The following is a 287802-nucleotide window of genomic DNA, read 5'->3' as shown; positions in this document are numbered from 1 at the left end:
GACGGGGTGAGCTCCCATTGCTTGGTCCCAGCTCCTGCCAACCTAGCAGTTCAAAAGCACGTCAAAGTGCAAGTAGATAAATAGGTACCACTACAGCGGGAAGGTAAACGGCATTTCTGTGTGCTGCTCTGGTTCGCCAGAAACAGCTTTGTCATGCTGGCAACATGACCTGGAAGCTGTACGCCGGCTCCCTCGGCCAATAACGTGAGATGAGCGCCGCAACCCCAGAGTCGGTCACGACTGGACCTAATGGTCAGGGGTCCTTTACCTTTAATAATACCCACCCACCCGCCAAAAGGCAATATTATTTTAAGAGTTGACCCATTGAAAATAATGGACATAGCTAATTTAGTTCCATTGATTTCAGTAGGTCTACAGCTGTTCCACCAGGCTGCAGAGCAGAGGGAGAGAAGGGAAGCAGGGTACTGGCTCTGCTCAAGAGGTCTGTTGCCTTTGGCCCTCCTACAGCCCAGCCACAGCTACCCAAGCAGCTGCCACCCCACCTGGTTGCTATCAGAGATGTAACATTAAGGTGGGGCTTCCACACATCCAGGATTTCAAAGGCGGAAGTGACGTCCGGAAGGCGGTGGTTCGGCCTGGATCTTCAGCAAGTAAACCAAAAAATCTCATCTTATTTTGGTACAACAACTTTTAGGTTCTTAAAAAAAGCTCAACAATTTCAGTACAGGTAGTTTCCTCAACAAGCGCAACTCTACTTTAAGTACAGGAGTCTTTTGGCTGAAAAGTGTGGGGAGCAAAAGTGCTTTCTTCGCATAAGTTTTACTGTAGGGCTTTAAATAAATAATTAAGGAAAGCAGGATTTCTTTTTTATAAAATTGATAAAGCATTTTTTTTAATCTTTAGAAGTATACTTAATTTATGTGGGGGATTATGTATTCAGCTATATCTCAAAGCAGAGATTGCCACCTAGTGGACAACTAAACCCCATATGCTCAGAAATCCATCCCCTTCAAATTGCTGGAGAGTCGAAGAGATTTTACAATAAAACTTAGGCCTAATTTTCATTAGCAGCAGATGAGGTGGTTAATTAACCATAGCTCAATAATATAGGTTTGCATGACAAAAATTCCCTGTGACATCCCTGGCATTCCTGTCCCAAGTAAGACAGGAAGAGATTGCTGACTGAAGCCCCTCAGAGACACTTCCTGTCAGTGCAGGCAGTACTAAGCTTGATAGACAAATGGTCGTATTTTGGTAAAAGGCAGCTTCCTATGGTCCTGTGTTGGACTGTATCTCTTCAGAGGCAGGTGGTAGTTTACAGGCTTGAATGTTCTTCAAGTAAATGAAAGGTCTCTCATACATAGAAATCTAGCCTGCCACAGAAAAAGATGACTAGGGTAGCCTAGAACCCCTTCACATGGTTTGCTCCTCAGTACAAACACCTAGAAGGCTGTCACATGAGACCACATTAACAATCCAGTTTTACCAACTAAACTGCCATTAGAATAAACAGGATATTTGTTTCTTTGGTGCTTGGACCTTTTACACTTTAATGTATAAAATATGGTAGCTGGAATCTGAATCTCAAGTATCTGGCTGAAACTATGGTGTTATCAATGTATCGGAATGAAAATTTTAATCCAGTTATTACTTTAAAATATAAGAAAAGACAAAAATGAATCTGAAAAATAAAAGGTGTTTTGATGAGTCCTGAAGGTCAAGAAGAAGTGAGGGGAACCACTTCTCTTTGGCATAGGCAAATAAAGTTAAATATCAATTTGAATTAAAGCATTGCAACTGAACTTTTAAATGGGGGGGGGTCAGTTTAAAACTGTCCAGCTGGTAGACTGCAGAAGGGGCTTTTGTTTGCAGGCTTTCCTCAGCTCAACAGAACCTCTGCCCCTCATAATAGGCTTACTCAAGGCCATTTCTCCTTCAGCCAAACCATCCAGAGTTGCCTCAGAGCAACACCATAATCTGTTCATAGACCCCCCTGCTCACCATTACAGGTGTGTGGGGTGTGTGTGTGTTTTAAATCACTTGGCTAAGGTTTTCACATTCTTCTTTGCTCTTGATGTCTGCCTGAGCCTTATCCTAAAGTAATTTGTGCTGCAGTGAGAGCCATAGGAATGCTTTACATACAAATTTGTCAGACACAGGCTGTGTACACACACACTTCTGTTTGCTCTGCATCCAGCGAACTCTCAGTGCTAGTTTGAGAAGCACTGTACACACATTAGTCACAATCCATACCTATTCAGCTGTTTCTTAAGAAATACTGCTTTTTGATGCACTTCCCCACCCCCAGCCAGCTTCATTCAAAACTGAGGGAAAAGAATGACGGCATTGTTTAAGCTAGCGATGTGTACACTGCATTAAAACTACAAGCCTTTAGGGCAGGGGAGGAATTAACAAAGGCAGTTTTAACTGGACACTCCCCAGCATGCCCCCATTTGGATGTCATACGGTGCTTCAGAGGAGCTGGTGTTATTGTGGAGGTTGGCTCCAGCCAACCTGGCTCTGACATTGGAGCTCTTTCTCCAATGCAAGAGGTCATTTAATATATCCTATGGCCAGTGCTATTTTTCTAGAAAAAGAGGTGTAGGAACTCATAAAAGTACAAGGGAGGCACTCATGATAACAGGAATGGCGCCCACCTGAGAAGTGCCATAACTGAGCTTCGGCTGGAAAAAAGCCATGCCAGTGGCCACTCACTAACCTCCAGCATTCCACATAAAAATGGAGACATTCTATTAACATGATTCCTGCCCTTTTTCACTAGGGCAGTCGCTCATGTGCAGTAGCCTCCATGAGCAAAACTTAAAACCACATCACAGGAAACGCTAGCTTTTAACCATTTGTTATGGCAAAAGTGCATCAGGAAGTCTTTACAAGCCACAAATAAAGGTATGAATTTGCCCACAGTGGTTAGCAACCTAAAATAAACCAGCATTATGGTTTCCATTTAAAGTACTGGCTTCTAATCGCTGCTGCTTTTACAAACAGCTGAATGTTATACTACCCTGAAGAGTTTTTTTAAAAAAAGTTTTTAGATTAATCAGACTTTCAAACATGTGCTACTTATGCTACATGGTCACTGTAAGTAAACTGTTATACCTAGCAAGCAAAATAACAATATAATAGGTATTTGTTCTATATATTCTTGTGCTCTCTTCTGTTCTATTCACTGGACATACTTAAATGATGTATTTTTTATAAAACTAGTTTCTCGTTATTTTAGTCAGGTTTGTTTTTAAGCTAATGAGTAATATTCAACTAAGTTCTAGCCAGAGTAGAATAACTGAAATTAGTATACCTACCTGAATCATGTTTGTTCATTTCAATTGATCTACTTTTAATGGATCTACTCATATCGCTGCCAGGCTTACTTCTGGGTAGACATGCGTAGGATAGCACTAAGTTTCACAAGTCAGTTTCCCCCCTGTAATCAGACAGTTCCACATCCAAATGGGAGCACCTGCCCATGGCTATTTGAGCCACGAGAAGATGATGACCAGTAAAGAAGAGAAGAAGAAGAAGAGTTTGGATTTGATATCTCGCTTTATCACTACCCGAAGAAGTCTCAAAGCGGCTAACATTCTCCTTTCCCTTCCTCCCCCACAACAAACACTCTGTGAGGTGAGTGGGGCTGAGAGACTTCAAAGAAGTGTGACTAGCCCAAGGTCACCCAGCAGCTGCATGTAGTGGAGTGGAGATGCAAACCCGGTTCACCAGATTACAAGTCCATCGCTCTTAACCACTACACCACACTGGCTCTAAAATACTCCACTATGCTGCATGTTGAGAAGTGGAAGTCGAAGAAGTAAATATCTTTTCAAGCTGTGGTGCAAAGCTTGTAGCTGTCCAGGGCATATGCAAAACATTCTGCACAGATACCCTTGTGGGTCTTAGGCCTTTCCTCCCACAGTACATGGCTATCAAAAGTCTGCATTTAGCAGCTGTTTCAGCACTCAGCAAGCTGGCTGACGTCATGTGAAAATAATGTTGGCTACAGTTCATGCCTTTGAAGCCAGTGGGGGCCAGATGACTCTCAGCATGGAAGCAAGGTCTAGGTAAAAGGCAATGGGGTTTAGGCAGCAGCCACAAGACAAACCCAATTACTAGGAGAATTGCTTGCCTGATACGTTGCTCACCCAATAGTGCAAAAACCTCAAGTACATTTAAGTGGCACATCGGAATCATCGGTCAACAATTTTGCTTCAACTTGCTCTTCCTCCCAAACAGCTGACGGGTGGGATTCTAGTCTCTTTAAAGGTCTGCAGCCCTAACTGTGCAGCAGTTTGTACGCATAGCAACTTTATCCAGTATTTGGGGCAAGCCTAAGACAATTTGCTGTGAGACAGAGCAGCACATTGTGCTTATTGTGCTTCTCACCCGCCACCTCCAAGATAAGGAACACATTACCCGAGGTCAGTTCAATAATTTGGGAGCCTGAGGCTGAAAATACCACAAATACCTTCCTTCCTTCCTTTCTCTCTCTCTCTCTCTCCCCTAACAGGGAAAAAAAATCCAAAAACTTTAAACCAAAATAGCAACTGACTGCCCATTTCATGAAAGCCATCATCAAATACCTGAAGCAGCCACTTAATTCCTGTCTACTATTAGAGTTAGCCCTGCAAGCAAGGGATATGGACCCCGTCTTCCGGTTGCTTGTGTGGATAAGGCAGCGCTGAGGTCTCTGCGGAGGAAGACATGGGGTAAATAGCAAAGGCCTGTTCAGGCATTATGTAATGTAAAACATGACGGAATACAGTACTTCAAGAGTGCATGAGAGCTCCACACCCACCATTGCCACGTGTATCAGCCCCTGCATACTGCACGCAATTGGGGACCTTGCCTTATCAGGGTTTCTGATCCTATAGAAGCTTCTAAGCATGTTCTGTGAAATGCACTTAGAAGCTGGCCTTGGTAAGTGGGGGCTAGTGCATGCAGGAATGTTGAGGGGAGGGTTGACCTGTAAGCCCCCCCCCACGTGCTTACATTTCCTGTTTGGACAGAACACCGAAATAGGGCTTAGCTGTCTCAACTCCATGTTGTTGTTTTAAATGAGAAGCTACTCCGGCATAGGGAAATTTGGAATGGAGAACTGGGAGTGGGGGAGGGAAGAGGCGCTTAACCCCTTCCTGCCTCCTTTTCTCCCTTGCTTTCAACAATTCTCTGCCCCCCAGCTCAACTTCAATTATGCGTTTGCAACACATGACTAAGATGCTGTTGAGGGGGAGAAGAAGGAAGGAACCCATAAGAGTAAATTTGGAGTGAGAAAAATGGGTTAAGTACCCGCTCTGTTCTATACATCTGCTTTATACGCAGCTTTTTTGTTTGTTATAAAGAAGGCAATGAGAAAGCTTTCAGCACACATTTTTGTGTGACACATAATTAGCCTATTTATTTCTATTTACAGCAGGAGGGGGGAACCACAGACCCAAAAGCAGCCCCCCAAGCTTCCCTATTCGTTCCTCAAGACTTTCACAAGACCACATGACCTCACACCAGCCCCGCTCTGTGCTTCTGCCTGGCTGGATTGTGTCCCTGAACTGCTACCGGTACAATGCCTCTGGCTTACCTGGATGGAGAGATGACAGTAGGTGGTTGCTTGTTGAAACTGCTGTGGCTGGAAGGCTGCCCTACTGTGCAGAAGGAAGAAACGCATGCATTGCTCCATCCCCTTTTGCGTCCAGCATATGGTCCTCTGAATACAATCCTATGAGGGAATGTGGCCCCGTCTGATAAAGAAGATTCCCCACCCCCGATTTACAGGAACAAATCAATCAGCTTTACCCTAAATGTTTTAACTTTGAAAAAGAAATTCAATCCTAAATGACCCCCCCATTCTATATGGTGTGCTATCTTTACACCAATAATGACAAGCGTAGTGTGGACTTGCACCCAAAAAAGCCATATAAGAATTTAATATACATTGCTTTATTGTTTGCCAAAGCAGCTTGTATTCTTAAATATCTCCAACTCCATATTGCTGAGCCTGAAATTCTTGGAAGTCCTCTGGGATAGTATCTAAAAACAAGAAACAGAAGACACACGATTAGTCTTTACTCTTGGTATGAAACTCATGAGCATTTTATTTTCGAAGTTCAGGTTAAGAGCTGGTGCCTGCTTATTACACACAGCTGTAACTTTTTTTTTAAGAGGTTCTGTTTTACAGATGGATTAATTAAATATGAGTGTGATCTCTACAGGGGACAAAGCACACCATAAGGCCAGTATTGTGAACTCCTAGGTTATTATTACCCATGTTGCACCTGCAGGGGTCAAAATGGTTCAGCTTCTTACATGACACAAGTCCAGTCCTAAGCAGAAAAATGTGCAAACTTCAGCAATCCTCCATGCTTCCTTTTTGGGGGGGGGGAAGTACCTACAGCCTTTTCTAAAATGCCCTGGGTGCCTTCAGGCAACAGTGTTCATCCTTACCTCACCCACCCACCTGCCCTGTCCCTGAACAGGACAAGCTTGTAGCTTTTTGCCAGTAAATTTCTGCATGGCCAAGATTTCTGGGCACCTTGGCTGTGCATCTGCCAAACAACTCCCAGGCACCTTTGCATGCAAACTGCCAGGACAAAATCTTACCCGACCTCTGCAATTTCGAAGTTAGAAAGAAGGCAAGTCATCTGGCACATCATGGGTGCCAGAGGGTGGCATGACACTTGCCAAGGCAAGCAGAACTGCTCAAGTCTACATATCTCTCTGCTTAAAGCTGGACTTGTCTCATACAAGACGACACAGAAGTAAGGAAGGATTTACATCCCACTGAATTCAATGGCCTTCCTGCCAAGTAAGACGGCATATTAAGATTGCAACTTTAACTGTCCATGGCTGTACACTTTTGTTAGTAATCAGCTGAACAGTTTCTATGACTTAGATCTGAACAGCAAAGCCTACACCTGAAGGCTTCTCCATTTATCAATTGTTCCCTATTTTGTGGCCCAAGTAACAGTGGGAATATGGCTACCTAAAGGAAATAATGTGAGTCAATGGATGCACCTGTCACTTCTTGATGATGTCCCCACCCCCCACCCAGGATTCTTAATTCAATATTTCCAAAATGCTCAGTATTGTGCAAAGATTACTGGTGTTTTTAACATGATGATTAATTGCACACTTTTTAGATCCCAAAGGGTCTTCTGCAAGCAACTGACATTTACACAGCAGTTGAGTTATCAGCTGTACTCACATCTGAGCAGCCCAGAGACCTGCTAAGTCACATTGCAGATTTGGAAAGGATATGCAATGCCTTATCTGCAAAATCCCTAAGACAGCTTTCCTCTTTACAACTGTTCATTTGATTAGGCAGGGGGGGGGGGATGTGGGGAAAATGTTACCATTGCAGCGATACTTCAGATTGGACCAAATAATGTTTTCCTGAGAGAAGCAGAAAACACCAAGCCTTCCTCCCCGCATGGTAGTGTCTATGGTTACTCCAGAATCCGCCACCAGTTCAGAACCTTCATAAAACCTTGCCCTTTGAAAGTGGAACAAATGAAGATAGATGTACAGTATCCTGATTCTCTACACACAGTGGGTTGTTTTCTCTTTAAAAGTGAGGTGCTGGTACTCTAGATGATAGATAGATAGATAGATAGATAGATAGATAGATAGATAGATAGATAAGATAGATAAGATAGATAAGATAGATAAGATAGATAAGATAGATAGATAAATAGATAGATAGAAGTGCCGTGAGTGGCAGCACAAAATGGCTGCCATGGGCAGAAAAAGGGAAAAGGTACTTTGTATTGGTGAGTATTCACACACACACATCTATGAATTCTCATTTTGTAGTTTTACTGGTTTTTATCTTTATTGTAGAGTTACTTGTACACCACTTAGAGGTGAAAATAACTAAGCATATGAATTGTCAAAATATGGAAATGACTTTCTTTTTAAAAAAGATAGGAACCTGGAGCTGATTCATGTTATGATATCATGAAACAGACATGGAAGACTTGCAGCTGGATGTGTTAGTAAGTTCCTAGTGAAAAGTACCATGATTGGGGTGAAAAGCCAAATGCTGTGGTTACCAATATGTGTGAACTAAGCCTTAGTTTGATGGGGAAATGAGCTTGCTGAGAGTCTTGCCTGGTAATAATTTCTGACAGCAGGAAGACAACTCATCTCCTTGTGTGTAAGCATAATTCACATTTACATATTTCAGGCAGCAGAAGGGCACTGTTGCTTAAAGCAAAGTAAGCAGAACTTTAATTTAGGTGTATATCTGGAATGAAGGCATGGGTTGGGTAGCATATTCTACATACAATATTTAATAGTTGCAACAGACTATTCAGGTACTGAGCAAAAACTAGAAACCAATAAAATAAAATAAAAATCAAACCCATTACCATCATTAGAGCTACATTTATACACAAACGCATGGTAGTGTGTATTATGAAACAGTAGTTAGTTGTTTGCTTTCACATACAGTCATACCTTAGAAGTCGAATGGAATTCATTCCAGAAGTCTGTTTGACTTCCAAAATGTTCGGAAACCAAAGCACGGCTTCTAATTGGCTGCAGGAAGCTCCTGCAGCTAATTGGAAGCCCCATTGGACGATTGGCTTCCAAAAATAGTACACGAACCAGAACAGCACTTCCGGGTTTGCGGCATTCGGGAGCTAAAACGTTCGAGAACTAAGCTGTTTGAAAACCAAGGTACAACAGTATTGCATTTTTAAGTACACACATAGACCACAATAGATGTTCACTTAGAATTGCATTGTATCCTGCTTTGCCCATCGCCTTACCTAATATACCCAACCTGAGGTCTGTGCTGCAAGAACCAGCGATAGGAAACTTTATCCTTCCAGCCTACATTTCGAGGGTCTTTCCAAAGCAGTCTGACTTGATCATTAGTGTCCCCCGTGTGCCAAAGTGAATTCCTGAGGTGTTCTCCAGGCCCAGTTTTTGATTTAACAGCCTACACAGAACACAAGTACAAAGACAAGTCAAAAATAAGAAATTTCCTTTAATAACAATAACATTTCTCCGAGTATTATGAGAAAAACCAGAAGTTTTAATTCTTTCCCCATTCCGTAATGGAACCAGGCGCACACGTCCAAATAAACGAATGTTAGAAACCACATCATACAAACGCCCTGCCAGTTCCATCTTAGCACAATGCTAGATGACAGCATTAATGAGATTTGGGTCATTTTGGCTTAAGCCTGTACCTTCAGCTGAATCCCAGGTTCTGCAACAGCTCTAAACGGAGTTGCCTGCCAATAGGTCTGCTCAGTCTGTTTCCACATCACCACATAAAAGCTGGAGCTGTCTTGGTAACCAAAAATGAAGCCGGCGTAGTCATCATCCGTTGCCGTGTTGACAAAGAAAGTGCCTTCAAAATCAACTCCGTTGAAAGCTGTGTAACCTGTTCGAATGTATAGGTACAGACATCAAGTCCAAACCAATTATGAGTGTAAAACTCAATACTTGTTCTTCCTTTAGATGCAAAAGGTCCAATCAACTGCTCCAGACCCCAGGCCTGAAGTGCCCAACCCCTGCTTTAACCAGAGATGCTGGAGATTTTATCTGGGATTTAATGCTTCTAGCACTAGGCTAGTTTTCAGGTGAGAACAGAATACCTAATCTAACTCTGCAGCATCCTTCTCCATCTCCCTGCCTAACAAGACACTGATGCTCTCAGAGCAGAGTATCCCTTAAGACTGTTTGTGTACAGTGGAAGAGCACTTTGCATGCATCCTGAAGCTGGATGGTGGCTGCACTTTTGGGATCACTATAGGCATCTTTTGAGCAAATAGTTTTAACCCATTTCTGCTTGTGAGCTGCCGTGTGAGTGTCCACAAAAATAAAAAATAATAAAAAATCACATACCTACAGCAAGTCCAGGATCACTATTCATGGTCTGCACAATCTCCATGCCCTATAAAACATAAGCAATATAATTCATGAAGCTAGTCTAAGGATGTTTTATTAAGTCATGCCCAAGATGATGGATAAAGACCACTTTCATTATGAGTCCAGCACATTTATATTCTTTGCCAAAAATATCCAGATTGTTTTCCTCCAATAAGTACCCCCCCACCAAAAAATAAACTACCACAATTCAACATTAACACCCTTATTCTTCCAAGTTTTGAGAGAATTCTTTGTTGCTTTTCCCCTGCCTATCATTCCTGGATGCTTTTAGATATTAAAAAAAATGTTTTACCTGGTTCAGAACCACCCAGTTAGGGTCAATCTGAGCATCCCCTTCTGGATCCAGGACGACAGTCTGATAAGCCCTGAAATCTGTCAGGGTGATCTCTGCATTCTCGGGACAAACGTCAATCCTATCTATCACTGTGTCTTGATCAAAATCTGATTCACAGATATCACCAACTCCATCACCTGGACACATGAACACAACACCCAAAGGATGTGATTTGATAGCTGTTTTCACAAAACAGCTGTTTCAGCAGCAGTTAAGGGGGAGGGATACTTTATGTTCATTTGCCAAGCTCATAGATATGCAAGAATTGCATCAGGCCCAATTTCTGATTGCCTCTAACAGTGAAAGGGAGGAGGGGTGGAGCAACCCTAGTAATGGCCAGGTACCAAGAGACAAAACCAAAGGGTAGCATTTGAGCGATGTGCAAGCAATCCTGAGGACTGGATTAAACAGAGATGTACATCACTTTAGGAGACTCTGCTTGAAGCCAGATTATGAACTGAATCCATTTCAGGTTTCATTAACTACTATAAAGCAGGTAGGGCAGCCATTGGGACACTACCTGGTGAAAATAGGTGAGGAGGAGAAGCTGCCTTGCTATGAAGTGAACAAAGCAAAGGTGTAGCAACTGGTGAATCACTGCCCTGGTACTTCAGACCAGAAGCATGGGAAGAGCTCGTGTTCCCTGTGGGTTACACTTTAAGTGCATACTGATGTATAAAATGTGGGTTCTAACCATGTTTGTGGATAAAATCAGGGAACTTTGGTTATTCTGAATGAATCACTCAAAAATAAACGGGTGCAATTCATACCCCTTTATACAATTACAAGTTTTGTTTGGTCTTTACATCTTAATTTTACTGGGCTTCACTAAGAGCATGTAGCCTTGACTTAATGTGCTTCATACCAAACCTTACCACCACTGCCCTCTCATGGCCTTTTGTAACCTGCATGAAATTGTTCACACTCGAGGTAGAGTCTGGTTTGACAAACAGACCTCTGTTCTGCAAAAGAAGCTGAGATACACAGGACTGTCTGTACAAGGGGAAAACTTTCTGCTCCTACTATGGATAAAATGGCCCTTATAACCATCAATTATATTCAATTCTCATTCAATGTAAGTTTATTCTTCCCGCCAATAAAGCTCAATAAAGGCATTTCTTAAGGAAGCTAGTAAGAGTCTGGTCACATAACTAGCTCTTAAATGCTCTGTTTTCAAGAGTGGATACCAAGGGGGAAATTTTGTGTTTCTAATTAGTTGTGGGTCCCTTCTGGATTCTTTCCAGAAGAGCCAATCCCTTGGTTGACACTTATTCAAGGTCAAATCAAAGCTCAGTTCTGGAAAATATAGGTTCCTTATAATCAAAGGAAATCTTCAGCTTCCTTTGATGATTAGAAGGCACCATATCATCACCATATGTTGTACATTTAAAAAAAAACTGAGGTAAAAAGAGAAAGAATGAGAAATGTCTGCCATACTGTTGTCATCTTCTTGTCCTGGATTAGGAACAAGCCGGCAATTATCTGGGCCTGGAGGAACAAGGTCTGGAATTCCATCATTGTCATCGTCATCATCACACTCATCCCCCAGCCCATCCTTATCGGTGTCTAGCTGGGAACTGTTAATGACCGTGGGACAGTTGTCGGTGCTGTCTTGGTGTCCATCCCCATCACTAGGAGTAAAGCATGAGGGGTAAAAGCAAAAACACCCTGTGTTATTGGCTACTACTTCTTGTACTACTGACAAGGAATGATTGATTGTTTTCCTGTATCCATTGTTACACCGGAAGGCCTCTAATGAAGGTATGCTGTGACAGTACTAGGAGTTAGTACTAGGAGACAAAACCACCTTATTTGAGGAAACAATTGGAGATATTCACGTGATCTCAGGGAACTTCTTGAATCTTCTCTAACCAGAATATATCTGAGGTTACTACAAGCTTGAAATAGACATGAAGGGAAACACTGGTGTTTATTCCTGTCCTAACAATGGTAAACACTCTACAGCCTGAATTGAGGACTTTAGCCATAAGGGAAGTTATTCCCACAGTTAGGTTTATAATAACTACCATCCTTGATGTATTACTGAGAATGGAGGGATCCAGCAAATGATTTCAACCCTTCTGACAATATTTGCTTATTTTACTTGTATGAAGTATTTGTTTCCATGCACTTTTGGCACACAAAAACCTGTTTTCTATACACCATCATGCAGTTGTTATTGAAATGAGCTTTATTGCTCTTCTGCTTTAAATAACAGCATTAACTAAAAAAGGAATAGCTAGAGGGTGAGCTTGCAGTGCTGGGGTGTGGCTAGCTCTTTCTCCTATGCTATTTTCTCAAAGGACATCCCCACACCTCTCTATTCCATAGCTGGGCAAATAGTAACTTGGGGAGGTAAATTGCTTATGAGAAAGTTTAATCGCTATCCGCCTCAGCCTGTGAGGGTGCTTTTAACATATATGAAAAGAGATGATTTGTGGAAATAGATTGTAAATCTGCATTGGTTCCAATAATGAGTACAGTGTATTGAAAATAATTTAAGCTAAACTTCTACCTTGTTAGAGACATAGGTGCAATTTCAGTGAAATTAGTGGATGGAATCCAACAAAGTGAATGTTTCATCATCTCAAGGATATCTGCTTGTGCAGAGGATTGTTTCCCCCCTGCCACATGCCCCCTACACCAGGAGCAGATGGGGAGAGGGTGCAGGCATGTCCCATTACACAAGCATAAATATTTGCAGTGATGGTGAGAAGTCTGTAGAATGCAAAGATAAATGTAATCTCAGAATGTAGAGGAAATTGAGTGGGGCCGGAGGGAAGCGGGGGGGGGGGAGGGACAAAAGAATATTATGTTTGAACTGGCTTGTATTAAGAGGCTCGTCAGGGCATCTAGGGAATTGTTTTCCAGGGGGGGGGGAGGGTAGATACAGGAGGGAATATATTATTTGAGAAATGATAGAGCAGTGTTTTTCAACCTCTGTTCCGCGGCACACTAGTGTGCCGCAAGACGCTGGCTGGTGTGCCGCGACGTGCGGCGACGAGAAAGGCGATTTGCATTGTCACGTGCCTGGCGGCCGCCAATAAGCAACAGTACCCCGCCGGAAAGCAATATTTCTCCTCCTCTTTCCCAAAGCTCAGTGCTAACGAGCCTGGCGGCCGCCAATACACATCACTATCCCGGCGGAAAGCAATATTTGGGAAGTGTTTCTTACAGTCATAATTATAATATAGGGCGGCACAGAGTTAAATTTTTTAACTTTTTTAATGGTGGTGTGCCTCGTGATTTTTTTCACGGAACAAGTGTGCTGTGGCCCAAAAAAGGTTGAGGAAACACTGTGATAGAGGATAGATTTGAAATATGGAACTTTTGGGGGGGGGAATGAAAGGCTTTGGGAATTATTAGAGTTAGATAAGATTAAGATTGCTTTTAATAAATAATAATAATAATAGATAAGAATAAGATCTGCAATGATGTTTTATTATGTAAGGATTTTGAGCTACAATTTTTTATTGATAATTATAGTATTGTGGAAGCTATGTAAGTGGGGAATAAATTAGGCTCGGGAAGGGAGGGATGGGGAAGTCGGAAACGTTATTACCAAGTAATGACTAAGATTTTTGGGGGTTTTTTGTTTTTGTTTTGTTTTTTGTCTTTTTTCTACTTTTCTTGAAATATTTTTGAAATATTGATGATGAATAATGAATGTTTTTTATAGATGTATTTGGGAAAACCTTAATTACCATATTATTAAAAAAAGAAAGAATATTATGTTTGATTGAGGATTTAAATGCTAAATGTATGTGGGGATGAGGATGTGGTGGTGAAGGCTTTGGTATATTTGCATTGTGATGTAATGTGGAAATTAATAATAATAATAATAATAATAATAATAATAATAATAATAATAATAATATTTGCAGTGGTGGGGCAGGTTAGTTAAATACCCCCTAGCAGCATCATAACAAGGATGAATTTGATTCTGATTTACCCTACCTGTCTTGATTGGTGTCACAGGAATCTCCTACCAGATCATTATCAATATCTGACTGTAAAAAGAAATAAAACAAGATTAAATTACTAAATTGCAGAGAGGGGGGAAATATAAAATTACATTGCTGAAAGTCATTAAAATTCAACACACATCTTTCAGTATTAGCAGGGGATTAATAGCTGAAAAGATGGAAAGATGTATTGGATCCCAGCTGCGCATACAATTCTGTATTCTATAGGCACATATTATTTATCCTTAGAGAGATCCCCCCTGCATAAAATCCTTTTCAGTTTGTTTGCTTGCTTTTGCAATTAAAGAAGATTGACATTTAATCCTTATGGCTATTTATGCAGTGAGAACATTTATTGGCATTGGGCTTTATCTCAGTGATTTGCACAAATGAGGGCTCAGGAGTGGATAATATGTTTTGAAAAGAGGATGTCCCATGTTCAATCTGACACCTTCAAATAATGGCTGTCAGGTACAGAACTGGGAAAAAGCCACTTCCTGAGATTCTTAGACACCTGTTACCAGTCAGGCTGAGGTTGCAAACCTTTTGGTTTTCTGAACACCTTTACGCATGGATTGATTAAATGTCAGACCAAGACTTGTGTCATACAGGAAAACAATAACTACAGCACTACCGTAGTTATCATCGTTTAACATAAAGTTTAACAGAGCTGTACTTTTCTTTCTTTCTAAATATTTATTGCCACAATGGAACTGGAACACCACACTTGAAATTTTCATAATCTTAAATTGACAGTCCCATTTTTTCTCCCACTAAGAACCAAAGACTTTGATTCCCCATCCTGGTGCCATGTAGATGTTGTTGGACCCCAACTCCCATTCGCCCCAGTCACCTTTGCAAATAGCAATGGATAATGGGAATTATAGTCTAAAATTATCTGGAGGGTCACAGGTTGCCTACTCTGGCCTATGGCTCCCCCCCCCTGCTGTTACTCACCTGATTTGGGTTGCTAATATCTGGGCAGCTGTCACAAGCATCACCCACTCCATCATTATCTCTATCTTTCTGTTCCCGATTGGGGACCCTCTGACAGTTGTCCAAAACGTTCTTAATACCTGAATGAAATGATGACACAAAATCAATGTTGGCTTTGCAAAGAGTCAGCGTGGCATAATGGATAGCAGATGAGATGTGGACCAAGGAAGACCTTGTTGCAAATTGCTACTTGGCCATTAGTTTCCCTGGGAAATCTTGGGCTTGTTGGGATCTCTGTGCCTAATCTGCCTGAGGATGAAAAGTGATAGTCCCACATATAATTCTGAGCTCTTTAGAAAAGAGGAAGGATACAAAACAACAGTAGTAATGAGGATTGTGGAGAAGCCGTTTAAAAAAAAAAGTTTACTATAACAAGGTTGGGTTTAGATACAATGTCTATGTATATGGGGTCATGTAAAGGGTTAAATTTGATGTCTTAGATATCTGTTGGTGACTGACAGGTGGCTGTTCTTTACTTACATAAGATGGGGGGACAACTAGATTCTTAAGGAGAGGATTGTAAAATTGCAGTTCTGAGTGGCCGGCTAGGTAGAAATTCTTGGTAAATCATTGAATAGCAAAAATAGCCTGATGAGGGGGAGATTTATATGCCACTCAAATCTGATGTGTTGAAGGACAGGATGGCTGGAAGATAAATAGGCCTATTCTACTACTGTTGAGAGAGAAACTATACTTTACATGTATAAAGTGGTACCTCGACAACCGAAGGTTTCGACTTCCGAAGTGGACAACCCTGGAAGCCTTTTCGCCACGCCCGTGTTCTGCGCCTGCGCAAAGCGACGTGTGCGGTCGGCGCATGCGCAAATCGCGAAATCGCGCTTCGCACATGCGCAGAAGCGGCGCTTCGACAACTGAAGACTTCGACTTACGAAGATGGCCGCGGAATGAATCATCTTTGTAAGTCGAGGTACCACTGTACAGTAGTTTTTTTAAAAAATACTGTAGACAAATGATATCTTGCTACTTTTATTTAATGATACAAGTGTGTCTGGCTGCTTTTGTACCACATCTAAAATACCACAGCTACTGGGTTACATAGTTACAGGCTATAGCCAAACCTAGTAAACAGTATACCGTAGTACAGATATTTGGTTGCAGTGGTTGGAGGTGAATCGGCTGTGGTAAATAAAAGCTCATTCTCCACATATAAAAAGAAAAGATGAACCCACCACAAAGATCACAATCGTCACAATGACAATAAATAGGCTAGGAGGCCGAAGAGGGCTTTGTTGTCATTTGTGACTAAGGGACCTCATGATGCCATTGCTGCCTCCTAGCCTTCAGAAGCAGCTCTCTGGGGCCCTGAGAGCTGTGTTGAGTAAGTGGGGCCTGAGAATGGGCTAGAGCTGCTTAAAAAGTCAACGTTGAAAATGCAGGCTTTGATACTAGGTGCCTTCTGTTCCAGTTTCAAGCGCAGAACAGAGATGGTATCTAATAGGCGAAGATGTACTCACCATCTCCATCCATGTCATCATCACAGGCATCTCCTTTGCCATCTCCGTCCGTGTCTCGCTGGTCATTGTTTAAGACCATACGGCAATTATCACAAGCATCACCAAAGATATCTTGGTCGCTGTTTCTCTGATTAACATTAGAAGCCAGTACACAGTTGTCCTGAAACAGAGAAAGGCAAAGTGCTCTGGGCTACAGTCTCTCTGGAGCAGGAGACTTTGCTTTTGCAAGTGATGAATTTGCAGATGAATTCAGCTCAGTGGGTTCACACAGGGAATCTCCTTTTGAAACTTTGTTGTTGATTATGATGCCTGGCAACTCTACAAGGTCCTGGGGGACTGAAATGCTCCCCCACCTATATCTGTTACCATTCTATATGACTAATCCGAGTCCTGAATACAGATAGACCTGTTTGATCTAAGTAAATGGCAAAAGGCCATTGATGGCACTAGAGGCTGTGCAGGTGCTTGATGCTCACAATCAGGCTACTTGAGTATGGGAGGGATGTAAATTACACAGATAAAGAATATCTATAACCAGTACCTGATCGTTAGGAATACCATCCCCATCGGCATCATCATCACAGGCATCTCCTATTCCATCTCCATCAGCATCTTCTTGTCCAGAGTTTGGAACCACCTTGCAATTGTCCTGTGGGGGAAAACAAGGTGGTGATCTAGAACCCATGCTTTTGATCATGGGTTGCAAGCTGTGGGCATATTTGCAAACTGCCAAAACTATTATGGGCATCATGCACATGATGAAGCCATACACATGCATGCACGTTCATTTAACCCCCTCCCCACCAGCATTTAAAGCTTGAAGAAGTGTTTTTGCTTTTTGAAAAACCTAGTTGACAAGTGATCATCCTGGAGAGAGCAGCTGGGGAGGGGAGAGTTAATTTCTCCAAGTCTAATTTCATAAGCAAAGGAGTGCAGGTGTCAGGGAAGACCATGTGTGTGTCCATAGGCAATGTTGCTGACTCATGTTTGCTCCGTTTCTCACCCTCCTGTGAACTTCCCTGTGCTGTGATTTAAAATGAAGCAGACATGAGAGATAAGGTACCTGCCCTCTTAGGTCTTACCTTTCTGCAACTCTCAGCTGAGCATGAAAGTTCTTCATCAGGATAGCCATCAATATCGATATCTTTTCCACACACAAAGCCATCGCCAGCCCAGCCAATACCACACTGTGAGCAAAAGTGTTACAAAATAAAGCCAGGCTGAGGAAGTCATTCTACAAACATACACAAGTGCTGTCAGATATGGAACTAGAAGACCCACAATATGCTCTAAGCAGGGCAGTGTAATTACGTACTACTAAAAATGTAAATAATTAGTATGTTAGAGCATATTGCTTAGAGCATATTGTCAAATTAATTGCAATTTTTTTGATACTAATAAATATGACTCACCCCCAAAAGATAGCACAATACATTAAAAAAAAAAGAATTAATTACAGTACATATTTTACTGAAGAATGTCAAAACAGGGATCAAATTGTCAGGGGACCACCAGGGGTCAGCGGAGAGTCCAGGAAGTGGGGACGGAGGCTCTCCAATGCAGTAGGGGCCCGGGTGGCAACGCTTCAGAGCAGTCCGCAGGTGGTGGTGCTGACCCCCAGGAAGCGGTGCAGAGCCTTGAGGATGCTGAGAGGGGAAGGTTCCCAGGGGGAAGCGTTGGAGGGTTGGAACAAAGCGCTCAGGAGGGGGAGGTGCCAGAGGAGACAGCACCGGCTCCCCAGCTGGGCAGTTCCAGTGGGGAGGGTTCTCCACCAGCCCCATCACCCCAACAGCAGAGGGGTGAAAAGAGGTGCGCAGAGAGGAGGAGATTCCGAACGCCCAGCGTGTTCTGTTGGCGAAAGTCACGAAGGGTAGTGCTTCCGGATTCTGATTCGGGATAGAACGGTCATGCTTTTTGTTGCTCTGTCTTGTACATATGTACTGTATATAATAAAACTCTGTAAAAACCAGCCACAGAGTTTGGAGTGGATTACACATGAGGAAGCAACCAGCACCTTTACACAAGTTAAAACAAATCTGTGAGATCATCAACTTACAATACATGAGATGTCTCCTTGCCGCACTTCAGCACACTGTGCATGGATACTGCAAGGGTTCAGAGCTTGGTTCCTGCAGCTCCTTTCAAGCCTGCATCCCTTGACCTGGTCTCCAGTAAAACCTGGTTTGCATGTCCCACAGCGGAACGAGCCCTTTGATGAAAGCAAACAAGCATACAAGCCAGTCAGGCACTGTTTGTGAATGATCCGTGCATGTACCGTATTGTAGGAGGAACAATTTAAAAAGAGGTATTCTTTCCTCTGGGAGACAGAATGTCTGTTTTAACACATCTACACGTCTTCATTTTCCTTTTTTTTAAATAATAATGTAGTTTTTAATTGACCCCCCTTATTTAAAAAGTATTAAAAGTAATGCATATTTCTAAAGATTTGCTGCCTGATTAATTGAAGGTAACTTTTTAATCCTTCCGCAAAATTAATGGATCTAAACAACTAATTAACAGTGTCTTTCTGTTTGTCGCTTCAAGATAAGAAAACTTTCTCACAACAGTAGTGTCACTGATTTGTTTAATTTTGGAAGACAAGCACAGGGAGTCTATTCCAATATGCTGTATACTGCCTTGATATATTTTTTTATAAATGTGTGGATTATAAATACTTAATGAATAAATGAATAAAACTGTGGTTAAGAAGAGAGGGAGAAATTTACACTGGGGCAGGGAGGAGGGACCATGCAATACCCATGGCCCAATTTGATTTTGTTGAGGTTCATTAAAGTCTACACAGATATTTTAAATCTCTTACTGAGAACTGTATGCAAAAAAGGTACACACAGACCTAGTATTACACCCACCAAGGCACATCCTTGGACACTTGAAAGACATGTGGCAGAGCACATTGTTTTCCCCCAGAAGGTGCTGGGGTCAATCCCTAGCATCTCCCAGGGAAAAAGACCCAGTAGCAGGTGCTGAAAATGCTGAGGAGCTGCTTACTGTCAGAATAACTAATATCAAGCTGAATGGACAAAGAATCTGGTTTGGTTTGCACAGGGAAACTTTTTCTGGTTAATGTATCTGGTTAGTATAATATATCTTTCTTGTTGCAACCACATGGATGGAATTCCCTTTTTCACAGATGGCAGAAGAGGAACACACTGGATAATGTCATTACGTGGAAGGGGACCAGAACAGGACTACATAACTATTTGCTGGCTTCACACAATCGTTATCTGGTTGGCCTTCAAGTGAATGTTGTGCCACCGAGTCTATAATCACTTGACGGTGGATTGTGTGAACTGTCCCCTTGTTTTGGGACAGCTCCTCAAACATACAGAATGACAATCTGACATAAGCATGTGCTTACCACAGTGTTCACACACTGGGAATTGGGAACACAGCCCCCATTTCCATTGTTCTGACATTCATCTACGTCCAAGCAGATCTAACACAATAAAAACAAAAACAAGTTAGGTTCAGTGAGTCAGTTTTTGAAGTATAAAATAACTAGCATAAATCTGTTAAAATTTATCAGTTTGTTTTTTAAATATGGTGTTCATGCCAATTGTGAAATGGTCTAAAAAGCACAGCAAAAGGTCCTTTGATCATTTCAGAGTAGTAGATAGATCAACTAATCTCTGCTGTAGCTGCTGAGCTGGTGTAATGGAAAACATTCCATTTTAGAATCATAGAATCATAGAGTTGGAAGAGGCCACAAGGGCCATCCAGTCCAACCCCCTGCCAAGCAGGAAACACCATCAAAGCATTCCTGACAGATGGCTGTCAAGCCTCTGCTTAAAGACCTCCAAAAGGAGACTCCACCACACTCCTTGGCAGCAAATTCCACTGTCGAACAGCTCTTACTGTCAGGAAGTTCTTCCTAATGTTTAAGTGGAATCTTCTTTCTTGTAGTTTGAATCCATTGCTCCGTGTCCACTTCTCTGGAGCAGCAGAAAACAACCTTTCTCCCTCCTCTGTATGGCATCTTTTAATATACAGTAAATGAACATGGCTATCATATCTCCCCTTAACCTTCTCTACTCCAGGCTAAACATACCCAGCTCCCTAAGCCATTCCTCATAAGGCATTGTTTCCAGGCCTTTGACCATTTTGGTTGCCCTCCTCTGAACACGTTCTACTTGTCAGTATCCTTCTTGAACTGTGGTGCCCAGAACTGGACACAGTACTCCAGGTGAGGTCTGACCAGAGCGGAAAACAGTGGTACTAATACGTCCCATGATCTAGATGCTATACTCCTAGAAGTTCGATAGTAACAATGAATGGATGCCAGTTGCGAAGACAATATGAGGCATGTTTGGCAGTTTCAAGTACAATAAGTGTGCTAAAGTAGGTCCTGCTCTATGGCAAGTTTTCTAATGCAAACTGGAAAATTTCCAGTGCAAATCATGGGAATCTTTTTCCAGAAAAGCCACATCTCTGTCCACAAACAAACCTATTAATACTGCCTTTAGTTAGGCCAGCATTATTTTGCCATACATTCGGAAGCAGCGCAGACATTTTTTTACAGACATCTCTGTTAAGATCTTTAAGAGAAATCCATTCAGCTGTGCAGTGCAGCCATAAACAGATACAGAGCTAGACTTTTACTAGCTTTTGATGGATTGCAGTGAGATCACACACCTGTTTGTTATTTTTGGCAAAGTTGATTCCCACTCCTTGAACGCTTTGCCCGCTGTATCCTGGTGGGCAGGCCTCACATCTGAAACCTGGAGCTGTGTTCACACATCTCACCCCTGGGAAGCATGGATTATACCGGCACTAAAAGGCAAACCATCAAAGTGATTCAAAGTACGGTACTAATTATATAGGTTTCAGCCAGCAAAGTTAAGAGTCCATTTGGACATTTGCTGGAAGCCTATGCTCTTCTAACAAATACTTCTTACACTGGAGTAGGCAATCTTTTTTTTTCTCTAGAGGGTTAACGCAACCTCACAAGAAATGGGCATGGGGCAGAACTAGCAGTGGGTAGGGGTTATAATAGTAATTTATAGTAAGAGCAGTCATGGCTTTAGTAAACATGGTGTTTACTATGGTAGGAAATCCTCTACCTTTCTCCCTACTTCTTTATCATATTTTTCTCCTGCCCCTGCACCCTTGTCTCTCTTTTACTCTTGCAATGGAGATAAATTGGAGAAGGAAAGGGACATGAGCCAGATAGCCCCCCAGGCCACATTAAACCAGGCTGAGGGCTGCATATGGTCCCTGCACTCATTTTCTAATGTACAGTAATACCAGGAGAAGGGGGACTCACTCTGAGCACCAGGAATTTATTTACCCTTGGTCATCAATTGACGAGACACCTTGGATTTCTCTAGCTCCAGAATTCATAGACGGAACCTCTCCTTTCTCACTGGGCTGTGTGCATGGGTGCTTTTAAACAACATTTTACCTCATCAACATCTGTGCATGTAACTCCATTTCCAGTGAAGCCTTCAGGACAAGGCCCACACTGAAATCCATCTGCCGTGTCCATGCATCGCACCCCTCGGAAACAAGTGTTGGCTTCACATTTGGGCTTACGAGGCGGTGGGGATGGTGTGGGGAAATTTCCAGCTCCCAAACCTGTGATTGGAGGTAGAGCAATTTGTTTATTTTTTTAGTAATCAGCTGCTGATCAGTAATTCCTGAGGTAAATGTTGAACATTTGCACCACGCATGGCAATGGATCAATCCTCTTGTTGGGTTGGGTATCTTCTGAGATAATTGTGTGAAGAACACAACATGTATCCATTTTGCTTCTTGCACACACTACAGTAACCACCACGACCAGCTACTATTCTAGGCTCCAGATTCAGTGAAGACCTTGGTGCAGGTAGTGCTCAATGAGTGTGTCACCAGTGACCATCTCCCTCCAAGTGCAATCTGACCAGAAGGAGACTGCAAACCAAGTGATGCCAATCCTCTTTGCTCTTGCCACTGCTCTTATGCTTAGAGAGGCCAGATAAGCAAGCAGCAATAGCAAGGGAATGAGGAAAGGGGCTATAGGCATCTGGGAGTCACACCATCTGTGGTGCTGGCCCCATCGGGGGCTCAAAAATACTGACTTTTGATGTCAGCCCTGCCCACCATTCAGCCTCCCACTGCCTGTCCAGGGGTGGGGGTCTACATGTGTGTTTGTCTCACAACAATGCACAAAAAAAAATCAAGGCACAATTTTCTACATGAAAGCAATAACTCTGAAAGGTGTGGCTCTGAATTCTGCATGGGACAAGGCATTTCAAACTTGTCTTCATGACTTCTCTTGTTTTCCGTTTAAGAGCAATGGGCTGATAGTTTTGCAGCATCCTCCCCCCCAACCGAAAACAAGTATGAAAGGCTAACAAGTTTACTATGGCATTATTCCATTCCTGTGGAATAAATTCCATGAAATCTTATGCCATAATAAATTTTATAATGTTCAAAGGTGCCGAAATACTATTTGTTGTTTGTGTTGACAGGTATGTTCTCTGTTGAGATGTGCAGAAAACAAAACTACCTAGAACTGAGTTATTTTCCGTTTGGTGTTCAGGCGATCAGTATATTCAGAAGAATGTGAAGCATCTCTTCACTTTCAGTCATTTAAGCTCCAGTTCTATGCACACTTACCTGGGGGTAAGCCTCACTGAATGGTTGGTTGACAAATCTGCCTGTCTCTGGAGATAATGGAGGAGTGCTACTGTGGCACTGTAAGTAAGCATGCATAGAACAGGATAGTATATTGTTTTAATCTGCCAATCAGTCAGTTAAAAACTCAACTACTGAGTCCCACCAGCAGAAGCTCTGCACAAGGACTTCCACTTGCTCAGCAAGGCTTTCCCCCTATGATACCATGATATTAGCTCAGGAGAACCCCTGGAAAAGTTGGGGGGGTAGGAGAGCCAAAATGCTCGCCCTGACGGAACAAACACATAAGCATGTTGAATTTCCCCCTATGTCTACTTGGAAGTCCTATGAAATTCAGTAGACCTTACTTCAAGGGAAGTGTTCAGAATTGGTTTGGCCAAGGACAACAAATATTACTTTTTCAGTTTGATAATTTGGTTTATACCATCATATCTTAAAAAAGGAAATACAAAAGTGCTTACCACATGCCTGACATTCAGCTATTGTGTTCCTCAAAAATGATGTTTCTTTAACCTTTGAAGTATATAAAATAAATACATTCATCAGGTTTGTTTTTCTTTAATTGCCACTATGACTATTACAGAAAAACCAGACAATGCACATTATACAACCTAACCAATAATACTGCCTAATTTTCCAAAACAGTTACTTGGTACTGTTTTTGGCATAATTGTCCATACTGGACCTTATGACAAGTCATCTCCATGTAAACAGTTATGATTTCATATTTTAACCTCCTCCTATCTTCAGCAGAACCACTTAGAGCAGATAGTGTTCACCGCAGCTCAAAAATCCCATCGGCCTTCAAACAAAAATAATAATGCAAGGCTTAAACTTTAATTTGGGCTTTAAATGTTTTTGGAGTGAACTGTAGACACATGCCTGAGCTCAGCCTTGCCTCATTTAATTGCCTTCACATATCACTAAATCAGCTCCAGGAGTCTTCATGATTTTCCCAAGTCTGGAAAAGTGTGCAGGCTCAGGCCATCACCATTCATAAATAACTTTCTTTCTTAGAATTTAATCCATGGAGCCCAGTGGTATGATTCAGGAATGAACTATGCCATGCACATCCAAAAACAACCAAGTCTCTCTCTTAAATTGCAGTGGACTATTTCATTACCTATTTCTTAATGTAAAGGAAAGAAGTTTGCCCAGAAGTCTCACTTGTAGTGTGTGTTTTTTAACGTTGTACACCGCCTTGGGATCTTTGGATAAAGGCTGGTATATACATTGAATAAATAATAATAATTGTGGGTGGAACTTTGGCAGAAATAATAAGATACCCATTTAGCTAGTGGTCAGCAAAATAAATGTTATATAAACATGTGTCTTATACCTGCTGTCGGAGAAGATCTTTCACATCACCCAGTATTTGGTTCATTTGCATCATGTGACCTAATAACTGCCTGTTAAAGTCACTTGTAGAGACACCTATAATAAAATGAAAGTGATGAAAAAGTGTAATGCAGAAGTTCAGAAATCCAACAGTATTGACACTTATCTAACCTCCAAAGTGCTTCATATAAGTTCACAATTGCCTAGAATTTGGACCTCTGCAAACTTACCATTTGTCTCTACACATGTTTACTCTGAGATTCCACTAGTTTCAATAAGACTTATTTCCAGCTAGATTATTATTAGTTTTGCAGCCATGCAGCCCTATCTTATACGTGCTTATTTGGAAATAAGTCCCTCTGTTCGACTGAGGCTTACTCCCAAGCAGCCTTGGTCTAGTAGTTCAAGGACTGCATTGCAGCTTAAGGGCCAGCTCAACCCCTACAGAATCAAGTGATCGCTTAAATGTGTTAGCAAGCCATTCATGGATCAAGCATTACCAACATCATCCTTGCACATGCAGATGGCAGCAAAACTGGAAATGATGTCACCATCCACCAATGACAATGCCACTCATCAATGACACTCTATATAATAAAACGTGGCCTGCCTTGAGAGGACTGTGTGGCCCTGAAAGGTAGCATAGAAATACCCAAATAAACAAATGAATACATGCATGGAGGGAACTATCAACACACAATTAAAGTTGTTGAAAGAAACACTGGTGTTGTACTGACATTCCTCACAGTAAGCATGTAAAGAGTGGGCATCGTATACATATGAGCACATGCACATGAGGCGCCTGTGTGGCATCGGTGTTTCATGCAGCAATCTTAAAGTGCAGAGCTCTCCTAAACAGAAGAAAGGCAGCTGCTACACAATTCTGTGCATTAAAATCCAAGACACATCAGCTCTCCCAAGATCAACCACCAATGACTTCATTTCAGCTAATACACAAAACACAAAAAACGCCCATGATATGATTCTTTTCTCCCCAACATATGCTAAAGCAATCTAGTTTAAATTGTTTTTGGCCACTACTTTGATATCTGCTGAACAGGTTTACTAGAAAAAGACTAGAAAACATGCCCATAGAACAATGCGAGCCAAGTCAATGCTTTTCTAAGAACATACGCATCTACCCCGAAAGAAGGATGAGCTTCTTCTTTGCATGACTTCATACCTTGTTGGCATAGAGACAAAAGAATCTGGTGCCCTCCCTTCAAGTCACTTCCCATCCTTATCCAGTGGCGATTATTACAAGCCCCTGCTGCCATGCTGTCAGTCCTCAGAAAGGGAGGACAGGGAAAGGAAATCCAGCCGACAGACAGACACTGAGAGATCGAGCTGCTATGAAGTGGCATTTGCCACGTTGTATGCAGACCTGTCCAAGATTAAACTCAGGGGGAAGCAGTGCTGTCAAAGGTCTATCTTTGCACAGTCTTGATTGGCTGGTGGATGCAATGTCACAAATCCAACTCCCCCAACATCCTTGGTGCAGTTTTCCAGCTCTTTTTGCATTGATTTCCCTCTTTAAAAAAATAAAATGAACAAAAACAGCAAAAAAAATGCTTAAATGCAGGTGCGGAGTTCATGGTGAGTTTCAAAACTTTTGAAAAAGGTGAACACCTAGCCAGGGTTATAGAACTGAGCAAAAATAGCCTCCTAAAATTATTCATAAAATGGAGGTAAGTGAAATTCCAATAACAGGTTTTCTTCCTCAGATAACCCTCTTCTGAGAAATTTCTGCCTCGTGAAACTCTGACTATCCATGTGGGTTTGTGTTTTCCTGATTGTTTAATGTTTCTGGTTTGGATTTAATATATTTCCTAAGGCAGTTGCCTAAGGAACAAGTCGAAGGCGCTGTTTATGTTTGGCCTGGTACAGAGGACACTGAGAGGATACAATAGCCATCTTCAAATATCTCAAGAGTTGTCACAAGGCAGATGGAGTGAGCTTGTCTTCGACTGGTCTGGAGGCTAGGACCTGAACCAATGGATTCAAGTTACAAGAAAGGAGATTCCGACAAAACATCAAAAAGAACTGCCTGATAGTAAGAACTGCTCAACACTGGAACAGACTTCCATGAAAGATGATGGACTCTCCTTCCTTTTTAAGCAGAGGTTGGATGGCAATCTGCCATGTGTGCTGTAGTTGCAATTCCTTGCCTTTTTCTCATACGTCAATTGGAGAATTAAAGTACAACATCTGGTGTCGAGGGCAAGACGTGGCAACTCTACTGCTTAGTTATAGACTTTATTGGAAGGATGGTATATCTTTGCTTCCTCTTGCAGTACAGCTAGGATAAAAATAGTCACTAGGAAACTCAGTTATGCTCTGAATACAATATTACATATGCCGAAGTACACTTATTTTGTAATATAAAAACTACCTGGATATTGAACTGCTGGCTCAATCTGTGGAAGAAAACAGTCCTGGAGGCCAGCTACTTGGGACAATGACCCTTTTACTACTAGCTTCAGTTCCTCCAAAGTGTCCTGCAATGACAAAAGAGATTTGGGGGCATGACATTAGGAAGAGGTATCCTAGCTTCTCCTTTAGAAAGCTCACAACAGTTCAAATGCCTTTCATGACCTTCACAAACACAACAGGCAGCGGCAAGAACTTTTTGTTAAGGGATGACATACAAATGCTACTAACGCAGAAGCCAGTAATAGGTGCGTCTGTATGTTGTATGAATGAAAATGTTCTTGCTGCAACAGTCACAGGAAAAGCTGCTTCCCAAGAACCTGAAGGATATGCATTTTGGTTATGACCAGCTAAGAAAACTTAAATGTGCCCTGTATCTTAAAATATTGGTATCTTTACCAAGCAGAGATTAAGTAGCTGCCCTTAGGGCAGAGTTCTTTGACCTTGTGTCTCCAGGTGTTGATGGACTAAAACTCCCATCAACCAGCTTAGCCCAATGGTCAGGGGACTTGTAATCCAATACCTGGAGGCCCAAGGTTAAAGAAGGCTGCCTTAAAAGGTACAGGCCAGCCAGATTATTGTCCAAGACAGAATTTCATCTGGCTGGCCTGTTGTCAGGATAGAATGGGGCTATAGAGCTTTGGCCTCTGCCATCAGGACCTTGAGACACTAGGAGGTCATTCTTGCACCTCAGGAATAACATCAATGCAAGGAGGTGACGAACCTTGCACCACCCGTCAGCCATAAAATAAGCAACTGCAAGGAATTTGTTTCTTCATTTCCAACCAGAAGGAACACTTGGCTCCTCTTGGGACTGCAGAGCTAAAGGAATGCAAACATGAACATTCTGATCCCATCCATCAGCCAGAGAATGGAGGGCTGCTGGGTTGTGCAGGTTTGGGGGCGTGTCTCTATGTGCCTTCTTCAATTACAATCATTTGATCAAAGGCAGAATATATTAAGTGTCAAACCAGGAAAAAAAATTCTATGTGCTACTGGTATCCGCCCCCCCACCCCCCCACCGCTTTCTATCCATTGCATCGTTTTTTAAAGCAGAATGGGGTACTTTGCACATAGAATCATAGAGTTGGAAGGGTCCCCAAGGGTCATCTAGTCCAACCCCCTGCAATGCAGGAATCTCAACTAGATCATACATGGCACGTAGCCATCCAACATCTGCTTAAAAGGGAAAGAAAGTTCACTTTCTTTCATGGGAGTCACTGATTATTATTATTTTTAAAATCAAAAATAAATTAAAGTTGCTTTGTGGCAGAGGCAAAAGGAATACTGCACATGCCTAGGTGTTAGCGTAACTTTGTCCATTAACTAGAAGAGAAGTTGGTTTTCCTCATAAAAGTACACAGAGAGACAGACTCAGTTTGAGATGCCAGGGTTGTTGAAAATAAAAGTTAGCAACCCTAATTGGTCTCCTTTTATATATGTAAGAAGTTCTCTGGTAAAAAAAAAGTTAGGTAAAGGACCCCTGCATGGTTTAGTCCAGTCAAAGGCGACTATGGGGTTGCGGCGCTTATCTTGCTTTCAGGCCAAGGGAGCCGGTGTTTGTCCACAGACAGCTTTCTGGGTCATGTGGCCAGCATGACTAAACTGTTTATGGAGCAACAGGACACCGTGACAGAAACCAGAGCGCACGGAAACGCGATTTACCTTCTGGCCACAGCGGTCCCTATCTATTTACCTGCACTGGTGTGCTTTCGAACTGCTAGGTTGGCAGGAGCTGGGACAGAGCAACGGGAGCTCACTCCATTGCGGGGATTCGAACCACCAACCTTCCAATCGGCAAGCCCAAGAGGCTCTGTGGTTTAGACCACAGCGCCACCCGCATTAGCAACCCTAATTGGCCTCCTTTCATATATATAAGTAGTTCTCTGGTAGTGCCACAGAGCTCCTCAGTTGCAAGGCAGGGTTATACTCGCGAATCTCTCTCCAAGAGGACCGAGGGGAAGAGCTTGACTGATGAACTCATGAATCTCCCCTGCTCCCTCCTCTCCATCCTGGGCTTGACAAATGAAGTGCATGTGTCTCCATCCAATCAGCAAGCACCCTGACATGAGAGGAGCTTCTGCATGAAGATTCCATCACTCCTCTACAGCTGCTCACCTGTGATTTTTTCTGCAGTGTTCGTAACTCCACTGCCTCTGAGCTTTGTGACAGTCCTGAAAAGGCTTTAGGCAGATCTTGAACGGAATCCATCTGCACACAGTCCACATACAATTCCGCTTTGCTGGAGCCACGTTGCAGGCCGCTTAGCCTGAGAAGGACTGAGCGGCGCTTCCCATCTGCCAGGGGCACATTGCTGAAGATCACAGCATTTAACTTCCCATCGCTCCTCAAATATCGAAGGGAAACTAGAACAAAATAACATTATTGTAAGGCAAGAATACAGTATAATTGGTATACAGAGGAAGTTTGTGGAAAGTTAAGGAAAGCCAGCTCAGCTTTTCTTGGTTTGATCGTGTCTGTTGTGACAGCTCTAGTTAACAAATCACTTGTAAATGCACATACCATGTGGAGTATTGTCCTAGATGCAGATAAAAATAAAATAGCTACCACTGGGAGGGGGCACCCATCACCTCCAGCTCTCTCCATGATCACAGATGCACAGGTTGGGAGGTGGCCAAACGCAAAAAGAAGGGCCTCCTACACCTTTAGAAGTTGTGTGGAAGAAGGAATTTAAACAGGGTTCCTTCTTCTACACAACTTTTATCTATCAGTCATCTGCTTGATACATCTTTTGAAGACATATTTTGCCCATGCCTTTCCCCGATCCATGAAGCTGGTCCTTTTATGCATGCTACAATGTTGGGCGAAAAATTTCTGCATTGCAGAGGGTTGGACTAGATTATCCTCATGGTCCCTTCCAGCTCTACAGTTCCAGGCATTTCTGTACTTTTAATCGCTGTTTAATTGCTTGTTTCATTGTATATTTTTATGTTTTTTAAATGGGTTTTCATTTTAATTGTACTCTTTCACCACTTTAGTGGTTGCAACCCTGGGGTCCTTTGAGAGGAAGGGCAAGATAAAAATTTTAATGATGATGATGATAAGCAATTTTGTGTTTCCTGGTATGTTAAGAACCATTTGGATCTATTCTTATATATTAAGTGTTATAGAAATGATCTTCAATAAATCATGAATGTAGGAGTTCAGTTCTCTTTTGTATCTGGCCCTTCTGGTTATCAGATTCCGTTTCATATTATTAAAGCAGAAATAGTAAGGACTGCAGCAGGGTTGGCTAAAGACATCTGGAAAGAAAACTCCAGAGAGTACCCCTTTCCCCATGCTAAATTATATGCAGTAACTGAACAATTTGCAATTTATTGCCCTTTAATGTAGCTCCATATTTGCTCCCTAAGGACCAAACTAGATGTCATGTGTGAGATATCAAGTCCCGTTTGCTTTTTAGGAACTGACCCCACTATCTCATTACAGGATAAGATCTGCCCTGATGGTTTGTTAAGCGAAGTTACAAAAGTTAAGACCATATAGCATTTTGTCTACTAAAAGGTGCTATGTAAGTGGCAACCACATTAGAAGAACACTGAACATGCCTTGGGGTTTCCCCCCCTTCGAAAATAAAAACAACTGAGGGAAGAAACAGTAAGAAACAGGACTATGTTCTCTGTGTGCTGTAATCCTTGTAAAAATAAACTCGCCCCCTTGCGTTATTTGCCCCAGGAACAAAGCTACCAGTGATCTCCTATGGAGCCATGTGTTGTTAGGACCTGGGATGCAACAGACAAGAGGAATCTCGGCTGCCTTATCTACTGCAGATTTAAAGATATGTGAGCATACTCCAGCTTTGAATCTGGCAAGGCCTATAAGAAAGATCCTGCATCTGGAGCAAGACTGGATAAATCCAGCAGAGAATAAGAGGAAAATAGATAAAGGAAAGGGTGGAAGAACTCACAATTGGCCAATGGCCATGAGACAGGATTGCCGGAGGGCAGCTGGATTGGATGGAAGATCAAGGTTCATCTGAGGGGGTGGAATACTTCTTTTGGAGAGAGCAGAAGGGGAAATGCTTGCTAGGAATGACCAAAGACATTATTATATTTAAACCATCTGTGTTGCTGCACCCTTCTATTGCAGGAAAAGTTTTAATTTAATGGTGCCAATGGACAATGACGACTTCAGTCGTTTTCACTGTGGAGAAAACCCAGAGTCCCTGCTGCTCTGCTTATGAAAGGCAGTAAAAAAAAAGTTTCAATTTAGGATACCAACAATCCTGTGGGGAGCTGTTGTTAAGTGAGCACACACAACCTTTAAAGAAAATGCTATTTTTAAAAGTTGGGCAGTCTTTTCTCTGAGTGTATATCCAGGTGAGAAGGTCAGGAGAGAGGGAAAAGTAGACATGGAGGTATCTGGGGAGTCTGCAGGATATATTTTGATGGATTAGCATATGGTTTTGTGATCACCGTCCACTTCTGGAACACTATTGACTTGGATAAAAAAAATACTTTCATTTCTCCATTTTTTTAAAGCAGTCCTTATGATTTGAGAAGAATATTTTAATGCATTAAATTCAATAGTAAATTACAAATTCAGTCGTCAATTGATAAATCACAGAATTTATAATGATAAACATGCAAGATTCATCCAAATCAGAATGTGTTCAATGTTTCTGCAGAGCAGCATTTTAGTGAAGGCCTTTAATGTGATAGCCAAGCATATATTTGTTCCTTATTAACAGAACTATAACATTACCCCTGAACCACCATCAATTGTTTATACTTGTATAAATGTACAAATGTAGTGGTGAAGGCTATCGGTAGGAGAAAATAACAGAGACCAGCCAGAGAATACAGTGATACCTCAGGTTAAGAACTTAATTCGTTCCGGATGTCCGTTCTTAACCTGAAGCCATTCTTAACCTGAGGTACCACTTTAGCTAATGGGGCCTCCCGCTGCCCCCGTGCGATTTCTGTTCTCATCCTGAGGTAAAGTTCTTAACCCGAGGTACTACTTCCAGGTTAGCGGAGTCTGTAACCCAAAGTGTTTGTAACCCGAGGTGTTTGTAACCCGAGGCACCACTGTACTTCCTTTATGATATGTGGTAATGGAGACAATGAAATTAACCTTATCACAAGCAGCTTCTAGCCTGCCTTCTATAGCAGTGGTTCCCAAGCTCCTCACCCACCCACCCTAGGAAGGACCACTTGAAAATTGCTGATGGTTTTGGTGAACCACTTAATGATTTTTCAGCCTGTTGTAGCAATTGCAATGCACTCTGCTATATGCTGTAACTTTATTTTTATAGTTTCTTTTTTTATAAGACAGTAAAATACAACAGAAGTAAAAGAAGCAATAAAATACAATTTAAAATCAATATTAAAGTGAAACTGATGGACCACTGGTGGTCCACGACCAATTTGGAAACCCCTGTTCTAAGAGAATTCTTCTTCTCTTTTAGGAGAGCGAGAGTGAAATAATCATGAAGGACAATGCAGTCATGAAACCGAGAAGGCCAGATTGCAAGCGGATTCTGCTTTAATTTGTTACACTCCTAAGGGAAACAAGCGAAAAGAGAGATGGCGGGGAGAGAAATGTTCTGGAATAGCAAAACATTACACAGAGGAAAAAAGCTACCAAACTCTTGTATTTTTTTAAAGCAGGCATCCCCAAACTTTAGCCCTCCAGATGTTTTGGACTACAATTCCCATCATCCCTGACCACTGTTCCTGTTAGCTAGGGATCATGGGAGTTCTAGGCCAAAACATTTGGAGGGCCACAGTTTGGGGATGCCTGATTTAATGGGTTCCTTGAATGCATATGTTGATATATTGGTATAAAACTGTTCTATCATATTAAAAACAAGCAAATAAACATGAATTTTTAAAATATTGCTCCTGGCAATGGCAACAGGCACAAGCCAGTAAGCACCCATGGCAGTCAGACCACACAACTCAGATGGTCATCATATCCCTGCTGAGCTGCCATAAATTACTGCTGGGCTGCACCTGGCTTGGTGGACCACAAATGGTGCAATATCACGGCCAGACTATCTCTGTCCAAGAATCACTATAGTTGACGTAACAGCTACAGCTGGTAAAAGGCACTCCTAGCAACTGAAGCTACCTGAACTTCCAGCAACAAAGATGGATCCAGGGACACCCACAAACTCTGAATGTGTTTTTTCAGAGCAAGTGCAACCCCGTTGAGAATAGGCAACTGTCCAATCTTCTGGACATGGGAATCACCAAACCACAGTCCCTCTGTACTCCCAGGGTTCAAGCTCAGATCATTAGCTCTCAAATATATTTGCATTAATTTTTATATCACTAACATTTTGTTCTAAAGCAAAACACATGTTCTTTATTTGCTGATTTATAACAAACTTGTTTATAACAATTTATTATTATACTATTATTAATATCATCATCATCATCACATTTCTAAACCACCCTTCAATCTGAAGGTTACCAGGATGCTATACAACTAGTCCAATAAAATAAAACGTATCAAAATTGAAAGGAGAAAAAGGAATTTCAGTAGAATATAATTACAACAGAAGTCAGACTACCTTACATACTCTTCCTATCCCCCATAGCTTGAAGAAGCAAATGGATCTTCACTTGACATAGCAAAGATGCCAGTGGAGTGGGGAAAATGTATCTTCAGTGGAATTGAGTTCCATAACTAGGGTGCCACAACAGCCATGAATTGTTTGACTGTAGAATGGACCATGTGGACCAATGGAAACACTAGCAGGGCCTCTCCTGCAGACCTTATTGCATGGGACAGCAGATAATGGGAAATACTCCTTCAAATATTTGGGCTTCAAATATAGGGATTTATACCGTGGAAGTAGTCCCTAGAGCAAATCAGGATCCTGTGCAGCTCTTTAAAGATCTGTGTAATATTATCCTATTTTGTTGTGGCATTTATTAATCTAGCAGTTACATTCTGCAGCTGCTGCAACTTCTGGAACGTCTTCAAGGGCAGTCCCATGTAGAGCTACATATGAGGTTACTAGAGCATGTAGTACTGTGGCTGGAGTATTGCAGTCCAGATGCAGTTGTGGGTGGTGAATGAATTAGAAATACACACTCTTGCCACTTAGGTCACCTGGGCTTCAAATGACAATATTGGCTCTAGAAACAACCCCCGACTACCCCTTTAGGCAGCAATCCTACACCCACTTGCCTGGGAGTAAGCCCCTTGGCTTCATATACATACATATACAGGGTTGTAGTGTTAGCCTGCAATCCTATGCATGCTTACTTGGGATTAAGTTCCATTTAACTCAGTGGGGTTTACTTGTATAGACCTGCACTTGATCCAACCAAATGCATTTTAAAAGGCTCACCTTTTAGTCAATCAAAAGTTTTTAAATCTATTAGTCTAACCAATCACTCACGAGTTGCAGCCCCAATGTAAAGGCAATTTAACCTAACGTTTCTGTAATTGGTTAGCATGCAATTTTAGTTAGTAGGTTTATTCTAATTTCACAACCATTTCTCCCTTTGTAGAGAACACCACACATTTTACATGCTGTACATTCATGAATTTACCATAGCATGGCAGAGTTCCACACAAGTCAGCGCTACGGCTCTAAACAAGCGCATTCCACTCAGCCAAGAGCATTTTCTGTCATGTGGCTGATTTTATAAGGCCTTTGCAACAGGAATGTTTATCTTGCACAGTCAAAGCTAAACTTCGGGATCAACTAAATTAAGTTCCCATCTTTCATATGCTGAATGCAGCATGTGCGTGTATCTATCAAATTCCTCAGTAATTTGAAACAGTGATTTCCCAAAGGGGGAAAAGGAAGAAAGAAAAACCTTTGACTTGGTTCTTTGAGAACCATTCATCACCGCCAGTGGGAAGTTTGCTGGCAGAAAGATGCCAGCCCCCATCTCCCAACACGGGGAATCAAGACTGTTCAAGAACGCAGAGACAGGATGTTGCCATAAGCTAATTCTCGTACTGAAGCATGGAATTCAATGAGTATGCAAGTAGGCAATAAAAAGCAGTAGCAAAGTGTTAGAATTGTATTTACATTAGCCTTCATTCCTAGTCTCAGTACTGATAAGACTCCAATACTGCAATAAGCTCTGAGCACCAGAATTTAGGAAGGATATCAAGAAGCACAGAAGTATTCAGGAAGTGTTTAAGAGGATGGTAAAAAAACAATTCCAGGAGTAAACATTAATTAAATGAATTAAAACTTCACCCAAAAATGTAAGCTAATTGTAGAAGATTTGTGTGAGAGACCTTCTTGAGAATATGCCCAATAGAATCACACCTATTCATTGCTTTCACACCCACCCACCCGACTTTTGAAGGACTTACCTTTATTCACCCGTCCCATAACTGTGAATTCAAAATATTTTCTGTTTTCAGTGGAGGAATATAGCCCAAATACAACAGCTGTGCTTTTGGGTTGCAGTCTGAATGTCGACAGCACGTAAATTTCATTCAGTGTAGAATCGGCCAGTGTCTGTTGCAAGAAGGTTTTTACTAGCCTCTGGTTGGGTGTAGAAAGAAGATCAAAAACTATAAAGAGATAAGAAGGATTTCAATAAGTTGATTATTATAAATACAGTAATATACAAGTGGGACTTCAATAAAATGGTGCAGTTCACCCTTGCAGCATGACAGAAGCCTGTAATTTTATCAGGATAAGTTGTTTGTTGTTTACTGCTGTAACAATTGTTTTCTCAAAATGTATTTTCTGTACCATGAAAAATAAATAAAAACAAAAAAACTAGGAATGCTCCTGTTTCAGTTTCTGGCCAATCAGCTATGTCCTCCTCCAGGAAATTCCATTTCACCACCAATATTACCCCCAACTTTGCACTTCCCCTTGCCCAAATGCCAACCTGAGCATTTAAGGGCTGATTTAGTTCATGGAGAGAAATGGAGCTCTGCAGCTGCAGATTCAAACTGCCTCAAGCCACCTTAGTTGGTGCGAGTCATAGCTCAGTGAGTGGTAAACCACATGGTTTGCTTGTGGAAGGTCACAGATTATATCCCAGGCATCTTCTGTTACAAGTACAGTATCTTTCAGGTGGCATGTTTGGGAACACCTTGAAGCGGTGGACAGTTTCACTTGTACCGGTAGTACCAAACAAGAAAGATTTATGGTCTGATTCACTACAAATCAGTCATCTGTTCTTTCAGAAGAACTTACAAGAAATTCCTTCTTGGGCTGGCTTTTAAAGAGGTGAGATTTTATTCTGTTTCGCTAAAAGGAAAGCTATTGCTTTTTCCTGCTCTGAGTTTTTGATATGGAGGTGGCTACAGATACAAATAAATCAATAAATTTCCAATGATTATTAGTGTTATTTAAAATCGCCCTTCACTAACCCAACTGTGTTGAAAGAATGAAGAGTGTTAAGGGACATGTCACCAATCTCCTGGTGAAAAGTACATCAGGAAGATGGGAAAGACTTATACATAATAAGCGGCTATGCTTATTTTATGCTTGTTGCTTATTTGATTGCAATAATTTCTTAGATTGCTTCAAGTCTGAGCTGAAAAAAAGTTTAATAATCTTACTAATTGTAGCAAAATTAAAATGCGTTCCTTCTGGATATACAGCTCTTTGAATTAAACTCATGTGACTTTATAGATGCCAAGAATCAAATTAACCTTTGTTTTTTCAGGAATTAACATGGTGCTAGCTCCCTGACCAAACTGTACTCATATATAAGCCACAGTGCAGATACTGTTGCCTGCAAGCTTACTCTGTAGGTAGTACATTTTTCACAGTAGACAGGACTTATTTCTGGCTCTGGGTGGAGACAATCTGGATTTAGCTAAAGAGCACAATTCTGCTGGATAGTATTTTGCTGAAGTGAGTGATCACTGAATATACAAGGTTATAAAACTATTTGCTTATTAAAAGTGCCATATAAAGAGACAGTGGTGAACAAAGGCCAGATATTTGTAAAGAACGATAAAACAGCAGAGCACACACATTTAGAAGCAAAAACTGGGTCTTGGCTTTTTGATTCAACAAGAGAGAAAGAAGAGGCAAAGGGCACTGTGATACAAGCAGGTGGTTAGATACCATTTGTAGATTTATGCAAGCAGGGACAGTCTTTGTGCTGCTGGCTTGCACATTCCCCTCTCTTACATCACACGTATTATAACACTATGAAATACAAGTGCTTCACATGGAAGTCTGCACATTGTTGAAAGGTTTCTGGGATTCCTTCTCCAAAAGCAGGAAACAAATTGATACAAATTGAGCTTTCGTTGGCTTCCATTTAGAACAGATGCTGTTAGATTCCAGCTCCCATCAGCCTCAGCCAGAACGGTCAGGGATGATGGGCGTTGTCATCCAAAGGTATCTGGACGGTCAATGTGCTCCTCATACCTGAATCAGAGCACCTGTTGCACACACTATGTTTATGTGTGTGGTACAATGTGCTTATTCCTTAACCATGCTGTATCTTCACCAGGATGTGTGAGACCAGGCCTCTGGTTTCAATCTTATGAAGATGGGGAATTGTTACCTACCGATTTATCCAATAGCGGAGTGGTAAATTACCACAATGTAATAATCCTGCCATGCGGCATAGATTATTTAACATATCTACACTTGACTGAAAATCTGAGAAGTGGTAAAATTATTTCCATCAGTTGGCAGCTTGTTACAGATAACCAAATTACTAGGTGGGATTTAAACGGACGCCATGTTAAATTGCCTTTGGGTAAATGGTCTTCTGAAGCCACACACTTAGCAGTGCTTATTTGAAGAACTAACTGCTGACATTCACAGAGGTTAATTATCACAGAAGGGCTGAACATCTACAAAAGCTTAGTAGCCTGCAAGTGTACACAGAATGCATGACTTCCCAGAGTGAATTAAACCAATTGTTTATGCACTCCAACAGCCACTTGGACACAGATTGGTAGCTTTAGAAACAGATTCTCAAACTTTTCCAGAATGGTGAGCCTCCAACTCAAAATAGGGGGGTGGGGTGACTAACTTTTCCAAGTGTAGTTTATGAGGGGACAATGATGCATTGGAAACTTAGAAGCACAACCCACACAACGTTTAATGCTCATTAATTTAAAAGGAAAATAACAAAGGACCTCAGACTGCAACCCTTTACTCACTTACATGGGAGTAAGCCCCAGCAAACTCAATGGGACTAACTTCTGGGTACGCATGTATAGGACTGCACTGCTTCACTATAGTGGGATTATCCCTTTATGAAATAATGACATTTCATTGGATCATTATTCTCTAACAGAAAGCATATTTTTCCGAAGGCTCTTTGTGATTTTAAGAAGCTTTTGTTAAATAAAAGGTACAGATTCCTTTGGAATAATGCTCCTGACAGTATATGTCATTCCAGTGCCTTCAAAATGGAATCCTGTAAACTTTGTATTTTGTCTTTAAATATTTTCCTGTCCTGTGCTTCCACCTTCTGTTTCTGCTCACATTTTGCTCACTTTCCTGCTCTATTAACAGTGCAGGTCTCTTGCTGTCTACTCAGATGTAAATCCTATTGAGTTTAATTACGGTAGGTTACTCCCAGATATGTAGGGACTGCAGCCTCATTATCTTGGGTTTCACTAGCAACCGCCTGTACTTAAATTTAGGAAACCATAATGAAGCAATTAAGACAAAACGAAAAACCCTTCACAGTGGACAATCTTACTGTTGCAAACTTCTTTGAGGACTGTGGGCACACTCACAATATGACCAGTGATAGACTCCCCCCCCCATAAGAATCTGAAAAAGCTAAGTCTCCTGAATCAAAACAAAACCCTCTTTCCCACATCTGTTCTGTTAGACCACCACAGGTTAGTTTTTTTCCAATTCAAGTGAGGTTAAAGCAATGCAGCCCCAGAATGGTGAGAAGGCAGCTACAGGTCAGGAAAATCAATGGGAAAACCCTGACTGCACACATTTTTAGATAGATATTAGGGTTTGTAATACTGTTGTTTCAAGTCTTGTGCATATTTGCTATGCATGCACCCTTAACTTCTTTAAAAATTAATATCATAAAGGGTTCAAAAATTAACTTTATAATAAAACAATGTAATTTTATAACCAAACTTTTGAACTGTTTCCCTCTATTCATTCATTATTCTCTTTGGTCATGGTTTTGCAGTTGGTCATAGACATTGTTTTTCTTTGATATTCCCCCCCTCCCAATCCTCTGCTCCACACTAACCCCTTCCAGCCAGTGGATTAGGGGTTTAAGATTGCTCTGCTGTTTACTTATTAAATTATAAATATTTATAAATCATCGGGTGGGTGACCACAAGCTTAATGTGAGTCAACAGTGTGATGCAGCAGCAAAAAAAGCTAATGCTATTCTAGGCTGCATCAAGGGAAGTAATAGTTCCACTCTATTCTGCCTTAGTCAGACCGCACTTGGAATACTGTGTCCAATTCTGGGTGCCACAATTTAAGAAGGATGTTGACAAGCTGGAACATGTGCAAAGGGCAACCAAGATTATACAGGGTCTGGAAACTAAGCCTTATGAGGAGCGCTTGAAGGAGCTGTGTATGTTTAGCCTGGAAAAGAGGAGACAGGAGATATGATAGCCATCTTTAAATATTTTAAGAACTGTCATATGGGGGAGGGGCATGCTTGTTTTCTCCTGCTGTGAAGGGTAGGACTCGTACCAATGGCTTCAAGTTACAAGAAAGGAGATTCCGACTAAACATCCAGAAAAACTTTCTGATGATAAGAACTGTTCAGCAGGGTCCCATGAGAGGTGGTGGACTCTCCTTCCTCGGAGGTTTTTAAACAGAGGTCGGATGGCCATCCATCATGAATGCTTTAGCTGAGGTTCCTGCATTGCAGGGGGTTGGACTAGATGACCCTCAGGGTCCCTTCCAACTCTAAGATTCTATGGTTCTAGGGAGGCATACAATAGGTTAATACATACAATAATACAGCTAAAAAAAATTAACCTACATGCATCATCACAACATATTCAACATTCTACTCATCAAAATAATTCCGCTTGAAAAGCATGAAAGAGATTCTTTTCCATTTCATTCCATTTATTTTAGATTTCATTCTTACTCATACCTACAGCCTTTGGGTAATGCATGAAAGGAGTCAAGGTGGTTCTGTTGATTAACTGATTAATCTCGAACGAATGATTCTTTAGTGTCTTCACAATCTATCATCACACAACTCACTAAACAGCTTGAATTTAAAAACATGCCCTTTCTGCCAAGGTAATTAAGCACCAGCGGCGCATTGTGCCTGTATGGGAAAATCAAACCATAAAAATGTGATCTGCAAACAGGTATCAGCTACAAAAACTTTTCATACCTATTTTGAACAAAGTACTACAGAGTCTAGGGCTTGCCAATCAGAAGGTCGGCGGTTCGAATCCCCGTGATGGGGTGAGCTCCCGTTGCTCGGTCCCAGCTCCTGCCAACCTAGCAGTTCGAAAACACGTCAAAGTGCAAGTAGATAAATAGGTACCGCTCCACCGGGAAGGTAAACAGCGTTTCCGTGCGCTGCTCTGGTTCGCCAGAAGCGGCTTAGTCATGCTGGCCACATGACCCGGAAGCTGTCTGCGGAGAAACGCCGGATCCCTTGGCCGGTAAAGCGAGATGAGCGCCGCAACACCAGAGTAGTCCGCGACTGGACTTAACGGTCAGAGGTCCCTTTACCTTTAGTATGCTATTGTCCTTGTAATATTAACAACACAGCAACATATGAGACACTACTGTTTAAATCAAATCATATACAGTAATGAATGCCAATTCAAAGCTGAGTAATTATCCCCATCTGGAATCAATAATAAAGTATCTCCAGGAACACCACCCTAACCAGAGGTAAATTACACTGGATGTATCTAAGGCTGTCCCTCTGCTTATTAAAGGCTCTTTGACCCGACAGTGGGGTTTTGTCACTGGAATGGGAAGGCAAACTATTTTCACTAATTCACCCTTCCCTGGTAGCTCCCTATACTGTTCCAGTGAGTCTCCCAACCCCTGGGAGCAAATTGGGAACAGATGAGGGCTGCAGCTGTTGAGGGTGAATATGAAAAAATCACATTCCTTACCTTTTCTGCTAACAGAAGCCTCTGCTGCATCAAGTGGTATTCTGTCACTAAATAAAACCCCAAGTTTAATGGAATTTAATCACTAGTACACCAAATTTTTGAAGCACCCCCCCCCAAAAGAATCCAGATAGCTATAGTTTAGAGGCTGCAGATACTCTTACTGAATGAGGTTCATACCGGTAATATGTCTAGCAAGGATTTTACAGGTGTGGTGCTGACTTTATGTGGAATTGCCACCCCAATGAAGCCCAACAGGATCAGGCTCTGGCTGAATTCAGGTGAGCATTTGACTTGCACACACGCACGCGCACACACACTTCACAAGGAGTTCGGAAGCTTTCACTTCCATTTTTTATTAACTGCAATTTGTCTTGCTATCTGAATATGACAAACTGACTTAATCGATTTGTCTGAAACAAATCAATTTCAAGCCTTAAATTATAAAACTACCTTGTTTCAACAAACAATAGTTGAGATTAACCACAGTTTAAGGTTACAGCACAAGACTAAACTCTGGTGAAACATAGTCAGAAGCATAGTCAGATCTTTTTGCAATTGCTTCAGGAGAGGAGAAGGAGAGGGGAAGAATGAGAGTTCACGGCTCAACTAGGCTTCTTCCTGTCACAAAGAATATAGTTTATTGTGATGTGTCAATGCAACAAATATATGGTTTCATATAATCGGGCTTTTTCAAGTAGCACTTAAGCTAAATTTAAGTTGATTCATTTGATCCTGGTCAGGCTTTTGTTTGTTTTTGTTGACCATGGTGGCTATTATTATTGCAACTTTTGTTGTTGTTTTGCTTGTGCTGCACTGTTTTTCATTGCTAGTTTGTTCAATTTTTGATTTGATTCGTTGTTTTGTCTTTACAAGGTAAAGTGGCATATACATATATATATTAATGAAAAAATTAATATCCAATACTGTATTCACATCATTGCTACTCAAACAGGCTAGAACCCTATATATAATAATATTGCCAGTAAAGCAATGGATGTTTCCATTCCTAGGCAAGAGAGTAGGAAAAGACCAGAGGTAAAGCAAAATAAAAGTACACCCTTGTGCTCCTACAAATCTTTTTGAAGGTTTGAGAGTCTCAAGAATTTGTGGAATGTGTTTCCACATATACAAGCATCGAATCTTTTTTTAAAAATAAAATAAAGGGCTTTACTATCCTTATTCTAAACAAATCCTTCAAAAGAAAAGCACCCAGTGATTCTGATTTTGCTTTATCAAAAATTCCGTTCTAAAGGAACTCCTTAAACTTACGGTTTCGTAACAGTACAGTTACCACCACCCATTACAAAGGTGGCTTTAAAAATTAACCTCTTTCGTCAAGTCTGATGCTTAAATTCCAGCTGCTCCCTTTTCTTTTGCCTCAAGAGATGGATGTGGGGCACCCCACCAGAGTTGCTGCCATATGTTTCTCATCAAATCTCCTGTTTCTGGACAAGAACGTCTCCCTTAATCCTGGTGGGAATTCCACTGTCGGTTACCTATTTCCCTATCCTTGCCTTCTGTAAAGTTCAGCTCCACCGAGGGAAACCAGAGGCTCCCCCCCCCCTCAATTTTTTTTTTTTGGGACGCCTCCAAGTTGGGACTGTTGCTTCTTACCTTGAGGAGAAGAAGGCTGAGCGTGAGTGGCCCCGCCAGGGCAAAGCTGCAGGGCAATCTGCAAGAGGAGGAAGACGGCTTTGCGCTTGTTCATCTTGCCCAGCAGTCCAGCGAAGGGAGATGCCCAAAACCTGTGGCTGAGGAGGAGCGGCTGCGGCTGCTGCTGCACACTCGAGGCTCGCCTCGGACAGTGAGAGGGATGCTTGCGGGGATCTGTTCTTTAGGAAAAAGGCATGGAGGCACGCGGCGCTCTGCAGGTTCCTACCTGTTGATCGGACACCGGTTCACTGAACTGCAGCAGCCCCGACCGGAGCTGTTTAAATGGGAGAAGAGACAGACCCAAAGCCGGGCTCTGAGGGGCGGAGCGAAAGGCACCGGGGCTGCGAGCCATTGGCTGCGCCGGGCGAGGCGCGCGCTGCCTCAGGACCGGGAGGAGGCGCTTATGAATCTTGCAAAGGGCAGAAAAAGCGCGAAGAAGCCTCCAAGCTCTCCCAACTTCCATCCAGTCTCAATATGTTTGTGCCAAATAAAAGGGGCAACACGCTCAGGCACGCTGGGAGCAGCTTGGACGCAAAGTCCTTCTCCAAATCTCATACCTATCTATCGATCTTGATGCTGTGATCATTGTAAATGGGGGAAAAATGGCACCAACAGGGTTGTGTGTAAAAGGTTGCGGTTATAAAAATGCATTTATTTGCTTTATTTATATTTGTTTTTATTACACGTCCATCAATCGTTCCCACCTTCCCTGTGAGGTGCTCCAGGTGGTGCACGTGGTTCTCCCTGTTTTAGCATCGCCACAGCCCTGTGAGGTAGGTAGTTAAGGCTGCAAGATGGCAATGGGGCCAAGGTGGTTGAGTGCGGATTTGAACCCTAGTGTCCTAGTCCAGCACTCTAACCACTGCACTGGATTGGCTCAAATCAAATTTCCCCAATTTTTGTTCTGATTTGGTTACCAAGTGGTCACTAAACAGGTTTACAGATGGAGTCTTAATCTGCAAAATTGTTGTTAACAGGCTTTTTCTTTACACATTGGACTTCCCTTCAGAAATGGTAAATCAGGATTAAATGGGGAAATTTTGTTGCTAGAATGATCTCATGCAGATACTGTAAAAAACTTGCAAGTATGAGGTCTACTAATCCCTCATAAACAAGTATTCTGGATGTGCCCTGGTTACTTGTCTCATGTTTTGTTCTAGGGCCTTGAATTTCATTGTTTTCAAAACATAGAAGTTTTCATGCTAGAAATGGTGCTATCTTGATTATTGCGTGGTACTGACATATGAGCCAACTCCTAAGGGGACCCTTCATCCCCCCCCACAAAATATTTGAGAGGGCTGCCCCCCAAAGTTGATGAGCATTGTCACTCAAATGGTATGTGTGTGCCACATCTTGTGGTCAATTATGAGAGGAGGGGCTTACCCCCAATATTTTATTCAGGTTGGCACCCCTGAAGTTCTCTTACTGTGAAGTTCTCTTAATTATTATTATTAACCATCCATTAACACAAAGTCTTAGTCTGCCTGTGTCTAAAGTACATATGGATAATTTCTGAGACTCTAGCTATTTTCTTTTGTAAAATGTTTTTAAGCCACATATAACTGTAAGGTTAAAAAAACACGTGTCTGAGTTTCAGCTCAACTCTTAAAATATTAGTTTTTCCTCCCTTTTTATTTAATCAACAGACTTCTGCATGCTTGGCCTATAGAAAAATTGTCCATTGCTGTTGATTTTTACTTAAGAAAATGTCAGTGGCTCGTTCATATTCCAAGCTACGAAAAATTGACTCACTGATTCAGTCAGGTTTTACCATTTGTTCATAAACAGCACAGAAGACCAACTGTATTTCAAAAACGGTTCTGAGTCAGTATTTTTAGGAAGGAAGCAAATCTGCCATTCTCAGATAACTTACTCTGGATCAAACCCCCTCTATGACTTCAAGTGAGATGAAGATCACAGCTATGCAGCAGCAATCCCTGAACATTTACACTCGCATCGTCCTGTTGGAAGTCACAGCATAAGAAACTACTTTGTATTGAGTCAAGCCATTGGTTCATTTAGCCCACTACTGATTACCATATACTGTATAGCATTCAGCTAGAGATACCAGGAATTGTATCTACGACTCTGAATGCAAGAGACCTGCACCATTTTAAATAAGCAACTAACAGGCAAATCACATTACAACTTGGTTATGTGGTAACTGTTGCATATTGGCCGATAGCCTCTAATGAGCTGATTGCTATATGCATCCACCATGCCAATGGCACACTTCCGGCTCTCAGATTTGAGCGGCGCCCTTTGCTACTCTAAAATTTGGCACACCCAGTGACCAAACCAGTCACATTACCCTAAAATCATTTCTGACCATGCTCAAAGAGGTTTGCAAAGCACTACAAATGTTGCTTATTTCTTAGTGTTTGCAAAACCTATGGCTTGTGAGCCATCATTCACATGCTTACCAGTCCTTTTCTACTGCTACCATGTTGTTGTTGTTGTTATACTTATATGCTGCCCATCTGACTGGGTTGCCCCAGCCACTTTAGGCAGCTCTCAACAAAATATTAAAAACAAAATAAAACCTCAAGCATGAAAAACTTCCCTGTACAGGGCTGCCTTCAGATGCCGTCTAAATGTCATATAGTTGTTTATCTGTTTGACATCTGATGAGAGGACATTCAGCAGGATGGGTGCAACTTCTCATAAGGCCCTCTGCCTGATTCCTTGTTACTTCATTTATTGTAGTGACGGAACTGCCAGAAAGCCCTGGGAGCTGGACCTCAGGGTTGAGACGCTCCTTCAGGTATACAAGGCCGTTTAGGGCTTTCAAGGTCAGTGTCAATACTTTGAATTGTGCTCAGAAACATACTGGGAGCCAATGTAGATATTTTAGGAGCAGACCCGGCTCTAGGTGCAGTCCCGGTGGCGCGGGGCACCAGGGCGCGGGGCTGGCAGGGGGGGGCGCTGTGCAACGAAGCCGCATGGAAGCCGTGCTGCGAGGGCGGGGGCGCCGGAGCGATCTCAGCGCCAGGGCGCCAGACCTGCTCAAGATGGCCCTGTTTAGGAGTGCTGTTGTATGCTTCTGGCAGTTGCTCCCAGTCACCAGTCCAGCTGGTGCATTCTGGATTAGTTGTCACCTTCAAAGGTAGCCCCACGTAGAACACATTGCAATAGTCCAAGTGGGAGAAAACCAGAGCATGTATTACTCTGGTGAGACAGGGCTTAGCAGGTAGAGTCTCAGCTGTTGTACAAGGTGGAGCTGCTAGACAGCTGCCCTGTACACAGAATTGACCTGTGCTTCCATGGACAGCTTAAGTCCTAAATGACTCCAAGGTTGAGCACCTAGTCCTTTAGTGGCAGAGTTACACCATTCGGGTCCAGGGAGTCCCCCCGACTGTCCCCCAGAAACAGTACTTCTGTCTTGGTGGGATTCAACCTCAATCCATTAACAACCATCCACCCTCCAACCACCTCCAGGCACTCACATAGGATGTCTTTACTGTTCTTGATAGCTACAGTCATATCTCGGTTTAAGTACGCCTCGGTTTGACTGTACTCCGCGGACCTGTCTGGAACGAATTAATCTACTTTCCATCACTTTCAATGGGAAAGTTTGCTTCAGGTTAAGTACGCTTCAGTTTAAGTACTCCACGGACCGTCTGGAACGGATTAACCCACTTTCCATTACTTTCAATGGGAAAGTTCGCTTCAGGTTAAGTACGCTTCAGCTTAAGTACAGACTTCCGGAACCAATTGTGTTTGTAAACCGAGGTACCACTGTATTTACAATTTATTGGTTCTGTAAGTGTATAGTATTATCGCTTCTACTGTGCAAACAATGTGCTAGATATTGTTGCACTGAATTTAGCAGCAACAGAGTTCCTCCTTAGGCAGGCCTAACTACAGCTTAATTCACATTGTATTTTTTCTGATGTAAGCATTAATACTTATAATATGTTCATAAATATATTTTAAAATTTCTGATTGAACCACACTAGGAAACATTAATACTTGTGTGTCAGAAAAGTGTTGGGCGACTAAATCTTCAAGGGCAAAGGCTTATTGTATTGTATTTTTTGAAAAAGTAGGGTGGCTTGGTTACCAAAATGAGGCATAGTTACAATGGAAGAACTGGAAGAAAGGCAGCAGACGAGCCTTACTGGAGAGACAGAATATAAAGGACAAGAGTGTGGCAGACATGAAAGCAGAAATTTACAGAGCATCCATATACATATCTACACAGAGTTCAGTGGGACTTACTCCTAGGTAACTGTGCATAGGAGTTCAGCCTTAGGCAGGCATAAAAAACTAAGAAGTCTGCATATGCAGAGTAGCAGTTTGGTGTGTAATATACCAAATGCAGAGAGGATTAGGAAGAGAAGTGACATGGCAGAGTTTTGGAAAAGATGATTTTAGCAGAGGCATTCTTTACTGCTTAGATAAGGTAGCAATACTCAAATCACTGATTCGGGACTTTCTACATTACTTTTTCCTATATGAGAATTAATGCTGCAAAAATTCAAAGAAAGTTACCCAGAATTTTCATCCTTTCTCTCTAGAAAGTACATACTTCAAGTTCAATGTTGTGGGAACATAATCTCTATAACCAGGCCTTTGGCTCATTGAACATTCTCTGGGCATTTAAACATGTTTGTGGGAGTTAGGTTATTGGTTTTTGTTCTTGTTTTATTATGTATTTTGTGTTGTCATTTTGTATTTATATGTCATTTTTTAGCCCGTACCGTGGCCAATGCCATCTAACAATTTGTCTTATTTTTTATTCCGTTATTGCTGTAGCATCACATCAATTGTTGTTGAGCTTTCCTGTGTTGACATACTAGATCAACAGGACTCCCCTGCTTTTTAATCCCCATAGTCTTTTAGGTTGCTTTTGTTACTTTTTCTGACATGTATATGAAGTTCTGTGTTTGGAAACAATCCACAAAGATACATGCAAAGCTTAGCTTGTAATTGTCAAGCATGTGTTTATTTAATTCAACAGAAATGTGAAAAACAGCTGGATATTTTTGGGTGTTCTTTGGTTGTCTCACTTCTGAAGCCCTGAAGTTTCTATATCCATGGTGGGCAAGGGTTTAGGTGAAAAATAAATCTTACTAAATCTCTGACTCCAGGAAAAGGGGTTTTACTGAAACCACAAAATATTTCAAGTCTCTCTGTAAAGTCTATAAACTCTCCATAAAAATCCTTAACTGTTGGTAACACTGACTCAATACAATATGGTACAAGGAATATTTGTGCTTCTGAAATACTTTTCCTTCTGCCTCCAGGTGCAATAAACATTAATTTGTCCAAATATTCTCTCTTAAAAATAGTTTTCATTCTGAGTGAACTACCTGTTGTGAAAACAAAGACAACTTGAAAATTAGTTGTGCAGCAAAGAACTTTGCATCTGCTTACAAAGTGCATCAAAAAGGTTTCCAAAACTTTTTTGAACATTAGATTCTTAAAGATTAAATAATGAGACTTGAATGAAATTAAAAGCCTCGCAGCTTTAATAACATGTAAATAAAGTTCACACCACCCGTTATCTCAGAATGCCTATCCAGTAAAGTGCTTTCAAGATGAGTGCATTGCTGTTTCTATAGTAGCCCAATTGAGCTAATTCTGGGATGTGTGAAAGTACTTTACAAATGAGGTTGTATCAGACATGAATACCACAAAATACAGGGACAAAATACATGCGCCTGGCAGCAGGTGGGAATGGTGCATGAACACTTAAAATGCTTCTTTTTTTAGCAAACTACAGGGAGCTGAAATTGGGGAAATTTTAGAATGGCACAGGTGTGTATTTTAACATAGAAACCATGTAGGGTTGCCACCTTTGTTTTGGAAAAATACAGGACAGGGTAGGATGGAGGATTTTTTTTATCTGGTGCTGAAGTGACTTCAAAACAATCCATTACAGTCTACTGCAGCCTATCAGGAGCCCCCTCTTAAATTTGTCACACGCACACACATGAATTTGTAAATCTCAGGGGCAACCGCCCTGAGACCTCCAGGTATAGGGCGGTATATAAATTCAATAAATAAAAAATAAAAATATCTGTCTGTTCTTGGCTACCTAGAACTTAAATACATTTACAGTACAGTACATGCATTTGGAGAGGGTCCCTAACTTGGCAGAGAGAGACCTGAAATACAGGACAAAACTACTGGTATCAATATACAGGACATAGCACTTTACATTAAAATACAGGGCAATCCTGTATTATACAGGGTAGGAGGCAACCCTAAACCATGGCACATCTCAGGTGCTCTCAGTAACTGTGTCACATAGCATAAATACTTAGTTGCGATGAAAGCCACAATCCTATGTACAGTACCCTATTCAGAAGCCCTACTGAACTCCGTGGGTCTTACTCCAAAGTAAAGGGGCATAGGCCCTGACTGCTATTCTCCACTTTAGTAGGGTAGACTGTAGACAAGACACAAGAGACCACGGTTCCTTAATAGTTGAAATGTGCATTTTTTAAAAATAACGTCAGGTGTAGGTTGCATAACAATTTTGCATAACTCTGCTGAGATCAAGATTTACTTTTGAATAAACAAGGTTAGGATTCCAAATTTGCCTTTGCTGGGATTATGCTGCATTTTTCTGCTTGCCACGGATTTGTAAGGCAACGTGAGAATCCATTAATGGAGCAAGCAAGAAGGAAGATTTTAAAAAAATTATTTAATCTGAAACTGACCCTTTGGCCAAACAACAGCTAGGAAGTTCATGGATGCAAGAGGTGGGCTTCTTCTGGTTTTTGTTTTGCACTACCAAACCTTCGTTTTTCAACGCCAATGCTTTGCCCTGATAAATTATAAATAAAGATGAGTACTGTAGCTCCACTCTCCAGCCTTTGCCCCACAACCACCACAAGGAAGTATATCGAGGCCGTTGTAGGGAGGGGTATGTGCGCCGCTGCTCTAGCCCTGAGGCCGCGCAGTCAGCGAGAGGCGCTCGGTGCAGCCGCTGGAACACGTAGAAAACGTTAAAAGGGCGGCGCATTCCTCTTCTTCGCCCCGCCCATGCCGAAGGGCTGACAACTCCGCGAGTAGAGGAAGGGCGGGGCCGTGGGCGGAGCTTCGCGAGGGCAAAGGGTTTGCCGCGTCCAATATGGCGCCCGCCATGGAGCTGAGCTGCTGGGGCGGTGATTGGGGGTTGCCGTCCGTGCACGCGGAGTGCCTCGTTGTCATGGTAACGGCGGGTTTGACGGGTTTGCGCGGGCGGCCGAAGGCCCAGATACGGGCGTGAGGGGGAGATGGAGAGATGCTTGTGAGGAGCCGGCGGCTTCGGGAGATTTGGCTTGGGAAGCCGCCACAATGGATTGCACCTGGGGAGGAAAGCCTCAAACATTTCCAGTGTTGAAGGGGGAACCTACATATATATATTTATGTATTTTTATTTTAATATATAAAGGAGTCTCCATCCCGCTTTTTAAAGAGCCCTTCAAAAGTGGTGTAAACATTCTGGAAATAAGCAATATCCGGCACTTAACTGTGGTACGAAATGTTGTGGATCAGAGAGCCCACTTCATGGGATGGATCCGATATGGAGTGGGTGCTAGTACGCGAGAGTTAATGCCACAGTAAATAAATTAATCCTAGAGGTGTATGTGCTTGCAGTAGCAAACTGTGGCTGCAGCAATGTTGCACATTTACCCGTGAGTCACCCCATTGGACAGAGTGAGGCTTAGCTTCTGAGTGAAAATGCATAGGATTGTGCTGTAATGCAGCTGTCTCTGGAATTTGAAAGTAGGACACACTACAATGTGCAATCGAGCTGCATGTACCTTACATACTCATGAGCTGTGGGGGTGGAAAGGATTTCCTTGGGTGGAACTAGGTCAGTGTATTTTAAAACTAGTAATACTTTCCCATAGTTCATGCTGAAAAAACTGTGACCTTCAAGATGTTGGATTCCAATTCCCATCAGCCCCAGCTAAAATAGCCTATTCATCATAGATAACGTAAGTTGAAATCTAACAACCCCAGAAGAGCCACAATTTTTTTCCAGCACTGTCTTAGCTCCTCTTGGCCCCATAGCCAACTGACATCCCATTGAAGTCCATAGTAAATTGTCCATTAATTGTGACAGTTGACTGTTGCATTTAATGTTGATTGTGGCAGTGGCATAATATGACTGTGCACCCTGAGCTTTTGAGATGAGTCAGGTTATAAATCAAATAAGTAGTTTTTTTTACCTAACATTTAGGTTGCCAAAATTCTGAAGAATAAAACATTGAGTTTAATTATTTTGTAACTTTCATTGCAGGCTTATGCCAGGTTTTGTGGTGCACCATTGAAAGTGAATGTTATAGATCATTTGTGGAGAGCACCAAGAGGTATTGCTTTAACTTTTTATGTGTATATACATTATTTGCATTTTAGGTCTCATCTTAAGCAGTAGTTACATCAGAAGCAGCCACTGGGAAAGGGTGGTGCCACAGATCTGGCTTCACAGACAAGGGGCAGTGACCAGGGTGGTGTTGGCACACTGACAGTTCCAGTCCAGTGCTCCTGCCCATGTGCCCAATCCAACCCTGCCCCGCTGTCACACTATCTGGATATGCAGCAGCCCTACCTCCCTGCATAGCAATTCTGGGTTACATACATACATAACTATGTACAAACAGGAAGATCCTCAGCCCTGGCTTAAAACCCAGTCATACTTTCCATTGTGCAAAGCCAAGAGTGGATCATATCATATGAAAGTCAGTTCAGTGTGAGCATTACATTCCAAGGTATGTGTTGCCACTAGTGCAGTGAAAGACCTAGGATGTTTGAACAGGGGAACAACTTATGCAGGGGAACTGCACTATGAAAGGCCTTTTATGAATCAAATGTTGGTGTAGCGGAATGATCCTGGATGATGAAGTAACAGTGCTTAGCATCATCTGATCTATGTCAGCAGGATGAAAGATCACCCTAGTCTTCTTATGTTGAAGCTACAAAATAAGGCAATTAAAAAAGATGGGTGGAAAAAGTGAAAGCTTCTACGCAAAATAGGATGCTATTGCCTTGCAGTGGTGCAGGCACCAATCCTTGGTATTGAGCTGATCAGAATTCTTACATGAGCAAATTTAAACACCTGCTATGTTAGCATTAATAGGGTTTAAATAAAATAATTGTCCAGTAGCACCTTAGAGACCAACTAAGTTTGTTCTGGGTATAAGCTTTCGTGTGTATGCACACTTCTTCAGATACCTGTGTGCATACACACAAAAAGCTTATACTCAGAACAAACTTAGTTGGTCTCTAAGGTGCTACTGGACAATTATTTTATTTATTTATTTATATCGACTGGGTCAGACCAACACGGCTACCTACCTGAACAATTAATAGTGTTGTTTTGATTGCATTATCTTGACTGATCATGTATTTTTAGGGAGTGTACCATTACTGATATCGGATGACACCGTTATTTCTCAGCCAGCAAAAATACTAAACTTCTTCAGAAAGCAGGTGAGTTTCCATAAATAGTATCTCATATCTGGTAAATTAAATCTTTAAAGATTAGCAAATCTCTTAACTTTCTTTTCAAGAGCTTTGTGAGATTTGAGGGTAAATTACTTGTGCTTTTGTTTGCTTCTTTGTTTACAAAAAGGGACTAAAATGTGTCTTTCACTTGATTAAGGAATTTCCCCCCCTTCCTTAATTTTAACATTAGAAATTCAGTTGCTGGCTAGCCTGGAAGTTTCACTGAAGACTGGAAAATCAAGGAAATGACAGCTGAAAAATCAGGATATTGAGGCAGAATTCTTAAAACTGTTTCCAAAGGCTAAGGAACATTCTGGAGAGATGACACCTTTGCTAGGGTTTGACTGCCACCTCTCCCTCTCTTGTTAAGGTATGAGAACAAACAAAATATGTCCCAAGAAATCTATAGTCTACCAGTCAATAGGACTCCGCCAGCCAGACTCAATACTACTTGAACTCTTTGAGGGTTTTTTATTTTTACAATCAAGCAGTTTATAAATAGTGTGAAATAAAATAATAAATAAAACACAATGCAATCATTCTCTTCTAGCATATATGAGTGCATCAAAATCAACCTGTAAACCTGTTCAGCCAAGCAGAACAGCTGTTTTGTTGTGCCACACAAGCCACAGCAGTGCCTGTGCTCTCTATCATAGCCAGGCAGAAGCTAATGCTGTTTACGAAACAATCCCACAGGAAACTTGTCCTTTAGCCCTGAATATGTCAAAAATTCAGCTTCTGCATAGGCAAGATCGGAGAGAAACTGCTGGATTGTCCTGTGGAGTGCCCTATGCAATGTACAGAAAGGCTTCTGTGTAACATGATAGAGCTTTCAGGCATTGCTGCAACTTGACTGATGCTCCAAAATCAGGGACAGGGAGGAAAAGGTTCTCCTTGGATCCTATAGAGAGCCATTCAACAAGATCTCTTGTCTATATATTCACTAGGAGATCAGGATTGTAGCTCATAAATTCCCAACTCTTTCAGATTCTGTTTCTACACTAAAGGGCCAAACAGGAGCACAAGTAAATTTTATCTTTTAGGAGAATAGAGATGCATTTTTAAACTCCATTTTTCAGGATTCACCATGACTAAAAGTAGTATAAATAGAAAGGGCATGCACACCTTAACCAAAGTGCAAGTTGATTTTGTTAAAATAGCCCCATTAAATTGATTTTAGAATTAAGTGCCTCTGTAACTTCAGCAGTCAACAGTATTGTTAAACACTGAAACCATCAACCTGGAGGAAAAGTTAATAATTTAATTTTATTACTGTATTTATTGCTTTTCTGTTTTTTGAAACTGAATATATAATTCACTTTTTGCAGGAACCTTCAATTGTTGGGTTTATTTTCTCTTTGGAAAGTTTCATAAGACTGCTTGCTGCATTAATGTATTGCCTTTTTCACTGGCAGAAATATAATGCTGATTATGAGCTGTCTACAAAAGAAGGAGCAGATACACTGGCTTACATTGCACTACTCGAAGAAAAATTACTTCCTGCTGTGGTAAGATACAGTTATTGTTTGTGACCCAAGTTTTGCACTGCCACCCACCAAAAGTCAATAACATGCTTATTCAGCTCATTGAAATTAATGTGTCTTGAACTTCTTGTGTGTCCCCATGAGATGTCTTAGGAGTCAGTAATCACCACTAAAATCAGATCTCTTTAAAATCAGCATTCATATTAAAGAGCTTAGTGACAATAGGGTTAGTTCAGTAAACTGAAGGCAAGAGTTTGGGCAGCTGTGTGGGCCTTCCAGACATTGTTGGACTCCCAGTCCCATCATCCCTGATTATTGGCTATGCTGGCTGGGACTGAGAGGAGTTGGAGTTCAACATCATCAGGAAGCCACAGATTCCCCACCCCTGCTCTGTGGCTTTGTTCTCACAAATAGTAGACATGGTGATGAAGACTTACATAACTAAATTTTCTCCTATGCAGAAATTTCTTTCCACAAAGCAAACTAGAAATAGATAAGATGAGTTCTAGCCTTGGTCCAGTATACCTGAAGGAGCGTCTCCACCCCCATCGTTCTGCCCAGACACTGAGGTCTAGCGCCGAGGGCCTTCTGGCGGTTCCCTCGCTACGAGAAGCCAAGTTACAGTGAACCAGGCAGAGGGCCTTCTCGGTAGTGGCACCCACCCTGTGGAATGCCCTCCCACCAGAGGTCAAAGAGAATAACAATTACCAGACCTTTAGAAGGCATCTCAAGGCAGCCCTGTTTAGGGAAGCTTTTAATGTTTTATGGATTGCTGTATTTTAATATTTTGTTGGAAGCCGCCCAGAGTGGCTGGGGGAACCCGGCCATATGGACGGAGTATAAATAATAAATTATTATTATTATTATTATTATTATTATTATTATTATTATTATTATTTTAATGAAAGTTGTATGTGATAAGCTTCTATTGCTCATATAAAAAGCATAATAACCTAAAAACAAAGTTAAACTAATCGAGCAGATGCAATTTACAATAGCTCACTACCAAATGTTTTCTGGGTAGATTTTGCACTAGATACACTAGATACTGTAAGAGTAGTGGGGGTGCTCTCCGCAAGAAATTGTGCTGATCACTCAAAGCTATACATACAGTCATACCTCGACATCCGAATGCTTCGACTTCCAAAGGTTTCGACTTCCGAAGTCGACAACCCCGGAAGTCTTTTCGCCGCGTGCACCTGGCTCGCGCGTTCTGCACCTGCGCAGAGCGGTGTGTGTGGTTGGCACATGCGCAGAAGTGCAAAATCGTGCTTTGCGCATGCGCAGACCGCGCACTTCGACATCCGAAAACCTCGACTTACGAAGACGGCCACAGAACAGATCGTCTTCGTAAGTCAAGGTACTAATGTATTTCAGTCTTTATTTACATATGTAAAAAGCAGCAGACATAATTCAGCCATCTGTACTGTCGGACTGTACTGTAGGACGCGGGCGGCGCTGTGGGTTAAACCACAGAGCCTAGGGCTTGCCGATCAGAAGGTTGGCAGTTCGAATCCCCGTGACGGGCTGAGCTCCCGTTGCTCGGTCCCAGCTCCTGCCAACCTAGCAGTTCGAAAGCACATCAAAAGTGCAAGTAGATAAATAGGTACCACTACAGTGGGAAGGTAAACAGCGTTTCCGTGTGCTGCTCTGGTTCGCCAGAAGTGGCTTTGTCATGCTGGCCACATGACCTGGAAGCTGTACGCCGGCTCTCTTGGCCAATAACGCCGCAACCCCAGAGTCGGTCACAACTGGACCTAATGTTCAAGGGTCCCTTTACCTTTACTGTCGGACTCAGATCCAGGAAGTAACTTTTGGCGGCTTTTCCTCCAACATAAAAGCTTAGGCAGCCCTAATCTCCACCTCTGTGTTTTACGTTTCCACTCCCGCCTCTCCCTTGCTAAGGGGACCTGCGTAATCTCCCCCTCTGTTCCTGAGCTGATGGAGCGATGCTGAGGCTCCTGCTCAGCATCCTCAAGCCCTTTCACTCCCTGGCTGCTTCCTGCCACCCCCTCCTCTTCTACTGCTATTTCCTGTCCTTCTTCTCCCAGCCTCCTCCTCCCTCTCTACCCTCAAGGTCTTGCTAGGCAATGCCCTGACACAGACTTTCTTAGACCTTTACTTACCCATAATGTGAAGTTTTCAATCTGCTATTTGTAAGGACTAGGCCAGTAATATAATATGTTTGGTACATTTTGACTTTTCTAATTACCTGTATAGTGCAGTCCTGTTCAGTGTTCATGTCTACTCAGAAGAAGGCCCCATTGAGTTCATTGGGATTTATTTCCATGTAAAAGTGTAGAGACGTGCACCCTTATCGAGATCTGTCCTATTTGTATTTATTATTAATAATAATAATTTATTGTTTGTACCCTGCCCATCCGGCTGGGTTTCCCCAGCCAATCTCGGCGGCTTCCAACAAAGATTAAAATACATTAAAATGTCACACATTAAAAACTTCCCTAAACAGGGGAAACGTGTTTGCATATCTGTAATAGTCTAATGTCTTAACTTTATGTCCACTCTGCTGAGAAAATAACTTGGTTCTTGAACACTGAGACAGGCTTATTAGATGCCCCAGAATCTATTGGTAAACAAAAACAGGTTTGGTTTTTTTAGTAACACGGAGGCGGATGTTCATTATCGAATGTTAACATTCTTTGTCATCATGATATAGCTGCACACTTTCTGGGTTGAAGCTGATAATTACTACAATGTGACAAAACCATGGTTTGCTTCAAGGATTCCATTTCCATTGAGTTGGTATCTGCCTAGAAAGATGTCTGGGGAAGCACTTAATAGGATCTTGCTGACAAAGGGAGGGCCTCCTCTCTACAGTCTTACTGAAGTGGAAGCACAGGTATATTTTGCTTTATGAGTAATTTAGGCCTATAATCAATGCAGATGTACTAGAATTGGATGCTAAATGTGATGGTGCTTGTTTTAATGCTTTATGAGACAATAGATTTCTTCAAGATAATGTCGGAAGGATAAGTGAAGTTTACTGGTCCAACAACTACCTTAATCAACCAGTGATTCAAAAGAAGTTTTGGGAGAGGGCTATCCTGATTCTACTTCATTTTAGCAGCCACTTGAAATTTCCCATGCCTGATGTTATTGTTCTGGTTAACAAATTTGTCAACCCATGCAGATGGAAAGAACTAGTGTTTTTTCTGCCTGACATCTCTTCACTCATGTCTTGGGGAGGGACTGGTGTGTTTTATGCCAGGTGGACTGATTCTGCTCTATTCTGCTGTAGTGCTCTGATAGATTGAATATTAGTTTAATGTTATAATGAAGTTTTTAAAAAATTGAATACATTGTTTTAACTGTACTCTGGGATCTTAACCAATGAAGGGTGGCATAATAAATAAATAAAGGCATTTTGTTACTAGGTGAAGCTTTTGAACAGTTTTCAAAGACAAGCTCACATATTGCAGATTGCAGTAACTAATCCACAAAATGATCAAGGCATGGATAGCAAACATAAGGCCCTCATATTCCAACAGGGTACAGGAATAATGTGGTCACAAAGGGAATATGCTGGTGGTTGGAGGGAGACACTCTTGCAAACAAGTAAAAGAATAAGCCAGCATACAAAGGAGTAGCCACAGGCAGGTTATGTACGGTATATGTGTGCCGAAGGACACATAACAATTTCTCAAATATTGGGTTGTAGCCACTACATTTTATTTAGAGTACTCCCATTGAAATTACAGTTGTACCTTGGAAATCGTACGGAATCCATTCTGGAAGTCTGTTCGACTTCCAAAACGTTTGAAAACCAAATCACGGCTTCTGATTGGCTGCAGGAAGCTACTGCAGCCAATCAGAAGCCATGGAAGCCCCGCTGGACATTCAGGTTCCAAAAGAATGTTCGCAAACTGGAACAATCACTTCTGGATTTGTGGCGTTTGGGAGCAAAAATGTCCAAGTTCCAGGGTGTTCGGGATCCAAGGTATGACTATAATGGACAATATTAATTTGGGTCCATTAATTTTCAGTGGATCTACTTTGAATAAAACTTTGTTGGCTAGAACTCATTATTTGGGGGTTATGTCTGTGCATATACCGTATTTCAGACACTAAATTGAAATAGTATGCTTTGGACCTTTTTTAATCTGGGTTGTGCCACAGAGATTTTTAGCTATCCATCATACATGTACTGAATTAATTTGAGATGAGCTCCAAAAAAGGTGATATGCAAATAAACTTTGATGTTTGTTTGTTTTAGATCTACAGAGATGCCAAGGAATGCCTGAATCTTCTATCGAACAGACTGGGGACGTCTCCATTTTTCTTTGGAAACATGTGAGTACAAAATGTTTACAGTGTTTGCAACATATGTGGTGTGGTACTACTATTAATGCCAAAATAAGCTTTCGGGTTTTCTTTTTCTTGTGAATGAAACAGATTTTTGATATGTATTCAAGTTTTAAAATCAGCTGTCATTCAACTAGTGCTTGTCAAACCACAGGGTGACCAATTAAATGTACTAGAGGCAAATAAAAATATGAACAAGAGCTCACCAGCAGTGAGCTTGGCTTGTTCCTGGCTTTGCAAGTGAAATGACACATTTGCATGCTAGGGAATTGATTGCTGGCTCAGCCATCAGCCATCAGTCTTCTCTTGTGCCTCAGGCAGGCAGCGTGATTTCTGTTCTCTTTTCTTTTTAATTAAAAGCACACCCCTGTTCGTTTATCTATTTATCATTTGTTGCTTTTTTATATTAAAAAAATCGATTTGAAGTACATTTCCCCCCCCCCCCCATGTTGGGGGTGGTACAGAGGCAGATTCGCAGGTGCCAGCCAATCAGTCCTGTGCAAAGCTTGCCTCTGTTGCAGGACCTACAGAGGAATTGATAGATTGCAGCTGAACAACAACCTAACTTAACTGCCCTATACATGGTATGTCTTTGTTCCATTTGATCTGTTCCCTGCACTGTTGGTGACTGTTTTTTTTATAAAAAAAACTTGGATAATGAAAGCCAGACAGTGCCTGCCCTAATTACAGATTTTTATTTCTAATTGGCACATTGTTTTGGGGTGAGTCTTATCTTCATTGGATATACTGTACTGCAGCCAACCTTCCTGTTCCACAGGATGCCCATTTTCGAATTGTGTCAGTCTGTGTACCACCTGCACTTCAGACAGAAGAAAGGAGTCAGTCATCTCAAATGTTGTTGTGATTCTGACCCTTCATGCCAAACACAGTTTTCCTTCTAAGAACTCGTCTTGTATTCTTTTTAAAAAATTACCACAGTGGTGGTCGTGGAAGCCACTTCAAGTGAGGCTCAGTAATGCTGGCACAGGAAATAATTATGTGATGTGTCCTGCCTGTGTAGTTTTTGCATGAAAATGTTGCTGGAACAGCATGGAACTATTTGGCTGAAGAATGGGGTACAAATGCTCCAAATAAGCAAAAAATAAATAAAAATCTATCCCAGTGCAGATGTTGGAGTAATCTGTGAACCAAATCTGAGTTGTGTTGATGGAATGTGATCACCAAATATTCCATTTATCAGCTCTTGTATACCTGTACCAAGGGAGCAGCTGAAACTATGACAGTGTTCAACATTAATGTCCCTAAACAGACTTGGGACATGACAGCAGCTGCTCTTTTGTAATTATATGTGCAGCCTGCAGGCAGTTGAATCTTGCTCATTGTCTAGTAAAATGGTATGCCATGAATATCTGTCTCTTTTATCCCATTAATGGAGCTATTTTATGACAAAACGCAATCTTACTAAACTGTTGTGAAAATAAGAGACTATACCATATGTTGAGTCAAACATATCTTCCATCATGGGTTTAATTCCATATTAGCACTCATGCTATTTTGCTAAATACAAGTGTCTTCAAACACAGCTACACTTTGCTTGATATTTTTCTGTTTAGAAAGTGTCTTACAGAGTTTGAGATATCCGTATCCCATATTTCTACCCCTAGGCCTACAACTCTTGATGCCTTTGTGTTTGGATTTCTTGCTCCTCTTTATAAAGTACCATTCCCCAAAGCCCAGCTACAAGATCATTTGAAGCAGCTTCCCAATTTATGTCACTTCTGTGATGACATTCTGAGTTGCTACTTCAGATCAAACTTATCAGGTAAGCCATATGCTTCTCTTTCAGCATGTGTTATATTTTCATAAGAGGAATACCTATATTTGCACTGAATCTGTATGGCTCTGGAAGTCTTACCATTTTAAATCTTCTCTCTTGTAGAATGGAGGTATCAGAGGATTTGGTTGGTGGTGGGGAGGTGAAATTGATTTTTCAGGCTTACCCTATAGGCATTTGGTTGGCCACTGTGAGAACAGGTTGCTGGACTAGATGGGCCATTGACCAGTTCCAGCAGACCCTTCGTATGTTCTTTTCCTTGATGAAAATAAGGAAATGCTTTCTAAATGTAGTTTCAGTCCCTCCTAACTTTCTATTTCTGTGTGCATTGCTTATTTAGGTGCCACTCCAGCAGGTCAAGACACAGTTGATGCAAATCTACAGAAACTCACACAGCTTGTAAACAAAGAATCCAACTTAATTGAAAAGGTCATTTTTGTTTCAGTCTCTTTGTATTTTTCTGATCTTCTTGTTGATAACTAGGGACCAAATTAGGCATGACCATGGCAGTTCATTGTGTTTGGACCATCCTATATAATAATGTCCAAGTTGTCCCTGCGTCCAAGCTGTCCCGTGTGTCCCTGGGTCACTGCGCATGTCCCCCAGGGACACAGGGATTGGACAGCAGAGACTGGACACACACGGGCGCTCTCTCCCCCCCACCCCCCTGCCTCCTCCAACCGCCGCTCTCCAGACAGCGCCTCACTGCACTTGCGTTAAAGCATGAGGAGGAGGAGGCTGCTTCCCCCCCCCTACACTCCCCCTCGGCGCCGGCTGAGGGAGGCAGGGCGCGTTGGGGAAGCGAGGGTGGAGGAGGTGAATGGGGGGAGGTTTGTGCCTGTGTGTGAGAGGGAGAGGGCACGTGGAGGGAGGCGCTCATGCCCCTTTATCTCTACCGCCTTTCCCCTGGGCTGAGGGCTCGGGCGGCCGTTGCTGCCGCCGCCGCGCCTCTTTGTGGGGGCGGAGCCCCGCCAGGCGCCTCTCTTTAGTTCCTTTGCTCCGTGACGGGGGAAGCGGCGCCGCGGCCCCGGCTTCTCCTATAGCCGAGCGCCGGGGTTGCGATCTGGCCTTGCCGCTGCTGCTGCCGAGACGCGCTCTGTACCGGGAGCTGAGCCAGTTTCCTCAGGTGACTTACCGTATGCCAGTGTAGGAGTCTGGTTTGCTGCCGGCGGTGGTGGCTGCCGCCGAGTGCCTGCCCCTCTACACCGAGTGCCTGCCCTGTCGTGAGGCCGCCGCACACCAGGACGAGGCTGCCACCTTCTCCTCGCCCTCTTCCTGGGGCCGCTTCTCCCCGTGCTCCGGCTCTGACACCAGGCCGGGCCTGCCCAGCAGCGCGCCCCATAGAGTGTAGCTGCTGCTGGGGCCACTTCCCTCAGCCTGCTGCGCTGGCTGCTCTTCGGGCGGCGGCGGCAAGAGTAGCACCTCCACCTGGGCCTGCCCCATCGCCGCCGCCACCAAGAGGCCGTCCACATATGTTCTAGCGCCCGTTTTTAACGGGCTGAAATGACACTAGTTTCTGTCTAATCAAGTAGAAAGGGGATGGAAATCAGAAAAGGGACACATGAGTGAAGAGAATAAAACCTGTCCAGTTTTCCGATAGCTTGTCTCCCCAAGTGCTTTCTCCCTCTGCCAAGCTGTGATGCTGAAGTTGCCCTTGGCTTAGCTTGAAGGAAAGCATTTGAGGAGCAGGGTTGCAGACAGGATAAGCACTGGATGAAGGATAATTCTGCATTTCTCCCCATTAGGTTCCATTTGCTTTAAAATCAGGGCCCTTCTTCCTAGTCACTGTCATGTAATTTTCAGATTAATTTTAGCAATTGCATACTCTGAAACACTTGCATACCTTCGAAAATTCATTTTCTTCAAAAGTGAGCTAGACAGCAGTACACAAGTCGCTTATATTTACTTCAGTAGGAGTATCAAGAATGAACCCTGGATTTCAACACTCATGTAGAGAGTTGGAACATGGAATCTATTACCAGGCACAAAAGCATATGAATGATACTTAAGGACATTGGCACTCATCACATCAGTTCATAATGTGCTTTTTGAATTTGACCACCTACAATAATCTGGCAAAATCTTGCAAATTAAAATAATATGGCTATATTTTGTTTTGATTGTTTCAGGTTCTATTGCTTCCACCAGAAATTAATTCATTTGCATTCCTACATCAATTGCTTCTGAAGCGCCTTGTTTTCTTGAATGCATTTTCTCAGCTGTAACAACTAGTGTGGTAGGGCATGGTTTCGCTGCAGCTTACCTTGGCGGGCTGGGGTGGGGCATGGTGGCAGTGAGGTCAGGACTGAGCAAGTGGATCAGAAAGAGTGCTGGATTGGTTCCACTTGTGCGTCCACACAGCCTCGACTTCGCCTCTGCTCTGCGCCACGCCAGCCCTGTTCAAGTAAATGCAGCGACACCAGTGTCAGGAGGGCTGCTCCACCAGCCACTACTGTCTTACCAGTCCTTGCCTAATGGACTCTTTTTAGATGGTTCCCATCTTCACATAATGTTGGAAAATACTGGCAACTCATTATTGCTGTAATTTTACTTTTAATCTGTGTTCAGATTAAACTCATTTTCTAAAGCTGGATAACCTTAACAAACATCCTTGCTAGATTTTTCCAGGAGTGTTGAAGAAGTTATTTTGAAATGTTATCCTAGAGTCATGTGAGATCTTCTTTTCAATGAGTGGCTTCTGTATAACTTGAGTAGCATTTAAATGTTCCAGTCATACAGGTGGGGGCCAGTTTTGTGCGTCTCTCACCCATGGAAGTGGCATTGTGCTGGAAGAGGGGAAGGCAGTTCCTGTGAGAAAGACCGTGCACTGGACCCTTCCCATATGATTAAGTCAGTTAAACATCATGCCAGTTGTGTCTCCGCCTTTACAAAACATCTCCTACCTATCCACAGTAACATATAAGGGGTCCTGACTCTTGTTTATCTACATATGATAGGTCAAGTAGTACACAATATGTTAAATACATTTATGGATAAGCAAGAACTAGGCTTGCTAAGTGCAGTATGAAAGCTAAAATATCAAGGAATGATGAATCACATCCATGAGGAGTTCTGTTGAACATTCACATTGGTCTGGTCTCCTTGATCTCAGTTAGACTGCACTAGCGCATATCTAGGAAACAGTTTGTAGAGTACATTTTTGAATCTTTCTAGGTGAAGATTTTGTTATAGATATCTTCTTTAGATATATGAATTGCTATATATGTTGTTTCTGCAGATGGATGATAACCTTCGTAAGAGTCCTCAGCACCCTCCACGTAAGCTGACAACTCTCAAACTTTCTACAGGTGGGGAAGGAAATAGTTCACCAAACCGCTTATCACCCTGAGAGTTTTAGTTGTCATATTTATGTGTGTGATTAGAAACTGACATCAAATCTGAACAATCTTTGCACTAATTCTGTAGATACATGAAGCGAGGTAAAAATGTGAATTGGCAAATAGGCACAGGCACATTCATTTAACCAATGCCATCTATAGTCACATAGGAACCAGTAAAAGTCTAAGTTAAGCACAGACAGAATTGTTGAGTAATTGTACAATGCCGTATGAGGTCACCATAAGTGCTGCATAATGCTTCCCTTTTAGGGTTAGTTGACCAAAAGCTAAGATTCCACTTTGGAATATGCAAATGCATCACCATTTTCTGCTAGATGCTTTTGATTTTGGCTGCAATCATGTTATAGCTCAACTTGGTTGTTGCATGTGGAGTAGCTACTTAAGCATTTGTATAGATTTCCAATGTGGTTCAAATACAGAGAGAAAATTAAAATGTCAGTCTTTTTTGTGACAGGTAAGCTGACAAGCAGTTAGAAGGTATTGCCATTTTGTTTTGTTTTTTTAAGTAATGATCAGTGTATGTTGGCCATTTTAAAGTGACTATAGAGTTGAAAAACTAAACTGATCACTTGGGAACATTAATTAGATTTTTTTTCAGATTTGGTCTTAATCAGGAAAAGGATAAGCTTGACCAACTTCTGTGAAAGTATGCCTACATTCAAAATGTCAGTACACAGATTTACAGCATCAATCAATGCATTTAAGAGGTCAAGTTAGAAACCCTGTTGCAGGCCAAGACTGAATATGTGTATGGACATTGTGTCACTTTGTCTTCCCCTGCAGATTCATTAGCTTCTTGTTTTTATACATTTATCCAATATCAAACCCCCAAATAATCTAGATTTTCCCCATGATTAGTAACTTTCAGTGTTGGGTATGAAGAGATATTGCCCTGGCATAAAGCTCAAACTGAACTGCCCAGTGCACTGAAACAACAGGGACACCCCACCATTTGTTACTGGTGCAAACTGACACTGTAGTAAGTAAGTAAGCAAGCACATACATTGTACATACACTGGAACTTCTACCTGCGTGGGGAAGCCCTAGATCAGGCCAGTAGCAGCGGAGGTGGCACTTGTGGGGCACTGTTGCTCTTCTAGCTGCCCAACACAGTGGGCCAATGGCTTGCTGATAAGGGAGGGGGAGGCACAGGGAGCCTGGCCCAGTACGTGGGAGTGGGAATGTCATATTGACTCCACTATCACATGCTGCACTGGACCAAGCTACCTGCAACACACCCCTCCCCTCTCCCTCTTGGAAAGCACCAGAGACCTGCTATGCTGGGAAGCCAGGTGAGCAATGGTGCCCCACTACACCACTTCACCAATCGTTACTAGATCAGGCTGGGATTTTTTTTATGGTGATGGTAATTGTAATTTCAAATTTTTAGCAGCTGCTATCAAATGGTCCAAAGGTTCCGTTGATAAATCAAGGTTTGCAACTATTGGGCTGGGGGTGAGTGCCTCAAAAGAACAGGTGCTTTGGGAGTATTTTACAGCAAGGTGTGCATTCTGAAAACAGCTTTGACCTCTGTGCTATCGCAGAGGCCTCCGTGGTGTGGGGTACCTGCCAAGTTCGAAGCAGCTCTTTATGCACTGCTTCCAGGTGCCACAAAGTGGCAACACACCGCAGAAGCCTGTTTGAGGTCTCAACACGCTGGATGAAATCTAGGCTGTGCAAAACTGGGTTAAGGACCATGGGCCATCAGTTGCCCTCCCTACTCTTAAATAATAATTTGAAATTCCCAATATATCAACAATATTTTTGAAAAGCTACTTGGCCAAAATGGCAACTGCCATTAACTAATGTATCTTATGGTATCTGATTCCCAAGAAACAGTTTTCATATGTATATAAGATAGTTTTCTTTTCATCTGACTTCATTTTGCCAAGTCAAACAAATCTGATATTTTTCTCTAAATTACCTCCACTATTCTGTATATGTAGAAAAATAGCTGTACAAACAAACCTGTAAATAATGTATAAACATGTATTTGCAGAGTATTTATAAACCTAAGGAATGTAAAGATCCTTAATGTATCTTGTTGTTTATAACAATAATTTTGGATGTCTAACAAGAATAAATTTAAGTTTCATGTTACTTCCTAAATCTTTGCTTTGGATATTTAAAGCTGGAGATGTTATACACCAAATAATGTTAAAGCAAAAACTATTTGTGTCTAATCTTGCAAGGGACATCAAATGAGATAATATTACTTGGTTTATACAAAACTTTCATAACATAAACAAGTAATTACAAAGAATGTAAAACTGGTTTTGTCTGCTTTATAAGCATTTGTGACTGATCAAGAAAACTGTATATTTGTATTGCTGCAGTCCTAGGAATATTTACCTGCGGGGCAAGTGACTTGAAAGTGTGATTTGCTTCCAAGTTAAACACACATAGAATCAGACTGCACAAATGGTGCACTCTTTCATACTAATGAAAAAGTCACCACACCATTTTATATGTTTCATATTTGGAGCAGTGTTTCCTATAGGAAAGCTGGCCCTTAAAGACTGTGATGGAGCGAAAAGTAAAATGATTGCTCAGATTCCCTAGTACATAACATTTTACTGTAAAGTATTGTTCTAGTCGAATACAATATAAAATATGTGTTGCATTTCTTTTTAGAAAAAGTAATCTCATTTGTGAGAGAAGGCAGGAAGTTAAGTTATGAGGGAAATGCATTGTGAAGTCTTGTTTCTATTTTTGGGTGTCCTGGTTGAAAGAGCAAAATCTGTGGATGATCACCAAGGAAGAGACATGTAGATTTTAGCAGAAAATCAGGGCCAGTTCAGAGGTAGGTCATAGATTATTAAATGTGTTTCTGTTCCAAAGAAATGTCATGTTTTATTTAATAGGAAATGCTGTAGCACAAGGGTTCCCAGACTGTGGTCCACAGACCACCAGTGACCTGCTAGCTTTATTCTGGTGGTCCACAGCGTGTCTGTAAAAGTACAATTAAAAACCTTATAGCATCTAGAGCACAGCATATTTTCCACAGGGGCTCCTTGTTTGTGCAGTGCGCTCCCAAGGGAGGTTTGCCTGGTGCCTTCATTATACACCTTTAGCTGCCAGGCAGAAACGTTCCTCTTCATAGAATCATAGAATTGTAAAGTTGGAAGAGGTCACAAGGGTCATCTAGTACAACCCCCTGTAGTGCAGGAATCTTTTGCCTAATGTGGGGCTCGAACCTACGACTCTTGAGATTAAGAGGCTCATGCTCTGCCAACTGAGCTACCCCTCCCAGCAACCAGGCCTTTGGCTGATTAACATCTTTAAAAAAAACCATTTTATTTATAGGTTTTCAGTTATACACTCATATCATTTTCCATTCATATACAGTAATTCTTTTGGACTTCCCACCCAACATTCCATGACAGTTCTTTGTACGTCTTAATTAGCTGCATATACAATAATACCTTCACCTTATTTGGCTGGTTAACATCCTATACACTTTTAGATGTGTTCATGGGAAGGGAAGGGGGTTATTGGTTGGTTGGTTGGTTGGTTCTTGTTTTTATTATGTATTTTGTGTTTTTATATTGTATTTTTGTGTTATAAACCACCCTGAGATTTATGCATGAAGGGCGGTATACAGATTTAACAAATAAAATAAAATAAATTACAATTGCTACAACAGGCAGAAAAAATATTAAGACTTTTGTCTCTGGCTTTGCCCATCATTGGCTGCCCATCTGTTGCTTAATTGATACAGAATCTGGGCATGCACTTAGTTGAGAGGAAAGACGTATGAGCAAAAAACCATGGCTGCTTAAGGCATTTTTATGATAACCTACTTGACTGAAGCCAGCATACATTCCTACTTCTGTTCCTTAATCTTTCACTAGTTTGCTTAGTAAAATAGCCTAGCTATTAAGCCTGATGGTTTCATTGGGTGGAGCGGGGTGGTGAAATGTGGTTTAGACATAGGAAGGAAAATAATTTTACCTTGATATGTTGCGTTTTTCAAGAAAGAAAATTGGGAAGGAGCATGTGAGCTTGCATTTTTACAAAGTTGCAGCATACTCACTAGAATTTAATTGCTTTAAAAATATTGTTGAAGTTGCTTATAGTTAAAGTAGTTTTCCAGATATATTAAGGTATCTTCAGTTACTCCATTTTTATTGCTTTTGGCAGTGCAGAGAGAACTACTTACATGCTATTTCTCTAACCCTTTTCTGGATATGTGAGCTTTCACAGTTACGCTTTTAAAGACCTTTTTGGTGCAAAACAAATGCAACATGTGATGTGACATACTGCAAACAATGTGACATACTGAATTCCTGCTATCCAAGTTGTTGATCCTCTCTTGTTCCTGGTCTCAGTTCAGCTGAATACTTTCAAATCTTAAAGGACCATAATGCTTTTTGGACTCTGGGTCCAGAAATCCATAGGGAAAGGTACCTAACTACTTGATTAGGATGTTTTTTTTAAAAAAATAATTGTTCTGATTTTCGCAGTCAATTTTTTCTGATAGTGTCATATGGAGCCACTTTTTGGGCTCAAGATAGAATTCATGGGTACTTGCTTCTAAGTAAATATACTGTACAGTGGTACCTCTGGTTAAGAACTTAATTCGTTCTGGATGCCCATTCTTAACCTGAAACTGTTCTTAACCTGAGGTACCACTTTAGCTAATGGGGCCTCACGCTGCCGCCCCACTGCCGCCATGCGATTTCTGTTCTCATCCTGAAACAAAGTTCTTAACCCGAGGTACTATTTCCTGGGTTAGCGGAGTCTGTAACCTGAAGTGTCTGTAACCCGAGGTACCACTGTACATATGGAGGAGGCTACAAGTATACCTCCAATAAATCACATTGTTTAGCTGCACATATATTTTTATTTCTTTGCATCAGAATTCTTTAATCTGCTATCGATTTGTTTGAGGGCTTTAAAACCTGAAAGGAACTGGAGGAAAAAAAATAGCTCTAAAAATAGCTTTTGGGGGTCAGGGTGCAGATTTTGCAAAGTTTACTTATGTCACTATGATAATTTCCTTACACTTCTGAACCATAGTCAGGCTTCTGGCTCTAAAGTGCTGAACATTTCTGAGGGCAAGATGTTGCTTTATGACCGCATCGCTGCCAGGGTTGAGAGAAAACAGATGTGGCATCCGAAAAGCTTATTTTTGCAGAGATGCTCGGCATTTTCGGATACAAACTCCCATAGTTTCTACTTTTAAAAGAGCCTTCTTCTGCCATGCCTTTAGGCAACCATTTTAGGAGACAGGGCTTTGAAAAATACTGTAAATGACACACACTCTAAGAAGCAACAAAAGCTGTTGTGCAGTTTAACTTCATATTTCCATAACCCGCTCCATTTAAATGCTCTATGCCAGACAGGTTTTATTCATCCTGCTGTGGTTATGTACCTATTAATTTCATGTTTCCCCTCCTTCCGATCTTCTAAACTGCATTCTTTTCTACATTGTGGTAACTGAGGACAGGTAGTTGTGTAGTATTACTGCTTTTTTGAGCTGGGAAGAATATATGGGTGGTAAGGGAGGTGCATGTTGAATTTCTGCCTTTTGGCAACTGTATTTTCAGTTTGTTGCAGAGGGGGAGCCATGGCACACCAGCTTTTCAACATTTCCCAGCTATCATATGCCAAATGTTTGCCTAACAGGCCTTCAGTATTCCAAAGAGTGACAATCCTTTCTCAGCTTGTGTCTCCAATGTAAAAAGAAAAAAAAATCAATTAAACTCCCTGTAATGTTCAGTGAATAAAGTCAGGATATGTTCAGGAGTAATGGCATGACATCCTGATGACAATGGTACCTCTTCTCCAATGCTAAAGGACAGCTTCAGGAGGGGGATTTTTGTCAGGACTGCAATGCAGAAAGAGTTAAACTGCCCTCCCTACTACACCCACCTCAGCTGCTGCTTTGAAATAAAGAAAAGACCCATAAGGGGAAACTAAAAACCATCACATACTTTGGGCCTTTGTGACTTCAATATCCTAATACAGTCGTAGCTTGATTTTCGAACAGCTTAGTTCTTGAATGTTTTTGCTCCTGAACATCGCAAACCCGGAAGTGAGTGTTCCGGTTTGCGAACTATTTTTGGAAGCCGAAGGTCCATCGGGGCTTCTGCGGCTTCCGATTGGCTGCAGGAGCTTCCTGCGGCCAACCAGAAGCCGCACTTTGGGTTTTTTTTTAAATAAATATTTTTATTAGAGAAAAATGATTTTTTAAACAATATAAATTTCAAATACATAGCCAATTACAGTTTCCCCCCTTTCCTCCCTCTCTCTCCGCCACCCTCTAAGGACTTCCCACAGCTCCCCTCTCTGATTTGTTTATACATAATATTTTCTGCATGTTATAAAATTGTACATATCATTGCCTTATCTATCTGTCATGTGTTCTACTACTATTGTGGGTGTTTATTCAAAACCTGCCAAGGAGTCCAGGTCCTTTTGTTGTCTTTTTAAATAATTTGTAAAAAAGTTCCCATTCTTCTTTGAAGTCACGGTTGTCCTTCTCACATAGTTTATATGTCAACTTTGCCAACTCCGCATAGCTCATCAGTTTTTCTTGCCATTGTTCTTTCATTGGGATTTCCTCATTCTTCCATCTTTATGCTAACAAGACTCTTGCCGCTGTTGTAGCATACATAAATAAGTTCTTTGTTTTCCTTGGCAGGTCTTGTCCTAGAATCCCTAACAAAAATGCTTCTGGTTTTTTTTACAAATGTCATTTTAAACACCCAGTTTTTTTTTAAACTTCTCTACATTCCCACCACATAGGATATAAAGTACTTTCTTTTTCTTTACATTTCCAACATATGTTTGTCCCGGTTTTGTACATTTTTGCCATTTTCACTGGTGTAATATACCATCTATAAATCATTTTCATTTAGTTCTCTTTCAAAAGAGAACAATCTGTAAATTTCAAATCTACCTTCTACAGTTTTTCCCAGTCCTCAAATTGTATATTATGTACTATATCTTGTGCTTTGGTTTTTGAACGTTTTGGAAGTCAGACTTCCAGAACGGATTCTGTTTGACTTCCAAGGTACGACTGTATGCCGGGGAATCTTAGAAGACAAGAATATCCTATTTAGGTGAACAGCACCTTGAAGCATCATCTTTTTTTTGGTAGGGGAGCTTAGTTTCTGCTTCCAAAATCTCCCACATAGCAATGTGTTTGGGAAGCAGAACAGTTTGCCCAGTGCCCAGAGTCGGATGGTTTTGAAGGATGTGGGACAACTAGGAACATAGTTGTACCTTGTCAGACCATTAGTCTATTTAGCTCAGTATTATCTGCCTTGACTGACAGCTGCGTTGTAAGCTTTCAGACAGGGGGCACTGCCAGCTCCACCTGGAGATGCTGTGGATTGGGAACCTGGTAATTGGGTAGGAGAGCTGAAAATAATGACAATACATTTCACATCCGGCAACCAATGCACCTCTTTGGTTTCAAATAGTACATGCATGGGTAGAAGAGCCTAAAAAGCCTAGGGCACAATTTTTCACTGCCCTTTAGTGGCTATGGTGGCTCATTTACCAGAAGTAATATATTTAGCGTTAACTCCTACAGCAAAAGCATCCAAGGAGGCCGAGTTTGGTCAGAATCGAGTATACACTTTCAGAGTTGATGCTAAATACATTACTTCTGGTAAATGAGCCACCATAATCAGTAGAGGGCCATGAAAATTGGTGTCCCAGGCTTTTTAGACTCATCTACCCATGTACCATGTACCTGAGGGACCCAGGTGGCGCTGTGGGTTAAACCACAGAGTCTAGGGCTTGCTGATCAGAAGGTCGGCGGTTTGAATCCCTGCAACAGGGTGAGCTCCCGTTGCTCGGTCCCAGCTCCTGCCCACCTAGCAGTTCGAAAGCACATCAAAGTGCAAGTAGATAAATAGGGACCGCTCCGGCGGGAAGGTAAACGGCGTTTCCGTGTGCTGCTCTGGTTCGCCAGAAGCAGCTTCGTCATGCTGGCCACATGACCCGGAAGCTGTCTGCGGACAAACGCTGGCTCCCTCAGCTTATAGAGCGAGATGAGCGCCGCAACCCCAGAGTCGGACACGACTGGACCTGATGGTCAGGGGCCCCTTTACCTTTACCCATGTACTATCTGAAACCCAAGGGGTACGTTGGTTGCTAGATGTGATTCTTTTTTAAGCTCTCCTACCCCGCTATGAGACCTAGATGCTCTACTACAGCTATGACCCTTTGACCATATTTCTAAAATGGGAGAAGGGAGATGGTTGCACCACACTCAGTTATGCCTTTCTGAAAAGTGCTGTTGGCATCCCACATTGATCTGAGCGCATGTTTGTGTGTGGAGCATCAAGGAGAGTTTTCAATAAGAACAGATTAAATGTGTATAGCACTACCCAGAATTGTGTATCAAATTTGCTGTATTCTGTGTTGTTGTTTTTTAAAATTTCTTAATTTCAGCTAGGCAAATAACATGCTAGTTAGAAGTTAACTTTGACCTTCATTTCAGCTGCAAAGGCCAAAATAGCAGTTTCCACAATAGCTACGCTTCATGATTAGAAAAACATGTGCTTTCATCATGTGTGTTCTCCTAACCACTGCCACCCCCACAACCCACTCACCTCAATGTAATTGTTTTTTAAATGGCTTAGATTACTTAATGGAAAAGGGGGGTTTGGATGTTTCTTATAAAAAGAAACAGGGATAATAAGAGCAGTGTAAAGTAGCAACTTCACAAGGATCGCCATGGGTATGCTTGACCAGGACAAGTGTGGGCAGAGATCCATTTAGGAGGCCAGAGTATGTGGCTTCAAGCCCCACTGAGACTGAAAGCCTTTGATCTAACCGATTTATAGTGTGTAATTCTATATCTATTAGACATGTGTTTTTATTTAATGTTTTAATACTTTGGCACTGGGAGGTTTACATCTAATACTTTATTTGATATTTGCGAACAGCATTTTGGTAAAACAGCTTGTAAATTAATCTGATTTGGGCTATGAAGAAAAAAGGTAGGTTAATCATGCCTCTTTTATTTGTTATTACTCTCGGTTACATAAATATCCTGCCCATCCTCCAAGGAAGAGTTGGCCTACATGTCTTAGGGAATTCTTCAGCTTCTGACAGCCTCTTTCCTATCTCCATATGCTTTCTCCAGGAACACAACTTTGTTCTGAAAAATGGTGAGTTTTTCTCGGAGCCAGATGCAAAGGTGGGGCAGCAGGTTTCTTTCACAACAACACAGGAATCAAGTCACCTGTGGATATTGTGCAATTAGATTTCTGTGTCTGTGGCTTTCTCTTAGGCCCAGTTTAGATGTAGCTCTAAGCTTTCATTTAGTTTTATGAGAATAAGTGGTGGTGAGCCTTGGGCTTATATGACTTTACCTCTTCTTTTGCACAGGAGGGAACAAGACTGAAAGCAACCACTTTCAGTTTTAATCAGCTCCAGTTTCTAGTAAAGTATGAACTCAAGGGACTGAATGATTGTAACTCAGGTTAGTTAATCGCACAAAAACCAGGATCTGAAACTACAGTTTGAACTTGGTTTGCTAACCACAGTTAAGCTAAACCACTGTTTGGATCTGAGTTTGGATCTAACAGGTAACTGGGGCTTTCACTCTTTTTCTCGTGGTGTGCAAAGGAGGAAGGGGTATGAATGAGCAATACCAAAATACATAGCTCATGTAGTTTGAGAGTGAGTGACATGGCAAAAGCATGGTTGCAACCGGAACACTAGACACATCTTTTGATCTCCTGAAGGCAGCCAAGGCTCTGCTGCCCGTTCCCTGCTGGGTCCTGTCATCCATCCACTTTGTGGTGAGCAAAACCACAGTTGTCAGGGAAGGATACCAGATGAGTGGCTTGGAACCTGGGCAATCGCTTCCATGAATAAACCTACTTCCTCATTGAGGTCAGCCTTAGAAACCTGCTTTCTCCTAGTGCCCCCACTATTTGAAGTGAGGCAAGTGGGAGCTAGGGTGATGGCCTTTTCAGTGATGGCACCTCATCCCTGTGGAATACTACTCTTAAGTCCTAGGAAAGCTATCCAGCTGCCCAATTCCATGTCTTTTCTAGTACCAGATAAAACCCTTATTTTCCCTGGCCTTTTAATGTTTGCTGAAAGTCATTCCATGCTAAGTTTTATCTGCTGCCTTATTCCTGTATGTTTTTTTAATATATAAAAAACTTCATTGGTTTTATTGCTGTTTTATCATTGGTTTTGACTTTTTATTTGGGTTTTGCTTTCCTGATTCCTGTAAGATTTGGAAATATTCATATTAAACAAACAAGAAGTCCTCTCCACGTAGCATTTTGAGTCTGCTGCATAGCATATGGACACAAACGCTTTTATTTAATCTTGCAAAGAAGGGAAAGGGGGAAAGAAAGAAACAGCCAGAGGCAGGCTGCTTGTCCCTGTCTTTCTACTGAAAACCAGTTCACTGTTTGGAACGGACACATGCTTTGCAAAACATATTCATCCTATAAACGTGCAGATTTTTTATATATAAAAAAATGCAAGTTCCCCAAATTTTCTGTACCATCTTCAAAGCAAAACAGTAGATGCCTTATTTTCCTCTTAAAAATCATGCTAACACAGTCAAGCAACACAGAAAACAGGAAATTAAATGAATTACTCCTTGAAGCCCACAGCTGATACTCATTTTCCTTTTTACAGTTAATAAAGATAATCTCTTCCTTTGCTTTTTTTAAAATAAAAACCTTGTTTGTTATAGTTTGTTTTAATCCATGATTGTTGTGTTTATATTTGCTATGTTGTAAGCCTCCCTCTTAAATACTACTTTAGCTAAAATGCAACAGATGTGTGCTGCACCTCTTATTCCTACTACTGCTCTATGGTGATTTACAGGGCTTTTCAAGGCAGGAGTAAACCAGGCTTCTCCAACCTGGTGCCCTACAGATGAGTTGAACTAAAACTCTCATTGGCTAGCTGGCTGGGGCCGATGGGAGTTGTAGCCCAAAACATGTTATTTATTTTACCACAATTTATTATTTTTTCTTCTTTATTGCATTTATAGCCCACTGAACTGCACGGGTGCCAAAAGACCAACAGCCAATGCTATTCTCTGAAACTGACCCTGGAGAAAACCACTGTAAAACAGTAGTTCCAATACCCATTCCATTCAGTCAGCTCAGAAGGATACCACTGTCAATGGTATCAACAGCCACCGAGAGATCAGGTCAGGATAACAGGGTCACACACACCCTCCTTCGTCCTGTTCCAGAAAAAGATAACCCATCAGAGCAATCTAGGTTCATTCAGTCCCATAATTCAGGGCAGAGAGCATGTATTGACACTGCTTGTGCTGAACTTTGAGATGTCTGTCTACCTCTCACCCTTTCATATATATTCTGAAGAGGTTTTTCAGGTGAGAATACTGAGATAAACATCCAACTGTGCCACGTTTAGCTTTGCTGACCAGAGTCTAGCTCTCGCACACATGCCTCTCATAATTTATTGCTCGGTACCTGATGACTCACAGCCAAGTGTGGGAAGTTTTTCCATTGTGTTTTGAAGTGCTGTGAAAGCTCTATCTATAGTCGGTGCTTGAAAAGAGGTGGGAGGCCTTTTACATTCCCCCCCCCTCAGGCGGACCTATAACCACCTTTTCGTATTCTTATTCACTGTATTTACTGGTATATAACACTTAATGCCCAAATAGCCTTCACTACAGTTTACAAAGTATAAAAATGAAGTTACACAAACCATTAAAGTGGAAATATCCATAATTAAAATACATAATAAAGCAATACCATTAAAACAATATAGAAAATTAAAAACAAGAAACTTGCGTCAAGAAATCAAGGGAAAACGTGTGTAACTGTGACTGCGTACACACAATACATTTAAAGCCTTCCCACGCAAAGGAATCCTGGGAAGCTACAATTCCCATCACTTCACAAACTCCAGGTCCCAGGATTCTTGAGGAGGGTATTTTTTAATGTGCAGTGTACATCTTCAAAAGCTGATGGAAAGCCAGTATAAATGGGGCTGCTTGTATTTCAATAAGGAAACAAACAGGCCTAGAATAAACAGTGTTAAGATATTTTTAAGATAGTAGGTGGTGGATATAATAGGTTTTACATGTATTGCATGCCTGTATATGATTTTTTTAAAAGGACTTATGTAGAATTTGTAGTTCTAGGAAATTACGTAAATGGATTTTGATAAGGTTCAAGGGCTAGACCTGGTTTTATTTAGTTGGCTTTTACTTGATTTCTCTATTAAAATTACGCTGTTTTAAAAGCATTTTTAATAAAACAGTTTATTAAGATTGTAATCCTAGGTGGCAGTCTGAATAAACATAATTAGGGCTATAAAAGATGCTTCATAGACCCAGGGAATTGCAGAAAAGTGGTTTGAAACAAAGTGCAGTTTTATTATAAGAACTTTGGGATCAAATAAGTACTTAGACTGAGACCTTCAAGATTCTTTCACAGCTGCCTGACAAGGTCTAGATTGATGTCTTATCGTGGATGTGTTCTGTACCATATTTTTGCCACAGTGGTAGTGTGTTGGTGGTGGATATAGTCTGCTTTAGTTTTTTCTGCAGTGCTTCCCCAATGCTGCCACTGTCTGGAAGGGCTATAGCGCAGCAAAAGCGGGACAAAAACCTGAACATTTGTGGTACAAAAAGTAGTGGGATTTCAGCAGGAAGTGATGCTCTCCAAACTTTTTGTAGGGGAAAAGCATCTTTGAAATGGAATCGTGTATGGCTGACCCGATAGCATCATGAGCACAAATAATCATGGATGCCAAATAAAAAGTACTCCTCCAGATTCTAATATGCTAGAACTGCAGGGAAAATGTGGGGTGGACTTCTCAACGACACAGACTGGGCTTGTTCATGCTGGGTTTTACAATTCACTTGATAGGATGATTTCTGTGCGTAAAACCCACAACACTGTTTAAGATTGTCTTGCTAAAACATTGCTGCAGGCCAGGGCTCCTCACTTCCCACACCCAAGCTCCAGATGCTCTACTCAAGCCCTTTCCTAAAGTGTTCCTCTGTGCACATTTGTTCCTCTCAATCCCATTCTCAGCCCCAACTCATAATACCATTGCTTTGTTTTGTGTTTTCTAAGCAGCTGATATATAATGTATCTTGGTTAAATGTGCTATGTTGCTTTTTATACTGAAGCAATGTGTATTATTATATAGATATATAAAGAATTATTATATAGACGAATACTTATTTACAAGTAAGCATTTGCAACAAAATTGGTCCATACCTGGAGACTAAGGGAATCCAGTATATTCCTGAATGCTCTCAGGAATTTTCCCAGTCTAAGTCTATCCCTACACCTGTCAGGTTCTGTCAGGGAGCCAGATAGCAATAATTCACACAGAATACATGAAGTTAACTCTTTAGTAGAAGAAACCATGCCTTCTAAGGGGAGCCAAGCCTAATGAGCACAGCAGCTCTTCTCAGCAGGTCTTGCCCCTATGAGGCAGTTGTGGAGGCTGAAGATCCCTGTCTACCCCCCAGCTGCCTAAATCTCCTCCTCTCTCAGGTCCTTCCCAAGCAATCTGAGACAACGCCGACACATCTGTCTCTGCTCCTCCCTCTTCATACCTCTTCTGGTCCTGGGATATCAGGGGAGGGGAGCTTGTCACAGCAGGAGTGGGAGACAACTTGGCTTCATCACCAGCCTGACCCATCTCTGCCTCTTGGCCCCCCTCCTCTCCAGCCTCTGATTCTGTACAGCTCTCTGTCCCAGACTCTTCCTGCTCACTCAACCCTGTTAGCTCTTCAGCTTCTGACACCTCTTCTTCCCAGTCGGCCCCCTCTTCTCCTAACCGCTCATTGTTGTACCACCACCAATCCCTGGGCTCTGAACCTTATTCCCTTGGGGGTTCCCCCAGCTGGTTCCCCCACCATTTCTGTGTGTCCACCCAGTCCATGACATCACCACACTGGCTTATTAATATCGAATCTAAATCCTAATGTTCCATTGACCTTTACAGTGTCTTCACTTGGGGGAATGTCAAGGGAACATTTTAGATTTAGGCTGTAATCCTATATATCCATACCTGGGACTTGGGAGTAAGCCCCATTTAACTCAGTAGACATGCATACAATTGCACTAATTAGGTGCTCTGATTTACATCTGAGAAAATAAAATAGATGTGGGGTGCTTTAGAGTAGAAACATCCCTAGAGCAACAGAATGTTTGTGGTTTTTTCATTTCTTTAACTGGGTCTAGCCACTTGGAATAAAGCACAATTCTTTTTTTCATGTTTCTGTATGGTTTGAATAAAGGTTCCATTAACATTAGTAGATATTTCTTTACTTCTGTTCTAACCTATTAAACTGAAACATTTCATATAGGCAGCAGAATCCCTAAACATTTTTACTTAAGATCCAGTATCACTTTTCTAAATAACCATGGGGAAAGGCTGTACAGTAATTTGTTAAAGTCTTAACATGATCTGTGGTTTGACCAGAACAGAATCTTTTCACCATTGTTTTGAACTGAAACCATTAAAAATAAGATTTATTATTAAAACAGTAGCCCTTTCTGCCTTGCGGTGGTCTCCTCTAAATATCCTTTTGTAACCCAGCTCAGTATTAATCTTGACATCATTTAAAGCTGTAGCATCTGAGTCTAGAATTGTGGCCAATGCCGTCTTTTCCAGCAGCCTTTAAAAAAGCATGTGCTTTCTGTTGTTGACATTGCAATGCTTTGTGGTGACTGGAACAAACACCACAGAGTTAATTGCTGGCCTGGTTTACAATCAAAGCACATTTCGGGACTCAGACATCTGCTCTTGTTACCAAGGAATGGGATATATTGAAGCTGAAACTCCTCATGGCTCCATCCCCAAGTCTTGGTCACCTTGGAATTTTTTCCATGGAGTGTTATGTTGATAAAACCAAGGGAGCTGAAAGGAAATCCAGACTTTAAAATGCTGCTTGCAGCCTTTAAACCTGAAAGGCAATATATATTTTTCTAGCATCACACTGTGTATCTGGAATTCTCATTGAAATGGCTCAGCCCTCAGTTTTCCTGAGGACATGCATACTTTTATTTTCTGTCATCATGCCACTATGAAATCGGAGCAAGGCAAACAATAAAATCTCACCTTCTTCCCACCCCCATATTACCAAATAGAAAAGGCAGAATTTTAAACATAAGGGAATTGCAACATGTTCCTTCTTTACAAGTCCTCTGAATCACACTGGCTCTTATTTTAAGGCCTAATATGGTTTTGTTTTTTTTAACAAAACTGGTCTCTACGAAATAAGAAATGTAAAAACAATTCCTCCATGCTGGATTTCGACATACAACCCCTCATATACATGCTCAAAGTTTATAAAGCTTCGTTTCTAAGATCATATGTTGGTCCATCAATCTATTTATCTATTGTCTGAAAATGACAGCTGGCTCTTTCCTGTTGTGGTCGTTGTGGTCGTGGTGGCGATGTTTGGGCTTAGCTAGATAAGGTGATTGACATGAAGTACTGCAATGTGTAGCTGATTTTTGTTAACTCAGCCAATACAGGGGGGGGGGCTGAGCTAAATCAGGGCCTTTATGAATATGTATGTGAGGGGGGGTCTACTTCTCAGTAGACATCTGCTGGGCTGTTGAACTGAGTGTTGAACTGTTAAAAATCATACGTGAAGCAACTTATTGTGACTAAAAAACAGATAAAACTTAATAGGCATTAAGCCTTTTTAGGTGTAAAGCTACACTTCAGACATAAAAAGATCCATTTCCATCTTTCATTTTTGGGTACGCAAAACATCACCCCCCCCTTTTGTAATCTTAAGACACCCATCTCCCCATCCTTGGTGTAGGTTTATTTCATAAGTTTACGCATCTGTTACGTCCTTTCCACTTTTATATTTCCTGTGTTTGTTTTCTTTCTTTCAGCGTCATTTTTCTGAATCATTCTGCAGAGATAGCCTTTGCAGAATCATTATCCTCTTTCAATGCGCTTCACTCTTGACTATAATGCTTTCTCTTAGTCCTTGGTGGTTGACTCAGCTAGAGATGTGTGGGACGAGATTATGAGCAAATCGGTGTCATAGTGCTAATGAGGGAATAATAATTCAGGTTCTTTTCTCCTAACATATATGTTTATCTCACTAAAAATGATCAGACAGTTCTGTGGAGCTTTCTCTACAGGTAAAGGTAAAGGTACCCCTGACAGTTAAGTCCAGTCGCGAACGACTCTGGAGCTGCAGCGCTTATCTCACTTTACTGGCCAAGGGAGCCAGTATTTGTCCGCAGACAGTTTTTCCGGGTCATGTGGCCAGCATGCCTAAGCCGAGCAGCGCACATAAATGCCATTTACCTTCCCGCTGGAGCGGTACCTATTTATCTACTTGCACTTTGACGTGCTTTTGAACTGCTAGGTTGGCAGGAGCTGGGACTGAGCAATGGGAGCTCACCCTGTCGCAGGGATTAGAACCGCAGGAATTCGAACTGCCGATTGACAAGCCCTAGGCTTTGTGGTTTTAGACCACAGTGCCACCTGCGTCCCTACAGGTACATATAATCCATAAAGTTAGTAGTCCTGTTGAACATGATAGAATTATTTCCACGTCAACATGCATAACATGGTTCTATAGTTGCAATCCTGCGTGTACTTTTTATGGATTGATTTGAATTAAGTTGGAATTACTTCTGAGTAAACAGGTACAGTATATTGTTGTTGTTGTTGTTGTTTAGTCGTTTAGTCGTGTCCGACTCTTCGTGACCCCATGGACCATAGCACGCCAGGCACTCCTGTCTTGCACTGCCTCCCGCAGTTTGGTCAAACTCATGTTCGTAGCTTCGAGAACACTGTCCAACCATCTTGTCCTCTGTCGTCCCCTTCTCCTAGTGCCCTCAATCTTTCCCAACATCAGGGTCTTTTCCAAGGATTCTTCTCTTCTCATGAGGTGGCCAAAGTATTGGAGCCTCAGCTTCACGATCTGTCCTTCCAGGGAGCACTCAGGGCTTATTTCCTTAAGAATGGATAGGTTTGATCTTCTAGCAGTCCATGGGACTCTCAAGAGTCTCCTCCAGCACCATAATTCAAAAGCATCAATTCTTCGGCGATCAGCCTTCTTTATGGTCCAGCTCTCACTTCCATACATCACTACTGGGAAAACCATAGCTTTAACTATACGGACCTTTGTAGGCAAGGTGATGTCTCTGCTTTTTAAGATGCTGTCTAGGTTTGTCATTGCTTTTCTCCCAAGAAGCAGGCGTCTTTTAATTTCGTGACTGCTGTCACCATCTGCAGTGATCAAGGAGCCCAAGAAAGTAAAATATCTCACTGCCTCCATTTCTTCCCCTTCTATTTGCCAGGAGGTGATGGGACCGGTGGCCATGATCTTGGTTTTTTTGATGTTGAGCTTCAGACCATATTTTGCGCTCTCCTCTTTCACCCTCATTAAAAGGTTCTTTAATTCCTCCTCGCTTTCTGCCATCAAGGTTGTGTCATCTGCATATCTGAGGTTGTTGATATTTCTTCCGGCAATCTTAATTCCGGCTTGGGATTCATCTAGTCCAGCCTTTCGCATGATGAATTCTGCATATAAGTTAAATAGTATATTATTCTGATATAAAATCACGTTGAACCACATTCTAAGCAACAGGCAGTGTTTAGGTTTTAGGGACAATTTTCTCATTAGCTTCTGTGCTGGAGATCTGAGCAGACTGACTCGTTCAGGTTGATCCGGGCATGTCAAAACATCAATATGCGATGCATCCTGCTTATTCCTGGATGCGAATTCATGTGAAAAATATAACCTCTGCCCCAGGCACCCAGAGCTACAGCTGCAGCTTCCTGGCAGCTTTCACTGTTGCAGCAGCACCATTTCCCCCAGCTGCCCTGTTTATAGGAATCACGTCAGGCACTCCAGTCTGGGGTACATGTTATGTTCTCCTAAGTGAATGTGTCTCTGGGGGAATTTGGGGCACATCACACAGAGATGTTTTTAAAATGATTGAACATGTGGTTGGAATAATAGAATTCTAGAATGGAAAAGGATCTCATTCCCTGCACAAGCAGGACAATATATACTCAGTGCCCAAGCATAATCATTTGCCTGGACTTAGTAGAAACTAGTAATATGCCTCCCCCCTCAATTTCCGTCTGTTTGATGTCCTTTAACTTCTTTTAATTTCCCTTTGTTTTAGCTCATTAAGTTTCTGGTTGCCTGATTATTATAAAAACAGAGCAGTAATAGCTGGAGGACCAAATATTCCCCACACCGACCTGTTTGACAGTTTCCTGTGCAAGCTCTCTCTCAATCTAAATTAAAAATAATACATAATATTTTTATTGTTTGGTTGCCCCAGCCACTGGGTGGCTAAAAGGACAGTCCTGCTTCCAATTGGCTGTAACGAATCTCAACCTTTAGACAGACCTTATAGCTACAAAGCTATGAGGAAATGAGTTTGCATAAATCTGTATGCACAATGTACAATTTAGCCTGATTTCTTCAGGCCATGAGCCCCTGCACTGAATAAACTGTGTCTGTTCCACCTATTTGTGGGCCCTGTGTGCTCCTAGGGCACTTTTACTGCATGTGAAACTGCTTCCTTTTCAGAAATGTTCAGAGAGCAAAACTGATCGATTTGCATTTTTGTATCAGCTAGTTTGCAAAAGCCCCAGTGTTTCCCATCCAAAATAATTGCTAATGTACACCTTCTTATGGCAAGAAAAAAAAGTAGGTTTTTGGGGGGAGCAGTTTTGGTTGCTAAGCTTGCTAATCAGGTTACTATGTGGGCATCAGGACTTTGGTATAATTCCTGAGTTTGGTTTAGCCAAAGCATCACAGTACATTTCTTATTGTTCAACTAGGTATGTTGTTGTTGTTGTTCACAGTGATCTGGGGAAAACATTGCGAAAGAAAATAATTGCCATAGAGAATTGGCATTCAGTGTATTGAGACTCCCACTTTGTTCCATAGTGAGGGGAAATGAAGCAGCCAGCCTTTCTTTTCCAAAAGCAAAGGGCTTTGGAGAACATCAGGGGTCCTCTTCATCTCCATAACTTGAAGCACCTCTGACAATATGGAGATGAGTGGGATATTCTCTGTGACTCACAAAGCATCATATCATTCTGACGTCCCAACCTCAAAATACCACGCAGTGAGTGCCATGTGGGTGGAAATTACTAGAGCAACCGTCCTGATTGACTGACACTGGGAAGCTGTTGATGATTTTAAAAAAACACAGGGAAAATAAGTAACAGAACTGGGCCTGAGCCTGGTGGCTCAAGAAGTAAAGTGAAAGAAAATGGTGCCAGTGAGTAGAGTAAACTGCTATGCTCAGTCTTATCCTCCCATGATGCATTAATATTCTAATGTATGTCATCTTACCCGTTGGCAGATCTCCTGCAATGCTGTATTGATATTTTGTTCTTTGGAGGGGAATGGGGGCTTCTACATTAGGCATTTAGTGTGGAATTATTATGCTTCATTCACTCATTCTTCACTGGGGCTATTCCACTCAACCTGTTTATTGTACATTTGTTCTGATTTGCTTGCCCCAAAGCTTGTGTCTGTTTGCTCAGCATTCACTCTGATTTGCTTGCAAAGAGCTTATACACCTTATCATCAATCAATGGTTCATTCAACACTTTTGAGTGTATTTCCTCATCATTTTGTAACTACAGAAAGTCTGGGTTGTGTGTTGTTTTTTTATTGTGCATAATTGTGCAAACCAAATTTCTAATATGTGATTTAATCCATGCTACAAAATATGTACAGGCTGGAGGTGACGCATGTCATCCACACAATGCCATTATCCAAGCATCGTCATTCTGTGGTTCTCCCATATTTTCTCAGTGTGCAGAAAGGTTGCTTCCAGAAGGGGAATATTGCAAATGGACAGTGTCATACTCTCCTTCCTTGGAGGTTTTTAAGCAGAGGTTGGATGGCCACCATCATGGATGTTTTAGTTGAGATTCCTGCATTGCAGGGGGTTGGACTGGGTGACCCTCGTGATCCCTTTCAACTGTGCAATTCTATGATTCTGTGCCTGGTCCCTAGCTTTGCATTGATTCAAAACAAGTCTAAATATATTGTATGGTTATTTCACTAATTGTCAGCAGATGGGGCTAGTTCTATACAGTACTGAAGGCAGGGATGAGCTGACTTAAGTCTTGAATGATCTACTTTTTATTGCACAGCAAGAAGCTCTGTTTTCCACTCTGTGTGGTTTAAATATGGAAAGCAGTAGTGCACAATCAGGATATCTGAATGATTATGAAGGTATAACTAATCTGAGTTAAGAGATCTTGGGTATGTACACTCTTGGCTTAAAAACAGAAGCAGGCCCAGCAAGAAATCTTTGCAAGCAGCCAGAAGATGCTAGATAGTCCACCAGACTGTGGTCAGGCTTATTCCCATAGCTGGTTTTAAAAATGCTGGGGTTAAAGGAACACCAACCCTTACTAATCTCATATATATATCTTATCCTCTTCACAAAGGAGTTGTTCAAAGTGACTTACATACAGTATATAAAATCTCAGAAATGCTTATAAACAGGGATTTTTTTCCAGCCAGAACTCGCTGGACCTCAGTTCTGGCACCTCTCTGGTGTATGTCATTGCCATTATAAGAAAACAAGGAAGGTGTTCATGGTGAGTTCCGGCACCTCATTTTTTATATATTATATATAATTATTATATATATTAAGGCCTTTATACATTTAAGTGTTCATGTTTGGCTCCATAAACACCCACCCACGTGGTCAAAATAAGCATATTATGCAGACCTCTCACCTTCCCAAATTCTGTTATGATCCTTTTCAACTAGAAATGTCAGGATTTGATGCTGGGAACTTGCAGGTGCAAAGTATACAAGTGTGTAAAGAGGGGCATAAAAGAAGTCTATAAAATGACACATGCTGTGGCCAAACTAGAGGAAGGAGAGAGAGAGAGCGGGAGAGAGAGAGAGAGCTTTCAGGTGGGTTTATTATGGAATCAGTACTGCTCATCATGGTTGGGTTTTTGTTTTGTTTTTTTTGTCACAACCACACAATATTGTCTACCTCAAACTATCAACCTGTATTTCCCCTCTTTTAATTAGGATTTACATCTTTCCATGAAAAATCTGATAAGTGAAATAAATTGTTCAAACGACCAGTTGCCAATAACCTGTTCATAATGTATTAATAACCTGTTTGCAGTACAGTATTATGTCAGTGTCTTGAAGCACCTAGAGAGTTTTTCTCCCTGTTATCAGAATTCAGGGTCATTCAATGAAGTTGAAGAGCGGCCAGTGGTCAGAGGTGATGCAAGTTGTAGTCCAAAACATCTGGACAGCTGTTGGTTGAGGAAGGCTGCTCAACAATATGCTTGTTGTTGTTGTTTAGTCGTTTAGTCGTGTCCGACTCTTCGTGACCCCATGGACCATAGCACGCCAGGCACTCCTGTCTTGCACTGCCTCCCGCAGTTTGGTCAAACTCATGTTCGTAGCTTCGAGAACACTGTCCAACCATCTTGTTCTCTGACGTCCCCTTCTCCTAGTGCCCTCAATCTTTCCCAACATCAGGGTCTTTTCCAAGGATTCTTCTCTTCTCATGAGGTGGCCAAAGTATTGGAGCCTCAGCTTCACGATCTGTCCTTCCAGGGAGCAACAATATGCTTAGTGTTAGCCTTTAGCTCAATCTGTCTTTGGCATAACACCACAAACATATCTGACACGTCTGGGATTGGGAGAAAGGATTGCAGGATGAAAGGTGTAAATTCCTACGCAGATTTAAGGCCAGACACCTTTTGCTTAGAAATTCTGCACAGTCTGGAAATATTTCAAAATAACATCAACACTGAAGTGCAATCATTACAGTGGTACCTCTAGTTACGAACTTAATTCGTTCCGGAGGTCCATTCTTAACCTGAAACTGTTCTTAACTAGAGGCGTGCTTTCGCTAATGGGGCCTCTTGCTGCTGCTGCGCCGCCAGCACACGATTTCCGTTCTCATCCTGGGGCAAAGTTCTCAACTCAGGGTAACTCTTCCAGGTTAGCAGAGTTTGTAACCTGAAGCGTTTGTAATCTGAGGTGTTTGTAACTCGAGGTACCACTGTACATGTCAAACATGACTGATGCAAACTCAGGTGAGAGCAAGGAAACAAGTAATGTTTTTTATCTATATCTGTAATAGAATGAATGAATGAAACTTTATTTGCATTAGCCATCGGCCATAGCAATAAAAAGCATTATGATGTACACAAAACTCAATAAAAGTCGATTATAATAAAACACAGTTTGGGGTCCTGAATCAGCAGCCAGACAGGCAGTCAAACAGTGGATCTTGTTCTGATTGCCCCAGCTAAAAACCTTGCAATCTTTGCTGTCGTCTGCTCCTCTTGATCTGCCAGGAGAAAAGACACTGTGGCAGTGGTTGGGCGACCCGGAATGGGCAATAAAAGAGGGGTAATATCTGCAATAGATTAAGAACAACTTCAGTGGATTGGTTCTCTCTCTCTCTCTGGCTGTGTACACACTCCTGTTTACTTTGCCTCCACTGCACTCGCACCACTGGTTTGAGAAGTGATGCACATGCGATCCATACCTATCCTGTAACTGATCCTGCTCTTTCTTACGGAATTCTGTTTGATGTGTTTTTCTCCAAAACAGCTTTGATCCTAATTAAGAAAAAAAAAATGACCTAGTTGCATTTTAAGCTGATAATGTGTACACACACAGAGAGAGATGAGGGGTAAGAAACGGGAGTTCCTTTTGGGAATTGGTGTAGCTGTTTAAAGCCCAGTAAGGCCATCTTTCCTTTGTTAAAACATCTGAGGACAACACAACAGGGATCCAAAACCAGAGTTTACAAGTTTGCATCTCATGTGTGAATTGTTTATTGGCAGCTCTCCCTGACACATTGCACATTCTCATCAAAGCAGTAAAGATTTCAGTAAATAAAGCGAAAACCAACATCTTTATTTACTTACTTGCTTATTATCATGCTTGTTCCTTGTTGAAACTCCCATGCTATAATTTCCATGTGTGCCACCTTATTTGTTTTTGCCTTCCCTCCTCATTAACATCTCTTTAAGCTGCCACTCTGAGCGGCTTTCCTTGTTTAGTCTATTCCACAGCAGCCATTCATCCTCCTACGACCCCCCCTGCACTGCAAATGAGAGAGGCCTTTGAAGCAGGAGGTAATTTTGGCCACACAAAACAGGCACCATCTTTAAAAATGTAGAGCGAGCCAGTTATTTCTGCTCCACACTTAGATTTTCAGATTTTACTCTTCTATGGCAAGTTAACACGTGCATAATATTACAAAGCATTCAAACATCTATACAAAAAGAGCACCTGGAGATGCTGAGCTTTATTTAATACAGTATTGATAATAACTGAGTCACATCAACCGATTTACTGTACTTTTTATAAACCGCAGCCATCTACCCTCCGCTCAGTTGCTAAGAGATGGGGTTTGCTTTTGTTTTAAATTGCAGAAGATCATCTCAACCTGCTTAACACAAAATCAATACAGCATTTGTTAAAGGAGAGGTGTCCTAATGTGCAGGGACTTCCCAAATTAATTGCAAGCAGGCAGCTTCCTGGAAGTGGCAACTGCTGCCTTTCGCTTATTTGGTCCCTGACAATTTATATAAAAGCAGAAATGCCGCAATGAAGAATGAAAGCAGAACTGCCAGTTTTACACACACACACACACACACACACACACACACACACACACACACATCAACAAAGAATCTTTGAATTTAACACACAGAGAGAGCAGAAATTCAAATGGTGCAGTTGTTTCTGGCATAGAGTCAGAGTGATGATATAGCTGGAGAGCTCTGGCACAGCCTTAGTCAGGAACCCTAATGAAAGAGGTTTTCTGCCTTCCTCTCTGAAGCCCAAAAGCCCAGTGTAGCTAAATTTAGCAATGTTTAAGGATTAAACTGCATGCAATGCTAAAGGCATACTTGCATTCAACATGCTTTTTAAACAGAGTAGAAGCTTCAGCACACACACACACACACACTCCAAATCAGTATTGGGACCACAGCATGTGATTTGCACTTGAGGGAAACGAAGCATATCATAAACTTTCCCCTAGCTTTAGGATGGAACCTAGTTTTCTACTGGAGAGAACAATCGTTAACATTCTTCGCTTTCTTCTGTGTAGTCTTAAGCATGGCAAGCATGGTTTCTTTAATCAGACAATGTACAAAAAAAGCTACAATTCTCAGTTTCCCCCAAGAAGCCATTCTGATAAATCGGGTCCTCCCTGCAACAGAGTGTTGCGGTGGGTCCCGCCAATGAGGCCTAGGTGTTGGGGCGGAGACTATTGGAGCAGCCGCAACACCCTATTGATGGTCTCTCTGACGGGATGCAATTGGGCTGAGGGCATGCCAGTCTTAAGAGTCAGAGAGACCACTATTTAAGAGCCACACGTGACCTTAGAGATTCTCTTCTTGGGTCATCATGCACCGAAACACCCGCCCACCTCTCCCTAACTTTAGGTCTTGCGCTTGACCTTGCTATGCTGTCGTGTGTCGTCTGTCATTGGGACAGGGGCATGACAGAAGCAAATCGTCACAACTTGTAAGGTTGGCGGATAGGCTCTGGTTCATGCTGATAGGGGTGGCAGGATGCCTAGCCAACCCTATCCATGGGTATTCCTTTAAGTGGAATCCTGGGACTTCTGGTTCGTCTTCCCCAGTCGGGTTGTGCCCCCTCCAGAGTTCGGGGCACATCTGGGGGAACCATGGGCCAGGCTGCGCAAGGGGCCCCGTCCCAGATGTTCACCTATGCTGACTCATGGTGCGCCCAGAGTCAGCGCTACTTTAGGTAGCTTTGGAACCAGAGCCTATGCAACCACTCACTTGATTTGTAATCAATAAAGTTGTGGCCTAAAATTCTGCCAAAAACCAAACCAAAAATATGAGTCCAGTCTGAATTTATTTCTAGGCCAGGTTAAAGGGTCTCCACACGCAATTGTAGCTCCGTAAAGAGAACAGGGATCTCCTAACAACTCTCAGTACCTTTAACAAACTACAGTTCCCAGGATTCTTTGTGGGAAGCCATGACTTTAAAGTGGCATGGGCCTGCTTTAAATGTATGGTGGGAGGGTTTAAATGTGTGTGTAATGGACAAGGGTGAGGTTTTTGTTTTAATTCTGTCATCGGACTACCTGTAATGAAACTGTTAGAAATGCCTGTATATATGCTTACACACACAATTCACACCTTGCAAGGGTGGGTGACTGGTGTCCTCCAGAAGTTTTGAACTCCAACTCCCATCAACCGCAGCCAGCTTGGCCAATGGTCAAGGGTGATGGGTACTGTAGTCCTGCAATATCTGGAAGGCCCCTGGTTAGCCACCTTTAGGGTGTGTAAAGCTGGCGTTGAGCTAAAGCGTTAACCTCGTATTAATGTTCTTTTCTAGAACAGAAGAGACTGTGTGAGTTTTGCAGATCAATAGCATCTATTCTACTGAGACTCTGCTCCCTCCCTCCCTTGATAGCAAAACAAACGCTTCTATCTTACAGCCAGCTCTATATTTTTCATCTCAGGACCTCAGGATTACTGAGGCCAATCCACACCTATTGAAGTTTTGGTTTTCCTCTGACTTCAATAGGCTTTAGATCTAGGCTGCTGCTGCAACCAGAAGAAACAATTATGTACAATACTGAAAGTGGCACTGTAAGAAACAAAAATCGAGCCCAGGGGTACATACTTTAAAAGAAGGTTTTTAAAATAATAATAACAATACATCTCGGAATTCAGACTTTGGCTGGAGTCAGATGTTTGCAGGGTGGACACGGTATGAAAGTGTTCGATTGGAGGCAGGAATACCTACCGGTAGCTTCAAATGCCCCCCTCACTCTAGAAGCTCACTGACAGATCTTGGGCCAGTTTCTCTTTCTCCAGCCCAGGAATCTGCTTCATGCCATGTAGACTATTTGCCTATATAGCTCAGAAAATGTAGTGGGCATCACACCTTCAAACAAGTATGCTCTGGGTCTTTGACTCAGTTTTGCAGGGAATGCTAAGCCAAGCCAAACCAAACCAAACCATGGCTTAGTGTGGATTCGCAAGGGTTTCCTTTAAAAAAGGGGAGAACTTGACAGCTATGCCTGTGCTTCCCCAGTCAGTCTCCAGCAGATAAACTATGAAGCATAAAACAAAAACAAACTTTGGTTGCAGCTCACCTTGGGGTAGGTATTTTTATCTTGTGAACCACCCTGAGTTCTTCGATGAAGGGCTGTATAATAATAACAGGAGCACAGAGGCTGTGGTCTCCTTTCTGGTTCACACTAGTCATGGTTTGGCTTGGCATTCATGTGCAAACGAGGTCTTAAGATTAATTGGGATGCTAGCATAAAAGATGGCTGTACAAGTCAGACAGTTTTTTGGGGTTGTTGTCGTTTTGCAGTTGTTTGTTAATCAATATTTGTTAGTGAAAACAAAACAAAAGGTTATGGGAGATTTTAATGTTCTCCCAATTATTTCTGAGTTGTTGCCATTTCTGATGTCAAATTCATGTCCATTTTTTTGTGTGTGTGCTGCACAGTGAATGGAACTGATTGAAGGCGATTACACTAGATAGTCTTTAAGATGGCACAAGGCCCTTTGTTATTCTTGCTGCAACAGGTTAGCACAGCTACTATTCTGGCGAATTCTCGTAGGTTGCAACTTGTTTCACCCTATTCAAATTTAAAGTCGATGTTGGGGATCCTTCTATAGTTGCTATTTAAAATCGTTATTGAGTTGGATCTAATTTACATAATACCTTCAAGACATGATCATCACTCTTTCGTGGATGGCTCCTCCACCAAAGAGAGATATGATGTATAGCCACCATTGACCCCAAAAGGTGGATTATGTACAATTCCAAAATATAATTTAAGCAATTAAAATATAAATTTAAAGCATGATTGAAAGCATCAATTAAAAGCAGCAGTATATCACTCATCTGTCTCCAAAGCCCTAAAAGGAACATCTTGATCTGTCAGTGGAAGATATACAGTACACCAGAAATGGGGAACCTCAGGCCCACGGAAGGAATCTCCCTGTTTAGCCCTCAAAACTGGCCCCAGGCCCCCTAGCCAACATACTTTGCACCCTGTGTTGTTTTCCCTAGCTGAAACACATCCTTGACCTCTGGTAATGCATTTTGCATGCCTGGATGGAAGATGGAGAAGGGTGTGTATGTGTGTAGAAACTAGCCTAATCGCCAAAAGTAAAATTTCCAATATTTTTTTTTGCCCTGTCTGCTTTTGCTTCTGGCTGCACCCACCACTGGCATGTGGCCCTTGGAAGGATGTCTAAAAGGGAATGTGGCCCTCAGGCTGAAAAAGTGCCCCCAACCTTGATATCCAGTGTTGTGACTTTTCAGTGCTGTTATAATGGCAAAGCCACTGACATTTAACTGCATCTGGATCGCAATGTATGCAACTTGCAATATATTGTGGGGGAAGCTCTTTTATCCCTAAAAACAGGATTCTACTCTCACATTAGAGCAAGAATATGACTAACCTGTGTGCCTCCTTTGTACTTATGCAGCCTGCAATCCTCAGACTAAGGTGGAATCTATACACATATAAAAAAATGCTATGAAAATGCTTTTTTAAAAAACGTTTTGAAAAATATATTAAATTTTGCATGGCTCACAATCTAGTGTCACATGTGTATATTGCATTTTACAACACATCTAAAACACTTTTTTTTTATTGCAGCTGTGTAGCAGAGACCTAAGATACACCACAAAGCTTGCCTCAAGAAGAAGGAAACTAACCAGTTCAGAGTATTCACTGTAACTTACCAGGCTGTGGTCCTGCTTCTACCTGCAGAGGAGGATGAGGAAGAAAGTGGCAGATCACGGCAATAGGCTCCTTGTCTTGGCTGCCTCTTCCTCTGTATGGGCCTCTGTATTAGTAAATCTAGAATGTGTGCTGGCAGTCACTCATGCCCACTCATGATGTGGATGCAGAATATTTTGATTTGAGCAAAGCATCTGACAGTGTCCCCCATGATATCCTTGTTGGCAAGATGGCGAAATCTGGCCCACTGTTAGGTGGATCTATAGCTGGTTGAACAACCATCATGGTATTAATGGCTCTGCATCAAGCCACAGGGAAGTACTGAGTGCAATGCCATGCTGTTCAACATTTTTATCAGTGGCTTGGATGAAAATGTAGAGGGAATGCTAATCAAATTTGCAGAAGATACGAATCTAAGAGCGGGAGCCAAGACTGTTGAAGAGAGAATCGAGATTCAAAATGATCTTGATCTTGACAGGCTGGAGAACTGGGCTAGAGCCAATAAGTAATAAAGAACACATTTCTTCAATAGCATTAAAGCTTGCATCCAGAGCAGAGTTGGGGGAGCCTTTGGCCCTGCAAACATTTTGTTGGACTGCAACTTCCATCATCTCCAGCCAGCATGGCCAGTGATCAGAAATGATGGGAGTTGGAGTACAGCAACATCTAGAGGGCGTCAGATTCCCACCTCTGAATTAAGGCCTAACTACATGTGAAAGGGATCCAGGTGGCGCTGTGACCACAGAGTCTAGGGCTTGCTGATCAGAAGGCCGGCGGTTTGAATCCCTGCAACGGGTTGAGCTCCCGTTGCTCGGTCCCAGCTCCTGCCAACCTAGCAGTTCGAAAGCATGTCCAAGTGCAAGTAGATAAATAGGTACCGCTCCGGCGGGAAGGTAAACAGCGTTTCCGTGCGCTGCTCTGGTTCGCCAGAAGCAGCTTTGTCATGCTGGCCACATGACCCGGAAGCTGTCTGCGGACAAACGCCGGCTCCCTCAGCCTATAGAGCGAGATGAGCGCCGCAACCCCAGAGTCGGACATGACTGGACCTGATGGTCAGGGGCCCCTTTACCTTTACATGTGGAACTAGCAAGATTCTTAGCAATTACATTATAGGTTTAAAATAAATAAATCCCAGACTTGGGATCGGAGCTACTGTTATCAGTTGAGATACTGCTTAAAAAGCACATAAAGCCATGTGGCAATTACCATTGGGGGTGCTATTGCTTTGTTTGTTATTATGTTATGTATTTTTGTGTTTTACTACTTTTAAATAATAATAATAATAATAATAATAATAATAATAATAATAATAATAATAATGGAAAACTCCCATTGGAGCAAACAGGGACAATGCCCCTAAGGTGCACAATTCAGTGCTGCAATGGTATCAAGACAAGTGATGAGGAAGTCACAGGAGCAAGGCTTGACAACACTCCGATATAAGTATCATACTGAGGTTGTTTAACTAGCTTTCTTACATGCTTTATTTTATGTTCTAGTATGTTTCCCTTAAATAAACCCTCTTTGTCTTTTACATTTCCTTTTAAAGGATCCTGTCATTTAAGATTTTGCCTTGGGTCAAAATCTTAAAGGTAAAGAAACACTTTAATTTATAAGTATGCCCTGTGATGTTTTAAAACATAATAACTAATATCGTTCTAATAATCTTAAACAGATCAGTGTAGATCCAGCCCAGGTGCCACATTGCAAATTCAGCATTTTTTAAAAAACAAAAACGGAAAGTGGGTAGGGCAGTGGCTGGAAAGAGGGAGAACATGGTTTCTCCTTATTTAATGATATATTGGGATTTCTGTGAGAACAACCCAAGTAGGCATGCTCAACAGGAATAAATGGTGACACATTATCAGGTGCTTGTGGAAAGGGCTTTCTCCTTGTGTGATCACCAGATAACTGGTATGAAAAGCTTGGTGAAACCCTGTATGTTTCCCTACATTTTAGAGTTCTTCCATTTGACAGCTTAATATTAAAAATGGGTATTGCAAATGGGTTTTTGTTGTGTCTTTTTAAAAATTTTTACTTAACCTATTTACCCAGATAGGGTAAATCCAGACTAATTGAGGGTAGGGGGAATAAGGGCTGGCATTTTGATGCCAACAATGCTGTGTGGGTGCTGGGAAAATCTGCCTACATGTGCAGTACTGATACTACAATAAACACTCACCACCACCAAGAAGAGCAATTTCAGAAAGCTGTCACATTATTGTTCACGCAGCAGAAACATTTCCCACTTCTTTTTAAAGCACTGAATGATATACAGTGATACCTCGGGTTACAGACGCTTCAGGTTACAGACGCTTCAGGTTACAGACTCCGCTAACCCAGAAATAGTACCTCGGGTTAAGAACTTTGCTTCAGGATGACAACAGAAATCGTGCGACGGCGGCGCGGCGGCAGCAGGAGGCCCCATTAGCTAAAGTGGTACCTCAGGTTAAGAACAGTTTCAGGTTAAGAATGGTCCTCCAGAACGAATTAAGTTCTTAACCAGAGGTACCACTGTATTGTTTTTCTGAGCAATGACATTGAAGATAAAACCTGTTTGTTTTTAATTTTTTAATTGCACGTAATACCACAGTATTAGAATAATTTTCATATGAACAAACTGCCCTGATCCAGTTAGGCCTCAAATGTTAGGACAACACAATAAGAATCCAGCATTTTATGCTCACACATCCTAGGAGATTGGGAGCTCTGTATGTTTATATGTGCCACACATGAGGTGCCAGGCTCTGCCTGCCAGTCAAAAAAATAAATAAATGAGTGTAACTGAAATCAAGATGGGCAATGTTGTTAATATCAATAGGAGTGCTAACCTGGTCAGAGATTATATGGGGTATAGAGACTGAAAGCAGCCCCCTCTCCCCAAATCCTAGCAGCCCCACCCATCTTGATTGGAGGTAGGCCTGTGTGGGTCAGTAGCTGGATTGCAGACAATGAGCACACTCCTCCCAATAATTTCTTCTTGCTGGGCCCTGTGAAAACGCATTGGAACCAATTCATTTCAAAAGAGACCAATGGAGAAGTTCCTGGCACCCTCCCCCAGTGAGCGTAGCACAAACATTTGGGCAGTCCTTCAGTATGCATCAAGAAAGTAGTAAGTAAAGAGATAACTTGTGTGTCTTTGTGCTATGTAGGATCACAGAACCCAATACTGAGTCAAACTACCGATCAGTAATGTTAGCAGCTGCTCTTCAGGGCACCAGACAGCGGTCTCTCCTAGTCCTACCCAGAGATGCTGGGATTCGAACCTGAAAAGCAGATACTCTAACACTGAGCTATGGCTCTTCTGTGTGTGTGTGTGTGTCTGCATGTGTGCCTTATGTGAATGATTCCCATGAATAAAAACAACTTGGGAAGAGAGTTCACCACCACCCCGTGGACTTCGCATGTGGGTGAGATATGTGGGCTCTGTGAATAACTTTACACTTTTGTTCCTAAGAGGAGCTTCCTTGATCTGCTTTTGAAACTTCCCCCAGTATAAAAAAAAAAAAACTTTACGAAGTAGTGCTGGCAAGGGGGAATGTATGATGGAAGTCCTGTTGAAGCCACTGAACTACTGGCTTGTAGTTCTTAAACATTATCTTATCTTAGAAGAAGGAAACAAGGCCACCCCAAGCACATTCTATCCACTTTTTTCTGTCTTGCATGTAGTTTGAAAGCAAATGTTTAGCTTTGCTTCACAAATTCTGGAAGCTCCATGCCCGTATGCAGGTGAAGGACTCCTGGCTCCTCCAACACAAAGGCAGGGTGTGCAGCATCGGTGAATTTCTGCCGGATGGCAAACAGGAGCTGCCCTCTTTCCGCGTTGAAAAATAAGAGTCTTCCAGCGTTATAATCCAGCAGAATGCCAATGCGGGGTGGCTGTTCTGTCACAATGACATCACTCATTTCACCACGATGGAGGACCTTATATAGGAAACTGCAGAAGAGTGCAAGGTTAGGTCAACAAGAATTCACTGCACAACCTATCGCAATATTTTATTCTATCTGCCAGATGTTAGCAAATGGAAACCCTTAGCAGCTAAAGCTTTAATACACACATTTTCATCACATTGAAATGCTCCCCTTTGGTGCAGATCAGTGCTGCGGTAAAAATAAGGGGGTACTATCTGGTTCTGGTTGTATAATATATGCAACAACGTGTAGCGGGTTGTCATGATTTTGGAAGCGTTATGGTTGGATGAAGGAACGATGGAGTCTGGAGCCAGATGAACGGTGTAGTCAGAATTGCCAAACCTTGGGAGGATTTTAGCATAGCAGTAATCATTGCTCCATGTGTGCTTGCCTCCCGGAACCACCTGCCCTCTGCCTTATGCTGCAGTTCCCAAGCTGGCTGTTATGCAGTTGAGAAGTGCTGTGACACACAGCTCACTGCCAACTGCTTGGCCCTCCCAGAATAGCTCAGTTGGTAGAGCATGAGACTCTTAATCTCAGGGTGATGGGTTCGAGCTCCACGTTTGGGCAACAAGATTCCTGCATTGCAGGGGGTTGGACTAGAGAGGCCTCGTGGTCCCTTCCAACTTTACACTTCGATGATTCCCCTGAGTGCTGCACAAAGGGACTTTGATGGATGGGTGTGACAGCCTACCTGTCAATCATCTGGTGTCATAATGATGCCAGGTGCCTGGCAGGTGGGTTGTCCCCAATGGAAATTGGCCTGCTTGGGTAGAGACAGGTAAGGATTTGGCATGCTGGGCCAAAAAGGGTCCCCATCCACTGTGCCTAAGGTGGCAGGTTAACTTAGGAGGTGTAGGCCTGGCTGCATGGCTTACACAGATCTGTTTGAGAACAGACAGGAATGGCTAGATGGCTGAGCAGGCTGCCACCACTGCTGCTCAACAGCTGCCACCCAATGCAATCGCCTCGCTCTCTTTAATGGTAGTGCCAGCCCAGGCAATTTATCTGGATCCAAGTTTTCTCAATGCATGCCTATGAGTAGCACTCACACACACAGTTGATTTCTATGAGGATGGAGTGATGGGGTGTTGAAGAGGGAAATTTACCCAGATCCAGCTTACACCAATGCATTTCATTGGCTATTTAAAGAACTTTTAAAAATTCTATTTATCCCAGTTGTTTCTTTGGAGACAGTTCCTTAAAACGGCCATATGAGCAAGCAATCCATCACTCTTGTTTTAATGCATTCTAATAGTGCTTTGGCCAATTCAGCATATTTGTATATTCATTTGGAAGGAAGCAATGCATTCCAAGGGTCATTTTCTGTCATTTGTTTTAGCGTGTTGTCCTCCCCACCCCACCCAATATAGAGCCACCTGCTGTGCCAAGCTTGATGAAAAAAGCTAAGATGGCTTTTACTAGCAGAATCTGTTCTAAGCCAGCAGATATTTTTGCATTTCAAGGTGAATATCAAAAGCAACAGAAGCTTCTGACAATGTGCAGCTAAAAGCGATGGCAATGTTTCTTTTAACTCTGGATCCTCAGAGGTACTGGTGGAATTGCATTTGGCTCTGTGGTTTTATTGTGGACAAGCATTCTACATTCCCATGTTGCAGAGCAAAGCAGCAAGGGCGGCCTTTCCTTTTAACCCTGAACAGTCGCTTTTGCTTCGTTTAATAAAGTGAATGTTTTACACTGCGGAGAAAACTGCTTTTCCTTTGGCATCCTCCAAAGGGCAACCATTGTAAACATTTTGCTATAATATGCACATCTATTTCAATTAACAAAGAGTCCTGTGGCACCTTAAAGACTTAACAACTTTTATTGCAGTCCAAGGGTCCACTCCACTCCATTGAAGCTTATGTCATAATAAAATTTATTAGTCTTTAGGGTGCCACAAAACCCTCTGTTGATTTTGCAGCAGCAGACTAACATGACTGCAACTCTGGAATTTATTTCAATGTAAATGATTGAAAGTCAAGTGATTAATCAAATGACAGACCTAGGAGACGCCAAACACAAGTATTAGGTCATTCTGGATGGATGGACTATTCTGGGTTTTACTTCCCTAATAAATACGTGGGCCCAACCTAAGCCACAGCCCCTCCCACACCCAAAACATTAAAGTAATAACTTTGTGTAGTCATTCATTCATTTCCAGGTGGTTAGCTTAAACAATGGCTTGTTGGAAACAAGCCAACATCATAGCCCATGGTTTGACATTGGTTTGTTTCAGCAGATGATAGTTAAAGATCAACCACAGTTTGTCAGGTTTGGACAAGCTGTAGTTTGTGAAAGCATCTAAACCTCTCTTTACAGCCACACCAAAGCAGGAATGGGAAGGGAGAAGTGCATGAATCCAAAGATTGCCTCAGCTCATTCCCATCATGATAAACCATTTTTTTTAGCATGCGGTCCAGTTACCACCGTTGTGCATAGGAAGCCTACATACATTTGGGTAAAAACACATAGGCTCCTGTAGAAACCACACCTTGAATGCAGAGAGATTAGGAGTGGGTCTAGACAATTCCAATCCCCTCTGGGTCAATCCTCTCCGCACACACAGTTCTCCACAGAGATAAATGATCACACAGGACAAATAATTCTGACCTGTTGCACAGAGCTGTTCCTGAGATAATTTATGTGATGCAAATTAAACACTTGAAATGTGTTACATACTATAAAATATTTCAGGAAGTGGGCACCTTGAAATGCAACATTACAAGCATTAAATATAACCTGCCATTGATGATTATGGCTGTAATACTAAAACTCCTGATCAGATTATGGAAAGTGGAAGCCTAAGAAGCACCCACGGTGTAACCTTATCTGCCAGCGTAGAGGACAGGGAGTATATCATCAGAGCACTATTCTCAGTCACCAATCATCCAGACTTTCAGAGTCCTGGATTCTCTCCAAAAAAACATCCCTCTCCTTCGCCCTGTCACCTGCTAAATCATCAAGATGACCTCGGGTGAAGCAGCTATGGTAGAAATGTATCACATATACAGGAAAATCAGACCAGGGAACAGACGGGTGGATCTTGTGGTTGGAGTATTCATTACAGCTACAAATTCCAGAGGCTCAAATTTCTGCTCCTATTTCGGTTGGTGAAAGTTCTGCCACCCAGAAAAATACAGGAACAAAATATTGAGATGGGATTTCTTTGAGCCACTGTGATCCTAAGTATTCAGACTCAGTACCCCAGCTGTAAATGGGCCCTTTTCATAAGGTGGTTGTAATCATGGCAAGGGAAAATGGGCGCCAACAGACGTTTCCCTCCTGTGGCTGATAGCAGCTTATTACAGAGCACGGATAAAGGGCTAACATTCCTCCCAATGCGCCGTGAACCTCAACTTGCTGCCCACAGCTGTTGCTTAGGATTGGAGCATTAAAACAGGATGAGATGTTACAGAGCATGGTAATAAGCCAATGTGCAACTAAGCATCCATATTCCATGCCACTAGTGTAACACCTGGAGGGAGCATTTGCACATCTCTCCTGCACTGAGAAGTATGAGCTGCTAGTGCAACTTAGGAAGGATATTAATAAACAATATATCCTCTCCTGCCACCCTGAACATTCCCACAATCTCAACATACCAGAAGATGTCCAAAGACGTCCTCCTTTGGACATCACTTGTGCTTATGCTTCTTGCCACTTTCCATAACATCCAAGCAGTCCTCCAAGGCAACACGTCACTATTTATTTATCACTCCCTCTAATGCTCAACTCTGGTGGCACCAAGCCGATCATTTTGTAGGCCAAGCAACACTACCCACAAACAAAATTTCCAGCGAATCTGGGGGATCCTTGAGGGATGCAGAAGTACAACACTTAATAACAAATGACGTCCCCGTAAGTGCGGTATTTGAAAGTTGCGAAGTATCTTCCAGTGGCTTACAAATAGAAAATCAAGACACACCCATGCACCCATAGGTGAAGGGAGAAGAAGGAATAGACTGGAAAGGACATGTAATTTCACAATTTTTTTTTAAAAAATAAGATGTTCTTTATTACCTTGTCTTGCTAGGACAATGCAAGCACCAGGAAGCATTGTTCTGCCCCAGGATGCTGTCTTGTGGCATAGTAGAATAGCAGATCCCAACCTTGTAAGCGGAGCAGCCACTCACAGATGTTTCCCAGTAGTGCCATCCTCGAGCAGACAGGAGCTCACCCAGTACTGGGGAGATTCTGCACACAGAGATAACAGAAACAAATGCAGCATTATATTGGCCAAAGTCAAAGAATGGTTTGAACCTTCAGCATCAGAAAGGTCCAATGTCTTCACCATGGGTAGGCAAACTAAGGCCTGGGAGCCGGGGCCGGCCCAATCACCTTCTAAATTCAGCCCGCAGACGGTCTGGGAATCAGTGTGTTTTTACATGAGTAGAATGTGTGCTTTTATTTAAAATGCATCTCTGGGTTATTTGTGGGGCATAGGAATTCGTTCATTTTTTCCCCTTCAAAATATAGTCCAGCCCCCCACAAGGTCTGAGGGACAGTGGACAGGCCCCCTGCAGAAAAAGTTTGCTCACCCCTGGTCTTCACCTTTAACAGTGAGATTTCACCTGCCTCAAAAGAAGAAACAAGCCTGTGTTGCATTTTTTAATGTATGCGTATTGAAGAGAGAGAGAGAGAGAGAGATGTGCCCAGTATAGATTTTTGCAAAGCAATTTTGCGCAATATAATGCGTATGTATGCTATTTTCACCAATATGCACATTCTTTCACCCTAGTACACACATTTTTGTACACACTCCTTGGTCCTGGACTGAATTAAAAATTGAATTGGTTGTGTTTTGGTTTGGTTTGGAAATTGCTAATTTGGTGGGTTCGTGCTTCGAGGCAAACTGAATTGAATTCCTCTCATCCCTAACCTACATACCCTGTTTTCCCGAAAATAAGACATGCCCATAAAACAAGCCATAGCGGGATTTCTACACATTTGCGCAATATAAGCCATACCCCGAAAATAATACATAGTGATAGGCACAGTTCTGAAGGGCGCCAAGGAAGAGGCGAGGCTGGACGCGTAATTAAAAAAAAATAAGACATACCCTGAAAATAAGCCATAGTTCGTCTTCTTGAGGAAAAATAAATATAAGACAGTGTCTTATTTTCGGGGAAACACGGTAGATCTTCACATCCTGTTGACAATAATGCTCAATAGTGAGGAGGATATATGAGCATTACTTACGCAGTGGCTTCAGTTTCCTCAGGAAGGCATATCATGGTTCCACTTGGTGACACTTGCAAGGGAGGGGCAGCTGTTTTTTCCATTATGTGAAATCTAGTTCCTGATGTGATTCACAGGAAAGAAATAAAACACCACTTCAGGTATCATTATTACATTGTGCATTTGTAGTGAATCACAAAATCTTAAGGCCTACAGTAATCACTGTCATTGAAACAATGTACAACAGAATTTACTAGAAAGCATTTGCATTTCCTTCTGAGATAGAAAGGAATCCTTTCCCACAAGTTAGAAAGCGTTTATCTACCTCTGGTCGAGATGAGAGCGGCTTCACTCTGTTCACTTGTCCCAAAGATGTTAATTGCTCTCACGTAAAAGAAATAATTTACATTGGATTGTAGGTGAACTTTCATTTCAGGTCTTTTAATTCCAGCCAGGGATCTGAAATATATAATAAACATATACTGAATTCTGTGGAAGAAAATCCATAACTGTTTGCCCTCCCAAAAAGCACTCCTGGCCCTCAAGCTGCTTTTCTCTCAGCAGGGGAAAAGATAAAGGGACCTTTATTTTTCTCCTTAAAGAGGGGAGGAAAACAACGCTATTTTTAAAATATCTACACACACATACACATTTTATCAGTATCAATACAAAACAGTTCCAACTTAGGCAAAAACTCTAAGAAGAAACAAGGTAAAAAGCATTTTCTCACAGAAACCATTGCCCAACGTGCAGTTTTCAAAAAGAAACATTTATGGTGGGGTTGAGGAACAGGATCTGGCCTCCTACAGTTCACCAACAGTGGGGCCACCCACCTGTCAATCACCAGATGTCACCACAAGGTTCCTTACTGCTATTTACAGGTAGGTAGCCGTGTTGGTCTGGTGTAGTCGAAACAAAATAAAAAAAATTCCTTCCAGTAGCACCTTAGAGCTACTTACTTACTAAGTAAGTAAGTAAGTAAGTAAGTAAGTAAGTAAGTAAGTAAGTAGCACCTTACTTACTTACTTACTTACTTACTTACTTACTTACTTACTTACTTACAGCACCTTACTGCTATGTTATAGCTGCCTTTGGAAAGACAGTTCTTCCAAAAAGATGAGCATGACCACAGGGAAGGAACTTTGGAGACTCTCCCTGTAAGAGATCATCAGAAGCCATGTTTCCAAGAAGAGATCTCGATGAACCACTCCCCCTTGCCAACCTACTTCGGTGCATCAGCTTTTCAGAAAAGGCTACTTGACAAAATCCCCCCAAAGCGGTTTCAAACTGAGAAGACTATGAAGTGGAAACAACAGAAAAACGACAACAGCATTCCTAATGAGTGGCCAGGGATGCAGACCAGCAGATTCACTGCCACACCCAAAGCCTGTCAGGGCACAAGGGGTGTGTTTGTGAGGAGTTGCGTTCTTTTTTTGCTGCACCAGCTCAAAAGACCGACACTACACAATAACACTTCTATTGGACTGGAGACATAACAATAGAGAGCTAAAGTGAAACTGGGATTGTTTTGATATCCCTTTAAGCTTATGATAAACAAATTTTGCACCAAAACCTGAAAACCCTACCTGATTGAAGATAATAGTGAGATAAAATATATCCATGCCCACATCACAATTAACAGAGCCTCTACTTCAATGCTCTTAAATAGGTTGTCAGACTCTAATGCTAGAAGCTGTTTTTTCACCAACTTCCACCAGATAGCACCAGAAGCTGAAGAATAAAGGACATATCTTCTCATGGTCGATTTCTTTCTTTTTAAAGCATTATTCTTTGTTCACAAGTATAGTCAACGTCTTTTTACTTCATATATATTCTTTATGCTGAGCAAACAGCAGTCACTGTCAACACAGTTCTGCATCGGAGACCTTGAGAGGAGTGGTCGCTACATCTCATTTATTTATACAAGGCCCTTTCGCCATTAAAAAAACCTGAAGGGTTGAAATATATTCCAACTTCAGGCTTCCGGGTTCAGCGCCAGCGTCGATCGGCGGGGTTTCGTCTCGTCTCCGAGACGGCCCGTCTCTGCTAGGAGTGGGGAGGGCAGCGAGAGCGACGCTGCGCCCCTTAGAACCTCGGGAAGGGCGTCCCGAGGGCAATTTGCTCGGCACAGACCCAATCCGGACTCCCCAACTCTTCGGCTAGCTCTAATAAGAGCTCCGGAGCGAGGAGGGTAGAAGTCGCGGGGGCCATTTTGAGCGGCAACGTTATTCTAGCAGGGAGAAGCTTCAAGCCGAAGGCGGAGAGCGCTGGATTCTTCCGAAAATAAAACGATTGGAAAAGACTGTAAGTAACCTCATGATTTGGATTATTATAAAACAATTTGGATCTGGGAGAGAGGGGAGAAAAGAGGAAGCCACCCCCCCCCACGGCAACAAAAGAGACAGTAAATAGAAACCCGAAGCCATAAACAGAAGATTTACAATTCAAAGGATCCCTCAAAGGCATCAAAGAGAATCTCCCCTTTGATGCAGGGTGAAAAGGGGAGAGAGACTGCGGTTTATGACTGCCCTGTAATAAGAGGTACAGCTTAAGAAAAAACCTTTCCACTCGGGAGCCGGCAGCCCAGACAACCCAGTGAGTTGTCAGGATTTATAAGTCAAATTTTACTTCACTTTGTATTTCTGGACTTTGTGGAATTTCTTTTTTGGCTTAAGTGTTTGTGAAATGTGAGTTCGAACTTTATTGTCAATAAGACTTGAAGAATGCAGCCAGCTTGTTAAAATGGAGTCGAAAAACAAACTGTGATCATATTCCACCCCACGTGACAAGTTTTGACCTTGGCAGGACTGAAATATGTCAACAAAAAAGTGTTCCCCTGAGTTCCAGCGGTCTGTTTTGACCTTAATGTGGGAAACAAGAATAGAGTTATGTCAAGAGGAGACACGACGGCAAGAGTTACAGGAAAAATTCCAGGAGGTGATGGCGGAATATGATTTTTTAGGAGATGAAGCTTTTGACACTGAAAAAGATGAATGTGAGAATGACAATGATGGGGAAGGAAAAGAAGAAGATGAGGATTGTGATGATTCAACACAAAATGAAGCACACCACGAAAAAAATGATGACTCTACTCTACAAAAAGTTGGATGGAGTGCCCTGCTTTTGAGGGGGGCACGATTGGTATCATTGGAACTCCAGAACGCCCACAGGGAAGAAGGAAAAAATATGCAGAGAAGAGAAGAAATTCAGGGGTCCTGTATGGTGGCCTGGATGACAAAAGACTGTAAACAGGGGGTGGGGTGAAGGGAAAGTGATGTTGTGATTAAGGATGGATTAACAGGTTTATAACTGGTCTGCTGATTTTGGAATTTGCTGGATTGGGGGGGGAAGCCGGCAATCGGGGATGTAAGGTTAAATTGAGAATAGTTATAGTTTTAAAAGTGAATGGATTTTGGAAAATGTGAAAATATGGAGGCTTATAGAGGGAGAAAAAACAAAAAAATTAGGCACGGGAAGAGAAAATGGGAGTTTGATTTCTCAGTGATTTGAATATTAGATGAAAATGTTAACAATTGATTTATAAGTTGTATAAGATGCAAAGGTGTATTTTTATAAAGTAAGAAACTGTTGCAGATGATAAAAAAGGGATGAAAACCGGGGAAGGGGGGGGAGGGGAAGCCCACAAAATATGGTTTTACAACTATGAATGCAAGAAAAAATTTTTGTTTTGTATTGTTCCTTCTTTTTTCTTTTTTCGCCCTTTCTTTTTTCCCCCCCCCTTTTTTCCTATTTCTATTTTTCTCTTTTTTCTTTTTCTTTTTTTTTTTTTTTGGTATGACAATAGATGGTTGGATGGATGTCCTCCTGCGTACTGCCCTGGTTTGCTGGAGCTCCCTGGTGGCAGGGGGGGGCTTTGGGGTCAGGGGAGGGGGGGGAGGACAGAAACCCAAGCATAAAATGGACCATCTCTGACTGTTCACATACATGGGATACTTCTGTGGCAGGGGAGGACCCATGTGGGTGGGTAGGAAGGAGGTGGAAAAGGGGTTTAAGTATGTACCTTTTTTTTTTTTGCTTTTTTGTATTTTGTAAAATTAATAAAAAGTATGTTCAAAAAAAAAAAAAGAAATATATTCCAACTTCAAAGAGCTGTTTTCAGCTAGAGTGGATTTCAAAGACTTTCAGATTATTTTTGCATGCCCAGCCACAGAGACCCCAACCCTAACCCCGGCGTGCCCACCTGGGTGCTGTGTTTGGGGGTTGGCTGGGCTAAGTAGATGGAGGGCCATGCCCCCCCCCACGGCCGCCATGGATTGACCCATTTGAATGGACAGGTTTTGGCAGGAAGCCGTGAGCCTCCACAGCAGCCGAGGGCGACAGGGAGACAGGCAAAGATGGTGCGGCATGCCCAAGGGGAGAGGAGGTGCCGCGTCTGGCTGCAACCACTGCTCACCAGGAAAGGTGGTAATCTGACCCTATTTATAGGCTCCTTCACTTTTATCCCAGAATCAATACAATAAATACAAAATCAAATATAACTCAGCTTCATGAAAACGAGTAGCATGTCAAAGGGGAGTGTGATTGCACAGCCTCAATTCAACAAGGCACATACCTTCAACAAGGTAATTTCAATCAGGTGAACATTTGTTCTCCTGGTTAGCATCAGTGACACGAGGTCACCTGTCCAGTTGATGTGTTGCAGTTGGGAAGGGGGATCTCAGTGGCAGGGTCCGCTCTGTTCAGTGAACAAAACCTAAAACAGGGATGGGAAACCTGAGACTTTTTAGATGTTGCTGGTCTGGAAACAAAGCCTTATGAAGAATGGTTGGAGGAGCCGGGTATGTTAAGCCTGGAAAAGAAAAGACTGAGCGGAGATATGATAGCCATCTTCAAATATTTCAAGGGCTGTCACATGGAAGAGAGAACAAGCTTGTTTTCTCCTGCTCTGAAGGGTAGGACTCGAACCAATGGCTTCAAGTTACAAGAAAGGAGATTCCGACTAAACATCAGGGGGAAACTTTCTGACAGTAAATGCTGTTCAACTGTGGAATGGTCTCCCTTGGGAGGTTGTGGACTCCCCTTCCTTGGAGGTTTTTAAGCAGAGGTTGGATGGCCATCTGTCATGGATGCTTTAGCTGAGATTCCTGCATTGCAGGGGTTGGACTAGATGACCCTCGGGGGTCTCTTCAAACTCTAAGTTTCTATGATTCTATGACTCTAACTCCCATCAGCCCCAGCCACCATGGCCAATAGCCAGGCAAAAGCAGCAACCAAGACCACTGATATTATTCACACATTCAGCAAAGTGGGTACATTCCCCCTTCCCGTAGGTTGCCTGTGTCAAGTGTGCTGATTTCATGGCAAACTAGAGAATATTCAGTGCAGCCTTAATGAAGACTAGAGCAGTATATGCGCACGGCCTTGGCACTCGGATACCAGTGCCCTCCTACATATCATCCACACATCCACAATATTTTCACATAACAAATGCTAGCTGTTCCACATTTCTGAGGAAGTGCCAGCATATGCAGCAAGCACAGGAAAACAAACGCACACTCACTGTGAACAGAGAGAGTCAAATGCCGTCAACCCTCCCATATGGGGACAACTCGTAACAGAACTGCACAGGCAGAATGCTACATGGCAAGGTATGTCCAATGTGGGTCACATTGGGAGTTTATTTACTTAATGACAGATAGGCAGGGTATAAAAAGTTTTAAAGAAATAACAATTTGAGTGAAATGACTCCTACATCATATATTTAAGTCTCTAGGTTACCACTTTGAACAATCATGGCTGCCTCCCCCAAGCATTATGCGGTGTAAACCACTGAGCCTTGGGCTTGCCGATCGGAAGGTTGGTGGTTTGAATCCCCGCGGCGGGGTGAGCTCCTGTCATTTGGTCCCAGCTCCTGCCAACCTAGCAGTTCGAAAGCACGTCAAAGTGCAAGTAGATAAATAGGTACCGCTCCGGCGGGAAGGGAAACGGTGTTTCCGTGCAGTGCTCTGGTTTCTCCAGAAGCGGCTTAGTCATGCTGGTCACATGACCCGGAAAAACTGTCTGCAGACAAACGTCGGCTCTCTCAGCCAGTAAAGCGAGATGAGAACTGCAACCCCAGAATCAATTGTGACTGGACTTAACTCCCAGGGATCCTTTACCTTTTTTAAACAACTCTCAGCACCCTTGGCAAGCTTTAGTTCCCAGGATTATTACAGTTCAAGGGCACCTTCCAGCCAGGTAAATGAACTAGAAGGGGATGTGGAGCAGGAACACATTGTGGAGGATGTGGAGCACATTGAGGAATGTGGCCTGGAGCTGACGTATAGCCCAAGGAGGCCCCAAGAGCCAGACAGAGAGGGCTGGAGGGGCACATTTGGCCTCAGGAGTTGAGGTACCCCGCCCTAGAGCTAGTGTAACTAAAATGACAGCAAGGGAAGAGCATAGATAATGTACTGCTAAGATATTGATCACAGCAAAGGGGGGAATGGTTCATTCATTTCTTAGTCTCCAGATCAGCTTTGGGTTTTAATATAATGTAAACTATCACAATTTGTTGAACAATAGGTTTATCCACCTTACCTTTCCTCTGCTCTTTCCAGGCATGGTGCATGCTCTGTGCGAGAGTGCCCGACCTTTGTTTGCTTTCCACATGAAAACCCGCTTAAAGCTCAACTGGAGCAAACAGCAATCCTCAGAGAACCCAAATTGACATTTGCTCCAATTGAGCTTTAAAGAGCAGTTTTTCATGGAGAAAGCTCAGGGCCAAAAACCTCCCCCATGCTCAGACCCAGAGCTTTTAAGCACAGACCTGTGCCTGGAAACAGCTCGGCAAAAGGGAAGTGCGGATAAGCTCTATGTCACTCTTATCACAGAAGGTGGTGGTGAGGTAATCAATCTTTTAAAATACACTGAGCACTACAGATGGTCTATATAGCAGAGTCTATATACTACAGCTACACACTTTAAGTACCACTGAAAATAGAATGGCTCCATTGTACTAGCAGAGCGTGACAGATCCTGGCAGTCTTTCCAGATTATGCGGTTGCTATGAGAGCTTTTGACAGAATGCAGAGGACATAAGAAAGAAAGGGACAAAATACATTACTTTTTAAATGTACCATTCCTCTTCCTCTAAGACAGGAAGTTCCTAAGCACATTCTACAATTTTAGGATTGTTCCCCCGCCCCCGCAAAAAAGTTATGGGAATCAAACTCTATTGCTTTTGGCTACAATCTACGACTAACTGTGCTCCTCCTCTTCCCCTCTAATGTACAATGTTATCTTTTACTACACATAAAAAATTGTGAACTGTTATGCAAGTCAATGCTTCATCAGTAGGATCATTTTTACCGTAAGCAATGCAACTGAATGCATCTGGGAATTAGTGGGGATGAATGCAGTGGGAATTCTGTTACAGCGTCTCCTACAGGCAGGGAGGATGAAGGTGGACTTCACAGCTGGCAATGGCTGCTTTGTTAGGTTCAGTGTTGGTTCTGTACAAATTGCTAATCAACATTTGCTTCCCCTCCCTCAGACTTATGATGAACTAAAGGGACCCCTGACAGTTAAGTCCAGTTGCGGACGACTCTGGGGTTGCGGCGCTCATCTTGCATTACGGGCCAAGGAAGCCGGCAGACAATTTTTCTGGGTCATGTGACCAGCACGACTAAGCCACTTCTGGTGCAATGGAACACCAAAACCAGAGCAGCGAATGGAAATGCTGTTTCCCTTCCCGCCGGAGCGGTACCTATTTATCTACTTGCACTTTTTGGCGTGCTTTTGAACTGCTAGGTTGGCAGGATCTGGGACCAAGCAACGGGAGCTCACCCCCCTCACGGGGATTCAAACCACTGACCTTCTGATTGGCAAGCCCAAGAGGCTCAATGGTTTAGACCACAGTGCCACCCGCGTCCCTTATAAGGAACTAATTTGCTTCAACTCTCCCGAACTTCTGTTCAGGAGAAATGACTGGAAATTTGACCAGCACAAGAAAACACCACATTCAGTTAACTGTGGGTGTAATCCTTTGCACACTGCAGTAGGATGTAAATTCCATTGGATTTAATGGGTCTTACTTCCAAGTAAATTTGCTACATGCCTGCATTGCTCCTTACACTACAGCTAACAGATAAGCCATTTACTAAATGAAGGAATGAAGAGAAGCAGGTTGGATGGCGGCTAACAGATTGAAGTTGAATCCTGACAGAAGTACTGTTTCTGGGGGACAGAGGGCGGGCAGGTGTGGGGGACTCCCTGGTCCTGAATAGAGTGGCTGTGGCCCTAAAGAACCAGGAGTGCATCCTGGGAGTCATTTTGGACTCACAGCTGTCCATGGAGGCACAGGTTAATTCTGTGTCTACCAGCTCCATCAGGTATGCCGGCTGAGACCCTACCTACCTGCACACTGTCTTGCTGGAGTGGTACATACCCTGGTTATCTCCCGCTTGACTACTGAAATATGCCCTACATGGGGCTACCTTTGAAGGTGACCCGGAAACTACAACTAATCCAGAATGCGGCAGGTAGACTGGTAACTGGAAAGAGCCACTGGGACCATATCACACCGGTCCTGAAAGACCCCAAGTATAAATATTTATGTTCCCATTAGGGGTTTGTTATTAGGGGAAACCCTCTGGTACGATATTACTTCTAACTCGTAAAGCCATAATGTGGGTGCATTGTAGGAGAAAGTTAAGTTGGAATATAAATGGCATTTTATTTCTATTTAAAAATAAATAAAAATAAAACAAAATTTACTTCCCATCAAGAGACTTTACTGCTATATTCTCCCAACTGCATTTATCCAACTGCTTGCTGAATCAATGACCCTCATTTGCGGCTTCCTTTGATGATTCAGGGAAATTTGTTTTTATTGCTGATTCCATTCCCCTCTTTCTGTCTGAAAGATACAAGGAATTATGCCTTCCATAATTTGTTTTCTTTCATTTAAGGGAAATAAAGAGAAATCAGCCACAAAAATAGCTCTCCTTAGCTTCCCCTCTAGCTAAGCATTCTTTATCATGGACCTCAAGGGAAGCTAGAGAGCCAGGCTGCTAGGATTTATCCCGTTTTCTTTGCTGCTGTTTGCAGCAGGATAGAAACATCAGTCAGAGAAAAAGCAAGCATTTGATATTTGCTATAGACTGGGGACTAGAAATCGGGTCCTCCCTCAAAGAGTGTTGCGGTGAGACCTGGAGACTGACCGCCTGTGATGTGGGTGGGTAAGATTGGTCAGCCACAACACCTGATTGGTAGGTCCTCAATGTTGGGTTCAATCTGGCCAATGGGGGATGGGTGAGTTCCCAACTTTAGTTCTCTCATTTTTCCAATCTTAAATTCAATTCTCCAGATTTCTGTATCAGTTTGTGATTTCCCCAATCCCCAAAAAAGTCATCATGAAAATGATTAACCATCATTAAAGTGTGCATTTGTCCTCTTGTACACATTTTTGTATGAAAGTTCTCCTAACTGACACATTCTTGCAAACCACCATCTGTAATATAATGCACTTTCTCCTAATAAACATATTACGTACTTGATTGGATAACAGCATCACACAATGCAGAGAAATACAAACTTCGTTTTAGTTTGCATATCATTTCGGGAATACAAATCAAATAGGTTTGCATGAAAATGTGAGGCAAGCCAAATCTCTCTCCCATCTGTGGACTAGAAATTTGGCAAATGCAAATTTCATCAGATAGCTGTTTTTTAGTCGTCCCCCCCCCGAAGTGTGAATTTGGCAGGTTTGCATTAAAATGTGAAACATTTTAGCGAGACTGACCAACAGGATCCGGAACCAGGGGGAAACAAGGTTCCAAAAAGACTGGAGTAAATTTGTGGACTATATGGGAAAAAAACTGTAGAAGTTTAAAGACGCAGGACTGAAATAAATCATACGAATTGACTCTAAATGGATGGAATAAAGGAACTGCGTGATAAGAACTGAATAGAAAACCAAATGAGGGGAGGGAGGGAAGTCAAGCTCGGCAGAGCATTTAGAATGAGAAATTTGGAAAGAATTACTAAAAAGATCATTGTATGTGTTGTATTTGTTTTTTAATGTTTGTTTGTTTTGTTTATTGTTTTATATGTGTTTAATTGGAAAATTTAATAAAATGCTTTTTTTAAAAAAATAAAATGTGAAACAAACCCACCCAATTTCTCCCCACTCTGACACTAAAGCGCTATGTTATGGCAACATTTAGATGAGCCTAGTTTGGGACAGCAAGCTACTTGATACAGAAATTTTAGAAAACATGTGATGGAATCTGTTACCAAAGCGCCTTCTGTCCATGTGGGAGTAGGCCTGGTTTCAAGTTACTCTTCACCCAGGTAACAAATGCACAGAGCAAGACTGATTTTCAAATCATGTCCCATAACACAAAGCAGTGCCAATTCATCTAAAATTCTACTCAGGTTTTGAGTGCTGCTCTCTTCTTAATTTTGATCACAGGGAGACAAAAGTGTTCCTTCGGCAATTTTATATTCTGAAGTTTTGCTATTGCAAGCTGTTTTGAACAGACAGCTTTCTGTGTCTCCACAAAGCTGTAATAAACACAGCAGATGTGGCAAGACGGAAGAGCTTGTGAACATCACTTCTGTTGTTCATATGTGATCACGAACACAAATAGACAGTGTGCTTGAGATAAGAAGTCACACTAGCACTTTCAGTGGCTATTTCATGCAACCCGCACATTTTGTGTACGCACCGTCTGTCTGGGAAAATATGGCTTCTTTAGTGTGGCAGGTCTTCAGAGGAAAGCTTTCTCTCTCAAAGAATTACAGAATTGTAGAGTTGGAAGGGTCATCTAGGCAAATGCCCTGCAACTCAGGAATTTTTTTGGCCAATTTGGGGCTCGAACCTGTGACTCTAACATTAAGAGTCTCATGCTCTACCGACTGAGCTTTCCCAGGAGTCAATATCACAGAAAAGTTGCAAAGCTGCTTAAACCACCCCCCACTCATCCAAATTAAAACAAAATGTGTAACCACTAAATGAATAGCAAAAATAAAATAAAAGAAGAAGCTTTTTTGAATCATAGCAGTGCTATGTCCCTGCCTTCAATTAATGTATTAATTACCCCAGACTTTGCTCTAGAACTCATCCTTCTTTGCCCAGGACAGACACAGCTCCTGGGATGGAGGCCAGTATGCAAATGCACATTGCTCCTTTTGACAACCTGCATTTGCCAACGAAACAAAATGCAAAACAAAAAACAAAAAAACAGGAATTGAAAATGGTTCTCAGGTCCAAATAAACCATTATGCTAAGTAAACTATAGAGGACAAGCGAAATGGGAGCCTCCTGGCTTATCCTTTTTCAGCTAAGGAATTCACTGATAGGAAGAGCATCATCATCCTTCTTCCAGGACTGGGCTCCTAAGCTCAGAGCATGGTACAATTCCATCACATGCTCCATCACCTGGGCATCCCTCCCCAACCTGGTGCCTTCCAGATATTTAGGTTTGCAATGCCCATCAGCACCAGCCAGCTGGGGAAGATCTGGAGGGTTCCAGGTTGGGAGAAAGCTGATCTAGTGCATAAATTATTATTATTATTATTGCAGGCGGGAGACAGCGGAGATCTGCTCAGCATGTTTATTACACTTGTAGCCCACAGGTCCACCAAGCAGCTCAGGGAAGCATATAGGAGGGATATCACATTATCTCTTTATAACAATCATTCCATCAGGCTGAACAATATCAGTTTAGGGTTGTACATAATGTAGTGCCATTCTTGTTCCACTGGCAAAATGTTTCATACCAGTGGAGCATAGCTGCACAAGCGGAATCTGTCACCAAGTTTCCATTGGCACAACCATTATGTTGGATTCCTCTGTTGCACAACATTAAAACTCACCCATTTGCTAGCGTGAGAGCCCTTGACCTAGATGACTGAGAAGCTGGGATACGTCCACATAGAATCTGAACTGCTGTATCTCTGATACAGGCCCAGCATTATCCACTGAGTGGATAGCAGTTAGGAAGAGTGCTGCACTGCAGTTATGCCGGCCTTGCTGCCTTTGCAGATGAACTCAACAGGAGAGAAAGCAGCAAGCATAGGATGTTGGTGGAGATAGCTCAGACCAAGGCCTCGTGCATTTAATCCATTTCTGGATGGCTTGGACAGGACCCAAGGAAGCCTTTGGGGTTTAGTCTCTAGTAGTTTTGTTCTTTAGTAGCACAAATTAAAGGTATTTCTGATTTTCCGAGTATAATCTCAGAGATTAGCATCTGGCACAAACGTTAATCTCCATGGCAAAGCTGATCTCTCTTTCTTAGGAAGATCGAGCCGCACAAAATTATTTCCCCTCAAAATAATCCCAACTCTGGAACATTCCTTTTAGCTTCCAATCCACTCCATCTGCATTTCAGAGCACAGGGGACTGACCTCAGACCTTCTCCTTCAGGAGAATACTGTCTGCAGTACTCGAGCGTGAAAGAGTCTGTTGCTTCTGGGTTACTGGTGCTCCATCGGATAGTGGCAGTGTCCCAACACACGCTGCATTCTTCTGCCTTTATTACAGGGGTTGGGGGAGCTGCGAATACAACATCATGTTAGCTCTGCTACGTAGTGATAGCTGCAGTCTTTATACGCTGAAAGGAATGAGTGCACTATTATTGCTAATATCAAGATGACACTCCTCATCAATTTATTTAAAGTCTTTTTTTCCCTTTATATGTTTTCCTTCTTCAAATGGTAATAATACCCACAGTGATAAGATCTAGACAAAACTATCTAGACAAAATTATTATTATTATTATTATTATTATTATTATTAAGAGAGACCCTTTGACTCATTTGCCTTTTGGGAAGGAGGGGGGAATCACAGCTAGCAATTAAAACAATTAAACTAAACATACAGCTGAGTGCAATTAGCCTAAATCATGAGGTCTTCAATCCTACACTAGTGGCCTTAACTACCCCTTAGATTAAATGTGCTCCTTGCAGTAATATCAGGAGATTTTTTTTCCCCCTCCCTGTAATCCTAGATATTGGGAGGGAGCTGGTTCCATCAGTACCACAATGTGTGAGAATACATCACCCTTCTAACTATGAGAGGGGGAGATGGGCTTTAAATATATTAAATTAATTGCTAGCCACCAGGTGTTGAGCAATGACATGCGGGCAGTACAGTACTGCATTTTGTCATGTTTAGCTGCATACATTGCCATCATTGTCATCATGATTGGCATGTATGAACCAGCCCAATATACATCTCATAAAGATATCCATCTATTTGAAACATCTCGAAGGGCACACTCGCACAAAGATCAATACAGGGCACATCATAGCAAAGGCCATATTCTCCATGCATTCCATTAGACACCCTCTGTATTAAACACAGAAACACTACAAACACTGGGGAAATTTGCAAGCTACTTACCCGTTCTAAATGTGGATTTGCCACTGGGAAAGCTACATCCTGAGTAGTTCACAGCCATAACCCACACACTATAACAGTGACCAGGTTCCAGATCTTCCAAAATGCAGTTGCTCTCCTTCACAGTAACGCGATATTCTTCTACCAAGCCTAGAGCAAGTAAACACACACACACACAGAGGCAAGAAGTCATGAGAATGTCAAGGCAGGTCAACAATAACTCGCAAGGTGTCAGTGAAATTAACTCTTTATTCAGAGCAACAAAACAGTACAGGCCTAGTGAGCACAGCAACTCCTCCTGTTGCCAGGACTGAAGGTCCTTGCCTTCCCACCGCTCTCTAAGACGCCTCCCTCAAGGTTCTTTCCAAGCAATCTGAGACCACACCACCTTGTTTGTCTCTGCTCTGCTCTCTTCATACCTCTGCAGGTTCTGGAAGACTAGGGGGGAAGGGGCGTTCGGGAGCCAAAACGTCCAAGTTCCTGGGCGTTCAACAACCAAGGTATGGCTGTACTATATTTTAGAAACCAGCTCTGCTATTTGTAGTATCTAGGTAGGTACAATTCTGTCTAGTTGGTACTATTGTATCTCATTATTATTATTCCTTAACAGTGTACACCCTTACACAGAAGCAACTCCTACTTTGTTCAATGGAGCTTATGCTCAGGTAAGTGTGCCTAGGATGCAGCCTAAGAGCACTTCAAGGCCAATGATTTTGTCACTTTTATTTTCATTCATTGTCACCACTACACATGCATTTCCTGTATGTATATTCTTTAGACTTGGATTCCTACCCAGCCTTAATAAATGCTGGATTTCTACAACTCCACCCATGCATCCTCGCATCCTGATTTTGATGCAGGTTGTCAAAAAACAGGAGACGTAAGAATGGGAAAACAGCACCTTGAAACGAAGATAGCGAAGTAGCTGTTATAGCTTCAATAGGGATGCAGCACTTATGTAAGAGAAATACCGTACATTAAAATTGCCCTCCAATAAGGAAAGAGAAGGAATGAGAGAATGGGCAGGAAGTGGTGCAATGCAAGACCTTTGACCAAAACAACAGTGCAGTCCAAACATTTGCGCAAATAATCCTAGGAACTGGAGCATAAGAAACAAAAGATCACTGATGTAGTGCACATTTTCTATGGCTGATGAAAAACTGCCACTCTAAAACATTCTTAGATGCTATCATATTGCTTTTGTATCATGTCTTTTATTGCTTTTGATTTACTCCTATAATTTGATTCTATAAACTTTTCCCTCTCCAGCTAGCAGAGAGGCACAATCACTCACGCACCACTTTGTTCTCTGTTTCCTGGGCATTCCTCCATACAATAGACCTGGAAAAAATCAATGACATCATCTTCATTCACAGTCCAATACACTGCAATCGATGTGCTTGTAGCTGAGTTTGGATCCTGAGCTTGTAATTTTGGAGTCTGTGGGACTGCAAGAAAATAGGCAATCAGTTATTCATACACCTCTCTGTTTGTTGAGCATTCCAGGCTGCAGCTAGGAATGGATAAATCTGTCAATGTCAGTTTCTCGTTTTTCTAGTTGTATATTCAGTCCTCCACGTTTCCACAATTTGCCATTTTTTCTTTAAAAAACATTCCTCATGAAAATTCCTTAGCATTTTAGTGCAAAATTTTCTCTAAAAACATATTTTTCTATATAGTTTGGAAGCAGAAGTGTATGACTCCTAGAATTGCCCTCCCAGCTGCTCAGGAGTTGGAGCCTTCAATGTAACTCAGGGGTCAGCAAACTTTTTCAGCAGGGGGCCGGTCCACTGTTCCTCAGACCTTGTGGGGGGCCGGACTATATTTTGAAAAAAATAATGAACTAATTCCTATGCCCCACAAATAACCCAGAGATGCATTTTAAATAAAAGGACACATTCTACTCATGTAAAAACACCAGGCAGGCCCCACAAATAACCCAGAGATGCATTTTAAATAAAAGGACACATTCTACTCATGTAAAAACATGCTGATTCCCGGACCGTCCGCGGGGCGGATTTAGATGGCAATTGGGCCGCATCCAGCCCCCGGGCCTTAGTTTTGGGGACGCCTGATGTAACTGATCAACAACTTTATGGGGGTTTGAGAAGATCTAAGAATGTGTCTATTCCACCTAAGCATGCAGACATTGGGGCTATTGATCCCAACTAAGTAGGATGTCTGCAAAAAGAGGTTCAAAACCAACATCTCTCAGTATTAAATTACTTGGTCGAAAAAAGAAAATACTCCCTTCCTCTCCTTCCTTGGCAGATTTCCATTTGATGTGAAATGAACATTAAGATCCACGTTAAAATAAAAAAAAAAAGTTTCCCGCTTTCGGTTATTTTCTGATGCAATCATGAATTCCTGTGGCACTAACAAAGCACATGCTGACACCAGCAGATTTTCTGTGATTAAGGAAAAGAGCTGCCTGTCATTCAAAACATTCATCTTTCCCATCACGGAACACAAATGAGATTATATTTCCTTATTTACTCAGGCTGGAGACAGAATAATTATTTCAGCGAGCATGAAAGCCTGTTAACCCACCATGGCAATGAAGCAGGTGCTAAAGTAGAGATGGAATAGTGGACATCACAATATTGGGGGGGGGGTAGTTTTAACCCTTCCACACCCAATGCCATTTTCCCCCAACAAATTTCCCTCCCAAAAACCTGCTGTTTGCCCTATTTTGGAAATTTCCATTAAGAAAAGGAGTAATAGCATTATACACCTTCTTCAGCATTGTGTTTCCCTATCAGATCCCGCCCCTGGGGTTGATATTTTTTTAAAAAATGGATTCCCTGCTATTTGGTTTCACCCCCTTTCTGCTACCATTTGAAGTTAACAAGTTTTTGTGCAGATTGAAAAATTTACGAAACAGATATTGAAATCCGGTTATCTCGTTGTTAGAGTTCCGTCAGAATTGCACCAGCAACAAGTATACACACAGATAATTTTTTTTCCTTTTTACTTATTGCAGGAAATTTGGACTGTTTGGCTTTGAGATATTGCGTTGTGTACGTCATTATTATTTTGGCACTGTAACTATCATTTAAGACTCTTAAGTATTAGAAGGTGCTGAATTTTTTTGTATATTCCTCTCAATAAAACCACATACAGTTATTTAGTTTGTGATATACTTCTCTGTATTCCTGGGGAAGTGGTATTGAGACTGAAAAATCTGAAAAATCTCTTTGTCTGGAGGAAAAGTCGGAGGAAAAGAAATGAGGGCATAACTTCACGAGGGACCAATGCTTCTTGCTAAAACTTTTTTTTTTTGTGGTCCAGTTTTCATCACTGTAGTGATGAAGGAACTGTAGGAACATCAGTCCAGGTGAATTAGAGTTTTCACTTAGGCATGCAAGACTGAAGAATCATAGAATCATAGAGTTGGAAGAGACCACAAGGGCCATCCAGTCCAACCCCCTGCCAAGCAGGAAACACCATCAAAGCATTCTTGACATATGCCTGTGAAGCCTCTGCTTAAAGACCTCCAAAGAATGAGACTCCACCACACTCCTTGGCAGCAAATTCCACTGTCGAACAGCTCTTACTGTCAGGAAGTTCTTCCTAATGCTTAGGTGGAATCTTCTTCCTTGTAATCTTCTTCCTTGAAGTCAGTGGAAGAATCAAGATCTAAGCTGGAAGGGTTTCTGCTACTCTTGACAGGGATTTGCCCAAATAGCAGCTTCCCACACTACTGATTCAGCGCTAATCGAGAAATGCAGGAAGTGATTCAGTGCTAAGTACAGGAAGCACAACTGCTGCAGAAAGAGAGGAAGGAAGTTGATGCAGAACTTTGCACATGAATCCATCTGGATGGAGTCACCGAGGCTTAATTCACTAACTGTGTAGTCTTCCACTGTGTTTGTGGGAATGTGTTTGGTTCCTTTACAACTCCCACATGTGGTTAATCAACACACACTACACACTCTCCAAAACTCTCTTTTAAAAAAGAAAATTGCTTTTGTTGTGATTTTTAAATGGAAAGCACTTGTACATTTTGAGGGGAGGTATGAGATGAACTAAACAGCTGGCTTCTTCTCAAGAGACATATATTTATACAGTGTCTCAGCTTTACCCATGGGCAAATAGGAGGTGACCAATTTTCAAAACAGTAATTTGGATGGATTTTGTTGCCATCGCGAACACTATTTGAAATGGTATCTCTTTAAAAAGCTCGTTATACATAGCTGAGTTTGGCACCAAAATCTACTTTTCTCAAGAATGACACACACACACATTCTCCCAACAAACATAAAATTAGATGCTGGGGGAAAGGTGAAGGAGTGGGTGGCTGCAAATGAGCAGTTCTCAGAATTCATATTTCTTGTTAAAATGCTTTACAAGAAAGCTAATAAAGCAACACTGGTGGGGTGGAAAATTAGTTGCTTTCTGTGTCCCTGAAGAGGAACCAACCTATTAGATATGTAGAACCATGCAAGGGACCTCAAAGGTCATCTGGGCCAACTCCCCCCTACCTCCAAACTGATGCAGGAAATCTCTAGCAAAAGAGAGTTCCTTGCCTTCTTCCAAGGCAGGCTTGTCCCATCAGGAAGTTCCTGTCACAGATGCAGCTGCTCAGGACTGCTCAGAACATCAGGATTTGTTGGGGTGGAGGAGGGGCAATGTGGGTTCCAGCCCCAGAAGGGACCTGAGGGCAAGGCATGTTGACGCTTCCTGACCAGAAATAATTAAATAAAGAAGGGAGCCATGTATTTGCAGGGGCAATGTTAAAAGGTGGAAACTCCAAGCACAAGGAGAGCTTCCAGCCGGGGAGATGAGTAGGCCTGTGGTTGGGCGCTGTGTGAACGGGATGCTGGGCTAAATAAGCCACTGGCCTCACCCAGCAAGCTGTTACGTTAACAAGCCTTCCTTTTGCCTATTGCCCCAGAAGCACAACAAGAGGAAGCGCAGCTCACTTGAACTCCTTCTTTGGGCCCTTGGTCATAATGTGTGCAGAAGAGGCTCCTCTGCAGATGACTGGGGATCATGATTAATCCAGACCTGCAGGTGACTTGTCTTTTCAGCATGAACAAGAAGTGATAGTTGCTCCTCCTCCAGTTTCCTCCTCCACAATCCAAGCACACAGGCACAATCAGGCTTCCCTTCAGACTCAGCTGATTACTAAATTACATGCAGAAGCTAGCAATGTCACATTTCCATTCCTGTGTACTTCTCCCCGCCCCCTTTCTTTTTTTTGTTTCATGCGTTTTCAAGCAATGCACCAAATGTTTGCACAGATTCTTACCAGGCATGTGTTTTAAGGTCTGGTTGCCATTTGCTGAGCCACTTGCAAAATGTTCAAACTGTGAGAAGGCAGGTGGTATCTTTTCCAAAGCCAGAATATTCTCCACTGCAGAAAGTAACCTATGCAAAGGAAAATTTATACCCATTGAAAGGCATTTCTATACTATGTGTGTAACATCAACTCATGGTTTGCACTACTGTATGTACCTTTGACCCAAGCTCCCCTTTCCTTTCTGTTTCTGGCAGCTATCAGGATATTGATTATTTCCCCTACTGCATGCAGGAAAAGAGAGCAGGCAAAACAATTGGCGGGCAGCAGAATGAAGACACAGCTGCCCAATTCTCTCCTGCCGCTTCAGAACCCTTTAGGGAAAAGAGGAATGTCTAGATTCTTACCTGAAAACCCTATTTGGAATTAGACTAACAGGTTGCTCCAAATAAACCTCTCTCTTCTTCACAACTACTAAAAGTGCAGGAGCCCTGACCTCTTTTTAATCTGATGATGATGATGATGATACTATCCCTCTTTCCTCTAAGAATCAGTGTACAGCAGTGTACATGGTTCTCCTTCTCCCCATTTTATTCTCACAACAACCCGTGAGATAGATTAGGCTGAGACATAGTGACTAGCCCAAGCATGAAAGTCGCCCAGTGAATTTTATGCCTGAGTTTGAAATTGAAGCTACAGTATAGCACTGCCTGGCAGATGCGTAACTGCCCAGTTCTGGAGCAGAGTAGTGTTCAGAATTAAAGTTCAATGCAAGCCCCTTAAGAAATGCAGGAGTTCAAATGCACAGACAATATCCTTTGAAGTGTTTCTTGAATGCAATAGAAAATTGACTGTAGCATCCAGGAAGCCGGCTGATTCCAAAGAGATAATGTACAACAGCTGGTGGTGAGTCGCTAACAACCCCCCAAAAAGAAGGGAAAATGAAAGCAAAATGGATTAGAAGTAATTAGCTCTTATTTGCCGAGCTCATTTTAGAGAAGGAGAAAAGAATATATTTTTAACCCTGAGACAGAGGAAACATCCAAAGATTTTTATGCAGAAGATTGGTGCAGCTGAATGCAACTGAATTGTTGTTTAAATAGCAAATAGACAATGGTCTAGTTTGTACCTAATATTAAACCTTGGTTTATTAAACAAGAGCTTACTATTATGTGGGAAACCAACCCACTATCCATAAACTATGGATTATCAACTCTGCTTAAAGATTGCTCATTAACCAAGGTTTATAGGTGGTTTATAAAACTTAGCTATTGTCAATTATACTTCAGCATCCAGTGTGAACCCAGAGCTGCTCTTTAACTGTGGGTGTAAGAAGCCGTCACCACCCAAAAGCTACAAAGCCATGAGTGAAGAGCAGGTCTACCTGGCTTGCCTCTCCCTCCTTTAATGGAGAAAGGGAGGCATAAAAGGTGTATCTCATTGTCTGTCCAATGCCCCAGCTTCCACTATGATTTATTGCAAGGGCAGCCAATGTGGTGCCCTCCTGATGTTTTGGATGACAACTCCCACAATTCCTGACCATTGCACATGCTGGCTGGGGCTGATGGAAACTGGAGTCCACAACTTCTGGGGCCCACCACATTGGCTACCCCTGTTTTATTAACTAAACATGCTTTAGTGTTATGTGTGAATGAGGCTAATGAGTTTGCACTTCTTGAAATAACGCAAGTGGGAATTACAAGAAAATGTTGCATTGTAAGCCTCACCTCTTAACAGCACTGTTCCTGTTCAGGGTCCCAGCCAGCCACTTCACTGTGAGAAGTGAAGCTACAGGGAACAAGGCAGAGGGCCTTCTCAGTAGTGGCACCTGCCCTGTGGAATGCCTTCCCATCAGATGTCAAACAGATAAACAACTAGTTGACTTTTAGAAGACATCTGAAGGGATGTGTTTTGTGTTTTATTGTGTTTTTAATATTTTGTTAGGAGCTGGGGCAACCCAGTCTGATGGGCAGCATATAAATAATAAATTATTATTATTATTATTATTATTATTATTATTATTCCCCCATTCTACTATTTTATTTGGCCTTGGAGGTTTTAGTAGTGCATGGGCAAAACAATATTATCAAATAACCTTTCAACTGTCTGAAACACGCCCCCCCGCCCCCAATAACCCTACAGTCTTACCTCTTGCCATAGATCATTTCCAAAGCCAAATAAAATGGTCCCTGGATTGATATTAATTTTACTATGGCGAGTAGCCCTTCTAAAAAACAATCTCAAACTATACGCAGCTTCAATGTAATCCTCTTGGCAAAGGAAGCAGAAATACCAGGACCAGTTCAAAACTCATTGGTCTAGCAGGACTTCAGTATGGTCTAAATTTAGCTCAGCCTACCAAAGAGATGCCTAGGATCATTTTCATTAGCATTTCATCTAACATGGAAATTAAATCAGCAAAACAGAAACACTCACAAATATTGGCATTTTAACAGAATGCATCTGGAATTTGAAAATGGTTGTGTACAGCAGTGATAAACACCTGCCTTAAAAAAATCAGCTACACAGATGCTATTGCAGGAAAGAATAATTGAATAATGCCAGATTTATTAGTATGGTATTTAAATTATGAATGAGAAAATGCATGCAAATATTTCAAACACTTTCAGCTGCATTACCAAGCACACCATTTCCTCCTTAATACCTGGTGAGGAAATGGCTGCATGCCTCCAGCAGAGCTTGGAAGTATTAAAAAGCATTCAAACATGCCATTCCTAATACTCACTATAATGCACCAAAACTACATTTCATGTACCTTTTATTTATTTCTTCTGATGACTATGGGAGGAAAAGGAACGTGGGAAGGAACAGATTAATGTGTGTCACAAAATTATACTGGACATCAAATCCACAAGAACCAATTCACGGACATATGCCCCAGCTCTGATATTGTACCAGTTCAAACACGCACAACTTTCCCAACCTCCTATGCATTTTGCAGAATCTTGCCCTCCAGAGGTGCAACACCACAGTGATATGCATAATACCTGCATTTGGTTGCCAGTTCACACACTGCCACCTTCAGCGGAGACTTTGCAAGCTTCAAAAACTTTATAACGTGAGTTAAGATCCAAACTGTATTGCATTTCAGATGACTTCCAGTTGTACAAATTAATTAACAATGGTATAGTTTCAGAGATGTGGGGGTTCTCCTCCTCCAATGTGCCAGATGTATAGCACAGGGGAGGGGAATATTTCTCATCCCAGAGGCCACATTCCCTTCTGGACAACACATATGCAGTGGTAACTCTGTTTTCGAATGTAATCCGTTCCAGAAGACCGTTCAAGTTCTGAAACTTTGGAAAACTGAAACTCAATAGCCGACAGCTAGGCATTTGGACAGGCATCCCCAAACTTCGGTCCTCCAGATGTTTTGGACTACAATTCCCATCTCCCCCGACCTTTGTCCTGTTAGCTAGGGATCATGGGAGTTGTAGGCCAAAACATCTGGAGGGCCGCAGTTTGGGGATGCCTGCATTAGGATCTCGCACTCAGCGGAAGCCACGTTTCCTGTTCGACTTCTGAGGCGTGTTCGAAAACCGAAGCATTTACTTCTGGGTTTATGGCATTTGAGTTCCGAAACGTTAGTCAACGGAGACATCCAAAAACCGAGCTACCACTGTACCAGTGGCGGGTGGGGCAGGAAATGTAAAGGTTGCCTTGGTACAATAGGCTACTTTCACTTTCTACACACAATCACACACCTTTCACTTTCTACACACAATCTCACAATATTATAATGTTGCTCATAGCTCAAATCCTGCTTGTGAGTTCATCATTCTATAGTATTTCTTTAAATAGTCTGAAAACGGCATCCATTCTCCCATAAAACACTCATCATTAAATTCTCTTAATTTTGCTGTTAATTTTGATTGTTCTGCATAGTCCATTATCTAACTTATCCATGAAAAAAGTGCTTTCTTCGTGGCAGCAATCTTGCATGGTGCTGCAAATTGTGCATTTTGGGGCGCCATGCCTGGAAAAAAACCACTGCGGTCCGATCTCTCGTGGGTGACATGACTTGTGCAGGAGTGTGGTCCCAGAAGCTGGCACCCCAGTTTTAGTCCACTTTCTATTGGAGGTTATGGCATCATTCAGAAGGTCTACTGCAGGCATAGGCAAACTCAGCCCTCCAGATGTTTAGGGACTACAACTCCCATGATTCCTAGCTAGCAGGACCAGTGGTCAGGGATGATGGGAATTGTAGTCCCAAAACTCTGGAGGGCCGAGTTTGCCTATGCCTGGTCTACTGTGTTAAATATTCATATTGATTTTGAATTGTATGGAATTCTATTCTTTAATTCTATGGTATAAAAACTGTGATGCGCTAAAAGAAATAAATGAAGCAACAAAAATATAATTAAATATCACCCAGCATCTAGCATAGCACATTATGATTGCTACAACAGGCAGAAAAACCATTTAAGCAGTCTGCTGAGACCCCCCAACAATTTTCAAGTGGTCCATGGGGGGAAAGGCACTGAACTAGGGTCACTACCTTAGAGTCCAACAGCACAATCCCATTTTTGCGATTCTCTTCCTCAGTGGGCCTTACTAAGTGGTAAGTGCACGGAATTGGAACCTGACAGTGGATTCTTATGTGCATTTACTCAGGACTAAGTTCTGCTGTGTTCCATAGGGCTTCCTCTTAGGTAGGGATTGCAGCCTAAGCCTCCATAGTCTCCCAGGTAAGTGTGTATATTGGTCTGCAGCCTTAAATTTCTATCCCAGTTATGTGATGGGTCTATGAGTATTTGCATGTAGATTTAGAACAAATGGACATAGACTATATTCCTTTGTTATGTAGGCAGGAATATAGCCTGTGTATATATATTTTTTTCAGCACAATGCACAATTTTTATCAGCATTAAGTGTAATTTTATACTCACACTTAGGAAAACAAAATCATCCATTTCTTCAGTTTCCTTTAAGATCGCCTCCAACGTGTCCTTTGCTGTATCAACATATTCTTGAAAATTAACCATCTGTTCATAAAGGTAGTCCATTTTTGCATTCTTTACTTCCTCAAAGCTCTGCTGCTTTCTGTCATGGTGCCCTATCACAGTCTTGATGATGCTTTCATTTTGCTCATCCAAAAGCTGCTCCTTTTCCTTACAGTTTTCCTAGAGGTTAAAAAAAAAAATTCCAGACGTTGGAAAAAATAAAATTCATTGGTGATTTTTTTCTCCTGAGCACTGGAGAGTTCAGGGCTACTTCTCCCTGCTTAGATTGTTCAGTGGTGACTAGCAACAGCTTTCCATGGGGTTCACAAAGGGGGTCTCTTTTAGCTCAGCCCGGAGACTACAGGGGGTTGAAAGGGAAATCACACAGTGATGTCAGGTGATTGACAAGTAGTTGGGGTGGGAGAATCCAGGGTCTGGCCCACTGGTCAGATCCAGGTCCCTACCCCTGCCTTATTATGTTAAGTAAGTTGTATAAGGTCGGATTATCATATGTACAGAATTTCCTGGCCATAGCCGGGATTAGGCAGTTGGAAACAGTGTCCAGGTGGAAATCACTTAAAAGAAGCTCAACAACTTTGGGCAAAACTGAAAAACTCAACAACTTTTGTGTCCAGATTTTTGGCAACCCTATGTAAGATATATGAGCTATTGTTCTGAATGCTTCCTTTATAGGACTGCAGGACTTGATCTCCTTCTGCAGGGCCTGTAAGACAGAGCTAGTCTGCCTGGCCTTCAATTTGAATTAACCTGATCCTCTATTCCAGGGGTCCCCAGACTTTCTGCGCGGCGGGCCGGAGGGCAGGGGAGTGCGCGCGCAGCGGGCCGGAGGGCGGGGGAGTGCGCGCCCGTGCGCATGCGCACACGCACACGGGCGGGAAAAAATCGCCAAAAAACGCTTGTGCGCATGCGTATGGGCCTCCCCCGACCCGGAAGTGCACCAGAAATGACCTCTTCCGGGTCGGGAGAGGCCCATACGCATGCGCACAAAGGATTTTCGGCGATTTTTTGCCGATTTTTTAGATCGTCGCTGCGCCGCGCGCCGTGAGAGCGGGCGGCGGCAGTGGGCGGCGGGAGTCGTCGCGGGCCGGATTGGAAGGCCGATTGGGCCGCATCCGGCCCGGGGGCCGTAGTTTGGGGACCCCTGCTCTATTCCATTTGCGCACACACACACACCCCAAAAAGAGCACTGGCTATAGGTTCAATGGCAGAGTACATGCTTTGCTTGCTGAAGGTCCCAGATTCAGTCCCTGGCCTGCCCAACTGAGTAGGTCTCTGGGACTAGGCAGGACTGGGAAGATCTGTGCCTGAGACCATGGAGAGTCCATGGAGAGCCTGCTGCCAGTCAATGTAGAACTAATGGTCTGATTCAGAAAAGTTGAACTAATGGTCTGAGAAAGGAAGGAAGGAAGGAAGGAAGGAAGGAAGGAAGGAAGGAAGGAAGGAAGGAAGGAAGGAAGGAAGAAAAGGAGGTGGCAAAGTGAGAGAGTGATGGGGAGGGAGAGAGAAGAGGAAGGGCATGACAGAATCAGAAAAGTGTGTGGTTTTAAAAAAAGGGAGAGAAAAGGGATGGCCACACTCACTTTCAGTTCCTGCCCTGCCCACTGCTGTCATGTACCTCTCAAGAGATTAGACCCGAGAGAACGAAACGCTTGGCAGGAGAGAGAAAAATCACCCACCCTTGGGCTAAAAGATTGATGGTTGACTTGAACCCTTTGGTATTTTTATCTATTTATTTGAAAACTGCTTAATTATTTTAAAAATCTCTAAGCGATATATAACATAAAAACAATAAGCAATATCATGAATACCAATACAGAATCTAAAAACAGTAGTATAAAGCCACAGAAATGCAAAGGAAACCAGAAATTCAGAGGATTCAATGAAATAATTTGAACTGAGTTTGTCTCTCTGACAACCAGCTTCCGAAAGGCGGGAGGATGGAATGTTTCATACAAAGCTGGAATGAGTTTTGTGTCCATCCATCCTTGCATGCTGTTAAAAGTCACCTCTTCTGTAGAAAGAAATTGTTACGCTCATATAGTGGCCCATCCAGTTGAATAATTGGGGAAGAAAAAAAAACCTCCACAAAAATGAATTCTCAACAAATAAATTGTCAACAAATGAGAAGGAAGGCAGGTGCCACACACTTACCTCGAGGGAATTAAACAGAGCCTCAATCTCACTGACGAACCCCTCGATCTTCAAAGATCTTTCTTGCAAAACATCTAGGAATCCATCCAATTGACTCTAAAATATTAAAGTTTCACAATCATCTAAATAAAGTGGTCAGGAAGTTGTGAGATGGTGCTATTATATTTTACATAAAAACTAGACCAAAACAAAATGTTTAATCTCAAAATGCATCCTACGGCTGAGTGCTTCATTGATATACTGCAAGGATCAGGCCCATTGTCCTGGTAGTGTCCCATTGACAACAATTTCCCAAATCCCCACCTCTGGGGATCACTGTCCCCAGAGGGGTCTCAGGGACACTTGATGAGGTTGCACTAAAACAAAAACCACACTTCAGGATAAGGAAAATTATACAAAGAAGTGTGATGAATTTAAGCCAGGCTATAAGTATCATAAAAGATTAAATAAATTGGAAGGTACTATGGGGGTTTCGACATTTTTCCTTACTTTATGCAGCTTGAAAGTTTTCAAAGATTTAAGCAGTAAACTGATTAATCCACTAAAGCTTTAGTTGATGAATTAATTGCCATTAGAGGGGTGAGACTGACAGGCAGACTTTAAAAAAACAACAACCCACCTGCCTTGGCTTTGGGATATTACTTAGGTAGGGAATGGAAAATAAACTATTAAAAATGGCCTCTCCTTCTAGCAACAAGAGATTGTTAATTCAATGATGAAGCTATATCCTTCAAAAGGCACTCAGGCTGAAGTTTGGGCAAGACACAGTTTTTAATAAATGGAATCAATTAAGCAAGCAGTTCATTTAAGAACATAAGGTGAGACCTGCTAGATTGGTTCAAAGGCCCACCCAGTGCCACATCCTATTCTTACAATAGTCAGCCACATGCCTACGGGAAGCCCAAACATGGAGCCTCAGCCGCAACAGCACTCTTCCCACTTGCATACCTGCCAAGTGCCCCAGAAAAAACACGACATCCTATTTTTTCATGTGAGATCACGGTGGCCATTTGGGATGCAGCGATCTTGCACTGGGAAAAACTTTTCAGGGCTGTATTTTGGGGTGTGGGGCAAGAGCTAGGTGCGTGTCACATGACTTGCCGAGGCACACACCCTGGAAGACACCTACCCCAGTTTGGGGTATCCAAAAGTTGGACGGTATGTACTTGTGATTCCCAGCAGCTTGTGTTCAGAATCGTACTGATCTAAATAAAAAAGGCTTTCTTGTTACAAACTAAGGACAGGACCCCGAAGGCCCATGCCTGACTTCAAACCAGTAAAATAATCTTCATTAAATGATATCTCAGTGACTAACAGCCTGAGGTGGTTTTGTTGTTGTTGTTGCTTGACCGGCTTTCTTTCCTGTGCTTCTGAAGCTGTTTCTCAAAAGCTGCCCAGGATTTGGTTCTTGAGATAATAGAGACAGCACTCAGGAGTTATAACTGTCTCCCATACAGAAGCCTCCTTGACCTTCCTTTGGTGCACTTGGCCATCTGTTCAAAAGCAGTTTGTGTTTTCATAAACACTCTTGACTTTAATCAGATTCCTCTATACTGTATGCCTAAAAAGGAAGGTTAAAGGAAGGCTGGAAATCAGCATCACCTATGGATTATAAAAGGGGACGCAGGTGGCGCTGTGGGTTAAACCATAGAGCCTAGGGCTTGCTGATCAGAAGGTCGGTGGTTCAAATCCCCACAGTGGGGTGAGCTCCCGTTGCTCGGTCCCTGCTCCTGCCAACCTAGCAGTTCAAAAGCACGTCAAAGTGCAAGTAGATAAATAGGTACCGCTCCAAGCGGAAAGGTAAACGGCGTTTCCGTGCGCTGCTCTGGTTCGCCAGAAGCGGCTTTGTCATACTGGCCACACGACCTGGAAGCTGTACACCTTTATGAATTATAAAATGCACAGCAAACTATAAAGGTAAAGGTAAATGGACCCCTGACCATTAGGTTCAGTCGTGACTGACTCTGGGGTTGCGGCGTTCATCTTGCGTTATTGGCCGAGGGAGCCAGTGTACAGCTTCCAGGTCATGTGGCCAGCATAACAGTGCCACTTCTGGCGAACCAGAGCAGCACACGGAAACGCCGTTTACCTTCCCACCGGAGCCGTGCTTTCGAACTGCTAGGTTGGCAGGACTATACTGTGTGCATAAATAGGGGGAAATCATTCTTCACTTCCAAGGTGAATGTGTTTATTGGGGGAGAGAAATGTTTAATTCCGTGCGGCCCCCAAGAGCCACCATCAATAGCTTATCGTACTGAGCATATTGCATAGCTGACGAAAGCTGAAGCAGTGAGAGTTCTGTTGTCTGAGCACCAAAGAACTCAGTAACATTGTGGATAGTGGAAATGAGACACAGTGGTCAAGGATCGAAGCCATCTTATTCTTGGTGAAGCAGATCACATGAAGGCTAGATTTCATTCCTGGCTCCCTCTCCAAGTTACAGAGCCAGGGGATGATGTCATGGGACATGCTCAAGTCCTTTGAAGAAACCACTCTAGGGAATGAAATGGAGGCATGTGACTTCTTTGATATTCTTAGCAACTGCTTATCTTTCACAGTTGTAGTATGATTCTCTATATACTGAGAAGGAGGCTCTATTAAAATGGGAATTTGGCTATGTATATCAATGGATTTCACCCTTTAAAAAACAAAAACTGTTCATTTGAGTCAAACGTCATGAAAGGGCATGGTAGGCAAGCCATTCTTTTTTTTTTCAGCCTCTATCCCTCATCTGTAAAATGTACATACAAATGCTAGCCTGCCTACATTCTGCTCTTGAAAGCCCCCTCAGTTTCAAATGTGATTTCCCATGCACAACCAGGGCCCTGGTGCTGAATCAGTGCTGATGCAAAGACCCTCCTTGCCCCTGCATGAGTAATTGTGCTGTTATTTGGATCCTAATCAATGGCTTTTTAAATAGAGATACTCAAGATCTGGTTAATCTGAGGAGGCATCACAGTGAAGTCTGTATATTAGAGAAAGCCAACCAGTTACCTATATTCTAGACGACCAACAAGGAGTCAAAGTGCTTATTTAGAACTAGGCAGAACCACCATACCATTAGGCAGAAAAAGAAAGACACGGTAGGCAACTCATGCTGGGGTGGAGTGGTGTTAGCAGCCCCACTCACTTCCCCCTGCACTGTACAGAAGTACAGTGGAGGATGCTGCCCAATCAGCAGTGCTGAAGGAAGACTCAATGTCCCACCTGGCTGGATTATGGATGTAGAATGGTGGGGAGGGGGCGGGCGTCTTTTCCTTCAGCTCAGGCAGGAAAACGTCTTGGACCAGTTCTGCAAATATGACTTTAAAATTCCAAACTAAGGGCCAAAGCAGATGCAATGCACGAAAGCCATCATTGGACCACCAAGCTAATTTTGACTAATTTTGATCAGAGTGGAGGTCCTGGCACAAGGGATGGTTTTTCTTTTGTATTTGCATTCTTTCCAGCCAGAAAAAAAGAGGTGACCCCTCCCACACAAGGGGCTAAGAATATAGTTTAATTGTGAAAACACTTTCATTAATGCTGTTGCGCCTGGTGTGTTTCCAAGCAGAATTGCTCTTCCTCAGAGACAACTGTGAGACAAATTAAACACGATGGGTGATATCCAATGTTGGTCATAATCAAAGTAGATCCATTGAAAATCAATGGCCTTAATCTTAGCCTGTTTATGACTAACATTGGATGTTACCAAATGCAACCTGCCTATATTAGGTCACTAACCTTTATTGGCTTGCCTGATCCTGCAATGTATCTTACATCGTTCAGTGAAGCACCCCCAGTTAAGCATCAGTTTCAATGAGAACACAGGGCTGTAATTCAAAAAATGTTAATTGCTTACCTTTAATTCAGTCACAGCTGTGTCCAGGTTTGTCACAGTGTGCTCTTTATGCTCCCCAGAAAGCTTGTCCTCAGCAGAGATGGGACATTTACACTGGCGGCAATAACTATCTAACGGTTCATGATCTGATTCTTTCTGTAGGACTTCAGTTTCTGGAACATTTCTTGGTAGCTTGTCGAGACCCATCAATTGAAATTCTTCTCCCTCAGCGTACGTATTTGCCTCTCTTTCATTCACAAATTCATAACTATCACTAATGCGGTCTGAGGATTTTCTGTCATCAAACAGCAGCTCTTCATGAACCACTTCTGATGATGTTTCTTCCTCAAAGACATCATCTCGGCTAACCACTTCGTAGTCCATGAGCTCAGCTAGATCTTCATCAATGTCACTGGACTCTTCCTCTTTAATTGAATATAATGGATAGGTATCAAAATCATGTGACAACAGAGAGTAGTCCAGTTCCCCAAAAGGCTTGTCGGATATTGCTTCAGGTGGTGGTTGGTATGCTGCTTCTCTGTTGGACTCCGTTAAATCACCCACAATATTTTCTCCAACTCTTTTTTCAGATGTTTGTCCCTCAGTGTCCCTACAGAGAATATGTTTATGGTCTAAAGGTTGTGTATCCTGTGCTATTAACTGGTCTTCTGGTTGTCCCTCACTTTGCCAGGGAGGGCTAACATGGTGGTGGGATGCTGCATGAGATTGGCTGCTTTCTTCATCAGGTTTTGGTACAACCACATTATCCATTTCATGAGCATCTGTTATTTCAGATTGCTGGTTTCGGCCAATTGCAAAACAAGCAACTTCCTCTGATTCATCTCGCACAGATGTTGCATTTTCAAAGACACTTGCTGCATAATCAAGTATTGGACAAGACTCCTCATCGCTCGTTTCTTCTGGTAATGCTTGGCCTGTTTCTTCAGGCAAGGATTCTTCTGCACTTCTTTGACTGCTGTCATCATTACTTGCACCTGAACCAAAGAGCCCACTTCCAAAAGGAACTGCATGTGTGGGCTGGCAAGTTTCAACTTTTATGTCACCCATGATCTCAACTGGCCTGTCTATCAATCCATCATTCAAACCCTCCAAAATTCCCTTTGGAGACACGTCCTCTGTTTCCACATGTGTTTCAGCTAGAATGTAAACAGGCTGAGGCTCCTTGTCATCTGATTCATATTCACCTTTTGAAACTCTTGCTTGATTTAAGGCTTTTATAGTCCTAGGCTCGTCTTTTAGAACCTGTTCCTTCTGGGATTCTTCCAAATTTGGACCATCAGCTTTAGATACATCCCTTTCAAAGCCCAAGGATTCCTCTTTTCTTCTCTGACCGAGTTCCTCATTACTTACATCTGAACCAAAGAGCTCACTTCCCAAAAGAATTTCATTTGTGGGCTGACCATTTCCAACTTTTATGTCACTCATGATCTCAGCTGGTCTATCTACCAATGCATCATCCAATCGTTCCCCCATTCCCCTTGGTGACGAGACCTCCGTTTCAGCATGTGCTTCAGTTAGAATGTGAAGAGACTGAGGCTTCTTTTCACTTGGTTCATCTGCACATTTTGAAACTCTTTGTAGGGTTAAAGCTTGTTCGTTAATAGTTTTATCTTTTAGAACTTGTTTCTCCTGGGATTCTTCCAAAGTTGGAGTGTCATCTTTAGAAACATCCCTTTCAAAGCACATTCCGGTACCATCCTCTCGAGTAGGGCCTCTGATGTGAAAGGATACGTCAGGATTCTCAGTCTCTTCATTTGATGGATATTTATGGCTATCTTCCTTAGGTTTTTCCACAGCTTCTTCATAGAGATCTTTATATAAAAATGCCAAAGTAGGTGGCACCTCAAGAAGCTCAGGATTGACTTCAGTGGCAGGTAAAGAAATTAATGGAGATTGAGCTAGCACATCTTTTTGTGTGATAAATAGGGGTTCACCTGCTACGTTAAGCTTATCCTCTGTGTTTTCATCCTTTCCCCTAACAGTATCAATTATTTCACCTTTGATTAATATTGTTGAAGGGTCTTCTTGACCCTTCTTGGCCATTCTATTGAAACCTTCATCCAAGTCTCTTTCTAGCGAAGAAAACTCTGAAATATTTTTTGTACCTACAGTTGGAAGTGTTGCAGAATTTTCTATGTTAACTTCAAATTGCCTCTGTACTTCCTTAAAAGATTGTTCCTTTCCTGTCTGGATGAAGCCGGTCTCATCAACGACAGTATGCTTTTCAATGTGATCTATACTGTTATCATTTACACCACCATCTTCATTGCTTTCTTGAACAATAGAAACTTCCCTTTTCATTTCTACACTTTCCTGGACCCCCTTTTCCTTTACAAGTTCATTTGATTTGATTTCTTTATTTTCATGATTGTCCTCATCTATGCCTTCTGACGTTTTTACACTTATTTTGCACCTTGAAAGTTCCTGGTCAACAGCCATATCTCCAGCATCACGGAACGGTTTTCTTTTCTGCAATGCAGCTGTTTCCAGGTATTCAAATCTCTCTGGCATATGCTTCTCTTCTTCTTTATCAGCTGAAGAATTGAGTGGAGCAGCATGAATATTCACTACCCCGTTACCTTCAGAAATCTCTTTTCCTTGACCAAGTTCAACAGCAGGTATGGCTTCCTCCCTCAGTTTCTTGTGATCTTTTAATTCCTTTTCAGGCTCTTTCAAAGTTATCTCTGCACTAGGCAAAGACTTGATTTCTTCTGTTTTTGAAAAGTCTTCAGCGCTAATTAGTATTGTCTTGTTGTCAGTCATATGTGATGAATGCAAGTTGTGTGTTAAAATATCATTTATGGGCTCTGGCATTACAGCATCAGAAGGCTCATTTGGAATTAAATTAGGTAACGTAGGAGTCTCAGAAATATTTTCCCTTTCATCTCGGTAAGTAAAATCTGCTTCAGGTTTACTAACAAACTGTTCCACTTCAAAACGTGTTGGAGGAAGCTCAGTTACTTCCTTAATAGTTACATTTGTCTCGGGGGGGCTAGTTGAAATGCTTTCTGATCTTGCTATTAACAAATCAGCTTCCTTGAGAGGAGGCTGACTGTCTAGATTCTCTTTTTCTGAGGTCAAAGAGGTATGTATTTCCTTTGCCTCAGCAAGGAGGAAGGCTGCAAAAGACAAGGGTTCTTCTGGCATCACGTTAGCTACTTCGGGAGGGTGCTTGGCCTCTTGTTCCTCAACCTCTGCAATTAGATCCAGTGAAGCAGAGCTGGATTGATCCAATACAGATGATGGTGAGACTGACACTGGTTGTGAAAGAAAATCCTGCTCCTCTGCTTTCTCAGTGAGAAGAGATGCATCTGGTAGTGGCTCTCCTGGGAACTGTGTTTCTGTGGAATAAGATGAGCCTAAATGTTCCAGATCCAGTGATGCAGTAACCAGTGGATGCTGGACTTTCTCATTTTGCTGTGCTGACAAAGCAGACTGTTTGCGCTCTAACCTGACAGCGTCAGTCTTTGGTACCTGGATTTCTTGCTCCATTCCTGCAACCGTCAGCTCTGATAACTTAGAAACTCCAGAATCCACTTCTGCAGTTTTATAAAAGTAGCCCTGACCTTCCTGTGATCCTGTCTCACCAAGAAGCTGCAATGAATCTTGAACAGCTGCAGAAGAGTAAGTCTCAGCCCTTTCCATCTGGGGTTCTTTTACTGACTGCAGTGAATGTAGGTGTTCCAACTCCTGTGGCAGGACAGGTGACTTTAGAGGAGCATCTTCCTCCTTAGTCTGTTCAGTGCCCAAAATTACTGGTCCTTGGTTTTCTCTTTCTTCCTTGTGATGCAATACTTCTTCATGTACAGATGGTGAATATAGGGGAATTTCTTGCTTCTGGATCTCTTCAGTAGAATTCAGCAAGGTCAAATCTTCTAGCTCTGATTCTGCTGTTTGGGGGCAATACAGCTCAATGTCCTGGCTCCTTGCTTCAGGCTGTGCTGCAACAAGCAAATGAGACTGACTGCCTTGCACATCTGCTCCTCCAGCATCCAGATGTTTTGACTCTTCCCTCAGAAGTGAATGAGACTGATCTTGGTTCTCTTCTTCAGCAGCAGCATATGATGAAATTACTTCCTTAGAAAGTTGTTCTGAGGATAAAGGTGAGGAAGGAGGGGCTATTTCCTTTACTTCCTCAGAAACAAAATCTTCTGGGGTGGAATTTGATTCTTTTGGTGTCATCTTTGTGTCCACAGGTGACACAAGCGGCTCTTGCTTGGCTTCACTAATGAGGAAGGCTGCAAAGGACAGTGACTCATCTGGCGCCATTTTTGGAGTTTCAGGAAAGGGAGTTTGGTTTTCTTCTATCTTGGCTTTATCCTCAAGAACTGAGGAAGAATAGCTTGGCTGCTCATTTAATGCATTTAATGCCTCATTTAATGCATCAGATAAATAGCTTTGGCTCTCCTGTGTTTCTGAACCAGCAATAGGATATCCCAATTCAGGTGTTGGAGTTAAGAGTGGATAAAATTCAGATTCTTCTCTTTCTGATGAGATGAAGTGTTCATCTTCTGATTCTGGAGACACAAACTTGTGTGACTGAAGGTTTCCTTCCTCTGTGTTGTTCTGAGCTGGGAAAGGTGCCCCAAAATGTTTTTCTGATTCAGATACGATGTGTGACACTTTCAGATAGCCTTGTTCCATTTCTGCAGTGACAGCCTGAATAGCCTGATATGTCACCTCTTTTGATACTGGTTCTGTAGTGTCGCATTTCTCTACTTCAGCCTCCGTGTATGGTATACTTAAAGAACCAGATTCAAGGGCGGCGGCTGCTGCTGCTGCAGCAACACACTGGTCTTCCTGTGGTTCTGTCAAATAAACTGACTGGGATAAAACTTGTCCAGTTGCAGATAAATGAGGCTTGATCTCATTGACCCCCATTTCCTCCACTGACTGCAGTTTACTTGATTCCATTGGAAGAACTGTATGTGATAACTGATGAGTCGTTTGCTCAATCTCTGACTCCGTCCTCCCTTGTTTTTCTGGCATGAATACAGGATGAAGTGAAGGCTCAGTGATGGATTTGTCAGGATGCCTCTCTTTCTTATCCGCATCATCAACAGAATGCAGTGCAGTTGCTTCTTCTAACAGAAACGATGCAGAGGAATCCTGTTCAATGCTCTGGATTGTTGATTCACATTCAGTTAAATGTCCTGGTTCAAACTGTGTGGTTGCAAATAAAGGAAACCAACCATCTTGCTGGCCTTCCTCATCTTGGTCCTCAGAAGTCAGCTTTGCATCTGAAGGTGGCCTTTGCTGGTTTTCTTCTTTTGCTGCTTCTTGGGGTAGAAGAACAGATGCTTCACTTGGAGGTTCTACAGATATAGGCGAAACCAGCTGAGTTGTTTTCCTATCTATGGCAACATCCGGCTCTCTTGAAATAGACACTGATTCTTCTGATGGAACTTCTGTGGGAGACAAGGGATGAACTTCTACTTTTGTTACTTCAGCCGTTTGGAAGGTAGCAGTGGGAAGTGATGCTTCTGCTATTTCAGCAGCTGTCTCGGGAGAACAAGGCAGGCTGTCTTTTTTCTCCATTTTCTCTGTTGGGTAGGATAAAACAGAGCATAGCTGCTCTGAAAACAGTGTTACAGTTTCTAGTAAAGGCTGCTGAGTCTCCAGCATTTCGACCTTCTCAGCAGATGAAACAGATGACAGTTGCTCTGAAGAGTCGAGTGCTTCAGCAGGAGAGTTTGCACTGACTTCTTTACCTTTGAGATGCAGTGTCTCCAAGAGTTCAAATCCCTGTGTTGCCTTTATAGGTTCAGAGATGACTGGATGTTCGCTTTCTGACTGTGCACATGCTAGAGAGTGTTGCTGGATTTCCTCTCTCTGTGCTTCAGGAATAGGGAGTGAAGACTCCAGCCACTGAGATCCTGGCTGTGCTGTCTGATTTTTAATTTCACTTGCGTGCTGTGCATCTGACTGTTCTGGCTGTAGTGATGCAGTCACAAATACCTGTGTCTCAACAGCTTCCTTGGCCAAATCTGGTTCCAGGTGCTCTTTTTCTCTTTTCTTGGCTTCACCCATGAAGTGTGTGGGCTGTGAAAGTCCAATATGTTCCTCTGCAACTTCACAGGAATCACTCTGAGATTCCTGTGTTTCTATTCTGCTAGCTGCAGAAGATAAATTGGGTGCCGTTTCAGCTTCCCCAACTTCCCATTCTTTCAACGAATACGTCAAATGTGCCGGCTCTGCTTGCAAAAGTGGGGTTGATTGCTCCTGCGCCTCTTCTTTCTTTGAATATTCCGCCTCCAGCTGTTTCTTTTCTTGCGTTTCTCTTTCACTAACTGGAGGAGGTGATTTTGCCTGCTCAGGCACAGGCTCTGCGAGTTCAGGTGAGCAAATAAGGACGTCTTGCCTCCCTGCCTCTTCAGCAGAATGCAACAAGCCTGAATCTTTGATCTCAAATTGTGATGGGATTGGTAAGCCAATATCTGGGTTTCTGATTTCAGGAAAAAGAGAATCTTGGGACTCATACTGCTCAGCAGCAATACTATTTGGGTACTGCACATCCTGAGGTGCAGATTCTGATAGCTTAGAGAAAGTTGAGTCATCCTGATTCTCTGCTTCATTACCGGTAGCAGGCTGGGAAAAGGGTTTGGTAGAAACAATTGGAGGAGGCTGTATTTCCTCTGCTGCCTCCTCCTCTTCCTCTGTTTCAACAAGGAGGCTGGGCAACTTTTCTGACACAGTATTTGCAGTATTAGAAAGCTGAGATTGTTTTCCCCTTTTCTCCAATCTTTCATGACGATCTGGTGAAGCAAACCTTGCCTGTTCTGGGGCTGTCATTCGCGTGGCAGGGGGATGTGATTCAGTGTCCAGCTTCTTTGCTTTGTCAGGACAGAGCGGTGAAGTTGGTGGTACCATTTTGGAAGCCTTATCCAGAGATTCAGGCAGAAAAGATCGCCGCACTCGCTCCTCATCTCTGTTACGGGGAACAGACTTTGCAAGCATTGTCTGCATACGCTTGAGATGTAGGATTTCCTTCTGGTCATTCTTAATGGTGGCTTGTTGTTCAAGATGCTTTAAAGATGCCTGGAACATGGCTTGCCTGGTGAATTTTTTGGGTGGTTCTCTTGGCTTCCTGATTACAACAACCGTAGGCGGAGGCAAATCTATATTGTTCACTCGCCGGAAAATCTTTTTATTTCTTTCTTCCAATGCTGCAGTGAGTAGCTGAATCTTAGCTCTTACCGTTCCTTCGAGGGGCAGCTCTGCCTTTTTCATGAAAACATTTTCTTTTTCTTCTGGCAGTGGATCCACCACTTCCTGTGTAATTTGTACCAAATAGTTTTTTATCTTTGAAGGTTGCACTTGAAGGGTCCATGGCTGTGGATCAGCAGGATCTAATTCTCTTTCCAAAGCTTTTGCTTCTGTTGGCCTTCCAGAAAAGCCACATTTTTCATTGTGTGGGCCCATTTTCTCATTTGGAAACAGGGGCACCTGATATGGCGAGTTCCTTGTTCTTTTCTGTACCATCTTTCCTCCATCCATCAAGGATATAGATTTCCCTGGAGGACCTTCCACGTAGGAGTTTTCCATACTATAAACACCAGATGTAGCACTAGTTTCTGAGGCTTGGGATGTGGAACATCTACTTGAACTTGTCTCCCAGGTCTGTGCACTATCTTCACTATGAATAGCATCCATGGCATCTGATTTTACCTCTTCATGCTGGTTAAGGCTTTTTAAACTGCTAAAAAAAACAACAGATTTTAAGAAACTATAACCTTATTATTATTTAAAACACAATCGCAGAAGATTAAAATATATCAATTACAAGTTTATTATTATTATTTTCTATTACAGCACGTTATAGCACTGACTGTTAAGTGTGATCTCATGAAAAAGAATTTTTATTTATTCAATAATAAAAAACCTACACCCTGCCTACTTTCTAAGGAATGCAAGGCAGCTAACAAGTTATAATGCAACAGCAATGTGTTATTTTTAAATCCTCTAATTAAACCCTCATAATAAAAAAATAAAAACCACAAAACCACAACAACAATTCCAGCAAAGCCAAGCATCAGACAATCAGCTGTCAATCAGGGTTTCCCACAGGCATTCAGGTGTAAGAAGAGGATGCTGGACTAGATGGGCCATTGGCCTGATCCAGCAGGCCCTTTGGAATAGATGCTGCCTGAAGCCATAAAGTGACAGAGGCTCATGCACCTCGTTTGTCAATACACTCCACAAGAGAATGCCCTGGTCAGATTTCCATCAGCTGTGTCTTGTAAGATCAAGGGATTCGGACTAGGGCCTCAGATAATTATCAGAGAATGTGGGGAAGAACATAGGGAAAGAAACTGACACTGGCAGCCAGTGTAGTAGTTGAAATTTTGGAGCACCTTTGAAGAGCAGCCCAAAATAGAGCATGTTATAGTAGTCCAATCTGAGACTCACTAGGGCCTGAATGGTTGGTGTAAGGACTGATTTTCATAGAACTGTATAGAGTTGGAAGGGACCCTGAGGGTTATTAGCAAAGTTGAAAAAGGCACCCCTTGCACATCCAATAGGGTTGTTGGGTCATGGACAGCGACGGCGCTTATGCCCGTGCTGCCCAGAGCGGGCACATGGGGCGTGTCCCCGAGAAGGGTGAAGTGTGCCGGGTGCCCTCCCACGCACCACAGTTGCTGTTCACTCTCCCCCTGCTGTTCACTCTCCCCCTGCTGTTCACTCTCCCCCTGCTCTCCGATACTGGATCAGACATGACACGGCAACGGAGCTACTTCAGCTGGGCGCGAGGTGCCAACGCCAAGGAGGGTGGGCAGTAGCATTGCCACTGACCATTCTGCTCTCTGCCACCTGACCCGGCAATAGAGCTCCTGTGGCTGGGTGCGCCTCGCCACGGCTGAGGAGGGCTGCTCTCTCTACCGCTAGGTCAGAAGAGCTGCTGGTGCCTGGCGTGAGGTGTGGAACGTGGGCAGCAGCACTGCCATCCCCTCGCCTGCTCTTCTCCCCTGGCGCAGGGCAGAACTGCGCCAGGCACAAGCGCTACAGCCAAGGCACAGCACCTTCTGGTGTGGAGCCAGGCTCTGATGAAGGAGTCCACTGTGGGCGGACCTGTTTGTGCCCAGCCGCATTTTTAACATACATGTTTTTTTGCCATTTTGTCACCCCCCCTCGGTGATGACACCCAGGGCGGTCCGCACCCACCACCCACCCCTTCCTACACCACTGGTCACAATGTACTTGGCCTTTCAGGAGGAGGGCAACCCTTTCAAAGGCAGACTGTAAACCCAAACCTGAATGAGATGTTCCCTCTACCAACATACTCCTGCTTTGCCAGGATTATATTACAGCTTCTTCTACCTACAGACCTTCACAGCTATCAAACAGGCTTTCTACTGCCTCCCCCAGCATCAGATGAAAATGAGCAAAAGCGTTTGTTATCGGCATACTGATGACTCTGCAACCCATGTCTCTTGATACCTCGCTCAGCAGTTTTATATAGATATATATTTAACACTCATGAGAAGAGAAGAATCCTTGGAAAAGACCCTGATGTTGGGAAAGATTGAGGGCACTAGGAGAAGGGGACGACAGAGGACAAGATGGTTGGACAGTGTTCTCGAAGCTACGAACATGAGTTTGACCAAACTGCGGGAGGCAGTGCAAGACAGGAGTGCCTGGCGTGCTATGGTCCATGGGGTCACGAAGAGTCGGACACGACTAAACGACTAAACAACAACAACAACATATTTAACACCATGGCAGACCAGCCAGAACCTTGCTGTACCCTGTAGTCCACTAACCAATTGTTTAGTATGGCTTTGTATTTTTTAATGTTTTATTTATTGCTTATGACTACTTTTGTTATGTTGTAGTTACGTGTGTTTTTCATGTTGTAAGCCACCTTGAGCATGGTTTGAACTTTGAAAAAAGCAGCTTACTAATAAAATCATGTATGTATATATGTTTCTGTGTTGAAGCCAGTTTGAACATCAGACTGGAAGGAATAGCCCATTTCATCCAAAACCCTTGGAGATGCACTAACAGAACCTTTTAAATATTTTGGAATGTTAGACACTCGGTGGCAGATTTCAAATCAGAAGGGTGCAAAGATGTGTTTTTCAATAGAAATATAGTACCTCTCACCATAGTGTCAAGGCAGATGTCAAGGCAATAAGCAACTATTTTACTTTTAGAAGACAACTGAAGGCGGCCCTGTTTAGGGAATTTTTAATGTTTGATGCTGTACTGTTTTTAATATTCGGTTGGAATCCGCCCAGAGTGGCTGGGGAAACCCAGCCAGGTGGGCAGGGTATAAATAATACATTATATTATTATTATTATTATTATTATTATTATTATTATGTCTATGTGCCTGCTCACTCTGATATCAAGGCACTAAAAGTTAATGGGCAACTTCAAAGTCCCTGCTCTCCCTTTTTGTGGTTCCTCATCTTTAAACTGGACAACCCTTCAGACAGAGGACTCCTTCAAAGAGAGAAGTGTCCTCTGTAAAGTAGGCCACATGGCCAGAATACTTGCCTTTCAGAGTTGGATACCTACCTACATTAATCTAAGGTGTTTCAGTTAAAACATGAAAGCTATGGGAAAATGTTAACCCAACTAGAAACCAGGTTCTTGTTGCTTGAATAGAGACAAACCATTGTTTTGGATCTGTTTTAGACTCTTAAATTTAAACAGCGGAGAAAGAAAGGTGAGAGAGAATTCCTAAACAAATATGTTGACAGGAACAGTATTTCTGCTGCATTATACACAGAAGTCTCCTGGCTCCTTGTCCACTGCCTCTCTCCTATCCCTGCAATATGTACTAGGATAAGAGTTATTGCTTTTAACTAGAAGAAATATTGACCAGGTACAGCAATAGCAGCAAATCTTCACACTTTTTAATGCAGTGCTCACTGCCGAACAGATTGCCCAGACCTGCTGCAATCAATCAGTGTCTCATGCCTCACTGACACGTCTTCTGTGTTTTATTTTGAATGAAGCAAACCTCCCAGCGTAGGATGATATGAGGCCGGTCAGCTTTGGCTCTGGCAGACAGTCAAGTCCCACCAATTCAGTTGAGCAATTTCCTTCAAAATCAGAACTGCATCCAAGCCAGTGGCTGAGCTACATACTGTATGGAAACCAGAGAACTTTAGGGTCACTTGTTTGTTAAGTATTCGTCCTGATTTGTTTGCATCAAGTTTGTAGGAAGGTTATACGGCATCCAAGGTTTATTGAGAATTCATGATGATCTGCTGGCAGGGAGGTTATAACACAACTGTTATGCCATGCTTTCCAGTGCATTTTCCTCTCTCTTTCCTTAGTGCAAGAAAGTTAGATTTATTTGGGGAGGTGATTTGTTGTTCAAGTGTGCCAAATCCACTTAGCATCAGAACATAAGAAGAGCCTGATGGATCAGGCCAATGGCCCATCTAGTCCAGCATCCTGTTCTCACAGTGACCAGTCAGATCCCTATGGGAAGCTTGCAAGAAGGATCTGAAAGCAACAGTGCTCTCCCCAATTCCCAGCAACTGCAGTCTTACTGCCTCCTACCGTGAAAGCAGAGCAAAGCCGTTGTGGTAAGTAGCCACGTGTAGCCTTATCCTCCATGAATTTCTTTTTAAAGCCATCCATGCTGGCAGCCAGCACTACATCTTGGGAAGTGAATTTCTAGCACATCTCCTCAGTTGCACCCAGATTACATTTCACCCTGGATCTGACCTCTTGCACCTAACCTTGACTTGACCTTGACTTTCTGGATGCTTTTTGCTACAGATTGGCAGCATTATGTGACAGCCAAAGTCTCCTGTGGATTCTATTGGAGGGGGCACCTAGCCTGGTGGTACTTCTAGATCCATTCCTGTAGCTTAAGACTCATATAGCCTTGGTGACACTGAGTGTCTTCTCCATCAGCTTTGCCTGGTGCCCCAGCTGTGCCCCTATCTGGATAGGGATAGCCTAGCATCTGCAGTCTATGCTCTGGTAACCTCTGGTTGGATTACTGCAATATGTTGTATGTGGGGCTGCCTTTGAAGATGGTTTGGAAGCTGCAACTGGTGCAGAATTCAGTGGCCAGATTATTGACTGGGGAAGGATAACCCGAACATATAACACCAATTCTGGCATGACTGCACTGGTTACCAATTTGGTGCCCAGGCTGAATTCAAAGTGCTGTTTATGACATACAGTGGTACCTCTACTTACGAATTTAATGTGTTCCGAACGCACATTCGTAAGTCGGAAAAAAATGCAAGCCGAATCCCATAGGAATGCATTGGGAGAAAAAAATTTGTAAGTCGAAGCAACCCTATCTAAAAATTTGTAAGTAGAAAAAATCCTATCTAAACCGCATCCAAGATGGCGGACGGAGCTCCATTCGTAAGTAGAGTTATTCGTAAGTAGAGGTACCACTGTATAAAGCCTCATGCAGCTCAGGGCCTCAATACCTCAAAGATCACCTCTCCCCACGTGAACCAAACTGGACCCTGCAATTGTCATCTAAGGCCCTTTTCCATGTGGCCCCTCCACTAGAGACCCAGAGTGTGATAACAAGAGAATGGGCCCTTTCTGTGGTGGCTCCCTGCTTGTGGGATGCTTGTGGGATGCTGTCCCCAACTTAGCAGTTCGAAAGCATGCCAGTGCAAATACCGTGTTTCCCCCTTTTTAATACGTAGTCATAAAGTAAGCCAGGGCAGCAATTTTAAGCATTTGCGAAAGATAAGACATACCCCGAAAATAAGACATAGTGTATCTCCATGCCTGCAGCAGTGCGGGCGGAGTGCTGAGCCAGCGGCCGGGCCTCTGTTGCTTTGCAAACTGTGTGGGGTGGGAAGAACGATCGGGTCTGTCAAGCCAAAAAAAGTTCCCCTCCCTTGCTTGATTGCCAGTAGCATTAATTCATGCTGCTCAGGGCATTTACTCTAAAGCCTCCCGGCGGCTGCTGCAGCACCGAGCGCTCGCAGCGCGCAGCAGTGCCAGGCAGAGCGCCGAGCCAGCAGTCGGGTCTCTGCTTGGACCGGCCGAGGAGGCCTACCAACCCGCCAGTAACAAGACGCGGCTGGCCAGGCGGCGTGCGCTCCCTTCCCCCCGCGGAGCGCACGAGCCACCAATAGCCGCGTCGCCTTCAGCGTCCTCCACCCGCACCTGCTGTTCCGCCGCCCGGAGGAGACCTGCTGTTCCGCCGCCCGGAGAAGACCTGCTGTTCCGCCGCCCGGAACCGGCTGCTGGAGCGCACGGAGCGCCCAGCAGCGCCGGAGCCAGCGGCCTCGCCTGCACCCGGCTGCCGCCGCCCCGCCGCCCGGAACCGGCTGCTGGAGCGCGCGGAGCGCCCAGCAGCGCCGGAGCCAGCGGCCTCGCCTGCACCCGGCTGCCGCCGCCCCGCCCCCCGGAAACGGCTGCTGGACCGTGCAGAGCGCCCAGCAACCCGGAGCTGAGCGCCAGAGCCAGCGGCCTCGCCTCCACCCGGCCGCCGCCATCCCGCCGCCCGGAAACGGCTGCTGGAGCGCGCGGAGCGCCCAGCAGCCCCAGAGCTGAGCGCCAGAGCCAGCGGCCTCGCCTCCACCCGGCCACCGCCGCCCCGCCGCCCAGAAATGGTTGCTGGAGCGCGCGGAGCGCCCAGCTGCTCAAAGCGCCCAGCAGCGCTCAGACAGCCCAGCAGCATGGCGCGCAGTGCCCCGAGCCAGCAGCCTGGCCCGGCCAAGAAGACCTGAAGGTGCTGTAAAAACCGTAATACCGTAAAAAAATAAGACATGCCACCAAAAATAAGCCACCCCGTGGTTTTTTGAGAGAAAAAAGCAATAAGACGGTGTCTTAAAATGTGGGAAACACGGTAGATAAATAGGTACCGCTGAGGTGGGAAGGTAAACAGCATTTCTGTGCGCTCTGGTTTCTGTTGTTGTGTTCCGTTGTGCCAGAAGCAGTTTAGTCATGCTGGCCACATGACCCGGAAAGCTGTCTGTGGACAAACGTCGACTCCCTCGGCCTGAAAGTGAGATGAGCGCCACAACTCCATACTCGCCTTTGACTGGACTTAACCGTCCAGGGGTCCTTTACCTTTACCTTTATTTTTACCTGGCACCATCTCTGTCTTTTTTTAGACACCAGGCAAAAACCTTCAGTGGTTTGGGCTCTTAATTTCAGTGGTTTTGAGTGCCTGTGGTCTCTTTTAGTGGGGGATATAGTGTAATTTCCTCCTCTCTTCCCCACTATGCAATCTGCATTAAAAAAACCCTTTTACTTGTGTTTTGACATCATTGCTTTAGAAGCGCTGATCTTGGCAGCTGCTTTCCATAAAATGTTGTTCTGCCCTCAGCACAGCAGCTGGCGCAACTGGGTCATAAGTACACTTTGAGTGCTTGAGAGTGGAAGGGCAAGACAACTTCACTTTTCTGCTCCCACATCCCTAATCCAGCTTGCTCTCATGCTGAAGATGAATTTGCAGCTACATTTTTAAAAACCACTAACGCTACAGCCACCCTCACTTCAGGGCACAGCATAAGAGATCATTTGGGCGAGTTCCCAGAGACAGGCAACACATTTATCAAGTCACGTTAGTCATTTCCATTAATCACATTCCCATTCTTCTTCAGAAGCAACACACACAGAGAATCCATTTGGCTAATTCAACTACGTGTAAGTAATGCAAAGCCATTTATCCTTGCTATATTAATCAGTGGCGTAGTGGTACATGCTGAGGCGCAGGAGCCGATCATGACAGCTCCCATAACCACACTGCTAAGGGAAGTCTGCAAATGCAGGCAGTTGTATTGATCCATTACTGTACAGTGGTACCTCTGGTTATGAACTTAATTCGTTCCGGAGGTCTGTTCTTAACCTGAAACCGTTCTTAACCTGAGGTATCACTTTAGCTAATGGGGCCTCCCACTGCCGCCGTGCCACCGGCACACAATTTCTGTTCTCATCCTGAGGTAAAGTTCTCATCCTGAGGTAAAGTTCTTAACCCAAGGTACTACTTCCGGGTTAGCAGAGTCTGTAACCCGAACTGTTTGTAACCTGAGGTACCACTGTATTAGAGTTGTGTACACACACACCAAAGAGCATCAGGACATATAAGCATCATGCATATAAGTATCAGGATGGTTGCAACTGTATGCGTAGCTGCCTGGGAGTAAGCTCCATTCAACCCCAAAAGGCTTTGCGTGTCAACAAATTATCTTTGGCCCAGATGAAATGCAGTTTATACCCTTTAATTAGAAATGCAAACCATCTCGCAAAGGACTGTTACCATTTAAATGGCTAGCATGAAGAAATAGGGACCCCATCAAAGAAAACGAAAGAAGTATCCAGCCTTAACTTAATGGGTTTCCTACAGAAAGGGTAAATGAAGATTTAATGGCTGGGGGAATATGGCCTGGCATTTCGATGCCAATGATATCATGTGGGGACTTGCTACAAGAGGATCCATTCACAATAAAACGTCCATCTGAAAGCACCCCCAGTATGAAATCTACCTTGCCCCAGGGGAATTTCGGGAGATAAAAACTGAGCTGCAAATTCATCCTCAGGCAATTCTTTGCACAGTGCCGTAAATGAGCTACGGTATTTGCTACCACAAAACATAGTGGTGGCCTCCAGTGTGGACAGTTTTTAAAGAGGATTAGACAAAACGAGAGGATAAGGTTATCCATAGTTATTCGCCATGCCTATATGCTACCTCCAGTAGCGGCAATATGTCTCTGAACAGTCACTGAGGAGCATGAGGAGGACAGAGTTATGATACCCAGACCCTGATTGTGGGATTCTTATAGGCTGTTAGCTGTTATGGGAAACAGAATGGTGGACAAGATTTGGCTTCGGTCTGGTCCAGCAAGACTCCTCTTTATGTTATTCAGGAGGGAAGGTGGGCCAAATTGGCGCCGCATAATACCTGTTCTGCCTTTATAAGAACTCGATTGTTTAGTGTGGCAGCACCTGCCCTTTGGAACCCCCTACCTATTCAGATCAAGCAGGGGCCTTCAGTTGGTGCCTGCTAAAAAGATTCCCAGATGCATAGAAAGTTGAGGTGATTTTAATCTGTTTTGGTATTTTGTATGTTTTAAAGTACGGTTGTGAATTTTTCCTCCATTTTATTGTTTTGTCTTTTTGTAAACCACTTGGAGGGTTTTTACAATTATTTTATAAAATAAACAAACAAATCTGTGGCATGACAACTTTGAGGGGAACCACTTTTTGCCGCTAGGAGTTTCCCTTTTTGTCATCATCATCATCTTCTATTATTTTTATTATTATTAAATCTAGGTAGGGCAAACCAGTTGTGCAGGTAAGGCAGTGATCTACTAGCCCCTCCCCCCAGCCAGCATGCTGGCTAGGGCTCTGTCTCCAAGGGGGAAGGCTCCAGGGAGAGGAGCAAAGGACAATTCAATGACCAAGCGACATCAGATCTTGAGCCAAAGCAGCAAGACAAGGCTCCCTATACTACCAAGCCTTCACCCCCAGCAGGTCAGACCTCCCTGGTTTCAGTGTGAGTTTTTTGTTTTGCAGTCAAAATGGGCTTATTGCTACAAAGTCCTGAACCAGGAACTGGGAACTGTCATGGTAATTTTTTTTGGCTAGGAATCTTCTTTAACTATATATGTACACCTGGTACTGCTTTTGGAGTGCCCTTTCCATTCATCTATTGGGTGTAGAGCTGAAATCATCCCATTTTTAGGAGCCCTGTGCTATCAAACCAAGCAACAAGCCATGCCTAAAGTACATGAAAACCCAACAGCCTGTAGCCTCCAAACTCAAACTGAGTCACAACCACCACTCATTTCCACACACACACACACAACCACAAGCAATCGATTCTTGAATTAAAGTTCTCCCCCACCTCTCATTGCACTGTGGGTTATAGCGTTTTAAAAAGAACAAATTAAAAGGACTCGACACACACACCCTGAAGAGTAATGGAGATTGATATGCAGTGACGAGCCAGCTCGGAAGGAGCAGGAGGAGATGCCAATCCAACTGGCACAACGCAGGATCTTTAAATAGAAAATGCCTTTTGTACACAGGCCAGGCACTTTCAGAATCACAACCAGCTGCATTCAGAATCATCAGAAAGCTCCCCCTCATCCTCAAAACTTTCATCTCCTTTTTGATGCCGCACTGCATTTGCACAAAGGCACTTCTCCCCGTTTCAGTTGTTCAGAACTTATTGACAGCCTGTAAGTAGGCTGCAGTCTCATTTTTGAAAGGTATCGTACCTGTTTGGCTCATATTCATCCTCCTCTTCATCTTCCATGGAGACGTCAGGTGATCCGTCAGACTCATAGTTGCAGTCGGTCTCCATTTTGTCCCCCAGGTCACTTCCCTTAGCTGTGTTTATTCCACTCTACTCAAAACTCTCCAGGGTTGCCCGAAGCAAACTGTCATCCACAGCAGCTCGGCTCTCCTGACTCAGGAAAGTCTTTAAATAGAACGACGGAAAGTTGAAACATCAAACCGCTGCTGCCACCTTGGACTGGCCACTGGGTCCTAACACCACCTTGTTTCCAGGACCAGCAAATGTGTGGCTGGCCTGCAAATTAGTGACCTTGATCTATCTATGGCTTCCCAGGTCAGAGTTCAGGTAGGCCTAACCACCTGTGGCTCTGAATGCAGATAGATGTCTTGCCCTGCAGCATCCAGTCAGTTCAGGAGGCTACTATCACATTCTATCTTCTGGATCAAGACATGTTTTCTCTCTGAGGAGTTCAAGATGATCTTTCCCTTCCTGTTGTATCCTCACAAGAAGCCTGTGAGGGAGGTTAGGCTGAGAGTCGTTGACGGGCTCAAGGTCACCCAGTGAGCTATGAATTGCCATTTATAGTTTGCGTTATGTAAGAACTTTTCGCATGTGCTCTCTTGTCTATATGCAGCACACGCTCTCATAAACACATAAAAGTACAGGGGCACAGGATTCTCGTGAAATGTTACTGTCCACACATGGAATCAAGTAACGGAATGAGGTCCATCACTATCCATGCTTGCTCATTCGCTCTTTACCCTTCCCATTTAGTCATCTCAGTTCTGAGGCGGAAGGACCTCAGCTTAGCAGTAGAACATTTGGCCTTGCATGCAGGAGGACCCAAAATCAACCCCAATGTCTCCCATCAGGCCTGGGAAAATATGAGCTTACCACATGGCAGCAGAACTGGTTTCTTTTTGCTATCAACTTTGGTTAGTCTGTAGATTTATAAGCTGCTGTAAAAAAACAAGTAATAATCAGCTCCTCCCAGGGTGATGTACAAATAATGTATAATTATAATTATAATTATAATTATAATTATAATTATACCGCGCTATACCCAAAGGTCTCAGGGCAGTTACAAAATAAAAACACGATATAAAAGCAAAAAAGCAATCCAATGACACATTTTAAAAGGTGCATTATCTTAGGATCATTGCTGAAAATCCTCTGTCTTGTGTCTATCAACCTAACACCTCCTCCTGATGAGTACTCAAGCAGGGCTCCCACTGAGGCAGAGAGAGAGGGAGGGGTGATCTGAGTGATTCACACCATTGGCACATGCAACCCACTATTAATGCAACATGGAGCCCAGCCACCAAGGAACTGGTGTTTGTGAGTGTGTGTAACAGTAGCAGCAACATGTAAACTGTGTCCCAGAACACACTTCTAGCCCATCATATTAAGGGTAGCCCTGTAAGTCTAGTGTGCAAGACTAAAAAGTGTAAACCCAAATTTCTTAACATCGCTGAGATTGATAAAGCACTCTTCACAATACTACCAGGCTACACAATAAGAGCCGAGAAGCGGATTGAAAGAAAAAAGGTGAAATATACAAAAGATAGCTTTATTTTCAATACAGAAACTTTATTCCACTTGACACAATAAAAATATTCAACTTAGGGGGGAAAGGAAGTTTGACATCAGTGAAAAGTAAACATTTGTTAACATATGAATTGGTCTGCAATAAATATAAGAGGCACAAATTGTGCAACAGCAGATCTAAAAGAAGTCCCATACTTCGGGGGGGGGGGAGAGTTAAAATTTAAGTTTTCTTAAATCCTGATTTATATAGCAGCTGACCAACATACAAATATTTACACAAAAATAGAAACAAATTAAAACAACAACAACTTGGCTTATCATAGCAGCTATTTTTCTGCAGTTGTCACTACTTTATATATATGGAAAGAAAATGGTAGGAGAGGGCTCAACTCATGGCGGCTCCACAATTTACAACAGAGCAGTGGGATGGGTGTATGAGGAAGTGGAAAGAAAGTATGCTTCCTTACACTGCTGTTGTGGCGCAGGAAACAGGGGAGGGGTTTGTACAAGCCACAGTACCATCTTTGTAGGATCCATATATCACAATGGAAGTGCAGTTAAGAGGAAGCACAATTCTCCCTTGCGTTTCCTTTCCCTCTGCTTCACGGTAATGTTCAACGCCACCCTCAGTCTGCGGTGAGCATCAAGCAACATAGAGCAGTCTGCCATAAAAATCTTACCTGCAGTGCCTGTACATCAAGTAGGAACACAGAGCCCACTGGTCATTCCTAACGGCAGGCAAACTGCCTGACAACATCTTGCAGCCCCAGGGTGGCCGGAAACACACAAAATGCTTTTCAAACCCAAGGGGCTGCCCTACATGGATGGCAGGCTGCATTCAGCTCAGCATGCCACACATTATGCAAGCCTAACAGATGATTCAACTGCCTTGAAGTTATTCTGCTGCTTTAAAATTCCAGTAAAGAATACAATCCCCAGAAATTCTCGCAGAGGTGGCAAACCTGCTGCATGAGTTGTGCCACTTCAGACTGCAGGTGGGGGGCTCACAACTTGAACAGGCTCTTCCATTTCCTTCCACACAGGAAGCTGCAAGTCAGGAAAGGTTTTAACCTGGCCTCCTCCCACCCAGCACCTGGTTTTCAATGTGGAAGGGAATTCTGTTCTAATGGAGGAGTATTCAGTCTTACACAATCTAAAGTAGCACAAATCAAATACATTTGCAAGCTCATTGAGAATTAGACCAGATCAGTAGCATCATTTAGGGTTTAGTAGTTATTTTTCTTTACAAGTTGCTGTTCTTATTACAAGATTATTAAAAGCTGAAAAGAGCCAAGGAGAGCCAAAGTGCATATTGCATTTTGCAGCTGTAAAGCAGGAGCTACTCTCTCTCGTAAGGAAATGTGCACAGTATGCTATACTTTAAAGTTATGGCCTGACTGCAATACATTTCATCTTTACATTTCAATAGTCCATGTGGCTGAGTCAAACCACTACAACGTAAGTTAACAATAAATCAAACTCCCAACAGATTTGCAAAATTAGTATTACAGCAGTCTCTTTATTGGTCACTGATTCAATATGTCTGGGAAAGCCAGTCTTCAAATTGTTAATGCATTTCATGAAGGTTGTATTTAATTCTTACAAAAGTTTCCTTAACAAAATTTTGAAAGAAAAAATCTCCTCTTTAAAAATAAGATCAGTGGGAAGGGAGGAAAAAATTGCATCCTGGGGTTTCAGTAATGTCTTTTGTGTATTTCAGAATGGTCCACTTAAGGAGAAGGAAGCCAATTATCTTTTCTGTAGAGTTGCTCTTAAAGGGAGTACACAGTTCAAGTCCCGCCTGTCTCTCAATCTCTGCCATGACTATGAAACAGAACAAAATGCAAGAATGAACATACTAAAGAAAGAAAACAAAATTAGTAATATTCACAAAGTAAGTACGGTGCACAGTGTGCAAAGGGTTGGGTGTGCCATAAGAATTTCCGACTCTCTTGAAAAGCGTATCGTTGCAGGGTCATTTCCTCAAACCACATCCACCTACCCCACACTGGACAGCATATGGACATCAAGTGTGGGGCGGGAAGAGACACAGCTGTCTTAGTGGGCACTCTGACGGTTTCATGGCAAGCAAGACTTGCTGTCAGTGCTGATCAGCTGACTAGTGGTGACAGCAAGCCCTGGTGCGATTGGCTGTGCTGCAAAAGTTTGCAAATGGAACTGCTCGTTCAGTCCGGACACTGAGATCCAGCTCCAAGGGCCTTCTGGCTGCTCCCTCATTGCGAGAAGCGAGGTTACAGGGAACCAGGCAGAGGGCCTTCTCAGTAGTCGCGCCCGCTCTGTGGAACGCCCTCCCATCAGATGTCAAGGAAATAAACAACTATGACTTTTAGAAGACACCTGAAGGCAGCCCTGTATAGGGAAGTTTTTAAATGTGTCGTGTTTTACTGTGTTTGATGATTAATTTGCTAGAAGCCGCCCAGAGTGGCTGGGGCAAGCTCATCTGATAGACGGCATATAAATTATTATTATTATTATTATTATTATTATTATTATTATTATTATTTCACATGACCCAAGTAACCAGAAGTTGTCATGTTGGATGACTGACAGGCTGGCTGACCCTCCCACCTCCATTGGCCAGAGCCCGCTTCCTGCTCCTGCAAGCAGTTTCAAAACATGATTTACATGTATTATAGCTTGAATTAGCTATGTAAGTTCCCAGATAATTCATTTTAGAAGTCAAACTAGCTTCAAAGTATGAAACACATTGAAGACAGTAATCTGATCACCGAGGTCATAGCATGCGAGTTACAGCGATCCGGCTACAAAAAGGTCGTATGGCAAGAATCCTAAGGAGATGCATTTTCCTCCTTTGAACAGCAGGTCCATTTGCCATGTTTTTGCCATACATTTGCCTGCTTTGAAAGTCCTCTCAATTTCAAAGTCATTTGCCTTTGGAAGTTGCTGTTTGAAAAACATAAGGCCAAAATCCCTTTGGGCGCACAAAAATAGTTGCACCGTTCTATGGATTTCAGCCATGGAGGGGGGAGGAAAGCCAAGGATTAATTGCTTAGAAAAATCAGAGAAGCACAAATATGCCTTGGATCGCAAGGTGTTTTTTTTGGGGGGGGGGCATTTTCTTCAATATGTAATCACTTTTATTAGTAAAGCTTTATTGGACTGTTGTGCATTTTCTTACCTTGCGAAATTCGTCTAGGATAATGTCAAACTTCTGTTTTTCATGTACCGCTCTAGCTGTGTTTGTTCGATCAAAAGGTTCTGGAAAGGTTAAAAAAGAGCATTACCAATGATGTAGCTTTCACTAGGGTTTGTTTGGTGTGTGTTTTTATTATTATTATTCTAAAGCAGCAGCCATAATACTATCCACTTAGGAAAAATTACACTGGAATCAACAAAGTTATTTGAAAGTACAGTGGTACCTCTACTTACAAATAACTCTACTTACAAATTTTTCTACTTACAAATGGAGCTCCGTCCGCCATCTTGGATGCGGTTTAGATAGGATTTTTTCTACTTACGAATTTTTAGATAGGGTTGCTTCGACTTACGAATTTTTTCTCCCAATGCATTCCTATGGGATTCGACTTACAAATTTTTTCGACTTACAAATGTGTGTTCGGAACGCATTAAATTCGTAAGTAGAGGTACCACTGTATAGGATGGTGATTTTACATTTACTATATTTTCTGCAGCCAAGGTGTCACGGGGTAGGAGAACTACTCAAGGGCCCCATTTACCCCATAGTATCTGAGGAGGTCTATGGGTAAGGAAGCTATCTTTCGGAGGATTGAGTAACGGTTGTTCCAAGATGAAAAGTATGAAATACTCATAGAGTACTTAAATTATGGTGAAATATATTTCTCATGGGTCACAATACTGAATATGCAGCAGGGAATGATTCTGTGGATAAATCAGTCTCTATTTTTATTCTCTCTTTGTAAAAACAACAATAGTAGTGAGAGGCTTTGTAAGAATGGTACAAGCGTTAATTGAATAAGAACAATGACATACTGACAAGCTAAAAATTGTATCTTTATGCAGTGGGACTGTTCATACTTAATGCCTAATTATAGTTTAGAGCATGGGTGGCCAAGATGGTGGCCACCATATGCTGTGGACTACAACTTCCATCAGCTTCCACTAGTTGAGTTGTAGCCCAACAACATTTGGAGAACACCACATTGGCTACCCCTAGTTTTGACTTATGAAAACAAGCTTTGGGCTTCCATGCACCCATCCTCTGAACATCAATATGCAATTTCCAATCCCCACTTGCAGAAAACATTCATTAGCCTGCTTGGACAAAATAGCAATGGATGCTTTGCAACAAACCAAAAATTGGCATTGTATTTAAAAAGCCCCAGTGCTACTTAAATGTTCTCAGCTTGCAGCAAAACACTCTTCACTCCAACATATTATATATGTATAACAGTTAAGTTACAAAAAAAGCTTCAGAATTTACCTTCTACACAAATGAACTTGTTTCTCCATTCAATACCATCAGGTCTTGGAATGGCCTTGGCTTCACGAACTGAAATCATTTGACTGCTCCAACTAGCAAAGGGGAAACAATTGTAATAAACTTTTACAATTTGGTTTTTTAAAAAAAGTTGTTGTGTAACGATCCTCATTTATTTAGTAAGCACATCACTTTGAAGCAGCTCATAAGAATGGAAAATAACCTAGGAATGCCACTGTGGCTGTTGTGGCCCATGCAGGTGGCAGAAATCAGGAAAAGCTGTGCTTGTCTAAAGTTATCAGGGTCACAGGGAAGACATATATAGGACCAGGTAGAAATTTGGAAGATAAGAAACTGGACCTCAGATCTTGGATTCCCCATTTTTGCTAATGACTCCCATTAGCAATGTTCCAAAAGAAAAAAAATGTAGGTCAGTGGAAAGAGAAATGTTATAGCATCATTTGGCTTATATCCCAACTTGTCAATACATTTAAGAATAAATAAGCTAAAGGAAAGAGTTATGTAACAGAATTAAGCAGATCACAGCAAACAGTAATGCCATTCTGCTGCACTCTGAACCATGCTAACCATTTTTTTTTTATTTGCAAAATCCATTTGGCTTCTAAAAATCACTGGAAAAAAGCAGTTGCTTTTTCAGCACAACAAAAAAGCCCAAATAACTGCCTTTTGATATTAAATTATTGAGGCCAATATACATATGCAGAATAGCATATTTTGTAATTTCTTCACTCAGTGGGCATGTAATTACTTCTGGTTTTATGGACACCTAAAAAAAAATATCCTCTACTTTGTTAATTTCCAGAACTATTGAAGCTATAAGGGAAGCAAAGCAAAAATTATGAAGCTGAATGGAAGTCATAGGGTTATCCAATATATCAACCTAGCAGTTCGAAAGCACGTCAAAGTGCAAGTAAATAGGTACCACTCCGACGGGAAGGTAAAATGCGTTTTCGTGTGCTTCTCTGGTTTGCCAGAAGCGGCTTTGTCATGCTGGCCACATGACCTAGAAGCTGTACGCTGGCTCCCTCGGCCAATAACGTGAGAGGAGCACCGCAACCCCAGAGTCGGTCACGACTGGACCTAGTGGTCAGGGGTCCCTTTACCTTTACCTTTTATCCCTCTAAAACATCTAAAATACTCACTAGGAGAACCCCCTTCATTATAAAAGGCAAGGAAGAGAGACGAAAGGACCACATACTGCAAGAAACACCACAACCAGGGCAGCAGAAAGACTCTTACCCCAATAACGGTCCTGGGAGTGGTATAAAATCACCATTCTACATGTAGAGAAGCAAATCTGAATACCAGTTTGAAAGCTTTTGAAAATTTAAATCCATGTATATGAATTGTGTATGCACTTGATATATCTAATACTAGTTGCTGGTCAATCTAAGCTTTGCCACAAGAGGACACAGCAAATCCATACTTATTTTAGTTTTATCTATCAAAATACAGATTAACCATAGGTTGACCTTAAATCTGAATTTGGTAGTCTGTTATGTAACTAAAAAGAAACAGCTTAAAAGTAGGAGTTTTCAAAATGTTCCCCATTTTAAACAATTTTACACCATGCAAAATTCGAAGTAATGAGCAGTTAAGACCGTGCATTATTGTAACACGGAGAAGATTTATGAAAAAGTTATTACTGCCTATTTATCCTCCGAAATGCTCCATGTTTCTTAATAAAAGTGCAATTGCTTCATAAAATTTAAACTTTGCTATTAAGTGGCAAAATTTTAAATTTTTATCTAGAGGGATCATTTAATCTTAAACTCCCTCTCACTGGAGATAAGCAGGACATTTACAACAGTAACTGCTTTGCTACTCATTGGTAGCTGAAAAAGCTATCACCTTCCCTTAACAGTATAAATGAAATAGGACATTTAAGAATGTTTGCCGTCAGATGGACTTCAGGAAGCAAATCATTTCCCCACTCCCCTACAAAATATATTTCTAGGATATGTTTAATTTAGCTAATATTTTCAGTAAAACAGAAGTACGGTATTTGCTTAAGACACCCACAATTATGTACAAGTCAGTAAAAACAGCATTCACCCAAATTTGGTTGTGCGGAATAAGTGAAGCAAACTTAATCTTGAATTTGTATTTACAAATGGTACTTTTGACAGTGCCTTGCCAATTCTACTGTAAAACTGACTTCCATTCTGTTACAGTGCTCAGCAATATTTCATCCTGCTAAAGCAGCTATTGCATAGTCCTATGGTGGCATATATATCTCTGAACAGCAGGTCCATCCCATAGGGAGATCTTGCTCAGTACTTAAATGCACATGGGTACAAATGTGAGAAGGTTTTCCTTTACAGTCGTACCTTGGTTTTCTTTTCTTTTTTTTGAATGATATTTATTCATTTTTTCCCCCGTCACCAAACCTGAACATTGTTCTTCATGCTTGTATACATATACATATACATACATATACATTTATGTTTGTTTGTTACAATTTTTCGTATCGTATTTCTAATCCTCCTTTCCCAGAGAAAAAAAGGGAAAGGAGAAAAAGAAAAAGAAAAAAAGAAAATAAATTTTATCTTTGGACTTCCTGTTATCTCCATCAGCATACTCTCCTCTTTTTATCGCAGTGTATATTCAGTCCATGCTATCTCTGTTTTTACATATCGTTTGACACTCCTATTTCCTAAGGAAACTGATTTCTGCAAATCCAAACAGATTTTTTCCCTTTTTTACTCAAACGCTATCATAGAAATTTTGTTCTCAGTATATTTTCTAACATATTTCTTGTACCTGTCCCATTTTTTAGAAATTCTTCTTTAACCTTTCCTCTCAAACTGTTTGTTAACTGTGCCATTTCAGCAAACTCTTGAAGTTTATTTTGCCAATCTATAATTTTTGGAGCTTCTTTTTCTTTCCATCCTTTGGCAATAACAATACGAGCCGCTGCTAATGAATATAGAAGGAGTTCTTTTGCCTGTATGGGAATATCTTTTTGAAAGGTGATACTAAGTAGAAAGATCTCTGGTCTTTCTGGGATATTCCTACCTATAATTTTTTGGATCTCATCATGAATTTTATCCCAAAATTTCCTTATATTCTCACAGGTCCACCACATATGAAACAGGTTCCCATCGTTTTCCCCACACCTCCAGCAGACATTTGCTATATTCTTATACATTTTAGAAAGCCTGGAAGGTGTGAGGTACCACCTGTGGTTCATCTTTAGCATGTTTTCTCTTATATTATAGCTTGGTTTTCAAACGGCTTAGTTCCTGAACATTTTGGCTCCCGAACATCACAAACCCCAGAAGTGACTGTTCTGGTTTGTGAACTATTTTTAGAAGCTGAACATCCGACGGGGCTTCCGTGGCTTCTGATTGGCTGCAGGAGCTTCCTACAGCCAATCAGAAGCTGTGATTTGGTTTTTGAATGTTTTGGAAGTTGAATGGACTTCCAGAATGGATTCCGTTCGACTTCCAAGGTACGACAGTATATACAACACTCCCTGCCTCCATTTTGGTAAACTCTGAACTGCAGACTGCCAAATTATTGGTGATCTAAGCCCAAGTTTATTAACTTTTCTTAGCTTGTGCTGTACATTTTTAACCTGCCTTTGCATGTAAATCATTAAGCCACCCAGCCTTAACCTCTCACTATGTGCATTTTTACACATGGGCATTCCCCACCAAATGGAAATACAAGACCTTTTAGTTCATTTGTAAATTGCAACCAGCACAGAACCAAGTAGAACCGCCAGAGCAAAGTAGGCAAGATTGGGTTTCATTAAGTGACAAGCTGATCACTCACTCAAATTCTGTAGCATAGTATTTCAGGAAGCCCAGCAACAGGTCTCCAAGTGTTGACTGGTTTTTTGAAAGGTAAGGAGGAATGGTGCATGGGGCTCGATGCACAAGGTGCAGCTGCATAGTAGGATCAAAAGATTCCTGTAAAAACAAGAAGAGACAGAGAGACTGATGCTTAATGTGTCTGTATTGTGGTGCTATAATCTATGTTACTAAAGGTAAGCATGAATAAAAAATGAGGCCAAGTAAGCCCAATTCAACCTGTAGTACTCACTTCCAACTAACATGCAGTTTGGAACAATCCAAGAGACTTGAAAAACTCAAACTTAAATTGCGATTTTAAAAAAAGAAATCCAGATTTGAGCATATTATTGTCAGCTTATTTTCAAAACTTCATGTTCAATGGGGAAAATAGACTGCATCACCATTAGAAGAAGAGCCAGACGCCAAAAAATATAACTCTGGTAACTGGAGGATCGGCTTCCTAGCCTCAGAAAGAATCTCTCATCCATCCCAAGCACAAAGCTAACGTCTGCAAGGAATGCCCCTCCCTGACCCTTTTGAGTGCTCCTCTGTCTGTATCTTGCATATAAATGTTCTCATCTGTAATACAAAGGAATGCCACCTCAGCATATATCCTTCTATTTTGCTGATTTGCAGCATGCAGGGAACTACTCTATCAGGTAATTAAAAGATGCCTATTAAACTGAAGGGGTAGCACAAGGAATGGTGCAAACCTTTTGCTTGCTAAACATAGGAGTAAGTGTTTTGGAGAGAACAGAATGTTAAACACAGACCAAGGAGAAATGAGTTCCTGTCCCAATCAGCCATGAAGGTCAGTAGGTGGTCCTGAACAAGTTACCATCTCTCAGCATATATTTACATCCTACAGTTGTTGGGCTACAGTGGGAAACTGTCGTGTACACAAGCCTGAGCAGCCTTGAGTTCCAGTCACCTCACCTCAAAAAGAATACTGTAGAATTCAGAAAAGGGCAACCAAAATTATCAAGGGGACGGAGCAATTCCCCTCGGAGGAAAAACTTGCAACATTTGGAGCTTTTTTAGTTTAGAGAAAAGGTGAGTAAGGAGGCAACGTGACAGAGGAGTATAGAATTATGCATGGCATGAAGAAACACTAGGACTAGCGGATTTGCATTGAAGCTGAATGTTGGAAGATTCCAGGCAGATAAAAGAAAGTACTTCTTCACACAGTGCAGTTAAACTGTGGAACTTGCTTCCATAGAAGGAAGTGACAGTCGCCAACTTGGGGTTTTAAAGAAGATTGGGGGGAAAAAATCATGGCAGATAAGGCTAACCAAGGCTGCAAGGCACAATGGCTATGCTCTTCCTCCATGGTCAGAGGCAGTTTGTTTCTGAATACCAGCTGCTGGAAACCAAAAGAGGGAAGAACGCTCCTGTGATCAGGTCTTGCTTGCCCCTGGTTGGCCACTGTGAGAACAGGATGTTGGACTAGATGGGGCATTGGTGTGATCCAGCAGGCTTTTTTAAATTGAGGGAACAGCAGAATGCAAATGTACAAAACATCATGTAAGCAGCGCGTGGAACACCAATTGGCCATTGAAGGGCGATATACAATTTTAGAAATAAAGCATATGATTAGGACCTGCAGCAATACATTGGCCACAATTCCCATTCATCTCAATGGAAACTGAACAGAAAATGATGTAGCCAAGTTATGCTCGAAGGCAACAGTGTTTAAAAATAGGAATTTTAAGTTACACAGTAAAGTGTAGCCATACAAGTGTATGGTACTAGCTACACTTAACTGATATGGGAAAGTCAAATAAGCATTAAAAAACTGAATTTAAAAAAAGTCAAGTGACATGAATATGTAGTATTAATTACATTTACAAAAATTGTAAAACAAAATTTCAGATTTATTGCAACATTATAAATGAGCCATGAAACTATAGAGTACAGTAAAATGCTGTATTAACACTAACCTAAGACATGAGATCGCAGGAAGACAGATAAATCTGCTTACTCTAAAATGTTACCATATGTCAGAAAGTTTTCCACTTTTCCTTGCTAGCCTTTAAAAAAAGAGCATGTAACTGCTGATGTTAATGTCTAACTGTTTATGATCAGCATTTTAAAAAGCAGATTCTCAATATGAGTTGATAAACTTATGCAGAGAGTGTGGATGCTTTACAGAACAGTTTGCTCAGCACAATTTTAAATAAGCAGTAGGGCCCCAATATGGTGAGCTATACATAAAGGTTTGATTCCACACAGATACATGCAGGACAGCAATAGAAAATAATATATTTTTGTGGTCGACAATGATTATCCACTTGCGCAAAGCAACTTCTAGTTTCTCTTCTACCCACTTCCAGCCCCCAGATTTTAGGGACATGTGGGAAGCTGCTGGGAGAAGGAAGGACGAAAGAGCCCCACAGCATGAGTGGATGCCTGCTTGCACCATCTCACCCTTGAAACTAAAATACTGTTCAGTTCAAACCTCTTCACTTCGGCATGCATGCATGACAAACTTTTTAAAAAGATGTGTTTATCTTGCAGCATAGGGAATTACATTGCCAACACAAAACTTTTCAACACCAATTTCAATCCAACCTTAGCCTCTCTTGTTGAACAATTCATGCAGCATCCACAACATGCTTTAAAAAACAAAATTAAGGCATATGCAGCCTTGTTCATCTCTTATTCTTGCCAAATTGAGCCCCGGAAGTCATTACTGTGACCTATGAGGGGGCTCGGTTTTAAGCTGCTTCCACATTAGCCCAGCTTTCCAGAATTACCATCTTTTATTTACTTACTCTGGCATTAGCCTGCTGTCTTATTGTCCTCCCATGTTTCTCTCTCCACCCCCCACCGGCAGTATTTGATGTGGGTGGGTGTGGGAGAGAGAGAGATAAAATGTAATTGCAGCTTCAGTCAGGCTGGTCTCTTAATTGCATCAATGTCAGTTCCACTTTCTGCAAGGGGAGGCTTTAATTACATTTCCTCTCCTTGGCTTTTTTAAATAGCAAAACTGCTATTTCAGTAAAAACAGAAAAAGAAAAAAACGGGGGAAAGGCACAGAAGCCAGTAATTAATTCCCCACTAATGGGATCATGCATTGGGGCACTTAAGAGGCTATGCTAATGCTCCAGCTGTGATCTCTCACGCCACCAAAAACCAGTCTGAAGAGGAGGCCCTGCTTGTGCTACTCTCAATGGGCATTTGTTATGGGGATGTTACATATGGCTGGGCCTTCTCAGTGGTAGCCCTGCAGCTGTGAAACTCTTGCTCATGGAGATTCTGTTATCTCTCTCACTATGGCTGCTCAGGCAACCATTCTATTCTTTGTCACATAATAAGCATGCATTTACTGTTGTTTTTAAACAACACATACCTTTTTGAGTGCCAGGTAGAGACATTTTCAGTTGTAAACTTTTTTAAACTGCCTTTTGTATTTGTTGCCATTCTCAATTGATGGTTTTATTATGTGTTAGGTCAGGGGTCCCCAACCTGTGGCCCACGGAGGCCGTTTAACCGGCCCACAAGCCGCCCTCGAACCAACCCACCCACTCACAGCACAGCGCGGGGACTCTCTTCCATGGCTCTGAAAATTGCTTCTGGGCATGCACCAGAAATTGCGTCTGTGCATGTCTGCAGCACCGGAAATTGCTTTTGCGTAGGCCCAGATGCCGGAAATCGCTTCTGCGCAGGTGTAATTTTTTGCGCCAACGCGCCGGCCTGGCCCACGGAGAATCTCTGCAGGAGTGATCCGGCCCATGCCCAGTAAGCCTTGCCGACCAGTGTTAGGTTTTAGTTTCCTGTTGTATTTTATGTTCTTAATTTTTACTTGCAAACCACGCAGAGGACTTTTGTCATCAGCTTTATTGGCTGAGAGAGCCGGCGTACAGCTTCCGGGTCATGTGGCCAGTATGACAAAGCCGCTTCTGGCGAACCAGAGCAGTGCATGGAAATATCTACTTGCACTTTGACGTGCTTTCGAACTGCTAGGTTAGCAGGAGCTGGGACCGAGCAACGGGAGCTCACCCCGTCGAGGGGATTTGAACCGGTGACCTTCTGATCGGCAAGCCCTAGGCTCTGTGGTTTAACCCACAGCGCCACCCGCGTCCCTACTTTTGTCATTAGGTGGTATGTAAATATCGGAGATAAATAAATAAATATGATTTTAGTTATTGTTGTTAGCCATCCTGAGCAGTTATTATAATAAGTAGAACCAAAACAGCTGACCCTACAATTAAAACTTTTAATTGACATTAGGAAGGACCTTTGCTGAATGGAACTTACTTGTGAGTAAATACTGTAGAAGGATTCTGCTCAAGGACAAGGGAACTACTACTTAATGTATTACTATATGAAGTGCACCTCCATTTTAATTCCAATAATTCCAATTATGGGCAAGAAATGCCTCAGCAGCACTAAGCAGCTCGTGTGGAAGCTAGCTTATTAATTTCATTAGATTCTGTATTCATTTATGCACTGTGTAGTACTAACATACACCTACAGCACTCACTTGTATTGCTTAACCTTCTGACCTCACTTAACAGAAACAAATCAAACATACCCCTAATCACTCGGCAGACAGCTTAAATCATCTGATAAAGTGAGCTCTGGCCCATGACAGTTTCTGCCACAATGGATTACTCTTTAAGGTGCCCAAAGGCTCTTTGTTGCCTTTGCAACCACATACCAATATGACTACCCCTCTAGAATGTGAGACAATTATTCCCCAAGTGTCATGCCTCAATTACTGCCATTCACTCAGCTGCTCTGTCCCAGAAAGCCACACAACAAGCGCTCTGGGCACTGAAGAGTCTATACTTTCAAATCTATACTTGAAGGTCAAGGAGCACGCTTTCCTAAATACATAGCAAAAGATACATTATGTAACAGCAATACCTTCCGAATATATGTATTACCTGTGCAGATTGAGTGAGCTGCCTTGGAAGAATTCCCTAGATGCTCCTAACAGGTTACTGTGTTAGCAGTAATAATATGAAGAAAGTGTATCTCATTGTTCAGCAGTCTGGGACACACTGGCCTAGATCTCATCAATTCAGTCATGTGAGCCCCCACTTGAAGTCTGAAATAGTTCAGACATAGATTTACTGCCTAGGTCAGATCTAGGCCATTATGTTGGGACATTTTTCACCTGTTTCACAGCAGATTCTATTTGTTTGTTACCCCTTACAGCACAAATTTGTGGCAACTGAGCTTTCCAGGATAGCAAACACTCTGCTGCACATTTGCCCCCGGCATGATAAGAAGATCTAGGAGGGAGGCAAGCAATCTCTAATCATGCAGCTGCAAAGTGAGCCAACTTAGCATGATCTTGAGGCATGCAGATGATCTGGAAAGGCGGCCAGCTTCAGGAGCATGTGAACTACAAGACCACCAGGGGCAAATGGGCTATAGAGAACTAAAATCCAGAACAGTACCAGATAATCATGGCATGGCAGAGACATGCCCTATATGCAGAACAGAAAGGACACAAGTCTGATTAAACGCAATGTGGTTCACTCCTAAGTGCACACAGTTGGAAGCAAGTCCCAAGGAAATAACTGGGTCTTACTTCCCAGCAACAGAACCTGATCAGAACTATTCCGTAAAAATTTAGCTTGTATGAAACAAAAGGGATTGGGGAGGGAGCCAGACTGCAGGGGAACTTTCTACAAACACGGGCATACAGTGAGGGCTCACTGCACAAATCTAGCAAGCATGGTCATAGGCATATTTTGCCATTACCCAAATTTAAAAGCAACATTCATATTGTAGATCATCAATTTTTAATAAACATATTATGTAGTAATTTATAAGAAGCACTTACTGGGTAATTTTTTTGGAGGGATGGAAGGATAGGTTCAGGTAGGGCTATAAAAAAAAAGTTTAAAGTTGCTGTGATTCACGTACTTCACAGAAAACAACATACCAGCTACACCAGTGGTGTGAACTGAAGGTCTAGAATGAAATGCTTAACTCCAAATGTCAATTGCTAGGCCTTTAAATTAAGCAAAATTACCTTTCATAAGTTTGTGTGAAAGTTGGTTAACCATTCTATAATATGAAAGTTACTCATCTAAGCCAAACTTAGTAATATATTGCTATTTGGTGTGTTTACACAGGGTTTTATCTAAGGCCATGTGGACATTTTTCACTATGAAGGCAATGGGAATTTGTTACAGAACACAGGCTTCTGAAGAACAAATGTAGATTCTTATCTATGAAAATGCAATGACTCTTTCAATACTACCTATTTTTTAGGTTACAGAAAGCATAGTCTATCTCCATAAAAACAGCCGCTGTTACTAAAAAATACTAAATAAAAAGGAGTCTTCCTAATTATTTAACCTTTTTGCAATTCCTAACAAAATCCCAAAACCATGTAAATACTGAGAATATTGCCTCACAATATATGGCAATGCCAAAAGGAGGATGGGGGGAAAAGTTTTCTTCCAGTTGAATTAACTTTTACAAACTTTGGCTGAATGACCTTTCTGTCCCAATTGCTCCCCTTCAGTAACTGAAATGGGCTGGCATTTTATTAACTCTTCACCAAAAGAAAATGATCTATACAATTGTACTGAGGCAGCAATCTTATTACACTTAACTGGGTCTCTTAACATCAAAACACATAACTAGAAGACAAAAAAATAGCTACTGAAGTCTCATTCTGCTATATCCAAAAATCGTTTGCAATACGATACATTAGTGCTCATGCTTTCTCATTTTTTTGTGAGAAAACATGAATGAATAATGAAGTTTAGTGTTATTTCTAGGGCATTTAAGATCCACCCTATGTTTTTAATCCTAGAATTCAATACATTTTACCCAATTTATGGCACACCCCATCCAGCTCCTTAAGAACTGCTGTAATTCAGAAAGTGCATACTTACCAGTTCAATTTGCCAACATCTGTATTCCAATTGTATAGTTATTATAGACTGTGTGGTCTAGAATGGATATAAAGAAGCTGTGGTCTTCCAGATGTTACATCTGCCTTAGCCACTATGGCCAAACATCAGAAATGATTTGTTTTAGTCCAGCAAACATCTGGAGGGCCATAGGTTCCCCAATCCTGTTCTTAAATAAAGCTAATAGAGCTCATACCAGCCTCTTCTAAAATAACTACCTATCCACTTCCTAATTTCTAATGGAAGCTTCCACAATAACAAGGTGAACAGAGGCTGAGTACTAATACATTTAGAGGATTTCTACTTTTTAATCTTCTGCATTTCCCATTTCATACAGCAAAAGAACTTCCTACCAAAAGCAAGATCTGAAAGAGTTTAACATTTTAATGACGGCTTGGAAACTTCAGCTGGTGCAGAATAGGAAGATGGTTTTAGCATATTACACTGATCCTGGCCCAACTGCACTGGCTGCCAATTAGTTTTCAGTCCCAATTTCAAAGTGCTGGGTTTGACCTATAGAGCCTTAAGCATCTCAGGACCACAATACCTCAAGGTCTACCTCTCTCCATATGAATGTACCCGGACCCTGAGATCACCCTGAGCCCCTTCTTTGTATGCCTCCTCCACGAGAGGTTCGGAGAGCGGCCACCGGCCCATTTGGTTTCTATGCTGAGTGACTGGAAAGTCTTTGCCTCCTGCACATCAAGCACAGAAGTGTCGTAGACAAGTGGTGGAAGGATAGAGCTATCCATACCTCTGTCACTAGTCCACTTATTTTTGTGCTGGCTTTCCCTCCTGCACTTTCAGCATAAACACAAAGTGGGAGTGTGGCCCCGGAAAAGGAATTTGGTGGGATGCCAACTTCAGCTTGCTTACTATGCTGCATGGGGGGAAATGGTGAATTCCTTCCCAGTCTATACGCGGCACAGAAATGCAGAAGGCTGTCAAGGGCAGAATGTTTTGTTTCTCTTCTAGAAGCTTGTTCACTTGCCTGGGTGAAATCCATCTACTCCTGCCCTTGAGATTTTCCCTGGGCCACACCCTTACTCATGTCATAATGCTTGGTGCCTGTGCTCCAAACAGTCCTTGAGCATTTTTTGCCTAGATGAAATGTGTCCTTTGACTGCAATAATGCCACTTCCTTGCTTGGATGGAGAGGCAGGTTTTCCATGGCTGGAATGTAGCCTATTGTCAAATCCTTTGCTCCACCCACTTTTGCTTCCTGCCCTGCCCAACAATGACCCTGCAGCTCCTGAAAAGTTTGTCCCAAAGGGAATGCTAAAAAGGGTTTTCCATTCCTGGTGATGAGGTAAGTGGCTTCCATTATACAAGAATGAAGACAAGAACAAGAATGGTGCAGTGGGAAAAATGAAGAACTTGCACCCAGAACCAAATATATTCAAATTGCCAAAAATTAATTAATGGTCACTATTGAAAATTCACATCTCTATCCACTAAATGGGTATTTTTTAAGGAGTATGAGCAGCATTCTATTGCATGTAAGTGTTATAGAAATGTATAATAAATAATAGCAGCAGCGTTAGTTACTTGCTTACATTAGCTATTACTTATATTACATTTTAAAACACAGAGTTAGTGACAAGATTATTAAGATGGATGGGAGGTTTTCCAATTTATTTCCTGCTGTTAGCTGTATTTTAAAATATCCCAAGAAACCCAACAATAATCCTACAGTATTTTTTCATGAAGTTAGACCACAGAGGAATGTCAAAACTCTGAAAGAAGAGGAATATGTATGCTTAATGTAAAAATATATATTCTGGGGTGATATACTGAGAATGTGGCACCATGTGAAGGTGTTAAAAAGCACTTTATCTAGAGATGCTCCTAGAAGTTCTAGAACAGTGGCTAAAGGTAAGCAGGGAGCAATCCAAGTAAGTAAGTAAGTCAGGGGTCGGGGGGGGGCAGACTACCAAAGTTTAAAATATACTTACTTTGTAAATAGTGCAAAACCATCAACACAAGACTATAGCTGCTTAAAGTGCCTCGGCTGGCATCATTTATGCCACGAAAACTTGCCCACTTCTTAACAACAAGCACTAATGGACGCACTCGACTCTCAACTGTGAACAAAACCAAACAAAAATGTATCAGGCAGAGCAGCTGAGCCAATCTCATTAGACACACACCTATTATAAAGCTCCACACACACATACATGTATTCCCACTTTTTCAATGAATATATCATTGCCACCCACTATTCAAAAATTGTAGATACCAAATGGTATACAGTGGTACCTTGGTTTACGAACTTAATCCGTTCTGGAAGTTCGTTCTTAAACAAGTGTTCTTAAACCCATAGCAGCGGGAGACTCAATTTACAAATGGAACACACTCAACAGGAATCGAAACATGTTCTGCTTCCAAGGCAAAGTTCACAAACCAAAACCACCTACTTCCGGATTTGCAGCGTTCTTAATCCAAGTTGTTCATAAACTAAGCTGTTCTTAAACCAAGGTACCACTGTACTGCCTTTTAAATAGTTTTTACCAGTACTTCCTTGCTGTCCCTTATGCTTGGAAGTGGCTTCCATTCCTATGGAAATCCACCTCTCTTAATAGTGACCTTTTTGTATGAAGCCTTTGGGCTTAATCGCTGGTCCATCTCCCTGGCCAAAATAAGAAAGAGCAACAATATTTGATTATACTAATCCCGTGTTATATTTTCTTCTCTTGCCCCATTCCCTTCTTTGTTTTCAAACCCTAAGCTTTCCCTTTCCACCTCCTCTCTGTGCTGTCTCCTGGTACAATTTAAATTTAGAATATTTAAGCTTTTTTGAGCGAAGTCCAGTCTTTTTAACTTATATTGTTCAGTAAAAATGACATTGATGGTGATGTCCTATATACTAACAGTAAAGTCATTCTCTGAAGGTGTATCCTTAGCACCAGCCGTGCATTAGAGATATATTCATGTTTAGTGGGGGCTGCCTCATGGTTTGCACAAGTCCAGAAAAGCTTGAAAAAAATGTAACGGGAGGGGAGAAGGAGTCACCAAAACAGCTCAGTGGTCTACTGGTGGTGGTGGTAGGGAAACAGCACACCTGGAATGGGGAAAGGAATGAAGTACAGTGGAAAACAGCAGGACCATTCCTTGCTACAACATTTTGTTGCAGGTCCCTTTTGTCTAAATAATAATAATAATAATAATAATAATAATAATAACAATAGTAATAGAACAGTAAGTAAATTATGAGACTAAATTATATCAGGCCTATATTAAACTGAAAGCATTAGGCAGTGAACAAAGTAATAATAATAATAACAATAATAATTAATTTATACCCCGCCCATCTGGCTGAGTCTCCCCAGCCACTCTGGGCGGCTCCAAATAAAATAAAGTAGCAATTGAAAAGTATGCCTCAACAACTGAATTTCGACACATTTGGTGTGTTTTTAATAATAATAAAATGTTTGCAGCTTAATCCTACACAAGTTTCCTCAGAAGTAAGTCCCGCTGAAATAGCTGGATTTACTACCAAGTATGCCTATCTAGTATTGAAGCTTAGATACTGTACTGAGTAGCATCTCAGTTTGCAAACACAGAAAGAGCATCTTAGGTAACTGACCATATATATATAAATAAAATACAGATTACTTACTGTATGCATAGGTTCTGAGAAGGAATGTATTTCTTATTCCTACAACATTGTTTACATTCAAGTCAAACTCCACACAGCTAGAGGAGAGAAAAAAATAAATTTGCACAAGGACTTTAACAAATAAATCCTATATATTTATTAGGATTTATATATTGCTTAATCACAATAACACACAGCTAAGGAAAACTTTTCAAAATAAATAAAGATCCCTAAATTGTATTTTTCATAGGTTTGCTGAAACAAAAAAGTTTTCAGCAGGCGCCTAACACAATTATTTATTATGGTATGACTAAAAACATTGTTGTGGAACTGATTTACAAACACAAGCCTGCTTTGCTTTTCAGAATACCATCTGTGTTTCATTTGTGTGCAAATGTAAACAAAAACAGGGCTAGTGTTTTCAGAACTGTCACTCGTCTGAAAAAGTTGGGATTAAAACCCTATAATTTCTTGGTACAGCATGCTGTCATCTCCACCCAGTAGTTGGGCAATAAACTCAAGTGTTCCTGCCACTGTAACCTATTTCCCACTTCAATGAGACATTTTTCTGGAGTGATCATTCCCGAAAGTGCATACCAATGATGAGAAATTTGGAAACCATAGAATATGCTGAAACACCCAGAAACATCTTTGCTGAGCCACAAACAATTGCAAGTTTTCCAAATATTACCATTTTCAACTTTACGTGATTTACAGATAAAGTCCCTGCATCCATGAAAAGTGTTAACAGCCAAAACACCCTTTAGTGAGTGGACAATACCAGAAATGTGAAGCTTTAAGCAAGCTTTTTTTACTGAGCAGGTTATCATGCCACCTCAGATCTGGTACTCTCTGGCCTGGCAGCTCTAGATGTGGAAGGTTGGGCTATGGATCAGTGGGAAATAAAATGCACTTGGCTTCTGCTCAAAGGCATTTGCTGCTTTATGTGTTCCAGTACTGAGCACAGGCAACAATTAAGCGCTGCTCACAATCTAACTCTCAATTTGCTCCATATAGCAAGCCACATATTTAAGCAGACACATAATTTATCAAGGTCCTGGGAAAATGGATTCTAATGAATTCTAAAGCAGGATTGAACAACTTAATATAATTAAGGTAACTGTAATGGATTGATCTTAGCTGGAAACCAAAGCCTTGTGACAAGTAGCAAGTTAGCACAAAAGGTACAAAATTATTTTCCACTTTACTAAGAGAACCAGGAAATTCTGACAAAGTTTGGAGTAGCAGAAGTGCAGAGAATAATGTACTTGCCCCCTGATACTTGGCAGAAAACTATGTGCTATAGCAAAGAGAAACGAAGAGCAATCCAAGCAGGCAAGAATCCCTGGCAGAACTATCGCCACATCCAACGCCCTGCCAGCTAGCGGGACCAGTGTTGAAGAGAGGGCTCCTTCCCCATTAAGAAGAGTCTTGTGAATCAGGCCAACTAATCCAGCACTTTGTTTGTACAGTGGCCAACTAGATCCCTAAAGAGAGCCCACAAGCAAACATGTGTGCAGCAGCACTCTCCCCATCAACTGGTATTCAGAAACATTCTGCCAACAGCGGAGGTGGAACACAAGCCTTATCTTCCATAAATGTGTTTAATCCTCTTTAAAGCCATCCAAGTTGGTTGCAACCACTCTCTCTTGCGGGAGCAATCTCCATAGTTTAACAAACGACACTGTGAGTAAGTGTCTGTCCTAAATCTTCCAACATTCAGCTTCATGGGATATTTGAGTTCTAGTGCTATAAGGAAGAAAAAAAACTCCTCTATCCACTTTCTCCACACAATGCATAATTGTATATACCTCTTATCATGTCTCCTCTCACTCACCCTTTCTCTAAACTGAGAAGCTGCTAATGTTACAATCTTTCCCCACAGGGGAAGTTCATTATCCCCGCTCTCTCATTTACTTTGGTGGGAGGGAATTAATTCTGCCATCTTCAAGGCTGGAGTATGTTCAGGGCATGTTGGGGAAACCAAAGCATTAAGGATCTTGCAGATCTCTGCCCCTCCATATCCTATTTTAGGGTTCCCACATTTCAAAAAGTGAAAATCCAGACAAAAAATGTGAGCTTTTTTGGGGGGGGGCAAAGTTGTTGAGCCAAAGAAATCAACACTTCCGATATGGGCTGCTTAAACACCTGGATTTTCCCAGACATTTAAACCAATTTCTTACAATTCTGCTGCTTGGAGCTCTATCCTATTTTTCTTACCACCACCAGCAGGACAGTGGCAGAGCTTTCCACGGCTGCCCCAGGGGACCTCCAGTGGCCAACATGCCAATCTAGCACATCCTCTCACCCTTTAGCCATCCTCCCAGGGAGTATTTCATAGCCGAGATTAAATAAAATGTGGGTGTTGAAGATTTATCCCCACCAACCAGGCAATAACAGAAAAGCTTTAAAAAACATGCTTCAGAGGTCAAGGAAGATAGAATACAAACAAGCTTCTAGTTAAGTGAATGCTTAAAAAAAATTCTGCTGCAGAAAAAATGAATGTGTGATGCTAAAGGGCTGGATGGTGACAATCACGTAGTTACTTTATTTACACTACCCAAAAACCCTCTGTGTTGTCTCACACCATCACTGAATATTGCTTGCTGCCTTGAGAACATAGGAAGCTGCCTTCTAAAGGCTCAGATGACTGAGCCATCTCACACAGTATAGGCTACTTCAGTAGCAGCAGCTCTCCAGGGTTTCTGGCAGACATCTAGTATATCACATCACCTCACACCTGATCCTTTCAACTAGAGGTGTTGAACTAGGGCTTGGAGCTTCTGTGTTCAAAGTCTGTGCTTTACCACTGGAGTACAACACAGTTAATAGTAAGACAGACACAGAAAGACAGGCAAAAACAAAAACAGAGACTTAAAAGAAGAAGTCTTAAGAGATAAGCTGGAAGAATCAGCTGAAACAAAAGCAGAATCAACCACTGCAGACTTTGTTATTTCTATAAATAATGCAAATCAGATGTAAATACAGACATGAAAACTTGTGTTTTAGCCACATTGGGATTCTGATGAAGTACAACCTCCCACAAAGACATGGCAAAGCAGAAAGAAGAGATCCACTGTATGCCTCCCAACCTACTCTCCAGCTCTAAAGTGAATTAGGGCCCATTTATATTGTATTAAAATAATGAATGGAATACGATCCATTTATTATGTAAGCCATTTATTGGAGAAATTAAATCAGCTGTCACACAGAGAATCACTCTGCTATAAATAAAATATAACAGCATAAAAGGCAAGCATATCAAAATACCAGGACATACCTTAAGTCCCACTGAAATCCATAAAGAACAACTCACTTTTGATTCATTTTCCACTGATTATACAACTGGGGCATACAGTGGATTGGGTAACAGTAACCATTATCTTATTAAGAACTATGCCACACAATAAAAAAAGAACCCAGCACATTTTTCAAGAACAAGATCTAAAAACTAATGGAAATTATAGTTACCTGACTTTGTCCCTGAACTTCACTATTGGCACTTTTGCTCGAATCAGCTGAGGTCTCTCAATATAGTTTGCTGAAAGGGAAGGGGGTAAAGGACATCTCACAGATATATTAAACAGCATTGGGCAAAACAATTACACTGTTTTACCCTGATCAGATAAGAGTTAGAATGATAAAGGGTTTTATGACACAGCAATTCTTAAGCTGTGCTGCAACAAACATGCACACATTTCAATCATTCCTATTCAGTTCATGGATAAAATTGTATTTGGTCAACCATCAGATCTCATTAATTACCAAGTTCAAGACCGACTGCAGTTGTTTTTTAAAAAAACACTAAGAAAGCATGCAGATTAATGCCTTGGGCACACTGACAGATGACCTTAATAAGACACTTTATGCCCTTAAAGCTGGTTTGGAAGCTGCAGCTAGTACAGAATGTGGAAGCTGTGCTGCTGAGTGGGGCTACCCACCATGAGCCCCACTTTTGAAATACGGTAACTGCACTGGCTGCCACTTTGCTACCAATCCAAGGTTAGTGTTCTTTTGTTTCCTTATAAAGCCTTAAACAACTCAAGAACAGTAGGAACACCATCCATGCCCTTATATAGACATCTTAGAATGTGACCAGTCTACTGAGATCCATATTGAGATACAGAAGGGAACAATGCCGGAGCGTATGTTAACGCCGCCCAGGGCACACGCGTGGGTCACCCCCCCCCAAAGGGTGCTGAGGAAGCCTACTGCAGTTCACCTTGCACAGGGGGCACACTTGCGCACCAGTGTCCAAGAGAGGAGAGGGGCGGGGAAGCTGCTGCCAACTCTCCTCCTCCTCTCCGCCCCTGGATCAGACCCCTTCCAAAAGAACGTAAGCACCAACTATGATTAAGCCAAACATTAAGTACAATTGGGTGGCTTTACTACGGCTTTTGTATTTGTGCTGTATTTTAATGCGCTGATTTTAAGAGAAGTGTATTTGTATTGTTGTGAGCCGCCTTGGTACCAGTGATGAATGGCAGCATAGATATGCCTTAAATAATGAATTTGCGGGGAACCTCAAATCCAAGCCATTCATTTGGGCAGGCATAAATGCAGTCTTAATTAAGTTCAATTTGAACTTTTTCATGTAAGGGTTTCTTGCCCATTAGTGCATATCACAAAGCATTAGCCAACAATAATTTCACTATAACATAGTCCAGAACTTACAAAGCTTCCGACAGAAGTGTTTTTGGAGAAAGCTGAGGATGTGTCTTGCTTCAGTCTTCTGATTAATCTGAAATAAATTACGTCCATTAATACTCAGATGCATTCAGGAAATGAGTGAGGGTTGTATCCAAAAGTGCAGGACTTCCCCTTCCCCTCTTCTCCTCACATACCCACACAATCTGCTTCAGAGGGTCCCCCAACCATCTGCAGCAGTTTTTGATAGTGTGCAGGGGGCTGCAGGGAAGAGGGGGAGGTTTTGTTGTGCAAGTAGAATGGCAGTGTTGAATACAACCCTGAATATTTTATATCTATTAAAACAATCCAGTGGAGGCATCTGTTAAAAACACATGAAATTAAATAGAAGCTAATTAAGAGATCACATCTTTCTACATCCACCTTTGCAACAACCTATGCATCCCTAACGTTCATGTGTCATTTATGAAACAAGACCCAAAGGGTTAAAATGATCAGAGCTTGGGTAAGAACACACTGGGAGTCCCATTCAGGGCAGGTCCTGCAACATACCCGAAGTAAAGAATCCAGTTTGGAGGTATCATTGAAGGACAGATAATTGTCGTGTGTGTGTGTGTGTGTGTGTGTGTGTGTGTGTGTGTGTGTGTGTGTGTTTTCACTCCTTGGATATAACATTGGTTTTTTCCACCTCAGGCCCCCAAATTATATTATGTAACTCTGATAATACAGCACCTCCATTAGTTATATTTTTGAGTGCTCAGTTCATAGTGCAAGTTTTAAGGTATTAAATGTTACATGGCCCCAGGCCAGAGTACCTTAGAGGAGGGGTTATTGGCTTGGTTTGTTCTGGTTTTTATTATGTATTTTGTGTTTTTATCTTGTGAACCACTCTGAGATCTACAGATGAAGGACAGCATATAAATTTAATAAATAATTCTAATATAACAACAACAATACTGGGAGTGTGGGATACCAGGAATAAAATAATTGGAGTGATTTTGCTCTGTCATTTACTGAAAAAATACTTGTTATGCTCACACACCATTTTTCACTTAAGATCAGAAAACAGAAAAAATTATCAGAACTAAAGTGAGACACTGCGAGTTAGGTTACACTTCCTGGAATACAACTTAAACCCCTACTTGAATAAGGTGTATTTGCATAATGAGTATTGCTAATCATTAACAGCTTTCATGAGGAATGAGAATAATGCAAGTAGGTCTTTTTAAAAGCACAATTAAAGCTAATGCAGCGTGTAATGCAGGAAACCACCACTGTTAATCTAAGTGATAGTATGGTTCCAGAAATGTGATTATTTTATTCAAATTATCTGGTGAAGTTTCCATTCTATTAAAAGGTGCTCTTTAAAAAAATATGCATATGATCCATCACTAATTGCCCTTTTTTCTTCTCGGCTACAGAGAAGCAGATTCATTTTGGTTTTTTGCTACAGGTTCTGCTCCTCTGAAGTGTGCCCCCCCCCATCTTAAAAAGAAATTCAGTGTCTTATGTCAGCTGCCTTGTTTTCTGCCTTTACATACAGAAAAGAATGTATACGTGAATTCTGCAAGTATACCTTTGGTGGGGTGGCTGTGTGTGACCTTATGCATCTGATTGCCCAGTAGGCAGAAGGAAGAGCCAGGTAATATGAACTGGCTCTACCATAGGGATGAGGAACCTTTCCCTGGGGGCATAATTAGGTCTATCACCAGTTCCAACTTGGCTGCTTCCTCCAAACCACATCCACCTATTCCACATGTGGCGTGGCTTGCTGTCTCGCCAATCGGCTGATTGGCAGTGAAAATAAACCAGCTAGGATCAGCTGCACAATTGAGTTCTCCATGGGCAACTCCACAGCCAGTTGATCCCAGCAGAAAAGCAAGATCCCTGGGAACTCCCTTGCCAGTCAATCCCTGAAGAGACTTGCAAAGAGCTCAGAGTGCTTTAAAGAACTATTTATTAACTGATCTGAAGTAGTTCAAAGTACTGTGCAGGGTTCTTTGCAAGACAGGCATGCCACTCTGAAGTCCTTGTGATGTCAAGTGATCGAAAGGTGGGTGGCCCTGCCCACCTATCATATTTGGCCTGTAAGGGTTAAGGGAGATAAGGACCAGGCCAATTCTTCACCACCGTTCTACAAGCACAAAAATATTTACATTTGACCATGATTTGTTGGGGGCCCAAGTCATCATGCAGTGGCAGAAAATGCAAAAAGAAAAAGACTCAGGTTTAGAATTTCATTAATTTCCTTTTAACTAAATTTGTTAAAGATCTCAGGCATCACAGCCCCTTCCTACACTGCAGCTCTCCTTCCAACCTCACTTAGAAAAAAGCTGAATCTTGGAAAGCCATTTTCACAGACAGCAGGTTTTCCTTCTAGTACTTACTGGCTGCTCTTTAACCACCAGGCACAGGTCACCATCGCTGCTACGAGTACCAAATCCATTTAGCGAGGATCCAACCAAAAAGAGTCTACTATCTGCAAAGAAAGAACCATACAATAAAATCTTATTCTTTAGAAGGAGGGAATAATTAAAAACATGACTATTTGAGTGCCAGAAATGTATGGAATGATAACATACTTGGAAAGATCTGCTGAATTTCCCTCTGCAGTTGTGCTCGGCAAAGCTCTTTTTTGTTCAAGTCATAGGTTTGTTGTTGACACACTTGAAATAATTCCAGTATTTGCTGACTTAGCTTAACAAATGCAAAACAAACAACAAACCAGCATTTACTATACAACTATCAGTATGATCTATTATACATATTATACATATATAGTAAATATATTTGTGTGCACACTTTTAAAAATGTTTCCCCCCCAAATCACCTATCAAAGTCATACGAGAATTTACTGTAAATAAAGGATTTAGCAGGAGCCTGATTAGTGAGACTGATAATTTAAAAGCACTCTAAATTTTGCTATTCTACAGAAAAACATCTGTTCTTGGACAGTACACAGGCAATTAAAATTGTTATTCTTCCTGCAATAATACGTGGCTGCATAGTGTTACTAGTGCTGCTTGAACACAATCAGCACTGTGGAAGTTTTACTATTAAAAGCAGTGTTCCTGTTTCATGTGTTTCTTCAATCTGCTCCTACAATAGAAGCAGGCATCCTCCTTGCAACCACAGGATAAATCATTTACTATTATCCTTCAACATTCTGCCATTCCCATTGCAGTCTGGGGCAAAGGTGACAATTCAGATGCACATTCCCCAGCATCCTTCAATTATATTTTAACTAATTATTATTATTATTTTACAAAAAGCACTGGCTGTGCCAAAGAATCCCAACACACTCACTCTCCCTCCCTCCCTCCCTTGGGAATGATGTTACTGGTTCTATATTGACTGATGGCAGGAGTGGAAATCTATACTTGCTCAAAGAGTCATCCTTGCTCTAAGATTCAGCACATTGGCTCTGTTTAAAATACCCTTCAGCTCCTCTTGCAGTCCAGGATTTGGGAACACAGAAAACTTTATAGAAAGGAAAAGAGCGCTCATTCTCAATTTTACCTTATCTTTGGCCACAGGGAGTGCAGTTTCTATAAGGTCAGGAAATGAAGCTTCTTGTAAGGGTGGCACACATCCTGTCAAATCAGAGATGTAATGTGCTGGAAATAATGGTGAAGGAATTGATCCAGGGAATGACCGCCTGTGATCTTCTGGTAAAGGCACTACTTGGTTAGCTGAAGCAGATTCATGATGAGGTGAATGAAATCGCTGGCGCTTCACTTGATAAGGAACATCCTGCTCTTTCAGCCTCCTAAAAATGTAAGAGGGGTTTGACAATTCCAGTTTCACTACTTAAATATGCAGGAGGGGGGAGACTGAACTGTCAATGCTACCAATTAATTACTGTGAATATTCTAGCAAGACTGTGTATTATTTTGAAAGAGGAATGCCCAACTTTGATATGATGCAAATAAGGTCTTAAAACAGGGTGCAAAAGAATGTGCAACTGCTCACTTTGTGCCCCATAGGAAAACAATGCTAGATCAAATTGCCAAGCCATTCTTATGCACAGCAAATACAGTTCTCATTCTGAAATACTACCTATTCAAGTGAGCAGTTTTGAATCTGAAGAGAGTGCTACAGTGAGAAGTTGTGTGCAATGTGTGCCCTGTGATAAAAGTGGGAAGGAAGAGGAAGTGGTCCATGGGGGACGATGATGACTCAGGATCCAGTCTACTGGCCAGGTCTTATTCCTCACACACTTCACCCTTATCAGTACAGCAGTAAATCTGGTTCACACATTCTCATGAGAGCATAAGACCAACCCTTCCAGACCAGACCAAAAGCATACTGCTTCTGGTCTTGAAAAAAATACCAGTAAAGATTCAGGGACCAACACCTAAAAATGCCAGGGTCTCCTCTGTTTATCTGCATATGGTATGACTCCATTGTTTTCAGTAAAGTTACCAAAGCTACAACAGATGTGTTCACAGCCATTTTCCCTTGTGGTTATGGGAAGGGAATAGTCACTCCCTAGCTTTTCTGTGGTTGCAAATAGGAAAAGAAAACGCATGAACAATGCCACAAACACATAGCAATATGCACCCTTGAGAACAGTGGAGAAAAAAAGCTGGGTGGGAAATGATTCCAAACTTCCCATTTTGAGTGTGTTAGCATCTAACAAGATAGGCATCATAATAAACAAAATGTGGGGAAAGTGTCATAAAAAGTCTCAAAGAGTTACACCTTTAATAGGGGGCCACTTCAGTATTATATTTATATTATTTAACAGTGCTTTATTCTAAGGGAACATAACATGGGAGAGAACCACAGAATGCACTTACTTTCTGCCTCGGAATGATGCAGGTGCAGCTGATGTATGCACTGGGCTGCCATTTCTATAGGCAAAAGGTGGAGGTGAAACAGGTGGGATGGTCAGAAGATTACCACTTACTGGAGTTCTAGGAAGATTAAAATGCAGTATGATTATTCATGCCAGTGTTTTGAATTTAAATTTAAACATTCATACAGTAATTACTTAAGTAATAAAGTGAACATGCATGCTACAATTCAGAACTGTGATGAAATACAAACTACTCAAGTTTATTACTCAAACTTTATTTTCACTGCAAACCTAAAGCTCAATTGGACATTAAATTGCTTCTCTGTGGTAGTTTATGTGATAATGTTAACACTGCAAGTAGGCTTTTTAAAAAAGCCAAGATTTGTTTCTGGCAGCAAATTTCAGATTAAAATTCTACCATACTTACGTTGTACTCTGGAATTGCTGGTGAAAGAGAACAGGAGGTATGTTCACTGGAAGATTAATGAAGAAGTTGTATTGTTGATGTTCTAGTGGGAAGGGTGGATGACCCAAGTTGGAAGAATTTGGGAACATGCTCTTCTATGCTGAAAGTAAACATGTATTCTTCTACCTATATCAAATATTATTATTATTATTATTATTTAAAAAACAGAAATCAGGCAACTAAAGTAAGTCATAAGGTTTACATATATTAACCATTACTACAAGCTGATAACTTCAGAGTGATTTTTGGCAATAACATATTGTTACAACATAATTTTCCTTAAATATTCACAAGCACAGACACATCAACATTAGTATTTATTATTTTCCAGATGCATTGGGAAAGCAAGGTAGGCACTCTTATTATTTCCAATTCATTATATTTAAAAGGGGGGTTAAGGCCTAAGCAGACCATATACGTTACCTTGAAATGCCCAACGTTCATAAACAGCACCCACAACTACTCTACAAGCAAATAAAGGTAAAGTAAAGGTAAAGGGACCCCTGACCATTAGGTCCAGTCGTGACCGACTCTGGGGTTGCGCGCTCATCTCGCATTATTGGCCGAGGGAGCCGGCGTATAGCTTCCAGGTCATGTAGCCAGCATGACAAAGCCGCTTCTGGCAAACCTGAGCAGCACATGGAAATGCCGTTTACCTTCCCGCTGTAGCGGTTCCTATTTATCTACTTGCATTTTGACGTGCTTTCGAACTGCTAGGTTGGCAGGAGCTGGGACCGAGCAACGGGAGCTCACCCCGTCACAGGGATTCGAACCGCCAACCTTCTGATCAGCAAGCCCTAGGCTCAGTGGTTTAACCACAGCGCCACCTGGGTCCCTACAAGCAAATAAAGACTAATCAATTATGAAAACAATTTTAGAAGCATTTATATGTTTTCCTCTATAAACAAGATCCCACTTTTGAACAAGGAGTAGGAGCCAACTGTTCTGTAAGAGTAAAGTTATTCTTTTTCCTTCAGAATTTAAAACTTCTATAGATTCTGATGGCATCTCCCAACTTAATAAAACAATATGCCAATAAAATAATGTGCCAAACAATGATCCAAGTGGGGTTTTTCCCTTCAAAAATTAAACTTGTATAGAATCCAATGAAGCCTCCAAATTTTATAAATAAAAGAATATGTTGAATCCAGTTGCATCAGACTGTTACTATCACACATTTTGGATACATACCCCACATTGGGCAAAAGATTCCTACATTGCAGGAGGCCTAACTAGATAACCCTCCTGGCCCCTTGTAACTCTACAGATCTGATTCTCCTATATGTTTAAATAAGGGCCCGACTTCCGGTTTTAACCGCGGATCGTGCGCGGGTGGAAAAGGGGAGCTCTGCTCTCCTGAACCTATAGCTGGATAAAAAGGGGGTTCGCAAGGCTAAGCGACCCCTCAAAAAAGGACAGGAAAGCAATTTCTGTCTGAGGCGTTGGCGGTTCCCCAAAGGGTCTACCGGAAACCTTCGCAAAAAAGCAGGAGGGGGAGACACTGGGCACTGTGACGGAGAAAGATCAACCTCGACCAGCAAAGAGTCGAAACCCGACGCGATCGGTAAAACTCCTTTAATTAAACCCCTTCAATAATCCCCGGGCGTGAAAGTAATTCAGGGTAAAGAAAGGATATATAAGGGATCCCCCCCACAAAAATTGGACTTTTTAAAGATCGGACAATATAAGAGTAAACTGTGGGGAGAGGGAAGGATCGGAAAAGGAGCATTGCATACAGCATACAGCAAGAGACACTGCCAGGGGGAAAGCAAGGAGAGACTAAGCTGGGGAGAAAAGCAACAAAAGTTACAAAACAAAGTAACATACATACAACAACCGTAGAACTGGGACGTAGGTTTGTAAAGAGAACTGTTTATCTAAATGAGAGCGAATGACGGACTGCATATATTTGTGAGTGCTTTTGGGAAACAATTGATACATGCAATTTTATTTTAAAGAATTAATGAAATAGGAGATTTGAAAATAAGCAGAAATAAAATGGCGACGGATTTTTAAAAGAACTATGACTAAGCAGACAAGGAAACAGGGAAGCAGTGAATGGGATATTTAAGGAGGACTGTTAAATAGTGAAAAGTCTATCATGCAGCGTAATACAGTGACACCAAGTGGTTGTAGAAACCTCAACGACAAACTTGCAACATTAGATAAAAAGGTGACAAAAGGGCGACACCGTGTGGTAAAAAAAATACTGCAAGGCAACTCAGTAAAATGGAAAAATCAAAGAAGTTAAACACAGGCTCTGCGATACAAAGAAGAACATCAATGGCAGAACATGAAATGGACCTCGAAGACTTAATTTTGAGTCTCAAGAGCGATATTGGAGAGGTCAAACTGGACCTTATATAAATTAAGAAAGAAAGAAATGAAATAAAGAAGGAAATGAATGAAAGAGTGAAAAGTTTGGAAGATAAAGTAGAAAAAGTGGAAGAAAAAATAGAATCCAATGAAAAAGACAAGCAAGAAATAAAAGACCAGATAAATAAAGTAGAGGAAAATTCCAGTAAGGCAATGGAGACGATCCAGGAAATACAAGACAAAAACCAGTCACTGGAAAACTCAATGAAAATTCTTGCAAAGGAAAAAAGAGAAGGAAAAAAGGAGGTGGAAAAGATGAATAAAGATATGGAAGAACAAAGGGCAGCCCTGGAAGCATCACAGGACGCCCTCGCGATGCTACAAATGAAATTGGGGGAGAAGATTTTGAGATTTAGAAATATCCCGGAAGTAGCAAATGAAGACATAGAGAAAAGATTGATAACTGCCCTGGCGAAGTGGTTGGACTTGGAAGAATTGGACATTGAGACACGGATAGAGGAGGCTTTCAGAATCAATTCTTAAAAAGCTAAAGCAAATAATTGGCCAGGTGATTGTTTAGTGACTTTTACAACCATGTGGTTGAGAAACAAAATCTTAAAAACCAAAGGGAAAAAGAAATTAGTTATGAAAGGAAGTGACGTAATCATCCTAAAAGAAATTCCACCACGGTTGATACACAAAAGGAAGAAATATCAATTCCTCGCCAAAGCACTGAAGGCCAAAAAAGTTTTCTTCAAATGGGAATATCCCGAAGGTATGGCGTTTTCATTTAAAGGAAGATGGAGGAGATTTGACACACCAGAGGCAGCAGATAGATTCTATAGAACTTATGCGCAAGAACTGGGAGGAGATAAAGCGAAAGCAATCAAAGATCAATCTTCTAGGACTGAGGAGGGGGAAGAAGACACCAGTGGAGAGGAACAGGAAGGAGAAGAGAGAGAAGAAGGAGAAGGAGAAGGAGAAGAAACAAAAGAATGAAAGAGAGACTGACAAGTTAATTAACAAAGGTTGCTGATTTTGTAAGTTTGTAATTTTGTAAGTTTGAAATTTAACAGCAAGACAAATGTAATTCACCGCATAAGAGAAAGCCAAATATTCTATGATTTCCTTGATCCTGTTTAGTGTAGGTAGTTACTTTTTAAGTACATTTAATATAATTATTTTTTCTTTGTACCGAAAAATTAATTACATCTATTTCTTTAAAAAATCATGGATAATATTGAATAAATATGAATTTCAGGATAACTTCATGGAACATGAATGGATTGAATAATAATAAAAACGAAACAGGGTGGGACACACACTAAAAAACAAACAAACTGGGATGTGATTTGTCTCCAGGAGACACATATAAACAAAAAACATGTGAGGGTAATGAAAAATGAGAAATTGGGAAAGGAATTTATTGCGGCCGATGTTAAAAAAAAAGAGAGGAGTTGTAATTTATATCAAACAAAAATGGAATCCGGAATTAATATGGACTGACAGGGAAGGTAGAATTGTAATGGTTAGAACAACGCTTGAAGGACAACAATGGATTTGGGTGGGTATATACGCTCCTAATGGAAGCAAGATGGTTTTATTGAAAAATTTGGAGAGTCAATTAATGAATTATATTGGGGGAAAATAATAATAATAATGGGAGACATGAATGGAATCATTGATCCAGAATTAGATAAAAAGGGAATGAAAGAGGAAAAGGGAAAAATAGGGCGATATTACCTAAGAAATTTGTGGAAATAATGGAAAATTTAAATTTACTAGATGCATGGAGATATAAAAACCCCATAACAAAAGAATATACACACATATCAGCACGCCATCAAATGGTGAGTAGAATAGACGCTATATGGGTTCCAAAGGAATTATCAATAAGAATTCACAAGGCGGAAATAGGACCTCAGACCCTGTCAGACCATAACCCAATGATTCTAACATTAAAAGAAGAACAAAAAGAAAAAAGGTGGAGGCTAAATGTCTTCATGTTAAATAACACCAAAATAATCCAGGAAGCAAAAGATTTATTAAAGGAATATCTTGTATTAAACAACAATGGGGAGGTCTAAGTTTGGGACGCGGGTAAAGCTGTAATGCGTTGGTATTTCATACAACAAAGTGCAAAATTGAGGAAAGCCAAAAATTTAAAGAAAGAAATGTTGCTACAGGAAATAAGGATAAAAGAAAAAACATTATACAAAAATAATACGAAAAAGGTAGAACAAGAACTTAAGATATTAAGAATGGAATTTGGAAAAAAATTGATCAAGAAATAGAACAACAAGTACAATTCTGGAAATATAAAAATTTTGAATGGGCAAACAAACCCAATAAATTATTGATTTGGGAAATAAAAAAGAAACGAAATGAAAAAATAATCAATAGAACAAGTCGGAAGGGAATTTTTTTAGTAAAACAGAAGAAATTATAAAAGTTTTCCAAAAAAATTATGAAACATTATATCAAAAAGAAGAAATTTCCAATCAGGAAATTGATGTTTTTTAAAATCAGTATCGATTACCACAAATTTCAATTGAAAAATTGGCTCATTTAAATAAAGAAATAACAATTTTAGAAATAATAGAAGCAATCAAGACTATGAAAAAAAGGAAAGCACCAGGCCCGGACGGGCTACCAATAGAATATTATAAAGAATTACAAGAAATTATATTAGAGCCCCTCAAAGAATTAATGAATTTAATATTAAAGAAAGGAATTATCCCCCAATCTTGGACAGAAGCCCAAATCATATTGATACCCAAATCGCAAACAGATACAGATGCCCCGGGTAATTACAGACCAATCTCGCTACTAAAGAGCGATTATAAAATTTTTACAAAAATTCTGGCTGATAGATTGAGTAGAATATTAGAAGACATCATACATAAAGACCAAGCGGGGTTTATTAAAGGGAGATACGCCAAAGATAATATAAGAAATGTGGTAAATATCCTGGAGTGTCTAGAAAATCGAAGGGATAAGCATGCAGCTTTATTATCCATAGACGCAGAAAAAGCGTTTGATAGGGTCTCGTGGCCCTTCATGTTGAAAACAATAGAAAATTTAAAATTAGGGGAAAAGATGGAAAATGCAATTAGAGCAATCTATAAAGTCCAAAAGGCCAATATATTAATAAATGGAAGATTGACAAATAAAATAAAGATCATGAGAGGCACCAGGCAAGGTCGCCCTTTATCTCCAATTCTCTTCATAATTACCTTAGAAATATTATTAAAAAAACATAAGAGAAGATGAAAAGATTAAAGGTATTATAAATGGCAAGAATTTTTTTTTAAATCAAAGCCTTTGCGGATGATATAATTATAACAACAGAAGACCCTATTTATTGCATTCCTAGAGCTATTGAAAGAATAAAAGAGTATGGAAAATTAGCGGGCCTAAAAGTAAATTATGAGAAAACTAAAATGCTAGTGAAAAATTTGGAAGCAAAAGAAAAAATAGAACTCCAGGAAAAAACAGGATTAAAGATAGCAACAACAAAAAAATATTTAGGCATACAAACAACAGTAAAGGGGATTGACTTGATACAAGAGAATTATACGGAAATATGGAAGAAATCAAGAAAAATTTGGAAACATGGGATAAATTGAAATTATCAATTCTGGGGAGAATATCATTAGTAAAAATGTGTGTTGTCTCTAAGATGATCTATTTGTTTCAAAATTTACCGATATTGGGAAGAGGGAAAAATTTTAAGTATTGGAAAAAAGATATTACCAAATTCATATGGAACGGCAAGAGGCCAAGGATAAAATACAAAATCATGATAGGCTATAGAGAAAGAGGGGGTTATTGGTTGCCTGATCTTGAAGTCTATCATGACGCAGCTGCAATAATGTGGATCAAAGAATGGATGGAACTCAAAGACACTGACGTATTAGATTTGCAAGGACAAGGACTGGCTTTCGGGTGGCATTATTATTTAATGAAGGAAAGGATTGAAAAAAGAATGTATTTATGTTTAATATTGTTAGAAGATCTTTATATTCAATATGGCAAAAATATCGAAGGTTCTTTGAGCCCAAGATACCCTGGTGGGTTTCACCACTTGAAATAGTAGCAGTGAGAAGAATTAATATGGAAAATAATTGGCCAACATATAAAGTATTATTAGAAGAAAAAGAGGGAATTCTAAAATTAAAAGAATATTCGGAAATAAACAATTTTCTAAATACCTGGTTACAATATTTTCAAATTAATCAAAGATTACAAATAGATAAAAAATTGGTTTTGAAAAAGAAATATCTAAATTAAATGAAATATTATTGGTAAATAAAGATAAATATATAAAAATCTTTATCAAATAATATTAAAATGGAATACAGAAGAAGAAATGACAAAAAGCTCCATGATTAAGTGGAGTCAAGATCTAGGAAAATTAATTTCAATGCAAAAATGGGAAAATTTATGGAAAAGGGATTCAAATTTCACGCCAAATTATGATTTAAAGGAAAATCTATTGAAAATGCAAAAGAGATGGCATTTAACACCTGCCAAATTGGCCAAAATATATCCAGGTACCAATAATTTATGTTGGAAATGTAATACAGAAGTTGGTTCATATATACATATGTGGTGGAACTGTAATAAAATCAGGGTGTTTGGGGAAATGATTTATAAAGAGTTAAAGAAAATTTTGAAATACTCATTTAAGAAATCCCCCGAATTATTTTTGTTAGGAATGATACCAGAGGATATGAATCTACAGGACAGATGTTGTACAAGTTATGCTGTTGCAGCGGTGAGAGTAATGATTGCAAAAAATTGGAAGGCCACAAATGTTCCAGATAAAGAAGAATGGCAACAAAAATTATATATTTATTATAATATGGTGATAAAATATGAACAAATTAAAGGAATAAAACTCAAAGATTCAAATAATAATTGGAAACCATTTATAGAATATATAAAGGATAAATTGGAGAAACCAAATCTCATATTAGATACATGAAAGTTCTATGAATAAACAATGAAATTGATAGTATATAATGAAATGATAAAATAAGAAAAATTAATAGAATTCAAGGGACTTAAGAAAAGTAAAGTAAAATAAGAGTGATGTAGAGAACGTATAAAGGAAAAATAAGGGAGAAACTCAGATCTGGTTGAGAAGTTGATGGGGGAGGGAAAGGGGAGGGATGACAGGGGGAAAGGAGGGAGGAGGGAAGGGTGGGAAGGGAAAATAAGACAACTGTAACAACAATGTTATGGCTGTATTTTTTTATTCGATTGTAATTATTGTGCAGTGATATCAATAAAATTATAAAAAAAACAAATCAGGGCCCAAAAGTAATTTAGTACAGGGCACAAATTATCATCTCCCTGTTCAAAGCACTCAGAGTGATCTGGAGATAAGGAATGAAGTAAAGAAGGTATCTGATGAAGAAAGCATATTAATGGGCAACTTCAATTACCCTAACACACACTGATTAAATACATGTTTGGATCATGATGAAAAGGAAAAAATTCTACATTTCCTAAATGACTGTGCCCTACAGGGGTTCCTACAGGCATCTGGCGAACCACTGTGGTTGGAAACATGATGCTACCTGTTTGTTCTGATCCAGCAAAGCTGTTCTATGATTCCCTGTCATTTCCATACCTAACCACATTAAACAATAAACATGCTCCACTGATTTCACCGATTTCCATATGCCTACCTTAACGGTGTCCTCGTTTTAGGCTACTAGTACCAGCGTACATATAAGCATCTGTGTGTTCCCTTCCAATCTTTTTAAACAGCCTCTCTCTCTCTCTAAACAGCCGTCATTGATTTTTTGCCTGCCAGTTACCAAATTCTACTGACAGCCACTTTGGTGACCTCAAAACACCCCCACCACTGTGCGCAGACCATGCCCCACCGATAAAGCATTTCCCCAGTAACCGTGAACGAGCTTGCTCTGGGTAGAACCTTGCCTGTCATAAGTGGCCCACCAGATACAGAATGAAACCTTCACATTTTATTTTGTTTTTTAATGAAACCGAGCAACCATCCAGCGCGGCCTTAGGAAGAAGCTCTTTCTGCCTGTGTTGCAGACATTCTTCAACACAGTTCCGTTCGAAGGATTTGGCAGCACACGCGAGTCCACGCGGGCATCGCCGGCGCTAGCGAGGCAACTTTCTGGTGGCCGCTAAGCTACAGAGAAAGCAGCAAACCCCCACCACCACCTCCGAACACCACTGACGTCACAAGGGCTGTTGTTCCTTATCGGCAATCCATACCCGGAGCATCTGCCAGGCCTTCGGGGGCCACCAGAACCCCCGCAAGACACTCGCGACCGCCGGGAGTCTCCCTCAAGTGTACCACCCTGCCTCTCCCCAGAGTTTGTAACACCTACACCCCCCATGCACAAGTACCTCAGGCCCAGCCGCTCCCCGCCCCTTGCCAGTATCTGAGAAACGACCCCTCCTTTCCCTCACACACCCGCCGGGTCTGGCGCCCCGCTCGCTTCCAAGCGACAATCTGGAGGGGGGCGGGAAATGCGCGAACGACCACGTAGAAACCGTTCCCAAAAAAAAGTCTCCTCCCCCAGATGGTATTCCACTTACTCCGGTGCGGGAGAGGCAGCTGACTGGGCAAAGGCCCAGCGCGCTCCGAAGCCAGCGGACTCGCCTCTGTTTTCTTCCCTTCCTCCTCTCTAGAGAGAAAGGGAAGGGAGAGGCGTGATCTTCCGGAAGTAACCCGGAACCGCTTGCACGAGGCCATCTCTATGGCTGAGGCCTCGTTCTGCCCCGGATCCAGAACTAGCAGAGGGGTAGCGAAGGTGTTCAAAGACGTCGTGAGCGCCCTTCCGTTGCCTCTCTCTCCGCTCCGCGGCGTTCCTCTCCATAGTAGTCGCTCCGGTCCCACTCTGCGCATGCGCCGCAGCCGGGTTTAAGCGCGACTAGCCGTCTGGAGTTTGCGCGGTTTTGCTTAGCGCCAGGCGAGGGTTGAGAGCGCGTCGTGATCGACCGGGGTGCTTCCTGGAGAGTGAAGCTTTATTTCGGAATGAAATGGCAAGGCATGGTATTGAAAAGAACTTGTTATCCAGTTGTGTGTGTGACTCAGGGTTCTCCCTTAAAGGCAGCGGGAGAGTTAGCCCCGTGGAAGATTCACCCATTTTGCATGCTAAAATTCCTCAGCTTGGTTAAGAAACAGGAAGGCGAATCCAGTCAAGTGTACAGTAGACCCGCTGAAAGCAATCGAGTTAAAACTACATGTCCCATTAATGTCAGGGGGGCTGCTTTGAGCACGACTGCCTTAAGCCAACCCAATACATATTTACTTAGAAGTAAGTCCCTCTTAATTATTAGGGTTTCTCCTCAACTCAAGGGCCATAACAGCCAATAACTTCTCAGGAAATGTATTTTACCAGCTATGCTTCTTGTTCGCAAGCTTCTGACTTCTTCAAACGTTTTATATTGCGACTGATGATGTGTACTGCTTTGGACACTTAAAATGTAAAAGTGAAACAAGATACAGTGTAGATGAATAAATCGACCATATAATGTGCATAGACATCAGTTACAGGTGAGGAGAAGCAGGTAGGCAATCAGTCTTTAATCTCTAAAGGGTGTCCCTCCTTTGTTCCCTGGTACTGTACCGTTAGCTTGCCGAGCCCCCAAAACTCTTAACTACCAAAACTGCAGTCTCTTGTGCCTTTGCACATTGACACAGAACTAGATTACACCATCCTTATATGGAGTTGGGAAGTGTATGCCCCCTAATCCCTTTTCTGAATATCCCAGTGGTCATGTATCAAGAAGTCATCTTCTAACCTTAGCTTCCTTCCATAGGATACATCTTCCCATGAGTATACATCACCTGTACTGGGCTATTCACACTCCTTTGTCAAGTCCAAGACATCTAGTATCACAAAGCAAAAACACAGCAACAGTCCAATTCACAGAAATTCACAGAACAGCAAAATCCATAGCACTTATAATGTGTTCCTTAAAATTTCAGTTACGTTTGTATTTTTGACTAACAGTCTTGTGAGAGATCATGGTATATTCCCCTAATTTCTGTATATGATTGGCTGCACATATTTGTTCTTTTGGGTCCCCCCCCCCCCGATATTGCTTCCTTGAATAATGCCTTTGCAGAGTGCCATCTTTAAGCTGTCTTTTATGATGCTATTGTCTTTTAGTGGCAGATTGCTCTGTAGTTTTACTAATATCTTTGCTGTTTTATTATTCTGTATTGCTTTCAGTTTTGTTGTTGCTTTTTGGTTTGCTAGCTGCCTTGAATATTTATTACAAAGGCCTGGCCAACTACATTGCCAAGTCAGGATATAAAAGGTAATAAGTAAGTAGCGGTTACCAGTTAACTATGGTACACAATACCTACTTATTTCCAGGCTGAACTGGCAATAACAAGGTCCTTTTTATCCTTTCTGCCAAAAGCAACAACAAAATGGTTGAAGATTCAGCCTTCCTTCTGGGATACCAGCCAAATCAAATGTTCAGCATAAATAAATACAATGCAATGCATATTGGGGCAAAAAAAAGAATCCCAACTGCACAGTGATAAAATCTGAACTGGCTGTTAACTAAATAGGAAGCTATCTTGGGATCACAGTGGACAGATCAATGAAATGGTCAACTCAGTGCACAGCAGTAGCCACACAGTATTTATTAGAAAAGGGATGGAGTAAAACAAGCAGTATCACATTATTGGTGTGGACTACTGTGTACAGTTCTAGTCATTCCATTTCAAAAGGAAAGAGATATTACAGTGAGAAATGAAAATAAGGGGTTGGAGCACCTTATATCGTCACCTTTAGCTCAGAAAAGCGACAGTTAAGGTGGGGGAGACATGATAACAGTTTTTTTAATTATGCATGGTGTTGGAGAAGTAGATGGAGGCATTTTTTTCTGTGATAGAACTTAGGGACATATAATTGACTTGATATCAATTAAGGACAGACGAAAGAAAATAACTTATTCACACAATGCATAGTTCAGTGCCCTAAGATATGGTGAGGGTCACTGACTTACATGACTTTGGAATTAGACAGATTCATAGAGGATCAGTCAGTTGACTGTACTCTTAGCCATGGTGACTAAATGGGTACTCCAGGTTCAGAGAAACTGTAACCATAGCTCAATGTTAGTGGCTCATGGTGAGGAATGGAGGAAGGCTTTATACCTAAATATTGGCTTCTGGGAACCACCTGGCTAGCTGCTGTTGGTAAGAGAATCCTGGCTGAGATGGACCTTTGTTCTGATCCAGCAGGGCTGCACTTACATTCAAATGGCACTGCAATAAGGTTTGATGGGGCTTACTCCCAAGTAAATGCACATAGCCCGAACATGACACTTCTTTCTTGTTGCCAGTTTGCAACAAGATGTTTTTGATATTTTTGCATATAATTTAATTTATATGATATATCAGAGGGACCAATATGACCTAGTAAACCAAACATATTGAATACTCTATTCTAGCAGCACAGACATAAATTACATTAATTGGGTTTAATTTCGTTCAGTTTCCACAGAGAAAATTGTAGTTTTCATAATATAATACCCATATGAAGTACTTTGAAGTTCATTCTGGGAAGAAAGCCAAAAGATCAGCTTAGCTAGCAGTAAAGGAAATTTTCTTTTCCAGTGAAAAAAGCAGCCCTCTGAAAATGCAATTTAGGCCTTTAATAGTACCAAAAATGCAATTCTAAAATGGACTTTTAAGAAACAGGGCAATAACAGAGCCCGACAAGAAAATAACAAAGCTTCTAAATGACAACCTATCTTTATTTTAAAGGCTAAAAAATTAATAGGCAAAAATTGGAATGTGACTTCCAGTATCCTTCTGTGCATATCACACACAATATAAGATCAGACTAAAGAATCTGGCTAGCATTACTTTACTGTTCTCTTCAGTTTCCCTAAGCATTCATTTAAAGGTAGATGCTGCAAGTCTTCAAAGAACTGCATCACATTGAAACCTCTGCAAAAGACTGGCCTTGCACCCAGCAGATTGGATCTCCTGAAAGTTTCCTTTAAATAGAAAGTGTGCCTGGGCACTTCTCTGCACAGCCTCTCCCGTGCTGTCTCAGGCACAACTGGGAGATACTTCTGGTTGATTCGCCTGCTGACCCTCAGAGACATGGTATCCCTACTGGAACTGAGCAGGGGTCCTAGCTCCACCTCCTTGATAATTGGCAGGGATTCATTAGTGGCAGAGTCAGGTATCTATGGTTCAATTTAGCCCTTCTTGGATCAGTGCTAGAAGGTATGGCAGGGCCAAGGAACCCCTTGTTTCGAGGCCTTCCTCCTTTCAATAAGATCCTATTTCCCCAAACCCATTGATATTGCTGAGGATTCCTCAGTCATAAAGAACACTCGGGTTTTGGTCCAGGATATTAGTTTAGATTAGGAATAGCAAATGTGTTCCCCTGCAGAAGGTTTTCTTAGAATTTTGAAGTGTCAGGCATAGCTCTAGTGGCTTTAGCCCAAACGTAGCAGAGTTTTCCTGCATAGCGCAGAAGCTAGTTGAGGTGGAAATGACTAGTCGGCTAGGCGCAGAATAACTATTTACAGGATTTATTAAAAGAAAATAAAACCAGCAGAGTTTCTGCATACAAAGCAAAGCAAAATAAATCCTCACTGTCTCTTTCTCTCTCCAACCATACGCAGCACTCCTACTCCTAACACCCAACAAGAATCAACTGTCCTAGCATTCTTAGATAACAGAGTTCAGTGCTGGTCATTAACCAATCAGAGCGCTGTTGCCAGGCCAGGCAGACCTTGGCTTTCTGCCAAGAGTAAATTGACACTGCCTTGAGTTAACTGTGTGAAGCAAGAATCTGTAAGTTTCCCATGAGAACAAATTATCAGAAACCGAACAGGTTTGGGCTACAGCTCCCTTCATTCCTCACCATGCTGGCTGATGCTGATGGGAGCTGAAGTGTGACAACAGCTGGAGGGCACCAGCTTGGCAACCCTGCTCTGAAGCAATTAGATGCACAAATTGTCATCTCTTCTGTCCTCCCAGTTGAACGACATGGCCCAGGGAGAGAGGGAAAAATAGGGGAAGTGAACAACTGGCTTCGCAAATGGTGCAAACAGGAACGGTTTGGATTCCTAGATCACGGTCTGCAGTTTCTTGAAGATGGACTTCTGGCAAGTGATGGACTGCACCTCACAAAAGTTGGGAGGAATGTTTTTGCCATAAAACTCAAAAACCTCATCAGGAGGGCTTTAAACTGACTTATGTGGGGGAGGGAGACAGTGGTCCTGAAGGTAGGAGTCTATCAAATGCTGAAGATGATCATCCAAATGTCAAGGACCAAATGGAGCAAGCAGCATGCAGACCTAGTGGTGGGACGAAAATATCCTTAAATAAGAGAGATGGGGGAATGATCAACGGTCTTCAATGTCTGTATACTAATGCACAGAGCATGGGAAATAAACAAGATGAACTTGAGCTCTTGGTACAGCAAACTAAATATGACATAATAGGCATCACTGAAACCTGGTGGGATGAGTCTCATGACTGGAATGTAGTAATAGAGGGATACAATCTATTTAAGAGAAATAGACCAAACAGGAAAGGAGGAGGAGTAGCTTTATATGTTAGGGATATGTATACCTGTGAAGAGATCCAGGATTTAAAACTTCAAAGCCAAATTGAGAGTATCTGGGTCAAAATTAAGGGAGAGAAAAACAACAGTGATCTCATTGTGGGAGTTTACTATAGATCCCCAAGCCAAACTGAGGACACAGATGATGCCTTCCTGGAACAGATGGCCAAGCATTCCAAAGGAAGTGAGATAGTAGTAATGGGGGATTTCAACTATCCTGATATTTGTTGGATGTCAAACTCAGCCAAGAGCATAAGGTCGAACAGATTCCTCACTGGCCTTGCAGACAACTTCATTGTCCAGAAAGTGGGAGAAGCAACAAGAGGATCAGCCATTTTAGATCTGGTCCTAACCAATAGTGATGACTTGGTTAGTGGGGTAGAAGTGGCAGGATCATTAGGTGGGAGTGACCATGCTCTTCTGGAGTTTATTATCCAGCGGAAAGGAGCGACCAAGCATACTAAGGTCCAAATTCTAGACTTTAAGAAAGCCAACTTCAGAAAACTTAGGGAAACGCTGGGTGAAATCCCATGGACAGCAATACTAAAAGGGAAGGGAGTTCATGATGGTTGGGAGTTTGTTAAAAGGGAGATATTAAAAGCACAACTTCAGGCAATACCAATGAGACGGAAAAATGGAAGGTGCCTAAAGAAGCCAGGCTGGCTATCTAAAGAACTTTTGACTGAGTTAAGATTTAAAAGGGATATGTACAAAAAATGGAAAAGGGGGGAAATCTCCAGAGAGGAATTCAAACATATAGCCAGCACGTGTAGAGACAAAGTCAGAAAAGCTAAAGCACAGAATGAACTCAGGCTCGCTAGAGAGGTTAAAAGCAACAAAAAGGGCTTTTATGGGTATGTCCGTAGCAAAAGGAAAAACAAGGAAACAGTGGGGTCACTCAGAGGAGAAGATGGTGAAATGCAAACAGGGGACAGAGAAAGGGCAGAACTCCTCAATGCCTTCTTTGCCTCAGTCTTCTCTAAGAAAGAAAACAACGCCCGACCTGAAGAATATGGAGCAGATGATTCAGCAGGGGAAACACAGCCCAGAATAAGTAAGGAGGTAGTACAAGAATACTTGGCTAGTTTAGATGTATTCAAGTCTCCAGGGCCAGATGAACTACATCCAAGAGTATTAAAAGAACTGGCAGAGGTGATTTCAGAACCACTGGCAATAATCTTTGAAAATTCCTGGAGAACAGGCGAAGTTCCAGCAGACTGGAGGAGGGCAAATGTTGTCCCTATTTTCAAAAAGGGGAAAAGAGAGGACCCAAACAATTACCGCCCAGTCAGCCTGACATCAATACCAGGAAAGATTCTAGAGCAGATCATTAAGCAAACAGTCTGTGAGCACCTAGAAAGAAACTCTGTGATCACTAAAAGTCAGCATGGGTTCCTGAAAAATAAGTCATGTCAGACTAATCTGATCTCATTTTTTGACAGAATTACAAGCCTGGTAGATGAAGGGAATGCTGTGGATGTAGCCTATCTTGATTTCAGCAAGGCCTTTGACAAGGTGCCCCATGATATTCTTGTAAAGAAGCTGGTAAAATGTGGGCTAGACAATGCTACCATTCAGTGGATTTGTAACTGGCTTACTGACCGAAGCCAAAGGGTGCTCATCAATGGCTCCTCCTCATCCTGGAGAGTAGTGACTAGTGGGGTGCCACAGGGTTCTGTCTTGGGCCCAGTCTTGTTCAACATCTTTATCAATGACTTGGATGATGGGCTTGAGGGCATCCTGAGCAAGTTTGCAGATGACACCAAATTGGGAGGGGTGGCTAACACCCCAGAGGACAGGATCACACTTCAGAATGACCTTAACAGATTAGACGACTGGGCCAAAGCAAACAAGATGAATTTTAACAAGGAGAAATGTAAAGTACTACACTTGGGCAAAAAAAATGAAAGGCACAAATACAGGATGGGAGACACCTAGCTTGAGAGCAGTACATGTGAAAAGGATCTAGGAGTCTTGGTAGACCACAAACTTGACATGAGTCAGCAGTGTGATGCAGCAGCTAAAAAAGCCAATGCAATTCTGGGCTGCATCAATAGGAGTATAGCATCTAGATCAAGGGAAGTAATAGTACCACTGTATTCTGCTCTGGTCAGACCTCACCTGGAGTACTGTGTCCAGTTCTGGGCACCACAGTTCAAGAAGGATACTGATAAGCTGGAACGTGTCCAGAAGAGGGCTACCAAAATGGTCAAAGGCCTGGAAACGATGCCTTATGAGGAACGGCTTAGGGAGATGGGTATGTTTAGCCTGGAGAAGAGAAGGTTAAGGGGTGATATGATAGCCATGTTCAAATATATAAAAGGATGTCATATAGAGGAGGGAGAAAGGTTGTTTTCTGCTGCTCCAGAGAAGCGGACACGGAGCCACGGATTCAAACTACAAGAAAGAAAATTCCACCTAAACATTAGGAAGAACTTCCTGACAGTAAGAGCTGTTCGGCAGTGGAATTTGCTGCCAAGGAGTGTGGTGGAGTCTCCTTCTTTGGAGGTCTTTAAGCAGAGGCTTGACAGCCATCTGTCAGGAATGCTTTGATGGTGTTTCCTGCTTGGCAGGGGGTTGGACTGGATGGCCCTTGTGGTCTCTTCCAACTCTATGATTCTATGATTCTAGGATGGGGCTAATAAATTGTGCATGGATTTATTGTATTGCAGCATGTGGTTGGGTTTTGTTTTTTTGTAGTCAATGATTATTTATTCACCTACCCACCCCACCTACATTTAGCTCTAGTGATTTTAAGTTTGCACCTTTTCCCAGCGCACATGTAGTTAGAAAGGGGGAAGCTTTTTCAGGAAGTGCAACTGAAGCCTTAAAATGGCGACCAACTTTGCATAAGCACATCAAAGGAAGAACATCTTGAATGTTCTGTGAGCTGAGTATTAATACTTTTGTGATTTAAAATGTTGATGTGCAGATTAACTACAGGGTTAGACACTTTAGAAATGTCAAGCTCCTTAATAATCCTCTATTGGCAAATTTATTCAATGCAAAAAAATAGTATGTTAATGCAACACTGAGGCTAAAAATTTAAACCTGCAAATGGAAGAGAACTCAAAGTTAAGGTTTCTATGGCAACCGTAACAGGAACTCTTAATATATGCAATATGCTATGGGTTTAATTACCCCCTTTATTGATCAGCTTTATATAGGAGCTTTGAATTATTAATTTCATTAACCAGTGTTTAATTACTCCAAACATGCTGTTCATACTATTATATTTAAATTTCTCTGATGCATGGTTCTGTAGGTCTTTGTTCATTGTTATCAGTCTTGTACAGGCATCCCCAAACCTCGGCCCTCCAGATGTTTTGGACTGCAATTCCCATATTCCCCGACCACTGGTCCTGTTAGCTAGGGATCATGGGAGTTGTAGGCCAAAACATCTGGAGGGCCGCAGTTTTTAATATGCATTATGCCCAAAAGCTTTAATAACTGATTTGTGATTTTAATCCTTATATGGGCACAAACTCTATATCTTGAGTTACCAGTATCAAAACCTTTATTGGCATCACTTACAAGCATTCAAAGTAAATAGGGTATCTTGAGTTATAAGCTTTAGTTAAGACAGCACAGCAGGTGTCATAGCTATTGCAAGCAGTAGCCAGAAGCGGAAGCTGCAACAAAATGTAGCAATGTGGAGTGTTCTTGTGGAGTGTGCCTGACAGCCATACTCTGCTATTTTCCACCCAAAATTTGCTCAGCATTCTGTGGTCTGAGCACCCTTTGTAGGTTGTATGAGGGGAGGGTTCCCCCCTAAATATTTGTTGCATTTCTGAAAATCCTGAGGTTTCACTGAGCCTGCTGATACCACCCTCTTCTGTGTAGACAGTGCCATTTTGGCTACATAAACATTGGCACCCAGGCATGAATATAAGAAATGGGAGAGAATAAAAAGTAATAGATCCACTGTTATTCCTAGAGTAATAACCATTTATTAAAGCCAGGCCTGGAACCGGGGGTCAGTACCACCAGGCAGTTGTAATATTAAATAGGCAGTTGCTGAAAGCCGAAGCTCTCAGGAAGCTTCGCCACCTAATATGTCATGATCCCATAATGTCTGTTATGGCCACCTGAGTGCAACATGTTTCTTGGTGCTGCAGCACCAGTGGCTTTGGTTGGTGTCTATCATTTTAATTCAGTTCTCCCACAGTGCCTTCAGAGCCATGACTTGCCATCATTCCCTAGGAGAAATTAAATTCATTGCATTTTAAAGGGAACATACCGTGTATAAGACACTGCTATGTATAAGACACCCCCCCCCCAATTTGGGGGGACTCCAAATTAAGAAAACACCCCTTAGCACTACACGTGTATAAGACGAGCCCCAATTTTAAACCATTTTTTGGTAATAATAATAATAATAATAATAATAATAATAATAATAATAATATATTTATACCCCACCCATCTGGCCAGGTTCCCCCAGCCACTCTGGGCGGCTTCCAACAAAACATTAAAATACAGAAATCAAACATTAAAAGCTTCCCTAAACAGGAAGCTTCCCTAAAAGCTTCCCTTAAAAAACTAGTCTTATACATGGAAAAATACAATACATAATTTACACTTTCTGTAAAAAATCAAGAACTGAAACACAACCATCCTTTGAAATTTGATATTTGGACAAACATACAAACTTTCATGTGAGGTAAATGCCTACAAAGAGTATACTAAACCACTTTTTTGTTATAAAAAAGTGTGCCCCAGCAGTTGTGCATTATAATGAATTCAGCCTATACAATGTTTTCCATTGATTCTACTACTAGCCTCATTTTCTAAAATAAGGTTTTCAGATCACTGGGGGATGAGAACTATCTAAAAGCTTAGAATTAATGAAAAATGAAACTGAGATATGTCCTTCCGTGGACCTAGCAGAAAACACCAAGTCTACAGGAGGTTCCCCCCCCCTTGAAACATAGTTAACAAAAGCATAGCTGGGACCAGAGATTAGCTATAGTTCTTGAACTACAGGAACACACCCACAGTCTGAGATTCTTACAAATGCCATTCCAATTCTGTATTATTTTCATCACAATTTGTATGTTGTGTGCCTATGTCTTTGGCAAAAGAAAATCTAACTGCACTACTATGTATATCTACTCAGAAGTCTAATTGATTTCAACTTACACGGGGGTTTACATTCTGGGGATCACGCCTAAAGCCAAAACCACATATAGTCAAAACTTATTGGGTAGCTCTAGCAGTGGGAGGCGATGTCATCTGGAGATGATATGATTGGTTAATGTACAAAAATACTCAGTGTGGAATAGTGGTTTTAGAGTGTTGGGCTAGGACCTGGGAGACCAGGGTTCAAATCCCCACTTGGCTATGACCTTGGGCAGAGCTATGGTTTTGGAACCTCCCACCCAAAATCCAGTGGGGGAGCAAGATCTGCTGGAGTGCTAATGCTGTGAACCCATCCATATTATGCTCAGTTTATATGCGTAAATAAAGCCATGTATAACCAGGAACATGGTGATATTCCCCAACCCCCCGAAATCGCACCACCCAGAGATTGGGGTGTACATAACAGTCCTATTTTTAACTTGTATCAGGCACACTGGGGAGTCTTTTAGATCAGACACTTGCTCTCTGCACCAGGGGAATTGTTAAGAGATGGCATAGGCACGTTCCTCAGACTTTGTTGGACAATGAAAGTGCAACCTCCAGGCTTCTGGGAATGGGGACTTAGTTGGGGTCATAGTTCCCTCCCCTGCCCCATCATCTAGAAATCCATGAGACTATTTCCTGACCTTGGAGAGTCTGATCCTGAGGCCATTACATCTCTCTTCTTTATAAAAATAATTATTGTTACAAATTTTGAAGCATTGAAACATTTATCACTTGCAGCAGCGGGGGCAGCGGGGAATCCAATGCAACTTCTGACACTATTAGTCCAAATGATACGTCAGCATGACCCACAACACAGAAGATTATTCCAAACAGATCCTAAAACTAGAAGGGAGGAGGAAACAGCTGCAAAGTTTAAGAGGACTGTTGCTAAGTACTTGCCAGAGTGGCTTCATGGGGGGGGGATGGAAACAATAAGTTCTGGAAGGTCTGAAGCAGGGAACTTGCCTTGCACACATGGGCTTTCTGTGGGATTTAGAACCCTGTGTAATCAGGGTTCTAAATTACATGGAGAGTCTATAGCCCTACCTGCACTGTACATTTAAAGCAGCATCCTAGGACTTTAAACAGTCTTCCTGCAAAGAATCTTGAGAAGTATTGTTAGGGGTGTTGAGAGCTGTTAGGAGACTGCTGTTCCCCTCATAGAGCTAAAATTCTCAGAGTTCCCGGGGAAGAAAGATTAACTGCTAAACTACTCTGCACTTTATGTTCTTTGAACACGTGACCTGAATAGCCATATTAGGGCATTAAAGCTTTTCTGTTGCTGTTTTTGAGTGGGAGTCAATCACATATCAGCAAATTCAGGGTGTGCAGTTATAGTTGATTGGGAATTCTTGTGCCACAAACTCACTTCCCCAAAAGACTTCACTTCTGTGATAAGGAAAGGGATGGGAAAATGCACTGGAAAGTGTGGGATAACACTTGCTTTGTCACAACACTATCTAATCTCCCCTCAAACAAATTCGGATGCATGCTCAATAAGCAAGTCATTTGCAAGTGCTCTTGAAATCTTCCCCTCAATCAGGAACCTGGATTGCACAGGTTTCTCTTCCTCCAAATCCAGCTATAGCTGTTCGTTCTCAGTGCACAGCGGCGGAGCTTCATGCTCTGCCACCGGGGGCGGAGAGCAGGCGTACCGCCCCCAGTGACGTGGCGCACGTTCTGGGGGCGGGGTGCGCCGTGCGCAATGACGGGGCGCGCGTTTTGGGGGCGGGGCGGGCAGCGGCGATGGCACCCCTGGGATCGCATCACTCGGGGCGATCTACCACCCTCCGCCCCTATCTTCCTACGCCCCTGTCAGTGCACATTGAAGAAACAAAGTGATCTGGTAATGCAAAGATCTCACATGGCCAGATTGCCTTGAAAGACCTACATTGCCTCCCAGTATGTTTCCAAGCACAATTCAAAGTGTTGGTGCTGACCTTTAAAGCCCTAAGCGGCCTCGGCCCAGTATACCTGAAGGAGCATCTCTACTCCCATCGTTCTGCCCGGACACTGAGGTCCAGCACTGAGGGCCTTCTGGTGGTTCCTTTGTTGCAAGAAGCCATGTTACAGGGAACCAGGCAGAGGGCCTTCTCGGCAGTGGCACCCGCCCTGTGGAACACCCTCCCATCAGATGTCAAAGAGAAAAACAACTACCAGACTTTTAGAAGGCATCTGAAGGCAGCCCTGTTTAGGGAAGCTTTTAATGTTTAATAGATTTTAATATTTTGTTGGAAGCCGCCCAGAGTGGCTGGGGAAACCCAGCCAGATGGGTGGGGTATTATTATTATTATTATTATTATTATTATTATTATTATTATTATTATTATATTTCCTCTCTGCGTGCTGTAAATGGAAAGCCCTGAAATGCCTCTCACAGATTACTTTAACTCCTATCAAAATCACACCTACTGAAATCATGAATTATCATAGAATTTGTTGCTGCTTCTACAGCAGGAAAGGGCTGGTGTATCAAATGCTTTCTTAGCCACAGCTCTGCCCTCTGCAATATAATGACAGGCTTTGTATCCATTGGCATTTACAGTGTAATCAAATGGGGTATGTCACTTTTTGTATGAAATAAGATCTGAGTTAGAAATATCATGAACTCTTTGTTTTTACTGCTATCTTTTGCTTTCTGGTAGACACACTGCTGCCTAATCACAAAAATCCTAGATTTCTGATTTGTTTACTATGTGGAATCAGTCACTTCTCCACCCCAGAAGAGCAGCAAATGGCTTAAAAATAAACCAGCAAGTTCCTTCTCCAGACAATAGATGTGGCACTCTAACTTTATTTCTGTCTAATTAGCTAGCTCTGATTCCTAAATATGAATCATCAGCTAAAAACACTGAAAGGCAGTAGACGACTAGTTTCTTACAAAATAAATGGGCAGAATTGTACCTATATCTTTCCCCTTGAATCTTGGGGCATACAACAAATTGAGACTTGTTGTGTTTTTTTCTTTAATTAAAATTGGAAATCCAAGGATTATGGTTCATCCAGAACAATTGTTTCTCCTGTTCCCTTGCAGACACACATGCAGGGAAGGAAGCTGAAGCACCATATATTTATTTCAAATCTTCCTTTAAAATACTTGAACAAAACTTTGTGGTTTTAAAAGCACTCGAAGGAAATGGTCAAATTGCCCAAATGGCTTTCAAAGCATGCTGGATGGTGATGATGGAGATGTTCACACATCACTACTCTTCGCAAGCACCATTGCACATTGAAAAGCCTGCCATTTATAATGGGCAACTAAAAGGCATATTGACTGAAATGCATATCACCATCATCCTCTTTGCAGCACATGTGAATAAATGCATGAATGCCTCCCTGTTGTGATGCTGCAACCTTGTTTGCAGTGTCTTCTACAGTTAAGTCAACCAAACAGCAAAATAAATGTGGGTGTTAAGGAGCAACAAGTGTTGAATGAATTTTGCCAAGAGCAAAGTTGAAAAGGTCAACATCGTTTGTATGGCAAGATCTATCAAATAATCGGTAAAAATCCAGCCATGTCAATATGTGTCATCTGGTATTTTGAAGTTGATCCATGATGGTGATTGCAATTTCTTGAATACTTAATACTTATCCATTAGAGCTCTGGAGTGTTGTTTTATAAACATTTCACATAATGTGTGTTGATTAGGCTGCTCAGCAATCAGTTTTAGAAGGTTCATAAATTCTATTGAAATGGGACCATTACAATGTACAAAACTTCAAAAATGCAAAATTTGCATGGCTATTGCTAACAATATGTGGATTCTTTTGTAGTGCTTGAAGTGAATCCATTAGTGGAGCCTGATGCCAAGACTCCTGATGCACACAATATATTCCCAGCTCATGAAGGCTCTAAAAAATAACCAAGTGAACTAAAGTATGCCATTTGAATATGAAATGGGCCAAAGCAAATTAAAATATTGTCATAAACTGGTGCTTCTGTGAGTTATATTTGCAATGCAGCTTTTGCAATGGCTAGATAATAACGAACAACAGCAACATTTTCTCCACATTCCTCTGCTACAATCTGCCAAAGTTTCAGTGTTTTTGAATTATATCAAGGGCAGTTTTAGATTTTCAGTGTACCCCATCACCTACATAAGTAGTTCATCCATACATTTCAGCTTCGATCTATGGGTGTCCTAGTGACATGAGAGCACAACATCATGCAAAGGAAATCAATTCTATATAAGCCTTTTATGTTTTGAAATGGTTATGCTGATAAATTAATGCATATGAAGGCTTTTCAATGAATGTCTGTACAGAGATTGGGTGTCATTATGGTAGTCCATATATTCTGATACATTGTTTAAAGTTTGCTTGCAAAGTCATATCCTAAATTTAGTGGAATACAATTTTGGATTCTTTTTGAAAGACATGCATCTGAATCACCTCTGAAGAAAAGTTTCACTACTCAAAGCTCATTGGGCAATAAGTAGTCTTTATGCATCTTTGAGAACTCCTTCCCCTTTGGTTCCTGCATTTGGTGCATCCCCTTATTCCTCCCATTGGATCAACAATTTCTTTATCATTTACATTCTGACTAACAGGATTTTACCATTGGGCATTAAAATTTTGCAAAAAAGATTTATCATATAATTTTAATAGTTGTGTATAGTTTGATGTAAAGACACAAAGCAGCACAAACCTGTGATTGCTGCTGGAAGAAAGACTGTTCCCTGCTGCAAGGCCCATTTCCACCTGGCCTGGGAGCAGGGCCCAGATTCACCCTGAACAGCTAAAAGGCTCCTGGGAGGCTAGAGGGCCGTTGTTGGAACAACTCTTGGGTTGGGATAACTGGCTAAAATGTTTTAAAGTGTTCTAATTTTGGATCATTTCATTTTTGTCGGATTGGTGTTGGTTAAATGTTTAGTTGGTGGTTACTTTAATTTGGGTATACCTGTAAATTGTTTATTGTTATTGGTTTTTATTGATTTATTGCTTGGTTTGTTGCTTGTATAGGATATCTTGTTTTTAGTGTTTGATGTTTTGTTGTGTTTTATGTTGTAAGCAGCCCAGAGTGGCTGGGGAAACCCAGCCAGATGGGCAGGATATATAATTAATTTACTTAATTTAATTGATTTTTTTTAAAAAAATAGTCAAAGGTTTTTTAAAAGGTATTTTGGTTTTTGTATACTTGAATAACATTTTTTAAAAATGCAACCAAGCTTTTCAAAAAACGTCTTTAAGTGTTTATTAGTCATCCAAAGAGTGTTGCAGTCAGTTGTCTGGATTATTGGGAACTGGAAGGTTTACTGATTAATATTTCTGGAACTTAATGGACTGGCTAGTTACTTTAAAAAGAGAGAGAATGGAACATCTGTGAGACAGCAGCCTCCACAGGTTCTGTTGTTCTCTTATCAATAAACAGAGATTACAACATACTTCCTTCACAGTTTCAAAGTAACCGACATTAAATGCCAATTAATACATGTTTCTACATGCACTTGTATTACTAGTATTAGAATACCTCAGTTCATTATTATTGCTTGAGCCAATAGGTATCGATGTAAGGCCATGTAGTGAGGCCAATGTACTTGAAACTTTGAATGGATGCATGGAAATTAAAGCATCCAATTAAACAATGTAGTTAATTCAAACTGTTTTCAAATTAGAAAGCTTGTTACCCATTTAATTTTCTTTGTTGTTTCCTTTATACTCCTTTAAAAAGCGGCAGGGGAAGCAAGTCTATAAATAGCAGCATGTATGTTTCCCGTGAGACATTTTGTTTTTTATTAGCTAATCAGAACTTGAGGTAGATTTGAGTTAACTAATGGATCAGATGTGGGGAAATCTACTTCTTCCCACTTTGGCTGATGGCCTTTACTGTCAGTATTTAGGAAAAAATAAAAAGGTTCTGACCTCCTTTGCCTGGTCCTCAGACCCTAGTCGGCACAAAGAGTCCTTGAAAAAGAGTACTTTGCAGAATGCTGTTTTTATTGCAAAAACAAAAAACGTCTCCAACCACGATCAACAGCTTTACACATCAAACACAATCAGCTTTCTTTCTTTCTTTCTTTCTTTCTTTCTTTCTTTCTTTCTTTCTTTCTTTCTTTCTTTCTTTCTTTCTTTCTTTCTACCTACCTATCTACCTATCTACCTACCTACCTACCCAACGCTAACATTGACCACTCTATATATACAGGTACAATTAGGTAAAAGGTTGCATGAGTCATTGTAGACCCCTGACTCATGCTGACTTAGTTCTTTTCATTAAAGAAACAGCAGCCAATTTTAGCCATGACATTTACAAGGCAAATGTATAATTTTCCCTGCCTCATTTGGAATGTGCTGTTCTTAAACAAGTCTGAAACAAGGTGCTTTTGTAAACTATTATTTCTTTAATCTGCTTCTGGAATTAGAAGGTTCTAGAATCTAGAGGTTTCCATGGGGACTGCAGTTGAGACTGTTGAGAGATTTGAAGAATCAGCACAAGAACATCTCAAGAGTAAACGGCAGGGATATGTGTGTAAAGAGCACCAAAGACGTCTCAATATGAGCAAAGAATGAATGAGGTAAAAAGGAACCACAAGCAAGTGAATAAAAAGAAAAAAGACTAAACAATGACAAACTGAAAGGAAACAAAAGCTACAGGTCATTGACATGCATGTAGGGAGAGCTGAACTGCATTTATTCCCTTCCTTTGACTAAAAATTACAGTTTTAGTCTTCTATCATGTTACAGAATGCTATGCTTCAATTTCTTTTCATTCATCTGTGTAAATTCCTGGCCGTATACAGTGGTACCTCGACTTCCGAAGGTTTCGATTTACGAAGTCGGCAAACCCGGAAGTCTTTTCGCTGCGCGTGCGTTCTGCGCCTGCGCAGAAGTGGCGCGCGCGGTCTGCACATGCGCAAAGCACAAAATCGTGCTTCATGCATGCGCAAAATGGACACTTCGACAACCGAAGGTTTCGACTTACAAAGAACGCCGCTGAATAGATCGCCTTCGTAAGTCAAGACACCACTGTATTTGTATGCAAACAATTAGCATTACAGGATCCCAATACAGAAATGTTTTCCTATTATATATAGTATTACATGAACTCTTGTGGAACAGTAGTAGCAGTTTATTTTAATTCTGCTTACAAATTCTTCCAGAAAACATCTTGCAGAAAATTGGTGCTTGCTTCTCCACAGGTGGCGGCACGGCAGGTGGGGCTCCTGGAGGAATGCCGCCTTGGGGGCTTCCACTGCCTTAGACAGCTGCTACACCCCTCCTGTCTCTATGTCGTGTACATACATAATAAAATTATTGATAAAACACAGCTAAAATCTGCAAACTGCTAAAAACTATTATTATTATTATTAACAAAAACACATAAAATCAGTAAAACGTTTAATGCTGATAACTAAATTATATCTGTTGATACATGAAAAGTGGGTTTCTAGTAGTTTTCTATTCAGTTCCCTGGTTCCGCCCCTGGTGTCTAGATAGGAACTGGGAAATATTTCTGTCTGACACCTGGCAAGCAGCTGCTGGTTAGCATTCACAATACTGCCCAAGAGGAACTGATTTGTTGGTTGATGACTTGGTAGAAACAGCTTCTCCTGTGTTCCAGTTCAAGAGGAGGATTCTCTTTAGCAATTAGCAGCATTGGCTTCTTTCTAAATTTTTAACATTTTTGCCATCATATTTTCTAATTTCAGGATGCGGGTGGCGCTGTGGTCTAAACCACAGCCTAGGGCATGTCAATCAGAAGGTTGGCGGTTCGAATCCCCGTGACAGGGTGAGCTCCTGTTGCTCGGTCCCAGCTCCTGCCAACCTAGCAGTTCTAAAGCATGTCAAAGTGCAAGTAGATAAATACAGTAGGTTGGGAAGGTAAATGGTGTTTCCGTGACCTGCTCTGGTTTGCCAGAAGCGGCTTTGTCATGCTGGCCCCATGACCTGGAAGCTGTCTGCGGACAAACGCCGGGTCCCTCGACCTATAGAGCAAGATGAGTGCCGCAACCCCAGAGTCGTCTGCGACTGGATCTTACGGTCAGGGGTACGTTTACCTTTGCTTTCTAATTTAAGCTGTAATCATACAATCCATCTTTTGTTTGAAAATATGTTTATTGCAGTGTTTCCCCTTTTTTAATACAGTGGTACCTCGGTTTATGAACACAATTGGTTCCGGAAGTCTGTTCATAAACTGAAGTGTTCATAAACTGAAGCGAACTTTCCCATTGAAAGTAATGGAAAGTGGATTAATCCGTTCCAGATGGTCCGTGGGGTACTTAAACTGAAGCGTTCATAAACTGAAGCGAACTTCCCCATTGAAAGTAATGGAAAGTGGATTAATCCGTTCCAGATGGGTCCGCGGAGTACTTAAACTGAAGCGTTCATAAACTGAAGCATGGGTGTAATTGGTTCCGGAAGTCTGTTCATAAACTGAAGCGTTCATAAACTGAAGCGAACTTTCCCATTGAAAGTAATGGGAAATGAATTAATCCGTTCCAGATGGGTCCGCGGCGTTCATAAACCGAAAATTCATAAACCGAGGTGTTCATAAACCGAGGTTCCACTGTACATAGTCATAAAGTAAGCCATGGCAGGGTTTTTATGCATTCGTGAAAATAAGACATACCCCGAAAATAAGACATACCTCCATGTGTGGAGCGAGACTGCTGAGCACCCCAGCCAGCCAGCGGGACCCAGTATGCCAGCAGCAGCAGCAGCAACAGGAGGAGGCCTGCTAGCTTGGCGCTTAGAACTGGCTGCTGCGGCAAGCGCACGGAGCACCCGAGCCAGCAGCCTTGCTTCCCCCTGGCCTGGCCGAGGAGACCCGCCGTCTGGAACCAGTGGCTGCAGCGCGGAGCGCGCCGGGCACTCAGCAGCGCCGAGCGCTTGGAGCGCCCTGCCGCGCCGGGCAGAACACTGGAGCCAGTGGCCTCTGCCTGGCCCGACCAAGGAGGCCTGCCACCTGGAACTGGCGACTGCAGCGTGGAGTGCGCCGGACGCTCAGCAGCGGCAAGCGCTTGGAGCGCCCTGCTGCGCCGGGCAGAGCACGAGCCAGCGGCCTCCGCCTGGCCCGACCGAGGAGGCCTGCCGCCCCGCCGCCCGGAACTGCCAGCTGCAGCGCGGAGCGCACCGGGTGCTCAGCAGCGCGGAGCGCTTGGAGCGCCCTGCCATGCCGGGCGGGCGGAGCACCGGAGCCAGCGGCCTCCGCCTGGCCCGGCCGCTAAAATGCGCTGATAGAGTTTATTTTCCTTTTTACACCGTAAAAGAAGTGAGACCCAGAACCGATGGCAGCAAGTTGCTTTATGGGATAATCCTGTGCACTTTTACCCATTTTAAATAAGTGGGACTTGCTTCTAGATAAATACTTGTAAAATTGCATCCTTAATCTTAGAGCTAATTTTTATGTTCTGTCACAAACCACCACCACCTATCTGCTTGGGTTTCCTAGGCTTTATTATTATTATTTGTCCAGCCTGAGGGAACTTGCATCTCCAGTGCAGACGTAGGGATTGTTGCTAGGTGTGGAGTGTGTCATGTTTGTGAAGGCTGGTGTAGATTTTACTACATACTGTCACATCCAACTGCATTTGAAACTATATGAAACACATGGTTCTGTGATACTTTATCAGAGGAATTTAATTAATTGAATGGTCATTATTTAGGTCTTTTTAGGGAGAATCAAAGAGAGAAGGAAAGTTTAGGAGCATTTATGATTGCCCTTTCTCAGTCTCTCCACATGCCTTTTCTTTACCTGTAGCTCCATCAAAATTCTACACTAAAATCAGAGCCCATGGTCTTTTAATGCCTCTTTCAATGCCTCTTTTAATGCCATTTAAGTTGGTGACCACCCCTACACCTTGTGGGAGCAAATGCCATAGTTTCACTATGCAGTGTGGGAAGAGGTACTTCCTTTCATCTGTCCTGAATTTCCCAACATTCACTGGATGCCCCCTTCCCTTTTGATTTCAATTGCTATGCTTTCTCATTTACAAAGTACCTACATTTTTAATAAACATTGCAGATTAAAAACAAGTTTGTACTGTCCTCTAATAAAAAAAAACAAGACACCCCACCAAAAATAAGACACCCTGTGATTTTTTTTGGGGGGGGGGAAATGTTATAGGACAGTGTCTTAAAAAGGGGGAAACACGGTATATGCAATCATAGAAGTCATCTTTAACACAAAACCAAAAAACCCAAAGATGCATGAAATTCTACTAAAATATTTTACAGTGCAATCTGGTTGTTGCCCACTTCATCCTTAGACTGAGGGTAGTATAATATTCTATTTATTTTAAGTATTTATGAGTTGCTCTTTGAGTAAAAATCTCCAAAGCAACATACTGTATAAACAACATCAAAGAGGAGGTGACCCTTTTAGCATTGTGCTAGCTGCCTGCCTAGTTTGCAATTCAAATTGCAACGCTGACTCCCAGCATCAGTCTGGATTTGACTTGCTTCAGGGCATATTTGCTACTTTCACGGTATGTTTTCAGTCTTTAGGTGGAAAAGGAAGAGTCAGAACTTCTCTTTCTAGACAAGCAATTTTTTGTGGGTAGCTATGGAGGTGGCTGGTTAGACGACGCACCAGGGGCAAGCCAAGATCCTGGAGGTGGGTCGCAGCAGCCCAGCCTATCCTTTCCTCTTTGCACTCGCGCGCGCCCCTGTTCCATTCCCTAATATAGATGCGCTTCCGGCGGCGTGGACCAACCTGACATCATCCCCCGCACCCCGGTGACGTCAGCGCCGGGAGCCGTGTGTGACGGCGATGCGTAGGGGAGCGTGGTGACGTGCCCTATTTAAAGGTCCCCAAGTAGAGGATGGAGGCAGAATAAGCAGGTGCTGCTACGCGGGGGGTTCGTGGTTGCGGAGTAGCCGAGAGAAGACATTGCACCGCGCAGCCCCGCAGGGAAAGAGCTGGGCCCGAGTGGAGGAGTAGACACCGCGCCTAGCTCGAGCTGCTTGCACGCCGCTGCAGCCGCCTTCGCTCCCTTCCACCATCGCGCTCCCGCCCGCTTTTTTATTTTATTTTTTGGTTTGGGTGGCTGCGGGCGCCGGTGGGAGGGACGGAGCGAAGGGAGAGCGGGGCGCCCGTCTCTTCTCTGGCGCCTTCAGCGCCTCCTCTGAGCGCCGCCCTCCCGGCTCTCCCCCCTCACGCCCCCAGTCTGTCCTGCGCGGGAAACCGGCAGAGGGAGAGAGTGAGGGAGCGACTGACTGAGGCGGAGGCGTGTGCGAGGGCGGGGAGAGGAGGAGGTGTAAGGCGGGAGGATGTGAGCGGGCGGCGCTGAGAGGCTTTTGCGGGCAGGGAAGAGCCTGAGCGGCCGGGCACGGATTGACCCTGCGATTGGAGAGCCCCGCGCCTTGCCAGCCTGCCTGCCCGCCCGGGGAACGACGCCTGAGGTGTTGTAGGGGCAAACGCCCTCCTCCTCCCCCCCCCACTGTCGCCGCAGCAGCCCGCGCTGTGCCCCCGCTGCTGCAGAGAGGGGCGCGAGGGGGCTCTGCTGCTATCGACGCGGTTACCACCGCCACTCCTCCCTTTTCTCCTCCCGCCTCGCTGCTGCTGCTGCTGTGAATGATTGATCTGCTAGCTCCAAGCCGGAGGAAGATGCTCTCCCGCTGCAGAAACAGGCGTGCCTGAAGGGGGACCCGCCACAGCTCCTGCTGCTGCCTTTCCCCCTTTAGCCCCCCACGTCTTCATCATCCCGCCCTTGCAAGGGATGCGCGGCCGGTGCCCTGCCTCAGCCGCCGTTTTACCGGAGCCCGATGTCAGCGCCGGCGAAACGGCTTCTTCCTCCGCCGCCACCGCCTCCCGCTGCTGCTGCCGCCGTCGCCGCTGCTTGGGAAAATGAAGCGACACCCCCCATTCTGCTGCTGCTGCTGCCGGCGGGGGTGTTAGAAGGAAGGGCGGCGCGGAGCGCTGCGCACACCGCAAGCCCCCCAATCCCGCTCTGCACCTGAGACGGACGGCGATCCGGGGCTCTCGCCGCTCCAGGGCATTTCTATTAACTGCCGACGGCGTAAGCGCTGCTGTGGGGTTTCTAATCCCCCCACCTCCTCCCTGCAGAAGGAGAGTTGGCTTGGTGCTGCTGCTTCTATCTCCTGTCCGCCGCCTCCTGGCAGGGAGCTGGAGCTGCCCCTGGACCCCGTGGTGCAGGGGGTGCGGAGGAGACTGGCTCCGGGAGGCTATGGGGGAGATTCCCCTCGGGCCGACTCCCTAGCCAGACTCTCTGTCTTCTCTACATAAGGGTTCCCCCCACCCCACCTCCGGCCACGCTCCCACATGCCTGTAGACTCTAGCGTTTAAAATTCTGCTGAGAAGGATTATAGGGCCCCGTGGATTTCGTGGAAACACCTGGGATCTACTACAGGAAAAGGCAGAAAACCAGACCGAGAGGAGTGTCAGCACTGCTAACTAGCTGGGGTCCAGTTGCCGCGTTGTAAAAGTGCAAGGCAAATCCATTTAGGAATTGGTCTGCTTAAACGACTCACATAGCACGTCTCCATTGGTCATCATGGGGTAAGAATTTCATACTGAATCTAGGAGTTGTAAAGGAGGGAAGTGGGTGTCTTTAACATGTCCAGTTTCCATGAAGCATGGCATGCTTGCCTTTTAAAGGTAGGCCACGTCATTTCCACTATTATCTGTAAGAGAGGCACTGTAATACAGTAGGTAACTATGTTGGAATTTAAATCAGAACTAAGACTACCTTCTGTAATAGCTAAGTAAATATCTTGCTTATTGGTTAGCGGCACTGAGAAATGTCACAACGGCAATGAAACCAGAGACCTATTTATTCAGCTTTGAATATGGATAACGTAAAATATTACTGGAATGCTTCAGCCATAAAACAGGAAACATTTGTTGCTCTTGTTTTGTCCGCCAGGTCTGACACTTAATCAGTGATCCTGTTTTCCATAAGTATCGGAAAGATAATGGAACGGAATATACAGACTCTTTTCCTGCCAGCAGTTAACACTCTGAGAAAATCCTCTTTAGTCAAAATATTTTAAAATGCTGGGGTTTTTTTTTTAGCCCTGCTGGTTGCTTTCAAAAGTGAGGAAAATGGCTCCTTAAGAGCTTGTGGGTTGGGTGAATGGCTATTCCAAAGTAGTTTGTACACTAATGTACTACCTTTTCGTTGATGGTGCCAACCACCAGTACAGCTACAGTATGAGAGTTTTTGAAAGTGCCACTTAATGCATACAGTATACATATGTGTATTTTTGCAGTTGTGGAATCTGTATTGGATGGAATGTGCATGGAGTTTTTTGTTTTGTTTTTAAAGATGATATTCTGCTTTCTATCCTTGGTTAATAATATTCTTATTTTACACATTCCCCTCTCCCCCCCCCAAGAATCTAAGGATCATGTGATAGCTCAGCTGGTAGAGCATGAGACTTAATCTCAGGGTTGTGGGTTTGAGCCCCACGTTGGGCAAAAAATTCCTGCATTGCAGGGGTTGGACTAGATGATCCTTGTCCCTTCCAACTCCACAATTCTATGATTCTATGTGTGAAATGAACTGTAATCTAGATGCTTTTTATGTATCAAGATAATACATGTGTGGTTAGTTTACATAGTAAAGTGCATGTCATGGTTAACTAGTGAAAGGCAACAAATACAGTAGTACTGTTATGGTTTCTGGGATGTTCTCCTATGATTTACGGTGTCTGTAGGGCTCTAGTAATTAACTAGTTGTCCTGGATGGTTTCTTCAAGAAGGCAAAGGAGGGGCCAGCACCTGAAGCCCCACGCCCTAAAGTGCCCTGAATTCAAGTTCTGTTGCAGCAAATATAACTTGCAGCACCTCTGTTTTTGCCTTCAAGTTGGCAGCTCAGGAGACCAGGCAATATCTTAGGCTAATGGGAGATATGTTCCAAGTTCCTCATTGTCAAGTATACATAATGAGCTTGCAAGCCATTCTAGACCTTTCTTTAGTTGATTAAACCCAGTGAAAGGATTCATCTGCATGTGTAATATTTTGGGTACAGGTCTAAGCTAATCATAATTTAACGTTCTCTTCAGTAGATCCCTGTGTGCTGTGAATTTTCAGTGAGCGTAATTGCTAGGAAGCCAGAGACCTTAGCAGAGTAGATGAACACCTCTCTTCTGTTTCCTCTTAGAGTCACTGTGTGTTGTCTTGTTTCTCTCCTTTCTTCTTCTGCTTAAACCAGCCAGGGGCATCTCAATGGAAAAAAGGGCATGCAGAAAGAAGCTGTTGGTTTTCAGTTCACAAACTCCCTCCCTAAGCTGTCTTTTTATCTATGGGAAAGAGATGGAGAGGATAGGGAAAGGAGTAACAAGGGTTAAGCAGCCACTTCCTGCCTACCCACATAGGCATTGGTTTTTTTTAAAAAAGTAAGAAGAAATAACTATAAAATATTGCTTAATTTATATCTTGAGATTTAGCGTACCTTGATTACACCAAGTAGTAGAATGCCAACTTTCCATCTTCAGTCTTTTCTGAAACCTGAGACTGCATGCTTATGTTTTCTTTGCTTGCTGGGACAATCAGTCTTGCCTGTAGATTTCCATGGCTTTTCCACTTCATGGAATTTTGTGGCTTTGCTTTCTCCCTTGCTTTTGGTCTACTTGGATCTGAGCTTCAGTATTGCCATTGAATGGTTTGTGTTTTATTTTAGAAAACCTGCTTTTGGCCTTGAAGAACCTAATCTATTACATCCTAAATCTAAAGGCCCAAATCTATGTTACATGCAAAAAGCCTTGATGACCCCACTGCTTCTGTAACATGGCTTTTCTTGGGACAACAAAAAATATTCTAGTGTTCACTTACATGCTTTTTTGTGTAACATTTAAATGCTGCCAGCATAGTTATTAGAATGTGGATTCCAGTGAAATCAGTGGGATATTTACAACATACTGCATATGTTTTGTATGCAAAGCACAGAAAATCTTAGGCATTAAAAATTATTCCCATTTGCCAAAGGACCTTGAAGCTTTACAGTTACTTTTCTGAGAAAGTTAATGTGACAGAGAAATAAAGCCAGAAGAGAAGAGTCGTCATTATCAGAACTGGTAGCCCCAGGTGAGGATCTTGTCAGTCTTATTTAGAGAGTACATACATATATCATTTTCCATTCACCTACTGTGAAAATGTATACGCCATGTACTTTAGGATAGCCAATTTTTGAAATGCTGTCAAGGTTACAAAAAGATTGCCATTCTTGGCATACCTCTAGCCTTGAACATCCCAAGCCAAGTGTAGTGATTAAACTAGCATGGTTTTCATTTCTGCTAGTAGCAGCCAATGGAGAAAACATGACTATTTTACTACAGTATATAACTGCTGTGGTTGAATTGTCATATGTGTGGGAACCCAGAAATGTGAGGGAAAGTGTAGTGGCATGACTTAAGTGGTAAATATTCCTTAGGAAGTTGTTAGTTGGCGAATGGATCCACCTAGAAGCAAACATTTGCATATACATGCAGGGAATATAGCTCCCTGATCTTAAGTTTTGTTAAACTGCCCATTCTAAAATGCCTCTGTGTAGCATTCAGGTCATTTATTTTCTGTCTGCTACTTGCCTTAGCCACCCATGTGAAAAGTTCCCCCCTCATGTTCTGTAGATTTGCCAAATACTGTACTTCCCCAACCTGGTTCACTTCAGACTTTGTTGGACTCCAGCTCTCTCACAACTCCAGACAGCATGGCCAGTTATGGGGGATACTGTAATGGAAGTATTTACTGCAAAGTGGGCCAGACTAGTTTTGGGGAGTGTGTTTTGACATCTCAAATCCTTGTCAGATGTTTTTCTCTTTTGTCATTCTCTCCATACATATCCATAAATTAACTGAAATTTCTTGATCATTCCATATCACGTGATCCAACTTTTTTACCTCATGTCATCCAATTTTCTTAATATTTTGTACACTTGTTGAATGATCAAAACTAAGCTAAAACAGCAAAATAAATATCAAACAACATTATGACACTGCTGGAACTGTTTAGCTGTTGCCAAGACAATATCCTTTCTATCTAGTTCTTATTTTCAACAAATGAGTACAGAAAAGAAGAAATGCTCCCAAAATGACACTTTGAAAGAGTGAAAGTGATCAAGAGGGAACACGAGGATTTCATTGCTACATCCAGTCCAACAGAAATTGTGACCAAGGTGTACTCCTTTAGCAATGAGAGGGAGAAGTTTGACATTGAAGGAGGTACAAAATCTCTGGATATGGCTGAGATAACTGGGTATGCGACCTGTGTGAATACAAGCAAACATGGTTGTTGACCTATGAAAGTGAAGAAGCAATTGTGACCTTCTTACACATTTCCCCCATAATTTTGTTTGATATGCATTTTGTTGTAATGGTCACAAGATGAAGTACTAACAAGAATTCTTTTGAAGTGTTAATTCTATCATGCAACAAGCTGTCAATCTGCTTTGGAATACTGTACATTTTTAAAAGAAAAGCTTTTCAGACACCTTTTAATTGAATAACTTTCTAAAGAAATGTCTGTAGTGACTAATATTATAGCTGAAGTATTGTTTATTTTGTTATATTTTTCTCAAAGAAGACCCATTTATCCTAAATTGAAGCGAATAAGGCAGACATGTATGTACAATATATAGAAAGATACCGGTAGATAGATACTATATATATAAAATCCCACTGAGATTCTAAGATAAAATTTTGCAGATAGCTATTAGAAATATTAAATAACCAACACAGTTTTTTTGGTATTTTTAATCATATTTGCATCACTTTTAAATTTTGCAACTTAAATTTAAAATTTACATTTTAAAATAAGTCCACCATGTGACATATCCTGTTAAAGCCCACAAAGTTCTGAAGAGATTGGTGTTTTTAGTTTTGATGTATCTCAATCCTGGGCTAAACTTTAAAGGTTTTTGTGTAGTCTGGCAAGGCCAAAATTGTCGAATTTTTGAAATTTCAAACCGTCATAACTCAAAAACGGGATGAGATGAAAAATTAAAAATTTAGATTTAAACTTAGTTTTGATCATCCAACAAGTGTACAAAATATTAAGAAAATCGGATGACATGAGGTAAAAAAGATGGATCACTTGATATGGAATGACCCTTCTGTTATCTTGATGCCATTCTGTGAATGCATAACCCTTTGAAAATAACAATAGTATAGACTGGTAGAATATGTTTTTTTTAAAACCCCAAAACAGAACCTTTGTGGAACCTGTATGGCTTGCTAAAGACCAGCAACTGCTGGAGTGTATAATTCTCTTAGTCATGGAATGGTGGTTGTTTTTCTCCACTCTTATGCAAAAGCTATAATGAGCATGCTTGATCACCTAGAGAATCTTCCATAGACTGTATGTATAAAAAGCCCAATACAAATGGAAGCAGATATCCACAACAAGTTATGTGTTGAATTTTGCCTAAGCATTTTTGGCACCTGGCTGCATTCCCATCAGTCATCGGGTTACTCTAATTTTGACTCAGGTATATATGATAGCCAGCTGCTACAGACATAACACTGCTGGCTAACATTTCATGTTTCTACAGAGTATATTAATGAAAGCTCTAAAATCATGTTACTAAAAAGGCCAGGCTATATGTGATGGTGGCTCCTACTTGAGTTTAAAACCCAGAACTGCTCCAATTGCATATTTGTTGTTGTTTTTAAGTATTTATAGGCTACTTTTTGAGGTAGAGGTGCCTGAGATAGGGGTCTGACTTAAGTGTGCATTAGTGTGGGGCTCTGAACTCTGTACTTTCCTTCCTGCAGCATCTCTTCCTCAAGTACTGTGTTCCTTGGCTAGACGTCTGTACCAGAAATGACAATACTCAGTTGGACAAAATGTGCTTGGAATTAGGGACTGTTCCAGCCCACTTTTCCTCTTTAAACCCACCCCTCTTTTCTGTGTGATTGTGGGAGTATTATTTTTTAAACACAAGGAGAGCTATCATCACTACCATGGCCCTTTCTTCAGCATGGTTTGGCACCTGAAATTCTTCTAACTGTTGTCAGATGTTTTTCTCTTTTGTTGATCCATTGATACATAGTATTAGCTGAAACTTCAGTTATCTAGGTGGCATTCTATGAGTGCATAATCCTTTGTAAATAGGACTCCTGTTTACTTTAACCTCTTATTTGAAATATCTGTCTTGTCCCAAAGGCAAGTAGTCCCCCCTTTCCCCATGCAGCTTAAAGTGTAAAGTCTGGCAGAGAGAAAATAACAGAAGGACGGAGTACTCAGAGAGGCAAGGACAGGGTCAGGTGGGTGTTTGGAAATGCAGTGGTGGGAGTTGGGGATAGAAATAGAAGACTAAGCAGTGGCTTCATTAAAGGGGGATTTGGCAAGGAGGTGGCATCACATAGGTGTTCTGGGGTATCGAATTCCAGACCCAAGAGGCAATGTGGCAGAGTGATTACCATAGTACTAGAGTTTACTGTGGAGATCCTTGTTCAGATTCCTTCTTGGGCATAAATGCTACTTCATGGTCCTGAGTCAGCCATTCTCTCTTTCTCAGTGCTGCTTTTAGGGGGGAAATGGTGTAAGTTGTATGTACAACACGTTTTGTGTTGATTGTATTGACAAACAGTAATACGGAGTAAGGTGTCATTGGGGTCTTAGGGTGAAGGGAAAGCAATAAATAATTAAACGATGATGATGATGATGATGATGATGATGATACCCACCTCTAATCGTAACATATGAATCAGGAAATGCCATGAAAGCCCTGGTTTGGTGCCTGGACTCTGTGGTGGGCTGTTGAGGGCCAGTAAACTGACTCTAAACCATGACAGCTGTCCAGGCAATTAGTCAATTGCTTGCTTTGGAAAGAGTGGGCTCCCCTGATAGAGTGGGCTTGTGGTCAGGGAATGTTCCAGGATCCATCTTTGTCACTAGAGGTCCAGCTGACCTCAGTGGCTAAATGTGCCTTTTACCAGCTTTGGCTGGTTAGACAGCCGCTGATATTTCTGAACTGGGTGGCCTAACTATTGTCATCCATACACTGGTAAGCTCCAGGTGGGATTACTGAACTGTGCTGTATGTAGGGCTGCCTTTGACGTTTGTTCAGAGGCCGCAGCTAGTGTAAAATGGGGCAGCTCAACTTTCCCCCAAAGCAGGGTATCACCACCATGCTACACCACCGCTAAAAGAATTGTGCTGTCTGGCAGGTAGCTACCAGGCTAAGTTCAAAGTGGTTGTTTTGGTGTGTAGAGCCCTATACAGCTTGGACAAGGATACCTGAAAGATTGTCTCACTGCTCATATATTCAGTCAATTATTGTGCTTTGCAGGAAAGGACCTCATTACAGATGCCTCTTATCATTAGATCAGTTCTGTAAAATATAGGCACCAGCCTTTAGTGTTGTGGCACCTACCCTTTGGAATTCCCTCCTGTTAAATATTAGACAGGCGCCATCTCTGTTGCCTTTTGAGCGCTTACTGAAGACCCTCTTCTAATAACCTTTTAAGTTGTGATCTTTCCTAGCTTGCATCTGTATTGGAGATGCGTTAGATGTGTCATCGTTGGTGTGTTTGCCTCCCTAGGTTCCTTTGGGAGAAAGGGCAGGATATAAATTTATTATTATTATTATTATTATTAACAACAACAACAACAACAACAACAACAACAACAACAACAACAGAGAAGAAATGGTGGTTCAGAAGAACAGAACAACAAAAGCGGTTGAGACTGGCAGGGTAGATTATATTGTATCAGTTTTAGATTATTTCAGATGACAATGGTACCTTAGTTTTCGAACGTCTCCGTTGACAAACATTTTGGTTTTTAAACACCGTAAACCCAAAAGTAAATGCTTCGGTTTTCAAACACGCCTTGGAAGTCGAACATGCCACGTGGCTTCTGCACAAAAAATGGTGTGTGCATCAGCGATCATGCACATGCCAATCACAGACAAGGGGGTCGGGTGCCTGTATAAGCAAATGTCCACCTTTTCTCACAGCCATTTAAGCAAAAGAGAAAGCTGGGTTCTTCCATTAATTTTCTCAAGAATTTCTAAAGTAAAAGCAATTTCTAAAGTAAAGAGTTTACAAAAAAGACCCCCTCCTTACCTCACTCAATGTACCTGGACAAAATCCTTCTTCCTCTCTTTCTCACATGCAAGCATATTGAGGGAGGGAGGGAAGCAATAAATGAAACTGCACTCTCAAAGAAGCAAACAGCTTGGGTCTATTGCAGGAACCTCCCCACTAGATTTCACCTTCAGGGGCTTAGAGAGATTAAATTTTGTTTAAATTTTGCCTCCACAGTGGTTTCTGAGAGAAAGCAGGGAGAAGAGGAATCATCCTGCCCTGCCTCCCTTTTCTATGCTCGGGTTGTTGTTTTTAACTGTTTCCTTCCCTTGGAGACATCAGGATCTACTGCTAGTGAATTTTATGACAGGCTAAGCAGGAAAGATGGAGAGAATCATCTCAGTCACTGGAAATGTATTGATATTATTGTGAGTGACAGGTCAAAGACTGGACCATTGCTTTGGAGGTTTGCAGAGGGGTTCAGAATCTTGGCAGAGCTATGCCACACTTTGCACATAAGACAAACCGTCGCTGGTTTAATATGTTGTCAGAAAACTTTGCTATTATGAGCTCCTTGGAGGTAGAACTGTTAGCATTGAGAAAGTGCTCTAAGCTGGCCTGAGCCCATGGAATATAGTAGGATATTTAATATAGTGGCCTCCTCTGCTAGGTGGCCGAGACACAGCCATTCACTTCAGTTTTACTTGCTGTTAACAGTGTCTCTAAATCCACTGTTCTATGTTACTAAAACCGGTAAGAGATTGTGCTGGTGATGGAGAGGCAGGCCTTTAAGTGTAGACAATGTGTTCCATCATGTTCTTCATGGTATTGGTGCTCTCGCACAGAACGCCATCACACCTGCTGCTACTCTGCCAGTTGAAGATTAGAATTAAGGTGCCACAGCTTCTGCCAACCTAGCAGTTCGAAAGCACGTCGAAGTGTAAGTAGATAAATAGGTACCGCTACAGCGGGAAGGTAAATGGCGTTTCCGTGTGCTGCCCTGGTTCGCCAGAAGCGGCTTTGTCATGCTGGCCACATGACCTGGAAGTTGTACGCCGGCTCCCTCGGCCAATAATGCGAGAGGAGTGCCGCAACCCCAGAGTCGGTCACGACTGGACCTAATGGTCAGGGGTCCCTTTACCTTTACCTAGTAGAACAAAGGGACAGATTTTGTTTCGATTCAGGAACCCTTTTGCTTGGCTGCTCTCCCTAATGCTTCAGAAGCATATGGGTTAAGTCTGACACACTTTTGACTTGAAGAATCTTGCCTGGGAAGAGGCATGAAATGCCATTACCATTGCTACTATGAAATTTTAGAGTGGATGTTTAGTGAATTTGATGTTAATCATTATGTGCTATTAAAGATGCCACACTCTGGCATCATAAAAGTTACTGTCTAAATAGATCTATGCAGATAGAAAATGGAAGAAGACACTGTTGAAGTAATGAAGACTACATCTGCTAGCAGTGTCATGGGAGCTGTGCACCTCTCTTGCAGAGGCAATATTTGTGTGCTTCCTCCTGGGCACACAGCAGAGTTTATTTGTGTTGCTGATGCACAACCCAGTCACATGATTCAGTTGGTAGAGCAGTTGCTTGGCACTTGAAGCTGTGTCAATTGCCAGGTTATCTCATGTCACACCAATCCTAGTTTAAGGTGTACTGAGTACTTACAAACCTTCCTGCATTATTCTTCTGCCTGAGAGCAGAAGCATGGAAGAGGTAGTCATAGTCTTGGAGTTGTTGAACACTGACCATGTCCTGGAATCTTCTGTTTGATAGAATACTGCCAGATTGTCAGGCCTTTTGCATAGAGATGCAGTACATGAACTATATACAAATTGCTTTTGGCAGCAAGGTCATGCAGCACGAATTCACATGATTAAACTGACATGTTGATATGTCTTGAATTCACCTTGTGGTGAATAAATTGTAATTTCTTATTGTTGTTCATGTCCTACTACTTAAAGATGTCTTTTGCATGGTAACATAGATGATGAGTTGCATACTGAATGTGCAGTAAAACGGTTACACAATTTATTGAAAAGTACCAAATTGTATCAAACTAATTTAGTGTCCCGGTTTTGACATGTGGTCCCAAGTCAAACTGTATTATGCTCTGTCCTTTTTAAACAGTGTGGAAGATTCTCTCACATGAAATTTCTATACTCAGTTGTTGCTATCAACTTGTAGAGCTTTTTTTGGGGGGGGGGAGGAAGCACAATATGTTCCTGCTTCAGTGTGTTATCTAGAACATTGTTTCTCAACCAGTGTGCCTCCAGATGTTTTGGGACTACAACTCCCATCATTCCTGACCACTGGTCTTGCTAGCTAGGGATGATGGGAGTTATAGTCCCAAAACATCTGGAGGCACACTGGTTGAGAAACACTGATCTAGAATACGGATAGGAGACTGTTGTCTAGAATACAACAACCAGCTGACACATTGTCATTAGAAAGCATTCCAGACCCTCCATTATCCCAGAACCCAGCAAGCCTTAAAAGTAGGAGAGCAAAGAGCTCAAAGACAGAGGGCATGTAGCAGCACCTGTAGAAGAGATGAGAATGACGAATGTGGAAGTGGAAGTGGAAGAGACGGGGAGGGGTGGAGATTCACTCGGGACAACGCCATTATCCAAGAGGCTGGGTTCTATAGCCTCTCTCTTGAAAGATTGAAGTAAAAACGGACGGTAAGAAACTTTTCCTTGTCTTTATACTTTCCTGGGCAACCAGCCAGGAGCCGCTGACAGAATCCTGACACCCTACTGGGAGCCAGCACAAGTCCAGCTAGTGTAACAGGGTTGCCCCATCACATTTTACCGTGGCCCTGGAACAGTGCACGGGTGGGAGAAGAGAGCAGATCATCTGTCATAGTGTGACATTGAATTCCTCCCTTTTCTCACTTGCATGACCAAGACTTAGCTCTGATAATGTCCTTTGGCATAGCAGAACTGTCCATTTGGAACACGTGGATATGACTCTGCTACTGTCAATGCTGGTTAAAGCCACTGGCATTCCCAAACTATTTGTAATGGTCATTGATAAATATACGCAAAACCACATGTTTTTTAGTGATCCTTTGGATAAGCTGCAATGGAATATGCTTGACGTCAGTTTTCATATTGGTGAATTTCATTAATTGAAATTGAAATTACTGGCGTGGTGTTGTAGATGGGATGATGGATGCAAGTTGTCTGGGTTGAAGGTCATGCTTTTAGCCTTGAGCATAAGTTGCTATCAGTTACCATTCTTCTCTCTAATATTAAATATCTTGTTCAGACTTATTAAGCTAACAGTAAAGCACTTTTTGTATGCTATAGGAGCAGTGTTAGAAACTCAGATATACTGTATAGGTGCCAAATGGCTCCCTAAACCACGGTTACAGTCGCTAGAACAAAATGTCTAGTAGCTATTTTGGGGCAAGATTGCTCTAAAGTCTTATATTTCAAGTGATGGACTAACTGTGACTGAAACATCTGGCTAGTTCAGTTGACAACCTTGAGCTAGTTGTCTAGCAACCTTTGAGAAATTAAGAAAAGTCACTTGATCCAGGGACAGTCCGCATATAGATTGATTGGCGTATTCCTACCTCTTTTTCCTAATAGTGATGCAGACCATTCATAATATAGAAATATTATTTACAACTGTGAGCAGGAAAGTGGGGTGGGGGTAAGTGAAAAGAAGCTACAACAATTAACTATAACATTGTCCGGTGCTCCTGCTCAGGCTGCACAGAAAAAGCATTTTGGTTCCTGAAATTCATCCTGATTGTGCAGATAAAATATAACTGATAGAATTCTACAGGTTGAGGCGTTAGTCTGTGAAAACAGTCAAGATCCAAGGATCCCCAGGCAAGCACCTCCAGATTGTGGAGATGTCAGGTGCTATCCTGGTGCCCAGGCATCCTCACATGGTCAATAGGTCAGAATTTGAACACTATATATGAGTATATTACATAGCAAGTGGGGACTCATGGAAATTAGCAATGCTGGGTAGCGGCCAGAATGATGGGCACAGGCACGCACAGAGGTCCTTGGAAACAGTTGGCAGCGGGTGAAAAACCCTTCTAACACATGCTCACAAAGGAACACTCTCAGACAGACACCCCAGCTTATCTTTTAATACAATTGTAGGTGCATAATGTAATGAGGTACTAAGGGTATTGAGTTGGAGATCATGCTCATTACTATAGGATTAGTGATTGCCTGAGCAAGACCAGCTGGATGTCATCCCTAAAGCAATAAGTGATTGTGGTATTTTGTTTTAGGGGAAGTATACACCAGGCCCCCAGAATTTACTTTGTCTTACTCTTAGACAAAGCCTAGCCCAGAACCTTCCCTATGATAACTTTCTATGTGCATGGGATTCTTTTTGCATTAAGGATGATTCAAGTTAAATGAGTCAGTCTAGTCTACAGTATAGGTTTTCTGGTTCCCTATGTGGGGAGAAAAATAGAAACCACAGAAAGGAATCTGATAAGCAACAGGTCTTCTGCTTTTTTGGCAAGTCCCAAGACTCCTTTTCAGTTAGGAAAAAAAAGGTATATCTTGTAGTTTGACTCTGACAACTCTGTCTTATTATAGGAAGTGACCTGTAGAAAACTCTGAAGCGTAGAGAATCTCACTAGGTTACTTCAGGATTGTTGCCTCTATAAGAAAATCTTTTTCTTTTTAAGCTTGGCTACCTGATCTAGAATTATACATCAAATGTACTTTTGCATCGTGATGCATAAAACTTGACTTCATTTGGTTGTATTCTAAATCTGGTGTGTTGACTCCTCTAAAATAATACATCTGGATTTTGGAATTTCTGTGATTCCTACTAAGGAAAGGTGATTTGATTTTTGGTGAAGACATGGGGTTTTGCCTCTATATTGCCTTTTGAAGTTGTATAATTTTGCCATTTAAGTTAGTTGGAGTAAGCTAAGCTTTTTAGCAAAATGTTTATAAATATAAAATATAAAGCTTTTTAAATACAAATTTTAAATAAAAACTCTCATACTCGAAAGCTAGCAGATTGCAAACTACATGGGTACAGTGGTCTTTTCCCCATGTAATAATGCTGAACTTGACCTTTTAAGAGCTATAATGCTAGGCACCAGTCCTTGAGAAATAAAGAGCTTCAGATAAGCACTTGAAAAATAAATTTAAAATAAATGCTGTGAAGATAACCGAAGCACTGGAGCCTCCTAAAGCTGATTATAGCAGTAGGCCTGGTAGCTCCTTAATGCTAAGTACTATCAGCTATGGAAATTTCTCTTGCACTGTTTTGTTCTGGTATAGCAAGAATGCATTCAAACCAGATGCGTGTGCCTTCTGTTTAGGAACAGAACTATAGTTTTCATTTTCCTTTTAAACACACTGAAAACCTACAGCTGTCTCTCAGCAACTGCTTGCTGGTTGACACTGAAATACATACATAGTAAAAATACAACCAGAGCTATCTGTGCCAATTCTGGTATCGTTTAAAAGCCGAAGACATGACATGGGCTCCTCCTACCTTCAATAGGGTTGCCATACTCAATAGACTAGAGGACAGGGCCTCTGTGCCTTTAATTGCCCTGCTCTCTTTTGAGTCTGGAAACCTTAAAGAGAAACCAGCAGACCCTTTGTTTAATTTCCAAGCAAAGGGTCTGCTGGTTTCTCTTTAAGGTTTCCAGACTCAAAAGAGAGCAGGGCAATTAAAGGCACAGAAGTCCTGTCCTCTATTGAGTCCGGCAACCCTAACTTTCAAGATAATGAAGAATGTACAGTATTGTGGAAAAAGTTACTGAGTTTTCAAAATGGAGTCTTCCACTTCCTGATTAAAAATGGCACTAGTATTAAAAAGGACTAGAACAGAAGAGAACCTAACGCCACAATAGTTTTGTCAGGGTAGCTGTCTTGAACATTACTTTACTCTAAATATGCTAAAATCAAATCTGTATACATCTAGACTTGGTAGGTGTTTAGAAAGGCTTGCTGAAATAAAATAAATTTAAAAAACAAAAAACAACACCCTGCCACGTGCACAGAATCTCAGTTCTTATTAGAAAAGAAGTGCAACTGGATTTGTTATTCTAAGTATATTATCTGTGGAGATAAAAACCTGTGCTACTAAGTGGTGGAAAAGATTAAGATTTGGATACTAAATTAAGAATCAACATCCCAGTCATAAAAGAAGACAATGGCTTGTTGAAGGAGATTGTTTCAGGCTCAAAGGCAGCATCTTTGGTGGTCACTGGAGCCTGGAGGTTTTCCTCCCATTTTATGGCTCGCCACATACCAAGCCTGGAGCATCAGCACCTAGAGGCTTATAAAAGCTTGAAGCAAACAAAGAGAGATTTGCATCCAGGTTTGCTTCTCTGTGGGAGCAGGCCACCCTTGTTGTTTCAGAGTATGCACAACTCCTTCCAAAGGCAGCATCCCATGGGTGTTTTGATGGAGGCATGCAAGTGTCCCTTTCCTTCACACAAGAGAGTGGAGGAAGCCTGGCTTTTAAAAATCCCAAACTGGATACAGTATATAAAAAATCTGATTTTCATGCTTCGCCCTGACTGTTCCTATTTATTCCCTTTCATTCCTCCAATACCAAAAGAAGGCAATGTCCCTAGGCAAGCCCCTACACGTTCCAACTTCAAAATCTTACCCTAACCTTAATAGCTAGTTCTTTCATGGCAACTAATAGAAATTTCTCTCTCCTACACAAGAAAATGGTAAAGTGCTACAATAATTGTAGTTTGAAGTAGAAATATTGATGCTCTGTGTGGCATCAAATTGTGGTGTGTCTGGGGGAACAGGGCTAGACAGTGGAAGCTCTGGGTTGTGGGCTGTCTGGGGCTGGATAGTAAAGGTGTTCTACAGTCTAAATGTTACTGGTCTATATCCTGCAGAAAGCACATTCCTAACAATTGTTAAAGTTTGCTAGTCTTGATAGTGCTAAATAGCTTTATTATCCTGTAAGAAAGTGATTGAGTTTAATAAAGGTTTAGTACAATTCAGAAGTCACAGTGATCCCACTGAGACTTAACTGCTTAATTATTTTTGCTTAAATGTGGTGATTTCAATTGCAGTTTGGTACACCTACCCTGTTTCCCCAAAAATAAGACAAACTCATAAAATAAGCTGTAGCAAGATTTCTATGCATCTCCGCAATATAAGCCATACCCCCAAAATAAGACATGGACACGGCGCCTCCCGGCAACAGCTGGCTGCCCTCAGCCATGCCGTGCCACGCGGAGCCCTTCCCGCTGGAATAAGACACCCCCCGAAAATAAGCCATAGTGTGTCTTCTTGAGGAAAAATAAATATAAAGCAGTGTCTTAATTTCGGGAAAACATGGTAGTATCATCTAGATGAGTATCTCTCTTTGTCTATGTATATGTGCATTGAGAACAATTCCATATCCAAGGTTTTGGGGCATATCATTGAATTGATGGAAGAATATGACAATGTCTGAGGTAGAAATTGCAATTAATGCTTTCGAAGAACAGACATTACTGAAATAATAGTGTTTACACAGCTGGTTATTTCAAAGTAATAATAACAACAACTCCACTTTTAAACTCGCAACTGTTAACATCAGTATATTTAAATTTTGTAGAACAATTAAGTTAACTTCAGTTAATAAGTAGCGCCCCTCTGCAAAGTAGTTGTGCACAGAAACAAGTACAATGAACCCTCCTAAAGGAAGACTATAAAATAAATAATGCAACAGGTTTTTACTCACTACTATCCTTAGAATCAAGTTTGTACAGCAGACCTATTTTCCCTACTGTCTTAGCTACAAGTCGGTGTACAAATGACTAAGTCTCTCAACAGTGGCAAATTAAACCTGCAGTATTGGAGAATGTGAAAAATTATTGGATTAACCTGATTCGTAAAGAATGTGTAAATGAGCTTTAAGATGCAGGTGGTGAAGTTCATTGTTCATGCCTTTCTTTTAACCTGAAGAAGAGTGGTCTTGAGCTCTCAAAAGCTTTCAGAATCACCATCTGGAACTGGTTCAGCAAGTGGTGCTGTAGAGCCTAATGGCTCATCAAGAGCTTTACTCAGCCAAGTGACAGGCTGGTTGAGACAATCTTTCCAGCATTTATTTATTTTTGTCTGTTGGTATGTTAGAATACATACATTTAAGATTTTTAAAAATCTACCTTTATAACAGAAGTTGCCAATTTTTGTAGTCTTGCAGGCACATTTGGAATTTTAGAGTGGGCACCATCCCTTTATTTGCTTTTCTCCCCATGTTCCATAGTGTTACAGTTAAAACAGGGACAGTAGGAGAGAAAGAGTGCACATACATATTCTTTTGATTCTCATGAATCTGCCTGATTTTACACAGTGAACTTCAAAACACCATCAAATTAAAGCTTACCTTGGTAGACTACAGAGTAAAATTGTACTTCTTGTTATTGTCATCACCACAAAAACGTTGATCAAAGGCATGTATCTCAATGATATATTTTTTTAAACATAGGGTGACAATAGAATCACCAGCAAATCGGAGAACACTTGTGTGGAAAAGTGGTGGCCTATTTAATAGTGGCAGTTTTGAGAAGATCCTTTGTAAAAGGTATGAGTATCCAAGCCTACACTGAGAATGGGACGCGGGTGGCGCTGTGGGTTAAACCACAGAGCCTAGGGCTTGCCGATCAGAAGGTCGGCGGTTCGAATCCCCGCAAGGAGGTGAGCTCCCGTTGCTCGGTCCCAGCTCCTGCCAACCTAGCAGTTCGAAAGCACGTCAAAGTGTGGTAGATAAATAGGTACCGCTCCGGCGGGAAGGTAAACGGCGTTTCCGTGTGCTGCTCTGGTTCGCCAGAAGCGGCTTTGTCATGCTGGCAACATGCTGGCTCCCTTGGCCAATAACACGAGATGAGCTCGCAACCCCAGAGCCGGTCACGACTGGACCTAATGGTCAGGGGTACCTTTACCTTTATGCCTGCACTGAGTTTTTTTAAAGAGAGGTGATTAGTGATGGGAAAAGTAGGGGAAAGAACCCATTAAAAATGATGCCATTTCAAGGGGATCCAGTTTACTGAATAAGATGTATGTGTATGTGTATTCATGGGTGTGTGTGCTCTTTCTTTCTGTGGCATGCCTCTTTCTCTTTCTTGGTGGCTCTTGTTTTCCTCCTTCTCCCCAGTCTCCCAGATTACTCCTCTTTCCACTTTTCCTCCTACCCTTGGTTGCTGCACCAGCTCTCCAACTGCTCAGGTGTCAATCTGTGCTTTGATGAGCACACAATGCTGAAAGAGGGCTGTGGGAAAGGATGTTACTCTTACTCCTTTAGCTCTGTACTTTTTATGGATGGGGGTGCGGAAGGTAACTACTTTCTCCAACTTATGACAAAGGGAACAATGGCAGGTGGTGGTGCTTAGAGGCTTTGTGGGCACTATGTTGGAACCCTAGCTTCATACTGAGTCAGGCCATTGTCTACTTGAACAATATCTATAATGTTCCTGGCAGTTATTATCTAGGGTTTGGATCAATGTCTTTCTCAGTCCTATTGCATGAGATGCTTTAACTGGAAATACCATGGATACTGGGATCTTTATACTGTATATTCAAAGTATGTACTTCTCTCTAGACTCCTTTTGACCCCAGAGGAACTAATGTGAATTAGACTTGGTAGCTCTCAAGCTAAACATGTATCTCCCCCAGATATCTTTTGAAATCTAGTTAGCTGTGAATCTGAGTGTACATTAAACTTGCTAATTTACCTACAACCCCTAAAGGGATGAAGATTTGTGTCTTTATAAGGAAAGATTTGACAATGAAAATGGCTTCCCCACCATACATTCAGATCCAAAAGAACATTTCCCCTATTCCCAGTTCATATTGTGTCCTGCCCCATGTGGTGGCCTGGTTATAAAAAGAAATAGACTCAAACCGGTAGCTATTCCAGGGGTAACTCAGTCACAAGCCAGTCTGGTCTCCATGAGTGGTTAAATTATCCATAGCAAATTCTAATATCCGAAACCAACTCAACAAGCTCTCCTAGAGAAAATCTGTGGCATGGGATAGACAGTACATCAGTAAAATAGGCAAGTGATCCTGAGTAGAAACAATATTCTCTGCATTTTTAGGTTCCAGTGTTTTGGAGATTATGAAAAGATAGAGGCAGTTCTAGCGTCCATTGCTTTCCTTATGATATGGTATATACCAGCCTCTGCTGCCATGCTGGTGCCCTCCAGATGTTTTGAGCCCAAAACATCTGGACGTTTCCAGTGTGAGGGAGGCTGGTGTATTCTTTAAGTAAAGACAATAGCTAGGCACATAAAAGAAAGGTTTGTCATATTGGCCATGAGGAAGAACTTGAAAATCCACAGTTGGACAATACCTATATTACGACAAAAAGTGTATCGCATCCAGGATTTTTCATAGCTGACCTCATGGGTAAAATATCCAACACAATGCTTGTACCTTTTGGTTTTTTCCTTGATTTCTACCCCACAACCACTGCTTTGTGCAACTTCTTGTGACAATTTTTGTTTTTGTGTGAATTTGGTGGGTCCTGTTAAATACATTGCCAACTGAATTTTAGAATAGAATTTTAGAATAGTTAAGCAACAACTCCTAAGTTTCAGATCTCTTAACTGCATAATTTTTAATGAGGCTCCCAACTAGTGGTGTTTTTTAACACTTTAAAATCGAGTGGTTTTCTTCATAAGGGGCAGTTTAAAGCTGGCAAGATTGCCAAATGCTTCTCATAGAAGCAGGAATAGAATATGTTTAGTGGTTGGGTTGTTGACCTGAGTGACTGGAGTGCTAGTCTAAGCAAGGTCTTAACATATATTTTAACCAACTAAAATTCTTTAAGGACTGGTAGCAGAATTGTTTTTTCCCCATTTAAATTTGAGTGGGTACTGTATTGGTGTGAAATGCATAGCAGAGTGCAGCTGTAAATGAATTTCGGGCCCTTTGAGTGGCTTTAAGGTTGACTTGCCAATTGAATATACCTTAGAGTTGTTGCTAGTCTTCTTTTTTGTTTAAATATCACTATCAAATGCTGCTTTTAAAACTGTCTTGTCATATGTCCTTGGTGCATTCCACATAAGATACCATGTTATACACTCACACCATAAGAGGAGAAAACGAGTGCATGATACAGATGCCTGGGTCACAATGACCTTAACTGAGAAGCATATTGTCTACTGTTTTGTTTAGCCTGTTATCTAAGTTGGATTTTTGTGGGCATTACTTTACATTGCTTGGCTTGAGATGAAATTTTATAGGCATGGCGAAGTGTAGTAGGCTGTGAGATATTTGCAATGTGTTTACACTACCAAGTACATGTAGCAGCTGCTTCCATCCGTTTTCCCCACACAATTTCCCCACTCATTTTAAAATGGTTTGTTAAACACCCTGTGGCTTAATATTTTGTAGGGAGCAGAACTTGCTCAAGAAGCAGCAGCAGCACAGCTTTCCTTGTTTTCAATGCTGAAAATATGTGTGACATAAAAATGGGTACCCCTTGGTGGGTATTTTGGCTGCAGGGTGCCCAGCTTTTTCCTAGTTTCTCAATGAGAATAACAGCTTACACATATCAGTGAATTCAGTATATTCCAGTACTGTAGTTACCTCCCATGTTTCAGGTGGACTGCTTGGCCTTTAAAAGAGAGGTGCATTTTGATTGATTATAGTGAGGACCCTTCCAAGTTGGCTCAGCTGCTTTAAATATTTATGCCTGTCTTCTTCACCCTAACTTTTTCACTAGGTTTTTCCCTTTGTACCTTCTCTACTGATGAAGCATTATAATGCATAGCGTACATTTTTTTAAGGCCTACTCATTTTATCCACTGTGAAAGAAGAGCAGTATAAACGTAAGCCACAAAATTGCCATCTTTGTCACCCAGCTACTAGACTTGGATAGAGTGTAGCTTCATGAATAGACTTTTCCACCCTCCCCACTTTGAGCAGTGAGAAAGGAAAGAACACTGGGAACTTGCAGAGTTTCTGTAACACTGACTTTATTTACAATCACACAAATAGTGTGTGAGAGCAAACAACAGGCACACCTGCAAGGCAGCAAATCACATCCCCACATCAGATTCCCCAGAAAGAGATCCTGAGGCACATGTGCCATCCACTACTTTCTTGCTTTCTCTGCTTCCACCTGTTTCCAATGGCTAGAAATGCTATTTCTCCAATGGCTAGAAATGCTATTTCTCCAAACATGCACCCCACTTTATGCACACACATGCATGTGCACACAAGCAGGGGTGATCAAAGAGTTCAGTGCAGAGTTCTGTTCAAATTCCGCCCATCTACCACGGTATTTAAACCAGCGGTATATGTATTTAAACCAGGGGTCAGCAAGGTATATCTTGCCTGGGCCAGATTGGTCTGCGTAGATCCCTCTGTGTGCCGAATTTTCTGTGTCTGCACATGTGCGTCCGCAATTTTCGGCATCTGCATCTGCGCAGGCATGATTTTCAGCGCCACAGAAGCAAGTCCCTATGCTGCACTGCGCTGGTTTAGCGCAGTGCAAGAGCGAGCAGCTCAGTTTGGGAGCGGCTTGTGGGCCGGTCAAATGACCTCCGTGGGGCGCTTCTGGCCCATGGGCCTTAGGTTGCTGACTCCTGGTTTAAATACATATTTATAGTATTACAAGGTGGTCCAAGACCTGCTTTAAATAAATCCCCATCTTCTCCCCCACACCCCTGCCCTGCCCAGTATGGTTGCTCGAAGAGAAGGTTAAGGAGTAAACCCCACGCAAATCTAGAGTGGAGTCCCTAAGACAATTGGATGGAATCTTGTATGCCTCCTTCTGGCAACTCCTGCAGCCAAGCTGGTGCCAGATATATTGCTCTACTTCCCTTTGGACCACACCAGCAGGATGAACAGGGGTTATTGTCATCTAGGCAACCCTGGACCTCCATACACGCTGCCCGGAGAGGTCATTTCTGTGTAGCTAACATAGCAAAAACTATGGGAGGCAGTTACGTGTTACCGGTATCTGCAGGCACAGGAGGTGCTGTGATTCTCCAGCGGTTTGCCTTCACCCCCAGAGGCACACTCCATTGTCTCTTGATACATGTGGATGTCAACAACCAATGACATATTTAAATCTGTGTTTCTGCGTGGACTTTTCATAAAATCAGATTAATGCAGAAGTAGGATGGCACAGACTAAGGAATGATCGCATGCAGAAGTGACATGAACCAGAAATAGACAATCTGTCCACCCCTACAGATACGCTATAACAGAAGAGTGAGTGGAAGAATGACTGAGTGCCATGGAGTGTGATGGAATGCTGGGTGGAGTCAGAGTGACTGACAGGTGGAGAGTGCCTGAGAATTACAGTTGAAGTGGAGTTGTGAGAAAGTGTATGAAAGCAGAGGTAAAAAGTAAGGAGGAAAATTGGTAATTTTAGATTAGGCTATATCAGTAAATATACAGTGTTCTTCTGTACTAACTCAATAGGTTGTGGTGGCAGGTATTGTGAGGGTCTTAAAGAGAAGTTGGTGAACTAGATGTTTGAACTAATTACTGCCAGGGACCTGAGCCTTGTCACACACACATCTTTTGCTGGAGATGGTGTGATTGGTCACCTCCCCCAAATTCTGACTTGCCCTTTGCCAAACAAGAGAGGTCTCAATATAAAGAAACAATGAACTCCCATAAAAAAGCACCAACCAGTCATTAAGGACTATTAACCAGTAATCTACTAACAAAAAAGAATTACTGTATTAGGTCAGTGATAGTGGTGCTTGCTAATTCCTTCTCACCCTATCCTTAAGTGGTAGGAGGAATTCTCTCAAGTATCATTTTTTTATAATCAGGCTTTTAAGTATTTTAAAGAGTTATTTCTTACCTTAATGTTCAAGGCTGAGCATTTTAAGAAAATGATTCCAAGTTCCAAAAGTGACCTTACTAGATTTAAACCTGTGAATAATGAATTAATTCACTTGATGATTCTTGGGGTTCTTTCCAACTCTATAATTCTGTGCTTTACTCACTACCGGTAATGTTTAAGTCTTCTTGGTGCCCTTATTTCCTCTGTCTCCTAAACCCTTTCCATCCTTTTTCTCCTTAATTATAGATACAGTGGAACCTCGGTTTATGAACACCTCGGTTTATGAATTTTCGGTTTATGAACGCCGCGGACCCATCTGGAACGGATTAATTCACTTTCCATTACTTTTAATGGGAAAGTTCGCTTCAGTTTATGAACGCTTCAGTTTATGAACAGACTTCCGAAACCAATTACACCCATGTTTCAGTTTATGAACGCTTCAGTTTAAGTACTTCGTGGACCCGTCTGGAACGGATTAATCCACTTTCCATTACTTTCAATGGAAAAGTTCGCTTCAGTTTATGAACGGTTACTCCGCAGACCGTCTGGAACGGATTAATCCACTTTCCATTACTTTCAATGGGAAAGTTCGCTTCAGTTTATGAACGCTTCAGTTTATGAACAGACTTCCGGAACCAATTGTGTTCATAAACCGAGGTACCACTGTAGTGTCATCAATGTACATAGCACCATCCATCTGAAGGAGACGTTACCTAACGTGAACACAATAATCTAGCTTTATCTTTACTAATGCCAAACAGTGTGGAAGTATTTGAGGCTTCTCTTAGTATAACTCTAGATAGCACTCTGGCTCCTTCAGTGCAAATGGAAATGGGAAAAATCAGCCCAGCCAGCCACCCACTCTGGGTTGGCAATAATGCTATTAGGAGAACAGGAGATGAGACTAGATGGTGCCTGCTGGCTGGCTGGGTGTGTTGGGGTTTTTTCTTTATACTTTTTCTTTAAAATGCGTCTGTTCAGTCACATCACAGTTGTATTTCAAAAATGGAAACTATACACAAGCAGAACAGCTACAAGCATGCTCAAAAGGATCTTTGGCATGGTTTACTGCTTACTACTGGTCAAAAAACTACTTCGTTTTTCATGTCTCCAAAGTCAGTACCAAATGAGATGTTGGGATCAAACTGGGGCTGTAGTTAGGGTGGGGAAATGAGGCTTAATGGAGCCTCTGAACATTGATGGGACCAGCCCCTTAAAAAAAACATGGGAGGGGGCAAAGTGCCTCAGCCCCCAGGAGCTGGCATTTACGCTGCAGAACTTGCATGCAACTCTTGTGGGACTCCTTTCATGGCAGTGATGTGTGGTCAAGGGGACAAGGCTAGTCTCCTAAATGTTTCCCTGGTGTCTCCTTCCCAGAGCCCAGGAAGCTTCAGCCCGGCTTAAGGAGAGAGGTGCAGTGTTCACAGGCATGACATCACAGTGTCCCTCCCCCCCCCATCACCCTTGGAAGCTGGCACCTCTGGCCCCAACTGTTTCCTAAGAAAAATTTCACCTCAGAGGCTCACCTAGTACATACTCTGCTATTTTTTTACATATCTGGCGAAAACGTTTCTATTTTATCATGCCTGTCGGGGATGCTAGATTTGAACCTGCTATTTTTAATTAGAATTTTGATTTTTTTTTTAATGCAAATGGTATTTTCTGTTCTTAATAGTGAAGGGTACATATACATTCTGTAACTAAAATACAGTACCTTGGGTAAGATGAAGGGGCAGAAAGGTTCCCTCTGGCATTGCTAATGCTTGGAGACAGTGATTGAAGAATGCAGAAAGACCCTGCCCAGAAACCTGATTATTATTTTTGCTTTGTGTGTACAAGCATGTTTCAGGGTGGTAAATGTTAAGCCTTGTTGCGGCAGCTGTTGTAGCAGCTCTCAGTGCTTAGGATATTGTTGTAAAATATTAAAATAACTTTGTTGGAAGCAAGTGAACTGTGAAAATATGATATAACAGGAGTCAGATGGCATTTACCTGAGAGTTACCTCTAATGTGTGAAGACATACAATGTGAAGTAGCTGAACTAGTAAATAAATTATGCCACATCACTAAAATAAGAGGATATAAGAAGATAGCCAATGTAATACCAGCTTTTTTTAAAAAAAAGAATGAGACAGGATCCAGAAAATTACAGACCTATCAGTCGCTACTTCTCCCCTACATAATTAGAGAATGGCGCTAAAGTCTTCAGATTGTTAATTACAATTGCAGTTCAGTAGTAGAACACTGATGAGTAGTTACTAGATAACATCAGCAATGCTAGACAGTCTATATGGAAAAAAATCTTTCCATCTTTTAAACTTTAAAAATGTAAAGGATTGAACCTGGAAGAGAAAAAACTGGTATCATTAATACTCTAGTTTAGATCTTTTAAATGTACAAAGTTACATAAGTCGTTTATTTACACACAATCCTATGAAGTTGGCTGGTGGACATTCTACACTTGCCTTAGGCTATCCAATGAGTTTTGTGACTTACAGATTTGTGACTTACAGATTTGATCTAAGGGATTAAATCACATATAAGACACTTAATTTGATATTTCATTGCTTAACTATTCAATACTACAAATGATTCTCTGCTATCACTTTCAAATTGCTCCTGTTGTGCAGATTCTCCTCAAGTGCAAGCAACAAGCCTTGACTTACTTTGATGTCCAAACTAGTGCATTGTTTCTGTCCAAACAAGCCAAGTTTGGGAAGCCAAGGACAAACCTTAGCTTAGCATCATGACTTGTTTGGAGAGAAGCAAACTACTAAGTACTAGATTCCTGATCACATCAACACTATTATTGAATTAATGAATTAATTGGTGTTAATGGACAGCTGAGATTCTGTACTTTTTTCTCTCTAGGCAGACATAAGCATATATTTTATACATGCCTCAACAGCTATAATATTAGATTGTGAGATAAAGAGGCAGTAGTTGTGAGCTACCATGTGAAGCATGCTAAAAGAGGCAGTAGCTGTGATCTACCATGTGAAGCATTTGACAGGAAAGCAACAAATACTTTTCAGTAAGTCATAGCTCATGATATCTAGAGCTTCTAGGCTATTAAGAAAAGGATGAGAAAAGTCCTCTCACTAGGTTTCGCTCAATGGAAGAAAATTACACTTCTATTATTGACAGTTAGTGTTAAAGAGGTTGACAGATGGAGAATGAGGGAGGGGGAGGTGGTGTATCAGTAGTGCCTCTATATTTAGATATGCCTCCTTTATCTGACTGTACAGCTGGCCACTCAATTTATTTTAAAAGACTTTTGCTTCCCTTCCCTGTGAGTACTTTTCATGTGCTTCACAGATATAGACACTCAAGCCTGTGGGGGCCAAGTACGCTACTCATGCAAAGTGAAGTTCATAGGGGCCAATGGATGGAATATCCAAATGACTTGTGTACAACCATATTGCGTCCAAATCAGATTCATCACTTTTACTTTTTGCCCTTCAGGGAGCAACCCATCTACAGCACCCGAGCTCATGTCTTCCAGATTGACCCTAACACGAAGAAGAACTGGGTTCCCACCAGCAAGCATGCTGTTACTGTGTCCTACTTCTATGACAGCACAAGAAATGTCTATAGGATAATCAGCTTGGATGGCTCAAAGGTAAGCTATCTGACAGTTTAAACTCAGGTAAACTTCTACATTTAATATGCCCCCCTTTAACATTGCTGAAAAGTGATGCAAAATGAGAGCACCACTCTTGGAACTTAACATACAATATAATACATTTGAAGTTCGTTGAGAAACCTGTAGGAGATGTTATGGGACTGCTTGTTTCCTTTGACTTTTCTGTCTCTCAATTCACTGTAAAGGAGGAAGGAGGCTAAAAGGCATTCTGCTTGGAGTATATATCTTTAGTCCTAAGAAATATGGCAGATATTATGTTGAGTAGTTTTATTTTTTATTAATATTAATGTAGAAATCCATTTTCCACCAGAAAATCTAGTCTTATTTTGCCTGTGTGCCAGAATGTCAAAACATCTATACTAAACATAACACTGCATATTGAGGAATGTTCTAATGTTTGCATTTAATCAATCTGCTCAACAATTGATCCATTTACTAAAATTTGATTGCTACCCTGGGCTCCACTGGGAGAAAGGGCAGGATATATGTTAGATGATAGATAGATAGATAGATTAGATAGATAGATAGATAGATAGATAGATATGATGATAATATTGGATGTGAAGATTTCAAGTCTAAATTACCATTTGGAAACCAACCGCTTGATTACTCCAACTGGCATTTCCCCCCTCTCTCTGAATCTTCTTTAAAATCCTGACATGGTTCAAATATACTGTATCTTAGGTAAGTTGGTTCATCAATGTGTTTAGATTACATTACTCAAAACTCGTCCTTCCTGACTAGAGAAAAAAAAAGAAACCTTCAAGGAAAAGGCCAACTTCCTGCATACTTGTACAGAAAATATAGATTATGTCACCCAAGTTCATGGTGTAACATAAGCAAAAGAAAAATGGAGTTCCCTGCTTCAAAGGAGTTCACAATCTAAATTTTGATAGCAGGAGAGACAATAGAATACTATTAAAGCATCTGCATTGTTTGCTCTGTGGTGGGAAAAGTTTTTTTTCTTTTAAAAAAATGGCATTTTGCAAATTGTCCTATAATTATTGGGGCTGGGGTGTCTAAAGATGTGCTGATTTCATGATCAGTCACTTAGAAAATCCAGCTGCCTTGCCTCCAGTATTATGAGCAGTTTGTATTCTTGGAGTAAATCAGTCTGCTAATTCATTAAGAAAACTAATTGATGCCAATATGCAAAGCAGATATGGATGCTGTATGATATATTTCAAACAATAAAAGATCATGTAATTTTTCTATTGTATCCTGTTGGTAGGGACGCAGGTGGCGCTGTGGGTTAAACCACAGAGCCTAGGGCTTGCTGATCAGAAGGTCAGTGGTTCGAATCCCTGCGACGGGGTGAGCTCCCGTTGCTTGGTCCCAGCTCCTGCCAGCCTAGAAGTTCGAAAGCACGTCAAAGTGCAAGTAGATAAATAGGTACCGCTCCAAGCGGGAAGGTAAATGGCATTTCCGTGTGGTGCTCTGGTTCGCCAGAAGCGGTTTTGTCATGCTGGCCACATGACCTGGAAGCTGTATGCCAGCTCCCTCGGCCAATAATGCGAGATGAGTGCCGCAACCCCAGTGTCGGTCACGACTGGACCTAATGGTCAGGGGTCCCTTTACCTTCACCTTTATCCTGTTGGTAAGGTACAAAGTAAACCTCTGATAATATTTCCACTGCCATTCAATTTCATTCATGCTGTAGTAGACACTTGCAGACACCAGAATAAATATGCAGTGTTTCATGTAAGGATTCAGTTTGCACAATTATCTAGCACCACCAACTGGATGATTTAAATGTAGAAAGCTAAAGTATTCCTTCATTTTTCGACAACTATATGGTACCAACTCCTCATCTGGATGAAAGGCAGCTGCCATCAATGCAAAAATATGAACCTTTGACCTGGGCATTTTAATTAGGATTTCAGTAGCTTCAGTGTCATTTGTATCTTTTGAAAACCTATTCCTTGGAATGAGGCGCAATTTAAAGTTACTGAGGTTTGAATGAGTATTTCTTTCTCCAGTTTTGCTGAGTGGCAGATTTCAAGCTGCTGTGGTAAGTCTCGATTTCTAATCCCAGGGAAGATGACCTTTGGATTCAGGAACTGATCTGACTATAGGTGTCAAACTTCCCATGGCCCTGATCTAAATTCAGAGCTAATTATTGCTTTAAAATGAACCTTCTCCAGTTTCTGAGCTGTAGTTTACTAGAACAAAGTGCATAGATAGCATACAAGCTACATTTTTTGAAAAACCTGAAAATCACAGAATAGAGTTTATGGCACAGACTTGCTTAATTAGCTATATGACTACGGTATATATAAGCATCTGGGGACTTCTGCTTCAGTGTATCTGAAGAAGTGTGCATGCACACGAAAGCTCATACCTACCGTATGACAAACTTAGTTGGTCTCTAAGGTGCTGCTGGAAGGAATTTTTTTTATTTTGTTTTGACTACATCAGACCAACACGGCTACCTACCTGTAATTAGGTTTTGTTAAACTAGGTTTCTGAAATAAATTAAATGTGGAGTTTTATTGCTATCTTGTTCTTGACTTTTGCTCAACAGTTGCATCCAAAGGGTCACATACAAGAGCACATTACAGAACTACATGTGATGCATAAGATCTATGGATCGAATCACACAGCATTTCAAAGCAACTGTAGGAGAGCTCAAAGTTGAAGATGTGGGACTATTTAACTCTATCCTGATCTTACTACCCAAAGCTGCTATTAGCCCAGCAGAGGGGGGAGGTGCTGTAACTTTTTCTCCCTTTGGGGATAGTGGCTGCTTTGTGATGAGACAGTTAAGCGACCCTCACTCAGTCCCACAAACTTTGAGCAAATTTGGTGTTTTCCTGTATTTGCTTTAAATTGAAAGGAAAACTGTGTTTTAGAAAACTGAATTACAGCTTTTCTGTGGAATGTACACTTTAACTCCTACTCTCTATCTAGTCATTTTTAAAACGAATGCAACATGTTTCAAAGCCCCTTTTAACAATGCCTTTTTGGTGCATACAGGCAGAAGAAACAAACCTTCCAATACAAACTCCTCCCTTTCTACACACAGTTGCACATGGTGCTATTGATGTTACAGCAATTGCAGAAGGGAAGCACAACACTCCTGATTGCCTGTTCAGTCTCTTAAAACAATGATAACCCCAGTAAGCTTTTTCAGGAAGGCTGCTAATAGCAAATCTCACCATGTGAATTAAGCAATAACATGCTCTCTGAATCTTTTCTGATGACTGTTTCTGCCACCTCAGCAGGTTTTTTTGTTTTTTGTTTTTTTAAAAAGGCTATAATCTTGTGCCCAATTAACTGGGAGCAAGCCTTGTTGAATTTAATGGAAATTACTTCTGAGTAGAGTAGACATGAAATGATTGTGCTGCACCAGATGTGTTCCTGCCAATCCTGTGCTAGCTTTCTAATTTTAAGGAGGTGCTATCTGTCAAACCTGATGGGTTTGTAATTCTATTACTTCAATATCTCCAACATTTTTAGTGTAGTGATGCTATCATACAACAGGCTAATAGAGAGTGACCTTCATTTGAATCTTTGTAGTAAGACTCTTTCAAGAGGATTGGTCTCAACCTTCCATAAAAGCCTTAATCATGATTTTTAAGGGTGACACAATGGCTTACTAATTAGTGCTCTTTCTAAAAACTGTACTTGGAATTGATTGCAATCTTCATTGTAAATAAAAAGAGTGCACTTGATTGTGCCGTTCTAAATTTTTAACATTTTCCATATTCTGGTTTTCTGAATGCCATCTGGATATAAACATTTACCTGCTTCAGAGGTACAGGCTTTGGTTTTTTCCAAAGTCTCTGGCTATTTAGGGACTTGTAAGGGAATAGAGTGATGTGTCCACTGCAGATCTAGCTGCTTCCAAGTCTAACTAGCAATAACCTGGAGTAAGGCTAGAGACCTGTCAGCAAATATCTGTAATGAGAAAAGCTTCCTAAGAGAATATCCCCAGGATAGCAAGTTCAGGGGGAGTTTGGGTAGAAAAAAAGGTAGCTTGCTCTGCCTCTTTCAGTTGCTGCTGGTAGCCTATCTCTGAAAAAAAACTCTTCTGGGGAATGGTTGCATAGCTTTTCAACATACCCCCCCCCATATTTATCTCTGTTAATTCTATGGGGGGGGAGATTCTGTCATTACACCCATTTTACAAAGGGGTGGGCAGGGCTGTGGCTGAAGGTGTCCCTGTTTTTTAATTAAATTTTAATTAAAGGCTAGGAGAACAACAGAAAAAGTGCAGCATGCACAGCAAAAAACCTGAGGGACTGGACCTCAAATTTTGAGTCTTCCATTCTGCCCTCCTTTTATCCTTGCAATTACTCTGTGACAGAGGGCAAGCTGAGAGCAAGAAGAAGGTCAATAAAACTCTTTAAGCGGGAACTGGAATCCATAGCTGGATCTACACTGATCTGTTAGTCACTAACAAAATTCCACCTTCTCCCCCTTCATGTTGCTGTTTAACATGTGAAGCTGATTCCTGGCCCATGACGTTAAGGGAAGCTTTATGAGTATACTGCTTTACTTCGTTATTTCATAACTTCTTTTCTTTTTTGCAGGCAATAATAAACAGCACCATCACTCCCAACATGACATTCACTAAAACATCACAGAAGTTTGGTCAGTGGGCAGATAGCAGAGCAAATACTGTTTATGGCTTGGGATTTTCCTCTGAACACCATCTCTCAAAAGTAAGTAAAAGGGAAGGTAATATCTCAGCATGATCTTGAAATGTTGTCTAGTGTGTGTTTGCAAAGATGCCTCCCTACCCCTGCCCTGGTGGAAGACTCACCAAGGAAACCATAAGTTGCCACTATATTCCTTCAATTCATACCAGCAAAAGCAAAATAATTGCAGGTTTGGGAAGAATAATGCCATATAAACATTAATTCTCAAATTCAATCTTTTGCTCTTTTGATATTTTACTATTCCAAAGACTGAAATAGATTTTTTTAACCTATAAAAAGTTACTAAAACTACTAAAGCCATCAATCATGAATTTGCAGAACCCTGCCTAACAAGAAGCCTGGGCTTCTTGTTAGGGAGAGTGAGGCAGCTGCCTTAGGTAGCAAGTGCTGGGTGGTGCAGGAAGTAGCAGCAAGACATTGGAGCTGCATGGGCCTGCCCTGAACCCCATAAATGAGCTTGCTGCCCTCGTGGGCAGTGGAAGATGCTTGACCTATCACTACAGTCAAACTAAGATACAATTGCCATTCTGGTTAGTTTCTGTACATGGAATGGGGTGAGTGCCATCATGTTCTTTGCCAAATGACCAAAACCCATTCAACATTCAAAGTTCTTAAACTTTGTTCAGCATTGGACTTAGCAGCACTTCTCCCTGTGCTCTCATCCAGTCTTAGTTATATAACCTGATGGAGAAGGTGAACCTTATGTGTTGGGTTGGAGTCAGTACAAGTTACATAGGCCAATGAGTGGTTTCCTTGAATTGACCAAACCAGTGGCACTGAAGACCATAATTCATTTAGGTTTTCTTCTGATTTCTGCTTTGGTTGGCTTGCTTTCATTTTATGATGGTGAGGCATGAAGCAAAGACCCAAGCTGGAGAAGAGGCAATAGTGAGCTACATAATCAGAGCACTGATATTGTCTTCCTCAGCTGTCCATATAATCTTGTCTTCCTCAGCTCTCCAAATAATATTGTTCAATGGGTTTATATTCACTTTTAAAGTGGCATGGGATCTCAATGGAGGACACCCTCTTAAAACCGTCCTTGACTATTCTAGTGAGCATTTGCCCAGTCCCACAGTTCACACTCCCCCTTCCAGCTGAGAACCTACAATGGCCATGGTAACAGAGCTGTCTTTGGTGCAAGAGAGATTTGGCAGTGGGCACTTAATAAGTCAGGGTTTAACCCCAATAGTGCTACAGTGTAGATTGAGCTCTAGGAATACAGGGAGCTGCATTTATACTAGATCATATTGTTTGCCATCTAGTTCAATATAGTGTGCTCTGACTGCCTGTGACTCTCCAGGGCCTCAAGCCTTTCTCATCTCCCGTTACCTGACCATTTCAACTAAAGATGCCAAGGGATTGTATCCAAAACCTTCTAGATGCAAAGCATGTTCCCTACCACTAAGCTATGATCTATTCATAGAGCTATTAGTTTCTGTGTGGGGAAAGTAGGTTTTTAGGAGTATCTTATAAATGGAGCAGAGTATTTGAACAGATGTAGCCCAGGGAACATTGACTTCTTGCACATTCTTTTGAATTGTTACAGCATGCAGCTGTTCTACAGAGAAGTATGTAGTGGGGTACATCTGGCTTTGTGCATGGTATCTGAAGAAAGCATTGAATTTGGAAATGGTTGTGCTGCCTGCTTGTCAAAATTGCTGAAACAGATAGTTTTGTGGAACCAGACAGGTGCTTGAGTAGTGAAAATTAAACAAATGTAAAAGCAAGTGTAAGCCAGTTAGATTGGGAACAAAAATGGCTTCTTGGCAAATTACAAAAGGATTATTTTTCAAATATAGATGCCTGCACACATGTGGGGACAATTCTTGGTGATAAAATGGTCAAGTAAGCCAGAGGTTTATATGCAACAAAGAATTAAAGAAGATAAAGGAAAGCTTGTCCTCTTTCCTCTCAACTTTCCCCACTGGCCCTTGGGAATCTGACCTTCTACAGTGGTACCTCTGCTTATGAATAACTCTACTTACGAATGTTTCTACTTTTGAATGGAGCTCCATCCGCCATCTTGGATGCGGTTTAGATTTTTTCTACTTACGAATTTTTAGATAGGGTTGCTTCTACTTGCGAATTTTTTCTCCTAATGCATTCCTATGGGATTGGACTTACAATTTTTTTCGACTTACGAATGTGCGTTCGGAATGCATTAAATTCGTAAGTAGAGGTACCACTGTATATGCTCGCCAGCTCAGAGTGTGACTTACGTGTGAGAACCAATGATGATAATAATCATAGTTATAATAATTTATTATTTATACCCCACCCACCTGGCTGGGCTACAGACTAGATGACAGTTTTTGAAGAGTATGGGTTAGGACATTCTTGAGAGATGGCAATCTGAATAGCTGAGCCACATTGCATTTTGCAGATAGAATGACAAACAGAAGACAGATTCTTTGTGACCACCAGCACTAGAACATGATATTTCAAAAATGGGTCTTTTCAGATTCTCTATAAACCCCTGTTATTATTGGAAAGAAAATATTTTTCTCTAGCCGAATTTATTATATAGAATATGTTCTGCTTAGCAACACTATGTTATATACAGTGTATAATTATATAATCTTTGCCTTTAGTTTGCAGAAAAATTTCAGGAATTTAAAGAAGCTGCACGACTAGCTAAGGAAAAATCCCAAGAAAAGATGGAATTAACAAGTACACCCTCACAGGTGCGTTTGTTCTGGTCTCTGTTCAGATTGGATTCTGAATGCTGCTAACTTCTTTGCAGATGGGCTTCATTAATCCATTTTACTTTGGGGGTTGGGAAGCACAGGTGCTTAGTTGCATGCAAACTGTTTCACAGTCCTCTACCTAGTTTGACAATAGTTATGTTGAAGAATGCTCTGTAATAGATTCTGTGGGGGTGTGTATGCAGCCCAAGTAGCAGTAATTTATATAGTCTTAAGGTTGGAAGGGATGTGGGTGGCGCTGTGGGTTAAACCACAGAGCCTAGGGCTTGCTGATCAGAAGGTCGGTGGTTTGAATCCCCGCAATGGGGTGAGCTCCCGTTGTTCAGTCCCTGCTCCTGCCAACCTAGCAGTTCAAAAGCATGTCAAAGTGCAAGTAGATAAATAGGTACCGCTCCAGTGGGAAGGTAAACAGCGTTTCCGTGCGCTGCTCTGGTTCGCCAGAAGTGGCTTAGTCATGCTGGCCACATGACCCGGAGCCAGCTCCCTCGGCCAATAAAGTGAGATGAGCGCCGCAACCCCAGAGTCGTCTGCGACTGGACCTAATAGTCAGGGGTCCAACCTTTACCTTTAAGGTTGGGATGGCAGAGCGAGCTTGCATGCAGCCCTTCAGTATTGCAAGTTCAGCCCACTTTTGGCTCTGGCTTCACTCATCATAGAAGACATGCATGCAATGTTTTTCCCCATGGGTCAATCAATGACCCTTCGTAAGAAGATGATTCCATGCCCCTGTTAACCTAATCGCAAATACCTAAGCTTGGGTTTTAACTTTCATGCTGCGCCAAATGAGACCTGCAACAAAATCCTGCTATGCATCATTGCCTCTAGCAGAAGTACTCCTATTCAGGATTCAGATAGCAACTTTTCTAGAATACTGTAAGAAACTGTAGGGACCAGGGGAAGGACAGCAGGATTATTTCCTAGACTGGCAACTGGCTGCAGTGTGCAGTTGCATTCTTATCTCCAATCTAGGGCAACTGAGGAGCTATGGAAAAGGGCAGAGAGGGTAATAGAGGAGGGCAAATCTAAGCAAAGTGGGTGTTTGGTGGGGGATGCTGAGCATAGCTGCCAAGTTTTCCCTTTTCTCGCGAGGAAGCCTATTCAGCATAAGGGAAAATCCCTTTAAAAAAGGGATAACTTGGCAGCTATGATGCTGAGGAGAGGTGTGCTGTGGAAGATGGAAAAAGGCGGCTTAGGCACTCCTGGCCTCAAATTGTTATTTCTTGCCCTCAATAGCTATTTCTTTCCTCAAAAAGCTTGCCAGGGTTAGACTAGGGCAGGGAATCCTGAGAGAAGTAAGGTGGCACAGGGACACCTGCAAGGAAGACTAGGACTTGATCCTATCTGCCTAGGCTGTGCATGGCTGCCAAGCAGGCAAGCAAAAGCAAGGAAGTACTAAAGATACTACCGTATGTCCTTGCTTTGTCTCACACAACAGCTAGTGACAGTTTCTCACTTTGCTTTTGAGCATATTTCTCCAAAAATGACTGCTTTCCATTGAACTTTTTCAGTTTTTCTCAATCAGTTTTTCCAGTCCAAACTGGTGGCAGTTATTGATGGAATGTAGCCGCCTGTAGTGTTGTGGTTTACTCCCCTCAGTTAGTACCTGCCTACCTTCCTGAGTTCCAGAAACCTGGGGTCCATTTTGGGGCATACACACATGCGTTCATTTACCTGTGGCCATAAAAAGAGAGAGAGAGAGATACAAGCTTTCCAATATACCAGACTTTCAGAGGGTCGTCGTGGCTACACTAGAGTAACCCCGCTTGAGTCCAGTTTGTCTTTAAATACTTTTATTGTGCAAAGTATTTACATTGCAGAGACAGCTTAAAACATGATCTGTCATTCTGAATCAGAATCCGGCAATGGCGTACGTCTGTTCTTACGCCAGCAAAGTAGTCGGGGCACCCCAAAACGCCTCCCCCTTGACCTGCGTTGCAGTGCTCTCCTTAACTCTTGCGCTGGAAGGAGCGAGGCCCTCTCAGCCTCCCCCCTGTCAAGGCGGTGGCAGGGCTCATCCCCCCTCCTCTGAGTTTCCCCATCGTTCCACACGCTTCTCTCTCCCTCCGAGTCTTTCCCCTCCCCCCTGGCTGCTTCAGACCCACTGCCGCTCCCTGTGCTTGGCGAGGTGGACGTTAGGATGGTGGGGGCTGGCTCCCTGTAGGGAGTCACCCTTACACAGACTTTCACAAAACAGACTTGAACAAAACAATGGATTAAAAAATAATTTTAAAAATGTGTATGCTGCACCAAAGGAAGTAGAGGGTGTGGTGACAGATGGGAAAACATCACCACAGAAGTTAAAAAAACCAAGCCACCTACACAATATGCTTCAGTGTGTCCACAGCTTTGATATTTTTCTTACCACATTATCCATGGATGGAGAAAAACTGAATTAAATGGGGGGAACTTGTGGGCTGCCATTTGAATGAGGACAACTTTGTGTGGGATGACATGAAAAACATGCACACATGGCATACATCAATTTCCATTGCAGTGTGTATGCAGCCGGGATGCAATATGTTTAGTGTAAGATATTAGATACCAATGACAGAACTGCACAGGTTTTCCTACTGAGCACATGTTTCTACTAAAACTGTTACAGCAAAATATTTCTATTTCACAAGTTCATGAATAATAATGGAAATCAAATGATAATACCCTGCAAGAGTACATGCTAGATATTCCATAGGATAACTGCTTCTACCTTGCATTACAGACAATTCCCCCTAGGACATGTTTGTGTTTTGGGGGCCTTGAGGTGCTTAATTAGCTGCTAACATCCTTGGGCACTTTGGCCTCAGTGCAATATGTATAAACTCTAATATCCTCCTGTGTGTACCGTGTTTCCCCTTTTTTAAGACACCGTCTTATAACTTTTTTTCCTCAAAAAAACACACGGTGGCTTATTTTCAGGGGGTGTCTTTTTTTTTTTAAAGTGCTGGTACAACTGGGTCCCACTGGCTCAGGACACTCGGTGCTCTCTTCCGCGCACATTATAAACACCACACTCTAGCCTACTGTGCTATCCAGGTTTTACTGTCAACCAGGCTGGCAGCAGCTCTCCAGGATTTCAAACTTGGGGGTACCTGGGGGTTAAACCTGGGATCCTTCTGCATACAGAGCACAGGGTGCTCTGCCACTCTGTTATGGTCTTTTCCATTTTCTGCCTCTTCTATTTTTTCCCTTTCCCCTCCTACCCATCCTGAGTCAAGGGCTTTCCTTCTATGGAGGCTTTTAAGCAGAGGCTGGATGGCCACCTGCCTCAGAGACAGATGTGCACACAGGGGGGGGACTTTGTGAGGTGGATTTAAACCTTGTAGGATGCCGGAGCAGGAGGTACACACGAAGCTGCCCACCGTCATGTCGGTGTAGGTAGGACCGCGTTGGTTACAGTCGAAGCACTTGCGGTTGGGCGGGAGGCTGCTCATCTCCCTCAGCAGCTTCTGGTGCTTCTCCTCCTGCTTCCATGGCTTTGGAGGCGGCCGGGTGTGTGTGCGCGTGGAGGTATAGAGGCTGCTCCCCGGGCTCTCTCACGCCGGCCGAGGAATGAGGAGGGAGGCCGTGACCCGTCCCGCTCCGAGATGCTTGTGAGGGAAGCGCGAGGGGGACGAGGCTTGGGCCCATGCCCCTGGCGCGCGCGCGGCTGAATGGCGAGCCGAAGCGGAACCTTTTCTCTGTGGGGGGGGGGAGACGCGCGTGCGCACACACACACACACACACACACACAGAGAGAGACGCACGGGGGAGAGAGAGAAAGAGACGCGCGCACACACACACAGAGAGAGACGGACGCACGGGGAGAGAAAGAAAGAGACGCGCACAAACACACACACAGAGAGACGCACGGGGGAGAGAGAGAGAGACGCACGCGCGCACACACACGCAGAGAGAGAGACGGACGCACAGGGAGAGAAAGAAAGAGACGCGCGCACACAGAGAGAGAGAGACGCACGGGGGAGAGAGAGAAAGAGACGCGCGCGCACACACACAGAGAGACGGACGCACAGGGAGAGAAAGAAAGAGACGCGCGCGCACACACACACACAGAGAGAGACGCACGGGGGAGAGAGAGAAAGAGACGCGCGCACACACACACAGAGACGGATGCACGGGGAGAGAAAGAAAGAGACGCGCGCACACAGAGAGAGAGAGACGCACGGGGGAGAGAGAGAAAGAGACGCGCGCACACACACACAGAGACGGACGCACAGGGAGAGAAAGAAAGAGACGCGCGCGCACACACACAGAGACGGATGCACGGGGAGAGAAAGAAAGAGACGCACACAAACACAGAGAGAGAGAGACGCACGGGGGAGAGAGAGAGAGACGCGCGCACACACACACACAGAGAGAGAGAGACGGACGCACAGGGAGAGAAAGAAAGAGACGCGCGCACACACAGAGAGCGTGCGGCTGCAGCGCTCACGAAGCAGCGCTGCACTTAGGGGAAGATGGCCAGGGAGGGGGGCTGCGGGGTCAAGGCAACGCGTGAAAGGGAGGGATGGCGAGGAAGAAGTGGGGAGTGAACTGATCGGGGCTTTAACCTGCCCGCACGCGCAAAAGGGAGGCTCGGAATGTGGAGATCGGTTCTGGCTGCTTCTCTTAAAGTTCCGCAAGTAACGAGCCTCTCTCTCTTTCCTCCTGCCGCTCGTGCCCTTGGTGCTCCGTGCGGCGCTGCTTCACGCTTTGTCAGCGCTGCAGCCGCCACCGCTTCCGGGCACCGACCCAACCCCGCAGGCTTCCTCCTCCTGCCGCGGCCGGCATTGCAGGAGCTGGGTCCTTCTGGCTGGTGCTCCGTGCGGCACTGCTGCACGCTTTATTGGCACTAAAGCAGCCACCGCCGCTTCCGGGCACTGACCCGACCCGGCAGGCTTCCTCCTTCTGTCGCGGCCGGCATGCTGGGTCCTGCTAGCTGGTGCGGAAGTATGGCTTATTTTCGGGGTATGTCTTATAGCTCTCAAATGGTTAAAAACCCTGCCATGGCTTACTTTCTGACTACGTATTAAAAAAGGGGAAACACGGTATTCTGGAGTCTCTCTCTGTCCTCCCCTGCCCAAACTGAGATTCTAGCAGGGAGTCCTAGCAGGTAACGTTTAGGAAAGACAATTGCCAAGACACTTATACAGTATATGCATAATTTTCCTGGCTGAGGTGAAGTCACTTGAAACTATAGCTGTAGTTTGGTGTTACGTACTAGCTCAAGAACATAGAGTTCTTGAGCTAGCACAAAGCTTACCCTCAACAATGAGAAAAAAGTAATGTTTATGTGTGGTGCGAAATGCATGTTACTGCTCTGTGGAAGCTTCCATCGGATAAAAAATTCAATATGAAAATTCTTCAGTTAGAAGGAAGATGTTATAAATATGTTGGAAAACCAGGAGCAGTGTTGCATGTGGACTATATCTCCTCTAACTCTTTTCCTTATGTAGTAATTGACTTGCAAGTATCAACAAGGCTTTCATGAGTGGCATTTGGTATTTATATTTTAATCTTTATTTATTTATTATTTACTGGTACATTAATTTAAATAGCTGGTAGAAATGGTCAGTTATGTTTTTTTATTTGTCTGTGCAACCCCATACCTTTATTACCTATAAGTCTTCTGGCACTGCAGCTTTAAGAATAGTTGTTGAAAAGCTTAGAGGAAAGCTTTTAAGTATATCCAATGAATATTATAATATCATTGCCCCTGTCAGTTTTCTTATCTTCCTTGTAAGCACCTCAGGTGTTCAATATGCTCTGAAATACAAAATATAGCCTTTTAGAAATCAGGCAACTTTCTGTTAAAATGCAGAATTTCATGTTGCTTTGTCTGGAGTTTCTTGAAAATAAGGAACTGCTATTTGGTTTTACTTAGGGAACACTTCGGTTGTTATAGTTACAAAATAAAATATTGAAAATGTGAACCTAGTGCATGCCTTAAATACTTTTTAAAAATACTAATAGCAATATGTTCTGATACTTAAATGATTGTATAGCAGTAATCATTTGCCCCTCCCCGCCACACTCCTACAATTGGAATGTAGAAACTGGTCACCCTTTTGTCACAGAGTAGCTTGGCCCACAGAGCAGTTCAAAAGCATGTCAAAGTGCAAGTAGATAAATAGGTACCGCTCTGGCAGGAAGGTAAACGGTGTTTCCGTGCGCTGCTCTGGTTCACCAGAAGTGGCTTAGTCATGCGTTTAGTCATGCTGGCCACATGACCTGGAAAAACTGTCTGCGGACAAACGTCGGCTCCCTCGGCCAGTAAAGCGAGATGAGCGCCGCAACCCCAGAGTCGTCCACGACTGGACCTAATGGTCAGAGGTACCTTTAGCTTTAGCTTTAGCTTGGCCCAAAGGGTTAGGTTCATGCAATATCCAGGACACTGTGTAAACTTCCTTGACCAGTCAGCCTGAATCACATTGCTTTAAATGGCAGTGAGTGTCTTGAGTTTTCCCTCATACAGGACCCAGGACTCATATATTTATTCCTGTGAATGGATGATAGTGAAACAGGGAACATAAGAAAATTGGCAGTATGCAGTTTGAATTGTATTGTTTCCCAGGGCTGCCATACGTCCGGATTATTCCAGACCTTACTGGGATTTCAAAGGCACAATTGATGTTCGGGGGGAATTTCTGAAAGGTGGTGCTTTTTGTATTATTATTTTTGGGGTGCCCTGGTTTTTACTTTTTGAAATATGGCAACTTTATTGTTTCCTAATTCATGAGTTTTTTCTGTTTACATGTACGGTAACTGGTGAAGACTGTTTTAGGTAATTAACGTTAAATACCAACATGAAGAAGAATCACAATCGCACAATCACCTTTGCTGACAGCATTGCACGATTCATTCTGTGCTTCTAATCCCTAAATAAATTTCAGTTACTAACAGAAATATTGTGTTATTTTTTTACAAAAAGTAAACTGAAAGTGACTTACAATATAATACAAAAAATAAAACCAATACAAGAAAACCCTTAAAACATTCATATATAAAAAATACGGTCTAACACATCCCATCCACTAAAGGAGGCCACAATATTTAAAGCACTCCAGGTTGAAGGCCAAAAAGCCTGGCTGAAAAGAAATGTTTCTGCTTAGTGCCTAAAAGTAGCTAGTCATGGCACCAGACATGTCTCCCTGAGAAGAGCATTCCATAAGCAGGGAGCCACCACTGAAAAGTCCCTTCCTCATGTTGCCACCCTCTGTACTTCCCCTATTCCACAGAGAAGGACCTTAGGTGATGAATGTAGGGTCTGCGTTGGTTCGTGTAGGGGTAGGTGGTCCTTGAAGTATTGCAGTCTTGAGCCCCATAAAGCTTTAAAGGTCTAAAGCTTAGAAATGGGTCTGAAAGCTAATTGAAAATTTACCAGAATTGGCTTTATATACTCAAACCATCTTGCATCAGCCAACAATCTGGTTGCTGAGTTCTGCATCAACCATAGTTTCTGAACTGTCTTTAAAGGTAGCCCTACAAGAAGTGGAAGAAGACTGGAAGAAATTTAAAACCTATTTAAAGAATAAGCATATAATAGATTAGAATTAGTGGAAGTGAGGGAGATAAATAGAGGTTGTAGATAATACTATGGTGTAAAATAAGTATTGTTAGAAATTGATGATAAATTAATTAAGAAGAAAGATTTGGAGAGAATATAAAAGGTTAAGATGTAAAAGATAGAGAAATAAGGTAATATTAAGTAACAACTAGAAGTATATAAGATTTAGAGTTTACTACTGATGATATGTAAAGAATCGCAGAAGGAGGAGAAATGAGGAAGTCAATAGATTAGTAACAAGGGTTACAAGTTTGATTTTTTGTTTTTACATTTTTTTGTATCTTTTGTATTTTTTGTATTGTTGTATTTTTTGTGTTTTGTATGTTTATTCTGTTTTGTATTTTTTCAAATGTTTTTTAATTGTTTTTAAAAAACCTTTATATATATATATATATATATATATATATATATATATATATATTAAAAAAAATAAAGGTAGCCCTACATATAATGCATTGCAGTAATCTATTAATTCATGAGGTGTTGTAAGTTCCCTGACTATCATATGGATTCTCAAGCACACAGAGATGTGGGTGGGTGTGGAAGAAGAGAGAAGGGGGAAATTTCCATTTGATTCAGACCTAGCCTTAGGTGATAAGGCATCTTTAAAAAGCTGTATGCTCCAACCAGGTGGTAAAGAATTTTCCAGTGAATGTGATTTTTATTAATATGTGACAATAAATATTTGATCTATCTTGGGTTTTTAAAAATTCCTATGACAACCTGACATATAGAACTTGAGTCATTTATGTAAATGTACGGGACAATTTTGTATTCATTTGCTCTGGATTTTAGTACACATGTTTTTAAGCTGTTGTGTAAAACTCCCATTTCATATTGGTACACAAAGACTGATTTAAATGGATATCTGTTATATAACGAGGAACATCTTAAATACAGCAAATGTAATAACAACTGTGTTTTAGTCAATGGGATATACAAACTACTATAGGTTCTTTTGCATTTGTTAGTTAATTCCATACAAGATGGAACTTAAATGTGGTGTATATGTCTTTAACTACTAGAAAAGTCAGAAAATGGGATCCAGAGTCCCCAAAGTGGAAACATTACCGTATCCATAATATTTGGAGTACTACCATGCCACTCCCGAAATTGAAATTTGGAGCACACATTATCCTAGACACCCTGCTTAACTAGAGAAAACTGAAAATTGTCCCTCCCTCCTTCAAAGCGAAGGGTCTGAAGTTTAACCCAAAATTGTTAAAGTACTCCAAATCAACCAGAAAGCTGTAATTTGGTATGCATGTGGCCCAAGGCATCCTGATTACTAGTAAAGAGAGAAACATGGGCATATATCTGATCTCTTATGGTGAGATGTGACATTTATTTTGTAACAGAAGCCAGTACTCTACCACATAAAACTAAATGGTCTTAATGGGCATTCTAGGCCAGTTCCCTATGGAAGTAAAGATCACCAATTAATTTGTTTGTTTTTCTTTCAAATGGTGGAGGAAAACATTGCTGCCACCCCACCCCACCCTTATATATGCTAAGTGTGTAATAGGTATAAAATTCAACTCTAGTACTTGGATGTTTGTCTCTTATTGGAAGTACATTATTGCATAACTCAGTGTATAACCATAATTTTCTTTTTTAAAGGAATCTGCAGGAGGTGATATTCAATCTCCTCTTACACCTGAGAGTATTAATGGAACAGATGATGAAAGAACAACCCCAGAAGTGACGCAAAACTCAGAACCAAGGGCTGAACCAACCCAGAATGCATTACCATTTGCGCATAGGTACAGATTTCATTCACACATCCTTATTAAGTAATACATGTGCACTTTATTGTTAAGATGGCCTCTTTCTCCATTTGTTTAATTTAAAATTTTAAAAGACTTAATGCTTGCAGTGTGGATCTGTGTCCAAAGAGGCATGTGGGCAGAGGGTGCAGTGAAGGAGCCACACTATTACTAAGGGGCTACTGTTCAGTTTAAAAAGAACCTTGTCTCTTCAGGAGGGAAACCACTGCAGCAAAAACAAGAAGCTTCACTTCACCGGTGCACATGTTTCGCCCTCCTGTGTGCATAGCCCACCTATGTATGTTAGTCTTACCCTTTTCTTAAAATTAAGGAAAGAAAATGGAATAGAATGGCTGCTTTTCAACTTCAATATTTTTTTGTCTGGGAAGCACAATACAGATGCCTCTGAGACTTTAATATTTTGGTCTAAATGCAGATTAAAAGAAGAAGAAGAAGAAAAAGTAGAAGCTGCAACAAAATGTTGCAGTGTGGAGTGCTTCTGTCCAGGGTGCCAGTCAGCCATTCCAGGATTGCTTTGATGATGTTTCCTGCTTGGCAGGGGGGTTGGACTGGATGGCCCTTGTGGTCTCTTCCAACTCTCTATGATTCTTAACTTCTTACCTCCTATCCCCTGTTTTCCTCTCCGCCCCCCACTCTCATTGTTGGTCAGCATTCCAGGCCTACTGAGCATGCTGGGCTATTTGGGGGGAAGTGGCTTTAAAGATTGCTTGTACTTCTGCAGCCCTATGGGTTCCTCCCAGCTGGCAGGTTCCTCCCTCTTGTGTGTGGATGGTGCTATTACGGCTACATAAGGATCCACACTAGGAGAATTGAGTTTGCTATTAATATATAGGATGAGTGATCACGCTATGCTGCAACCTTTAACTTTCTAGTGTACAGTACAAGAATATTTTATACTGCTTCAAGAATTATTCGTCTAGTGTGTGTATTTTGCGGGCAATGAGAATTCAAATTATTGAGCTACGTGGTATTATTCTCTTTTGCACTTAAAAATGGCACTTAAGCAGGTCTTGAATGTCAGAGGAAATGCTAATATCCAAAACAAGTATGTTTTATGGGAAAAAATGACATTATATAATACCTTCAGCCTGATGATTAAAACATTGATGAAATCAGAATTGTGATATTTCACATGAAGATGTGCAGGCAGGTGTTTGACATTTATTATATAGTGAACCATCTTTTCGCATCTAGAAGGGCTGAACTTTAACTTTTCTAATGTAATTTTTATATATTGCACTAAAGCACATTAAGTTGAAGCAGAGTGTTTGAATTATTTTGAGCTGCTGTAGTTTCCAATTAGAGAACCTGTTTCCCATTGGAAGAAACATTAGCATTCTAAGATTAGTTTAGATCAGGCACCCCCAAACTTCAGCCCTCCAGATGTTTTGGACTACAATTCCCATAATCCCTGACCACTGGTCCTCTTAGCTAGGGATCATGGGAGTTGTAGGCCAAAACACCTGGATGGCCGCAGTTTGGGGATGCCTGGTTTAGATAGTCCCAATCACTTGTGTGAAGGGGGAAGAAGACCAAAGTACAATCTCTTCATCCCCATCTCAAACAGCTGATTAATTTGAGTTTGCATCCCAGTGATGAGAATAGTATGTGCAGATATGGGTTCTGGATATTGGGATCCAGATTATGGTTAAGGTGAAACTGTACCAAATTTGTCCAGACACATTTACTACTCTAGCCATCAAAATATATGACCATGAGTTGCGCTAAATAACTTGAACTATGTTGAAGTGACTTTGGTAACATATCTTGATTATTGCAAAATGACCAATTCCTATTTATATTGTGGTAAATTGTGCCTGTTTTTAATAACAATTTAAAAACTGTCACTCAGACTAACAGCAGATAATATTATTATTTTCCTGAAAATAAGTACCGGTAATTGTACTACAGTTTAAACTGTATCATTAGCAGCAGAGGTTTAAATCTGATCTATGTACATTTCTACAATATGTATACACACTTTGAGAGAGAATCTTTTACAGTATTGTGCTATTGAGCTTCAAAATTTTGAATTGGTCTTCCAGTACTGAACCTTCTGCTTAAACAAAAGAATACGGTATTTATTGCCTGAATCTCATGTGAACAGTCTCTTCTTAAGTTATTTACAGCAAGATTTCACCAGCAAGTTACGATTTAATATGCAGAGGTGACTGTCAACATGCTGGTATATGTTGTAGTTCAGTGTAGATTTTTATAGACAACTGCTTTGTTATGGGCTCTTCTTGATGGAGAGAGTTTGTAGACTTTTAGAAACTCCTAGGACTTTTTTTTATCAGAAAGGTATGTTTCATTGAAGATTAAAAATAAATTGTGTTCACAAATACTTTGGTTTCTATTCTGTAAGTTAGGGGTGTGCAGGTGTATGAGTGAATGTGAGGGTGGGGGAAGAATCTCAGACTGACTTCTGAAAATGGACTGTTGTGGTAATCGTGCTGATAGGAACACATAACTGAGTGGGAATTGCATGCCCTGTTCTATGGATCTTAAATGCTGAAGATTTATACTTGCTGTTGTATCTGCTGCCCACTTTTTAAGAACAAAAAGGTGAAATTTTCAATAGAGCTCTTTCCCCGATATGAAAACTTTGGCAAAAACAATGTATTAATTGGGTTTTTGGATATTTTTCAAAGGAGACCATGTGCGGGGAAAATAGCCATCCTAGATCTTTTAAGTTTTTGCATGTGCATAATTTACTTATTATTGTGAAAGTTGGGGGGGGGCGCTGCTGGAAAGCTAGCCACATTTATAAATTTGAATCCAATTTTGGATGCTTCTAAAATCAACCTTTAAATGTTCATTTTACAAGAAAACCAGAACACTGCTTGAAAACAAGTGGAATGTTGTTTAATAAAGTAGGTTGGAGGCAGCTTCTCAGATATTTCGGATGTCCTGTTAAAATTTCTTGTCGACACGGACTTGAAGATGTTCTTAAGTATCTTTTCAGTATCATAAACTGTGTCATATATCTTCTTATTGGAACATTTTAATATATAGTGTGTTTAGAGAATACATTGTAGGACTAACAGAAATAGATTTATACTGATGTTATTGCTTGCCTACCTAAGTAATTGTTTTTTCTGTTCAAAGTTTTGGCAAAAAAAAAACAAACCCCACAAACAAACCTGATTTATTGTCATAGTGAAGAGATTATTTTAGATCATGGATTTCTTTTAATTTTTATTCTCTGTATAGCAAACCATTTGATAATGCTGCATGTATATCCATTACTGTAACAATTTTGTTAAGACCCTGTTTTCCTCCTATGGGTTATGATTAAAGAATGACTATAGAAATTTACCTTTTGAAGACTGGCTTGCATTTTTTAAATATGTATTATGCTTGTACTGAGGCATTTATAACTCTACTGTTTAGCAAAAAGTTTTTTTTTAATTAAAGGCTTTACTATATTCTTTAAATACCTTAAATTTGAATCCAAACATCATCTTCGATTTGCACAACCTTCCTGTGTGCGTAGTTTATCCTTGCTTTAAATCACATCAATAAATGGTAAAGATAAATTGGCTTTTTACCTGTCCTTCACCATAAGGTCCCAGGGTAGAAGATTATAACAATATAATGGCACTGCAAGCAAAAATGTAGCAACCCTAGCCCAGTATTAATTTTTCTATAAGTCCTTTCCATCCTTGGTTCCTCCTTTACCCCAAGTTCTGTTCTTGCACCACTTACAGTTGCTTCAAACCCTTGTTTTGCTTATTGCTCCTTCTTCCATCAGCTACTTTGGCTCATGCTCAGCATCCTTTGTTGTACAACACTCTTGTTTCATTCTTGACCACCAATATACAGCTTAGACCAGGCATCCCCAAACTGCAGCCCTCCAGATGTTTTGGCCTACAACTCCCATGATCCCTAGCTAACAGGACCAGTGGTCAGGGATGATGGGAATTGTAGTCCAAAACATCTGGAGGGCCGAAGTTTGGGGATGCCTGGCTTAGACTATGAATGAGTCTTTTCTCTATACCAGGGATGTCCAACAGGTCTATCGTGATCTACTGTTAGATCCCTGGGAGGTTTTGGTAGATCGCGGTTGATCGCTGGGTCCCTTTCTGGTGTTAAATTAGAATCCTGTCCCACCCCCTTGGCCCACCCTCCACGATCTGCAGAATGGAAGACGGAGTATACTGATCTGAGTGGCTGTTCCTCTTCCTCCCTAAAAAAAAGCTCAACAACTTTGTCTTTAGCTCACAAAAACGGGGCTTTCCTCCTTCCTAAAACAAGCTCAACAACTTTGACCTGAACCCCCCAAAAGGCGGTAGATCACTGTCAGTTTTTAATTCTGTGAGTAGATCGCAATCTCTTGGGAGTTGGCCACCCCTGCTCTATACGAAGAGAGGCAAATGTGCACATGAACAGTTTTAACTCTGTGAAACTGCTCCTGCAATTCACCAACTTCTCTCAAAGGACCTTGCATCTGTGCATTCCATGGTTCCTATTCCCATTCTCAGTTCTTAGAATGTTTGCAAATACATTAAGGCGTCATCAGTTGATGCCAGAAGTTTCACCATCACCACAACCAAAATCCTTTTGTTAGGTCAATTCATTTTCTTATATAAATAACAGCAAACTAGGCCTTATATTAAATAGAAGTGTAATGCATTGCAGAAAAAAAGCACTCAAAACTCCAGCTGGTCTGGTATGAGTGTTGTCATCCTTGTACATTCTGCCTTTTGTTCTAAAGTAAATTATTCAGGAAATTATCAGAATTAAAATTCTGAACAAGATTGTTTTCTTCCTTTGCTTCATACCCACGAAGCAAAAGTACTTCTGTATAAAGTGTGGTCAACCCTTATTGGGATCTGGCCAGACACCCCAAGGGTAGCTCTCTTGCCAGAGGGGAAATGAGCACAGATATTGCAGTGCTAGTTTTCAGGAAATATTTCTGCTGATTCGTATGTTATGGGTACTATATAGAGGAAGGTCCTTTCTAGCAGCAAGCAAACTAATTAAAAGCAGTGGTGCCTAGCCACAAATGATAAGTAAAAACAATATAAAAGTCAGGGTAAAAATTGCTGGAGTATTTTATTTACAAATAAATACAAAAATTCAATGATAAAGCACATGCTTGTCATGCAGAAGAACCCAAATTCAATCTCTGGCATCTCCAGGTATGGCTGGAAAAGGCTCTTGGCCTGAAACCCTGTAGTGAGCCACATGCACTGTATCATCTGACATTGTAGAAGGCAGGTTTCTATTATTAAACCAGTGATATATCTACACGTCAGCAGACAAAAAGCACACATCATTTTGGAACTCTACATTCAGGGGATAGAGTTTAAAAACAACAATAATAAACATGTTTAATAAACATGTTGCTGACCAACATTCCTAAAAACCATAATGCAGTGTAAATATGTTTTAATTGAAAGTAGCACAGGAAAAGTCTAATAACAGATAGTTTATGTATTTTAATACATAGTCTTCAATGGCTCAAATTTACAAAGTACAGTCGTACCTCTGTTTACGAACCGCTCAGATTGCGAACAGTTTGGGTTACGAACTCCGCAAACCCGGAAGTGTTTTCGGCGTGCGCGCGTTCTGCGCATGCTCATAAGCGGTGCGCACACTTTGCGCATGCGCAAAGTGTGAAAATCACGCTTTGCGCATGCGCAGAAATGGCGCTCGGTTTGCGACCTTTTCGGGTTACGAACTGCGACCCGGAACGGATCGTGTTCGTAACCCGAGGTACTACTGTAGTGTAATATTTCATTTTCAGAGTTCTCCTCCAGTTCAGGCTTGCATATACGGTAGTTACGTAGCCTAACAGTAGAAGCCTGTGCATGTTTCCTTGGAAGTAAGTCCCATTATGCTTAATGAGGCTTACTCCCATGTAAATGAGTATAGGATTGCGATTTAAAGCAGAAGTTCTTCTGTTTATTGAATCCACTGTAATTTAAATCTTAAATGGTTTTCATCATACATTTATCTCAATCATCTCATGAATATAACAAACATTTACAGCATTTGGATCTTAAGAGAAATTAATTCAAGGAAGTTCGCAGAAGGAAAGTTTCCCTCCCCTTTTCATTTGCAGCAATCTGCCCCCTTCCGAAAAGCATTCTGCTTTTATTAAATGTTCTTTGTAGAACTGGCAATTCCCTCCTGAACAAAACTGGGTGGATCAGGGGGGAGGGGGGGGGAGGAGTTGAGCAGCTCGAGGAAAGCAGAATTTCCCAAAATTGGGCTTGGAACCAAAACTATGTTAAGCAAGTTTACAGAAGGAAAGTTTTAACTTGCATCCCCACACAGCCCTTTCTGCATTGTTCAGGAGAGTCCTTACAGAGGGCATTGCTGCTATGTACTGGAACAGCAAGGCAAACTCTGAAGTTTTAGAACAGGGGGATCTTTTTCGGCCAGAGGGCTGTGCTCCCTTCTGTGCAACCTGCTGGGGGCTACATGTCAATGATGAGGAGGGCCAGAAGTAAAAGTGCTCATAGTAGCGAATGTAAATGCTGAGCATGTACAGTAGGCAAATTTCTATCTATACCCCTCTCTATTCTGCTTCCATGAAAACAAGCGTGATTATCAGAACTCAAGGATATACCCTCTCAAGGCAAAACACACAAGGGTGTGAAGTAAGGCTGCTGAGGCATGTGGCTTGGAGAGAGAGGATACAACCTAGAGAGTGTCTCAAGAGCCAAAGGGAATTTCCCCACCCTGTTTTTTAGAATAATTCAAGTTGAAGAGGCTTCATTTATGGCAAAAAGAAAATATGCCAATAACGGCACTATGGGTTGCACAAGACACCAATCATGTGGTTTTCTCTTGAGTTCTATATTTTTCCTTCACAAATATGGGAAGTACGGTAGTTCCAGACCCTCTAAGTGTCCCTATTTTCCAGAAGCCATCCCAGTTTTTATCTGATTTGATCCCGGAATGTCCCCTTTTTCTTAAGATGTCCTTATTTTCATTGGAGAAATGTTGGAGGGTATGGAGTTCTTTACCCCTGCCCTTGGATGCATTTGTGTTTTTTGTGGCAGTTTATACGACCTTTTATGAGGAAATAACAGTAAACTAGAAAATGAATTCAACTTGATCGTGCAAACTGCTTTGAGAATATTTTGAAGGATAGTGGTGTGTAAATATTTTAAATAAATAAATTTGTCAACAAATTTTAGTCTTGAAATTCTGTTATTAGCCAGTTGAGCTATCACACACCACTAATTACAAACTCCTCATGCTCTATGTAGCCAATGTCACACTATCCACACAACAGCAGGTTACCAGCAAAGCTGACGGAACTTTTAAAAAGAAAAAATGGAGGCAAACAGCCCAATAATGACTAAGCATGCTCAGTGGGCAGTGAATGCTATTTAACTGTGAGGAAATTAAACAGAAAATGTGGTGGGGGGTGGAATGGTTGGAACCCTGAACTGCGCACTGCAGAATTTTGTTGCAGGTCCCTTGCAATAAAACTACTGGTAATCTAACATTGCAAGTATACTGTCCTATTTCTTCCTCCCATCCATAATGGAAGGAGAGAAGCAGGGGCTATTCTTACACTGAAAAGAATTGGATGGTATATGTACTTCACTGTTTGGAGAAGAAGTAAAACGACAAACTTCCAGGAAATTGTGAAAGGAAGGGAGTGGTCTTGCTGGTTATTACCATTTGGGGGGGGGCAAAGGGCCACATACATGACTAACACACACATGACTAATACTGTAAAGATAAAGGTAACGGGACCCCTGACCATTAGGTCCAGTCGTTGCCGACTCTGGGGTTGTGGCACTCATCTCGCTTTATTGGCCAAGGTAGCCTGCGTACAGTCATGTGGCCAGCATGACTAAGCCGCTTCTGGCAAGCCAGAGCAGCGCACAGAAACACCGTTTACCTTCCCGCCAGATGCCTATTTATCTACATGCACTTTGATGTGCTTTCGAACTGCTAGGTTGGCAGGAGCAGGGACCGAGCAATGGGAGCTCACCCAGTCGAAGGGATTCGAACTGCCGACCTTCTGATATTAGTACGAGAGTGCAAATGATCTGAGAGAACTTTTGCAGAAGCTCACATAATATTTCTGACTATCAAGGAGAGAAGTTACGAGCTTTTGCCTCGACCAGTATTGGAGGAATTGTCGAACAGGTGTGACTCTCGTGCAGTTGCATTCATTACGGCGCTAATGATAGCACTTGACATCTTAGCGTCCAGGAAAGGCATAATTATTTATACTCCAAAATCACTATACCAGATGCCATATGAGATGTGGCTTTCTCTTCACACACATTTTAAAAAATATTTTTCCCAATCTACTTTGAGTTAGAAAAATGCAGTAATAGCCCTATCAAAATATTTTTAAACAAAAACCTAAAGACTTTAAGATGGCAGCAGTGTATGTATATAATGTATGTATTAATTAAATAGTTCATTCAGATATAAATAAATATAAATAAATAAAACAGCAGCATAGATTTATTTTAAATAAATGAAAATACCAAAACACTTAAAAAAAATAGCCCAGTCATTCTTCACAAACAGCATTTAAGAAGCAGTGCCCCAAAATAATTAAGTTTTGAAATCCACTTAAAAGTTTGTGCCCATCTTAGTGGGGAGGAAACTTCATAACTTGGGTACCATCACAACAAAGGCCCTATCTCTTGTGCCTGGTAGCTGAATCAAGCTTAGATGCATGGCCTCCGAAGCACATTTTTGTACCCAAGCAGGCTTGTATGAGTGTAGGCTGACCTTCAGACTACTTGATCACAAACTCTTATGAACTTTAAAATGTGCCAATAACCAGTACAACTGGTACAGGACCACTGTCATATGTTCTGACTGCTTGGTACCAGAAAATATCATTGGGGGGGGGCTGTCTTTTGCACCAGTTGATATATCGGAACCATCATCAATGGTAGCTCCACTCAGAGTGTTTTACAGTAGTCCAGCCTAGATGTGACTGCTGCAGGAGCAATCAAGGCAAGATCTGACCTCCCTCCAAAAGGGATGCAGCTGGCATGATTCAGATTCTACTCTTGGTCACATAGATGAAGCTGGCATCAAATTTCAATCATTCCATGATGTAGAATAGTACAAAGGTAGCTCATTTGGGAATCCCAGGTTTACAAGAGCCAAGAGAAGATTTCAAAAACCCTGCATTGCATGCCAAAAGACAGATAATAACTCAAGGTGTTGCAACTAATTGACACATAAGGGATTATTTAACTAGCAACAATAGAGCATTTTTTATATTTTAAAGAAAGTGTCCAACAGCTTTTATTGTGGTGAATATATTTTGCTGCCTTGAGCATAGAGAGAAGCAGTAAGTAGGGCAATCCAGTTCTTAAGCAGGGTGGCAATGAAAAACGAAATTTGTACATTTTCAATACCATTTATGTTATATTTATTTGCTGCTTTTTACAGCAAAGTGTCTTTAACTGACCCACCTAGGGCGGGGGGGATAACAAGAAACATTAAAACCAAATGTCAAAACAGCAGTAATTCAAGTACTCATTCATCCCCTTAAAAGATGAGCACAAAAGAGGCCACAGGCATAACTAGTAACCCACTGGATTAAGCGCCAAATTAAGGGCCAAAAAGTAGACCATGATGGTGCCAGCTGTGCTTCCATGGGGGAGAGCATTCCACAAGTGGGAAGCCACCGCTGAAAAAGCCTGTACTTGTGTTGCCACCGTCTGCATCCCCGTGGACGAGAAACACAGAGAAGGGTCTCAGATGATGAACACGGTGTTTGGGTTGGTTCATGTGGGGAGAGGTGTCCTTGAGGTATTGGGGTCCTGATCCACATATTGCTTAATAGGTCAAAACTAGCACTTGGTTATGGAAACTTACTGGTAGCCAGTACAGTTGTGTCAGGATGGGTGTTATGTACTCAGTCCATCTGGCTGTTGAATTCTGCACCAAGAGCGGTTTCAAAGGCAGCCCCATGTATATAGTACATTGCCGTAATGCAGGCATCCCCAAACTGCGGCCCTCCACATGTTTTGGCCTACAACTCCCATGATCCCTAGCTAACTGGACCAGTAGTCAGGGATGATGGGAATTGTAGTCCAAAACATCTGGAGGGCCGAAGTTTGGGGGTGCCTGCCGTAATGTATACTGGAGTTTACCAGAATGTAGACAACATAAGTCAGTTTATCTCTGTCCAGATAGCCATCTGGACTTAGCTGCATAGAATGCAGTCTGCTCCACCAAGGCCAGTTGTGCATCAAGCAGCAGTAATGGCTCCAGAAGTACCCCCAGGCTACACACCTGCTCCTTCAGAGGGAGTGTATCCCTATCCAGAGCAGGCCTAACTCTAGCCATTGATTGGAGGGAAACACCCACTAACAGCACCTCGGCCTTATTTAAGTTTCAGTTTATTGGGTCTTATCCAGTCCATTACTGAGGCAAGACACCAGTCTAGCAGATTCATTGCCACGCCTACATAGAATCGTAGAACTATTGGAAGGGATTCCAATGGTCATCTAGTCCAACCCCCTGAAACGCAGGAAGCACAACTAAAGAATCCCTGGCCAATGGCCACCCAACATCTGCTTAAAAACCTTCAATGAAGGGGAGTCCACCACCTTCCGAGGGAGTCCATTCTGCTGTTGCATAGCTATTACTGTCAAAAAGTTCTTTTTAACATTTAGTTGGAATCTCCTTTCTTGTAATTTGTTTCCATTGGTATGGGTCCTACCCATCATGGCAGTAGAAAACAAGCCTGCTCCATTTCCCATGTGACAGACCTTTAGATATTTGGAGATTGCTATCATATCACCTTTCAGTCTCCAACTCCGACTGTTGGTTTCCAGACCCTTCATATTGCTTTCTACCCTCTGCACACTCTTCAGCTTGTCAATATCCTTATATTGTGGTGTCCAGAACTGGACACTGTACTCCAGGTGGGGTCTGACCAAGGTAGAATAAAGCAGTAGTATTACTTCCCTTAATCTGGATACACTACTTCTGCAGCTGTGATAGAGCAGTGTATCACCAGCACATTACTGAAAATGTACTCCAGAGCTCTGGGTGAGCCCATTGAGCATAGGAAAACCTAAACCTGCAGCACTGAGGACTGTGGGGGCTGAACAACACCCCCCATCACTACCCTCTGAAGATATCCATCCCGAATTGTATTGGAACCACCAAAAAGCGGCACGGCCTACCCTCAATTTGGACAGTCACAAATACTGTGGTCAATGATATAGAAAGCCACTGAAAGATCAAGGAACAGTAACATTCTGCCTATCTCTCCTGACAAAGGTCTTTGTGACCAAGGTCGTTTCCATGCCCAAACTGGGCCCAAACCCTGATTGAAATAGATCTGGAAAGTTAGTCTTACACAAGAGAGCCTGGATCTGACCTGCAGCCATGCACTCAAGAACGTTGCTCAAGAAACAAACATTGGCAACTGGTCACTAATGGTTTAGATTTTATGGATCCAGGAAAGGTTTCTTTCTAATGAGTGGTCTCACCATCACCTCCTTTTGGCAAGCAAGGACCGCCCCCTCTTGCATGGCCAAGTAAGCTGCTGCCTCCTTGTTCGATTTTACCAGCCTTGAAGAGCAAGAGTAAGAACAGAAATGGTCACCTGTGCTGATGCCAGCACCTTGTCCACATCCTCGTGCTTTACTAACCAACTCTGGATGGCTCTTGAGAATCACATACTAAAATAGTGGAGTCGAGGTAGCAGCTGATTCAAGTGACTTTATCTTCAAATTCCTCTGCAAACAAATCATAGCGAGCGAGCTCAGCTAGATTATTATTAGTAATTATTAAATTTGTATACTGCCCTTCATCTGAAGATCCCAGGGTGGTTCACAACAGATAAATAATGAGAATACAAAATATTGTGCATACCAAATAAACAAAAGGAAAAACAAACCAATAACCCACAAACACATTGGAAACAAAATAAGCCACTGAGTAAACTTGATAATGAGCACTCACTAGTTTTCTAGTGAGCATTCGCCTGAAGATTTTCTCCACTTGCATTCAAGTCGTCTTCCAGCTTAGTTTCATTGCCCAAAGCTCTGGTGTATACCAAAGAAGCCAGCAGGGTTCTATCAAGTGGCAGAGGGAACTCAGGGGATTGTGTCAGTGGGCCAAATCATCCATGTTTTCTACAGGCAACCAGGGCCAGTCATGTCAGCTGGAAAATCCTCCATAGGGTCTGGAAACTAATTGGATCCTTCAGCCTCCAAGGACATTCCCCTGCCTCTGTAGAGGGGGAGAGCTGCTGAAAACCTAAAATGCAACAGGAAGTGATCTGATATTGACAATGGACTGAATCACTCTCTGATCACCCTATTTCTGCTCAGTTGATGAAATCAGATGTATAGGTTGTGGCCTGCTACATGTGTGAAGCCAATGGCCTGTTGAGACAGTGCTATGGTTGTCATGGAAGCCATGAAGTCCTGAGCTGTCCCAGATTTAATGGCCTCAACATGGATGCCGAAGTCCCCCCAGAACCAACAGTCTGCGTCTCCTCAACGCCATATCTATGGTTTTGATTTTTTTTTAATGTTTTAATGGCTTTTACTTATAATTTATTGTTTTATTATGTTTGGCTAACTGCTTCAATGGTTTTTTTAAAAAACAATCAAGTGGTATATAAATTTTAAATGGCAAACCGTGGCTAGTTTACAAACGGAAGCAAATGCTTCTATCTTCCTTGAGGCTGAGCAGGGGAAGGGAGAGTACATGAGCCTGGGGCTTCTCCAAGTTATTTCCCATATTGCTAATCTTTGGCTTAGGCATACTTTCAAACTCTCTCTTCGCATATTGTAAGATGGTTAATTAATATAATGCAACTATTTTTTTTTACTAATTCCTGACCTGTTATTGGAGAATGTAACAATAGGTGTTTTTATCTTCTATGATTAGGTAATATCTAGTACCGTGTTTCTCATATTTTAAGGCATCCCCAAAAAATAAGCCATGACAGGATTTCTAAGGGTTGGTGAAAAATAAGACATACCCCGAAAATAAGCCATGTCGTGTAGCCCCGACTGAGCGAGAGGCGAAGGCGCGGGACCCAGCAGGAGCTCCCTGCCTGCTTCCCCGAGCCGTCGCGCATCGGGGGACAGAGCCGAAGATCGGCGGGCGCTCCTTGCTGGGCTTGACAAGCCCGGCAAACAGCGCCCGCCGATCTTCGGACCTGTGCTGTGTGACAGGCAGGGGTGGGGGGAAGCGGAGATCGTTCTCCGCTCTCCCCCCACCCCCGCCTGTCACCAAAGATCGGCGGGCGCTGTTTGCTGGGCTTGACAAGCCCGGCAAACAGCGCCCGCCGATCTTCGGACCTGTCCTGTGTGACAGGCGGGGGTGGGGGGGGAAGCGGAGATCGTTCTCCGCTCTCCCCCCACCCCCGCCTGTCACCGAAGATCGGCGGGCGCTGTTTGCTGGGCTTGACAAGCCCGGCAAACAGCGCCCGCCGATCTTCGGCCCTGTGCTGTGTGACAGGCGGGGGTGGGGGAGAAGCGGAGATCGTTCTCCGCTCTCCCCCCACCCCCGCCTGTCACCGAAGATCGGCGGGCGCTGTTTGCTGGGCTTGACAAGCCCGGCAAACAGCGCCCGCCGATCTTCGGACCTGTCCTGTGTGACAGGCGGGGGTGGGGGGGAAGCGGAGATCGTTCTCCGCTCTCCCCCCACCCCGGCCTGTCACCGAAGATCGGCGGGCGCTGTTTGCTGGGCTTGACAAGCCCGGCAAACAGCGCCCGCCGATCTTCGGACCTGTCCTGTGTGACAGGCGGGGGTGGGGGGGGAAGCGGAGATCGTTCTCCGCTCTCCCCCCACCCCCACCTGTCACCAAAGATCGGCGGGCGCTCCTTGCTGGGCTTGACAAGCCCGGCAAACAGCGCCCGCCGATCTTCGGACCTGTCCTGTGTGACAGGCGGGGGTGGGGGGGGAAGCGGAGATCGTTCTCCGCTCTCCCCCCACCCCCGCCTGTCACCAAAGATCGGCGGGCGCTGTTTGCTAGGCTTGACAAGCCCGGCAAACAGCGCCCGCCGACCTGTGCTGTGTGACAGGCGGGGGTGGGGGAGAAGCGGAGATCGTTCTCCGCTCTCCCCCCACCCCCGCCTGTCACCGAAGATCGGCGGGCGCTCCTAGCTGGGCTTGACAAGCCCGGCAAACAGCGCCCGCCGATCTTCGGACCTGTCCTGTGTGACAGGCGGGGGTGGGGGGGAAGCGGAGATCGTTCTCCGCTCTCCCCCCACCCCCGCCTGTCACGGAAGATCGGCGGGCGCTGTTTGCTGGGCTTGACAAGCCCGGCAAACAGCGCCCGCCGATCTTTGGACCTGTCCTGTGTGACAGGCGGGGGTGGGGGGGAAGCGGAGATCGTTCTCCGCTCTCCCCCCATCCCCGCCTGTCACCAAAGATCGGCGGGCGCTCCTTGCTGGGCTTGACAAGCCCGGCAAACAGCGCCCGCCGATCTTCGGACCTGTCCTGTGTGACAGGCGGGGGTGGGGGGGAAGCGGAGATCGTGCTCCGCTCTCCCCCCACCCCCGCCTGTCACCGAAGATCGGCGGGCGCTGTTTGCTGGGCTTGACAAGCCCGGCAAACAGCGCCCGCCGACCTGTGCTGTGTGACAGGCGGGGGTGGGGGAGAAGCGGAGATCGTGCTCCGCTCTCCCCCCATCCCCGCCTGTCACCGAAGATCGGCGGGCGCTCCTAGCTGGGCTTGACAAGCCCGGCAAACAGCGCCCGCCGACCTGTGCTGTGTGACAGGCGGGGGTGGGGGAGAAGCGGAGATCGTTCTCCGCTCTCCCCCCATCCCCGCCTGTCACCGAAGATCGGCCGGCGCTGTTTGCTGGGCTTGACAAGCCCGGCAAACAGCGCCCGCCGATCTTCGGACCTGTCCTGTGTGACAGGCGGGGGTGGGGGGGGAAGCGGAGATCGTGCTCCGCTCTCCCCCCACCCCCGCCTGTCACCAAAGATCGGCGGGCGCTGTTTGCTGGGCTTGACAAGCCCGGCAAACAGCGCCCGCCGACCTGTGCTGTGTGACAGGCGGGGGTGGGGGAGAAGCGGAGATCGTTCTCCGCTCTCCCCCCATCCCCGCCTGTCACCGAAGATCGGCGGGCGCTGTTTGCTGGGCTTGACAAGCCCGGCAAACAGCGCCCGCCGACCTGTGCTGTGTGACAGGCGGGGGTGGGGGAGAAGCGGAGATCGTTCTCCGCTCCCCCCCATCCCCGCCTGTCACCGAAGATCGGCGGGCGCTGTTTGCTGGGCTTGACAAGCCCGGCAAACAGCGCCCGCCGACCTGTGCTGTGTGACAGGCGGGGGTGGGGGAGAAGCGGAGATCGTTCTCCGCTCTCCCCCCATCCCCGCCTGTCACCGAAGATCGGCGGGCGCTCCTAGCTGGGCTTGACAAGCCCGGCAAACAGCGCCCGCCGATCTTCGGACCTGTCCTGTGTGACAGGCGGGGGTGGGGGGGAAGCGGAGATCGTTCTCCGCTCTCCGCCCACCCCCGCCTGTCACCGAAGATCGGCGGGCGCTGTTTGCTGGGCTTGACAAGCCCGGCAAACAGCGCCCGCGTGCACTTTATTAAAAAATAAGACATCCCTCAAAAATAAGCCATGTCGTGTTTTTTTGAAGAAAAAATTAATATAAGACATGACTTATAATATGAGAAACACGGTATGAAAATTAAAAAAATCATTCACATATTCACAGTCAGATATTTGTCTTCCAAAGCCTGCTTACAAACAGTCTTTAATATACAAAGCTACCTTTGTTGTTGTTTAGTCGTTTAGTCGTGTCCGACTCTTCGTGACCCCATGGACCAGAGCACGCCAGGCACTCCTGTCTTCCACTGCCTCCCGCAAAGCTACCTTATGTTGAGTCAAATAACTGAGCTTTCTGCCCCGCTAATGTGGCAGTGGCTCCCTGCCATCTTAGGGAGAGGTCTTTCCCTGCCTTGACGTTCTTTTAAGTGGCGAGCCAGAGTTTGAACCTAGAATCTTCAACATGCAAAAAATATGTGCTTATCTACTAAGCTTCCTCCCACCCCATTCCCTAGGCAATGTGTTTTTGCATCCATGCTTTACTTTGAAAAATAATAATAATCATAGAACTTGGGAGGGACCACAAGACTTGTTGGCTTCTGAAGACAATTGTATAGGCATGAGCCAGAGAACAAAAATAACCCAGTGATGCTGTGGTCTCCACTATTGTGACAACTGCTTTTTTGTCCATAGTTCAGCAATCGGCAAGCATTGGGAGGCAGAACTTGCAACACTCAAGGGTAACAATGCCAAGCTTACAGCAGCTCTGCTCGAGTCCACTGCCAACGTAAAACAATGGAAACAACAGCTTGCTGCATATCAAGAGGAAGCAGAACGTCTACATAAGCGGGTAAGTTTAAAGCTTTTGACTACATATTGTTAGTGGATCTCTGCATGTTATGAACTAAGAAAAAGGTGCAGTAAAAACCTTCTGGTCATCTGACAATTAAGAGCATTCATGCAAGCGGAGCTTTATTTTCTCTTCTGATGAAATATATTATAAAGTTTTCATGTAATAAATTCTCCCATAGTAATATATATTATTATATAGTTTGAGTTTTATCTAACAAATCATATGAATATGTATTACTAAGTGATGTCTATAGCACTGGGTCAGATGTATTAAGATTAATCTAGTATACTTGGACTTGCCTGCATGTGAGTCACTTTAAACCATAGCTAAGCATTATTTTGGTTCAAAGGTGAATGTGCACTGTACTGGTGCATGGGGCTAAAATCGTGGGCACTTTGCTTCTCTTCTTCTCATGCTGCTGCTTCACTGCTGGAAGCTAAACCATGGTTTGGTTTAGCATTAGGTCTCAACCTGGGCTCATGGTTTTTCTTTCTCCAAACAAACCGTGAGCTGCAACCTAGGTTTGCTTTTGTGAGCTTGTGCCCATTAAGACACCTGAAACCAGTACAAAATAGCTGGAAAATAATTTCTTTATTCATGGAGAAGTACAGGGGCAAACCATCTCAGTCCAGATATATAGCAGGCCCAGTGCCATTTTGTCCATGTATATTTATGTGCCTTGTGAAATTGTAGCAAGCACAATTTTTTTCACTTTATATACTGCATTGATTCATATTCAACTGAGCACTAATTCGATAAACTCATAATGTAGACAACTGTGGATATTCAAAATGATCTGCTCTTTTTTTTTATCTCCTGTTGTTTCATTTATCCTCTAGTACATTCCTCCCACTCTAAACTATATTCTCTCTTTAGATCTGTTAATAAGATAAACTAAGGCAAGTTAAGTAACTGCATGAATTAAGGTTCTGTAAGGGTGAAGAACCTTAATTCAGAGACCCAGGTGACGCTGTGGGTTAAACCACAGAGCCTAGGGCTTGCTGATGAGAAGGTCAGCGGTTCGAATCCCTGCAACGGGGTGAGCTCCCGTTGCTCGGTCCCAGCTCCTGCCAACCTAGCAGTTTGAAAGCACATCAAAGTGTGCGGGAAGGTAAACGGCGTTTCCGTGTGCTGCTCTGGTTCGCGTTTCCGTGTGCTGCTCTGGTTCGCCAGAAGCAGCTTTGTCATGCTGGCCACATGACCCAGAAGCTGTCTGTGGACAAACGCCGGCTCCCTTGGCCTATAGAGCGAGATGAGTGCCGCAACCCCAGAGTCGGACACGACTGGACCTGATGGTCAGGGGGCCCTTTACCTTTACCTTTAAGGGTGAAGACATACGTAACATTTTTAGAAGAGCATTTGCCCAGGAAGCACATTTACCACATTCAGTTCAAACATACCTTGTTGACCTCTGGAGGGAAATAGCTCTGCAAGCATAAAGCAGAAGCCTGCAATGTACTCCTGGCTGTTCCTCTTGGTGTCACCCAGAAGCAAATACTCCTAGAGAAGTTTTGTGCTTTTGAATTTTTTTTGTCTTCAATTTATGAGTTGACAAGTGAGTAGATTAAAATAAAATTAAAAAGTGGAAAGCCATCTGAAGTATGGGAGGGAAGGTCAAGAATGTTGGTTGAGCTCACACATGATTTGTTGGTATGTGTGTCTGTCATTTCAGCTGTAGAGCTGGAAGGAAGCCAATCTTGCATTGCTGTTAGAAACACCCTTGGTACTGTTTTGTTACATCAAGTTTTATTAAATGTGTTGGAATTTTGGGTGGGTGATGGTGGTAGACAAAAGGGAGCTGTATTTTGTATGCAAATCTGTTAAAGCCCAACATCACTGGATGCAAAAGATTTTTCTATGCCTATCCCATTCTCCAGGGAGGATCACTGCAAAGTATTTATCCCAGCATGCCGCTGTGATAAGAACCTTTCAGGGGATAAAGGATGGAAGTTCTGAAACTGTCTAAGGGGCAAACTACATATCATATGCAAATGTTTGCAACAAATCCCTGACAGCTGCATTTCTGAATAAAAGTGGGTTGGGAGGGGCATATCTTCAGTAGAAAAGTGGGGAAAGGCTTTTAACCCTTTCCCTGACAGCTACAAGGAAATAGATACTTTCATCATGATGGTAATCGGCTAGGATAATTTGGAAAGGAAAAAGTCTGTCTGATGGGAAAAGACTTCAGCACCTGCTCCCTATCTAATGCTTCTCTGCTCAAAATGGTTCTCTCCCAAAGCCTATCTTCTTAAGAAAATTGGCTGGGGGAGCAGCAGTCACATGTGATTCCTTTTGTCTCTAAAAGACTGTGATCTTCTTCACACTTGTTCCCCTAAAATCCATCCAAGCAAGATTGCTGACAAACAATATTGCTGAGAGGCCTATAGCAGGCACCCCCAAACTGCGGCCCTCCAGAGGTTTTGGCCTACAACTCCCATGATCCCTAGCTAACAGGACCAGTGGTCAGGGATGGTGCGAACTGTAGTCCAAAACATCTGGAGGGCCGAAGTTTGGGGGTGCCTGGCCTATAGCTTTCACAATGCTTAGTCGTTAACCCTTGATCCACTCACTTTTCTGGGAGCAACAGACGTCAAAGCTGTAAGGATGATTGAAACAGTTACATAAAGAGCCTCCATAATATTAATATAAATAAAAACTTCAGAATATTTTACAGGTACAGTAAGCACTTTGTGGCCACTGTAGGTGTGGGAGCGTCTCTCGTTAACCATAAAGAAACTACATTGTCCAATTCACTCCAGATGTTTTTAAGCATGTTCATGTGCTTATAAATACAATTTAAACTTAAAGAAATAAGAAAATGTGTACAGTATTTTGCAAAGGCTGGATTTGCAGGTGATACCTCCCTGCCACATTGTTTTCTACAGTTTTCTTTCCTTCCTTTCCTAGTATAGTGTCTCCTTTGTTTTGTGAAAGTATTGACTTAAGTTACAATGACAGAGGGTTAGTTATGAAGCTGGCTGCATGTTTATGCTGATAAATGTGTATAAACGTGACCATAAATCACACCAGGGAAGGCTCGTGCAGTGTGCTGTCCTCTTTGGGAATTACTAAGCGTAGCTGACAGACATGGCCAAACTTATAAATCCAACTCTCTAAGGAAACCTATGATATGTTTGTATTTAAAAAACAAATCAACTTCAATTTGTGATCACCTCAATAGCTGTAGAGGTGAAGCAAAACAGGGTAAAGTTGGGAAATCAATGTGCCTATTCCCGTAAAAGGCTGACCACACACTGTTTCCTTCCTTCCTTCCTTCCTTCCTTCCTTCCTTCCTTCCTTCCTTCCTTCCTTCCTTCCTTCCTTCCTTCCTTCCTTCCTTCCTGGGCTACTTCCATCCTCACATCCTCAGCAATAGCAGGTTTTTCTGGCCCTCTCCCCCCTGGCAGAATTGGTCCTCAGGAATGTTTAGTAGGTGACAGGCAAGCCTTAGCAGAGAGCACAGGTTTTGAGGCATTTTTCCCTTTCCCTTTTCCATCTTGTCATAAAACTATAGCCCTTTACTGATATGCAGTGTAATTCTATCCATGTATTTTCCAAAGGAAGTCATACCGGTAATGTATTCAGTGGTGCTTACATCCAGTTAAGTGTGCATAGGATTTCAACTTCAGTTTTCTTTGTATTCAACTGTCATCCTTCTGCTGGTGGAAGACTTTGATCCAGTAAAGGCTCTTGTCATCAGAATGCAGGGAGAAACAAAGTTTGCTGCTTCCCCTCCTTCTGCACCCACACTGTTGCAAAGGGTCAGCTGGCCTTTAGAGTAGATTTTGGGGTGCATAGCGATATCCTCAAAGGATGAGGGGAAAGGGGGAAATTGTCTCCCTTACCGTTTCGCTTACAGAAGCCTCTAACGGATACCATTGGTTATCCCTTAATTAAAGCAATAAAATATTAAATATTAAATATATTAAAGCAATAAAACATAGTGTATTCCTTCCACCCTCAGCCAGGTGGAAAAAATGCCCCAAAGCACATCTTTGTTCATAGTCCTTTATTGGCATTACTGGAAGACTTGATTTGCCAGGGAAAGTGTGTCCCTTATTTTTTCTTTATTTGTCCATACCGTAAGAGCTGGAATTGTAGAATTTGAGGTTAGCCATGCACATGAGAAGAATCCCAATTAATGCAGAATCTTATCATAATTGATACATTCATATTGTAGGTGAAAAAACAAACTGCTAAAGGTGTCAGCTGTTCTGTGCATGTTTTGTGCCCAGTACTGTTAGCATTCTGAATATTCTACATTCCACTCGGAGTGTTTCTCCCAATTCCTGCTTCAGCTTCTTGCCCAAGTATCATGAATGTTCCAGGATAGATGGCATTGTTTTCGCAGGTCCTGGAACATCAGTTATAATAAAAACAAGCAAAGGAAACAGAGCAAAACAAAATTTCATCCATACATTTTTCCTGGGGTTATTATCCTTTTGTTTGTTTGCTCCCACTTTCAGTTGTACAACTCTTGTACTGCAGTGCTATGCAATTACTTGTTTTGTAGATTTTGAGTGGTGTACATACAACTTACCTTCCATGCATAGTTTAAGTTGATCATTCCCTCCTGGATACCTAGAAATGTGACCTATAATCTTAGCAAGCCAAAGGATTTCCATTTAAACTGATGTAACACCTTCTCATTTGGAGTTTTAGAAATAGAAGAAAGTATAAATTTTTATCTGCATGCAAAGACAGGCTCTGGTGGATTGAGTGGATGAGACCAATAGTGGGTCCAATGGTCAAGAAGGCAGTTGGATAGTGCCTTGTACGCCTCCTTCCAACAACTCCTTAGGCCCAGCTGGTACCAAACGTATTGCTGTGCTTTCCTTTGGACCACATCAGTGAGGCCAAGAGAAGGATCTTGTCGTCTGGGCAGCCCAGGATCTCCATACTCACTGCCCAGGCTTGCATCCCAGGGAGGTCAATTTGGTGGCATGACCCTGCCATGCTTTAATCGCATAGAGTTTCTTCTCCTCTATGAAAAGTGATACAGTCTGCCTGACTTCTAGTTTCCTTCTTCTTTTCTAAAGGTTCAACTCCCCACCGCATTCTGTGAGCTCACAAGTTGTGGTTGAGCTGTTTTTTATTAATTTCCTTTTTCTCTTTCTTTTACAAACCTTTATACTTCTGAGTACCTAGGGAGTCCACAAAGCATGTAGAAATTACAGCCTTCTATTTGAGTGGCCCCATTTTGCTTCCAAAATGATAGGCACTCAAACACCTGAGCTTGCTATTATGTGGAATGATGATAGTTAAATAAGACCTTTGAAGTTAAAAGAAGTATGCCTCTGAATACTAGATGTTGGGAATAATCAATGGAGGAGGTGTGTTTCTTTCATGGCCTGCTAGTGGGTTTTCTGCAGGCCTTTGGCTGCTCAGAACAGTGCTGGATTAGGTGAACCCTCTGATCCAGCAGTTTTTCCTTTGTGCTTATGTTTTAATGCCCTCAAGTCACATTCAGAGGATTTGGCTGCCGTTAAATAAAAATTAGCATCGGGCATAATCCAGAGAAAGTTAAGCATGCTTATGAGTTGTTGAACCTAGTGCTACATTAGCATTTAATTGTACAGTTAGGTGCCACTGAATGGTGCAATCTAGAGAAAGTTAAGCATACTTCAATTCTATTAATGTTTTCTACAAGCACCTGAGTGACAACATGCACATGGTCTGTAGAATTGTAAGTATTGATGTTTAAGTCACATTGTTTTAAGCATCCATTGGTTTTGTTGCACAGTGGCTGGTGGAAAAATGCAAAGGTTAATTATAATTTTTGGGAAGTCTTTGGGTGGTAGAGGTTAATGAATTACTAAAGTTTAGGGCGGTATCTAAATTCAATAAATAATAATAATAATAATAATGTGGGGGGGTGTTAAAAGCTTTGTGTGAATGATTTTAGCAAACTAGTTCTATTATATGGTGTCAACTAGAAGAGTGCAGTTTGAAGGAGAACAGTCTAAATAATAAAATAAGCCATTCTTAGGTTTATATTTATCACTTTAATTCCCAACCAACCCATTATTATATTCAAACTTTGCCACTTTTAGAAGCACTGGCATCAGGCACAGCACTTAAACAATGCTCCACAATCATTTCATAAAATACTGTGCAAAGCTAATGAAACCATTTCAGTAATGCTGTGATACAGATGCTCAGTAAAGCAGAAATGTCCCATATGGCCCTATAATTGTATATTTATTATTTGTATTTATTTTTACAGGTGACTGAGCTGGAGTGTGTTAGTAGTCAAGCAAGTGCGGTCCACACACATAAAACAGAATTAAACCAGACAATACAAGAATTAGAGGCAACGCTGAAGAAAAAGGAAGAGGTACTTGCTTGCATTTGTTAATTGACTTTTTAATAGCCCTGATTATTTATCTTATACACCATTCATAGTATTGCATTTTAAAATGGTTGTGAAAATCGGAATGATAATTTTTAAAAATCATGTTTCAGTCTGGGACTGATGATAATGAAAATTCAATCAGTTTCTTAAAGGTAAGCTTAGCTTGTATCAAAATACGGGGTACAAAAATAAGTTTTCTTTGCATAGGGAAAAACATTTAGCTAAATATGGGTTGTTTCCCCCCCCCAAAAAAAAACCCAGACATCTCTTTCAAAAGGCAATAGCTTTCCTCTGTCCTTCTTAGAAGTGTGAAAGCAGGCTGACAAACAGGCCATAACTCATTTCTAAAAGATGGCTTTTATATACTGGTTCAAAGTGCCTGAAGAGTCAGGTGTATTAGAATTAAAAGTACTTCCTCTAGTGATGATGATCGGCAGAATGACCCCTGCAGTGTGAGGTCATGCATTGGTGGGAAGTTCAAAAAGCGTCTTTGTTGCCTTTGGCAAAGCGCACTCACTTCCCCAAAGAGTGAATAATAGGTAGGGATTGCTTTTTATATCACCTCTCTAGTCCTAGAAGCATGCTATTATTTCGCTGTCAGTAATTGGCACCAGATGTTTCAGAGGACAGTTCAAGATAGCTCACTGCAGTTCTGAAATAGCATGCCTTCAGGGAAGTTTCTTCCTAGTCACCTAACTGGCAGACTTTTATTGCACAAAGAAGTGTTGAGATGTTCACGACTTCCACGGATGTCTAATTCTTGAAATGGTTCTCTTCACAGAAGGCAAGGTAGGCTCTAAGCCAACGATGTTAGTATCTAGCCTGACTAAATGATTCCAGTGTTGCTTTAGACTTGGTCATGAGTTGTTGCATATATTTCATTACGAGTCCTCTGGCTTTCTTCTTGCTAAAATATAGACCAGTGGTTCCCAACAGGTGGTCCGGGGACCCCCAGGGGTCCATGAGCTATGCCAGAGGGGTCCTCAAGATGCTATTAGATGCCAAGCCTCTGGCCCGCCGGAACCGGCAGAACTGCCGCCGCCGGTGCGCGGGCGCCAAGGGGGCCCAGTGGATCAACCGGGGAGCCGCTGAAGGCCCCCTGGCGACCCCACCGAACCGAGGCTGAGTGCGCCCGGCCAGAGACTCGGCGGAACCCCTGGGCCTAGAGGCCCAAAACCGCCTTCCAGGCCGCGGACCCCGCGGCGACCGCGTGGGCGTCGGAAACGTCCGGCGGAGCAAACGAGGAGCCGCTGAGGTCCTCCGCAGGCCCACCGGGCCAAAGCCGAGGGCGCCCGGCCGACGGCCGAGCGAAGCTCCGTGACCCGAGACCTCCCACCGCGCAACGATCCTGGGGGGCCTGTCTCGCGACTGCAGTCACCATCACCCCTAGCTGCCCAAGAGGGGGAAGGAGCCCCCCCAAGCGAAGGCCCCCGATCCCGCAGCTCCTGCGCGCCACACGGGGAGCCTTGTGGGGACCCGAAGAACAAAGGCCGCACCGAACCTGCTGGCGCTGCTACCGCCGCAAATACAGCCACCCCCAGAGGAGGAGAAAAGAAGAGGGGACAACAGGGAAGAGAGGGCCCCACCACCACCCTTAACCCAGGTGAAAGGGTAGAAACCTCCCCCCCCCTCCAGAGGGAAACCCCCCGACCCCCAGATGGCCATCACACCGCCGCCGCCACAGCCACCACCACACCAACGCGCCCCCCCCCAAGAAGGATAAAGAAAATAGGAAACAACTGAAAAATAAATAAAACCACTTTTTAATTTTAGGATTAGGAATTAATGGGGGTCCTTGTCACAATAGTGGCTCGATGAGGGGTCCTTGAGAAAATTTTGTTGGGAACCCCTGATATAGACAGTTGTTCACAGTCCCTTGTAACTGAAATTTCATCATTGTTCTTTGCAGCGTTCCCTCCCTGGTGTCTTTAGCCCTGAAAAACTGGCTCTCTAGCAGCCGATTCTTATGACTCAATTACAGCAATTGCTGCATAATCATTAGCAGATTTCTATGCTTATGAACCTGAAGCACAAATGATGCTGGGAACTGTGCATGTTTTGAGAAGCATGCTGAAGTTCAAAGCTCTAGGGCTGGCCAGATGGCTCTCAGGGTGATGCAGTTTGGCCCATTCGCCGATTCTAGTTCTGCAGCATTGGCAACCCTGTCTTGTATGTCCTGATATGATGAGGAGGATTTGTCCAGGATGAAAGTTAGGTTGACTTTGGATAATATGCTGTTTTATCCCCTTTAGGAAATAGAAAAATTGAGACAAGAAATTGACAATGCCAGAGAACTTCAGGCACAGAGGGACTCTTTAACTCAGAAGTTACAAGTAAGTTACAGGGTGAATAGGGTTGTATCTGCTTGTAGATAATAAAAAAAAGAGGAAAGAAGTTGGATAATTTTGGATCTTGGAAGACAGACAGTTTGGGGTTGCAGTATAGCCCCCCCCTACTGCTTTGATGGGGCTAACTGTGTTCCTGCCATGTTTGTGTGAACATTGTACAAATGTGATGGAAGAAGGGAAGCTTTGTCGCTGCACAGGTAAAGCCCATTCACGTTAAACAAACAAACAAATCATGATGCTGCGTGTCCTAGTGCTGGAGAGAAGGACTGTACATCTTTCAAGGGGGGAGAAAACAAATAAAAGAAGTGATGTGGGTGTGGGTATGTGAATTCCCTTTCAGACTTCCTTTTCTTAATAAAATGTTACATAAGCATTCTTAGAGTCCCAGGGTGGTCCAATGTGCAGCCCTCAAGGCCTATTTTGGCGGCTTTCAGCAACATTTGATGTCCCCTACAGCCCTCACTTTGCCTTCCCAAAGCTGGGTAAGTGAGGTGCTGGGCTTTGAGAAGGAGGTGTGAGGGCTCTGATAGGCTCCTGGAGTCCCCCTGCCTCCTTCCTAGTTAGCACTTTCCCAGCTTTGGGGAAGAGGTGGGAGGGCTCTAGGACCCTGCCAGAGCTTTATGCCTCTTTTCCCCAAAAAAGCCCTTAGAGTTGAATATCCACATCATGCCAGAATTACAAGCCCAAGAGCACAAGCTGTTCCTAGATAATCCTCCCATCTCATGCAGACAGGTCAACAGAATGCTCAGATGCAATATATTGCCCCTTGAGTTATTTGGGGATATTGGATGGTCAGGAACACTGCAGTCTATTTTCTGGGGAAGAAGCAGAAGAGGGCTGTCTAGAGCAGGGAGGGTTGGGGAACATGTGGGCATTTGAACATAGTTGCGATCTGACTACCATCATCCCTGACCATTAGCCATGCTGGCTGAAGCTGATGGGAGCTGGGGTCCATCAACACCTGGAAGACCAAAATAAAGCCTTATGCTGATGCCTTCCTGAGCTGGTAAAAATGGTGAAATTGGTATCTGGAAATTTGGACTGTATTTTATATTTCTATTGAGTGGCAAACAACCAAACTTTGATAAGCAGGTAGGAGTAATTTCTGCTAGAACACAAACACTTCCTCTTACATATCTGTTGCAATTTATGCTGGGAATTTTTGTGTTCATAGCTTTTGAAGCTGCATTCTTTAACAAATTGCTACAGGCATTGATGTCTTTCATCTCTTCAAATGAGCGTATGTTTTAGATCTTGATTGCCTGTAGATTCTGTGTTCTCAAAACTGACTGGTCGAGTTACTTGCTGATAAGCAGCAAGATTATATACACACTCAAATGATGTCATGGTCTGTTATTAGACAAATGCTGCACAGTGCATTTTCATTTGACATGTATGACCATTCAGTGGGATCTATGCCCTTGACAAACTAAAAAAAAAAGATTCTTAAATATGGTAAGTGCAACAAAAGAATCCTTTGCAAAACAATTTTACGTAGTTACATGTTCTTTCCTACAGGTAACTCGTATATTATGCTTATTATTTTACTTATGTGATCACAGCTTTGTGTGGGGCTTGGGGAAGGATAAATAAATAAGGAGCAGAGGAAATCCACACCCACACACACTCATGCAAAGCTGTGGTTGTGGACTTACATGGCTTTGGGAAGGCGGTGTGAGCACTTTGGCAGCATCCCGGAGCAGCCCTCACACTGCCTTCCCAAAGCCAGGCAAGCGCTAACTTTAGGAAAGCAGTGGGAGGGCTCTTGGACACTGGCAGAGCCCTCCCACCCTCCCACAGCCAGGTAGGCAGCCTTCCAACTTGGGTGGGGCTGGTTTCAGGGACTCCTGGCTTTATACATTGCTGCATGTATGCAAACAGAACTGAACGCTTGTGAAAGATGTGAGTTGTCTGTAAAGGGGGGTGGGTGGAGTTCTTAACTACCATTTAAAATGTTAATATCCTGTTAACAATGACATGGCTCCTGACACTGCCAAAAACAAAGTTTTCCTTTTAAATCCATTGTAATTAAATGATGTTTAAATGACTAAAATATATATTTACTAAGATGCTAAATCATATTGTATAGGCTAGTCCATGCATCTCTATCCCCCTGGCCTAGATAGCTCTTTCCCAGCTTTGGGGAGGGGGTGGGAGGGCTCTAGGACCCTGCCAGAGTCTCTGTGTGTCAAATTTTGGCCTCACCTCTGCCCCCCCACCAAGCAAAGCAGTATGGGCCCTACAGCTTCTCGGTCAAAGTTCTGCTGCAGCCCAATTGGTATGAAAAATTGGACAGCCCTGATGAAGATGCTATCCTACGTAGCTACCTCCAATTAGGAATGTGAGCCTCACTCCCCATTTGTGAGTAAGAGATAACCCTGTTGAACCTGATGATCACTCCTGCTCCATGTTAACCGTATAGACATACCTGCCAAGTCCTGGACGGAAAGATCTGGTGGCGCTTTGCCCTTCTATGGGCACCAGAAAATGGCGGCGCCAGCGCCGGAAGTCGCTTCCGCGCATGACCGGAAACACGTAAAAGCGACTTCCGGTGCCGGCGCCGCCATTTTCTGGTGCCCATAGAAGGGCAAAGCGGCACCAGAAAAATGGCCGCCGGCAGAAGCCGATTTAAGGGAGAATATCGGGATTAAAGACTAAATGGGAGACCGCCGGGAAACGGTAGGAAAAAAGGGGTTTTCCCGGCGGAAACAGGATACTTGGCAGCTATGCATATAGAAAACCGATAAAGATAATACTGTATTTACAAATGACCTATATTGCTGCTTCTCCTTTTTTTAAGGAAGTGGAAGTTCGAAACAAGGACCTAGAAGGACAACTGTCTGATCTAGAGCAGCGTCTGGAGAAAAGTCAGAATGAACAAGAAGCTTTTCGCAATAACTTGAAAACACTTTTAGAAATTCTTGATGGCAAAATCTTTGAACTAACAGAACTACGAGATAACCTGGCCAAGCTAATAGAATGCAGCTAAAGAAAACGGGATCTCAGTGCCAACCTTCTTAAAGATGCACTGTCTCTCTTCATAGGACTTTGTTGGGCTCTGCATCAAAGTTGCACAAAATTAGAAAAATGCTCCTCCAGGAGGGCCTGTTTTAAATTTTCAACAATATATTTCAGTGTAAAATTTTAGAATTCAGCTTGTAGCTAGTTGGGGAAAAATAATAACTTGAACTACAAATTACCTCCTTGTATATAATTGGCCATAGATAGCTCGAAAGATATTAACAGTAATTGAATGCAATCCTTTTCTATTATTAGCCAGTGAAATAATAAGAAGTGCCCCAAATGGCATCCCTTTTAGTGTTAGACACAATGTAGATGATCTGTCTTATTTTGTTTTTATTTTGTTTTGTTGGTTAAGACACTTAATTGCTGTGTTTTGTGCAAGAACTTTGCGATGACAGCCCTCTCTTTTGTTGTAATCTTAATAATTTCTCAGGGTATTTTGCACTGTTAAGAAATAGTGCATTACCAATTAATTCTTGCCAGGAGTGAGAGAGAGTTGCATCTTTAATTCATACCTAGTGAGTAACTGCGTGTATAGAGTTCTTCCCTTTTTATACTGGAAGAGACTGTATTTATTTATGATGTTCACTCTGGTGTTCACTAATATTGTCCAGTGTATGGTTTACTTTTCTCTATTTAAGTTCATGTATGTAGAAGTTCTGTGTTCCATTTTGAAGCCTATCTATGAAGACAGGTGAGTCCCTGAAAAGTAGTTTCAAATTTGCTATATACAGATAAGTATCAATCTAGTCTTATTTATTAATACCACATATGTTTAATATTCACTGTTACCAACATATGTTTTAATAATTCTTTTAACCAAAACGTCTTCAGAGTAATCAGTGCAGCTTGTTAATATTGTGGATATACAGCAATTGCCAGGGCGTTTTCTTTACGTTGAACTTGCTCAGTCAAAGAAACTGTATAATCACAGGAAATTGGAGATCTTTTCCCTCCTCTTTGGACCTTCACATCACATGTTTATCAAAACCACACCAGGCAATATTCTGAATTTCAAAACAGGAATTGAATTCAGTTATCCTCAGTGAACATGTTTTTAAGTTGTTTTGATGTGATTTACAAAGACTTTTTGCCAAACATGTATTTCTTTATATATTTTTTATTTTAAAGGGGGGGAAATGAAAGGTAAGCCAAGTGTCACATGTCTGCTTACTGAACGGGAGTTCCATTATGGGACAATCTTGCTGTAAATTGTCTAATATTGGAGAGGATTTTTAAAATGAATGGGGGGGGGGGAATCAAACACAATGATGCACTGACCTTTTCTTTACACCCAAATTAATTTGAATGTTAAATGCAAAATCCAGCTTGAATATAAACTCTGTACAATAGACAATTTTTTTTCCACTTAAGGACTGCTATTCAAAACTAGATAATATAAGTCGGGTTTTTATGTGTGTACTGTATGTATATACTGTATAATACACGCATTCTAATTTGTATTCAAAGTGGGAGAAATACATGGTGGGTTAATTTATAAAATGCCATTTTCTTTATCTGTAATTTAACAGGTGTCTCCTGAAATGTCAGGATTACTGTTTAGCCAACAGTAAATTATCATGTATTATACTGTATGTACTGTACACATCGTTTGAGTTTCATCCATATTTTAGAGTAGTCTGCCACTTATTTTATTTATTACTGGAGAAAATATTTGTTCATTGCATTCATAGGTAAAAGCTTTCTATGGTGATTTTTTTTTATATAGCTAGATGTTAACGATGTGTAACTTTATCAGGTCCAGGACAGTAGTGATTACCTGATTTTAATTTACCTGGAGAAGTTTGTACCTGATTCTCTTGCTATATGAGTGTCAATTGGAAACATCTTCAGAAAAGTATAAAATTGGTGTAATTGTAGGAGGAATGAAGTATGTTCATGAGTGTTATTAATTATAACAAGTTAGAACAGAAATTTGATGGCAAAAAAAATGTAACATTATTTTTAATGAGATCAAAATTTTTAATACAATGACATTTACATGTGGGAAAATAGTTTACAAAATATTTCCACTGAAATGCTGTGTATATGTGTGGTACAAGAAATTTATTTGTATATGTACACATACACACACATGTATATACAGTACATGGAAAAATTTAAATGTGCACATTTTTAATATTTTCCTATTGAAATTAAATTTGAAAATTGGAAATCAATATTTGAGAATTTCTTTTCTCATGTATATTAAGATGCTTGACTTTGGGTTCTTTTGTTTGTAAAAATAAAATCTATGAGGGCTGCACCATTGAACTCCCAAAAGTCATCCAATATGTATATGGGATAAGTGGAATTAAGTGCACATATAAATAAAATCCTATTGTTAAGAATATTTTAATGTTCATTTACGGTAGGTGGGTGTTTAGAAACTGTATTCTAGAAATTGTATTCTGAAATTCCTAATTAGGTGATCATACCTACTTTAGCCACAACACTTTTGTATTATTAAGGTAATAATTGGCATAATGGACAAAGTCATGTTTTCCCCAGAGACTGGTATTACACATTGTATCTATCTTAAGAGAAACTGTGGGAATATATATGCCAGAAAATGTTGGGTACTGTGGACTAACAAACAAACAAACAAGAAATTACATAGGAGAACAATTACCCTGTGTACTTGTCATATGACAATTATGGAGTCTTGTTTTAAAAAAACAAAAAACCATTCTTTTAAAACCCAACAAATACAGTTTTTATTTTGAAATACAATTGCTGTTCTGGAGAATGTACTTTACTCAATTTTTCTTCTTCAGCTCTTTTTAAGTATTACAAACTGTTCAATGGATGGCAGCATTTACCTTAATCCTTCAGGTGCTACTGGATTTTGAATTAGAGTGTCATGTTGTGAAATTCTGACTTTGACATAAAAAGGTTTTATAAGTACACCCCCGTCTGGAAGTTGGTTATTGGAGCCTCTTTCTCATAACTCTACTCCAGAATATTCCAACTACTTCATTTCCACCAACACTGTAGGCATATCTTCAGATTTCCAGTTCCTTGCTACTACAATTCTAGCTGCTGTTGTGGCATACAGGAAAAAAGTAACATCTTTCTTCGGTAATTCTTTTCTTGTAATTCCAAGTAAAAAAGCCTCTGGGTTCTTAACAAACGTGTTTTTAAACACTTTTTTCAACTCATTATAAATCTTATCCCAGAAGCTCTTTACTTGGGGACAAGTCCACCACATATGGTAAAAGGTTCCTTTCTTTACATTTCCAACATTTATTATCTTTTTTATGATCAATCTTAGCCAGTTTCACTGCCGTAAGATACCATCTGTACATCATCTTTAACATATTCTCTTTTAACACATTACATGCAGTAAACTTCATATTACTTTTCCACAACCTTTCCCAATCTTCCATCATAATATTACCGTGTTTCTCATATTATAAGTCATGTCTTATATTAATTTTTTCTTCAAAAAAACACGACATGGCTTATTTTTGAGGGATGTCTTATTTTTTAATAAAGTGCACGCGGGCGCTGTTTGCCGGGCTTGTCAAGCCCAGCAAACAGCGCCCGCCGATCTTCGGTGACAGGCGGGGGTGGGCGGAGAGCGGAGAACGATCTCCGCTTCCCCCCCACCCCCGCCTGTCACACAGGACAGGTCCGAAGATCGGCGGGCGCTGTTTGCCGGGCTTGTCAAGCCCAGCTAGGAGCGCCCGCCGATCTTCGGTGACAGGCGGGGATGGGGGGAGAGCGGAGAACGATCTCCGCTTCTCCCCCACCCCCGCCTGTCACACAGCACAGGTCGGCGGGCGCTGTTTGCCGGGCTTGTCAAGCCCAGCAAACAGCGCCCGCCGATCTTCGGTGACAGGCGGGGATGGGGGGGAGCGGAGAACGATCTCCGCTTCTCCCCCACCCCCGCCTGTCACACAGCACAGGTCGGCGGGCGCTGTTTGCCGGGCTTGTCAAGCCCAGCAAACAGCGCCCGCCGATCTTCGGTGACAGGCGGGGATGGGGGGAGAGCGGAGAACGATCTCCGCTTCTCCCCCACCCCCGCCTGTCACACAGCACAGGTCGGCGGGCGCTGTTTGCCGGGCTTGTCAAGCCCAGCAAACAGCGCCCGCCGATCTTTGGTGACAGGCGGGGGTGGGGGGAGAGCGGAGCACGATCTCCGCTTCCCCCCCCACCCCCGCCTGTCACACAGGACAGGTCCGAAGATCGGCGGGCGCTGTTTGCCGGGCTTGTCAAGCCCAGCAAACAGCGCCGGCCGATCTTCGGTGACAGGCGGGGATGGGGGGAGAGCGGAGAACGATCTCCGCTTCTCCCCCACCCCCGCCTGTCACACAGCACAGGTCGGCGGGCGCTGTTTGCCGGGCTTGTCAAGCCCAGCTAGGAGCGCCCGCCGATCTTCGGTGACAGGCGGGGATGGGGGGAGAGCGGAGCACGATCTCCGCTTCTCCCCCACCCCCGCCTGTCACACAGCACAGGTCGGCGGGCGCTGTTTGCCGGGCTTGTCAAGCCCAGCAAACAGCGCCCGCCGATCTTCGGTGACAGGCGGGGGTGGGGGGAGAGCGGAGCACGATCTCCGCTTCCCCCCCACCCCCGCCTGTCACACAGGACAGGTCCGAAGATCGGCGGGCGCTGTTTGCCGGGCTTGTCAAGCCCAGCAAGGAGCGCCCGCCGATCTTTGGTGACAGGCGGGGATGGGGGGAGAGCGGAGAACGATCTCCGCTTCCCCCCCACCCCCGCCTGTCACACAGGACAGGTCCAAAGATCGGCGGGCGCTGTTTGCCGGGCTTGTCAAGCCCAGCAAACAGCGCCCGCCGATCTTCCGTGACAGGCGGGGGTGGGGGGAGAGCGGAGAACGATCTCCGCTTCCCCCCCACCCCCGCCTGTCACACAGGACAGGTCCGAAGATCGGCGGGCGCTGTTTGCCGGGCTTGTCAAGCCCAGCTAGGAGCGCCCGCCGATCTTCGGTGACAGGCGGGGGTGGGGGGAGAGCGGAGAACGATCTCCGCTTCTCCCCCACCCCCGCCTGTCACACAGCACAGGTCGGCGGGCGCTGTTTGCCGGGCTTGTCAAGCCTAGCAAACAGCGCCCGCCGATCTTTGGTGACAGGCGGGGGTGGGGGGAGAGCGGAGAACGATCTCCGCTTCCCCCCCCACCCCCGCCTGTCACACAGGACAGGTCCGAAGATCGGCGGGCGCTGTTTGCCGGGCTTGTCAAGCCCAGCAAGGAGCGCCCGCCGATCTTTGGTGACAGGTGGGGGTGGGGGGAGAGCGGAGAACGATCTCCGCTTCCCCCCCCACCCCCGCCTGTCACACAGGACAGGTCCGAAGATCGGCGGGCGCTGTTTGCCGGGCTTGTCAAGCCCAGCAAACAGCGCCCGCCGATCTTCGGTGACAGGCCGGGGTGGGGGGAGAGCGGAGAACGATCTCCGCTTCCCCCCCACCCCCGCCTGTCACACAGGACAGGTCCGAAGATCGGCGGGCGCTGTTTGCCGGGCTTGTCAAGCCCAGCAAACAGCGCCCGCCGATCTTCGGTGACAGGCGGGGGTGGGGGGAGAGCGGAGAACGATCTCCGCTTCTCCCCCACCCCCGCCTGTCACACAGCACAGGGCCGAAGATCGGCGGGCGCTGTTTGCCGGGCTTGTCAAGCCCAGCAAACAGCGCCCGCCGATCTTCGGTGACAGGCGGGGGTGGGGGGAGAGCGGAGAACGATCTCCGCTTCCCCCCCCACCCCCGCCTGTCACACAGGACAGGTCCGAAGATCGGCGGGCGCTGTTTGCCGGGCTTGTCAAGCCCAGCAAACAGCGCCCGCCGATCTTTGGTGACAGGCGGGGGTGGGGGGAGAGCGGAGAACGATCTCCGCTTCCCCCCACCCCTGCCTGTCACACAGCACAGGTCCGAAGATCGGCGGGCGCTGTTTGCCGGGCTTGTCAAGCCCAGCAAGGAGCGCCCGCCGATCTTCGGCTCTGTCCCCCGATGCGCGACGGCTCGGGGAAGCAGGCAGGGAGCTCCTGCTGGGTCCCGCGCCTTCGCCTCTCGCTCAGTCGGGGCTACACGACATGGCTTATTTTCGGGGTATGTCTTATTTTTCACCAACCCTTAGAAATCCTGTCATGGCTTATTTTTTGGGGATGCCTTAAAATATGAGAAACACGGTATGTCCTATGTCTTTTGCCCACTCAATCATCACCGATTTTGTTTGTTCATCTTTAGTGTGCCACTCCAACAGTAAATTATACATCCTTGAAAGATTTTTGGTTTTTGGCTCTAACAATTCTGTTAACAATTTTGATTTTTCACTTTGGAAACCAATTTTCATATCCAGCTTATAGGTTTCATTTATTTGGTAATATTGCAACCAATCACTCAAATGGCTTTTCAACCAATCATATGTTTTTAACTTAAACTGCTCTTTTTCTTCCATCAATATGTCCTTATACGTCAACCACTTGGCCTCCATATTCAGCTTTTTGTTTACTTTAGCCTCTAATGGTGAAATCCACCTGGGTGTTTTCCTTTCTAGGAGATCTTTATATCTAGCCCATACATTGTACAATGATTTCCTTATAATACCACACTTAAAACCTTTATGAATTTTAATCTTACCATACCATAGATAGGCCTGCAAACCAAATGCATTGTCAAAACCTTCTAAATCTAGAACAGCGGCACCAGAAAAATGGCCGCCGGCAGAAGCCGATTTAAGGGAGAATATCGGGATTAAAGACTAAATGGGAGACCGCCGGGAAACGGTAGGAAAAAAGGGGTTTTCCCGGCGGAAACAGGATACTTGGCAGCTATGCATATAGAAAACCGATAAAGATAATACTGTATTTACAAATGACCTATATTGCTGCTTCTCCTTTTTTAAGGAAGTGGAAGTTCGAAACAAGGACCTAGAAGGACAACTGTCTGATCTAGAGCAGCGTCTGGAGAAAAGTCAGAATGAACAAGAAGCTTTTCGCAATAACTTGAAAACACTTTTAGAAATTCTTGATGGCAAAATCTTTGAACTAACAGAACTACGAGATAACCTGGCCAAGCTAATAGAATGCAGCTAAAGAAAACGGGATCTCAGTGCCAACCTTCTTAAAGATGCACTGTCTCTCTTCATAGGACTTTGTTGGGCTCTGCATCAAAGTTGCACAAAATTAGAAAAATGCTCCTCCAGGAGGGCCTGTTTTAAATTTTCAACAATATATTTCAGTGTAAAATTTTAGAATTCAGCTTGTAGCTAGTTGGGGAAAAATAATAACTTGAACTACAAATTACCTCCTTGTATATAATTGGCCATAGATAGCTCGAAAGATATTAACAGTAATTGAATGCAATCCTTTTCTATTATTAGCCAGTGAAATAATAAGAAGTGCCCCAAATGGCATCCCTTTTAGTGTTAGACACAATGTAGATGATCTGTCTTATTTTGTTTTTATTTTGTTTTGTTGGTTAAGACACTTAATTGCTGTGTTTTGTGCAAGAACTTTGCGATGACAGCCCTCTCTTTTGTTGTAATCTTAATAATTTCTCAGGGTATTTTGCACTGTTAAGAAATAGTGCATTACCAATTAATTCTTGCCAGGAGTGAGAGAGAGTTGCATCTTTAATTCATACCTAGTGAGTAACTGCGTGTATAGAGTTCTTCCCTTTTTATACTGGAAGAGACTGTATTTATTTATGATGTTCACTCTGGTGTTCACTAATATTGTCCAGTGTATGGTTTACTTTTCTCTATTTAAGTTCATGTATGTAGAAGTTCTGTGTTCCATTTTGAAGCCTATCTATGAAGACAGGTGAGTCCCTGAAAAGTAGTTTCAAATTTGCTATATACAGATAAGTATCAATCTAGTCTTATTTATTAATACCACATATGTTTAATATTCACTGTTACCAACATATGTTTTAATAATTCTTTTAACCAAAACGTCTTCAGAGTAATCAGTGCAGCTTGTTAATATTGTGGATATACAGCAATTGCCAGGGCGTTTTCTTTACGTTGAACTTGCTCAGTCAAAGAAACTGTATAATCACAGGAAATTGGAGATCTTTTCCCTCCTCTTTGGACCTTCACATCACATGTTTATCAAAACCACACCAGGCAATATTCTGAATTTCAAAACAGGAATTGAATTCAGTTATCCTCAGTGAACATGTTTTTAAGTTGTTTTGATGTGATTTACAAAGACTTTTTGCCAAACATGTATTTCTTTATATATTTTTTATTTTAAAGGGGGGGAAATGAAAGGTAAGCCAAGTGTCACATGTCTGCTTACTGAACGGGAGTTCCATTATGGGACAATCTTGCTGTAAATTGTCTAATATTGGAGAGGATTTTTAAAATGAATGGGGGGGGGGAATCAAACACAATGATGCACTGACCTTTTCTTTACACCCAAATTAATTTGAATGTTAAATGCAAAATCCAGCTTGAATATAAACTCTGTACAATAGACAATTTTTTTTCCACTTAAGGACTGCTATTCAAAACTAGATAATATAAGTCGGGTTTTTATGTGTGTACTGTATGTATATACTGTATAATACACGCATTCTAATTTGTATTCAAAGTGGGAGAAATACATGGTGGGTTAATTTATAAAATGCCATTTTCTTTATCTGTAATTTAACAGGTGTCTCCTGAAATGTCAGGATTACTGTTTAGCCAACAGTAAATTATCATGTATTATACTGTATGTACTGTACACATCGTTTGAGTTTCATCCATATTTTAGAGTAGTCTGCCACTTATTTTATTTATTACTGGAGAAAATATTTGTTCATTGCATTCATAGGTAAAAGCTTTCTATGGTGATTTTTTTTTATATAGCTAGATGTTAACGATGTGTAACTTTATCAGGTCCAGGACAGTAGTGATTACCTGATTTTAATTTACCTGGAGAAGTTTGTACCTGATTCTCTTGCTATATGAGTGTCAATTGGAAACATCTTCAGAAAAGTATAAAATTGGTGTAATTGTAGGAGGAATGAAGTATGTTCATGAGTGTTATTAATTATAACAAGTTAGAACAGAAATTTGATGGCAAAAAAAATGTAACATTATTTTTAATGAGATCAAAATTTTTAATACAATGACATTTACATGTGGGAAAATAGTTTACAAAATATTTCCACTGAAATGCTGTGTATATGTGTGGTACAAGAAATTTATTTGTATATGTACACATACACACACATGTATATACAGTACATGGAAAAATTTAAATGTGCACATTTTTAATATTTTCCTATTGAAATTAAATTTGAAAATTGGAAATCAATATTTGAGAATTTCTTTTCTCATGTATATTAAGATGCTTGACTTTGGGTTCTTTTGTTTGTAAAAATAAAATCTATGAGGGCTGCACCATTGAACTCCCAAAAGTCATCCAATATGTATATGGGATAAGTGGAATTAAGTGCACATATAAATAAAATCCTATTGTTAAGAATATTTTAATGTTCATTTACGGTAGGTGGGTGTTTAGAAACTGTATTCTAGAAATTGTATTCTGAAATTCCTAATTAGGTGATCATACCTACTTTAGCCACAACACTTTTGTATTATTAAGGTAATAATTGGCATAATGGACAAAGTCATGTTTTCCCCAGAGACTGGTATTACACATTGTATCTATCTTAAGAGAAACTGTGGGAATATATATGCCAGAAAATGTTGGGTACTGTGGACTAACAAACAAACAAACAAGAAATTACATAGGAGAACAATTACCCTGTGTACTTGTCATATGACAATTATGGAGTCTTGTTTTAAAA

The 287802-nt window shown here is 42.2% G+C and overlaps 5 protein-coding genes across 7 annotated transcripts; 2 read left to right on the top strand and 3 right to left on the bottom strand.

Moving 5' to 3' along the window:
• Window positions 1-5888: 5888 nt before the first annotated feature.
• On the bottom strand, window positions 5889-42977 carry THBS4 (thrombospondin 4). The gene is made up of 22 exons (XM_035100058.3): window positions 42675-42977; window positions 35355-35558; window positions 29160-29407; window positions 27004-27109; window positions 24613-24707; window positions 23735-23786; window positions 22060-22232; window positions 21291-21428; window positions 20017-20094; window positions 18694-18846; window positions 17720-17824; window positions 17179-17286; window positions 16638-16797; window positions 15124-15242; window positions 14159-14211; window positions 11639-11832; window positions 10160-10338; window positions 9823-9871; window positions 9162-9358; window positions 8736-8908; window positions 7317-7456; window positions 5889-5994 (listed from the first exon to the last, which is right to left on the bottom strand). The coding sequence occupies exons 1-22, from the start codon at window positions 42766-42768 to the stop codon at window positions 5933-5935; spliced, it is 2880 nt and encodes a 959-aa protein (XP_034955949.3). The 5' UTR covers window positions 42769-42977; the 3' UTR covers window positions 5889-5932.
• A 5037-nt stretch (window positions 42978-48014) lies between these two features.
• Window positions 48015-92838, top strand: MTX3 (metaxin 3). 2 transcript variants are annotated; one of them, XM_035099951.3, is made up of 10 exons: window positions 48015-49878; window positions 50956-51025; window positions 52069-52145; window positions 53576-53668; window positions 56322-56504; window positions 57879-57955; window positions 59593-59750; window positions 60103-60191; window positions 63001-63070; window positions 90751-92838. In XM_035099951.3, exons 1-10 carry the CDS (start codon window positions 49798-49800, stop codon window positions 90756-90758), a joined length of 906 nt encoding a protein of 301 aa, XP_034955842.3. In that variant the 5' UTR covers window positions 48015-49797; the 3' UTR covers window positions 90759-92838. The 2 variants fall into 2 exon arrangements, with proteins under 2 accessions (XP_034955842.3, XP_060136233.2); XM_060280250.2 differs by lacking the exon at window positions 90751-92838 and having other exon boundaries at window positions 63001-65221.
• Window positions 92839-93390: 552 nt separating this feature from the next.
• Window positions 93391-147240, bottom strand: CMYA5 (cardiomyopathy associated 5). Of its 2 annotated transcripts, none has more exons than XM_035099997.3 (13): window positions 146666-147240; window positions 129495-137193; window positions 125654-125749; window positions 123428-123661; window positions 121294-121316; window positions 118530-118648; window positions 114574-114723; window positions 113279-113425; window positions 112282-112429; window positions 100253-100386; window positions 99949-100048; window positions 98770-98943; window positions 93391-94771 (listed from the first exon to the last, which is right to left on the bottom strand). In XM_035099997.3, the coding sequence occupies exons 1-13, from the start codon at window positions 146749-146751 to the stop codon at window positions 94519-94521; spliced, it is 9363 nt and encodes a 3120-aa protein (XP_034955888.3). In that variant the 5' UTR covers window positions 146752-147240; the 3' UTR covers window positions 93391-94518. The 2 variants fall into 2 exon arrangements, with proteins under 2 accessions (XP_034955888.3, XP_034955889.3); XM_035099998.3 differs by having other exon boundaries at window positions 129495-137190.
• Window positions 147241-148239: 999 nt separating this feature from the next.
• On the bottom strand, window positions 148240-185886 carry TENT2 (terminal nucleotidyltransferase 2). The gene is made up of 15 exons (XM_035099790.3): window positions 185796-185886; window positions 176853-177017; window positions 176427-176543; window positions 175144-175393; window positions 174207-174321; window positions 174012-174103; window positions 171652-171718; window positions 170449-170518; window positions 166999-167075; window positions 165335-165463; window positions 162296-162339; window positions 156476-156612; window positions 152678-152769; window positions 151394-151473; window positions 148240-150057 (listed from the first exon to the last, which is right to left on the bottom strand). The coding sequence occupies exons 2-15, from the start codon at window positions 176978-176980 to the stop codon at window positions 149983-149985; spliced, it is 1473 nt and encodes a 490-aa protein (XP_034955681.2). The 5' UTR covers window positions 176981-177017; window positions 185796-185886; the 3' UTR covers window positions 148240-149982.
• A 20819-nt stretch (window positions 185887-206705) lies between these two features.
• HOMER1 (homer scaffold protein 1) lies at window positions 206706-280957 on the top strand. Its single transcript, XM_035099533.3, has 9 exons — window positions 206706-208397; window positions 233110-233266; window positions 237826-237957; window positions 240549-240641; window positions 249823-249965; window positions 266164-266320; window positions 272550-272660; window positions 274931-275011; window positions 277827-280957. Exons 1-9 carry the CDS (start codon window positions 208393-208395, stop codon window positions 278013-278015), a joined length of 1068 nt encoding a protein of 355 aa, XP_034955424.1. The 5' UTR covers window positions 206706-208392; the 3' UTR covers window positions 278016-280957.
• Window positions 280958-287802: the final 6845 nt, after the last annotated feature.

Source organism: Zootoca vivipara, chromosome 10, assembly GCF_965207765.1.
Source record: "Zootoca vivipara chromosome 10, rZooViv2.hap1.1, whole genome shotgun sequence".
Classification (NCBI taxonomy): domain Eukaryota; kingdom Metazoa; phylum Chordata; class Lepidosauria; order Squamata; family Lacertidae; genus Zootoca; species Zootoca vivipara.
This window is presented reverse-complemented; position numbering and strand designations above follow the sequence as displayed.

Coding starts and splice junctions, on each gene's coding strand:
- THBS4 (XM_035100058.3), bottom strand. CDS start 42,768: ATGAACAAGCGCAAAGCCGTCTTCCTCCTCTTGCAGATTGCCCTGCAG. Junction 23,787..24,612: donor AAGATCTTCTCCGACAGCAG/GTATAAGACACA, acceptor TATACTTCAAAG/GTTAAAGAAACATCATTTTT. Junction 8,909..9,161: donor AACCTGGGATTCAGCTGAAG/GTACAGGCTTAA, acceptor TGTTCTGTGTAG/GCTGTTAAATCAAAAACTGG.
- MTX3 (XM_060280250.2), top strand. CDS start 49,798: ATGGCGCCCGCCATGGAGCTGAGCTGCTGGGGCGGTGATTGGGGGTTG. Junction 51,026..52,068: donor TTTGTGGAGAGCACCAAGAG/GTATTGCTTTAA, acceptor ATGTATTTTTAG/GGAGTGTACCATTACTGATA. Junction 59,751..60,102: donor CTTCAGATCAAACTTATCAG/GTAAGCCATATG, acceptor TTGCTTATTTAG/GTGCCACTCCAGCAGGTCAA.
- CMYA5 (XM_035099997.3), bottom strand. CDS start 146,751: ATGGAGACCGACTGCAACTATGAGTCTGACGGATCACCTGACGTCTCC. Junction 123,662..125,653: donor CTCTGTTTAATTCCCTCGAG/GTAAGTGTGTGG, acceptor TTTAACCTCTAG/GAAAACTGTAAGGAAAAGGA. Junction 118,649..121,293: donor TCAGAAGAAATAAATAAAAG/GTACATGAAATG, acceptor TCCTTTGCATAG/GTTACTTTCTGCAGTGGAGA.
- TENT2 (XM_035099790.3), bottom strand. CDS start 176,980: ATGTTCCCAAATTCTTCCAACTTGGGTCATCCACCCTTCCCACTAGAA. Junction 176,544..176,852: donor CAGCAATTCCAGAGTACAAC/GTAAGTATGGTA, acceptor TAATCTTCCTAG/AACTCCAGTAAGTGGTAATC. Junction 171,719..174,011: donor TGGTGGTTAAAGAGCAGCCA/GTAAGTACTAGA, acceptor AATTTATTTCAG/ATTAATCAGAAGACTGAAGC.
- HOMER1 (XM_035099533.3), top strand. Junction 266,321..272,549: donor CAGAACGTCTACATAAGCGG/GTAAGTTTAAAG, acceptor TTATTTTTACAG/GTGACTGAGCTGGAGTGTGT. Junction 275,012..277,826: donor CTTTAACTCAGAAGTTACAA/GTAAGTTACAGG, acceptor CCTTTTTTTAAG/GAAGTGGAAGTTCGAAACAA.